Below are 288358 nucleotides of genomic sequence, written 5' to 3'. Positions count from 1 at the left end.
AGAATTTTGAACACAGATATTTTGGAACATCACTACATCATATTCCTTTTGGCAAAAACAAAACAAAAAAAATAGCAATATTGTTACAGGTAAAGGGTATCCAGGTTCTTGGCGTTTTGAACAAATAATTGGACAAAATGCACAATCAAAGCAAGAAAAAAATGAAGCAACAAAAGCAGAGGTTTATTGGAAATGAAGGTACCCGAGCATAGGGGCTCAAGAGCCCGGTTGCAGAATTTTCTGGGGTTTAAATATCCTCTAGAAACATTAATGTACACCCTATGTAAATGAAGTAGTGGCCCGCCATCCGTCTGATTGGTTACAGAAAGCCTTCTGCAACCAATCAGAGACTGAAGAGAAGTTACAGTGGTGCCCCTCTACGCAAGCATCTGATTGGTTGTGGAAAGCAACCAATCAGAGGCAAAAATGAAGTTACAAAGTTACACTTCTATGCAAATGAAGACTTAGCACGCAATCAAGTCTGACTGGTTGTGGAAAGCACCAATCAGAGGCTGAAGTGAAGTTACAAAGTTATACTCCTATGCAAATGTCTGATTGGTTGCAGACCAATCAGAGGTACTTTCAATGTTCCATCTGCCACTGCAGAAAAGGGAGGGGATTTGCAAAGGGAGTAGACTCCGGTCCTTTTGTTACTTAGGTGTGGAAAGTTGGGGTTTTCCTTTTGATTTAGTTCTAGGAAGTCAGCGTGAATCGGCCTTAGGTTCCCTGCCTCCAGACCCTATTCTCCTGCCTCAATATAAACAAACTTAAAATCTAAAATCTAAAGAAAACACGAACATTTTAGAATCATTGTGATATAGCATTTTTAAAAATTTTTTCATAACATCTATTTTTTCAGCACCCTGAGATTCTCTACTAAGTGCTAGTGCTATTAACCATTAAATAAATTTTCTCAATAGTTTTGTTTTCAATATAGAAGAAAACAAATGTTTATTGAGCATCCAATATGGTAATCATGGGTGGTAATTGCCAAAAATATGAACAATGCACTTCAGAAAAGCCTCTATTCATTCACCAAAATCACAAATAATTTAAAATTTTTCTGGCTGAATTTTTAATAATTTAATGCAAAGCTACAGTTTCATTGGCAGCGGTTCTGTTACAATGCTCCTTGGTACCTTTTCTGCATTTTTCACAGTGGCACCTTTATGCATTTGAAAAATTTGGAGTAAGAAATGCAAATAAATCAGCAACTGTCCTTACCCTTAAAATTATGTGTCTTGCCAGGTACTTACTCTATCTATTACATGATTAAAAACAGTAACCTATAATTCCTTTCCCTAAAAATAAGTGTCAAAGCTATGGTGCTATCACATAGGCAGAGCAAAAATCTTTAAACTATTACTAAATTTTGCCGGGCATGGTGGCTCACACCTATAATCCCAGCACTCTGGGAGGCTGAGAAAGGAGGATCATTTGAGGCCAGCAGTTCCAGAACAGCCTGGGCAAAAGAGTGAGACCCCATCTCTACAAAAAATAAAATAAATAAGCTAGGCATGGGGGTATGTGCCTGTAGCCCGAACTACTCAAGAGGCTTTGGTGGGAGAATCACTTCAGCCTGGGAGTTCTGGGCTACAGTGAGCTATGATCATGCCACTACACTCCAGCCTCAGGCAACAGAGTGAGACCCTGTCTTTTAAAAAAAAAAAAAAAAAAAAAAAGGCCAGGTGTGGTAGCCCATGCCTGTAATCCCAGCACCTTGGGAGGCCAAGGCAGGCGGATCTCAAGGTAAGGAGTTTGAGACCAGCCTGGTCAATGTGGTGAAACTCCATCTCTACTAAAATTACAAAAATTAGCTGGGCATGGTAGTGCATGCCTGTAGTCCCAGCTACTCAGGAGGCTGAGGCAGAAGAATCACTTGAACCCAGGAGGTGGAGGTTGCAGTGAGCCGAGATCATGCCACTGCACTCCAGCCTGGGCAACAGAGCGAGACTCTGTCTCAAAACAAAACAAAAGTATCAACTGGATAAAGAAAATGTGGCGCATATACACCATGGAATACTATGCAGCCATAAAAAAGGATGAGTTCATATCCTTTGCAGGGACATGGATGAAGCTAGAAACCATCATTTTCAGCAAACTAACACAAGAACAGAAAACCAACCACTACATGTTCTCACTCATAACTGGGAGTTGAACAATGGGAACACATGGACACAGGGAGGGGAACGTCACACACCGGGGCTGTCAGGGGTGGGGGACAGAGCGAGGGATAGCATTAGGAGAAATACTTAATGTAGATGACAGGTTGATGGGTGCAGCAAACCACCACGGCACATGTATACCTATGTAACAAACCTGCACTTCTGCACATGTACCCCAGAACTTAAAGTGTAATTAAAAAAAAAAACGAAAGAAAGAAAAAAAAAGTATCGCTAAATTTTGCTAACGTATTGACTAAATGAGTCATCCATGCAGATAACGTACATGAAAAAAATAATTATCTTGTATGTTTTAAGACAATCTTTTATTAGTATATAATATATTTTATAATATGTAATTCCCTCTGACTTCCTCATACTTGCAGCTAAGAAATGGCCAATTATTAATCCATCTCTGCCACAAGGCTTTATCTTTACCTTACCAACAAAGGCTTCAGAATCCTTTAGGCTAAAAAGCTAGCAAGTTTAAAAAGCTTTGAGAAATGTTCTTGACACATCCGTGAACACCTGTGAGCTCTAGGTAGGCTCTCTGTATACATACAAGCTCTGTTCCATTCCAACAACCTGGACAGTAGTAACACATGTAACAAGTGTGCTCTTTGGTGAAATGGAGATTCTGAATTATTCATGATAGTTTCACCAATAAAATGATCTAATGTGATACTGATTAAGTTTGTGTTCATATTTTCATTATACTGTATAATTTGGTCTAGAAATGCTTCAAATGTTAGACCTAAATGAAACTACAAAACAAACAAATCAATTTATTATTGGATAGGTCATTGATTAGGTAATTTAGAACATTTACATAACTTTATCCTTATGAAATTGCACCAAGGTCATCAAGCTGCAAAATAAAACTTTTGGGCCAATACAGTAGGCAGAATTCTAGGAGTTCAGGAATCTGCATTAAGTCCCACATATACAGAATAAATTCTACGTAGCTGGGCAAAGAATGATTTCCTTTTTTTTTTGTTTTGAGATGGAGTCTTGCTCTGTCGCCCAGACTGGAGTACAGTGGCATGATCTCTGCTCACTGCAATCTCTGCCTCCCGGGTTCAGGTGATTCTCCTGCCTCAGCCTCCCGAGTAGCTGAGATCACAGGTGTCCACCACCATGCCTGGCTAGTTTTGTTTTTGTTTTTGTTTTTTTTCGAGACAGAGTTTTGCTCTTATTGCCCAGGCTGGAGTGCACTGGCACAATCTTGGCTCACTGCAACCTCTGCTTCCCAGGTTCAAGCAATTCTCCTGCCTCAGCCTCCTGAGTAGCTGGGACCACAGGCATGTACCACCACACCCTGCTAATTTTGTATTTTTAGTAGAGACGGGTTTTCTCCACGTTGGTCAGGCTGGTCTCGAACTCCCGACCTCAGGTGATTCGCCTGCCTTGACCTCCCAAAGTGCTGGAATTATAGGCGTGAGCCATCGCGCCCATCTAATTTTTTGTATTTTTAGTAGAGACGGGTTTTCTCCACGTTGGTCAGGCTGGTCTCGAACTCCCGACCTCAGGTGATTCGCCTGCCTTGACCTCCCAAAGTGCTGGAATTATAGGCGTGAGCCATCGCGCCCATCTAATTTTTTGTATTTTTAGTAGAGACAGGGTTCACCATGTTGGCCAGGCTGGTCTCAAACTCCTGACCTCAGGCGATCTACCCACCTTGGCCTCCCACAGTGCTGGGATTACAGGTGTGAGCCATCGCACCTGGCCGCAAAGAACAATTTCTACAGAAATAACTACCAGGAAGTTGTATTCAAACAATTCCCAGGGTTCACACAGGACCAGCGATTTTCAAGTTTCTACCAAGCTGAGTAAAGAAACTTTGTTGAATAAAATGGGGAACTCAGTAGAGACCCCAGAGGTGTCATACCTTAGGGGTGTGGCTAACCAAGCCCTAAAGGAAAGGTTACTCTGAACCTACCCTAAAAATTTTGAAAAGCAAGTCTTGAAGAGATCAAGCTGATCTGCAAGTAACATAAACTGTCTGCCAGAGCAAAGTCCAACAGTATTTAAAGAAGCATGACGAATTCTAGGACTTAGCAATGTAAAATTCATATGCCTGGCATCCAAAGAGAAATTACCTAGTATGTGCCCAGGAGTTCAAGACTATCCTGGGCAACATAGGGAGACTGCATCTCTACAAAAAAATTTAAAATTGAACCAGGCATGATGGCACATTCCTGTGGTCCCAGCTGCACAGGAAGCTGAGGTGGGAGAATCGCTTGAGCCCAGGAGGTCGAGGCTGCAGTGAGCCATGATCACAACACTGCTCTTCAGCCTGGCAACAGAGCGAGGCTCTGTCTCTAAAAAAGAAAAAAAGAAATTACCTAATATATAAAGAAACAAGGCCAGGCACGGTGGCTGACACCTATAATCCCAGCTCTTTGGGAGGCCAAGGCGGGTGGACCACCTGAGGTCAGGAGTTCAAGACCAGCCTGGCCAACATAGCGAAACATCGTCTCAACTAAAAATACAAAAATTAGCCGGGTGTGATGGCACATGCCTGTAATCCCCGCTACTCAGGAGGCTGAGGCAGGAGAATTGCTTGAACCCAGGAGGCGGAGGTTGCAGTGAGCCGAGATTGTGACACTGTACTCCAGCCTGGGTGACAGAGTAAGACTCCGTCTCAAAAAACAAACAAACAAACAAAAAACCCAAAATAAGGCCCAAAACTAAGAGAAAAAATAGTCAATGGAAATAGACACAGGAATTACAAAATGATGGGGTTAAAAGACAAGGACAATAAAACAGCTGTTACACATATTCTCAGATGGGCTTGGTGGCTCACGCCTTTAATCCCAGCACTTTGGGAGGACGAGGTGGGTGGATCACTTGAGGTCAGGAGTTCGAGACCAGCCTGGCCAACATGGTGAAATCTCATCTCTACTGAAAATACAAAAATTAGCTGGATGTGGTGGCTCTCGCCTGTAATCCCAGCTATTTGAGAGGCTGAGGCAGGAGGATCGCTTGAACCCAGAAGGTGGAGGTTGCAGTGAGCTGAGATCATGCCACTGCACTCCAGCCTGGGTGGAAGAGTAAGACTCCATCTCAAATAAATAAATAAATAAATATTCTCAATATAGTAAAGTAAAAATAGGAAGTACAGTAAAAGGAAATATGAATTGAATGAAAATATAAATGGATAATACAAAAAAAAAAACCAGGCCGGGCATGGGGGCTCACACCTGTAACCCCAAGACTTTGAGAGGCTGAGGTGGGCGGATCACTTAGGGTCAGGAGTTTGAGACCAGCCTGGCCAACATGGAAACCTGGTCTCTAGGAAAATACAAAAATTAGCTGGGCTTGGTAGCACACACCTATAATCTCAGCTACTGGGGAGGCTGAGGCATGAAAATTGCTTGAACCTGGAAGGCAGAGGTTGTAGGGAGCCAAGATCATGCCACTGTACTCCAGCCTAGGTGACAGAGTGAGACTCTGTCTCAAAAAAAAAAAAGGAAATTCTAGGTACGAAAAGCAAACCAAGCACCTGAATTTACAGTTTCATCGAATGGGATTAAGAGCAGATTAGACACCACAGAAGAAAAGACCAGAGATTTGAAGACAGAAACTATCCAAAATGAAGCACGAAGAGAAAAATGGCTAAGAAATGATACACAGGCCAGGTGTGGTGGCTCACGCCTGTAATCCCCGCACTTTGGGAGGCCGAGGCGGGCGGATCACGAGGTCAGGAGGTTGACACCATCCTGGCCAACATGGTGAAACCCTGTCTCTACTAAAATACAAAAAATTAGCTGGGCATGGTGATGCATGCCTGTAGTCCCAGCTATTCGGGAGGCTGAGGCAGGGGAATCACTTGAACCTGGGAGGCAGAGATTGCAGTGAGCTGAGATCGTGCCACTGCACTCTAGCCTGACAACAGAGTGAGACTCCATCTCAGAAAAAAAAAAAGAAAAAAAAAAGAAAGAAATGGGCTGGGTGCGGTGGCTCACGCTTGTAATCCCAGCACTTTGGGATGCCGAGGCGGGCGGATCACGAGGTCAGGAGATCGAGACCACGGTGAAACCCCGTCTCTACTAAAAATACAAAAAATTAGCCGGGCGTGGTGGTGGGCGCCTGTAGTCCCAGCTACTCGGAGAGGATGAGGCAGGAGAATGGCGTGAACCCGGGAGGCGGAGCTTGCAGTGAGCCAAGATTGCGGCACTGCACTCTAGCCTGGGCGACAGAGCGAGACTCCGTCTCAAAAAAAAAAAAAAAAAAGAAAGAAAGAAATGATACATAGAGCTTCAGTGACCTATAGAACTATAGAATAATACTAAGTGATTTAATATATGTGTAATTGGAATCTCAAGAGAGAAGAAAGGAGGAGGACACAAAAATACTTGAAGAAAGAATGGCCAGAAATTTTCCAAATTTGATTTTTAAAATCCTGTAAAGCCATAGATCCAAACAGCACAATGAACCCCAACAAAACAAAACTGCATCAAGACACAACAAAGTCAAAAAAACCAGCGATAAAGAGCCTTTTTTTTTTTTTTTTTTTTGAGACAGGGTCTCACTCTGTTGCCCAGGCTGGAGTGCAGTGGCTCGATCTTGGCTCACTTCAACCTCTGCCTCCTGGGTTCAAGTGATTCTCGTGCCTCAGCCTCCCCAGTAACTGGGATTGCAGGCACATGACACTATGCCTGGATAATTTTCCTATTTTCAGTAGAGATGGGGTTTCACCATGTTGGCCAGGCTGGTCTCAAACTCCTGGCCTCAAGTGATCTGCCCACCTTGGCTTCCCACAGTGCTGGGATTACAAGTGTGAGCTACCATGCCCGGCCTAAGAGAAAATCTTTTTTTTTTTTTGAGTTGGAGTCTCACTGTTGTTGGCCTGGGCTGTAGTGCAATGGCACAATCTCGGCTCACTGCAACCTCCTCCTCCCGGATTCAAGCAATTTTCCTGCCTCAGCCTCCCGAGTAGCTGAGATTATAGGCATCTGCCACCACACCCGGCTAATTTTTGTATTTTTAGTAGAGATGGGGTTTCACCATGTTGGCCAGGCTGGTCTTAAACTCCTGACCTCAGGTGATCCACCCGCCTCGGCCTCCCAAAGTGCTGGGATTACAGATGTGTGCCACCATGCCCCGCCAAGAAAATCTTCAAGGCACACAGAGAAGAAAGGTACATTATGTACAGGTGCACAGAGGTCAGAATCACTGTAGACTTCTCTTCAAAAACTATGAAAGGCATAAAAATTCTTTATAGAACTGAAAGGGGGAAAAAGGGTTTATTTAGAATTCTCTACCCAGAAAACATATCCTTCAGAAATGAAGGTTAAAAAAAAGTTTCAGACAGAGCCGGGTGCGGTGGCTCATGCCTGTAATCCTAGCACTTTGGGAGGCTGAGGTTGGCAGATCACGAGGTCAGGAGTTCGAGCTTGGCCAACATGGTGAAACCCCGTCTCTACTAAAAATACAAAAATTAGCTGGGTGTGGTGATGGGAACCTGTAATCCCAGCTACTCGGGAGGCTGAGGCAGGAGAATCACTTGACCCCAGTAGGCAGAGGTTGCAGTGAGCTGCAATCGCACCACTGCACTCCAGCCTGTGTGACAGAGCAAGACTCCGTCTCGAAAAAAAAAAAAGAAAAAATTTCGGACAAACAAAAATTGGGAGGATTTGGCACCAGCCCATCCGCACTACAAGAAATGTTACAAGAAATTTTTCCAGCAGAGAAATATGATACCAGAAAGGAACTTGGATATACACAAAGGATTAACGCACGCTGAAATGGTAAATATGTTGTTAAATGTAAAAGTCGTTTTTCTAATTTTCTAATTCTTTTACGAAATAATTGTTTATAGCAAAAGTAATAACAATGTACTGTGGGGTTTCTAAGATAGGTAGAAATAAAATGTATGGCAAATTAACACAAAGGCCAGTAAGGGAAAAAGGGAAGTACACCGTTGTAGGGTTCTTACACAATATGTGAAGTGGTATATTATTTGAAAATAAACTATGATAAGTTAAAGAAGCAGTTTGTAAACCCTAGAGAAACCACCTTAAATGAAACAAAGAAGCACAGACGGGCAGTTGCAGTGGCTCACACCTGTAATCCTAACATTTTAGGAGGTGACATAAGAGTATCGCTTGAGCCCAAGAGTTCAAGGCTGCAATGAGCCATGATCATGTCACTGCACTCCAGCCTGGATGACAAAATGAGACTCTGTCTCAAAAAAAAACAAAAACAAAAACAAACAAACAAACAAAAACTACAAAGCCATAGTAACCAAATCAGCATGGTAGTGGCATAAAAACAGACACGTAGACCAGTGGAACAGAATGGAGAACCCACATAAAAATCCACACATTTACAGCCAGTTCATTTTTTAGACCTTTTTTAAAAATTAATTTTTAAAACTTTCTTTTTAATAGAGACATGGGGTCTTGCTTTTCCCAGCATGGTCTCAAACGCCAGGCCTCAAGGGATCCTCCTGCCTCAGCCTCCCAAAGTGCTGGGATTACAGGCGTGAGCCACCATGCTGGGTCCAACCAACTCGTTTTCGACAAAGGTGCCAAGAACATGCAATGGGGAAAGGAAAGTCCCTTTAATAAATGGTGCTGGGGAAACTGGATAACCATATGCGGAAGAATGAAACTAGACCCCTATCTTTCACCATATACAAAAATCAAATCAAAATAGATCAAAGACTGAAACTGTGAAACTACTAGATGAAAGCATTAGATAAATGCTCCAAGATATTGGTCTGAGCAAAGATTTTTTGGGTAAGATCTTAAAAGTATAGGCAACAAAAGAAAAAATAGACAAATGGGATCACATCAAGCTATAAAGCTTCTGCACAGCAAAGGACACAATCAACAAAGTGAAGAGACAACCCACAGAATGGGAGAAAATATCTGCAAACTACACATCTGACAAGTGATTAATAACCAGAAGATATAAGGAGCCCAAACAACTCAATAGCAAAAAAAATTCCTAATAATCCAATTTAAAAATGGCCAAAAGACCTTGAATAGACATTTATCAAAAGAAGACACAAGGGGTTGGGCACGGTGGTTCACGCCTATAATCCCAGTACTTTGGGAGGCCGAGGCAGGCAGATCACTCGAGGCCAGGAGTTCGAGACCAGCCTGGACAACATGGCGAAACCCCATCTCTATTAAAAATTAAAAAATTAACCAGGTGTGGTGGCATGCACCTGTAATCCCAGCTACTCGAGAGGCTGAGGCAGGACAATTGCTTGAACCTGGGAGGCGGAGGTTGCAGTGAGCCGAGATAGGGCCGTAGCACTCCAGTGTAGGCTACAAGAGCAAAACTGTCTCAAAAAACAGAAACAAAACAGAATTACCATATGATCCAGCAATCCTGCTGCTGGGTATATAACTGCAAGAAAGGAAATTAGTATATTGAAGAGATATCTGCAGTCTCATGTTTGTTGCAGCTCTGTTCACAATAGCTAAGATTTGGAGGTAACCTAAGTGTCCATCAACAGATGAATGGATAAAGAAAATGTGGTACCTATATACAACGGAGTACTAGTCAGCCATAAAAAAAGAATGGGATCCTGTTATTTGCAATAACGTGGATGGAACTGGAAGTCATTGTGTTAAATGTTATTATGTTATTACCTCTCAGAGAATGCATTATGTTAAATGACTTCCAGTTCCATCCATGTTATTGCCAGGCATAGAAAGACAAATATTACATGTTCTCATTAATATATGGGAGCTAAAAAAGTAGATCTCATGAAGATAGAGAGTAGGTTGGTGGTTCCCAGAGGCTGGGAAGGGTAGCAGGGAGAGGGAGATTAAGAGAGATTGATTAATGGGTTCAAATATACAGTTTGATAGAAATAAGACCTTGTGTTTGATAGATCAGAAGAGTGACTACAGTTTACAATAATCTATTGTATATTTCAAAACAGCTAGAAGAGAAGAATTAGAATATTTCCAGCTTTATGCTGGAAAAGACAAATATTTAAGGTGATGGATACCCCAACTATACTGATTTCATCTTTACAGATTATATGAATGTATTACATGATCACATGTACCCTCTAAATATGTACAGCTGTTATGTATCAGTGAAAAGAATAAAATTTTAAAAATACCCCACATAACTACAGAATACACATTCTTTTCAGATGTACATGGAACACTCACCAAACAGACCATATGCTGGGCCATAAAACAAGTCATATTAAATTTAAGAGGATTGTAAGCAAACAGAACGTGCTCCTCGACCCCAACAGAATTAAATTACAAATCAATAAGAGAAAGATATCTGGAAAATGCCCCCAAATTTGGAAACTAAACAACACACTTCTAACCCATGGGTCAAAGAAGAAATCACAGAGGAACTAATGCTGTATTTTTAATGGGATGTAAATAAAAATACAACATATCAAAATTTGTGAGTTGCAGCTAAAGCAGTGTTTAGACCTTAGAGGAAATTTTATAATATTAAATACTTATATTAGAAAGAAGAGGCCACGTGCGGTGGCTTACACCTGTAGTCCCAGCTATTTGAAAGGCTGAGGTGGGAGGATTGATTGAGTTAAGGAGTTCGAGGTTGCAATCAGCTATGATTGCGCCACTTCATTCCAGCGTGGGTGGCAGAGCAAGACCCTGTTTCTTGGGGAAAAAAAAGGAAGAAGAAATGTCTAAAACGGATTATCTAAGCTTCCACCGTAAACTAGAAGGCCGGGCAGGGTGGCTTACGCTTGTAATCCCAATACTCTGGGAGGCCGAAGCATGGAGGATCACTTTGAGACCAGGAATTCAAGACCAGCTTGGGCAACATATCAAGACCCTGTCTCTGAAAAAATTAAAACTAACAAACAAACAAAAAAACAAGCTAGAAAAAGAACATATTAAACCCAAAGAAAGGAAAAGATAGGAGCAGAAACCAATATAATAGGAAATTAACAAACGATAAAAAGATCAATGGTACCAAAACCTGGTTCTTTGAATATATAAAATCGGTAAACCTCTAGCTAGACTGATCAAGAAGAAAAGAGAGAAGACACAAATTACCAACATCAGGAATAAAGGAATAAAGGAATAAAGGAGGGCACGTCATCCAGATCATATATACATATGCGTTGCTACGTGTGTGTGTGTGTGTGTGTGTGTGTGTAGCAACGCATAATCAAAATAGATAATAACTACATTAATTAGAAAAGGATGGATAATTATAAATCTGGTTTTAAAGGAAACATACATACATACACTTGCACAAGCAACCAACCAGTAAATCTTTTTAAATATTTTTCCCAATTCAGGTTATTACATCTTAGAGAATGCATTTTCTACAATATTTCAGCATATAACATCAAAAATATTCAAAGCTCTAGAAAGCTGCCACTGTGACTCATCATGACGCAGTCTGAATAGAACTGGCAAAAAGTACCTCTTATTTTTATAAAAAAAAGGATATGTTTATTTCAGAAACACAGCATTGGTGAACAATCTGAAAATAAATGTTACTATCTGCCGTATTAACAGAATAAAGGAACAAAATTATACGTGTCTCAAAATGCATTAAAAGTATTTGATACAGCTTCTACTCATGATAAAAATCCTTAGAAAGCTATAAAGAGACATAGGCTTCCTTAAAATGACACCAACAACAAATATACACAATGATAAAATACTGAAAGCTTTGAAATCCAAACAAGACGAGGTTATACACTCTCACTATTTCATTGCCATTGTAATGTAGCTCCTAGTGAGTACAATGAGGCAAGAAAGAATAAACAAGAATGCATCATGTCTTACAAAGGAGCAATAACTCTCATTCTTTGTTAGAAGCATGATTGTGTATATGGAAAGTTGTATATGTGGAAGGTCACCAAAGTGCAGGATAAAATGTTAGTATACAAAATCAGTTGCATTTTTATATGCCATAAAAAAATTAGGAAATGAAATTTTTTTTTTTTTTTGAGATGGAGTCTCACTCTGTCGCCCAGGCTGGAGTGCAGTGGCGCGATCTCGGCTCACTGCAAGCTCCACCTCCCGGGTTCAAGCCATTCTCCTGCCTCAGCCTCCTGAGTAGCTAGGACTACAGGTGCCCACTACCACGCCTGGCTAATTTTTTTGTATTTTTAGTAGAGACGGGGTTTCACCGTGTTAGCCAGGATGGTCTTGATCTCCTGACCTCGTGATCCACCCGCCTTGGCCTCCCAAAGTGCTGGGATTACAGGCGTGAACCACCGCGCCCGGCCAGGAAATGAAATTTTAAGAGAAATCATTTATAATAGCACAAAAGCAGCAAATACTTAAATCTATCATAATTGTGCAAGAACTCAACAGAGAAAGCTGTAAAATACTGTTGATATTATTAATAGAAATGCAAGGAAACTTACACCAGAAAACTTTGTATTGCGAAAATATCAATTTTCCACAAACCTGCTAGATTTAATCATCTCCATATTGTGTCTTTAAGGGGAGATTGGCTAGCTTATCCTTTTTTCTGAATATGAATTTTAATCCATAATCAGTGCCATTATTGAGAATATTAAGATGCTTTCATGTTGAACTGATTAAAACAGCATTTGGAATAGTAAATGACATGTAATGTATGAATAACCTCCAGCTGGCCAGGTGCTGTGGCTCATGCCTGTAATCCCATCACTTTGGGAGGCTGAGGAGGGTGGATCACTTGAGGTCAGGGGTTCAAGACTCTCCTGGGGAACATGGTGAAACCCCCCCGTCTCTACTAATAATAATTAACCGGGCATGGTGGCATACGCCTGTAATCTCAGCTACTCGGGAGGCTGAGGCAGGAGAATCGCTTGAACCCGGGAGATGGAGATTGCAGGGAGCCAAGATTGTGCTACTGCACTCTAGCCTGGGCAACACAGTGAGACTCTGTCTCAAAAAATTAAAATTAAAATTAAAATTAAAAAAAAACCTCCAGCTATCTTTTTTCTTTTTTCTTTTTAAGTGTAAAAATTATAAGCAACTATAATGAAAAGTCTTCAGAAGTATTCTCTGGGAGACTCAGGATTGAAGAGGCCAGAAGCAGAGAGCCAGCAGGTCCTAGGAGGTGGTCTACTACAAGATCTGGGGGCTCACCGCCTACCTGAAAAGATACAGAACTCCTGCCCTCAATAAATGAAAGGGGGCCGGGCGCGGTGGCTCACGCCTGTAATCCCAGCACTTTGGGAGGCCGAGGCGGGCGGATCACAAGGTCAGGAGATCGAGACCATCCTGGCTAACACGGTGAGACCCCGTCTCTACTAAAAATACAAAAAATTAGCCGGGCGAGGTGGCAGGCGCCTGTAGTCCCAGCTACGCGGGAGGCTGAGGCAGGAGAATGGCGTGAACCCCGGGGGGCGGAGCCTGCAGTGAGCCGAGATCGCGCCACTGCACTCCAGCCTGGTGACAGAGCGAGACTCCGTCTCAAAAAAAAAAATAAATAAAAATAAATAAATAAATAAATAAATAAATAAATGAAAGGGAAGTTGAAGTACTCTGCAAGTCAGTTTTCATCAGTATTCATTTTCTTTCGAATCGTTGAAAGACTGAAGATGCCTGTTAAAATAGGTCTCTGTAATAATCCTGTAGGAAAAGTTTGCCAAGGTTTTCTGATTTTGAACCCAAATATTGCTTAAGCATCTGGAGCACAGCTCCAAATGTACTGAACTTGCTTCTCCCCCTTGCCAATGTTGCATGAGGCCCTTTTCAAAGCCATCTTAATTCCTTTTTTACCGGCAGTATAGGCCACACACAAAGTGGTGCTTCTGGCTTTTGTAATCAGAATGCAAAGGCACCATCCTGCCAGTACTGAAGTCAGCCAAGCCCAACCCTTTGCAGGGAGCTCCTTCTGGTGTGATGACTGATCAGCCTGCTGGCTTCAAGAAGAGCTCTCTGAGTACCAGCATAAATAGTACCGGTATAAACCAATCCACCAAGGCAAAGTTTTGTGGAAGAGCCTGGCAGGTTCCTCACCCCATACCCATCCCCAATGCACCCCATGCCTCTACTCCCTCCGCCACTCCCATCAGCCTCTCATCTGCCACCAGAATGATTTTTTTTTCCTGCCTTCCTGTGGGTTGCTTAAACATTTTTTAGAATGCTATTTTGATTTAGCTTTAGTGTTCTTTGGGTGTATCTCTTTAATGGTTGCCCTAAGGATTGCCTTATATATATATAACTTATTCTACGGTTGTCAACATTTTACCAGTTTGAGTGAAGTGTTGAAATTTTACCTCTTTTTATAACTCTCAATCCTCCCCCGTTTATAATATAATTGTCTTAAATATTTCCTCTACATACATTGAGAACTACTGCATAAGCCAAGATTATAATTTTGTTTCAACTGTCAAATATAACTTAGAAAACTCAAGAAGAGAACAAAAGTCTATTGTATTTACCCATGCTTTTGGCTTTATCATTCTTTCTTCCTTCCTGATGGGCCAAGATTTCTTTTTCTCTCATTTTCGTTTTGCTTAGAGAATTTCCTTTAGCTATTCATTAGGGCAAGTCAGCTGGCAACAAATTCTTTCAGTTTTTGTCATCAGAGTATATCTTGATTTCCTTTTCGTTCCTGAAGAATATTTCGGCTATACAATTCTGCATTGAAAGTTCTTTCCAGCACTTGAAAAATGTTTTGCCATTTCCTGCTGGCCTTCATGGTTTCTGATAAGGAGAAATCCACGTTTGTTCGAATTGTTTTTCCCCTATAGGTAACATGTTGTTTCTGTCTGGCTGCTTTCAAGATTTTTTTCTTCGTCTTAATTTTCAGAAGTTTGACTGTGATGGGCCTTGGCATGGATTTCTTTAGGTTTATCCTGTTTGGGATTTTCTCAGCTTCTTGAGCTGTAGGTTTACGTCTTTTGCCAAATTTCAGAGCTTTTAGCCATAATTTCTTCAGTTCCACATTTTTCTCCTCTCCTTCTGGAACACCCATGGTCTGAGTATTAGATTTTTTTGTTACAGCAGTCTCACATGTCCCTGAAGTCCTGTTCCTTTTTTGTTTGTTTGTTTGTTTTTTAGTCTACTTTTTTCTCTGTTGTTCAGATTGAGTAAATTCTATTTGATCCTCAAATTCGGATTCTTTCTTCTGTCTATATTCTGCTGCTGAGCATATGCCTTGAGTATTTTATTTCAGTTATTGCAATTTTTAGTTCAAAAATTTCCCTCTGGTTCTCCCTTATATCTTTGATTTCTTTGCTGAGACTTTCTACTTTTTTTGTTGTTTCAAGCATGTTTATAGTTGTTCGCCAAAGCATTTTTAGAATGGCTGCTTTAAAACCTTGTCAAATAATTCTAGCAATTCTGTCATCTAGGTTAATTGTCTTTTCTCATTCAAGTTGGCATCTTCCTGGTTCTCAGTATAACAAGTGATTTTTTTTTTTTTTTTGAAACCAGAACATTTTGGGCATGATGTTGTAAGATTCCAAATATTATTTAAATCCCGTATTTGAGCAGACCTCTCCTGCCTTACTATTGGCAGATGAAGGCGAAAGTCCAGGTTCTCCCCTCAGGGGGAGTGAGTGCGGGAGGAGTGTTCCTTGTTATTGGCAGGCAAGGGTGGGAGTTCAGGCTCCCCAGTAGGCTTCCATTGATACCAACCTGGTTAGGAGGGTTGAAAGTGTTTCATTATTGCCTCCCTTGATGCCATCGTATCAGGGTGACCTCATTACCATGGAGCAGTGGTGAAAGTTCAAACTCTCCACTCTTCTGACACCGCCCCAGAGAGGAGGGGGAGGAGTACTTTGTTACTGCCTGGTGGAGGTGGATGTCCAGGCTGCCCATGTGGGCAGGCTGCCCATTGACACAGGGAACGAGGAGGCTTCTTACTCCTCAGCAGGGATGTTCCTGCTGCCTTCCTACTCAGCCTTCTCTGACCCCACTGGGTGTGGGGAAGGGGTGGTGTGAGGCACGTCCTTACCGTCTGGTAAGGGTGAAAGTCTAGGCTCCCCATTTGGCTTTTGTCCCACAGGGTGGAGCCACAATTTTTTTTGTGTCGTGTTTGCTTGCAGCAAAGTGATTATTGTCTAGAAGTTTTCTGGCTTGCTAGGCTGTCTTTTTCCTGGTCCTTTGGCTAGAAAGAGCAGACTTTTCTTGGAGGTTTTATGTTTTGTGTTTTTGTCTGTGGCTGTTGATGTTTCTAGGTTGCTGGCTTCACCAGCCCCCAGTCAGGAAGATGTCAGACAAAAAGAAAATTCTGGGAATTCGCAGCCATGTTGTTCCTTGGGTCCCAAGGCCCCTAAATGACTGTGCCTTTTTCTCTCTGCCTTTCAGTCTTCATATGCTTATTTTACATAGAAAATCTAGGGTGTTGGCAGGCGCGGTGGCTCAAGCCTGTAATCCCAGCACTTTGGGAGGCCAAGGCAGGCAGATCACTTGAGGCCAGGAATTCGAGACCAGCCTGGCCAACATGGTGAAACCCTGTCTCTACTAAAAATGTAAAAAATAGCTAGGTGTGGTGGCACATGCCTGTAATCCCAGCTACTTGGGAGGCTGAGGCAGGAGAATCCCTTGAATCTGGGAGGCAGAGGTTGCAGTGAGCCAAGACCACACCACCACACCCCAGCTTGGGTGACAGAGTGAGATTCTGCCTCAAAAAAACAAACAAACCAACAAACAAATCTAGGATTTTGAGCTGTACTTAGCAGGAGGAATAGTACATTTACTCCACCTTCTCAGAAGCAGAAGTCCCAAAGGCTGCCTTTTCACATTTCATCACAGCCAAGAAAATATTACTCCACTCTGCTCTATGTTTGGATTTGGAGGGCCTTTCCTACTGTAAGGGAGTCTATGCTGGAATGGGGAACTGTCTTAAAAAACAAATTATTGGGCCGGGCGCGGTGGCTCACGCTTGTAATCCCAGCACTTTGGGAGGCCGAGGCGGGCAAATCACGAGGTCAGGAGATCGAGACCACGGTGAAACCCCGTCTCTACTAAAAATACAAAAAAAAAAAAAAAAAAAAAAATTAGCCGGGCGTGGTGGCAGGTACCTGTAGTCCCAGCTACTCGGAGAGGCAGAGGCAGGAGAATGGCGTGAACCCGGGAGGCGGAATTTGCAGTGAGCCGAGATTGTGCCACTGCACTCCAGCCTGGGCGACAGAGCGAGACTCTGTCTCAAAAAAAAAAAAAATTATTGGGTCTAAAAAAGAACGAACTTGAGACCAGGCGGTGGCTCACGCCTGTAATCCCAGCACTTTGGGAGGCCAAGGTGGGTAGATCGCATGAGGTCAGGAGTTCAAGACCAGCCTGGCCAACATGGTGAAACCCGGTCTCTACTAAAAAATACAAAAATTAGCCGGGCATTGTGGTGGGAGCCTGTAATCCCAGCTACTCGGGAGGCTGAGGCAGGAGAATCATTTGAACCTGGGAGGCAGAGGTTACAGTGAGCCAAGATCACGCCATTGCACTCTAGCCTGGTTGACAAGAGCAAAACTCTGTCTCAAAAACAAACAAACAAAAAACAACAAACATCAAAAACCTAAGCCCCTGCCAAAATTGTCCTGTCTCCCTGCTGTTAAGATTATGTAGGACAACAAATCCACGATTTTGGGGAGGAGATGATGAACCCAAGTCTGGGGGTTTTCTGCATGTTTTTTTTGAGAAGGAGTCTCACTTTGTAGCCCAGGCTGGAGTGCAATGGTGCAACCTCGGCTCACTGCAACCTCCTCCTCCCTGGTTCAAGCAATTCCCCCACCTCAGCCTCCTGAGTAGCTGGATCACAGGCGTATGCCACTGCGCCCAGCTAATTTTTTTGTATTTTTAGTAGAGATGGGGTTTCACTATGTTGGCCAGGCTGGTCTCAAATTCCTGACCTCAAGTGATCCGCCCACCTCGGCCTCCCAAACTGCTGGGATTACAGGCGTGAGCCACCGAACCTGGCTGAAAATGTAGTTCTTAAGTTTATATGGAAATGTAAAGGACCAAGAATATGAAAAAGAACAAAGTTTGAGAACTTACATTACCTGATTTCAAGGATTATTATAAAACTATTATCATCAACAGAGTATGGCATATAAATTAACAAGTAGAATAAAAAGCTAGAAATAGACACACACATATATATAGTCATGTGATTTTTTACAAAAGCACCAAAGCAATCTAGTGGGGGAAGGAAAGTTGATGCAACAAATGATTCCATATGGAAAAATATGAATCTCAACCTGTGCCTCACGCCATATACAAAAACTCATCTGAGATGGATCACACACCTAAATGTAAATGGTAAAACCCTATGTCTTTCAGAGGAAACCTCAGAAGAGTATCTTCATGATTTGGGATAGGCAAAGTTTGCTTAGCAGGTCACAGAAAACAGTAACCATAAAAGAAAACATTGATTAGAGTTCATCAAAATTTAAAACTTCCATTCATCAAAAGACATCATTAAGAATATCAAGGCCAGGCGCAGCAGCTCAGATCTGTAATCACAACACTTTGCAAGGCCAAGGCAGGAGGACTGCTTGAGCCCAGGAGTTTGAGACCAGCCTGAACAATATAGGGAGACTCCATCTCTTAAAAGTAAATAAACAATGGCCGGGCGTGGTGGCTCACGCTTGTAATCCCAGCATTTTGGGAGGCCGAGGCGGGCTGATCATTTGGGGCCAGGAATTCAAGACTAGCCTGGACAACATGATAAAACCCCGTCTCTACCAAAAATACAAAAATTAACCTGGGCGTGGTGGCCGTGCCTGTAGTTCCAGCTACTCGGGAGGCTGAGGTGGGAGGATCACTTGAACCCAGGAGGTGGAGGTTGCAGTGAGCCAAGATGGCAGCACTGCACTCCAGTCTGGGCAACAGAGTGAGACCCAGTCTCCAAAAATAAATAAATAAATAATATTGAAAGCCAAGCCACAGACTGGGGAAAATATTCATAGAATACATATTTGACAAAGCACTGCTATACAGAAAATATAAAGAACCTGAAAAATCAGTAATACTAAGACAAATGGCCCAACTTAAAATAGGCAAACAATTTGAGTAAACACTTCCTAAAAGAAAATAAACAAATGAACAATAAGCACATGAAAAAGTGACCAAGGTCATTAGTCACTAGAGAACTACATATTGAAACCGCAATGAGATACCACTACACACCTATTAAAATGACTTGACCACCCCAAATGGTGAGGATGTAAAGCAACAGGAACTCTCAAACCCTATTGGTGAAAATGTATAATTGTATAACTACTCTGGAAAAAGATCTGGCAGTTTCTTATAAAACTAAACATTTACTACGCTATGACCTGGCAAGTCCATTCCTAGGTATTTACCCAAAAGAAATGAAAATATTTGTCTGTCCAGGTGCGGTGGCTTATGCCTGCAATCCCAGCACTTTGGGAAGCCAAGGCAGGTGGATCACGAGGTCAGGAGTTCAAGACTGGCCTGTCCAATATGGTGAAACCCCCATCTCTACTAAAAAATACAAAAATTACCCAGAAGTGGTGGAGCATGCCTGTAATCCCAGCTACTCCGGAGGCTGAGGCAGGAGAATCACTTGAACCCAGGAGGCAGAGGTTGTAGTGAGCCGAGATCACACCACTGCCCTCCAGTCTCTCCAGCCTGGGTGACAGAGTGAGACTCTGTTTCAAAAAAAAAAAAAGAAAGAAAAGAAAAGATTTCTCTACACAAAGACTTGAATATGAATGTTCAATGAAGCTTTATTCATAACAGCTAAGCCCAGGAAAAAACTCAGGTGTCCATCAATAGGAGAATGGGTAAACAAGCTGTCATACATTCATACTGTAGGGGAGGCAAAATTTTACTTCTACCTTCTTTGGATTTCCAGCAGAGCCTGAGAATTAATTTGGCATAAGACAGATGAGCCAGAGAAAAGCATACAAATTTATTCGATATAAGTTTTCTGTAATACAGGTGACCTCATAATAAGGAAATGAAGACCCAACGAACTGGCAAAACTTGGCCGGGTGTGGTAGCTCACGCCTGTAATCCCAGCACTTTGGGAGGCCAAGGCAGGTGGGTCACTTGAGGTCAGGAGTTCGAGACCAGCCTGACCAACATGGCGAAACCCCATCTCTACTAAAAAAAAAAAAAAATTAGCTGGGCATGGTGGCGGGCACCTGTAATCCCACCTACTCAGGAGGCTGAGGCAGGAGGCTCACTTCAACCCGGGAGGTGGAGGTTGCAGTGAGCCGAGATCCCGCCCTTGCACTCCAGCCTGGTTGACAAGAGCGAAACTCTGTCTAAAAAAAAAAAAAAAAAAGAATTGGCAAAACCAAAATGCTTTTATACTGAGTTGAACAGAGAGGCAACTGTGGAAAAGTAACTAAAATATATGAGAAAGTTAAAGAAGATCAGTTTGTACAGACTTCTCTCAGTCTCATCTGCCCATCCTTGATAAGAATGTTTCTATTCTCTTGATATAAAGAAGGCCGTGCTCACATAATAATTTTATCTCGTATTTTTTAAAAAGAAAAGGGGGATCAGAGTGTCCTTCTTGCATCTGCTGTTTTTCAAGTGCCTTTAACCCCAAATAGTCAATATGGCATTGTGACATATTTTAGGGTGACATGTTCTGAACTCCTTCAATACAATGGAATACTGCACAGAGGGAATGAATTGCTGATAGATACCATAACATGAAGAATCTCAAAATCATAATGCTCAGTGGAAGAAGGCTTACATAAAAGACTACATACTGTATGATTACATTTACATGAAATTCCAGAATGACCAAAGTAATCTATAGATGAAAAAAACAGAACAGTGGTTGCCTCTGGTAGATGGGATGGGACAATGCTTGGGAAAGAACACGAGGAAATTTTCATGGGTGATGGAATTGTTCTATATCTTCATACGGCTTTTGATCATATGGCATTTTTCAAAACTCAGTGAATATGCTCTTAAAATTTGTGTCTCTCATTATAGGTAAATTTTATATAGAAGGAAAACTATAAACAAATTTTCAACTCTTATTAACTATTTGCCTGCTGATTTAGGGAGATGAGTACTGATGTTAACAATTTACTTTAAATGCATTAAAATAAGATAGACTAATGGATGGATAGAAGGATAGATAAATAAATAGATTAGTAAGAAAAATGTAGTGAAATGTGAATGCTAAAATCTAGATGATTTTATGAATGTTTGCTATAAAACTCAATGTTGCCATTATGTTTAAAAATTAAACGAAAATTTTTGGCCAGGCATGGTGGCTCACACCTGTAATCCCAGCACTTTGGGAGGCCGAGGTGGGCAGATCACCTGAGGTTGAGAGTTTGAGACCAGCCTGACCAACATGGAGAAACCCGTTTCTACTAAAAATACAAAATTAGCCGGGCATGGCGGCATATGCCTGTAATCCCAGCTACTTGGGAGGCTGAGGCAGGAGAATTGCTTGAACCCGGAAGGCAGAGGTTGTGGTGAGTGGACATGGTGCCATTGCACTCTAGCCTGGGCAACAAGAGCGAAACTCTGTCTCAAAAAAACAAGCAAGCAAACGAAAAATTAAATGAAAATTTTTATAATAAGACCAGGCATGGTGACTTATGCCTGTAATTACAGCACTTTGGGATGCCAAGATGGGAGGATTGCTTAAGGTCAGCAGTTCCAGACCAGCCTGGGCAACATAGCAAGACCCTGTCTCCATTTTTTATTAAAATTTTTTTTCATAATAAAATGTTAAGAAAAAAGTAAAAAAATTCAAAAAGAATATGTAGTAAAAAGTAAAGTCCCCCTTTTTCTACTCACCCCAACAATTCCCCCTTTCCAGAAGCAACTACTACTAACAGTTTGGTAGATATTGTTCCAAATCCTTTTTTTTAAATTTGCATATATGTATATGTTGAAATATATAGTGATCTTTTAAAAGCATAAATGGGGGGCCAGGCGCGGTGGCCCACACCTGTAATCCCAGCACTTTGGGAGGCCAAGGTGGGCAGATCACCTGAGGTCGGGAGTTCGAGACCAGCCTGACCAACATAGAGAAACCCTGTCTCTAACAAAAATTTGAAAATTAGCTGGGCATTGTGGCGCATGCCTGTGGTTCCAGCTACTCGGGAGGCTGAGGCAGGAGAATCCCTTGAACCTGGGAGGCAGAGGTTGCGGTGAGCCGAGATGGCGCCATTGCACTCCAGCCTGGGTAACAAGAGTGAAACTCCATCTCAAAATTAAATAAATAGGATTATACTATTCACATATTAAGAAACTTGCTTTATTTACCTGACATTTTGTCTTGGAGTTTGTTTCATGCCAGCACATCTACATTGGCTTCTTTGTCTTTAACTTCTGCTTGCTACCCTATTCCCAATAGAAATGCAGGTTGCTTAAAGTTTTTTTGCTATTAAAAATTACTCTTCAAAAAGGCTGGGCCAAATTACCTACAAAACGACTATTTTTTAATATTGCGTGTATCAATGCCTGATTCCCCACACTTTTACCAACACTAGATACTATCAATCTTTTTCATTTTTGTCTACATGATGGGTGAAAAATGTTTTGCATTTTCCTGAGAGTTGGTGAGATTGAGAGTCTTTTAATGTTTTATTGGCCATGTATGATTTTTCTTTTGTGAATTGCCTTTTCATATTCTTTGCCCTCTTCTCTATTGGATTTGACTTTTTCTCATTGATTCTTTATATATTCTGGATAAAATCACTTGTCAGGTATCATGTTGAAAATATAAAAATATTGTCTCTAGTTTGTGGCTTGTGTTTTTGTCCTTTCATTAACAAAAGTTTTTAATTTAAATTTATTCAAATGTATAAGCCTTTCTTTATGGTTTGCACTACTCTGTTTTATTTAAGAAACTTCCCAATATCATAAGATTATAAAAATATTCTCTTATAATTATCTCCTAAAAAGTTTCCTATTTTTTCTTTTCTTTTTCTTTCTTTTTTTTTTTTTTTTTTTTTTTTTTGAGATGGAGTCTCGCTCCAGGCTGGAATGCAGCGGAGCAATCTCGGATCTGCCTCCCGGATTCAAGCAATTCTCCTACCTCAGCCTCCTGAGTAGCTGCGATTACAGGTGCTTGCCACCACACCCAGCTAATTTTTGTATTTTTAGTAGAGCTGGGGTTTCGCCATGTTGGCCAGGCTAATCTCAAACTCCTGACCTCAGGTGATCCACCCACCTCAGCCTCCCAAAGTGCTGGGATTACAGGCATGAGCCACCACACCTGCCCCCAGATATTTTTTCTAGGCCGACCTATAACCTGTATAGTTAAAAAAACAGGATGACATCCTGCATACTGCTTTATAACTTGTTTTGTCATTTAGCTATATATTTTGAACATCTTTTCATTTGAATAAATGTATCAGTAGTGTTGTGGGCGGGGTTTCCCAGGAAACAGACTCTGAGACAGAGATTTGTGTGCAGGAAGTTTATCAGGGAGTGCTTTCAGGATCAACATATATGGGGGAAGGGAATGAGGTAGGATTAGACAGGAGGAGAAGTTAGACTGTGGTGCAGTACCAACAAGGGCTCTGGCTTTGTTGCTTAGAGGGCCCTGCAATGCTGTCCCAAATTGAAGAAAGAAGGTTGGGCCTTTATACACCCATGTCATTTGATGTGAGCTGCCCCTGGGAAGGGGTGGGGGTGACATTGAGCAAGGCAGCTGACTTCAACTGAATTCAATTCCCAGAGGCAGATGAAGCCTGTAACACTCCCAATAGCTGGGAGTCCTGAAGTGGGATCTGAGCCCTGCATTACAGAATCCACCATAGTTAGGGACACTATTGACCTCAACCAGCAGAAAACCCAACCATCCTTTGTTTCATAAATAGAAGTTAGTCTCAGTTAACAGGTCCTCAGTAGGTGATTGCTAGCATCAATGCTATCTATCCCTTTTATTAGGAAAACAAAAACTTTTTGAGAAATCCTCAGTAGACTTATCTTTACATTTCATTGGCCATAACTAAAATGTCCATCCCTAGGTGCAAGGGAGGCTGCGAAAGTAATATCAGAATGGTCAGGATTTTGTGCCTGGAGCAGTGAACATTGCTGCCCTGAACAGTAACCAGATTGTTAGTATAGAAGAAGAGCATAAAGGATATTAGACATGCAACTAACAAAATAGACTTGTACAAAATTATTTTGAATAATTGCATATGGATTTAACTTACTAAAACAGTCTCCATATTGCTGGACACTTAGTAGTTTCCAACTTTTTGCTACTATCCACCATACTGCAATAAACACCCTAGATATTTTTCTCTGCCCATTATTCATTTGGGATGAAATTGTAAACATATAAGGCCGGGCACGGCGGCTCACGCCTGTAATCCCAGCACTTTGGGAGGCCGAGGCGGGTGGATCACGAGGTCAGGAGATCGAGACCATCCTGGCTAACACGGTGAAACCCCGTCTCTACTAAAAATACAAAAAATTAGCTGTGTGAGGTGGCAGGCGCCTGTAGTCCCAGCTACTCGGGAGGCTGAGGCAGGAGAATGGCGTGAACCCTGCAGGGCGGAGCCTGCAGTGAGCCGAAATCGCGCCACTGCACTCCAGCCTGGGCGACAGTGAGACTCCGTCTCAAAAAAAAAAAAAAAAAGAAATTGTAAACATATAATTGATAACAACCAAAAAAACAGGGGAATGGATCTTTGAAATAATTTTGATGCAGATTACCAAGAAGTACCTTTGAAAGTCCCTACAAATTCATGTTTTCTCCTGCAGTAAAAATTTTTTTTTTTTGAAATGGAGTCTCGCTCTGTTGCCCAGGCTGGAGTACAGTGGTGAGATCTTTGCTCGCTGCAACCTCCACCTCCCGGTTTCAAGCAATACTCCTGCCTCAGCCTCCTGAGTAGCTGGGATTACAGGTGCACACCACCACGCCTGGCTAATTTTTGTATTTTAGAGATGGGGTTTCACCATGTTGGTCAGGCTGGTCTCGAACTTGTGACCTCGTGATCCCCCTGCCTCAGCCTCCCAAAGTGTTGGGATTACAGGCATGAGCCACCACGCCTGGCAGTCTGGCAGTGAATTAAGAGGTCGATTTTTCCTCACCACCTGGATCTCCTGACCTCACTGTAGTCCCAGCTACTCAGGAGGCTGAGGCAGGAAGATCACTTTAGCCCAGGAATTGGAGGCTGCAGTGAGCTATGACCACACCACTGCATTCTAGATTGGGTGACAAAAGTGAGACCCTGACTAAAAAAAAAAAAAAAAAAAAAAAAAATTTGTTTGTTTGTTTGTTTGTTTTTTGAGACAGAGTCTCACTCTGTTGCCCAGGCTGGAGTGCAGTGGCGTGGTCTCAGCTCACTGCAAGCTCCACTTCCTGGGTTCAAGCAGTTCTCTACCTGAGCCTCCCGAGTAGCTGGGATTACAGGTGCCCACCACCATGCCCGGCTAATTTTTTGTTTGTTTGTTTTTGTTTTTGTTTTTAGTAGAGATGGGGTTTCACCATCTTGGCCAGGCTGGTCTTGAACTCCTGATCTCGTGATCCACTTGCCTCGGCCTCCCAAAGTGCTGGGATTACAGGCATGAGCCACCTTGCCCGGCCAAAACTATCTGTTTTAAATCTCATTTTGTGTAGACTTTTACTGTCCATATTTGCTAATTTTTGCACTGTAGTCGAAAAACGTGCTCCAGACTGTTTTGGCTTTTTGGGAAGTATTGAAATATATTGAAATATAGATGTCTTCGTTCTTGTGCTGTGAGTGATAATTCCAACAGGCCTGAGTTGCTTTGCTGGTCAAGGCAAGAAACATACAAATTAATAATGTTTCCTGGCCGAGCACAGTGGCTCACTCCTGTAATCCCAGCACTTTGGGAGGCCGATGCGGGCAGATCACCTGAGGTCGGGAGTTCAAGACCAGCCTGACCAACACGGAGAAACCCCGTCTCTACTTAAAAAAATACAAAATTAGCCGGGCGTGGTGGCATGTGCCCATAATCCCAGCTATTCGGCAGGCTGAGGCAGAAGAATCGCTTGAACCCAGGAGGCAGACGTTGCAGTGAGCTGAGATCACACCATTGCGCTCCAGCCTGGGCAACAAGAGCGAAACTCTGTCTCAAAAACATAAATAAATAAATAATTAAAAATAATAATAATTTTCCCTTTTAGCTAGGAACCTCACAGCCTGGAAACACACAAATTAATAATGTTTCCTTTTAGCTAGGAACCTCGTCAAACATACAAATTAATAATTTTCCCTTTTAGCTAGGAACCTCGCAGGCTGGAAACACACAAGTTAATAATGTTTCCTTTTAGCTAGGAACCTCGTCAAACATACAAATTAATAATGTTTCCTTTTAGCTAGGAAACTCACAGGCGAGATGGGGGTGGGGGGCGGGGGCCCACGGCAGAAAGATTTTCAGAGCATTTTGACCCAGTTTGATAGAATTGTTTATTGATAACAATTAGATTAGCCGGCGCCATGGCTCACACCTATAATCCCAGCCCTTTGGGAGACCGAGGCAGGCAGATCACCTGAGATCAGGAGTTACAGACCAGCCTGGCCAACATGGTGAAACCTTGTCTCTAGTGAAAATACAAAAATTAGCCGGGTGTGGTGGTGGGAAACTGTAATCCCAGCTACTTGAGAGGTTGAGGCAGAAGAATCATTTGAGTGTATGAGGTGGAGGCTGCAGTGAGGTTGCAATGAGCCGAGATCTGCCACTGCACTCCAGCCTGGGGGTCCAGGTGAGACTGTCTCAAAACAACAACAACAACAACAACCAAAAAAAAAAAAAAAACCACCAGGCACAGTGGCTCATGCCTGTAATCCCAACACTTTGGGAGTCCAAGGCAGGCAGATCATGAGGTCAGGAGTTCGAGACCAGCCTGGCCAACATAGTGAAACCCCGTCTGTACCAAAAATACAAAAAATTAGCTAGACATGGTGGCATGCGCCTGTAATCCCAGCTACTTGGGAGGCTGAGGTGGGAGAATCACTTGAACCCAGGAGGCGGAGGTTGCAGCTAGTGGAGATCGAGTCACTGCTATAGCCAAGATAAAACTATAATGCTACACATCCAATAAAATAACTTGAATATTTCACTCTCTCTAAATATATGAATATATTATACTAAAAATGTTTGGAATAATTTTTAGTGAATATTATATGGAATATAATAAAAATCATTGATGCACTTTATCATTTTTGTACACATTATAGTCTTTGTGGAAATGTAAGTACTAAATATTTACTAGCTCAGAAAAATTCTATAAGTCCACATGCAGTTCAGGTTAAATATATAGAAAAATTAAATAGTCAAAAATAATATTTGAAATACATATAATACAGTTTTTAAAGTAACAAGTTATCATTGAAATACATAAAGTAAACTAACTTAGTAGTAAGAATGATGTGAAAATATATGGACACTACAGAAATCCACTTAGGCATATCTGTTAAAATAGTGAAGATTAAAAAGAATTAGGCTACCAAATGCAGATCACAATACATAGAAAATGAACACTCTCTGCATAGTAGGTGGAAACATAATGCAATATAACTCTTTTGTGAACCAATTTAGCAACACAAAAGCAGAACATGAAACTTTCCATATCTTTGACTTAACAAATCTCTATCTGTGTGTCTAGTACCCTAAGATAAACCTACATCCAGCAAAACCTTTATACATAAAGATATTCATTGCGGCATTATTTATAATGATGAAAATTATAAGCAACTAATGTCCAAAAATTGGAGAAAAACTGATAAATGACGAAGCCATTACAACATTATGTGAACTACAGGATCACTATATAATGGAGTTGAATGGAGGTATAAAATAGAATAAAGATGTCTATAGGTTGTCATTAGGTGGTCTGTTGGACACAGCTTTAATTGAAGAAAGCAAAGTGCTGAAAAGGTGCATAGTAAGTTAATTTTGGAACTACAGATGTGTGTACATATTTTCTGATATTTTTCCAAACAAACAACGGAAAAATAAAGCAGGTAGTAACGAAAGTGGTTTCCTAAAGGTGGAGGTAAGCAATGTGGAACACACAAAGGTGAAAGCTAGAACTCTGAATGTATCTTGCTTTATATTTTTGCTTTGTGTAAAAGATGGTCCCCAAGAATCCCCACGTTGTGGTATTTACACCCTTGTGATGTCCCCTCTGACACTGAACCAGGGATGATCTGTGAGACCAGTAGAATTTGGCAGAAGTTACATCTGTTTTGTGTGAGGGGGAAAAAAACCAAACAGAATGTGGCAGAAGTGATGGTATAAAAATTTCCAAGATGAGATTCTAAAAGACAATGTACCTTCCTTTTTACCCCGTTTCTCTCTCGTGGATCACTTGTTCTGGGGGAACCAGTTACCTTGTAGAGCAGTCCCACGTGGCGAGGATCCAAAGCCCAACAAAGCCATGTGAGTGAGCCCTGGCGGAAGCAGATCCTCCGGCGTTAGTCAAGTCTTACCACATCCCTGGCTGACATCTTGACTGCATTTCAGCAGGAGACCCTGAGCCAGGACCACCCAGCTAAGCCACACCGGATCCCTGATCCACAGAAACTGTGAGATAATAAAAGTTGGTTATTTTAAGCCGCTAAGTTTGGTATAATTTGTTATGCACTAATAGATGTTAGAACAGTAAGATTGTTGTAACTAATTTAACAACTGGGCCAGGCGCGGTGGCTCACGCCTGTAATCCCGGCACTTTGGGAGGTCAAGGCGGGTGGATCACCTAAGGTCAGGAGTTTGAGACCAGCCTGGCCAGCATGGTGAAACCCCGTCTCTACAAAAAATACAAAAAAATTAGCCGGGCTTGGTGGCGTGTGCCTGTAATATCAGCTACTCAGGAGGCTGAGGCAGGAGAATCACTTCAACCTAGGAGGCGGAGGTTGCAGTGAGCCGAGATCGTGCCACTGCACTCCAGCCTGGGCGACAGAGAGAGACTCTGTCTCAAAAATAATAATAATAATAATAATAAAAATAATAATAATAATTTGACAACTGAATATAATCAAAAAGAAAAGAGGCAGTCATTAAAAATTGAAGACAAACTGAAACAAATCGAACCTGATTGTATATCAAGTTGGTGGCAAAACTACACATATAATAATGATTTCAAGTGATTCATGAACACAATATTTTTCCTGTACATCCTTAGTGGACTGGATCCTTTTTTTTTTTTTTTTTTTTTGAGACGGAGTCTCGGTCTGTCGCCCAGGCTGGAGTGCAGTGGCGCAATCTCGGCTCACTGCAAGCTCTGCCTCCCTGGTTCACGCCATTCTCCTGCCTCAGCCTCTCCGAGTAGCTGGGACTACAGGCGCCCGCCACCACGCCTGGCTAATTTTTTTGTATTTTTAGTAGAGACGGGGTTTCACCGTGGTCTCGATCTCCTGACCTCGTGATCCACCCGCCTCGGCCTCCCAAAGTGCTGGGATTACAAGCGTGAGCCACCGCGCCCAGCCCTGGATCCTAAGGACTAAAATAACTGCGAATAAATCTTAAATGGCATTTGGTGATCTATTAGTAATAACATTGGTATTGTTATCCTGAAACTATTTTATCTATACAGGGGAAGAAAGCAAATAGGTCATTATGTTAATATCATTAGGAACCAAGATTTTACACATGACAGAAGAAATGCAAACACAAAATCAAAGAAATTAAGTAAAAACCCTTAGTCTTTAATTTAGGTTAGAAATAGCAGTATTTATTCATAATTTATTTTTATTCTGAAAAAAAAATGTCTTAGCTTTGCGCACTGAAAAGACCTGAAAGAAATGACAGCATGATAGCAATAAAGACCCAGCATCCATATCATAGTGAGTAAATATAATTTAAAACAAACAAACAAGCAGAACTCCTTAGGGAAGTGGCTAATTCCAATTCCCAGGCAGGAAATGTAAGAGATGAACTTGGAATTACTAGAAGTTAAGGGAGAATTTACAGATTCCAAGGGTTATATGACAGTACTAAGGAGCCAACTTTTTAAGGTCCCTCACTGGTACAAGATGGATAATTTGAGCATCAAAAAGCATAATGAGGCCAGGCACCGTTGCTTACACCTGTAATCCCAGCACTTTGGGAGGCCAAGGCAGGCAGACCACTTGAGGTCTCGGGTTCCAGACCAGCCTGGCCAACATAGTGAAACCCCGTCTCTACTAAAAATACAAAAATTAGCCAGCCATGGTGGTGTGCGCCTGTAATCCCACCTACTCGGGAGGCTGAGGCAGGAGAATCGCTTGAACCCGGGAAGCAGAGGTTGCAGAGATTCAAGGTCACACCACTGCACTCCAGCCTGGGTGACAGAGCAAGACTCTGTCACACACACACACAAAAATGACAGAATTGGAGCATCAGCTTTTATGAAGGATAGTCTAGGTTATGGAAATGCTTTATGTCTTGATGTAAATGGTGGTCACATAGTTGTACAATATGTAAATATTCATCAAGCTGTTCACTTAATATTCATACATTATATTTTAGGTAGTTTAATTAATTTAACCTTAATTTAATAATTTTACCTCAATTTTAAAATTACACTTCAATTTTTAAAAATCTCCATTGTGGGGCTGGGTGTGGTGGCTCACTCCTGTAATCCCAGCACTTTAGGAGGCCGAGGTGGGCAGATCATGAGGTCAAGAGTTCGAGACCAGCCTGGCCAACATGGTGAAATCCCATCTCTACTAAGAATATAAAAATTAGCCAGGCATGGTGGCGGGTGCCTGTAATCCCAGCTACTTGGGAGCCTGAGGCAGAATTGCTTGAACCCGGGAGGTGGAGTTTGCAGTGAGCCGAGATGGCGCCACTGTACTCTAGCCTGGGTGACAGAGCAAGACTCCATCTCGGGGGGAAAAAATCTCCATGTGCCTCCCAATGAGGAAGTACACAGCACCCTATGAAATATGCTTGCCAAAAAATTGAACCTGAATCTAATCGAGTCTCCTAATGTGACTACCAGCTTATAGAAAAGAAAGGGAAAAGAAGAACATGTGATATGATACCAACAGGATACAACCAGATGAATTTAAAATATGGGATATTCTGTAGGACAAGTGACATGATTTATTCACTAAGTAAATGACATAACAGAGGAAAGGAAGTATGGAAGGAAGGCATCTTAGCCCCTTTGTGCTGCCGTAGTAGAATACTTGAGACACGGTAACTTATAATGAACAGAAATTTGTTTCTCACAGTTGTGGAGGCTGGCAAGTCTAAGATCAAGACAGTGTCTTGAGCATCTAGTGAGGGCCTTTGTGCTGTGAAGGGCAGAAAGACGAGACAGTAAAAAGAGGACCTAACCCATCTTGTTATAATGAATCCACTCCCAAGATAACAACATTCATCCATTCATGAAGACGGAGGCCTAATCTGTCTCCTGGACTAATTACATCTCATTAGGCACCACCTGTCAATACGGTTGTTTTGGGGATTAAGTTTCTAACACATTCTTTTTAGCGGATACATTCAACCCATAGAAGAAGGATTATAGAGTAAAAGAGACTTAAGGGACATATTCACCAAAACAATATGTGGACATTGTTTGGGTCCTAATTCAACTCAGGCCAGTTCGAATTAACCCTCACAACACAAGAGTAAGTGGAGAGCAGAGTGCTCTCCGTCCTTCCCGCATGCTTCCAGCTTCTCTCAGTTTCCCCACCGGGAACGTTTCTTCTCTCCACTCTGCCAACGCCCTGCCCGGCTCTACACCAGAATCCAGTTTGTGGTTTTCCAGCATCACAGAACCAGCCTCGAGCCAAGCCCATCGGCAGCGCCAGCATGAGGTGAGCAGCACCAGTATTTTCAGTTTGTCACATAGGTGGTAAAGCAGACTCCAGCAGGAAAACAAGCTTTGGTGGCACAGAAAGTCCTTGGGCAATGTAATGCAGGAGCTATAGCAGCTGGAAGTTGGGCCAGTGTGTGCTAAACTGATGAGAGACAAGGGACAGGGGTAGGGGGCATGACAATGTTTTCTACACAGCCAAATAAATGGTCGTTATAAAAAATTAATTTCTTAACTACATAAGCGTTCATTATCCTTGAAAGACACTTTGAAGCACAGGGCTAAAATTCTCTCAGTCACCATCCCCAATCCTTCTCTTCCTTCCCCCCAGACAGAGTTAACCACTGTTATCAGTTATCATTTACATGTGCCTGTGTACATAGAGATACTCATTGAAGTATATATGGCATGGCTTTTTAGATTTTTTGATTTTATTTCATAATATACATTGTAACTTGCTTTATTCAGTAAACAGTTTGTCTTGGAAGTTGACTATTCTAAATTATGGCATATAGATCCACTTCATTCTTTTTAACTGTTGCGTAATATTCCCCAGTATGCATATGCCATGGTTTATTTCACTGTTGACCTGTGTTCCCTATTACAAAAACCCAGTGATTAATATCTCTGTCCAAGTGTCTTTGTTTAGGAGTGTCTCTCTAATGTAGATAGACAGTAGTAGAAATGCTGGGTCAGAAAGAATGTACATTTTGAAATTGCATTAGATGTTATAAATGCATTCTCTAAGGCCAGGCCCAGTGGCTCACGCCTGTAATCCCAACACTTTGGGAGGCTGAGGCGGGGGGATCACTTGAAGCCAGTAATTCAAGATGAGACTGACTCACATGGTGAAAGCCCATCTGAAAGTACAAATTATTAGCTGGGTGTGGTGGTGCAAGTCTGTAGTTCCAGCTACTTGGGAGGCTGACACACGACAATTGCTTGAACCCGGGAAGCGGAGCTTGCAGGAAGCAGAGATCGCACCACTGCACCCCAGTCTAGGCGACAGAGTGAGATTGTCTCCAAAAAAAAAGAAAAGAAAAGAAAGGAAAAGTGTTCTCTAACCAGGCATGGTGGCACATACCTGTAGTCTCAGCTACCTGGTAGGCTGAAGTGGGTGATTTGTGGAGGCCGGGAGTTAAGGATGCAGTGAGCTGTGATCAGGCCTGTGAATAGGCATTGCACTCCAGCCTGGCCAATAGAGCAAGACCCTGTCTCTAAAAAAAGAGAAAAAAATGTGTCCTCTGAAATGTGGTTCCAATTTACAAGTGTACCTGGAGAGCATCAATTCCCTTTTCTTACTACAGTACTTCTGATAGCTGCCTTAGCCTACATTTCCCATCTGGCACCGCCCTGTACTGCTTTAGCAGAAGATAACACGGGGAGAGACCTGTTCATCCCAACCACCCACAGACGACTGCACACCTTCTGCAGCCCCCTACAGTCCAGGAGGCCACCAGGGCAGGACCATTGCAATCCTGCAGGAGAAACCAACACCCTAACCTAGCCCTTAGAGTGGCAGCAGCGTCTGTGGTATCCAGCTGAGAGCAGAGTCTTACAGAAACTGTTGCAGTGGACTTGTTCCTAAGTATGTATGACAACCCCTAGCAACTCCTGGAAATAATTAGGTGCTTTTGTGGAGATTTCAGGTTCTTCTTTTTTTTTTTTTCCTTTTTTGAGATGGGGTCTTGCTGTGTTGCCCAGGCTGGAGTGCAGTGGCGCTATCTCGGCTCACTGCAACCTCCACCTCCCGGGTTCAAGCGATTCTCCTGCCTCAGCCTCCCGAGTAGTTGGGATTACAGGCGCATGCCACCACGCCTGGGTAATGTTTGTATTTTTAGTAGAGATAGGGTTTCACCATATTAGCCAGGCTGGTCTCGATCTCCTGTCCTCAGGTGATCCCCCCGCCTCAGGCTCCCAAAGTGCTGGGATTATACGCATGACCCACTATACCCGGCCTTTTTGAGGTTCTTGCATGACAGGTGGCAGGGCAATTAGGTTTCATTTAGCTTTTGTTTTATGCCAGCAGTGGACCTGGATGCCTGTGGGAGTGGCAGCTTGCAGGAAGAAAGCTAGACAGTTTCTATCAATTTCCCCTAAATAGGCCTGGGGCTGGAATCCACAGTGTCTTTTGCCATGTGAACTTCTGAAAATACATTTTTTTCCAGTCAGAGGTAACAGCAAAGGCAAAACTGGTAGCATGTTTATTGTTAAAGGAATGGCAAGGAGGCTGGCTGGAACGGAGGGAGCGAGGGGGGAAAGTAGGAAATGATGTCAGAGAGATAGTGATGGGGATTGGAGACCATGGTAGCCTTCTCAGATCATTTCCTGCCCAAGGGTTGTTTCACACCTCGAAGCGTTTTGAGAGCAGACTCTTGGTTTCTTTGGTAATTTAATTCCTTCAAAACCATAGAAAGCTTCAGATCTCTTTGCTTCCAAACTGTTCCATGTGCTGTAACCATGCCCAGTGTTCTTTCCTAGACATAGTGGAAAGTCTCCTTTATGCTTCACTGGTCCCGTGCTTCTCTCCTTTTCAAATTAATGGTGACTACCTTGATGTCATCTCAAGCAACATGCTTTGGTGAGGACACCAACACCCTTAATCAATTTTTCCTTTAGGGCAGGGTCTCTCTGTTTAAGTGAGGGGTCTTATGGGCCATCGTGCCAAGGGGTCAAGCGCTCCCTAACCAGCAGCAGCACAGTGACTGACACTATTGCAGCTCTTGGGCTGGCTTGCCACACTACTGTAGATTTGGCTGGTAAGAGGTAATGAGGCCATATGGATTTGGAATGGTATATTACTTACGGAGATAACATAAGCAAGATTAGCATGGTGTCGGCTTCCCATGTCCTTAGTCCCACAGGGTGGCATGGAACCTGAGGAGCCAAATGACAGGCCACTGGAGTGGTAGGTCACTCTGCTGTGAATAAGCCAGGTATAAACCATGGTTGATCAGTTTTGTAGAGTGCCTCAGAAACATGCAGTTGCACCCTAGCTCCGAGGTGGGGAAGGTGGAAAGGGTTGCCCTCCCCAAATGAGGGAGATGCAGTCTTCTATAAGCTAAGGACAAGAAACTGCCTTGCAGCAGTTCCTTGTTTTCATCTCCCCTTGTTCCAGGAGGAATCAGGGGGCATTCTGCCAACACTCAGGTCAGATCGCAGCCAAGTCTTGCTCGTGTGGCCTACATGAAGATGTGCAGCGTCACCAGCATATCATGACAAAGCCTTTCCCGTACACTTTGTGACACAAAGTCTTTTTCGGTCTCCTCTCTTCTTATTTGGGATATAGAAGTTGTGAGCTTTTCTAACCCTGTATCCCCAGATTTCCCAACTCTTTCTTTTTAACTTTTAGGTTCAGGGGTACATGTACAGGTTTGTTTTATAGGTACATTATGTGTCATGGGGGTTTGGTGTACAGATTATTTCATCACCCAGGTAATAAGTGTAGTAACCAATAGGTAGTTTTTTGATGCTCATTCTTGTCCCTCCCTCTACCCTTAAGGAGGTCCAGGTGTCTATTTTCCCTTCTTTGTGTCCATGTAGACTCAGGATTTAGCTCCCACTTATAAGTGAGAACATGTAATATTTGGTTTTCTGTTCCTTTGTTAGTTCGCTTAGGATAATGGCCTTCAGCTCCATCCATGTTGTTGCAAAGGATGTGAGCTGGTTCTTCTTTATGGTTGCACAGTATTCCATGGTGTATATGTACCACCTTTTTTTTTCTTTATCCGGTCTACCACAGATGGTCTTTTAGGTTCATTCTATGTGTTTGCTGTTGTGGATTGTGCTGTGATGAACATGTGCATGCATGTGTCTTTATGGTACAATGATTTATATTCCTTTGTATATATACCCAATTATGGGATTGCTGGGTCAAATGGTAAGTCAGCTTTGAGTTCTTTGAGTTCTTTGCCATACTGCCTTCCACAGTTGCCAAATTAATCTATATCTCCACCAGCAGTGTATAAGCATTCCCTTTTCTCCACAACCTTTCAGCATCTGTTTTTTTTCTAATTCTTATTAATAGCCATTCTGACTAATGTGTGATGGTATCTCATTGTGTGTGTGTGTGTGCGTGTGTGTGTGTGTGTGTCTTTCAGTGAGACTTAAGACAAGGTGGGCTTTGCCGGCTTTCCGGTCACTGTGGTTTTGATTTGCATTTCTCTAATAATTAGTGATGTTGAGCTTTTTTTCTTTCTTTCTTTCTTTCTTTCTTTTTTTTTTTTTTTTTTTTTAGACAGAGTCTAGCTCTGTCACCCAGGCTGGAGTGCAGTGGTGCGATCTCGGCTCACTGCAAGCTCCGCCTCCCAGGTTCATGTCATTCTCCTGCCTCAGCCTTCTGAGTAGCTGGGACTACAGGTGCCCGCCACCATGCCCAGCTAATTTTTTTGTATTTTTAGTAGAGACGGAGTTTCACCGTGTTAGCCAGGATGGAGAGCCTTTTTTCATATGCTTGTTGGCCATGTGTATGTCTTCTTTTTTTTTAATTTATTTTAATTTAAAGTTCCAGGATACATGAGCAGGATGTGCAGGTTTGTTACATAGGTAAATATGTGCCATGATGGTTTGCTGCACCTATCAACCTATCATTTAGGTTTTAAGCCCCACATGTATTAGCTATTTATCCTGATGCTCTCCCTCCCCCTGCCCTGCTGTGTATGTGTGTATGTCTTCTTTTGAAGAGTGTCAGTTCATGTCCTTTGCCCCTTTTTGTTTTCTTTTTTTGAGATGGAGTCTCGCTCTGTTGCCCAGGCTGGAGTACAGTGGCACAATCTCAGCACACTGCAACCTCCGCCTCCCAGGTTCAAGCGATTCTCCTGCCTCAGCATCCCAAGTAGCTGGGATTGCAGGCGTGCACCACCATGCTTGACTAATTATTTGTATTTAGTAGAGACGGTTTCACCATGTTGGCCAGGCTGGTCTCAAACTCCTGACCTCAAGTGATCTGCCCGCCTCAGCCTCCCAAAGTGCTGGGATTACAGGCGTGAGCCACTGCGCCCAGCCTCCTTTGCCCATTTTTAAATGGGGTTGTTCGTTTTTTCTAGTTGATAAATCAACTATCCTTATAGATTACGGATATTAGACCTTTCTCGGATGCACAGTTTGGAAATACTTTCTCCCATTCTAAAGTTGTCTGTTTACTCTGTTGATAGTTTCTTTTGCCTTACAGAAGTTCTTTACTTCAATTAGTTCCTGCTTGCCAATTTTTGTTTTAGTTGCAATTGCTTTTGGATTCTTTGTCATGAAATCTTTGCTAGGTCCTATGTCCAGAATGGTATTTCCTAGATCATCTTCCAGGGTTTTTATAGTTTTAGGTTGTACATTTACATCTTTAATTCATCTGGGGTTTATTTTTGTGGATGTTATAAGGAAGGGGTCCTGTTTCAATCTTTTGCATATGGCTAGCCAGATATCCCACCAGCATTTATTGAATAGGAGTGTGGTATTATTTAAACTCTTAAATTTCTGCTTTTTTTGGGGGGAGGGGGACAAAGTCTTGCTCTTGTGTCACCCAGGCTGGAGTGCAGTGCCACAATCTTGGCTCCCTGCAACCTCCACCTCCGGGGTCCAGGCGATTCTCCTGTCTCAGACTCCTGAGTAGCTGGAATTACAGGTGCCCGCCACCTCATCTGGCTAAATTTTGTATTTATGGTAGAGATGGCATTTCGCCATGTTAGCCAGGCTAGTCTCCAACTCCTGACCCCAAGTGATACGCCGACCTTGGCCTCCCAAAGTGCTGGGATTACAGGCATGAGCCACCACACCAGACCTACAGAATTATTTTGAATAATTGCATATGGATTTAACTTACTAAAACAGTCCAGTATTGCTGGACATTTGGTAGTTTCCAACTTTTTGCTACTATCCACTGAACTGCAGTAAATACTTTAGGAATTTTCATTTGCCCATTATTTGTTCATGAGGAAATGGTAACTATATAATTGTTAGGCAAAGGGAATGGATCATGAAAGAATTTTTATGCAGATTATCAAGAAGTCCTTTAAAAAGTTCTACAGTATCCTCACTGTAGTCCCAGCTACACAGAAGGCTGAGGTAGGAGGGTCACTTTAGCCCAGGAGTTGGAGGCTGCAGTGAGCTATGATCACAGCGCTGGACTCTAGCCTGGGCGACAGAGCGAGACTCCGTCTCAAAAAAAAAAGTGTTTTAAATTTCATTTTGCATTCACTTTTACTGTCCGTATTTGCTAATTTTTGCACTGTAGACGAAAAATGTGCTCCTGACTGTTTTAGCTTGTTGGAAAGTATTGAGATATAGTCAGTGCCTTTGCTCTTATGCTGTGAGGGTTAATTCGAACAGGCCTGAGTTATTTTGCTGGCAAAGGCATGAAACATACTAATTACCAGTGTTTCCTTTTAGCTAGGGCCCCACAGGCTCCAGGGGACCAAGGAATTTCAGAGCATTTTGACCTAGTTTGTTAGAATTATTCATTGAGGAACTTGAGATTGATGATTAGCAGTTGGTCTTGGTGTTACATACCCCATCTCCCCCGCTCAGGGAGCTCTGCTGTTGAGTCTTGTTACATATCAGAAAAACAGCTAGGTATTACCAACCCCTAAATATATATTCACAATCAGTATTCACAGTATCGAGTGTGATTGATGAAAGCTATGCCTCTCTGAATGTATCTTGCAAAGTACTTTATTACATATACCTTTTATGACCTAAAAATTACACTTTGTATATCTAATAAGTGCCAAAAAAAAATTTTTTTTTTAAACGGAGTCTCGCTCTGTCGTCCAGGCTGGAGTACAGGGGTGCGATCTCGGCTCAATGCAACCTCCGCCTCCCAGGTTCAAGCAATGCTCCTGCCTCAGCCTACCAAGTAGCTGGGACTACAGGCGCATGCCACCACTATGCCCGGCTAATTTTTTTTGTATTTTTAGTAGGAGACAAGGTTTCACCGTTTTAGCCAGGATGGTCTCGATCTCCTGACCTCGTGATCCGCCCACCTCGGCCTCCCAAAGTGCTGGGATTACAGGCGTGAGCCACCACACCCAGCCGCCAAAAATATTTTTAAAATATCACTCTGAAAAGTAAAAGAAGAAAGAAATCATTTTGCTCATCTAATGACGAATGATGACACCTGAACTTAGAAACATGTGCCATAGCTATCTTAATGGGAAACATGGCACTGCTGTTTTGAAAACATTTAGGGACCATGTAGTTCACAAATAATAGATCTGTAACTCTATGTTTTCTTAGCAAAAAAGGGTTAACAGCTATTATTATAGCCAAGATAAAACTATAATTCTACAAATCCAACAAAATAACTTGATTTTAGTATCTCTAAATATATGAATATATTGTACTAAAACTTTTTTGAATATTTTTTAGTGAATATTAAATGATGTATATAATCATAATCATTGATGCACTTTATAATTTTTGTATATATTTCAGTCTTGCATGGAAATGTACTAAATATTTACTAGCTCAGAAAAATATTCTATGGCCGGGTACGGTGGCTCACACCTGTAAACCCAGCACTTTGGGAGGCCAAGGTGGGCAGATCACCTGAGGTCAGGAGTTTGAGACCAGACTGACCAATATGGAGAAACCCTGTCTCTACGAAAAATACAAAATTAGCCAGGCATGGTGGCGCATGCCTGTAATCCCAGCTACTTGGGAGGCTGAGGCAGGAGAATTCCTTGAACCTGGGAGGCGGAGGTTGCGGTGAGCCAAGATCGTACCATTGCACTCCAGCCTGGGCAACAAGAGTGAAACTCCACCGCAAAAAAAAAAGAAAAAAAGAAAAATATTATATAAGTCCACATGCAGTTCATGTTAAATATATAGAAAAATTAAATAGTAAAAAATGGTATTTTATATATATATAATATAGTTTTTAAAGTAACCAGTTATCATTGAAATACATAAAGTAAACTAACTTAGTACCCAGCATGATGTGAAAATATATGTGGACTAAAAGAATATACTTAGGTATATCTGTTAAAATAGTGAAGATTAAAAAGAATTAGGCTACCAAGGGCCGGGCGCGGTGGCTCACGCCTGTAATCCCAGCACTTTGGGAGGCCGAGGTGGGTGGATCATCAGGAGATTGAGACCATCCTGGCTAACACGGTGAAACCCCGTCTGCGCTAAAAAAAAAAATACATAAAATTAGCCGGGCGTGGTGGCAGGCGCCCTGTAGTCCCAGCTACTCGAGAGGCTGAGGCAGGAGAATGGCATGAACCCGGGAGGCGGAGCTTGCAGTGAGCAGTGAGCAGAGATCCTGCCACTGCACTCCAGCCTGGGCGACAGAGCGAGAACAGATGAACTTGGAATTACTAGAAGTTAAGGGAGAAATTACAGATTCCAAGGGTTGTATGACAGTACTAAGGAGTCGACTTTTTAAGGTCCCTCACTGGTACAAGATGGATAATTTGAGCATCAAAAAGCGTAATGAGGCTGGGCACGGTTGCTTACACCTGTAATCCCAGCACTTTGGGAGGCCAAGGCAGGCAGACCACTTGAGGTCTCGGGTTCCAGACCAGCCTGGCCAACATAGTGAAACTCCATCTCTACTAAAAATACAAAAATTAGCCGACCATGGTGGTGTGTGCCTGTAATCCCAGCTACTCGAGAGGCTAAGGCAGGAGAATCGCTTGAACTCGGGAAGCAGAGATTGCAGAGATTCAAGGTCACACCACTGCAGTCCAGCCTGGGTGACAGAGTGAGACTCTGTCACACACACACACACAAAAATGACAGATTTGGAGCATCAGCTTTTATGAAGGATAGTCTAGGTTATGGAAATGCTTTATGTCTTGATGTAAATGGTGGTCACATAGTTGTACAATATGTAAATATTCATCAAGCTGTTCACTTAATATTCATACATTATATTTTAGGTAGTTTAATTAATTTAACCTTAATTTAATAATTTTACCTCAATTTTAAAATTACACTTCAATTTTTAAAAATCTCCATTGTGGGGCTGGGCACAGCGGCTCACTCCTGTAATCTCAGCACTTTGGGAGGCCGAGATGGGCGGATCATGAGGTCAAGAGTTCGAGACCAGCCTCAAAAAAAAAAAAAAAAAAAATTAGGCTACCAAATACAGATCACAACCCAGAGAAAACGAACACTCTTTGCATAGTAGGTGGAAACGTAATGCAGTATAACTCTTTTGTGAACCAATTTAGCAATGCATAAGCAGAACATAAAAATTTTTGGCCAGGTGCGGCGGCTCACGCCTGTAATCCCAGCACTTTAGGAGGCCGAGGTGGGTGGATCACGAAGTCAGGAGTTCGAGACCAGCCTGGCCAGGATGGTGAAACCCCGTCTCTACTAAAAATACAAAAAATTAGCCAGGCATTGTGGTGAGTGCCTGTAATCCAGCTACTTGGGAGGCTAAGTCAGGAGAATCACTTCAACCCAGGAGGCAGAGATTGCAGTGAGCCGAAGTCGTGCCACTGCACTCCAGCCTGGGCGATAGAGCAAGACTCTGTCTCAAAAAAAAAAAAAAAAATTCATATCTTTGACTTAGTAAATCTATATCTGTGAGTCTAGTAGTCTAAGATAATTCCACATCCAGCAAAACCTTTATACAGAAAGATATTCATTGCAGCATTATGATGATGAAAATTATGAGCAACTATGTCCAAAAATTGGAGAAAAATTGATAAATGATGAAGCCATTACAACATTATGTAAACTACAGGATCACTATATAATGGAGTTGAATGGAGGTATAAAATAGAATAAAGATGTCTACAGATGCCATTAGGTGGTCTGTTGGACACGGCTTTAATTGAAGAAAGCAAGGTGCTGAAAAGGTGTATAGTAAGTTAATTTTGGAACTACAGATATATGTACATGTTTTTTGATATTTTTCTAAACAAAACAATGGAAAAATAAAGCAGGTAGTAACAAAAGTGGTTTCCTAAAGGTGGAGGTAAGCAATGTGGAACACACAAAGGTGAAAGCTAGAACTCTGAATGTATCTTGCTTTATATTTTTGCTTTGTGTAAAAGATGGTCCCCAAGAATCCCCACGTTATGGTATTTACACCCTTGTGATGTCCCCTCTGACACTGAACCAGGGATGATCTGTGAGACCAGTAGAATTTGGCAGAAGTTACATCTGTTTTGTGTGAGGGGGAAAAAAAACAAACAGAATGTGGCAGAAGTGATGGTATAAAAATTTCCAAGATGAGATTCTAAAAGACAATGTACCTTCCTTTTTACCCCGTTTCTCTCTCGTGGATCACTTGTTCTGGGGGAACCAGTTACCTTGTAGAGCAGTCCCACGTGGCGAGGATCCAAAGCCCAACAAAGCCATGTGAGTGAGCCCTGGCGGAAGCAGATCCTCCGGCGTTAGTCAAGTCTTACCACATCCCTGGCTGACATCTTGACTGCATTTCAGCAGGAGACCCTGAGCCAGGACCACCCAGCTAAGCCACACCGGATCCCTGATCCACAGAAACTGTGAGATAATAAAAGTTGGTTATTTTAAGCCGCTAAGTTTGGTATAATTTGTTATGCACCAATAGGTCACTAATAGATGTTAGAACAGCAAGATTGTTGTAAATATACACCCACATATATATATATATAGAAATGGAGTCTCACTCTGTCACCCAGGCTGGAGTGCAGTGGCACAACCTTGGCTCACTGCAACCTCCGCCTCCCAGGTTCAAGCAGTTCTGCAGTCTCAGACTCCCGATTAGCTGGAATTACAGGCATGCCCCACCACACCCGGCTAATTTTTGTATTTTTGGTAGAGACGGGGTTTCACCATGTTAGTCAGGCTGGTCTCTAACTCCTGACTTCATGATCCGCCCACCTCAGCCTCCCAAAGTGCCAGGATTACGGGCGTGAGCACCACTGTGCCCAGCCAAGTTGTAAATAATTTAACAACTGAATATAATCAGAAAGAAAACTAGAGGCAGTCGTTAAAAATTGAAGAAGAACTGGCCGGGCGCGGTGGCTCACGCCTGTAATCCCAGCACTTTGGGAGGCCGAGGCGGGCGGATCACGAGGTCAGGAGATCGAGACCATCCTGGCTAACACGGTGAAACCCCGTCTCTACTAAAAATACAAAAAATTAGCCGGGCGTGGTGGCGGGCGCCTGTAGTCCCAGCTACTCGGGAGGCTGAGGCAGGAGAATGGCGTGAACCCCGGGGGGCGGAGCCTGCAGTGAGCCGAGATTGCGCCATTGCACTCCAGCCTGGGCGACAGCGAGACTCTGTCTCAAAAAAAAAAAAAAAATTGAAGAAGAACTGAAACAAATTGAACCTGATTATATATCATGTTGGTGGCAAAACTATACATATAATAATGATTTCAAGTGATTCATTAACAAACTATTTTTCTTGTACATCCTTAGTGGGCTGGATCCTAAGGACTAAAATAACTGTGAATAAATCTTAAAAGGCATTCGGTGATCTAACTGTTAGTAATAACATTGATATTGTTATCCTGAAACTATTCTATCTATCCAGTGGAATAAATCAAGTAAGTAATTATGTTAATATCATTAGGAACCACGATTTTACACATGAGAGAAGAGATGCAAACACAAAATCAAAGAAGTTAAGTAAAAACCCTTTAATCTTTAATTTAGATTAGAAATAGCAGTATTTATTCATAATTTATTTTTATTTGGAAAAAAAATTCTTAGCTCTGTGCACTGAAAAGATCTGAAAAGAAATGATAGCAATAAAGACCCAGCATCCAGATTATAGTGAGTAAGTATAATTTAAAACAAACAAGTATGCAGAACTCCTTAGGGAAGTGGCTAGTTCCAATTCCGAGGCTGGAAATGTAAAAGATGAACTTGGAATATCCTATCTTACCAGAAATTAAGAAAAAAATTAAGGACTCCAAGGGTTGTATGACAAGAATAAGGAGCCGGCTTTTTAAGGGCCCTCACTGGTCCAAGATGGGACAATTTGAGCATCAAAAAGCATAATGACTGCAAAGTCTGTAATATTTACACATCAAGTATTTTAAAACTCCATGAGTTCATAATGACATCAATAATCAATAAATAAAACCTCACTGGTTACCTTTTGGAGGCTGCTGGAACATCAACTCACTAATTGTATAATAGGCAAATAAAGGAAAAGAATTACATTTATTTTGTTTTTCTGGGCAAACTATATTCAAGAGCATCCAGAAATGATAGGAAAGTTCTTCATTATGAACTAATGTGAGCTCATAAAAAAAATGACAGAATTAGAAAATCACCTTTTATGAAGGATAATCTGGGTTACAGAAATGTTTTATGTCTTCATATAAGTGGTGGTTACATGGTTGTGTAAATATGAATATGTAAATATTCATCAAGCTGTTCACTTGATATTTGTTCATTATATTTTAAGTAGTTTAACCTTAATTTAATAATTTTGGCTGGGCACAGTGGCTCACGCCTGTAATCCCAGCACTTTGGGAGGCTGAGGTGGGTGGATTTCCTGAGGTTGGGAGTTCGAGACCAGCCTGACCAACATGGAGAAACCCTGTCTCTACTAAAAATACAAAATTAGCCAGGCGTAGTGGCGCATGCCTGTAATCCCAGCTACTCGGGAGGCTGAGGCAGGAGAATCCCTTGAACCCGGTGGCAGAGGTTGCGGTGAGCCGAGATCGTGCCATTGCACTCCAGTCTGGGCAACGAGAGCAAAACTCTGTCTCAAAAAAAAATTTTTTTAAAATAATAATTTTACCTCAATTTTCAAATTACACTTGAATTATAAAAAAATTTCCATTGTGGCCGGGCCCAGTGGCTCAGGCCTGTAATATCAGTACTTTGGGAGGCCGAGGCAGACAGATCACTTGAGGCCAAGAGTTCGAGAGAAGCCTGGCCAACATGGTGAAACCTTGTCTCTACTAAAAATACAAAAATTAGCCAGGCGTGGTGGTGCATGCCTGTAATCCCAGCTACTCGGGAGGCTGAGGCAGGAGAATCTCTCAATCCTGGGAAGTGGAGGTTGCAGTGAGCTGAGATTGCACCACTGCATCCAAGCCTCAGTGACAGACTCCATCTCAAAAAAATAAAGAAAATTTAAAAATCTCCACTGTGGCCAACCACGGTGGCTCACGTCTGTAATCCCAGCACTTTGGGAGGCCGAAGTGGGTGGATCACCTGAGGTCAGGTGTTCGAGACCAGCCTGGGCAACACAGTGAAACCCCGTTTCTACTAAAAATACAAAATTAGCTGGGCATGGCAGTGCGTGCCTGTAGTCCCAGCTATTTGGGAGGCTGAGGCAGGAGAATTGCTTGAACCATAGAGGTAGAGGTTGCAGTGAGCCAAGATCATGCCACTGCACTCCAGCCTGGGGGACAAGAGCAAGACTTCGTCTCAAAATTAAATAAATAAATAAATAAATAATAAAAAAAATCCCCATTGTGCCTCCCAATGAATAAGGAGGTACACAGCACCCTATGAAATATACTTCCTGAGCTCCAGCAGTCTCCCCACCTCAGCCTCCTGAGTAGCTGGGACTACAAGGGCGCACCACCATGCCTGGCTGATTTCTTTTAAATTTTTTGTGGAGATGGGGTTTCCCATGTTGCACAGGACGGTCGCAGACTCCTGAGCTCAAGCAATCCTTCAGCCCCGCAAAGTGCTATGATTATAGGTGTGTGGGCGACGGAATTCGGTCCTTACTTAACAATTTTAGGCCTGTTTTTTTGTTTTTGTTTTTTTATTTGAGACAGAGTCTCTCTCTGTCTCCCAGGCTGGAGTGTAGTAGTGTGATCCTGGCTCACTGCAACCTCCACCTCCTGGGTTCAAGCAACTCTCCTGCCTTAGCCTCCTGAGTAGCTGGAATTAGAGACATGCGCCACCACACCTGGCTAATTTTTTTGTAGTTTTGATAGAGACAAGTTTTCACCATGTTGGCCAGGCTGGTCTTGAACTCCTGACCTCAAATGATCTGGCCGCCTCAGCCTCCCAAAGTGCTGGGATTACAGGCCTGAGCCGCTGGGCCCGGCCTTTTTTTTTTTTTCTCTCCTTGAGACGGAGTCTCGCTCTTTTGTCCAGGCTGGACTGTAGTGGTCCGATCCCAGCACTTTGGGATGCTGAGTCGGGTGGATCACTCAGGCCAGGAGCTCGAGACCAGCCTGGCCAACATAGTGAAACCATGTCTGTACTAAAAATACAAAAATTAGCCGGGTGTGGTGGCGAACTTGTAGTCCCAGCTACTCAGGAGGCTGAGGCAGGAGAATTGCTTGAACCCTGGAGGGGTAGGTTGCAATGAGCTGAGATTGCACCACTGCACTCTGTCTTGGGTGACAGAGCAAGACTCCATCTCAAACAACAACAACAAAAAAAACAAGTATTCTCTAACCAGGCATGATGGTACATGCTTATAGTCTCAGCTACCTGGAAGGCTGAAGTGGGTGAATTGCTTGAGGCAAGGAGTTAAGACTGCTGCGGTGAGCTGTGATCTCACCTTTGAATAGGCATGGCACTCCAGCCTGAGCAAGAGAGTAATACCATGTCTGTAAAAAAAAGAGAGAAAAATGTTTACCTGGAGAGCACTAATGCCCTTCTCTTACTACAGACTTCCAATAGCTGCCTTAGCCTATATTTCCATCTGGCACCGCCCTGTACTGCTTTAGCAGAAGATAACATGGGGGGAGAGCTGTTCATCCCAACCACCCACAGACCACCGCACATCTTCTGCAGACCCCTACAGTCCAGGGGGCCACCAGGGCAGAACTATTGCAATCCTGCAGGAAAAACCAACACCCTAACCGAGCCCTTAGAGTGGCAGCAGTGTCTGTGGTATCCAGCTGAGAGCAGAGTCTTACAGAGACTGTTGCAGTGGACTTGTTCCTAAGTATGTGTGACAACCCCCAGCAACTCCTGGAAATAATGAGATGCTTTTTGTGGGGAGTTGAGGTTCTTGCATGAACAGGTGGCAGGGCAATTGGGTTACACCTAGCTTTTGTTTTATGGCAACAGTGGACCTGGATGTCTGTGGGAGTGGCAGCTTGCAGGAAGAAAGCTAGACTGTTTCACTTTCCCCTAAATAGGCCTGGGGCTGGGATCCACAGTGTCCTATGCCATGTGAATATCTGAAAAAAACAGTTTTTTCCTGGCAGAGGAATCAGCAAAGGCAAAGGCGGTAGCATGTTTATTGTTAAAGGAATGGCAAGGAGGCTGGCTGCAACGGAGGGAGCGAGGGGGGAAAGTAGGAAATGAAGTGAGAGAGATAATGATGGGAATTGGAGACCATGGTAGCCTTCTCTGATCATTTCCTGCCCAAGGGTTGTTTTACACCTCGAAGCGTTTGAGAGCAGGCTCTTGGTTTCTTTGGTAATTTAATTCCTTCAAAACCATAGAAGGCTTCAGATCTCTTTGCTTCCAGACAGTTCCATGTACTGTAATGTAACTATGCCCAATGTTCTTTCCTAGACATAGTGGTAAAGTCTCCTTTTTGTAGTGTTTGTTTCTTGGTCCTGTGCTTCTTTCTCTTTCAAATTAATGGTGGCTACCTTTCATCTCAAGCAATAGGCTTAGGTGAGGGCACCACCACCCTTAATCTAATGTTTGCTTTAGGGCAGGGTCCCTCTAAGTGAGGGGTCTTTATGGACTATTGTGTCAAGGGGTCAAACGCTCACAAGATAGGGACATGAAACTGCCTTGCAGCAGTTCCTTGCCCTTATCTCCCCTTGTTCCAGGAAGAATCGGGGGGCATTCTGCCAACACTCAGGTCAGACTGCAGCCAAGCCTCACTCGTGTGGAGATGTGCAGCGTCACCAGCATATCATGACAAAGCCTTCCCCGTACACTTTGTGACACAAAGTCTTTTTCGGTCTCCTGTCTTCTTATTTGGGATATAGAAGTTGTGAGCTTTTCTAACCCTGTATCCCCAAATTTCCCAACTCTTTCTTTTTAACTTTTAGGTTCAGGGGTACATGTGCAGGTTTGTTATATAGGTACATTGTATGTCACAGGGGTTTGGTGTACAGATTATTTCACCGCCCAGGTAATAACCAATAGGTAGTTTTTTGATTCCTCCCCTCCTCCCTCTGTCCACCTTCAAGCAGGGCCTGGTGTTTATTGTTCCCTTTTTTATGTCCATGTGGAATCAGTGTTTAGCTCCCACTTATAAGTGAGAACATGAGATATTTGGTTCTCTGTTCCTGTGTTAGTTCACTTAAGATAATGGCCTCCAGCTTCATCCATGTTGCTGCGAAGGACATGATCGTGTTCTTTTTTAATGTTGCATAGTATTCTATGGTGTATGTGTACCACCTTTTCTTTATCCATTCTACCATACATGGTTGTTTAGGTTAATTCCATGTATTTGCTATTGTGAATAGTGCTGTAGTCAACATATGCATGCATGGGTCTTTATGGTAGACTGATTTGTATTTTTTGGGGTATATACCAATAATTGGATTGCTGGGTGGAATGGTAAGTCTGCTTTGACCTCTTTGAGAAATTGCCATACTGCTTTCCATAGTGGCTGAACTAATCTACATTTTCATCAGCCGTGTATAAGCATTCCTTTTTCTCCACAATCTTTCCAGCGTCTGTTGTTTTTTACCTTTTTAATAATAGCCATTCTGAGTGGTGTGAGATGGCATCTCGTGTTGGTTTTTTTTTTTTTTGACATGGAGTCTCGCTGTGTTGCCCAGGCTAAACTGCAGTGGCACGATCTCAGCTCACTGCAACCTCTGCTTCCCGGGTTCAAGCGATTCTCCTGCCTCAGCCTCCTGAGTAGCTAGGATTACAGGCGTGTGCCACCATGCCCGGCTAATTTTTTTGTTGTTGTTGTATTTTTAGTAGAGACAGGGTTTCACCATATTGGTCAGGCTGGTCTCGAACTCCTGACCTCGTGATCCGCCCGCCTCGGCCTCCAAAAGTGCTGGGATTACAGGCATGAGCCACTGTGCCCCGTGGTGTTTTCTTTTAATTTGACTTAACGGCAAGGGGACTTTGGGGACTTTGGGGTCATTGTGGTTTTGATTTGCATTTCTCTAATAATTAGTGATGTTGAGCCTTTTTTCATGTGCTTGTTTGGCCATGTGTATGTTTTTTTTTAAATTAAATTAAATTTAATTTAATTTGAAGTCCTGGGATACTGTTTGCTACATAGGTTAACATGTTTCATGGTGGTTTGCTGTACCTATCAACCCATCACATAGATATTAAGCCCCACATGCATTAGCTATTGGTCCTGATGCTCTCTCTCCCCTCACTTCCCTGTGGATGTGTCTATGTCTTGTTTTGAAGAGTGTCTGTTCTTGTCCTTTGCCCATTTTTAAATGGGGTCATTTGATTTTTTTCTAGTTGATTTAAGTTCCTTACAGATTCTGGATATTAGACCTTTGTTGGGTTCATAGGTTGTAAATATTTTCTCCTATTCTATAAGTTGTCTGTTTACTCTGTTGATAGTTTCTTTTGCTGTGCAGAAGCTCTTTAATTAGGTCCTATTTGTCAATTTTTGGTTTTGTTGCAACTGGTTTTGGCATCTTTGTCATGAAATCTTTGTGAGGTCCTATTCCAGAATGGTATTTCCTAGATTATCTTGTAGGATCTTTATAGTCTTAGGTTTTACATTTAAGCCTTTAATCCATCTTGAATTGATTTTTGTGTATGGTGTAAGGAAGGGGTGGAATTTCAATCTTCTGCATATGGGTAGCCAGTTATCCCAGCACCATTTATTGAATAGGGAGTCCTTTCCCCATTGCTTGTTTTTGTCAACTTTGTTGAAGATCAGATGGTTGTTGGTGTGCAGCATTATTTTAACTCTTTTTTTTTTTTCAAGACGAAGTCTTGCTCTGTTGCCCAGGCTGCAGTGCAGTGGCACGATCTTGGCTCACTGCAACCTCCGCCTCCCGGGTTCAAGCAATTCTCCTGCCTCAGCCTCCCAAGTAGCTGGGACTACAGGCATGCGCTACCACGCCCGGCTAATTTTTGTATTTTTAGTAGAGACAGGGTTTCACCATGTTGGCCAGGCTGGTCTCAAACTCTTGACCTCGTGATCCCTCCACCTCGGCCTCCCAAAGTGTTGGGATTACAGGCGTGAGCCACCGTGCTCGGCCTATTTTAACTCTTTATTTTCCTTCATTTCTGCTATTGAACCAGCCGGTTCTTGAGTCAGCTTTTCTCTTCATGTAATACCTTGCTAAAGACAGCAAGTAACCATCAATACATACCTAAAATTGCTTTCTCTCTTTTTTTCCCTAGAGTTATAGGCCCAGGAGACATTTGGTCTGACTTCTAATTTATTACAGGTGACATTTTAATCAAGAATTTTGCTGCTTTTTAACATGGCTCTCCATGTTGTATCCTCCAATATCAGTTTCGTCACTGCGCACTGGCTCAAATACAACACGTTTTGTTATTGCTCATCTTAAAGTATTATGTGGGTAAACAGGTCAATGGGGCAGCCTTCCTCCGTGCAGTCATTCAGAAACCCAGGGTGACAAGAGCTTCGCTACCTTCAGCACATGGCCACCAAGGTCATCCTTGGGGGTCGCATGCAGTCATCCCTACTGCAGCAAACTGTCAGAAGAGAAAAACATATAGGAATATGTTTGTGAGTTTTATAGGAGCAGACTAAAAGTGGCACGAGAAATTTGCTCTCATGTTTCATTGCTTATAAAGCAATTTCATCATATGACTATATCTAACTGCAAGGGGAGGCTGGGAAATGTGTGCCCAGGAAGAAGAGGAAAGCATGGATCAGGTGAGGAGCTAGCCATCTCTGCCACGGGTGCTTTGGAATAGTGTATTGGCAATGAGAGTAGTGAGAAGTGGTAGAATTTTAGGTTTATATTGAAGGTAGACACATCAGAATTTGCTGACTCCAAAGCTTTTGGACTAAATAATTGGAAGAATAAAAATGCCATATACTGATATGGTAAAGACTATTGAGAACTCAGTTTTAGGCATTTAATTTTTGAGATGTCTGTTAGCATCCATGTGGAGATGTCAACTAAGCAGTTGGATATGCAGGTCTACAGGTTAAAGAAATGGTCAGTATTGAAAATGTAAATTTGGGGGTCCTTAGTACATGGATGGTATTCAAAGCAATTGTACACTAAATGCGAAACTATATATAACAATACTGAATTTCATTCACTCTACAAAGTGCAATTTCCTCACATCTTTGAAATTGGAATGCACTTTAGAACACTCAGCCTTCAGTTATGATTGGCAGTGTTTTCTTTCTTTGTTAGTGGCACATAAAATAATGATGTATCTACAATTGATGGCACCTCAGATTCAATGAAGCATAGTAATAATGGTAAAAAATGATAATGATAATATTGAGCACTTAATATTGTGGATGAGACACTGTGCTAAGCCGCTTCTATGATTATCTTTATATGCAGTTGTAATATAGAAAGGCTAAGAACACAGGCACTGGGGCCTGACTGGGTGGGGTCTGTCTGAATTTTAGCGCTGTGCTTACTAATCACATGACTCCAGCCAAATGCTTTATCTAGTTTTAGATAGTTTTCCTATCTAAAATAAGATAATACCACCTAACTTACAGGTTTATTATAAGGATTAAAGGAATTAATATACATATAGTGGCCAGGAGCGGTGGCTCACACCTGTAATCCTTGCACTTTGGGAGGCCAAAGCGGGCGGATCATGAGGTCAGGAGATCGAGACCATCCTGGCTAACACAGTGAAACCCCATTTCTACTAAAAGTACAAAAAATGAGCTGGGTGTGGTGGCGGGCGCCTGTAGTCCCAGCTACTCAGGAGGCTGAGGGAGAATGGCCTGAACCCGAGAGGCAGAGCTTGCAGTGAGCCGAGATTGCGCCACTGTACTCCAGCCTGGGCTACATAGCAAGACTCTCAAAAAAAAAAAAAAAAAAAGGAATTAATATACATATAGTGCCTAGAACGAGGAATTAATACACATATAGTGCCTAGAACAGTGCTTAGCACATAAGTACTGAAATGATTTAATATTATTGTTAGGGCCGGGCGCGGTGGCTCACGCTTGTAATCCCAGCACTTTGGGAGGCCGAGGTGGGCAGATCACGAGGTCAGGAGATCGAGACCACTGTGAAACCCCGTCTCTACTAAAAATACAAAAAATTAGCCGGGCGTGGTGGCGGGCGCCTGTAGTCCCAGCTACTCGGAGAGGCTGAGGCAGGAGAATGGCGTGAACCCGGGAGGCGGAGCTTGCAGTGAGCCGAGATTGTGCCACTGCACTCCAGCCTGGGTGCCTGGGTGACAGAGCGAGGCTCCGTCTCCAAAAAAAAAAAAAAAAATTATTGTTAAAATATGTGAAAAGCATGTGTAGGTCAGGCACCGTGGCTCACGCCTATAATCCCAGCACTTTGGGAAACCGAGGGGGGGCGGATCACTTGAGGTCAGGAGTTGGAGACCAGCCTGGCCAACATGGTGAAACCCCTTCTCTACTGAAAATGCAAAAAAATTAGCCGGGCATGGTGGCGTGCGCCTGTAATCCCAGCTACTCAGGAGGCTGAGGCAGGAGAATCGCTTGAACCTGGGAGGTGGCCACTGCACTCCAGCCTGGGTGACAGCGAGACTCCATCTCAAAATAAATAAATAAATAAATAAATAGCATATATGTATGCATGTAAAAATTGACTATACTCGTTTTTGTTGTTTGTTTGTTTAAGATAGAGTCTCCCTGTGTCACCCAGGCTGTAGTGCAGTGGAATGCTCTTGGCTCATTGCAGCTTCCTCCTCCCGGGCTGAAGCCATCCTCCCACGTCAGCCTCCCAAGTAGCTGGGACTACAGGCATGAGCCACCATGCCCAGCTAACATCCCTTTACTTTTAATCTATGTCTTTATATTTAAAGTTAGTTTCTGTTAGATGACAAATAGTTGGGTGTTGGGTTTTTTTAATCTCTTCTGACAGTTTCTGTCTTGTAATTGGTGTCCTTTATAATAATTAGACCATTGATGTTTAAAGTGACTATTGATATAGTTGGATTAACGTCTACCATGTTTGTTACTGGTTTCTATTCATTATCCTCGTTCTTTGTTTTTGTTGTTGTTGTTTTTGTCTTACACTTTTTTTCTGCCTTCTCTGGTGTCAGCTGAACATTTTTTGTTTTTCTGTTTTTCTAAACAGGATTTTGCTTTGTTGTCCAGGCTGGAGTGCAGTGGCATGATCTTGGATCACTGCAGCCTCGACCTCCTGGGCTCAAGTGATCCTCCTACCTCAGCTTCCTGAGTAGCTGGGACTACAGACGTGCGCCAGCACACTTGACTAATTTTTGTTTTTTTTTTTGGTAGAAAGAGGGGTCCACCATGTTGGCCAGGATGGTCTTGAACTCCTGGGCTCAAGCAATCTGCCCGCCTTGGCCTCCCAAAGTGCTGGGATTATAAGCGTGAGCAACCACACCCGGACAGTTGAACATTTTATATGATTCTAATGTATCTCCTCTCTTAGCATATCAATTCTACTTGTTTCTTTTCAGAAGTTGCTCTAGAGTTTGCAGTATACATTTACAACTAATCTAAGTCCACTTTCAAATAACACTACCACTTGACAGGTAATACAAGTACCTTATAACAGAGTATTCTCAATTCCTCTATCACACCCCTATAACATTGCTGTCATTCATTTCAGTTATCCATAAGCTATACTGAATACCGCTAATATTGAATCACTGCTATTATTATTTTGAACAAACTGTTATCTATTAGATGTATTAAAAATAAAAATAAAATATTTTATTTTACCTTCATTTATTCCTTCTCTAATCCTCTTCCTTTCGTTTTTTTTTCCTTTGAGATGGGAGTCTCACTCTTGACACCCAGGCTGGAGTGCGGTGGAGCAATCTCGGCTCACTGCAACCTCCACCTCCCAGGTTCAAGCACTTCTCCTGCCTCAGCCTCCCGAGTAGCTGGGATTATAGGCACCTGCCACCACGCCCGGCTAATTTTTGTATTTTTAGTAGAGATGGGGTTTCCTCATGTTGGCCAGGCTGGTCTCAAACTCCTGACCTCAGGTGATCTGCCCACCTTGGCCTTCTAAAGTGCTGGGATTACAGGCATGAGCCACTGCACCCAGCCCTTCTTACTTTCTTAATGTAGATACAAATCTTTGACCTCTATAATTCTCCTTCTTTCTGAAACACTTAACATTTCTTTCAAGGAGGTACACAGGCAAGAAAATACCTAATGTTTGTTTGTCTGAGAAAATCTTTACTTCCCCCTCACATTTGAAGGATAATTTGGCTGGATACAGAATTCTTGGTTGGTGGGTTTTTTTTTTTTCTAACACTTTAAATATTTTACTCTACTCTCTTCTTGTTTGTTTGTGTGGGCTCTAAAGAGAAGTCTAATGTGATTCTTATCTTTGCTCCTCTGTAGGTAAGGTGTTTTTCCCCTCTGGCTTCTTAGAAGATTTTATCTTTGATTTTCTTTCTTTTTTTTTTTTCTTTAATTCAGAAGGAGCCTTGCTCTGTCGCCCAGGCTGGAGTGCAGTGGCATGATCTCGGCTCACCGCAACCTCTGCCTCCCGGGTTCAAGCAATTCTCCTGTCCAAGATTCTCCTGTCTCAGCTTCCCAAGTAGCTAGGATTATAGGCACCCGCCACCACACCTGGCTAATTTTTTGTATTTTTAGTAGATAGGGGGTTTTACCATATTGGTCAGGCTGGTCTCGAACTCCTGACCTCAGGGTGGTCCACCCACCTCGGCCTCCCAAAGTGCTGGGATTACAGGCGTGAGCCACTGCGCCTGGCCAATTTGAAACTTTTAGTAGCCTTCAGTAGAGTCGTTGGGGGTACCTCTTTAACTTGGCCCTGGCTCTCTTGATTCTAGAAAGCTCTGTGTGGAAACAGGGCCCTTTCACATGCTTTAGAGAAGCTACTTTAATTACTAAAAATGATTTAGAAGTTTAGCATTTTAGCAGATTTTTCTAAAATATTCCAAAGAACTCTGTAATAGAGACTAGATTATAAATAATTCTCTTATAATTTTATTTATACTGTTGATTTGAATATGCTTTCTTTTTTTTCTTTCCCCCAATGATAGGATAAGCATAAAATTCAAGATAGTTGCTGTCTAGAATATCATGTTCTAATTTAGTGAGATCCAAATTAATGATGTTATAGTAGATGAATTGGTAGCAAATGAGCATATTTGCTTATGGGCTTTAAAAGTGTTTACTTTTTCTGAGATAAGTAGTAATATTTCCAAATTAGAGTAGACTTTGAAGAAACTCTAGCAAAAGGAAGAGTTGGTTGAAAATCTCCCTTTTTACAAGACATCTAGGCTAGTCAAGAAGAAATAACAGTGCTAAGGCAGAAAGCAGGACAGAACTGAAGCTTCTCCAGGCTGCAGTCATGTAGACAATTTGACTTGATGTCTGACTTAAATTAGCAAATGGTTGGTCTGGGTGACTGCAGTGCAGTTTTGATTGTGAATATGGCTGGAAAATTTGGAATCCTCCAGACGGTACGTAGATATATATCTGAGATATACCACTGCTAAGGAGCAATGGATTTACTAGAACTAGCATAGGGTCAGGAATAAGGCATAATCTGTGCCACAAACTGGTGATATCTCCTCCTGGGAAAATATGTACTTCTTAGGCCTAGATGAAATAAACACGATTTCGCTAGTAAAAACGAAAGGATCAAATTATTTTGTGCTATGGTGGTTTACATAAAATATATAAGGTACAGCCTTATATTTTATTTTATTTTTTAAAAAGCCCTAAAGATCTAAAAACTCTACAGTAAAAGGAGTGAAATAATACCTAAAACACTGGCTAATAGACTCTGGTGGAATATTAATAGTGATGCCCCCTGGGGTAAGGTAAGGTGGAGATGCAGAGAGGCAGGTTGGTCTGGGGTCAGCTCTGGGGTCCCTTCAGCACTTTTCAGGTCTTACTCCTCAAATCTTTATTTTTATTTTTTATTTTGTTATTGTTGTTGTTTGTTTTGAGATGGAGTTTCGCTCTTTTGCTCTTGCTGCCCAGGCTGGAGTGCAATGGCGTGATCTCGGCTCACTGCAACCTCTGCCTCCTGGGTTCAAGCGATTCTCCTGCCTCACCCTCCCAAGTAGCTGGGATTACAGGCACGCACCAACACATCCGGCTAATTTTTGTATTTTTAGTAGAGATGGAGTTTCGCCATGTTGGCCAGGTTGGTCTCAAACTCCTGACCTCAGGTGATCCACCCGCCTCTGCCTCCCAAAGTGCTAGGATTACAGGCGTGAGCCACTGCGCCTGGCCCTGCTTTTTGTTTTTTTTTGAGACAAGGCCTGGTTCTGTCGCTCAGGCTGGAGTGCAGTGGTGTGATTTTGGTTCACTACAGCCTCAGCCTCCCCAGTAGCTGGGACTACCGGCATGTGCCACCATTCCTGGCTAATTTATTATTATTTTTTATAGTGATGGGGTCTCCCTATGTTGCCCAGACTGGTCTCAAACTCCTGAGCTCAAGTGATCCTCCCACCTCGTCCTTCCAAAGTGGTGGTATTAAAGGCCCTGGCTGGTCCTTGCTCTCTCAGCGACCCCTCCTTTTTGCTCCTACCCCAGATTTCTTCTTAGGGTTTCCTGCAAAGCCATCCAGTTTGATGCCCAGGCCCTGGGGGCTCAGCTTCCACCACTTGGGCCTCTCAAGTTTCTTTTGAAAATCAGAATAAGAAAGATTTCATCTCATTGCGTATCTTTATTTCGTTTGTGTTTTTCTTGGCTTTCTAAATTGCTGGGGGGATTTTTAAAAATCTTCTTGTTTTTTAACTAGAGAAACTAACAAAATATACACAGACTCTCAAATGACACTACAGGTACCTTCATGGCTTTGCCTTTAATTATTTATTATTACCTTATCCCTCTTCACAGGGGCAAACCCATGCTTTATGAAGCCTGATGCTTACACAGTTATGAGAGCCTTCTTTGAAAAAAAAATTCAAAATTACAAATGCAAAATTAGGTACAAAAGGGAATATTTACAATGAGAAATCAGCACAAATGGCAAGATTTAAACAGCTGGCAAATTAAACAGTGCAAAACCCAGGGAAAAAAAAAACCATGGTTGATCAAAATTTCTTTTTTTCTTTTTTTTTCTTTTTTCTTTTTATTTTTTTGAGATAGTGTCTTGCTCTGTCGCCCAGGCTGGAGTGCAGTGGTGCCATCTCAGCTCACTGCAACCTCCGCCTCCCAGGTTCAAGCGATTCTCCTGCCTCAGCCTCCTGAGTAGCTGGGACTACAGGCACGTGCCACCAGGCCCGGCTAATTTTTTGTATTTTTAGTAGAGACGGGGTTTCACCGTTTAGCCAGTATGGTCTCTATCTCCTGACCTGGTGATCCGCCCGCCTCAGCCTCCCAAAGTGCTGGGATTACAGGCGCCACCGCGCCTGGCCTTTTCTTATTAATAATTTAGAAATGTTTATTCAGCTTCACAACTTGTTAGTAATATCAAGTACTTTTTGTTTTGTTTTGTTTTGTTTTTGAGATGGAGTCTTACGCTGTCCCCCAGGCTGGAGTGCAGTGGCACAATCTCGGCTCACTGGAAGCTCCGCCTCCCAGGTTCAAGCGATTCTCCTGCCCCAGCCTCCTGAGTAGCTAGGATTACAGGCGCCCACCACCACCCCCAGCCAATTTTTTTTTGTATTTTTAGTAGAGATGGGGTTTCACCATGTTGGCCAGGCTGGTCTCGAACTCCTGACCTTGTGATCCGAACTCCTGACCTTGTGATCCGCCCACTTCGGCCTCCCACTGGGATAACAGGCGTGAGCCACCGCGCCTGGCCAATATCAAGTACGTTTTTAAGATGATCAACTTTGGTCGTGCGCGGGGCGTGGGGAGGTGCTGAGGAGCCGAGGCCGCAGCCAGCTAGAGGCCGTACTGTCCCGCGAGCACTGCGGCGGAAGCCGGCAGTCGGAGCAGCCTTGGAGCAGGAGCAGGAGCAGAAGCAGAAGCAGCAGCAGCAGCCGTCGCCGTTCGCGGAGCGCAGCCGAGCCGGCCATGGCGTTGTCGATGCCGCTGAACGGGCTGAAGGAGGAGGACAAAGAGCCCCTCATTGAGTTCCTCGTCAAAGCTGGCAGCGATGGTGAAAGCATAGGAAACTGCCCCTTTTCCCAGAGGTTCTTCATGATTCGTTGACTCAAAGGACTTGTATTTAGTGTCACAACTGTTGACCTGAAAAGGAAGCCTGCAGACCTTTAGAACTTAGCTCCCAGGACCCACCCACCATTTATAAGTTTCAACAGTGAAGTCACAACGGATGTAAGTAAGATTGAGGAATTTCTTGAAGAAGTCTTCTGCCCTTCCAAGTACTTAAAGCTTTCACCAAAACACCCAGAATCAAATACTTCTGGAATGGACATCTTTGCCAAATTCTTTGCATTTATCAAGAATTGAAGGTGAGAGGCTAATGAAGCACCGGAGAAGGATCTCCTGAAAACCCTGCAGAAACTGGATAAATATCTGAATTCTCCTCTCCCTGATGAAATTGATGAAAATAGTATAGAGGACATTAAGTTTTCTGCACGTAAATTTCTGGATGGCAATGAAATGACATTAGCTGATTGCAGCCTGCTGCCCAAACTGCATATTGTCAAGGTGGTGGCCAAAAAATATCACAACTTTGATATTCCAACAGAGATGACTGGCATCTGGAGATACCTAACTAATGTATACAGTAGGGATGAGTTCATCAATACCTGTCCCAGTGATAAGGAGGTTGAAATACATATAGTGATGCCAAAAGACCCACCAAGTAAAATTGCATTTATGAAAGAGATGTCTTCATGTCTTCCCCTAAGAACATGCTTTTCCTAACAGGTTACTCTTCTTCTTATAGAGCAGAAATTGTATTTTACACGAACATGCAGTTATTGAGGATTAGGATCAAGGATAGACAAGGTATAGTAGTTTTCTTAAAATATACACTCCTTGACCAGGTGTGGTGGCTCATGCCTATAATCCCAGCACTTTGGGAGGCCGAGGCAGGCAGATACCTGAGGTCAGGAGTTCAAGACCAGCCTGGCCAACATGGTGAAACCCCGTCTCTACTAAAAAAAAAAAATTAGCAGGACACGGTGGTGCACGCCTGTAATCCCAGCTACTTGGGAGGCTGCAGCTGGAGAATCGCTTGAACCCGGGAGGCAGAGGTTGCAGTGAGCCGAGTTCGAGCCATTGCACTCCAGCCTGGGAGACAGAGCGAGATTGCATCTGAAAAAAAAAATACACACACACACACACACACACACACACACACACACTCCTAAGCAGTATTATTTTAAAATCGCTTTACCCTGCCTACCTCTGTACCCGTGTTCTCCTCTTTTTAATTTGGAGACACTGCACCACAAACTTTTCACTTTAGAGGTAACTTGCCATCTCCCAGGAGCCCTCACCATTGTGTCCATTCACTGTGTGTAGATGGCAGAATTTTGAGGTGCAATGTCTGTTTAAATAGTAGCTACGAGTTTATCAGGCAACCCCAAACTGGTGCATAACGCATGGTATAAGGAATATTTATGTATTTTTTGGATTTTTGTAACATTTAGTGCAGGGTGGAGGGCTAACAGAGGAAAGAGCTCCATTCTTCAAAATAGAGTGATGAAAATTCATTCTGAAACTCAAAGTATTTTCTTTTCTTTTTTTTTTTTTTGAGATGGAGTCTCGCTCTGTCGCCCAGGCTGGAGTGCAATGGCACGGTCTTGGCTCACTGCAACCTCCTCTTCCCGGGTTCAAGAGATTCTCCTGCCTCAGCCTCTCGCGTAGCTGGGATTACTGGCGCCCGCCACCGTGCCCGGCTAATTTTTGTATTTTTAGTAGAGACGAGGTTTCACCATCCTAGGCAGCCTGGTCTTGAACTCGTGACCTTGTAATCCACCCTCCTCATCCTCCCAAAGTGCTAGGATTACAGGCATGAGCCACTGCGTCTGGTCCAACTCAGAGTATTTTCATTTTGGGTATTTATTCTCTTGCTTTTTATTAACCCAGTGATTACACTTGGCCACGTTTGAGGAAGGCACGTCCATTGTAATTTTGATGATGACGGAATTATTTTTTTTTTGTAGAAAGACAGATACTACTTTATCAGGGGCGTTAGTCACATCAAATGGAAATTGGTAAATGGACAAAAGCTACCTAGTTAAAAGGGTGATCCGACAACATGCTTTAATCCCATTGTATGTGGAAAGAGCATAGCTTAAAATCTTGAGAAATTTGGATCATAAAATTTTCATGGTAGACAGTTCATGCAGTATATAAATTGGCATAATGGAAATAATCTGATTTTATTTTTACAACTAACAAATCATTCCCCTTCATTTAAACACCTTTTGTATTTACTTCAATAAGGAGAATGGAGTCTGAATGGAAAGTCTTACTGTTTTCCAAGGGATTCTGAGAAAGTTTTGTATTCAATAGTTGGAAAGTTCTCTACTATTCTAATTGATAAAACTTCCCTTTTTTGATGTAGATGCAGATTTTCTATACAGTTCTGTTGTCTTCTTTTACTACGACTGTTAACTTTTGTCATAAAATTCAAGTAAGATTTTATTTCTTGGTAATTTTGACTTTCACAATTTATCTTTAAATCCTTGAGCAATCTGTTTACAATTAAGAGATTTCTGACATTTATTCTTGCACTAAGTGGATCAACTCTAGGATTTAGGCATGTTAACTTTACTTCTGTTGTGTTTTAAATCTCTCCAGAGTTGCATGTAGATAGCATTTATTTCTGTGCACTTAAACCTATTTAGAAAATATCTACAAAGTAAAAATGGAGAGGAAATAGAAATGTATTTTTTCATGAAAATTTTGATGCAAATTTCATCAAGTTTAATGATTCACCAATTTCTTACATTAATTTAAATTAAGCATTTAATTCAAAGAGAGGGGAGCGTTCATTATTGATATATATGGGCTTTTAAAAACTCCATCCTTTATAAATAGTCAAGGTTTGGGCCACACAAATTATATTTTCATCATGGAAAAATTTCAACTTCTCAAGCCATAATGTTGAACAGAATTGGAGTATTTTCTTTAGAATTTCTTGAACAGGCAAATGAAAGCTTATTATAGCATGCATGTATTTTCTTTTCTCTTTGGAACATCAACACCAGTATATTGTTGGCAGCTATTGTATTAAAAAAATAAAGCATATTTTCACTATCATAAAGGATTCTTCCCCCCGCTCATGAAAATAAACAACAACTTGGGGTAAAAAAAAAAAAAGATGATCAACGTTGAGACAACCGTCGAGTTTCTTTCATACATGGGCTGCAAGTTTTCAAGACTTTTGTGCAGTTACTAATATGAAATAGTCTTCGAGTTGATAACACTCCTAACTAGCTTATCCTCGATGTTCTCCTTCTAATGTCAGTGGTATTGATTGTTGACTAAGCCCCATGTACCATGACTGAGACCAGGTAGCTGATCCCCTTTGAGTGGGCAGATACATGGTACTTTTGATTTAGATTCCTTTATGTCCCCAGAACTCAGGGATGATCCAAGGCTGGGGCTACTCTTGCTGTCCTTACAGGACTCTGCATCCAAGTCTTTGGCTGGGAATAGGTCAGTTTCAGAGAGATTCCCACAGAGCAGGAGGGACAGACCACTTCTAAGCAGGTTGTTAGGCACTGGTGTCAAAACTTTGGTCAAATATCCATGAGCAATAGCACATTATCAACTGCGATCATTTAATTACCTCTTGTTCTCCCTAGCTACATTTTCTGCCTGTTGGCATAAAGATTAAGTGGGACCACCTCCTTAGATTTTTAGTTATCGTATTTTTATATTAAAAATAGTAACTCCTTGTGGACTTTGCTCATTCCATTCAATCACAAAGCCTTCTCTAGGGAACATAGTATCAAAGGTCCCTCCTCTTCTATTTTAGTTTGGCCATTAGCCCGGAAAGTATTTCAACAGGTATGAAGCATTTAACCCCTTGCCTATAAAACTTTAAAATTTGTACTCCTGAAAATATTAAGTAATATCAATTTATCCAGGAAAATTTGTCTATGGTTTAAGATAAGTGTCCTAGTAAACAATGAGTATACTTACCAGATATTTCTGGGGCAGAGAGAGTGGGGAGAGAGAGCAATGAGAAATTTCATGAGGAAATGTAATATAATAAGGTTTTGCCCTAATGAAGCAGAACCAGGAAGTTAAAAAAAATTACAGTTTGAAAACTAAAGGACAGGTGTTAGAAAAGAGAAACCCAAACAAAGGAAGAAGAAAGACCTGGACTATATGGATTTTAATTTAAGGAGTTGCACTGTGATAATAAACCTATTCTTTTAACTCAAAACTGTTTATTTCCTATCCCATTAACTAAGTGGAAGATCTCAGAAGGGGGCAGTCCTGTAGGCCAAATCTACCCTGGGAGCCAAGGTGCACCCTCTGGGTAGCTGGAGAGAGCACAAGGCATCAGTTGGTGGTGAGCTTGACTTGATAGTTGAGACTAAAACGGCTGGTGGGAGTGTAATGTATAGCCTAAACCATATGAAACTGTATTTGGCTGGATTTTCTTTTCTTCATTTTTTTATTGTAAAATACAGATAACTTAGAATTTACCATTTAAAGAGTACTATTCAGTGGTATTAAGTACATTCGCAATGTTGTGCAACCATCACCACTTTGCATTTCCAGAACCTTTTTCATCATCTCAAACAGAAATTCTGAACCTATAAAACAACTCCCTATTACCCTCCCCCTAGCCCCTGGTAGCCTCTATTCTACTTTCTGTCTCTATGAGTTTGACTATTTTAGGTACCTCGTATAAGTGGAACCATACAATATGTGGCCTTTGTGTCTGGCTTCTTTCACTTAGCATAATGTTTTCAAGGTTCATCCATGTTGTAGCATGTATCAGAGTTTCATTCCTTTCTAAGGCTGAATAATATTTCATTGTGTGTATACATCAAATTTTGTTTATCCATTCATTTGTTGACGGACATTTGGGTTGTTTCCACATTTTGGCTATTGTGAATAATGCTGCTATGAATGGTGGTGTTCAAGAGTCTGTTACAGTCCCTGTTTTCCCTTCTTTGGGGTATATACCTAGGAGTGGAATTGCTGGGTCATATGGTAATTTTATGCTTTTTGAGGAACTGCCATGTTGTTTTCCACAGTAGCTGCACCATTTTACATTCCTGCCAGCAATGTAGGAGGGTTCCAATTTCTCCACATCCTGGCCGGACACTGGTTATTATTATTATTTTTTTTGGTTAATAGCCTTTCTAATGGGTGTGAAGTGGTATCTCATTGTGGTTTTGATTTGCATTTCTCTAATGACTATGATGTTAAGTGTCTTTTCATGTGCTTATTGGATATTTACATATATTCTTTGAAGAAATGGCTTTGCAAGTCCTTTGCCCATTTTTGACTTGGGTTTTTCATTTTGCTGATGTTGAGTTGTAGGAGTTTTTTATATGTTCTGGATATTAATGCCATATCAAATATATTATTTGCAAATATTTTCTCCCATTCTGTAGGTTGCCTTTTACTCTGTTGATAGTGTCTTTTGATGCACAAAAGTTTTTAATTTTGTTGAACTCCAATTTATCTATTTTTTCCACCTGTGCTATTGTCATATCCAAGAACTTATTGCCAAATCCAATGTTGTGAAACATCCCTGCCACGTTTTCTTCTAAGAGTTTTATAGTTTTACCTGTTATGGTTAGGTTTTTGATTCATTTTCAGTTAATTTTTGTATGTTATGTGAGGAAAAGACCCAACTGCATTTTTTTGCATATATATATATATCCAGTTTTCCCAGCACCATTTATTGAAAAGACTGTCCTTTCCCTCATTGAATGGTCATGGCACCCTCGTGGAAAATCAGTTGATCATATATGTTAAGGGTTATTTATGAGCTCCTTATTCTATCCCATTGGCGTATATACCTGTCCTTATGCAGTATAGTTTCATAGTAAGTTTTGAAATCAGGAAGTAGGAGCCCTCCCAACATTGTTCTCCTTTTTCAAGATTGTTTTGGCTAGTGGCGAGGTGGGGGGGAAACTCCTTATCTGTATGAATTTTAGCATCATCTTGTCAATTTCTGCAAAAAAAAAAAGCCTGCTGGGATTTTGATAGGGATTGCATCGGCTCTGTAGATCAATTTGGGGAGTATTGCTATCTTAATAGTATTATGTGTTTTAATCCTTGAACATGGGATTTTTTTCATTTATTTCAGTCTTTAATGTTTTTCAATGATGTTCTGTAGTTTTCAATGTACAAATCTTGCATTTCTTTTGTTAAATCGATTTTTAACTTGATTGATTTTGATGCTATTGTAAATGGAATTTTAACTTAATTTTCAGATTGTTTATTGCTAGTGTGTAAAACTATAACTGATGTTTAAATATTGATCTTATATCCTGCAGTTTTGCTGAACTTGCTTATTGGCTTTATTGGTTTTTTTTTTATATAGTGGATTTCCCAAGATTTTCTATATATAAAATCATGTCATGTGAAAGTAGCGATAGTTTAATTGTTCCTTTCTTATCTGGATGCCTTTCATTTCTTTTTCAGGCTAGAACTGCAAGTACAATATTGAACAGAATTGGTGAGAGGGGATATCCTTGTTAAAGGTGCACTTTTGATAAGGTTAAAAGACCAGTGTTCAACACTTTCCAATCCTGACCTTGGGCAAATCATTTACCCTTTCTGTTTCCTTATCTAAAATCGAAGATAACAGCCTACAGTGTACACGGGTGGTCGTGTCTGCTTTTTAGAAGCCCATGAGCTAGTGGGGAAGCAAATGATTCATGGAAGTAATATAAAAACAAGGTAACATATGCTAAGAGTTATTAGGGCTATGAATGATTTATCTTGGATACCCTATTAGATAATTTTGTGGTGGAAAATTTGTAAACAATCTTGTGCTAAATAGAGAAATGGTTTAAAAATTTAAGATACCAATAACTTGCTTTCACTGTAACCTAAATTAGTTTGGTTCCATTTTTAACAGTCTTTTATTACAAACTGATATAATCATAGCATAACTAAATTCAACCCTCTTCTCTATAAAATAGATCCCGGTTTGTAGGGTTTTACTGTGATTTTGCATGCAATTTGATGTCCACAGGTATTTTTTAAGTCAAAAGGAAATCTGTAAATTAGGAACTGTTAATTTCCTCTTCATTTGGGCATCCTAGGTAGACTGTATAGAATTGTTCCAAGCACCCCATTAATTTGAGATTAGCCTAAGTTTTTCCTATGCCTGCACTTTGGAATATAAACATGCAGAAAATAGTCCACGACACAGCGGATGGGTTCATAAGTTTCTTCCGGGTTCTAACACCGAATCGTGCTGATGATCTGGCAGTGGAGGCTAATCTTGCCACATCAAGTACGGCCTATTCGCTAAGCCGTCTGGGGCACTTTATAATTTTTTTCTTTGCTGGTCTGTTTGAAGGGCTCCTACGGCCAAAAAGGTGGTCAGTCCCGTCAGGCTGTGAAGACGCCTAAACGCTTTCAGATAGTGATGCTGCATGATCGTGTGAGTTTCTCAGAGCACCTCCCTCGCGGGGTGGGGAAAAGAACCTCACTCCCCACGCCCCCTCCTTCCGCTGCAGGAGATAGCCACACCTTCCCCCTATCGGCGCCAAGCAGGTGGCCAGGCCCTCGGGACCTCGCGCCCCCGCAGCCAGTGGCCCGGCCAGCTCGTGCGTCACGTGACGCGGGTCAGCTGCGCCGCCAGGACCTCCAGGCACCGCGGCGGCGACCGCCCAGCGCGTGGTCTCGGGAATCTCATCTTTCCGCGCCCCTCCCCCCACGATCCCGGAAAAGGGGGAGGCCGGTGACGTCATCATCCGGGTTCTTGTCGGCGGAGCCACGGTTCACAATGGAACAAAAACAAGCGGCCCGAGTCAAACTATGAGTGACGCGGCTGCGGCTCACGCGATTAACTCTGTCGTGGCCACACACCCCGCCAGTCCCTGCCGCTCAGCCCCTCCGGCGTGGTGTGCCAGATCTTTTCAGGCCTCCCTTCCCCAACTTCGGTCCTAGAGCCACCTCTGCCCTCGTCCCGCTCCTGAGCCGAGGGGCATGGAACAGGATTTCTGGCGGTAGCACGACCCTGAAGGGGCCAGCCGGAAGAAACGGTACTGCGCGAACAATCTTTACCGCATTGTCTTCCCCTCCCCCACCCTAGCTCTCCGGGTTCCAGGCGGCTCGCGCCCAAGCCCGGCCCCCTCAGCGGCTCGCGCTGCTCTCCTAGCCTTGACGGCCCAGGGTGGAGGGAAAGAAGAGGGGGCAGCTGAGCGGGAGGGGGCTGGGCACGAGCAGGGGGAAGGCCGAAAGGAGGGGCCTGAGAGGGGCGGGGCCTGGCAGGGGCGGAGAAGTTCGGGTCTTGGGCGGCTCTGGGGCGGATCTGGGGCTAGTGGGAGTCTGCGCCGCCGCCGCCGCCGCCGCCGCCACCACCGCTGCTGCCGCCGTCGCCGCTATCGCCGCCGCCACTGGCCGAGCGGTTTTTTTTTTTTTTTTGGTTTGCCGGATCCGCCATATTGACGAGGACGGGCATCCGCGGCTGCGGACGCTAGTCTCCGCTGCCGCCGGAGCCGCAACCTCTCCGCACCCGGCCCCGTGAGGGCCTCTGCCGCGCCGAGCCCCTCCCCGCCTTACACAGCTCCCGGGCCTCGCGGGAGCCCGCCGCCGCCGCCTCTCTCTCACGGGAGGCGGCAGCCTTAGCGCCCGGTGCTTGGGTCGGCGCCGGGAGCGAGGAGCGAGCTGCTGCAAAGCCACCAGGCCTGGAGCGGGGACAGAGGCGGCGACTAGGGGAAGGTGAAGCCGTCGCTGCAGGAGGAGGAGCAGGAGGAGGTGACGCAGGAGAAACGCACCGCCCGGAGCCCGTCTGAGCTCAGCGAGAGCCCCAGCCTGAGGGGAGAAGGGGGAAGAGGGCCGTCGCCGGCCGAAGAGGAGGAGGCGGGCGCGGCGAGGAGCGAGTTCTGGCGCTGGTGTGCAGCCTTTTGGTTGAGACGCCCGCAGCCCCGAGCCCGGCCGCCGCAGCCTTTCGATACACTTTGTTGCCGGTCACCCCCGGGCCTGGGATGCACCCAGGGTAGGTCTTGTCCCGGGACCGAGCCCCACCGTCGCCTGCTGCCTCCCGCCTCCGCGTGCCCTGGTTGTGAGAAGACGTCTGTGTCGTGTGGTGAGTGGCCAGCTGCACTGGGGCGACGCTCCTTCCCGGGGCCAACAGCTGGATGTGGGTGAGGGGAGGAGGGCGAGGGGGGTGTGCGTGTGTGTGAGCCTCTTCCCTCAGCGGCTGCCGGCCAGGCCGGGGCTTCCCCGTTCCCCCTCCTCCGGCCCGGGCTGGGCGGGCGCGCGGGGCCGTGTTGTGTGTGGAGCCGGTGTCCCGAGAGCGTGTCTGTGTGTTTTGGACTGTAAGGGAAAATGGCTGACGGCTCCGTCCCTCCCCCTCCTCCCCCTTCCCGTCCTGTCTGGGGCCGAGTAGGAGGATGGAGTCTCCGGGCGTGGCGGGCAGCCCCCCCGCCGTCCGCACCCGGGGGCCGGGTCGGTTTGGGGGCTGGCCGCCCCCCGCCCGGCGGCCGCTTTCCTACCCGGTCTGGTTCCACTTGACACCAAACGCCATTACTGAGGTGGAGTGATTTGGAGCCGGGGAGCTAGGCCTCGGCTACGCCTGGCTATCAGGCCTGACGACTTGTCCGCCTCCCCCCACCCTCCCGCGATAACCCGCAGTTTCTCCCCGGCCCTGGGCTCCTGGAGTCGGAGCTGGGTTATCGGCCTCCTACACTTCCTTCGCCCCGCTTTATTTGCAGAGAGCCAAAGCCGTGAAAGGGGTTTTTGAATGTAGAAATAGCTTCCAAGCTAGCTTGGACCTATTACCTTTCTATTTTTAACTGTTTCTGCAAATATTAGCATGTGCGAGTTTGTTAGTGATCAGATCTTCAGATTCTTGTGACGTGAGGCTTAGGGTTGGATAAATGGCTGATTTTTCATTCATTGTGAAATAAGTTACAGAGTTACACAGCAGGTGTGTAGATGGCTTCTTAAATTATTTGTGTGGACTTCTGTAGCGACTAGAACTTACACGAGAATTTGCAAAATTTCTAGTAGAACCTGCTTAAATTAAGCATGTTATTTTTTGTAAGTTCCATACTTATAACGTTAATTGAATTTACACGGTGCAGTTTACAGGTGTATATAATTGCTTCAGATTGTCTTTTAATTTAAATAAGCAAGTTGCAGGTATAGATTAAATATTCATACTTTATTTTTCGGGGAGAGAAGTATGTATACTGTTCTTTTACCTGGAAACCCATGAGTCCCTAAATCTACCTAACGTTTGTATACTTTCACTTTTGAGGAAGAATGATTTGGGGTGCATTGATTAGGAAACTTTCCAGCAGGTACTTAACCCTCTCGGAGCTGATTACCCTTAGGTAAGGACTCCTTAACCATGACTAGCTTGGCTGGTTAGTATACTTGAACTTAAAAATAGAGACTACAAACTCTCCTTTAGATCTCGCTCGTCTTCTAATTCGCTGGGCTGCCATTTTGGTTTCAGCAAATGCCTTCAAATTCTTGAAGAATTAGGTATTAAATATAAAAAAGTGCCAACATTCGTTTTCTCAGTTTTTAAACTCGTGCTGTGTCATACATCTAACTTTAACCCTTTAAACTTTATTGTTCCAGCTTTTGGGTGGAGTGAAAGTATTTGGAATTGGTGTTCTACAGGTGAACTCAGAATGTCTTTGGTATTTTACTGTTTTGTTTTCTCTAATTTAAAAATAGGACGTTTGGACTATATGAATTCTCTCTATCCCTTTTCTTGTGTTTTTTTACATGAACATGTAACTTGTAATTCTGGTTATCAACGTTCTCATGTTTCTTTTGTTTGCTGACCTTGGTAGTTTCTGAGAATTTCTGGAGGGAGTAATAGCACCAGAAACAGTACATGTGAGAATCTTAAGTTACTTCAGGAAGGAACTTTGAAGGGCAGATTTTACCTTTCACCAGGTTATTGGGGTCTCTAGGTTGGTGTTGCATAGTCCATAGTTCTCATGGTTTTTTGTTTGTTTGTTTGTTTGTTTTTTTGTCTGTCGCCCAGGCTGGAGTGCAGTGGCACGATCTCGGCTCACTGCAGCGTCCACCTCCCGGGTTCAAGGGATTCTTCTGCCTCATCCTCCCTGGTAGCTGGGACTACAGGCGCGTGCCATCACGCGCGGCTAATTTTTTGTATTTTTAGTAGAGACGGGGGTTTCACCGTGTTAGCCAGGATGGCCTCGATCTCCTGACCTCGTGATCCGCCTGCCTCGGCCTCCCAGTTCTCATGTTTTATCTATGGAATGCTCAAGTAGGATTTACTTTAGATCTTTTTTCTTCCAGAGTCTTTTTTTAAATATCTTAAGATATGAGATTTCTTTGCTATCTTCTCAGAGATTTTTCTTTGACATGGTGGTAATAATGCAGCTTACGGTTTTGAAATGGATGTTTGTCATGAATTTGCCAGTCATCCAGTTTTGATAGTTGGTCCCACAACAAGCGTCTTTGAGCTTATTTTTATTTAATAAGATCAATTTCTAACGTTTTAGTTTCAAAATTTTAATATTAAAACCAATCTTTGTTTAAAACAGATGTAAGAATTAGTTATTCGAAATATCTAGCAGTGTGTGTTAATGGATTAGTGTTCTTGTAAGTCTTTTGGGGAGTGAAAGTGAGGGGGGTCTTATCCTGAGATTGAGTTAGTTGATTTTTATTCTTAAAGAACGTATTACTTTCTGTGGTAGCCTACATTATGTTTCCCCTCTTGTAGGTATATTTTCTGAGTCTTGAATTGTTTTTCTTTTTTTTTCAAAAAGGGAAAAAACCGGATTTTAGTTTTCATTTGGTTCTTTCAGGAGCTGTGTTTTTGAAAGCCATCCTATTTATTGCTAAGTTCTTGTATTATTTTAACATAGACTCTAACGTTAATATTTGGGAAAGAGTTAGTGCATTGGACCTCAACCCTGACTGGACATGAGAATCACTTGGCGGGGTTAAAAAACAACCACAACAAAAAAACTGATCCCTGGGTTCCACCCACAGAGACTGATTAATTGGTCTCATATGGAGCCTGGGCAAAGGTATATTTTAAAAGCATTGTGGATGATTCTTACGTGCATTTGGAGTTGAAAACCACTGGGCTATTGTTTTTATCATGTTGTTAGAACTTTCAAGTGGGTAAATAAGAAAATGGATTTTTTTCTCAATTGTTTTCAGTTATTAGCATGATTATCATTTGAGCATTAATTATCTGTCAGCACTGTTAAGCATTTTCCATTTATTGCCTTACGAGATGGGTCTGAGGTCTGTCAGGTTCAACCAGTGGTGCTTCAACTACTGTGCTATGTTAGTGAAATGACACTGATTGCTATTTTTAAAAAAGCATTTAGAGCTTTTGGTTTGTTTCTTGTACCAGAGTAAGTTAAGATATAGTTTAGTTTTTAAGACTATCAAGATAGTCTCCAATTTGATAAATATCTCGGTTGTCCAAGGGAGATGTTAAAAGCTATGTGGCAAATAGGTTTCTCCCCTTCCATATATCTTCCAGCGTGCTCAGGGTGATAGTTTAGTTGGTGCGTTTATGACAAAATATTACACAACATTCCTAAAAGGTGTAGAAACTATGCATTTGTCTCCTAGTAATTTATTTAAATGATCCCACAAATTACCATTTAGTATCACATGAAATTCTGTTATCTCAGTTTGAGAATTTAGAGTTTTATTTGTCTTAGTCAAAATCAGTTTGATTTTGATTAAGGGTTTTGAATTTTGTGTTGTTTTGGGATTGATGTATAATTGTTTTATGGAATGAATGAAATAACAATAACAGACATTTATTTGGAATTTCTGTCTCTTAATCCCCTTGGTCGTTGGACCAAATTCTGCATGGTGGGGGGATTGCAGCGGGGAAGCCTATAGGAGTTTAGGATCTATGAGGTGTTTTTTTTTTTTTTTTTTTTTGTAGACAGATTCTCACTCTGTCACTGAGGCTGGAGTGGTCATGGTTCACTGCAGCCTCGACCTCTACTGGGCTCAGGTGATCCTCTCACCTTAGCCTCCAGTGTAGCCGGGACTACAGGTGCTCCCATGCCTGGCTGTTTGTATTTTTTTTTTTGTCTTTTATAGAGATGGGTTTTGCCTTGTTGCCCAAGCTGGTCTTGAACTCCTGGGCTCAAGCTGTCTGCCTACCTGGGCCTCCCAAAGTGTTAGGATTCCCGGCATGAGCGACTGGGCCTGGCCCTATGAGCATTCTTAGTGTGACACAAGATTCCCCAAAGATCTTTTTGTTAAATTACAGAAAATGAGACTCTAAGGATCATGAGAAAAGTTGATGTAATAAGGAAAAAAGACTTAAAACTTTTAACACTTACCTATATTGGGCATTGAATTTATCATTTATTGTGGATTATAAAGTGATGACCATTGTAATATACTTCTAAGGAATAACTTGTGAAAAAGTATATTGTTAGGATGAGATTGCTTACCTAAAATTTATTCTTCAAACATACCCATGCTAAATCTTGGTGTCTTCAACGTGTGTATACACACATACCTTATATTTGGCAGCAAATGGATTTTCCATTTTATTCTCAATCACTGCCTAACAAGGATTTTCTACCACCCCTGTTTATCAGTCATCTGTGGAGCTTTTTCAAAATATATATTTGCTCTATAGGTGAGTCTGATGTGTAATCAGGGTTTGTTTTTTTTGCAGTCTCTTTTAGGGAAAGGGGAGATCTGAGACCCTTTGCATGTGTTCCACCATTAGGCAGCAGTACTCTTGCTTGAGTTTCATTTTGTTAGTCACACAGTCAAAAATTCCAGACTGAAACACAAACGTAGTGAAAAGCTCAAACACTAGAAGAGACAGGGATTCCACACTCACATGTATTATATACAGTATATGTGCACATATATATCAAATTTATTGTCACTTACCACCTTCTAGGTGTTACGGTTCTAGCTCTACTGTAAATGTTAATATCTGTTAAGACATTTGTTTCCTTTTTAATCCGTTCAACAAATATTTCTGGGGCATCTGCTGTGTGCTAGGCACTGTTCTAGAGATTACTGTTGTTTAGAAGCTAACATATGAAGTGAGGTGGGCTGGACTAGCTGATCTCTAAAGTCTTTAGTGCTAGTTTTCTGGCATTCTTTTATGTACCTCCTAGGCGAGATTGGATTAAGTTGTTATTTAAAAAAAACTTTGTTATGGTATATGCCAATTGAATTTTTTTTGTCACTTTAAATAGAATTTCATTCTGAACTCCAGTTTTCTCCAGTGAGCCCAAATGTCAAGTATAGTAGAAATAGGTTCTTTAGGAATTCTTGGCATACTGGCTTTAGGAATAGCTGTACTTCTGATGCTGTTAATTTTTGACCAGAAATTACATACTCTGGTATCACCCCTTACTCCTGCCATTCCTTTGCTGTATTGATGCTCTATTATCTCTACACAGTGTGTTTTTCTATTTAATTTACTTTGTTTAGGTGTTTTGATTAATTTTGTCCTCCAAATTCTATCTTTAAGGTTAGTGGCTTTCATTCTAAGTCACTGATAATATCCTTAGCACCTAGAAAGTGCCTGGCATATAGACATTTAGTAACTGTTGGATGAATATAGTTTATCACGTTCTTGCTATTTTACTTATTTTCTGCTAAATCTTTTTACTTCTTGGAGTCACTTGTCTTACTAATCCCATTACAATGAGAAGTCCTGGAAGAGATCTCAATTCTTTCTAGTTAGACTCTTCATTTTTCAGATGAGAAAAATGGCTCAAAGAGGTGAAAGGTGAGGTAACTTGACCAAGATAGCATGCCGTAGACTACCTTCTTTATGAAGCTATATATATATCTGTCAAATCACATTAATTATTAAATTCTCTGTAGTCACTCATAAAATTAACATTAAATTGTGTCCCTGGTAATGGAGAATAAGGTCAGGGATTCTGTCCTTTACCTTAGTATATTACAGAGCACCTAGAATAATACCGTTTATAATAACCATTTGATTACCTGAATGGGAAAATCTGGGGCAGTATTTAACTTGCAGTACCTCCAACCTCTTGTACAGAATTGATGCATCTTCATCTTATGGCACCCTACAGTTTATTCTTATTAATCATGTGAGCTTTGAACACCATGTTAGTCAACCATAATCAAAGGAATTGTTTTCCTTGGGATGAGTTTGAGCTGGTGATCTTGGATATTAGATCCCCATCTTCTACAGAGCCTGTGAATTGGGTGGAAAGGAAAAAGGGAGTGGGGAAGCCTCGTGTTAGTATCCTTTATGTCCATTTTATTCCTGCTGACTTTGGTGGCTATTGAGAGTTATAAGTTGAGGCTGTTGGTTACATCTCTCATTTCTAGTCTTTTCTGTTAACTGGTTACTTAGAACTCCTAAGTAAGGCCGCTTATTACTAACTCGGACCCCAGAGAGCATGGAAGTTACCGTATGGTATTGAACCCATTTCTGCCTAACAGTGTTTTCTCTCTGGTCGAAGTGTAGTGTACAAAGTTTTGGTTGCTCTGCTTGGTAACATCTCTGGAGTTCAGAGCACAGGGATCAGTAAACTTTTTCTGTAAAGGGCCACATAGTAAATACTTTGGACTTTGTGGGCTAAGAGGGAAAATTGAGGACATCGGGTAAATTTTTTATTGGTGAAATAAAAAATATAATTAAATACAGTTATGTATAACTTAGGTCTAATCAGAAAAACAATTTGGTGTGTGTGTGTGGAGGGGAGGTAATACAGTATTTTGCTTTATTGGGTAAAGTTCAGTGTTCCCTGTCATCAAATTGATTGCAAACATTCTTTGTGAAATCCATTCTTAGCTTGTGAGCTGTACAAAAACAGGAGGCTGGAATTGGTCTATTACCATAGTTTGCCAGCCCCTAGTTAAGAGCAGTGATTTTTTTTTTTAAGGGGGGGGTTCTCGCTGTCACTCAGGCTGGAGTGCGGTGACGCAGTCATAGCTCATTGTAGCCTGGAATTCCTGGGTTCAAGCCATCCTCACACCTCAGCCTGCCGAGTAAGTAGGACCACAGGCCTACATCACCTCACCTGGTTAATTTTTATTAGAGAACAGGGGTTTGGCTGTGTTTCCCAGGCTGGTCTCAAACTCCTGGCCTCAAGCGATCCTCCTGTTTTGGCCTCCCAGTGTTGCTGGGATTATAGACCTGAGCCACTGTGCTCGACCTCCTATTTGATACACTATATGTTAACAACTCTGAACCTCCTTTCCTTAAGTCAGGTTCAGACTTCTGTACATTAGCTGAAGAAAGGGGTTTCTTTTTATTGCAAGGTGGTATTGCCTGAGAATAGTTTGGTTTCAGCAGCTTTGCTGTATTTGTAAGGCAGTATCTTGTGTTTATGTGCAAGTTCAGATGTATTTTGCCTTTTTATAAGAATGAGCGGAAAACAAGAAAGTAAATGGCGCGATCTCGGCTCACCACAACCTCCGCCTCCTGGGTTCAAGTGATTCTCCTGCCTCAGCCTCCTGAGTAGCTGGGATTACAGGCATGCGCCACCACACCCGGCTAATTTTGTATTTTTAGTAGAGTCGGGGTTTCTCCATGTTGGTCAGGCTGGTCTTGAACTCCCGACCTCAGGTGATCCGCCTGCCTCAGCCTCTCAAAGTGCTGGGATTACAGGCGTGCACCATCATGCCCAGCCTCCCTGGAGGTCTTAAATATCCTTGAGACAGAGGGAACTGGTTAGGGATATGAATCTTAAACCTTACTGGATTAGATTGTGCTCATTGGTTAGGTTAGTTGGCTTTGTTCAAATAATGAATGAAATAATTAGAATGAAATAGGAATTAAGTGAGGCAAATGTATGATGAAGTTTACATTTGAAAGGTGAGGGTATAATTAGAAATAAAATTTTCTGTACTCTGTGAGTGGGAAAAAACCCCTAAAAACATGTGACTGTTTTTGAAATTTTTGACTTCTCTCACATTTTCAGGAATGTGAAAGGAGGATACTGGCTATGTACAGCATTTGCCCAGACTTTTGAAAATATAGAAAATCTCATGTACTCATTTAATTAGTGTGTATATTACCTGTTTACTGTGTCCTTTGTAGGTATAATTAATTATCCAGGATTCTTAAGAGTTGACTTGGAGCGTGCTGAGCTGAGGCAAGAGGGATTGTGGGACCAGACTGAGTGTTGGAGGAGGAACCTACTGTAGTGCCTACAGGTGTATTTCTTTTTTCTTTTTTTTTTTTTTTTTGAAATGGAGTTTCACTCTTGTTGCCCAGGCTAGAGTACAATGGCATGATCTCGGCTCACTGCAACCTCCACCTCCTGGGTTCAAGTGATTCTCCAGCCTCAACCTCCTGACTAGCTGGGATTACAGGTGGGCACCACTATACCCGGCTAATTTTGTATTTTTAGTAGAGATGGGGTTTCACCATGTTGGCTAGGCTGGTCTCGAACTGCTGACCTCAGGTGATCCACCCGCCTCGTCCCCCCAGAGTGCTGGGATTACAGGTGGGAGCCACCGTGCCCGGCATGTTTCTTGTTTGATGTCAGTGCATGTCGTTATCTGAGCCGTATCAATGTCAGCTGAGGATTGGTTTGTTATCCTCGGTGCATTATGGGAAGGAGAATCATGTCAGTGCTACCTTACTGTGATTGAATTGAATTCATTGATTAAATATGGATTCAGTTAGTATGCCTTATCCATAATGTTTGGGATCAGAAGTGTTTCCGATTTTGTAATTTTTTCCCCATATTTTGGAGTATTTGGAATATTACTTGTGGGTGAGTGAAAATTCAAAATCCGAAATTTGGGGCCAGGCACGGTGGCTCACCCCTGTAATCCCAGCAGTTTGGGAGGCTGAGGCGGGCAGATCACTTGAGGGTCAGGAGTTCGAGACCAGCCTGGCCAACATGGTGAGACCCCCGTCTCTGCTAAAAATACGAAAATTAGCCAGGTGTGGTGGTGTGCACCTGTAATCCCAGCTACTCAGGAGGCTGAGGCCGGAGAATCCCTTGAACCTGGGAGGTGGAAGTTGGAGTGAACCCAGATCGTGGTACTGCACTCCGTCCAGCCTGGGTGACAGAGTGAGACTCCATCTCAAAAAAAAAAAAAAAAAAAAAAATTCAGATTTTGGAGCGTTTTGGATTCCAGATTTTTCAGATAAGGGATGCTCAACCTGTGCCATTTTAGGCACCAGAGGGTATATAAAGATGATTCTCTCCTCTCAAGGCTCCGAAGTATGGTGAGCCAGACAATTATACAGTGCAATTACTGCTGTATTAAATGGAAATGTGAAAAGTGTAGTTGGAGAGATGGAGAAATCATTGTTTGGCATTGGGTGAGGTCTTCAAAGATGTACTATTTTCATGGCCCTATTAATTAGAGCACGGACTTCTGGGCAGAGGCATCAACTTGAGATCAGGCAGGGTTTTTTAACCCCATTGACAGTTTGGGCCAGATAAGTCTTTGTTGTGAGGTGCTGTCCTACTCAGTCCTGGCTGCCACCCACAAGATGCCAGTGGTATAGCCCCTACCCCACCCGTATGTTTTCAGACATTGCCAATTGTGCCCTGGGGGCAAAATTGAGAACCATTATTTGAAATGGAGCAATGCAAGTGTGAAAGTATAGTGTTTTCAGAGTAAGAACTAGTAGGAGAGTGTGCAAGGAACACTAGAGATACTGGGAGGGGAGGGGTTATGGGAGATGGGACTGAAAGGTGGTTTGAGTGAAGCTAAAATCACAAGGGGTGACCTTGAGTGCCATGTTAGGACATTTGCCTTTTACTGTTAAGGTAATGAGAGATGTACTTTCAAGTTTAAGTGAAAGACATTAGATTTGTGTTTGTTTTTGAAAGATAATTCTGGTGGCATTAGTGGCAGATGTGTTGGAGAGTTGGGTTTCGGGGGATTGAGATGGTATTTTAACCATTCTTCTGAAAGATAAGAAATAATGATTAAGGAATGGAATAAAGGAAGGAGATCAATGGGGTGCTCCCATGGTATGAGGGAGGTGCTGCTAATTTGAGTTTGGCTTTTCTGCCACAGAATGGAGTACTGAGCTAAAAAGCAAAACACCTCTATTGTCTTCCCTTTCAACTTTTCCTGCCACCTCCAATTCCCTTTCCTCACTGAGAGCTGCTGTCTGTTGAGGTCTGTTGAAAGGTCATTGAGAGAAAGGAATCTGGGTTACAGAATGACTACTCTCCCAATGTGGTTCCTTAAACAGTGGATTATCAAAGCACAAGTGTCATCTTCCCCCCTCCCCCCAAGGGGTTAGACTCTGGCATCCAGAGAGCATTAATTGTAGCCTCTCCTTGGTTTGTGTAGATGTTATTTTGCCTTAAAATACTTTGATATACGAACAGGTGAATAATCTCATCGTTTAATTGTAATCATTTCATTGCTTCCTGTTTTGGAGGTTAGCTTTACTATTTTAAGTGAGAATGTGGTCAGTGGAAGGGTACTGGACTTGGAGTCACAAGATCTGTGTTTTCTTTCTTTATTTTATTGATTTTTTGAGACAGAGTCTCGCTCTGCCGCCCAGGCTGGAGTGTAGTGGTGCAGTCTCAGCTCACTGCAACGTCTGCCTCCCGGGTTTAAGTGATTCTCCTGCCTCTGCCTCTCAAGTAACTTAGGATTACAGGCACCACCACCCACGGCTAATTTTTGTATTTTTTGTAGAGATGGGATTTCACTATGTTGGCCAGGCTGGTCTCAAACTCCTGACCTCAGTTGATCAGCCTGCCTTGGTCCCCCAAAGTGCTGGAATTACAGGCATGAGCCATCGCACCTGGTCAAGAGCTGTGCTTTAGTTCCAGTTACCCAACTCCCTGTGTTAAATCACTTAGCTAACCTCTTGGGTCTTCATGACTGTAAAACCAAGATGTTGGGCAAGAGGTGAGTTAAACTACTACTTTTTTGAGTTCTTAAATTTTATCTTTATTCCTAGAGATGTGGAAAAATCTGTAGTCTAGAGAAGAGAAATTGTCAAGTAAAGGAAAATAGAGAAGGTAAAAACACTTTAGTGGGTTTAGAAGTTGGTTATATTCCTCCATTTACTTGTCAATCCAACAACTTGAATGTCTCCTCCCCCTTGTTTCTCCTGTGTGTGGTCTGAAGGGCTTTATTTCATTTAGAATCCTGTGGGTTAATTGTGCTTGGCCCACAGCTTGTACTGTGAATTTAGGGACCACAGACTTTGTAGCCAGGGGTATAATTTCTTTGTTGGCAGAGCAACTTAAAGTTTGGTTAAGTTTTCATTTGCAGTCTAGTGCTTTAATAACATAACTTGCTAAAAAGTGATATAGCCTGCTAGGGGAAATAGTATTTAGGGGGAAATTATTTTTTCCGAATTGAAGATGAAAATACACAGATAAATACAGCAACAATGATTTTTATCTGGCACAGATGGTTTCAGAGAAAATGTTGATACCTCATTTCTTATTTTACTGTAAGAGAACTAGCAAAAGAAGCTTATTTTTGTTTCTTAGGTGAGTCATTCTCAAACTTCTTGGTCTTAGGATGCTTTTATACTCTTAAATTATTGAGCTTTTGTTTATGTGGGGTTACAGCCATTGATTATTTACTGTGTTAGAAATGAAAACAGACATTTAATAAAGTTATGTATGCTTTTAAAAGTAACAAAACCCTACTGCATGTCAATGTAGATATTTTTATGAAAAATAACTTTTCCAGAACAAAAATTAGTGAGAAGGGAGGCATTGTTTTACATGTTTTACAAATCTCATATCTGGCTTAATTGAAGACAACTGGATTCTCTGCCTCCTTTTGCCTTCAATCTATTGCGATATAATACATCATATAGCCTTTGGAAGAACTCCATAGTACACTTGAGAAAGAATGACAGTGAAAGTGGCAAGTAAAGTCTTATGGAAACAATTTTGACCTCTCTGACCTCTTCTTGAAAGGATCTCAGGGATCTTTGAGAACCAGTGTCTTGGACTGCCAAGAGAAGATGTGATGTTATCTTTTGAGTGGCTTATCTACTGTAAATTTTATTTTAACTGAGATATATAACTTACAGTAAAATGCACAAATATTAGATTGTATAGCTTGATAAATGTTTAGAAAATATATACATCTGTGTAGTCATTCAGATCAAGATACAGAATATTTCCAGCACCCTGGAAGGTTCCCTTATGCCTCTCCCTCCTCCCCGTAAAACCCCAAATACCCTGACCTCTTTTATTTTTTTTTCTTGAGATGGAGTTTCGCTCTGTTGCCCAGGCTGGAGTGCAGTGGCGCAATCTTGGCTCACTGCAGCCTCCACCTCCTGGGTTCAAGCGATTCTTCTGCCTCAGCTTCCCGAGTAGCTGGAATTACAGGCACACACCACCACACCTGGCTAATTTTGTATTTTTAGTAGAGATGGGGTTTTGTCATGTTGGCCAGGCTGGTCTCGAACTGCTGACGTCAAGTGATGTGGCCGCCTCGGTCTCCCAAAGTGCAGAGATTACAGGCGTGAGCCACCGTGCCCAGCCTGACCTCTGTCTTTTAGTGAATGTTATGCCTATTTTTGAACTTCAGATAAATGGAGTAATACACTATATATTTCTGTATCTGGCTGCTGTTGCTCAACACATGATCACTAACTGTCTTTTTCTTTTTTTGAGATGGAGTCTTGCTCTGTTGCCCAGGCTGCAGTGCAGTGGCGCGAGCTTGGCTCACTGCAGCCTCTGCCTCCCAGGTTCAAGTGATTCTCTTGTTTCAGCCTCCCGAGTAGCTGGGATCACAGGCGCCTGCCACCACACCCGGCTAATTTTTGTATTTTTAGTAGAGATGGGGTTTCGCCACATTGGCCAGGCTGGTCTCAAACTGCTGACCTCAGGTGATCTGCCTGCCTCAGCCTCCCAAAATGCTGGGATAACAGGCGTGAGCCACCGTGCCCAGCCAACTTCGTCTTTTTCATTACTGTATAGTATTGTATTAAATACATGATTTATTTATCCATTCTGTTGGATTGAGGTGGGTTTTTTTTTGTTTTGAAACAGGGTTTTGCTCTATCACTCAGGCTGGAGTACAGTGGTGTGATCACAGTTCAGTGCAGCCTTGTCCTTCCAGGCTCTAGCGATTCCTCCCACCTCTGCCTCTCAAGTAGCTGGGACCACGGCCACATGCCACAGTGCCCAGATAATTGGTTTTATTTTATAGAGATGGAGTCTCACTATGTTGCTCAGGCTGGTCTCGAGCTCCTGGGCTCCAGCAATCCTCCTGCCTCAGCCTCCCAGAGTGCTGGGATTACAGGTGTGAGCCACTGTGTCTGGCTGACATTTGAGATTGTTCACAGTGTTTTCACCAATATAAAGAATGTTGCCATGAACACTTTTGTATATGTCTTTTGCTAGGTATCCAGGATTGGAATTGCTGGTTTGTAGGATACATATGTGTTTGGCTTTAGTCAATACTGCCAAACAGATTTCCCAAGTAGTTGTACCAGTTTAAACTCCTACTAGCAGTAGGTCGTGTTGCTCTTCCTTATCAATACTTAGTAGTATTATCAGTGTTTCTAATTTTAGCCATCTTGGTGGAAGTTTAGGAATATCTGGTGGCTTAAATTTGTATTTGTGTCTAGTGTTTAGAATACTTTCACATGCTCACTGGTCATTTTACTATTTAACTCTTGCTTACCTATAAAATTTGAAGCTTGGCTAATATCTTTTGTAGCTCAAAATCACTAGTTGAATAAATTTTCTGAAATGAGGCTTTTAAAAATAATTGGCTGGTCATGGTGGCTCACGCCTGTAATCCGAGCACTTTGGGAGGCCGAGGCAGGTGGATCACGAGGTCAGGAGATCGAGACCATCCTGACCAACATAGTGAAACCCTGTCGCTACTAAAAATTCACAAATTAGCTAGGCTTGGTGGCACATGCTTGTAATCCTTCTTCTGAGAAGCCTTTAATAGATACTCTCTACCCTCTTCTAATTTACATCCTTTCCAAGCTTTTTGTTAAGGAAAAATCAAACATACACAGATGTAGATAAACTTCCATTTGCCCATCAATCAGCTTCAACTCATGGCTAGTCTTTTTTTTTTTTTTACCTACCCCCTTCCATTTTGATGCAAAACCCAGACAGCATTTCATCTTACATATTTCAGTATATCCCATTCTAATTTAGATGTTTTTTCATTGGTGCTCACATTGTGCTGCTCTATTGTAAATTATAAGTTCAATTTAGTTCTTACATACTCTCTTATTCTGCTTTGTAAACTTCTCACAGGTAACAATCACTAACACTTAACCACCTGTGTGTGAGGATCTATGAAATTGCTTCACCTGCATAAATTCTTTATAGTCTTAAAATAGCTCTAAAAGGTAGATATTACTGTCTGTTGTATATATAAGGAAACCAAGGCACAGAGGTTGAATAACTTGTCCAGCTTGTACACCTAGTTAAGTGGTAGAACAGGAATTCAAACTAAGGCAGTTTATCATCAGTCTTTAGTGTTAACTACTGCATTACATAATGTCTGAGTAAATGAGCGCTCTGCTGCATATAAGTTCCTTCAATCGTCCTTTTTAATTAGCATTTTTTCCTTGTTAATTTTGCCTCCTGTCTTGCATTTGCCAACGGCACACAGGTATTATTTGCTCTTTAATAAAATGTAGCTAAAAGGGCCCTTAGCTTGCAACTGTCTTATTTTTTATTTACTTAAAAAAAATCTTTTTTTGAAATGGAGTTTTGCTCGTCACCTGGGCTGGAGTGCAATGGCGTGATCTCAGCTCACTGCAACCTCTGCCTCCTGGGTTCAAGCGATTCTCCTACCTCAGCCTCCTGAGTAGCTGGGATTACGGGTGCCCACCACCACGCCCAGCTAATTTTTGTATTTTTAGTAGAGATGGGGTTTCACCATGTTGGCCAGGCAGGTCTCGAACTCCTGACCTCAGGTGATCCACCCGCCTCAGCCTCCCAAAGTGCTGGGATTACAGATGTGGCCAACTCTCCTGTTTTAAAGATGAGCATCCCTTGCTTTCAGCTGTTCTTCTAATTTTATATGTGATATTCTATCAAAAAATTGCTGATCTCTGGTCTTTTTGTTTAGTAATAGTGTCTCTATAATTATGGGGAGAAGGTACCACATACTGAATTTAAATATTTTCATTTTTTATATACTATATTTTAAATTTTTAATGTTTTTATTTTTGCTTTAACATTGTATTTGAAAATTTCATTTGCAGTAACTCGATACAGCTTTCACTTTAGATTTTTCTGTTTTGAGTATTAGCCCTTATGGTGTTATTTTGAGTGTTCAAATCTTTAGGATTAATTGTGCAAAGATATAAAGACTTTAGAGGAGCCAGCCAGGCACGGTGGCTCACGCCTGTAATTTCAGCACTTTGGGAGGCCTAGGCGGGCGGATCATGAGGTCAGGAGTTCGAGAGCAGCCTGGCCAATATGGTGAAACCCAGTCTCTACCAAAAATACAAAAAAAAAAAAAAAAAAAAATTAGCCGGGTGTGGTGGCACATGCCCGTAGTCCCAGCTACTTAGGAGGCTGAGGTAGGAGAATTGATTGGACCCGGGAGGTGGAGGTTGTAGTGAGCAAAAATTGCACCACTGCACTCCAGCCTAGTCGACTGAGCGAGACTCCATCTCAAAAAAAAAAAATAAATTAAAAAAATAATAAATAATGACTTTAGAGGATACTTCTTCTCAGATCTTTCTTAATGGAACTTGTGTGTGTAAAACTATTACAGAAACAACCCAAATGTCCATTGTCCATCAAGTGATGATACATAAATAAAATATATAATGGAATATTATCTGTCAATGAAAAGAAATGAAGTACTGATACATGCTACAACTTGGATGAACTTTGAAAATGTTATGCTTAAGTGAAAGAAACCAGTCACAAAAGACCTCATATCACATGATGCCATTTATATGAAAATAGATTAGCATGGGACTGAGGGGAGGTTGGAGGAAAGGGAGAATGCTATTAATGGTATGAAGTTTCTTTTTGGGGGTGATGAAAAAATAATCTGAGATCGATTTTGGTGATAATTGTGCAACTCTGAATATACTGAAAACCTTTGACTTGTACACTTTAAATGGACGATTTGTATGGTATGTGAATTAGATCTCAAGGGTGTTATTTTAAAAAACTTAAATATAATTTATAATAATCTCATTGATGAAACATAATTTGAAATTCTTTGGTGTACTTTTTCAGATTCTTTTATGACTTAATCTAGTTTTGGAAGATACAGGCAGAAAGAACACCCAGTGGAGGCACATAAAAAATGTTATTAGGCTGGGCGCAGTGGCTCATGCCTGTAATCCCAGCACTTTGGGAGGCAGAGGTGGGCGGATCACTTGAGGTCAGGAGTTCAAGACCAGCCTGGCCAACATAGGGAAAACCCGTCTCTACTAAAAATACAAAAAATTAGTTAGCTGGGTGTGGTGGCACACATCTGTAATCCCAGCAACTTGAGAGGGTGAGGCACGAGAATTGCTTGAGCCCAGGAGGTGGAGGTTGCAGTGAGTTGAGATCACGCCGCTGGATTCAAGTCTGGGCGACAGAACGAGACTCTGTCTCAAAAAAAAAAAAAAAAAAAGTTAATTATTAATACTGCCTTGTCTAAAATGTCATAAATGAAATGAGATCTGTGTTTTCAGTGTATTGGGTCAGCATTTCATGATTGGGTTAGTAACTTAGAAAAGTTAGATAATTTTGACAAAAATTGGTAAAAAACTGTTAACAGATAACTTTGAGTTTATCTTTTTTTTTTTTTTGAGACGGAGTCTTGCCCTCTCACCCAGGCTGGAGTGCAGTGGCGCAATCTTGGCTCACTGCAACCTCCACCTCCTAGGTTCAAACAATCTCCCTGCTCCAGCCTCCCTAGTAGCTGGGATTATAGGCGACCGACACCATGCCCGGCTAATTGTTGTATTTTTTAGTAGAGACAGGGTTTTGCCATGTTGGCCAGGCTAGTCTTGAACTGCTGACCTCAGGTGATCCGCCTGCCTTGGCCTCCCAAAGTGCTGGGATTACAGGCTTGAGCCACCATGCCCGGCCTAACTTTGAGTTTATCTTAACCTGTTGTTTAAACAGAGTAGATTGATAGTTAGGCATACCCGCATTCTGTAACATTTGATGTGACTTATGTCTAATATTAAGTCAACATTGCTCACCTATTGGCTGATTTAGGGACTGGGATTTATTGGAACTTCACAGCCTTTGTAACGATTAAAAGGAGTTAAAGAAGGTGTTTTCTTTTTAAAATAAGTCTTTTCATTTTGATGATATTTTTCAACATTAGTACGTGCATTTTTGGATTATCCGGATGACTGCCTCATAATCAAGAACTGTTAACATCATTTCAGTACTTATGTTAGCTTAATAATGTGTTGGTGCCAAGGGCAAATGATGTCACAGGACACTATGTGTATAGAGTAATCATTCAAGTAGAAGTAGGAACATATGATGGTGGTATAGCCATGCAAAACTTGAACCCATGCCTTAGCATTCAGTAATACACTGCCATCTGTCACGTTATGTTAATAGTTTTATTTGTATTCCATTTATAAATTTATTTTGGTTTTAGTTATAAGAGCAGTAAGCATAAGGAATTTAATCCTACTTTTATTTCTGCATTTATTTAAGCAACATTAAAATAGAAAGTGATTAAATTAGTTTTTGAAAATTCTGTTACGATAGAACCAGAATTTGCAAGCTTGAGCCAGCTTAATATTATTGCTGGAAACCTAGCATTTGGCATTAGGTGACTGGAACTGGGACTGCAGTTTTGTATTTACTAGGTTATTTCTCTATTTATGAAATGGGAAATATATTTCTACCTAAAAGGGTCGTTCATTTGTTCATTCTTTCACTCAACAGATAATTAGTAAGTTGTATAGCACCACATAATTTTATCTTATTACTAGTTTAATTTTCCCTACTGTCAAATTTTCTTTAGAGCCAGCACAAAATCTGATAGGAATATTATGCTATGAATTGTCTTCTAGAGGGTAAGATACCACCCCCACTCCCCCTTTTTTGAGACAGGTTCTCACTCTGTCACCCAGCTGAAGTGCAGTGGCGTGATCATGGCTCACTATAGCCTTGAACTCCCAGGCTTAAGCCATCCTCCTGTCTCAGCACCCCCAGTAGTTGGGACTACAGGTGCATGCTACCACGCTGAGCTAATTTTTGTATTTTTTGTAGAGAAGGATTTTGCCATATTGCCCAGGCTGGTGTGCTGGGCAATTCCTGGGCTCAAGTGATCTGCCCACCTCGGCCTCCCAAAGTGTTGGGATTACAGGTGTGAGCCACTTCGTGCGGCCTATACCTTTAACTTGAAATTTACTTTTTAAAAAATAGGACAAAGTAATTTTAAAATGTGGTAGGATTCTGTTGTAATGCAATGGAATAACAGCTATATCAGTAAAACTGTTGAGGCTGTTCATTTATTTAAAAATCAACCTAAGCAATTGTATGTATACCAGGAACAGAAAATGCTGATAATTTATAGTTGGGAGAATAATTTTCCTCTGGGCTGGTCTAGAGATTATATTTATAGGGACCCTCTGAAGATTCAAAAATAAGAATTGTCAAGAGGGGATAATAATCAGCATTTCGAGAGGAATAACCAGCACTTGTTAAAACATCTGCTGTTTACTGGGTCCCTCCGTGTGTCTGGTACTTCACATACATTCTCCTATTAAAGCTTTTCAACAGTCTCTGGAGGTATTAGCCATCTTGAGAGAAAAAAAAAGATACCTGGAGTTAGAACATCATCTGTTGTTGGCCTGTCTGCTATGTTGCAGTATATGCATTCCTGAAAACCTCATAGTCTGCAAAAATCAGGTACCAAAAACTAACCGTGTATATAGGGAAAAATGGGCTTAAGGGTAAACTGATCACTTCAAAGCTATGTTACTTTGTAATTAGAGCACTAACAAAACAATAAAAATTCCAGTAAAATAGCACAGTTTTAAAGATCCTAAATTTCTGACAAACTGCAATAAATATAGGACTTGAAAAAGGGTAGCTTGATGGAAGGGGCAGGTATAAGGGGGAGGGTTGGGGTGACTGAGTTAGGGAGACAAAGCTAAGATTCATAAATACCAGGTGGAACTGCATGCATACTTCTGAGACAAAGCATGTGGCCAGACTAAGACAAGAAGAATAATGTGGGGCTAGGGGGTGGTGGTGATGAGCATCTGGTTCAGACCTATAACCCCCAACCCCATGCTGCATTCAGCTTCTGTTACTTGTGGGTATAAAACATTAATGTGTTGGGGGAAAAGTGGCAACCACTGTGCTACTTTGTGAATTTGACGACTCTAGGTACCTCATAAGTGGAATCATAAAATATTTGTCCTTTTGTGACTGCTTTATTTCAGTTAACATAGTGCCCTCAAGGTTCATCCATGTTGTAGCATGTCAAAATTTCCTTCCTTTCTAAAGCTGGATTATTTTCCATTGTTTGTATGTATATTTTATTGACACATTCATCTGTCAAACGGATACATATGCTTCCACATTTCGGCTATTGTGACTAATGCCGCTATGAACATGGGTGTACAAGTATTTGTTCAAGTCCCTTTCAGTTCTTTTGAGTGTATACCCAGAAGTGGAATTGCTGTATGTATCATATGTAAATTCTGTGTTTAACTTTTTGAGGAATCACCATACATTTTCCACAGTGGCTGCACCATTTTACATTTCTTCCAGCAATGCGCTAGGGTTCCAGTTTCTCCCCTTATCCTTGCTATCACTTGTGTTTTCTGCTGTTTTGATTATAGCCATCCTAGTGATATCTCATTGTGGTTTTGGTTTGCATTTCCCTGATGGCTAATAAGTTGAGTATTTTTTCATATGCTTATTGACCATTTGTATGTCTTACACATTCAGATCCTTTGCCCATTTTTCAATTGAGTTGTCTTTTTTTTATTATTGAGTTGTATGAATTCTTTGTATATTCTAGATGCAAGTCCCTTACTGGATACATTATTTGTAAATGTTTTTCTTGTAATTTGTGGGCTGTGGGTTGTCTTTTCACTGTTTATAGTGTTCTTCAGAGCACAGAAATTTTAAAATTTTGATAAAGTCCCATTTAACTATTTCTTTTGTTGCTGCTGCTTTTGGTGTTGTATCTGTTAGAATCCATTGCCAAATCCTAGGTCATTAAGATTTACCCCCATGTTTTATTCTAAGAGTTCTATAGTTTTTTTAATCTTACATTTAGGTCTTTGATGCATTTCATGTTAATTCATGTTGTTACTGGGAAACATTTCTATATGTAGTAGGCTCAACAATGAATTATACACATGTTGTTTTACACAATGCATTTTAAGTCAGTTAAGAGAAAGGAGAAATATGCAGTCATACTGTTTTCTTACAATTGCATAATTGTATCTACCAGTGTTATTTCACTGAGGATGTGTCTTTTCATGTTCCTCCGGTTGTCATACTGGAAGTTGATTTGTGAATTAATTTTTTTTTTTTTTTTTTTAGACAGTCTTGCTCTGTCACTCAGGCTGGAGTGCAATGGCATGATCTTGGCTCACTGCAACCTCCACCTCCTGGGTTCAAGCAGTTCTCTTGCCTCAACCTCCAAGTAGCTGAGATTACAGGTGCCTGCCACCACGCCCAGCTACTTTTTTGTGTTTTTAGTAGAGACGGGGTTTTGCCATGTGGCTAGGCTGGTCTCAAAATTCCTGACCTCAGGTGATCCACCTGCCTCGCCTCCCAAAGTGTTGGGATTACAGGCATGAGCCACTGTGCCCGGCCCTGAATTCATTTTTGAAATAAATTTGTTCTTTCTTTTTTTTTTTTTTTTTTTTTTTTTTTTTTAGACAGAGTCTTGTTCTGTCGCCCAGGCTGGAGTGCAGTGGTGTGATCTCGGCTCACTGCAACCTCTGCCTCCTGGGTTCAAGCGATTCTCCTGCCTCAGCCTCCCGAGTAGCTGAGATTACAGGCGCCCGCCATCATGCCTGGTTAATTCTTGTATGTTTAGTAGAGATGGGTTTCACCATGTTGGCCAGGCTGGTCTTGAACTCCTGACCTCATGATCCACCCGCCCTGGCCTCCCAAAGTGCTGGGATTACAGGTGCGAGTCACTGCACCTGGCCAATTTTTTGTGTTTTTAGTAGAGATGGGGTTTCACCATGTTGACCAGGCTGGTCTCGAACTTCTGACCTCAGGTGATCCACCTGCCTTGGCCTCCCAAAGTGCTAGGATTACAGGCGTGAGCCACTGCGCTTGGCCCGATAGTTTTATTTCTTTCAGTGCTTGAAGAATGCCATTCCACTGCCTTCTGGCCTTCATGTTTTCTGATGAGAAATTAGCTGTTGGTCTTACTGATGATCCTTTGTATGTGGTGATGGATGCACTTTTTGCTGCATTCAAGATTGTCTTTGTATTTGGCTTTTGACAGTTGATGATGTTTCTCAGTCTGGATCTTGCATTTATCCTACTTGGAATTTGTGGAGCTTCTTGCGTGTGTAGATTAATGGTTTTTGTTAAATTTGGAGGCAGTTTTTGATTATGATTTCTTCAAAGGTCTTTTCTGTTCCCTTTTCTCCCGTTTCTGGGGCTCTCATTATGCATATGTTGGTTTGCTTATTTTGTTGCACATTTCACTGAGGCTCTGTTCATTTTTTTTCTCTGTTACTCAGATTGCTTAATCTAACAGTCGATATCTTTGCTGATTCTTTGTTCTGACAGCTCATGGGCTGAATTTTTCATTTCAGTTATTGTACTTTTCAACACCAGAATTTCCATTTGGTTCTTTTTGTTGTTAAATTCTGTTAGTCTCTGTTTGTTTAGAAATTGTCATATTTTACTTCTTTAAGCATGGGTTCCCTTAGTTCATTGAACATAAGCATAATAGCTGTTTTTGAGGTCTCTGCTAAGTCTGGACCTTCTCAAAGTCAGTTTCTTTTGCCTACTTTTTTTCCTGTATGTGGGGCACACGTTCTTCTGTGCATGTCTTAAATTTTTTTGTTTAAAACTGGACCTTTTATATAATATAGCAACTTTGGATACCCTACACCTCTAGCAGCTTTGTTTTTTGCTTCCTTATTTATGTAGTGACTGGCTGAACTATTTTAGTGCCTACCCTTCAGCCTGTGGTGTTGCTCTTCAGAGGGTGTAGCCTTAGTCATGCCTGGGATGACGGTGATTTTAGCAAGGCTTTGTGAGTTTCTGTGATCTCTCTGTTAAACCTCTCTCTGTGTTGGTATCACATGCACATATTAGCCTCTACTAATTGCCTACTGATTGGTCTGTTGTTTTAAATGACGCCTTGGGACATAAATTGCCCCACAGTCTGATCCGGTTAAATTCTCATGCTTTCCAGGGGTAAGTAATCTTTGAGGCTGTGTCTGAGGTTTGTTCTGACCCCAGGAAGGTTCTTCTTAGCTCTTATTTCCCTGGTTCTCTCTGGTAAGCTGCTAGCTGAGTAGTTTAGCTTGTTGCTGTCCACCACAGGTCTTTTGATAGCTGCTTATTACCATGATCTCTCCTGTTTTCTGTTGTTTTCCAGCACACCCTCAGGCAGCATATTAACATATTGTTTCAAATAGTTCACACTTTAAGACAACTTCAGAACTCTGTTCTTACGGCCTGCCTTTCCCCCTGGGCAAAATCTTTACACCACTACTTTAGAACTGGGTTGGACTGTGGCTCACTTCTCAGAGTGACACCTCTGCTTCTTGAGCAGGGTGATTGGCTTTGCCTGCCGTGGAATCTTGACTCTGAGTGAGGTGGGGTGGGGGCCATTAGCAACACGCTTTTCTTGACTTGCTGCACCTGGGGTTAAGAGTGTCTGCCTCACAAGTGGGGCCTAGCTGGAAAAAAGAGCCCCAGACTTCTTAGCCACTCTTGCGTGCAATAGAGCCTCTGCAACTCAAAGTTGGGGGTGATGAGAAATGCTGCCTGCCTTTCCCTCCTGGGGAGATACTATCAACTGGGAGCTGGGTCGGGGGAGGTGTGTTCTTGGCAGTTCTCACCTGGAGTGGAGCTACTGTCCTGCTGAGCTGGCTCAAATGCCACAGACTGTCCTTACTGAGATATGGTAGATTTTCTTAAATAAATTATTTTTTCATTTGCTATATGTCCTTAGGACAATTTCCAGAGGCTTTTAGTGTTTTTTGTTTTTTAAAAAAATAATTTTCACCAGTTAATGATTGTTTCACTGGGGAGAGCATTTATGGAGCCTTTGATGGCACCATTCCAAAAGTTATTTTTAATGTAAAATTACTCAAATTGCCTACAGCCACTTAAAAATTTGTGTTTGAGAATGCTTTGGAAAAGATGCTGAAGTTTATATGTATGTAAAAGCTTCATTACCCTAATTGTGTACGTACAACTTGACAGACGCTCGATATGGAGGTTTGAATAAGGGTGTTTGGCCAATTACTGAGCATTTCTAAAAGAATAAATTTCTGCCGCCACAAAGAATTTTGAATGCAGGATGCAGTTCTGTTGCAGTGACTTGTAGGAAGTTATTCATAGGAAGTAGCCATGGATGTACACAGTAATTTAGTGACAAAAATCAGTAGTCTGTAAGGGTGTGTGTGTGTGTGTGTGTGTGTGTGTGTGTGTGAATAGTGTTGGAAATAAAATACGAGCATTTAGCTCAAGTAACATATTTGAATTTAACAAAGATTAATTGGACATCTTTATTTGCATTAACCTGAATTATTGATTGGATTTAAAGCTGTCTGGAAGTAGCATCACACTGGAGATGGGGAGGGCAGGAAACCTGTGCTTAATATAGTTATCTTGACTGGCTTTGTGTATAATTTATCATAATGTGTGATAAGAATGATAAAGTCTGTGCAAATGATAATGGCAGTGCCGGTGGAACTAGGAAAAGAAAAGCTTTTACCTTTGAGCAAAGGCCACATTTTAAAATAACTTAGGGATGTTTAGGTGTATAGCTGTGGGCTCAACTATTAAAAATAACTTATTGTATTTCAGACTCCTTAACATGAACCTCCCCATTTAACACACTCTCTGTGTCAGAGGGAGAGATCCCCAGACTTCTCAGCCACTCCTGCCTGTTTGAGAAGCATTCTCAAACACACCCCAGAGAAGGGGCCTCATTTTGTTGCCCAGGCTGGCCCCAAAGACTCCTGGGCTCAAGTGATCCTCCTTTCTCAGCCTCCGGAGTAGCTGGGGCTATAGGTGTGCACCACCACACCCAGCTAATTTTTATAACATGATTTTTTATTCCATATATCTGAGGAATACAGCTAATTGTGTCTTAGTTCGTTGATATGTACTATAACAGTGACAAAGATACTTAACATGCAGAAATCGTGAATTAAGTGAAAAATCCAATTTTGTAAAACATGTTTCTGCATCAAAAACTAAACAGTTTATCTTGGGAGTGGGGTTATGGTGGGATTAATGGTAGTTTTCCCCTCCCTTTTCTGGCATTATTGATGTATGGTGTGATAGTTAAAACTGTAGGACACTGGCACTTGTACTGTCTGAGTTTGAATCCTGGCTCCTACCACTTTGACAGCCTGTAGTCCTCTGTCCCAGTTTTACTCATGAAATTGGGCTGATAATAGGGTTGTTCTAAGGATTAACTTGCTTAGAATAGTGCCTGAGACAAAATAAATACTTAAATGTTAGCTATTGTCACTACTAATGAGGAAAATGTTATTTAAAATTTGAGGTATGTCAACCTGGCTGCACTAATATTGAAGTTGGGAAATCAGAGACAAAGTTGGAGAAATAAGTTAAGGCTGATTATGAATGACCTTGAATATGTACCAGATGGAGAAGAGAAGCCATTAAAGGTTTTAGAGATTGAAAGTGTTGAGATTAATTTAGCATTAATATACTGAACAATTGGTATGGTAGTGTGGACGCTAGCCAAGATGCTGTTAAAATAGGAGTCTAGGCTAGAGTGGTTTGAGTGGGAGTGGAAAAGATAACATTGGACACATCATAAAAGAAGAATGAAGGAGATGGGAAGGGAGAGATTTGACTTTGTTTTTACTGTATTTCCCCACACCCCCAATTTTAGTTTTGAGCACTGCTATAGACTGAACGTTTGTCTCCACCCCACCACCCCGTAAATTCGTATGTTGAAACCTAACCCCCATATGATGGTATTAGGAGGTGGGGCCTTTGGGAGGTGATTGGGTCATGAGAGTGGAACCTTCACAAATGGGATTAGTGCCCTTGTATTAATAAAAGAGACTCCAGGGAGTTCCCTCACTCTTTCTGCCTTGTGAAGATACAGCAAGAAGATTGCTATCTGTCAACCAGAACGCAGGCCTTCACCAGACACTAAATATGCTTGGCACCTTGATCTTAGACTCCCCAGCCTCCAGAACTGTTAAGTGTTACTGGAGCCACTCACTCTGAGCTTTTGTTACAGAAGGGGCTAAGACAAACACCTGTTGTTTGCCAATGAATCGTTGGGATTCAGTGATGAGCAAAGCTTGCATAGCTTCTGCCCTTAAGGAGCTTTTATGTTTTAGTAAGAAGATAAACTCACACAGGTGCTGTGAGAAAATAGGGTAGCTGGCTCCTAGAGCCTAGGATATGAGTACTTGATGAATCCTGAGTCAGGAGAGTTGGGAGCTGATGAATTAGTATGGGTAAAACTAAGCAGACTGCTTTGTTCAGAGGCTCTCAGAGGTGGCATGAAGGAGCACCTTGTGAAGGAACAACAAGAAGGCAAATTGAACTGGAGTTTGAACAAGCTTTGGCTGGGGTTAGCTGCAAGATGAGGCCGGAATTGGGTGTTTGAGGGCCTTGTAGACCATTAGATAAATATTTTGATCTTCATCCTGGTCTTTGAAGATTATTATTATTTTTTTTTGAGACGGAGTTTTGCTCTTGTTGCCCAGGCTGGAGTGCGGTGGCGTGATCTTGGCTCACTGCAACCTCCACCTCCCGGGTTCAAGCAGTTCTCCTGCCTCAGCCTCCCTAGTAGCTGGGACTACAGGCATGCACCAGCATGCCCGGCTAATTTTGTATTTTTAGTAGAGATTGGGTTTCTCCATGTTGGTCAGGCTGGTCTCGAACTCCCAACCTCAGGTGATCTGCCTGCCTTGGCCTCCCAAAGTGCTGGGATTACAGGCCTGAGCCACCGAGCCCGGCCTATAATGGTCTTAATTGTACATGCGTTCACTAAAAATGTTAAACTAGTTACTGAAAGAAATATGTAAGGTGGAAACATTTTCTGAAAGGAAAACAACTTTGAAACATTGAAACAATCAATTATCACATTATATTAAAAATACTTACTAGTTATTGCTGTGCCAATGTAATACATTTCAGTCAAAGAATCTACTATTTGTTTGAGATTCCTCATACAGCCAACAGCTAATGCTACAAGTAATTCAAAACCACCGCGCCCAGCCAGTTTTGAAGATTTTTAAGCAGTGCCATGACATATTTGCATTTCAGTAAAACTCATAGTGATGATTTTTAATACCAAAAGAACAAAACAATTGTAGGAATGGATGCAGGCCTGACAGTCACTGCTTTCAAAAGAAAGCTCAATCCCTTTTCCCTGTTGTTTCCTCTTCTCCCCGTTTGAATTTATAGAGAACAAGATTCTATAGAGAACCTTCATGGTATAGTTGGAAGAGCGAAGGGTTTTAGAGTCGTAACAGAAATTATTGTGATCTTGTATAAGCTCAGTGTACTTAATCTCTCAGCTTCTATTTGTGTCTGTTAAATTGGACTGATGGCTGTATGAGATAGGTATTATGATTAAATGAGATTATACAAATGAAGCACCTACTGTTGTGCTTGATACACAAGTAAATACTTAAAACTTTTCAAGAATAACATGCAAACTAAGATAGAACTGGAAAGGAGCCACAGAGAACCTTTGAATGGAATGGAACCAACAAGTCCACAAAAGAAAAAAAATCTTTAGCATAAATACTGAGACCTGTTTCGCCTTGCCCACAGGGTGGTTATGGACCATAGTGTCTAAATATAATTGATTGTGAGGTGTATGCCACAAGTAATTATAAGCAGTTAAATAATTAGTTTAAATAAACAGTAATGTTTGCAAATGAGATTACCTAAAAATATTAGAGTCAAGATTATCCCCTTAATAATTATTTTCACTCACATTTCATGTATTTTCGATTGAGGCACCAAAAGAACCCTTGAAGTCGAGCATATAAACTATTAATATTTGCTGTTTTTATTTTGTGTTCTGCTTTATACAGTTTTTGTTTTTTTGGCAATTTCTCTGTGTCCATAGAAGTGTGTCAAGCCTGTGATAACCTTATTTTAGTGTCCTTTCTCATGCTGTGGTAGAAAAACTGCTGTGTAGGATACTTTTTCTTCTAGACAAGAATGCACTAAAATTTTGTCTTTAAAAACATAATTGAATCTGTCATAGCAACAGCATGTTCAATTTAAAAATTCAAAAAGATCTAAACTTGGCTTAAAATTAAGTTTTTTTGTTGTTGTTTTTATTTGAGACGGAGTCTTGTTCTGTCGCCCAGGCTGGAGTGCAGTGGTGCGCTCTTGGCTCACTGCAAGCTCCGCCTCCCGGGTTCACACCATTCTCCTGCCTCAGCCTCCCGAGTAGCTGGGGCTACAGGCACCTGCCACCATGCCCGACTAATTTTTTGTATTTTTAGTAGAGACGGGGTTTCACCGTGTTAGCCAGGATGGTCTCCATCTCCCAACTTGTAATCTGCCCGCCTCGGCCTCCCAAAGTGCTGGGATTACAGGCATGAGCCACCACGCCTGGCCAAAAATAAGTATTTTCGTACTCTAAAGTGGTGGGCATTTTGAAAGAAAGCTTAGCTGAAAAGATGCTGCTTACTGGATTTTAATAAACATGAAACAATTGATTTATACATTCACATTATAATTTTTTTTTTTTTTTGAGACGGAGTCTCGCTCTGTCACGCAGGCTGAAGTGCAGTGGCGTGATCTCGGCTCACTGCAAGCTCCGCCTCCCGGGTTCACGCCATTCTCCTGCCTCAGCCTCTCTGAGTAGCTGGGACTACAGGCGCCCGCCACAACGCCCGGCTAATTTTTTTTTTGTATTTTTAGTAGAGACGGGGTTTCACCGTGGTCTCGATCTCCTGACCTCGTGATCCGCCTGCCTCGGCCTCCCAAAGTGCTGGGATTACAAGCATGAGCCACTGCGCCCGGCCTCACATTATAATTTTAAATCAGTATATAGTTGACCCTTGAACAACATGGGTTCAAACTGTGGTCCACTTACACTGCAGATTTTTTTCAATAAATATATTGGAAAATATTTTGGAGATTTGTGACAATTTGAAAAAAACATGAAGATGAACTGCATAGCTTGGAAATACTGAAAAAATTAAAGAGGTGTGTCATGAACGCGTAAAATACATGTAGATACTAGTCTATTTACTACCATAAAATATACATAAATCTATTATAAATTTAAAATTTATCAAAACTTAATGCACACAGACGTTTTTATAGACCACGTGTGGTGCCATGTGCAGTTGAGAGAAATGTGAACAAATGTAAAGATGGATTAAGTCATAACTGCATAAAATTAACTGTAGTACATTCTCTACTGTAATTTCATAGCCATCTCCTTTTGCTGCTGTGGTGAGTTTGTTGTAAGTATCCGATGAAAATATGTGACGCTAATCTCTGCATGAGCAGTTCATCTCTCCAGTAAATGGTCTATCGTAGTGAAAAATGATCTCTCATGTTCTCATGTGTTTTTCATCATGTTTAGTGCAATACCATAAACCTTGAATAACATTACGGGACTCATGAAATGCCACTAGTGCTGCTGGCGAATGGGCTCCCAAGAAGCAGAGAAAAGTCATGACGTTATAGGAAAAAGTTGAATTGCTTGGTAGGTACCATAGATTGAGGTCTGAGGTCTGCAGCTGTGGTTGTCCACCATTTCAGATGGTGGATCTTGTAAACAGATGATGTAGTCTTACTGTATTGGTAAAAACAGTACAGTACTATAAATACATTTTCTGATTTTCTTCTTTCCTGTTTTTTTCTTTTTTTTTTTTTTTTTGAGAGAGTGTCTCACTCTGTCACCCAGGCTAGAGTGCAGTGGTGTGATCTTGGCTCACTACAACCTCCATCTCCTGAGTTCAAGAGATTCTCTGCCTCAGCCTCCCCAGTAGCTGGGATTAAAGGCGCACACCACCACACCTGGCTAATTTTTTTGCATTTTTTATTAGAGATGGGGTTTCACCATGTTGGCCAGACCAGTCTCAAACTCCTGACTTCAAGTGATCCGCCCGCCTCAGCCTCCCAAAGTGCTGAGATTACAGGTGTGTGAGTCACCGCCCCTTCTGATTTTGTTAACTTTTTTTTCTCTAGCTTGCTTTATTATAAGAATACAGTATTATAATACATGTAACAAAATATGTTAGTCGCGTCTTTATGATCAGTAAGGCTTCTTGTCATCAGTATGCTGTTAGTAGTTAAGTTTCTGAAGAATCGAAAGTTAATTTATGGGCCGAGTGCAGTGGCTCATGCCTGTAATCCCAACACTTTGGGAGGCCGAGGCGGGTGAATCATGAGGTCAGGAGTTTTAGACCAGGCTGGCCAACATAGTGAAACCCCATCTCTATTAAAAATACAAAAATTAGCCCAGCATTGTGGCACATGCCTGTAGTCCCAGCTACTTGGGAGGCTGAGGCAGGAGAATTACTTGAAACCAGGAGGCAGAGGTTGCAGTGAGCCGAGGTTGTGCCACTGCACTCTAGCCTGGGCAACAGAGCAAGACTCCGTCTCAAAAAGGAAAAAAGAAAAAAAGAAAAAGGAAAAAAAAAAAGTATTGAGGTCTGGCGCCCTCTACTGGTGAAGGCTAAGTATAGCTTGTGTTGTACAGTTAGGTCTCTTGTCTCTAGTGAGTCAAATATTTTAAGAATGGAAAAACAAGGGTTATAGATGTCAATTAAACATAGAAATTTGAAAGGAAGAGAAGTAATTCCCTTTGATTATTGGTACATAAAACCGGAATAGGCAAAATTCACAAGTCAAGATAATTTCCATGTATGAGCTTAAGGATGACCTATCAAATTGTTTTCTAAGAAACTCATTTCACTTTGATGTCCAGTAAAGGAAATAATCTGGTAGGGGGTTGGAGTTGTTGTTGCTTGTTTATTGTCTCTATCCCCAGTCTGTACTGTTCCACAAAAGCAGAGATATTTGATGCACTGTGTCCTTCCATATATTCTCCTATGATTAGAACAATATATGGCCCATTGCAGGTGCTCAGTACACAATTTTTGAGTCACTAAGCTTTGAGTTTTTATTTAAACATCTTTTTTTGGATAAAAAGAAAAATTGAGAGAAGAAAATCTTAAGTATCCTAGGATCATATATAGAATCAGAGGATTTCAATGTGCTGTATAAAAGGAGAGAGATTCTGGAACATAGGGCAAATTTTAGCAGAGTTGGGATAATGACTGGGTAAGAAAGGATAATTCTTTGTCCCAAAAGGGATTTCTCTGGTATTAAGGCCCTCTGTAAAAGCTGCTGGAGAAATTCAGTTCTGCAAAGTTTAAAGTAAATGGTTTGCTGTTTATGGAGTGCTAGATTACTTAATACAGTCCAGCCTTTATCTAGGTAAAGGTGATGCTTTTCCCATTATGGAAGATGTTAGGATGCTAAGTTTGAATATGAAAAGATGCTGTGTGTCGTAGAGGCAATCAAATCACCATTTTGGTTGTATTTCCCATTGCAGAAAATTAAAGATGCATTCTGTTTGTATAATAATTTTTTTATGAAATAAAGTGTAAAACTTCATGTGGTAAATTTTCACACTGTGATTCATTGTATTTGAGCATGCCTATAGAAAGTGATTGTTACTGTATCAAGTATTGAATGATTTGAATAATTACTAAGTTGTTCAGTTGTGTGTAGGGTACTGCTGCTTTGACTTGGTAGAGAGCTTGTTCTAGCCCTGCTAGATATGCCTAAATCTCTGTGACATAAAAAACAGGCTTAGAGTTGTGAGACTACTACTTGAGAGCAAAGCTGTGTGATTCCCAGCTGTTTCCATCACTTGAGTATTGAATAGGATTTATTAAGAAAAGTAGTGGTGTTATTCTTGGATAACTTAGTTGTATCTGTGATAAGTTTTTTCCCCCACTCAAACTTTTCCAAATTATATCTGAAGGCAATATTTTCAGATTCATTCCTCAAATATTTAGGAACTCTGCACAGTACATTGTAGAAAGGGAAAAGAAAATTTACATTTTTTTTGAGAATTACTGTGCTTGCTATTTGTGAGACTCCTTTTATTAAAGCAATTCTCATGGCTTGCTTTTTTGTGTGTGGGTAATAGCATCTCAATTTTAAATACCTGGAAAAAGAATGAGAGAGGTTGTTACTTTCTTTTTAAGATAGGCAGATTGTAAGTGACAGAAGTTGGATTTTGAATGAGTTATGTTTGAATCCAGAAATTGTTTTTAATTGCTCCATGCCGATTTCCTGCTCTTTATCTTGCATCTTAGTGTGCTGAGGGAAAGGGATCAAATTCTTATGTGATAGTAGAGAGATGCAGCAGAATATGCTATGCTGAGACCTGACATACCTGCTCAGCAATACCGGAAATATAGAAATGAGGACAGCTTGTCGGGTAGAAGAAACAGAAACCAAGAGCTGGAAAGGAGAGACTATATAAGAGATAGGGATAGCAAGCAGCTTGAGGCTTTGCTGATTGAGTGTCCTGTCATAAGCAGATGATGATTTAGTTCTGTGGTCTTAGAGAAAGGTGTTTTGAGAGAGGAGTTTCACACTGCCACTTTTCCCATTTATCTTAGTTATTTTGTTTAAAGGGATAGTCCCTTAGTTATCCACATAATACTTTTGTCTAGAATAATTTATACCATGACTTTTGCCAGATATTTCTGATTTGTCTGTAGATGGAGGGTTACTGAATTTATATAGATGGGAGGATATTGTACATAAAAATATGAGAATATAATTTTGAGGTATTTTAGCTCAAATGATCTCCAAATGCTAAAGAACTGCAAGGTAAGGGAACATGGAGTACTCTATATATACAATTTTACTGTGGGAAAATATACATAAAATTTACCATTTTAACCTTTTTTTTTTTTTTCTTTTTTCTTCTTCTTTTTTTTTTTTGAGACAGAGTTTTGCTCTGTCGCCCAGGCTGGAGTGCAGTGGTGCGATCTCGGCTCACTGCAAGCTCTGCCTCCTGGGTTCACGCCATTCTCCTGCCTCAGCCTGCCAAGTAGCTGGGACTACAGGCGCCCGCTACCACGCCCGGCTAATTTTTTTTGTATGTTTATTAGAGATGGGGTTTCACCGTGTTAGCCAGGATGGTCTCGATCTCCTCACCTCGTGATCCGCCCGCCTTGGCTTCCCAAAGTGCTGGGATTACAGGCGTGAGCCACCACGCCCGGCCCTTTTTTCTTCTTTCTTGAGATGGAGTCTCACTCTGTCATCCAGGCTGGAGTTCAGTGGCACCACCTCGGCTCACTGCAATCTATGCCTTCCGGATTCAAGCGATTCTCCTGCCACAGCCTTCCGAGTAGCTAGGATTACAGGCGTGCGCCACCACGCCCAGCTAATTTTTGTATTTTTAGCAGAGACAAGTTTCACCATGTTGGTCAGGCTGGTCTTGAACTCCTGATCTGAGGTGATCCACCTACCTCAGCCTCCTAAAGTGCTGGGATTACAGGTGTGAATCACCGTGCTCGGCTGATTTTAACCATTTTTAAGTTTGCAGTTCAGTGGCATTAAGTACATTCACATTGTGAGATGCTTACCATCATCCATTTCCAGAACTTCTTTCCAAACTGAAACGCTGTACCCCTTAAGCAATAACTCCCCATCCCCCCAGCCCCTGGCAACCATCATTCTACTTTCTGTCTCTACAAGCGTGACTAATCTGGGTACCCGTGTACGTGGAATTATGCAATATTGTTCTTTTGTGAATGACTTACTTCACTTAGCATGATGTCCTCAAGGTTCACCCATATCGTAGCACCTGTCAGAATTTCCTTTCTTTTTAAAAAATACTAAGTAATCCACTGAATATATGTACCACATTTGTTTGTCCTTGGATTGCTTCCTGGAAAGACTTTTAAAAGAGACACAGTATTGGCTTAGTAGACAAGGTGATCTCCCCGGCCCCCTACTTGCCCCACACTTGGGAATATATAGTCGCTAACCTCTTCACTCTCAGGAGGAGATGGTAGGGAGTGGAGGTTGTATTTATTTTCGGGAAAAAAAAAAAAACAGACTCCCAGGTGGTGCTGATGAATCCATCTCTTCCTACCCTTTTGTGAATAATTGAATCTGTGTTCAAGATTCCCAAGTTTTGCCTGAATTCTAGACGTAGAGCCAACTCTCTAGTGGTTTTCACCTCAGTGTCAGTGTTCAGAACCGTACGAACTGCCACTCTACCCCTTTCCTTGGAAGAGAAGTGGACGGGAAACCTGGAGTCCAGGATTATATAAGCCAAGGAAGCTCAGAGTTTCAAGAAGGGAGAGGAGGTCAGTGTCTAATGATGAGAAGAGGGCAAACAGGATGAATATTGAGAAGCAGTTATTTGATTTGTCAGTAAGTAGAACATTGTTCTGTGGACCTTCTTCTCATGCTTCCCCTAATGCACATACTCAAAAGCTTTGTATGTAATTTTTTTTAGGGGAATTAATCTTCAAGCCCATCCCTACATCTCAATTAAGACCTTCTGGCTTAAAGCAGTTTTAGTTTTAGTAGCTTTGGATGGAGCCAGGTGATGAGAGAGAATGGACAAAGTGAAAGGCGAGATGGGCGGTGCATGGTGGCTCACATGTGTAATCCCAGCACTTTGGGAGGCCAGGGAGGAGAATTTCTTGAGCCCAGGATCTCGTGACCAGCCTGGGTCTCAAAACAACAACAACAAAAAATCCAAAATTTACAACTTACCTACTTTGTCTCCATCACATTTATTTAAAAAGAAAGAAAAAGGGGAAATGGAGACAGTCTTATGACTTGTGGGAAAAGGGAAGGGCAGACACTGGTGATTTTCAGTAGGGAAGATTCAAGCACAGGCTGGGAAAAGATTGATTGGGGATGATGATGATTGGAGCATCATCCCTTGGAGAGGGTATACAATGGGATCATGACCCCAGGCTGAGGGATAAGAAAAAGAAGAAACTGGAGCAGATTTGAAGTTGACAAAGTTGAATTGGTTAGCTGATATTTTGAGTGCCAAGAAAATAATCATTCACATACTAGCCAGGTGTGGCGGCACGAGCCTGTAGTCCCAGCTACTCGGGAGGCTGAGGCAGGAGAATTGCTTGAACCCGGGAGGCGGAGGTTGCAGTGAGCCAAGATCGCGCCACTGCATTCCAGCCTGGGTGACAGAGCGAGACTCCGTCTCAAAAAAGAAAATAATCATTCACATATTTGTCAGCAGACCCAAAGTGGCTAAGAAAAATGATATCCAAGTTTCTCAAGGTTTTGAAAATTGTCTGCTTCAGGTAACACTTTGTAATTTAGGGTGTATAAAATGGATAACAAAAGCGAAGAGGGACTGCTTAAATCAGACCTTTTCATTTTTTTTTTCCACTTTATGTATTTAAAGAGCTTCTATGTCTTTAGACTCACCAGTACTTGATAGTATCAGTCTTAAAACTTTGTTTTGCTTTGCCAGTTTGATCAGTGGAACAAATTTTGGTTTTGTAATTTGCATTTTCACAATTACTAATGAGGTTGAGAGGCAGGCTAGTGTAGCATTTAAGAGCTGTGGACTCCCTGGGTTGGAATCCCATTTTGCCACTTAGTACTTACTGATACAGGTAATTTATTTTTGCTCTCTGTGCCTTCCTTTCCTTACCTGTAAAGAGGGATGATACTAGTTCCTACTGTATACATTTGTAAGGATTACAGTGCTACAAACAGTGCCTAACATGTGAAAAGCTCTATTTTAAAATTACGTCTTATTTCATGTATTTATTAGTCACTTCTGTTTCTTTTTCTGAGAAGTCTATCTTCATATCCTTTGTCTGTTTTTCTACTGAGGTGTCTTTATTTTGTAATTTGTTGGACATACATAGTTACAGATATTCTACTCTGCTCTTTAATTTTTCAGAGAAAAATCCATCTGACTTCTCTCTGAAGCTTCTGAATTTTGCCTAGAGGAGGACATACTTTTTTTTTTTTTGAGACAGAGTCTCGCTCTGTTGCCCAGGCTGGAGTGCAGTGGCGCTATCTCGGCTCACTGCAAGCTCCGCCTCCCAGGTTCACGCCATTCTCCTGCCTCAGCCTCTCCGAGTAGCTGGGACTACAGGTGCCCACCACCACACCCGGCTAATTTTTTTGTATTTTTAGTAGACACGGGGTTTCACCATGTTAGCCAGGATGGTCTCGATCTCCTGACCTCATGATCCACCTGCCTCAGCCTCCCAAAGTGCTGGGATTACAAGTGTGAGCCACCGCGCCCAGCCGACATTATCTTAAAAATCAGTTTTTGTGTGTGCTTTAGTCAAGTGTTTTTTTTGGGGGGGGGTTTCAGGGTTTTTTGTTTGTAGGGGGTGGAGAGGGCGGGGAGCTTAACAGAAATTTGTTCTCTCACAATTCTGAAGGCCAGAAGTCCAATATCAATGTGTTGGTAGGTTTGGTTTCTTCTCTGGCTTGCAGGTGGCTACCCTTTTGCTGCATCTTTACGTGGTCTTTACTCTGTATGCGTGCACCCCTGATGTTTCTCTCCAAAGCGTTAAAGTTTATGTTAAAAGTACTTGGAAGCTAGTTTTAAAAACCATTTATAATGCCCTAGTATCAGTGATAAATGTTAGTTGTGCAGCCTTCCTTGAAATGTTTTAAAAAATCACTTTGTACTTTGTCTTAGTACACATGTTACTGAAACAGGAGAGTTCCCTGACTCCCTCATAGGATGTGTGACGGGTGTGGCTCATTTATTCCTCTTATGGGAAGGTGAGCAGGTACAGGAGCCAGGGTGAGCTGAGCGCTTTTGGGCTCTGGCCCCACAGCAGTGTTACAAATGCTCCTTTAGCCCTGCTGTTCCAGCATAAGTGTTAAACAGCTCAGAGAAGAGTCAGTGTGACAGCGTTTTTGGGTTCCCGCATTCAGGGCATCCCGAGTTCTTTTCCTGTGTCCAGGAAGAATCAGGTCACAGGGACGTGAAGGATGGTGAATGTGGGGATTTTGTTGAGTGGTGGAGGTGGCTGTCAGTGGGATGGGGAGCTGGAGAGGGGATGGAGTGGGAAGATGATCTTCTCCTAGAGTTCGGCTATCTCACAGCCAATCTCCAACTGCCCCCAGCTTGAACCTCCTCTTCACCTTTAGACACTTCCTCTCTTCTCTCCTTCGCTTCTCTGCCACTCTTCTGCTTTTGGAGCCTGGGGCTTGGGGTTTATATGGGCACAGGATAGGGGTGCGTGGCAGGCCAAAAGGGAACACTTGGGTGTGAAAACAGGAATGCCTGTTCTCATTTAGGGCTGCAGGTCCAGGCTTGAGCCCTCGCCAGGGACCCCACCCTCATGCCTCTTGTCCTTATTCTTACAGTATAATGAATGCATCAGCAAATTGAAAACAGATAGTTTTTGCCATTTCTTAATTTAATTAAAATGACAGTTAAGTACTTTGATATATTGCCTTTGGAGTCATTTCCAGGAGGCTATATTTGTTTGTTTTCTTGGTATAATGGCCGGTGTACCAATTATCAGTTTTAAGTTAAATGTATTAATGAAACTTCAGCTTTTTACTTTCTCTTGTTTGTATAGCCCCTTTTTCCTGATTAGATTCACTAGTGATACTAAATTTGAACAGTTCCATAATTCATGTTTTTTATATCTAAAATCAATTACTTTTTCCCCTTTCTATTTGTAGGTTATGCAATGGTCTCTGCAAGATGGTTTATTCTTGAATTGGACCTTTTTAAGACTGACAGATGCTGGTACTTCATCTTCTATAAGTGGACTATAATTTCTTTTCTCAAGACAACTACATAAGCAGACAAAATTGCAAAGATCTGCCCTGTGTCGAGTATGACAGCCACGACTCGTGGCTCTCCGGTCGGAGGGAATGACAACCAGGGCCAGGCTCCTGATGGACAGTCTCAGCCCCCCCTCCAACAGAATCAGGTAGGATGTTGAAGATACTAGTTAAAGCTACAGTGGGGCTGGACTCAGTGGTTCACACCTGTAATCCCAGCACTTTGGGAGGTTGAGGCAGGCAGATCACTTGAGGTCAGGAGTTTGAGACCAGCCTGGTCAACAGGGTGAAACCCTGTCTCTACTAAAAATACAAAAATTAGCCAGGCGTGGTAGCGTGCGCCTGTAATCCCAGCTACTTGGGAGGCTGAGACAAGAGAATCGCTTGAACCTGGGAGGCTGAGGTTGCAGTGAGCTGAGATGGTGCCACCATGCTCCAGCCTGGGTGACAGAGCAAGTCTCTGTCTCAAAAACAAAAATAAAAAACCTATATTGGTAGGTCTACTGTTGGGGTACTAAATGATGGAACATGTTCTAAATAATTTGTGAAGCAACTGTTATTTTAAGTTTTGATTAACAAAAGTGAACAGGTCAGGCGCGGTGGCTAATGCCTGTAATCCCAGCACTTTGGGAGGCTGAGGCAGGCGGATCACAAGGTAAGGAGTTCGAGACCAGCCTGGCCAATATGGTGAAACCCCGTCTCTACTAAAAAATAGAAAAAGTAGCTGGGTGTAGTGGCACGTGCCTGTAGTCCCAGCTGCTTGGGAGACTGAGGCAGAAGAATCCCTTGAACCGGGAGGCAGAGGTTGCAGTGAGCTGAGATGGCGCCACTGCACTCCAGCCTGGGTGACAGAGCGAGGCTCCATCTCCAAAAAAAAAAGAAAAAAAAGAAAAGTGAGCATAGGTCTTGCATAGTAACAAGAACGCTCAAGTGGTGTAGATGGTAATACTTGAGTATGTAGTCCATCTTTTTCTGGTGGCTTATACTGTCATTAAAATTAAGCCATGTGTCAATTCTAAGGGGGAAAGCATTAAATCATTCAGTGTAGCCTATGATTAGCATTGGACCCATCATAAATCATGACACCACTTTCTACCCCATAAATACATATAATTGTAAATCGTCAATTTACAATAAGATTATAAAAAGAACATGGACCCAAGTCATGTAGCCTAGCGTTCAAATTTCAGCTTTGTACCATACTTGCGTCATGACTCTGGGTTAATTATATAACCTCTAAGCCTCAGTTTGTTTATCTGTACAGTGAGGTTAATAATAGTGTAACTACTTCATGGACTGTTAAAAGGATCAATTGAAGTAATGCTAAACGTAGATTTTGGTATTAAGGTTTTATGCTGGCCTCAAAACTCATAGGGTGTATCTCTTTCTGTTCTCTGGATGAATTTATGCGAAGTTTATTATTTCCTCATTAATTGTTTGGAAGATTTTACTGGTGGACCCATCTGGCCTGGGGTTTTATTTATGGAAAAGTTTTAATTGAAGATCCATTTTTTAATTTGGAGATGGGGTCTTGCTGTTTTGCCCAGGCTGGAGTGCAGTGGCACGATCTTGGCTCACTGCAACCTCTGCCTCCCTGGTTCAAGTGATTCTCCTGCCTCAGCCTCCTGAGTAGCTGGGATTACAGGTGCGTCCCACCACACCCAGCTAATTTTTGTATTTTTAGTAGAGATGGGATTTCACCATGTTGGTCAGGCTGGTCTCGAACTCCTTACCTTGTGATCGCCTGCCTTGGCCTCCCAAAATGCTGGGATTACAGGCATGAGCCACAGCACCCAGCCGATCCATTTTTTTTTTTTTTAAGTGGAGGAATTTTTAAGTTTTTAGTGTCTTTTGGTAAATTGTGTTTTTCAAGGAATTGGTTTATTTCATCTAGATTTTCAAATTTGAGGTAAAGTTGTTAACGACCCTTTTTATTATCTTTTTTGTGTCTTGGAGCCTATGGTAATGCCTCCTTATTTCTGATACCACTTCCAATGTCATTAAACCTTCTAAAAACAGCTCTTGGCTTTACTCCCTCCCCCCACCTCCCTCCTGCCAACACACACACACACACACACACACACACACACACACACACACACACTCTCTCTCTCTCTCTCTCTCTCTCTCTCTCTCTCTCTGTTCCTTTTGCTTACTTTGGATTTGGTTTGCTGTTCTTTCTCTCATTTCTTGAAATGGAAATTTAGATAATTGATTTCAGTTGTCTTTTCTAATATACACAGTTTTATATTGGGAAGTATTAAATTGAATGACAAAACATTAAAACTTGTGATGTGCAGCTCACATCACAACTTACCTTCTATAGAGGTAAGTAAGAGGTAAGTTAGTTGAGGTGTGTGTAAATGATCACAAACATGCTGCTTCCAATTATTACATGTTTATGTAGAGTTGGGTAAGTTTTTAGGCAAAAATGTTATTTTGAAGTTTTTATACTATTATTTGGGGATAAGTTCTTACTGTCCAGCTATTACAGATTAGATATTCTATCGTAAGTAGTATAGAAAAGAGCTGTCTGTCTCTCCTTTTTCCTCTTTCTCTGCCATTTTAGAGAAGTGAACAAGTCGGGGTGTTTTTGTCCCCCAAATAAATGTGTCAGTTTTATTCCTTTTCCCCTCTAGTTCCCATTTTCGAGACATAAAATATTAAAGTTTATGGTCACAGGTCTTGGACAGAGTTAAGTCCTTCCTGTGACATAAATTCGTTAGCCAGTATTCAGGTTTTTAAAAGCGTAGTCAGAGGTTTGAGTTGGATGCCAAAGGTTTCTAATTTTACACCAGAAGCTAGTAGAGTTCCAGTATCTTTCCCTCTTTCTTTTTCATTTTATACCTGCATTGTCCATGGAATTCTAACCTCTTTTGCAGTGTTTCTGACTTGCATGGCTTTAGACAAAAATCAAACCTTTTATTTAACCTTACTCTTACTTAAGGCGTACTTGATGATTTTTAGAGCTCTTGGGTTTGTGATATACAACCTAATATTCTATGTCTACATTGTGTTCTTTTTCTTCTAAAAACTTTACATTTTTAAAGATGACTGGTAATTTAAAATAACAAAGGAATGAAACAAATTACATTATCCCTCACTCTTACATTTTGTTTTTCTCTACTTTTTAATGTTAGGATTTTATTTTACAAGATCTGACACGGTTGTACCAAGAAGCAGCAACCAAAGTGTTAATCACTGTTCAATTTAGGGCTCACTTTTTGGATATGCTTTTTATGTGCTGGCATAAAGGGAATTTCTAAAATCAGATTTTTTCACTTAATTTTTTTTAAGCATGCCTTTAAAAAAAATTCTCTTAAGAGAATTTTAGGCTTTAGTATGTAGTAAAACTCGATAAATGAAACAGCCTTGGCAGAGGCACCATGGGATGAACACTCTTGGATGTGGTTGCTGGGAGGGTGCAAATTTTCTGGAAAGAAATTTGGCAGTATTTGTCAGTGGCCTTCAAAGAAATTGTTTATACTGTTCTAGTAATTATATATCCAGGATCCTATCCTAAGGAAAAGTTGAAGTTCAACACAAAGGTTTATATATGAGAACATTAATTACAGCTATGTTTATGTTTGTTAGCAGTAAAAATTACCAAATACTAAACGTCCCCTTAATTTTGTTTAATTCATGCAATGAATGATAATGGCCAGATGGCCATTAATATTTTTTTAAGATTCTTAATGATCAAAAAATTGAATACCTAGATATATTGAATGGAAAAGGACACAGACTTATGTATAATTCCAGTTTTATTGAACATATATATGGACAGTTTTTATTTACTCTTAAAGATTACAAGGAAATAAATATCGGTGGTGTTTATAGGTGTGGAATTACAGGTGTTTTACATTTTTTATTTTCTGTAAGCATGTGTAAGCTACCTATATATCGGGGGCAAGGAGTTAAAAAATAATAAACCAGGCTTCCAAAGTTACATACTTCACGTCAGACATTTTTGTTGGACTTGTAACACTTCTGTGCTGTAGTTTCCTTTGCCTTGAGATCAGCTCTGTGGGCACCTGCACAGTGTTCTCCATCTTAAGTAGAAGTTCACCATTTAGTTACTAATTGACCATATGAGTTCATTTATAAACTTTGTGAGTAAAACATATTAATGCTGGTAAACTCATCTGTCTTGGTGCAAGTGCTTACTTATGCAACTCTTTGTTTTACAACTGTTCAATAGGTGCTTGAATGGTAAGGCGAGGGGCCCATTTCTCTTAAATGGCCATCAGCCTACAGTGAATAGAAAATTCAGAACACGTGAATAAAAATCAGTTTAAAATTTAGGTTAGTTTCATTTTGAAAGAGAAAATACCACCTGCTTTCTGGATTAAGAGTAAAGGTCGTGAAAGTTCATTCACTTAGTTGTGAAAATATGCACTGGTGAAGCAGGGGGAAGAGAAAGACATGCTAAAAATGAGGAATGAAAGAAGTGAAAAATAGCCACATTAGTTGAAAGTAATGTTACTTATTTAAGAACCATAATCATGAACTTCTAAATAATTGTTGTTTGGATAATGGTTTGGGTGTAGGAAAATTATGGAATAATTACATTTTCTCCCTTCAAATAAAAAGTTATAAATTATAATGTATAAAATGTGATGTATCATATTTGTAGAATAATTTCTGTCATGGCTCATATAATGGGAAATGTAAGCAGAGAGGCAGTACACATTATGATTAAGAACACAAACTATTTAGACTTTGATACAAATCCTGAGTATAGAATTTGAGCTGTGTGATCTTGGGCTACTTATTGTCTGTGTATTTTTCATCTATTAAATTGCAGTAGCATACTTCATTAGGTTGTTGAGGATTAGATGAAATTATTTTAAAGCACAGTAGTACAGAGATGGCCTGAAACATAAACTTTCGATTATTTTATCTTTTGTAAAAATTTACTATACAGTTGCCCCTTAGTATTCATAGAGGATTGGTTCCAGGACCTCTTACCACTTGGATAGCAAAATTGGTGTATGCTCAAGTCCCTGATATAAAATAGTTTAGTATTTGAATATAACTCATGCACATCTTTCTGTATATACTTCACATCATCTCTAGATTACTTATGATGCCTAATACAGTGTAGATGCTATATAAATCATTATTATGCTGTATTGTTTGGGGAATAATGACAAGCAAAAAGTTTGTACATATTCAGCACGTAGGCAATTTTTTCGATCCAAGGTTGTTGGTTGACTTTGCAGATGCAGAACCCATGGATATGTAGGGCTATTTACAAAATTTTTAAATCTGCAATGCTTGTCTATGTTGGTGTTTGGATTACTATTTTACATATGTTATAGAAACTTAAATGTGGAATGTTTAATTTTTAATTAAGACTTCATCGCCTGATTCTTCCAATGAAAATTCCCCGGCAACTCCCCCAGATGAGCAAGGTCAAGGTGATGCCCCACCACAGCTTGAAGATGAGGAACCTGCATTTCCACATACTGACTTGGCCAAGTTGGATGACATGATCAACAGGTGAGTTGGTGTGTAACACACAAGAAAGAGAGCAGACAGGAAAGTAACCCCACTGCCTCCTTAATAGTCTTCATAGCTTTGTCACTGCCAAGTGCTTTATAACCCAGGATTCTTAATAGATTTAATAAATGAAAGGGAGTGACAGTGTTAGTAAAAATTTCACATTAATGATGATGACCCTAGTTGGTTTGTTTCCGAAGTAAAATTGTACGTTCAGTTTCCCTCTTGGAGAGTTTATGAAGTTTTTTTCTCATTGGTCTCTTGGTTGCTGGATGACTTGCATAATTTTTGGGATGGCCTGAGGTAAATCAGGTCATGAGGACATTGAGTTCCTCAGAGCCTGATCCTAGTGAACTCTTGGCTAGTTTGAGCTATTTAACCATCCTAGATGTTTCCTTTTTTTGGTCTTCATCTCAGGGAACAGTTCAGAATATAATTTTTCACACTTGTAGTACAAACAGCCACCCTGTCCCACCCCACACACTTTGATTATTTAGAGGAAACCTCCAAGAGGGTGAAGCTTTAAGCTTTTGTGCAGAGGAAGAAAAAGATTTCAAGAGGCTAGGGAAGAGCACATCAAGGAATCCCATATGACTGTGGTCTTTACCAGACTGTGGGCTCAACAAGTGAGTGCTAGGAAGGTGTGACACATTTTCCCCTCACTCCCCAAAAGGAAAGTAATGAAAACACATGTTCTTAAAGGCACTTGCTTTACTGAGGTTTTTTTTTTTTTTTTAAATTTCATTTTCTAAAAATAAGTCAACACTATTAAATGCATAATGTGAGGGGAAATAGAAATCCTTTGCATTAAAAAAAGAAATCTAAATACATAAATAATGAGTATGCGTTAACAGAAATATTTTACGTAGGTAAATTTCTCTGTAATTTCCCCCTTACATACACATATTCCTGCCAAAAATTACTGTTAACAATCAGTACATTCTCCAGATTACCTTTGTGTTTACTATCATATATGAATTGATTTTTGTATAAATAATAGGATTCTTAAATATAATTTTGTAACTTGCTTTCATTTATCTTAAATATTTTTCCTATTAATAAATTCCATTGTTTTTAATTATATATTTACAAGAATACATTGTGTGATTCTGGCAGGTGCCTATAGTAATGGTATATAATGAATTATGTTTAATGGTGGTCCCTGACCATTCTCTATAGCAGTGATACCATAGCAGAAGGTTGTATTGTTTGTTGCTTTTCCATACTTGTCTGGTGGTTGGTGATTGGTAATAAAATACTTCTTAGGCTGAAGTTGCATATTATTATTAGCAAGTTCTCAGGGGGGAGAAAAATACAAATGATTTTTTTTTTTCTTGAGATGGAGTCTCGCTCTGTCACCAGGCTGGAGTGCAGTGGTGTGATCGCGGCTCACTGCAACCTCCACCTCCTGGGTTCAAGCGATTCTCCTGCCTCAGCCTCTGGAGTAGCTAGGACTACAGGCGTGTGCCACCACATCCAGCTAATTTTTGTTTTAGTGGAGATGGGGTTTCACCATGTTGGCCAGGATGGTCTCGATCTCTTTTCTTTTTCTTTTTTTTTTTCTTTTGAGACGGTGTCTCACTCTGTTGCCCAGGCTGTAGTGCAGTGGCACAATCTTGGCTCACTGCAACCTCTGCCTCCCAGGTTCAAGCAATTCTCCTGCCTCAGCCTCCCGAGTAGCTGAGATTACAGGCATGTGCCACCACACCTGGCTAATTTTTGTATTTTTAGTAGAGAGGTGTTTCACCATGTTGGCCAGGCTGGTCTCGAATGCCTGATGTCAGGTGATCCTCCTGCCTCGGCCTCCCAAAGTGCTGGGATTAGAGGTGTGAGCCACTGCTCTGGGGCGACCCTGTCTCTTACCAAAAAAAAAAAGGTGGCGGGGGGGGGCAGGGCATTGAAGAGGTTTGTCATAATGTCTCCTTTGATCTGAATCCTGAAAGAGCACTTCCCTATGAATTTTAACAAAAATATCCATGATACCTAATTAGTTAATATTTGATTGTTATAATAGTTTTATATCCTAAGTTATCAAGATAATTTAGTTTTCTTCCCTCTCTTATTGCTGTATCTTTTGACAGTACCTGTAAAAATTTGTAGAGACAACAGATGGTGCCTAGTCCCACAAAGCAGATATTCTGCCAACCTTGTCTTAATATTTTAATGTTATTTTAATATTAATATTAAATATTTTCATAGCAAGATAATTATAATTAGCTCATTTGTAGTGCCTCTTTTAGTGTACAACCATTAAGCATGTTTTTATTTGATAAAACTTTTAGGCCTCGATGGGTGGTTCCAGTTTTGCCGAAAGGGGAATTAGAAGTGCTTTTAGAAGCTGCTATTGATCTTAGTAAAAAAGGTAAGTTATATGTTTTTATGCTTTCTATAATGTATGCTACTAGATGTATTTTTACTTTATCCCAAAAGCGGATGAAGTGGATTTGTTTTCCTCCATTATAAACACATACTACAGCTTGCAAGCCAGGGGCTCATATCCTTTGGACATTCTTAAAGGATGTTTGTGAACTCTCTGAAGTTACATTAAATTTATGTATATTTGTATTTCTAAGGAGTGGATTCATTGTTTCGTCAGATTTGCAAAGAGGTTGTCACTCAGAGGTTAAACATTTTTAATTGAGGGTCTTATCTGTTATGGGATATACTATACAAAAGAACATTTTACAATTAAGTACTCTATAAATGATGGATGGTATGATGGACTCCAGACATATCAGCCCCCTGCCCTCCTTGTAATTATCTTGAGTCATTTCTGTCCTCAAAATGTGTACTAGGTAAGTCTACAAATTATTTACACTTGCCCTTTGACTGCTTTACTGAAATGACAGTGAATTAGGATGTGTGGCTCTTTGTACCAAGTAAAATTTTACCTAGTAAAATCTTCATAATCCTTCGGGTAAAAATTACCATTTCATTAATATTGTACTTCTAAAATAAACTGTCTCGCTTACATGTTTGTAAGATAGGGTCTTGCTTTGTCACCCAGGCTGGAGTGTGGTGATGTGATCATGGCTCACTGCAGTCTCTACCTCCTGTGTTCAAGTGATCATCCCACCTCAGCCTCCTGAGTGGGATACAGGCATGCGCCATCATGCCCACTAATTTTTTTTTTTTTTTTTTTTTTTTGAGATGGACTTTCACTCTTGTTGCCCAGGCTGGAGTGCAGTGGCGCGATCTTGGCTCACTGCAACCTCCACCTCCCGGGTTCAAGCGATTCTCCTGCCTCAGCCTCCCGAGTAGCTGGGATTACAGGCACCCACCACCATGCCTGGCTAATTTTTGTATTCTTAGTAAAGACGGGGTTTCACCATGTTGGCCAGGCTAGCCTCGAACTCCTGAACTGAGGTGATCCACCGGCCTTGGCCTCCCAAAGTGCTGGGATTATAGGCATGAGCCACTGGGCCCAGCTAATCTTTCTTTCTTTCTTTCTTTTTTGTAGAGACAGACTGGTTCCCCAGGCTGGTCTTGAACTCCTGGGTTCAAGCGATCCTCCCACCTTGGCCATCCAAAGTGCTGGGATTGCAGGCGTGAGCTACTGTACCCAGCCTATTTTTTTTTTTTTTATTAATACACAGCAAAGGTGTGATTTTTCTCTTAATCGGAAGATGAAGTCTCAGTTTTTGTTAAACCAACAAAAGGAAATCTGGTGTTTTTACTCAGTTGTCCAGAAGGAAAAGCTTAATGCTGAAATTAATCTTTTTCTTCCCCCAATGACTTCGGTCTACTTTAGGTGCAGTTGAATTATCTAACAGAGGACTACTATTGTAATAACTTTCAATTCATTTTTTAAGATATTGCAGATTAAAAAGCAGTAACATTTCATTTTCTGAAATAGGATAGCTATGGATGTGTTATAACTAACAGTAGGCACTATCACAATTGAAACTGATTATTGTCAAAATTAACATGTTTAGTACTTTAAGTTCAACTCCATGGCAAGGGAAAGTTTGATTTATCTTTTAATAATTACCCTCTTTTGTTTAAAGAACGTGTCCTTATGCCTCATTGATCTTGTAGAAATAATATACCAAAGTAAAAATATAATACATGGACAGATGACAGTTGTTTTCACCACTCAAAATTTTTTGTTCTTTTACACGTTCACTAATTCATCAAAATTTTTTAAAGAAAAAATGTTGAATTTTTATGGGTATATAGTAGGTGTATGTATTTTGGGGTAATGAGATATTTTGATACAGGCATACAATGTGTAATAATCACATCAGGGTAGATAGAGTATCCATTACCTCAAGCATTTATCCTTTGTGTTTCAAACAATCCAGTTTTACTCTTTTAGTTATTTTAAAATATACAATTAAATTATTTTTTACTGTACTCACTGTTTTGTGCTATCAAGTAACTAGGTCTTATTCTAATTTTTGTACCCATTAACCATCCCACTATTCTTTACGTCCGTGAGTTCAATTGTTTGATTTTTAGATCCCGCAAATGAGTGAGGACATGTGATGTTTGTCTTTCTGTGCTTGGCTTATTTCAGTTACTATGGTGACCTTTTGTTCCATCCATGTTGTTGGAAATGACAGGATCTCATTTTTTTTTTGATGACTAAATAATACTCCATTGTGTATATGTACCACATTTCCTTTATCCATTCATCCGTTAACACTGAGGTTGGTTCAAAATCTTGGCTATTGTGAACAGTGCTGCATCAAACATAGTAGTGCAGATACCGCTTCAATATACTGATTTTCTTAATTTTGGGCATATCAGCAAATTTTGGAAGACTTCTTTGCTAAGCATGTTCTAAGTCCTGACTGTAAAATGATGGATAAACACTGATTAATGGTATTTCATTTAATAGCATTGACATTCAGTGGACGTGTATTCCTCCCTCCACCATATTTTTTTTTTTCTGAGACCACGGTTATTTTCGACAAGTTCCAAATTTTTAAAAGTTGAAATTACCATCTCTTTTGTACTATCAATCAAATAATACTTTCTATACAAATTGAATAGTTTTTATTTTGTCATTAAGTTACAGATTTTCTTTGTTTGGAAGCACATTGCTCTGTTGCCTTTCTAAAATGAGGTGAAATTAAGCAAAGATATAAAGAAACAGAGACACTGAGATAATTGAGAGAGGCTAATAAGGAAGACAAGACATAATTCATTTTATTTGATCAAACACAGAATAGTATAAGGATATTGATGCTAAATGAATGATTTATGAACAAAATAAGATTTTAAAAATTGGGAAATGTTTTTAAGTTCGAAGACTTATTTTCAGGGAACAAAATACTATTTAAATTTGCCTCTTCTCGTGGTGCTGCTGATTACCATTTTGTGTTTAAGGCTAGTGCCATAATTTGTAACATTTTCAGTTAGTGTTAATATTACTCGGTTAATCTACTTTTATGCAATTAAATATTTGTTAGCTGTCGGTGAAGTTTCCAGTTGTTTATTACCTTTTATTGTATATTGGACAATGTAAAAACAACCAGATAAGTATTTTGTTTGCATTAATTTTTCTCCCTTTTTCTTAGGCCTTGATGTTAAAAGTGAAGCATGTCAGCGATTTTTCCGAGATGGGCTAACAATATCATTCACTAAAATTCTTACAGATGAAGCAGTGAGTGGCTGGAAGTTCGAAATTCATGTGAGTCTTGCATTTGACTTTAAAGGATCAGATTTACATAGTGATGCCTGTGAGTGGGGAGAGGTATATGTGTATGTGGCTGTGTTATATTTATTCTGTTATAATTGAATTAAAAGGTCTAAAAATGAAAAACTTAAAAATGTTCATAAATTAAGTCTCTTGAAGGCCGCATGGTCATTTAGAATAAACATGAGATTTAGAGTTAAACTTGGGTTTAATCTCTCCTCTGGGATCTCAAGTGTCTGTGACCTTAGGCAAGTCATCACGTTTCATTGAAAATGTAATGCTATCAATTGTAAGGTACGTCACTGTTTTATGGACTATTAAGGAAGAAAAACACCCAAGATGGGGCATTTCATATATGTCTGGGACACCAAAGGGTCAGTGTAGAGGTAAATGAGAAATGAACTTGCTATGCAGAAAGGGACAGCAAAAACCCTGCATATCTCAACCTTGGCACTTGGTGGAGGGAGGGATTAAAAAAAAAAAAAAAAAAAAAGTGAAAATCTAAGCCACAAGCCAGTATTTAAACAGTTGTAGTCTGAATTCAAATTATAGTTGTGATACAAAAAGCCCTTAAATGGAAAATGTAAAGTGGTCTCAGGTCGGTAGTGCCCCCAAGTGACTAGCAGAAGCAAACACAATTCCTCTCTGCAAATACCTTAGGAAAACAGTAATGTATTATTCATTGATTATAAGATAGAGTCAGATTCCAGAGATCTTAAAAAGTGAAAACAGTATATGTCTCTTTTTTTTTCCCGAGACGGAGTCTCGCTCTGTCTCCGAGGCTGGAGTGTAGTGGTGTGATCTCAGCTCTCTGCAACCTCCACCTCCCAGGTTGAAGTGATTCTCCTGCCTCAGCCTCCCGAGTAGCTGGGACTACAGGCGTGCGCCACCACGCCTGGCTAATTTTTGTATTTTTAGGAGAGATGGGGTTTCACCATGTTGGCCAGGCTAGTCTGGAACTCCTGTCCTCAAGTGATCCACCTGCCTCAGCCTCCCAAAGTGTCGGGATTACAGGTGTGAGCCCCCATGCCCGGCCTCTGTTCTTTTGTGTACTATGGAAATGGTCATAAGTTGTCAAGCAGATAATATTTTTGTGGCCTATAACCTATTTCCCAAATATGACCATAGCATAAAAATTCCACATTTTCTGATTTAACATGTAATTTTATAGGTGTAGAAATGGAAACTTTGGAAGTGGCATCAGACTTCTGCATTTGACATTTAGCTAGCAAATTTATCTTGGATGATTGACATATTGTTTGTTTTATTTTATTATTTTTTGAGACAGAGTCTTGCTCTGTTGCCCAGGCTGGAGTGCATTGGCGCCATCTTGGCTTCCTTGGAGCCTCTGCCTCCTGGGTTCAAGCTATTCTCATGCCTCAGCCTCCCGAGTAGCTGGGACTACAGGCACATGTGAACACACATGGCTAATTTTTGTATTTTTAGTAGAGACAGGGTTTCACCCTGTTGGCCAGGCTGCTCTCAAACTCCTGGCCTCAAGTGGTCCGCTCTCCTCAGCCTCCCAAAGTGTTGGGATTAACAGGTGTGAGCCACTGCGCTCAGCCTGACATATTGTTTAGATTCTAGAATTTTGCTGCCTCTCGTGTACAAATTCTACAGAGAAAAAATAGTAACTTGCATCTTTATCTGTGGACATAGAGCAGGAATAGATAACTTATGGTGCCTCTTGTATTTTTTAAGCCATAGCAAATGGCTTTTGAAAGTACCATATAAATTATGAAGTAAACAAAATCTAATTTGTCCTTGGATAATCAGTTTGATCCCAATATTAATGATTAGAAAAATGGAGAGATCATTATTTGTTAGGATACGATTAATATTGGAAGATATTTCTGTTTGAAATTGCAGTGTTTTGATCTTATAAATTGCCTTTCCCCCTTGTATAACAGAGGTGTATTATTAACAATACTCATCGTCTGGTGGAGCTATGTGTGGCCAAGTTGTCCCAAGACTGGTTTCCACTTTTAGAACTTCTTGCCATGGCCTTAAATCCTCATTGCAAATTCCATATCTACAATGGTACACGTCCATGTGAATCAGTTTCCTCAAGTGTTCAGTTGCCTGAAGATGAACTCTTTGCTCGCTCTCCAGATCCTCGATCACCAAAGGTGTGTTGGTTTGTTATTTTCAAAATTAAATAATACAATTGTTTTGTTCTGACATAGAATCTTCAGTGATCTATATTTAAAGTGTGACAATGAAATAACACTTTAAATGAAAATACACACAACCAGGAGCCTTTTTCGTAGCTTTGTCATTCTAGTTGTTTTTTTCTGCATGTATAATTATCCCCATTGTCTTCTGTCCAGCCTCTTTAGAAGTAGTCATAATTTGGGTTAGTAGGAAACGGACTGTATTTTTTCTTTGAAATAGAGTAGGAGATTACTTCTTTGACCAAGGACTCAATTGTTGTTCTGTGAGTTGTTCTGTAGGGCCGTGATAATTTTAGGCATTCTAAGATTTTGACTCCAAAATCAAGTATATCCTCTAAATACCTAATAATACATCATAAAATTACAGAAATTGTTAATGAAATCAATATAGTAAATCTTCCAAATCTCACTTAAATATATTCTGTACATAAATGTAAGTTTTCTATATTGGTGTAAACAGACTGTACACTTTAAAAAATTTATCCCTAAACGCTGCTGCTTTTAATAAATATTATATAATTTTAAAATTTTAGATTTTAGGGAGACATGTTTAATATTATAGGTCTTGTACAAATTTCCCTTTTTTCGATCCAGCCAGAAAAATTTTAAGTCATACATTATGCAGAACTTGGTTTATTTTACTAATAAGCTGAAGTTATCAAAAAAATGTCAAACTTAAGTTGAGATTTTCTGATATTTCCCAGTTCATATAGTTGCCACTAGATGGCTTATTTTTGCTTGAGTAGTTCAGGTTAATATCTAAATAATGGCAATCTTCAAAATGAAAATTTTAATCTATACCTGTATTTCTTTTTAAATTTTACTTTTTTTTTTTTTGCTCTATGTGCCAGTAATCCACAACTTAAGAGATTCACAGGGAACAAAACTTGATTTAACATGGCTAAATGTAAAATTTTTAGATGACTTCTGGTTGAAGATAGTTTTATATCTTTGAAGTATAGTTCTTGCTATTAAACTTACAAAGTGTAGCGATTGTGAGAGTGTTAGCCTTTCAGAGCCTTAAAGAGTACAATTTTTAAAAACATAGCCCAAAATACAGTTGCGAATCAAGGAGAAGCATAGTCTATGGAGTTACCTACACATTTACTTGCTATTGAAGTAAGAGAAATTTTATCATACAGCTAAACAGGTCTTCTATAAGCTTTTAAAAATCTGATTAAAAGGGGACATATTTAACAGCATTTTCAGCCATGTCCTAGTTGAATGCAGATGTTATGATATAATGAAAAATCTAAGAGATACGTAATAGCCTCCATATGTTTTTTTCTCCTGTTCTCCAAAAGTGGTAGTGGCAAAATTCAGATCATCAGACTTAGTCGATGGAGATAAGTTTTCTAAGCTGTAGATTCACTTTTGGATACTGTTTGTAATGAGTTTCATTTACCTTTGAGAAATTTGAGTTACAGAGCTTAAAAGTCTGTTTTATTGGGAATATTTTTGAGCCTTAATACTTAATCATTCTCTGGAGCTTTTGGTAGGTCTTCTGTTCTACTTCAAATTCTCTCTACACCCCCCCTACCCTCCTGGGACATTGAACTTCTGTGGCCTCAACTTTTGACCCATGACAAAGCTAAAGCTGTTGGGACTATGTCTCAGAGTGTTTCCTAATCCCCATCTTCCCCCAAGATGTTTGAAGATGTTTAAATGAGATCATTTATTCAAACATTTAAAATATAATAAAAACTTCATTGGTTATGACAGAAGGTCTCAGGTGAAATTCACCATGCTATCTTTGAGAAAAGGAACTTGTAGCAATAGAAAACTATGTGGAAAGCATATGGTGAATTGTAGGCTATGTGGTCATTTTGAATTTTCTGTTTAGGGCGACTGATCTTTCTCTGCCAGTCTTGACAACTTAGAGCCAGAGAAGGAAAGCTGTTGTTGGCAGCTGCTGAAGCTAGCCTATTAGCCTCAGTTTGAAGCAGTCTATCTGAATATTCCCAATTGTTTAAGCGTACATTGCAGCCAAAGAAATACAGAAAGATTAGCTTTAGACTAATTCTTTACTGTGTCCACACCTGCTGTTTTATAAATATTGTACGTAACTATCAAGTATATCAATCTAATAGTCTCATTATAGTTACTGAAGAAGTAAAATATATTACATAATGAGCATGTACTTTGTTATAATTGCTGAATGACAAAAGGGATCTGGTGAATTAAGTACTCGAGTTTTAATGGTTTTGAATTAGCCTTTCATGACTAAAAAGGTAGGAAAACACTTATTGAAATACGATAATGGGTTTATTAGAGAATTTAGTTCATTCATATTCTTTTAAAACCATATAAATCACGAGGTCAGGAGATCGAGACCACGGTGAAACCCCGTCTCTACTAAAAAATACAAAAAATTAGCTGGGCGTGGTGGCGGGCGCCTGTAGTCCCAGCTACTTGGAGAGGCTGAGGCAGGAGAATGGCGTGAACCCGGGAGGCGGAGCTTGCAGTGAGCCGAGATTGCGCCACTGCACTCCAGCCTGGGCGACAGAGCAAGACTCCATCTCAAAAAAAAAAAAAAAAAAAACCATATAAAAACTAGCAGTAGGCCAGGCAAGGTGGCTCACGCCTGTAATCCTAGCACTTTGGGAGGCCAAGACGGGTGGATCACCTGAAGTCAGGAGTTCAAGACCAGCTTGGTCAACATGGTGAAACCCCATCTCTACTAAAAATACAAAAATTAGCCAGGTGTGGTGGTGCGTGCCTATAATCACAGCTACTTGAGAGGCTGAAGCAGGAGAATCGCTTGAACTCTGGAGGCAGAGGTTGCAGTGAGCCGATAATCGTACCATTGCACTCATTGTTTTGAGATGGAGATTAAAACTCCATCTCAAAACAAAACACAAAAAACTAGCATTAGCTATCATGTTTTCTCTTTAAACAAACATTGGACATACAGCCATTTATTTAGCATCTTTACTTTTTCCTGTATATTTTTAAAAAATAGCTGTAGAAATTATTTTTGCTTGAGGCTTAGAAGAGAAATTGTCTCTTTTGCCCCTTGTTTTCCAGTGGCTTCTAAAACATGGCCTAAATTTTAGAAGGTGGCAAGGCGTGAAAGGTTTTCTTAGGTACATTAATTTCTACATATATTTGATTCTTTATATAGCCTTTTAATTCATTTTAAGTTTTTACATACAGACAGGCTTTTAGCCTCACAGCTGTTGTCTGTGCTAGCTGTATGGTACTTTGAGCTACAGCTCTTTCTTAGACAGTTCATCCTGTTGCATGGTGTTACTTTCTAAGATAAGGAGAACGGTGCAATTTGTATAAGCAAAAGTATCAACCAGCATATTCTACTTAGGAACAATAGATACTAGTACCAGGCCTAAGTTTTTAATTGACAATTGACTCTCAGGCTATTAGTTACTGTGTTTATAGGGAAATTTTAATGTTTTACAACTAAACAAGAAGTAGATTCAAAATTCATTACCAAGTAGCTTCTTAACTCTCTTGAAGTCTTTCTGCCTCCTGAAAATTATTTTAATATAAAAGACTTTCCAGTAATTAGAAGGTATTCATTCTTATATGGTGGGATATCTGAAATAGGAGCATGTCTTCTAATTCCTGTTCACCACTTTCATTGGTACAAACAGACAGAACTATGCCCCAGTGATTTAATCTATACTTGCTACATATACTGCTTCTGTCTCACAGATGGAATTACTATGAACAAAATGCAATGTTTTGTGGTCCTTTGAAAGATGATTTATTTTATTGAATTTACTATTTCTAGTGTATTTCAATAAGGCTTTAGTGCTTTTTACCCCTTAAAGTAGGAAGTTAACGTTTTTCATTAATTGTGTTACAGGGTTGGCTAGTGGATCTTCTCAACAAATTTGGCACTTTAAATGGGTTCCAGATTTTGCATGATCGTTTTATTAATGGATCAGCATTAAACGTTCAAATAATTGCAGCCCTTATTAAGTAAGTTACGTTTAAAAATCAATGGTTAGTGCACCGTAGAATTGCTGGTTTTTGCTTCATAAAAATTGAATTTTTCAAGTGTGGTTTCTTCAGCTAGTAACTTGGATTTTTAAAAAGTAATATAGAGAGTTTAGTCCTAAATTGATTTTAAGAAATTGTGTATTTACAGGAGTTTTGTATCTTTCTTATTTCAGACCATTTGGGCAATGCTATGAGTTTCTCACTCTTCATACAGTGAAAAAGTACTTTCTTCCAATAATAGAAATGGTTCCACAGTTTTTAGAAAACTTAACTGATGAAGAACTGAAAAAAGAAGCAAAGAATGAAGCCAAAAATGATGCTCTTTCAATGATTATTAAATCTTTGAAGAATTTAGCTTCAAGGGTTCCAGGACAAGAAGAAACTGTTAAAAACTTAGAAATATTTAGGTTAAAAATGATACTTAGGTAAGATACTTACCTCTTGAAATAATTGTTAATGCCGATTTTAGAATCATACTTATCACTGAATTTTTCTTACAGATTATTGCAAATTTCTTCTTTCAATGGAAAGATGAATGCACTGAATGAAGTTAATAAGGTGATATCTAGTGTATCATACTATACCCATCGACATGGTAATCCTGAGGAGGAAGAGTGGCTCACAGCTGAACGAATGGCAGTGAGTCCTTCAATTCTTCTTTATATGAATAAGAATCTACTTAAGACAAGAAATTAGAATAGCTCCAGCTAAAAAAATTAGTAATAGTAACATTTTAAAGTAAACTGAAATTGGGAGGTGTTTTGACTGATTTATAACTCTGTTAATCCCGAGAACTTTTTGAAATAACATAGTTTATTATTTGGTAGTGATAATGGGTAGCTTTAAAACATCTTTGATAAACTTAGTGATGAATGTGGTGTTCTGAAGTAATTATTAGTTTGTTGGAGAGTGGGAAGTTGGTTGAAATGGTAGAGTTGATCTAGAAAATGGATTGGGTAGTATCTGGTACCTTATAAAGTGGCCTATTGTTCATTTGACCATTTACAGTTAAACGTTTTAAAACAGGAAATAAAATTACTAGAATAAGATCTATACAAATTGTTTTTTATCACGATTTTGAGAATTTTATTTTGAAAGCCCTTATTTTGACATTGAAATTTTATGAAACTTTATGTACCATAGCTATTTTGTATTATATTGTTTTGAAGTAAGTATGCCATTTAAGTTACAGTGCCAATATTTTTTGAATGTATATGTGTAACAGTCCTGGGGAAACATCTGTAGGAGAACTGTCCTTGCCCTCAAGGAGCCCTCACTTTAATAGGGGAGTTAGTGATTAGAGTGTGTTAAAATGCATGTGGAGACTGCTTAGATATTGCCCTGTGTTAGGGAGTCAGGTGGTAGACATCTGGTTTCATACATATGATGTACGTATCTGCCTCATGGAAAGTCCAGCACAGAGCTATTCAAAGTGTGCTCTGAAGACTGGTGCTGGTTCTTGAACCAGTGCTAGATAGGACAGAAAATGGCATTAAGTGTTTAGAAACTTTCATTGCAGTTCGACATTGCGACATTTTTATTGTGTTTTACAAAAGTATCTGTGGCTCTGCAGTGGCTCACGCATGTAATCCCAGCACTTTGGGAGGCCGAGGAGAGATTGCTTGGGGCCAGGAGTTTAAGACCAGCCTAGGCAACAAAGCGAGACCCTGTCTCTATATTAAAAATATATGTGTATATATGTAGAATAACATAAAAACAAATATCTGCAACAGATTAGACATTAAAAACTGGCTCTTTATCAGCTGAGACCTGTACTTCTCTAGCACATTTTGGGCCTAACTACTTTTTATTCTCAGCTAAATACTGCAAAATCATACAGTGTGGATTACTCCCTGTTTGTTATCATGAGTTAGCACTTTATTCTGTTGCTATAGATTAAATGAATGCTAGTTGAGCAAGCTAGCATAGTGTTACAGAAAAACAGACTGTGGAAGCATATGACTTGATTCATATTCCAATTCTAGCATCTGTGAGCCTGTTTACATTTTGTAATAGAATAATGTATCTCTTACTAGGATTGTTTGGAAAATTAAAGAGATAATGGATAAGCAATAATAGTGCCTAGCACATGATAATTGTTAATAAATAAAAGTAAAAAATAGAGTGCCTTTTTACCCAAGGTCAAAACATAATTTTGTGGCAAAATTGGGATAAAGAATCCAAAGATCCTAAAATTGGTCCTGTACTCACCCTACCATGGTGATTGTGTACTTAAATAATATTTTTCTGAGTAAATGCTGGAGTGTAGAATCTTTGTAATTTCAGTATTTATGGGAGCATTTCTGTATGTGCAAAATTGTTATAAAATTTCATAATTTTCCATTAAAGCAACACCTAAGTATATTTTACCAGTATTATATTCTGTAAATGTGTTTTAATTTTCCTTATTTAATAATGGTGTGAGCAATTAAGAAAAAATTGTTTTAATTTCTGCTTTCAAACACGTTTTTGAATTAACATTTAGGAATGGATACAGCAGAACAATATCTTATCCATAGTGTTGCGAGATAGTCTTCATCAGCCACAATATGTAGAAAAGTTAGAGAAGATTCTTCGTTTTGTCATCAAAGAAAAAGCTCTGACCTTACAGGATCTTGATAATATCTGGGCAGCACAGGTAAGGAATTTAAGATGATGGCTATTTAGTTTTTAAAATAAAGATACTAAAAACTGAAGAAATACAGTAGCTGTCATGAAATGGATGCAGGGTTGTATTGTTTGACTTTGAGAATGTTTAAATGCTTGTTACCCTGCCAGGAATCTTTTTGAAATAACCAATAATCTTTTAAAAATAAAAATATTATTTTATCTGTATTTGATAAAGGTTGAGAATTTGTTAGTGGTTTTAAATAAAGATGCAAACAGTAAAATCCTAAGGAATGTCTATTGAAAGAGTAAAGACATCTGTAATTGGTTTCTTCATAGATTTAGTAGAAAGCAAAAACCTCCAGTGTCAGGAGAATTAAATCACTTGATTATTTATAAAGACCTGTAATAATTATTCCAGAGGATTTATAACTCTTCAGAAGGATTAGTAAACTTTTTAGTTTTTGAGTTGGAAACTACAACTCCTTCTATTATCATAATGACAGTTTTCTAATCATGGATTTCTTGGGAAGCATTATTGAGTTGTAGATTATAAAGCTTTGTTTTTTTAGTCTATAAAAACCAAGAAAACAGCTTTGCCTTTGCTTAAGGTTCCGGTTTTGAAACAATATTGTTAGTGTGCCTTATTTTTTATTTGCAATATTAAAATTGTCATGTTAAATTAAATAAATTATATTAAAGGTTTGTATGAACCGCCAAAGTACACATTAGCTGTATTTATTGTATCATGAAATTAAGTTGCCAGGTTTTAGATGGCAGTTCTAAAGCATTTTTTTTTTTTTTTTCTAAAGCATTTTTATAATGTTAGAATTTTTTTTTTTTTTTTGAGACAGAGTTTCGCTCTGTTGCCCAGGCTGGAGTGCAGTGGCTCGATATCGGCTCACTGCAACCTCCGCCTCCTGGGTTCAAGTGATTCTCCTGCCTCAGCCTCCCAAGTAGGTGGGATTATAGGCATTTGCCACCGCGCAGGCTGTGTTAGGAATTTTCTTTTTTTTTTTTTTTTTTTTTTTTTTTGAGACGGAGTCTCGCTCTGTCGCCCAGGCTGGAGTGCAGTGGCGCAATCTCGGCTCACTGCAAGCTCTGCCTCCCGGGTTCACGCCATTCTCCTGCCTCAGCCTCTCCGAGTAGCTGGGACTACAGGCGCCCGCCACCACGCCCGGCTAATTTTTTGTATTTTTAGTAGAGACGGGGTTTCACCGTGGTCTTGATCTCCTGACCTCGTGATCCGCCCGCCTCGGCCTCCCAAAGTGCTGGGATTACAAGCGTGAGCCACCGCGCCCGGCAGGAATTTTCTTGTGTTACATAGTTAAATGAAGGAGATAGGAGTACTTTATTAATTGTCAGCAAGCAGTATACACTACTTAATCTATTACTCAGATTCTAGTGCGTTGTGATTTTGTTTTTGTTTTTCAATAGGCAGGGAAACATGAAGCCATTGTGAAGAATGTACATGATCTCCTGGCAAAATTGGCATGGGATTTTTCTCCTGAACAACTTGATCATCTTTTTGATTGTTTTAAGGTAATTGTTAACATAGCAAAATATTACCATTCTATTTCAAATAGAATTGATTAATTAGATCTGTGAATTACTTTTAGCCAATAAGTACTTAAATAGAAATCCCATTAAACAGTCTGTGGTGTGAAGGAATTGGCCATTGTTTTCTTTTCCAACAAGAACTTGATGTTCATTTTCTTAATAGCCCCCATAACGGAAACTCAGGCTATCACTTTTTCTTTCTTTCCCCTGGTAGTTTCTATTTTAGTTACAGTTTCAAGCAAATTGTAGGACTACAGGGAAGGATGATTGGCTGCAATAAACAGTAAGATGAAAGCAAGAGAATACCAGTATCTTGGTATTCTGGGGCCATATGTACAAGCAAAATATGAGTTAATCAATGTAACTGATAAGGTAGCCCAAGAACTCCTGCTACAGTCGTATCTGCATTGATGCCATCATGTTGGTTTTTGAGGCCATGTTTTGTAACATCTTTGATTAGTTGCCAGGGTTAGGTTTGTGAAAGCTCAAGTGGTTAGTGAATTTGTGGATTAGGAACATAAAGACTTTTTGGCAGTTTGTACTAAGGGGTGTTCTATTAACAACTGGCATTAGATCAATAGGTCACCAAAGTTGCTTGTTAAAAATAATAATTATACTGACTAGTGGGAACATAAATTGCTATAGCCACTTTGGAAAATATTTGGTATTTCTGGTAAAGTTTAAGATTCTCATAACTCATCAGTTTGACTTCTGAATATACAATTGAGAAACTCATGCTTATGTACACCAGGATACATGTTCAGCAACACTTGTTAGCAGAATTACTTGTAATAGTGAAAAAACCTGCTATGTAGGATAGATAAAACATAGAATAGATAAATTATGGAATGTTCATACAGTGCAATATTTCACGGCAATGAAAGAGCAACTCAACCGTATGGATGAGTCTAATAAACAGAAGGTTGAAGAAAGGAATAAAGCCACACAGTAATTAGTACACCTTGATTACATTAATGTAAAGTTCCGAAATGGGCACAGCTGGTTTCTGGGATGTTAATTGCCATGTATTATTTTTTACCTGGGTACTAGTTACACAGGTGTTCACGTTGTGTACTGTAATAATGGTATATGCTCGTACTTTTCTAGATAAGTATTTCACAGTAGAAGAAAAAATACCATTTTTACTGGCTTCCATCACAGACATATTAAATCAGATCAGTAGGTACTGAAGCCCAAGAGTCTGTATTTTAAGCAAGTTTCACAGATAAGTCTTAGGGACATTAAAGCTTTGCTTTATGGAAAAATCGCTGCCTTATGGAAAATTTTATTTTGAAGGGAACAAATTATTGAGTGAATCTTTTATGTGGTTTTTATATATTTTGTTTCTGTACATGTAAAAGCAAAACTTACACTTTTTCCATCCATTGAAGTATATCAAAGGCAGCTGAGGGAATAATAGAATTGGTCATCATGGGCACTGTAAAGATAAAGACTTCTGAAATGACGATACCTGACCAGTGTCCTTCTCTTTGATGAGAGAAGGAAAGAAAGGGGTTGTTATTGTATATGCTGTATCCCCCCTCTTCTCAGGATAGTCTAAATACAATAATGGTCTAAATATAATAATGACTCTTCATGTTCTTCCCCCTTTGGCTTAACATGTTTATTGAGCACTTGTCATTTGGTAACAAGCACTTTTTTTCCAAGGTGTTGGTAAATCTGGCAATTCTTATGGAGTGTTGAAAGTTTCTGCTAAAGATGATTTTGAAAGAAAGCAATGAAGTCTGAGTCACCTTGTGGTTCTTTGCAGATTGCAACCAAATGATTCCAACCTTCTGGGTTAGACTTTGCTTTATGTACTTGGCCTAGAGTCTAGTTTTTAAACATTTGAGTTCTAAGTGAGTTTCATATCTTTGCCAGCACTTGTTCTTGTCAGAGTTCTGAATTTTTGACAGTTTTCTTGGTGTTTGAAATGTTATTTCATTGTGCTTGTGCTTTTAGTTTTTATATCCCTTGATCAATAATGAGATTGAGTATCTTTCTGTATATTTTTTGAGCTATTTGCCTTTTTTTTTTTTTTTTTTTTTTTTTTTTTGGTGAGTGCCTGTTCAAGTCTTTTGCCTGTTCCCCCCCTCCCGCCGCCGTGGCATTATTTGTATTTTTTGGGATTGTAGTTCTTGATATATTTTGAATGCTAATCCTTGTCAGTTCAAGAGTTACAAATAATTTCTCCCAGTTTGGTTATCTTTTTCACTCACTTAATGGTTGGACTGGTTGAACAGATGTTCTTAATTTCTCCTTTTCATGTAGTTTGTATCTCTAAAAGATGAGCACATGAAAAAATACACAATACCATTATCTACCTAAAAAACAATAATTCCTTAATTCATAAAATAGTGTTAAAACTTCCAGTTGTCTTAGATCATACGTCTTCATTGTAGAAGTGAGTTTTAATCAGGATCCTGGTGCAGTCCATGTGTATGTCTTTTAAGTCTCTTTGAAACTAGCTTCCTTCTTTTTTATTTTCCCTGTAATTTATTTGTTGAAGAAACTGGATCTTTTGTTGCCTTGGTGTCTGTCAATAGTTTTGATACAGAAGGTTTTGTTTTTTATTTTACTAGTATATAATCTTAAGTAGTGGTGTGCTTTTCCTTGAGGAATACCTAGTTGTCTCTCTTTTTATAATGTTAGCCAGATGTTTTTAATTGTAATCTGATATTTTAGTCTTACATTCTTAGAGTTGTCATATTCCTTTTGTTATTTTGTGTAGGCTGGAAGGAAATAGAAACAGGTATTCACATCATCTTTGAAGACGTACGATATTAGTAATTCCATTGAACTGATCTTCTCTGATCAACTTAATCGTTCTTTTTTTTCTTTTTTTTTTTTTTTGGAGACAGAGTCTCACTCTGTCACTCAGACTGAAGTGCAGTGGTGCGATCCCAGCTCACTGCATCCTCCACCTCCTGGGTTCAAGCAGTTCTCCTGCCTCAGCCTCCCAAGTAGCTGGGATTACAGGCATGCACCACCACGCCCAGCTAATTTTGTATATTTAGTAGAGATGGGGTTTCACCATGTTATCCAGGCTGATCTTGAACTCCCGACCTCGGGTAATCTGCCCACCTGGGTCTCCCAAAGTGCTGGGATTATAGGTGTGAGCCACCGTGCCCGGTCAGCTTAATCGTTCTTCTACTGTTGACGTTAGGTTCATTTCAGTTTATTTTCTAATAAACACTGATTAGCAACTTAGTCCATTTGCTGCTGCTATAACAGAACACCACAGACTGGGTAATTTATAAAGAACAGAATTTTATTTGGCTTATGGTTCTGGAGGTTGGGAAGTAACGAGGCATGGTGCCAGCTTAACCGTGAGTTTTGGAGGGGACATTCAAACCATAGCAGTAACTTTACTCATAAAGCTTTTCCCATATTGCTTAGCAGCATCCCTGGTCTCTACTCACTAAATGCCATTAGTACCCTGCCCTTCCCCAAGCATGATAACCATGTTGTATTACAATACCATTTTAGAGGTTTTAAAAAGTATTTTAGAGTTTTTAATTGGGTGTCTTCTAAATTGAAATAATGTATCATTTATTTTTCTTTTTTGGAATTTAACTCTACCCTATAAAAAAATACCAGGCTAACTATATTTTCAGATCTCACTTGAACAATTCTGTGCTTAGCTATGTTGCTTTTGATGAATTTGAATATAGTCAACCTGGTGACAATTTATGAAGTGGTGACTAAATATGTGTTGTTTTCATGTCACTTAATTTTTTTCTAGGCCAGTTGGACAAATGCGAGTAAAAAGCAACGTGAAAAGCTACTTGAGCTGATACGTCGTCTTGCAGAAGATGATAAAGATGGTGTGATGGCACACAAAGTGTTGAACCTTCTGTGGAATCTGGCTCACAGTGATGATGTGCCTGTAGATATCATGGACCTGGCTCTCAGTGCCCACATAAAAATACTAGATTACAGTTGCTCCCAGGTAAGAGTGTACTGCTTTGCTCACTTTTTGTGACTTTTCCCCTTCAGTTAGGATGGCTTAGTTACAGGATAGTTCTGTGTTACTCTGACATTGTTAGTTTTTAAATGATCTTCCAGAGTTGACTTTTTTTGTTCATTAGTCTGCTTTCCTTAGGATCTGTACATCAAGGTTTTGTGACTCATCTGAAAAGCATTTTAGTCTCCTTGGGAGAAAGTATAAACAGAACATACAGTGGTGGCATTATCAAGTGTCTTGTTCTGAAATGCCAGTTTCGAATAGAATTAGAATATTAAAGCTGATAGGGACTTCAGAGGGAAGAGAAATTAGGTTTTCTTTGCTCATAGGGAAGTTAAGAAAAATTAATAGAATTTCCTAACCATTAAAACATTTAGTGCCTCCACAGTGAGCAAATTACACAGTTTCCCTACATTCTAATTTGTGGCATGTGTATTTTTTAACACATGGTAAAGTGAACATTGCTGAGTAATTTCTCACATGTTAATAAAACTATTTGTTACACTGATGAACTGGTATTTAGGTAAGAACCAAGAAAAGCTCAGGAAGGTGTATTAATGTAGGTACTACTCAGGTTTTGACTATGTTTACTTGTAACAGTTCGGTAAGTATTCAGCAAATTAAATAGTAATAAGGGCCTTGAGTATAAATTATTTCATTAAACTAAGGGTCCTTCGGAGGAGTCTTGAATCAAAGCAGTACATTTGCTATCAGGGCTTTTAACTAGTAACTTCTCTTTTAAATATCTATTAGTATCAGTGCCTGGCATAGTGATGTACACATTCATTCATGAATAGTTACTGAGTTTCACTGAATTTAGTAGACTGTTGCCTTTTTTCAACTTCAACTTTCATTTATTGTTTGGGAAAAAATTTTTAAAAGTCATTTTCCAACTGCCACCTTTTCCCTTCTGCTTGCCAAAACTGCTGTCAAAGTGTACATTTGATCATAAATGTTTTCATGGCCTTAAAAATGTACACGCTATTAAACCCAGCAATTCTACTTAGAGAAATTTCTTTTCAGAAATAGTGAAAAAGGATACAAAGAGGTACCCACAAGGACATTCATTAGTGTTTATGGACATGAACACGTGGAAGCCTCCTGAATAATTACTTTTTTTTTTTTTCCCGAGACGGAGTCTCGTTCTGTCGCCCAGGCTGGAGTGCAGTGGCGCAATCTTGGCTCACTGCAACCTCCGTCTCCCAGGTTCAAGCGATTCTCCTGCCTCAGCCTCCCCAGTAGCTGGGATTACAGATGCGTGCCACCGTGCCCAGCTAATTGTTTTGTATTTTTAGTAGAGACTGGGTTTCACCATGTTGGCCAGGCTGGTTTCGAACTCCTGACCTCAAGTGATCCACCCGCCTCGGCCTCCCAAAGTGGTGGGATTACAGGCATGAGCCGCAGCTCCCAGCCGTGAATAATTACTAATAGTTTATACAAGGTTGGATTATGGTGCCATTAAAAGGATTAATATCACTTAAGAGTATGATCCTAATTTTGCTACCAAAAAAGGAATATCTGTGTATTACAAAATAACCCCAAACTTGAGGGGTTTCAGGAAAAAAAATAAATAAATAAACTCCACAAAATTGTTTTCCTTTCCCTGTATGCAAAAGTAAAACAATCCGAGCTTACGAAATTGTTAGGCACACAAACTTGCAGTTCTGATTACTATTGACTTTAGAGGAAAAGGTAAAGTAACTAAGGTTTGAGAAGTAAAATACCGTAATTGAAATAATTTTGGGTTTATAACATTCTTAATTTTTAAGTTTATATCTGCCTCTGTCCTTTTTCTCTCCTTGTATGTGTGTTTCTTTGTTTTGATTTTGGTGATTATTTTTAAATGTAGTTGTCATTCTATTTATTTTCTTAGTCAAATACACATTTTTTGTGTTCTTCACACTAAAAGATGGCCCATTTAGAGTAACAGGGTCTTGTTATATATTAATTCTGGATTTTATGATACGGTAGAATCTCTTAAAATACTGGCTAAATACCTACCCTCTGGCAAACTTGGAAAATCAAACTGTCAGTGTGCCTAATATTTAGGATCTGTAGTGTGTACAGATATATTTCAGTCCATATAATACAAAGCTTTTATAACAGTGCTGGGCTTTTTGGAGTTCTGGTAGTAAGTAAGTGTGAAATAAAAAGAAACCTAAAGCTTTTACTATTTAAATTAAACTCTTTGCTGTAATTACAACATGATGCTTGTATTGCTAATCTTAAAAGAAAACCTTTTATAATTCTCAAAATAATTTGAAAATAAAATTCTCCTGAGTATTGATCTATTTAAAACATTGAAATCATTTGTTTAAGGACCGTGATACACAAAAGATCCAATGGATAGATCGCTTTATAGAAGAACTTCGCACAAATGACAAATGGGTTATTCCCGCACTGAAACAAATTAGAGAAATTTGTAGTTTGTTTGGTGAAGCGCCTCAAAATTTGAGGTAAGACTTTTTAACATAGAAAATTTCAATACTTAAAATTTATGTACTTTATTGAAAAGAAAACAGCATATTGGCTGGCAAATGCAAATTTTTAAATTAGTGGAGTGAGAAGAGGCTATATAAGAAGTGTTTGGAACAAAAGAATCCTTTATTATATCTACCTCCTTTGTTTTATTAATGAGGAAGTAAGCCACAGTTAAGTGATAATCTCAAAATCAAGATAATATTGCCTTTGGGTTCTTGGTTCAGAATTATTATTATATACATACTATATTTCCAGCAAGTATGCCAAGAAGTTTCATAGCATGTCTTTAAAGATAGATTAGACCACAAGAACATTTAAATTGATGAAAGATGACAAGATACAGTTTCATAATTTTTAAACATTTATTTTAGCTAAATTTCTTTTTAATAGCTGTCTTTATAGTATCTTAGGTGTCAAATTCTGGTTACCGAAATAATTTGTCCTATTTTCTGGTAATAGAGTTGGAACTGATAACATGAAAAGGAAAAATAATGTGAAGAGAAGGAGAGCAGGGTGCAGTAGAAGGAATATTCACAGTGGAGTCAGGATTCCTAGGTGTGAATCTTGTGTCAAACCAGTAATTTAATCTTGTAAAAATTCTGTAAAGAATCATGTTTGGCCTGGTGTCGTGGCTCACCCCTATAATCCCAGAACTTTGGGAGGCCGAGGAGGGCAGATCACCTGAGGCCAGGAGTTCGAGACCAGCCTGGCCAACATGGCGAAACCCCGTCTCTACTGAAAATACAAAAATTAGCCGGGCGTGGTGGCATGCGCCTGTAGTCCCAGCTACTCAGGAAGCTGAGGCACTAGAATCGCTTGAGCCCGGGAGGCAGAGGTTGCAGTGAGCTGAGATTGTAGCACTGCATTCCAGCTTGAGCAACAGAGTGAGACTGTCTCAAAACAAAAACAAAAACAAAACAAACAAAAAAACATGTTTTCTTTATATGTAAGATTAAATGATTGCCAGGATCCTTTACAGCTCTAGATTACTATGATTATACCTCAGACAGAAATAGAAAAGGTCATGTTTATGTCTATTTAAACAGTTGACTTGTCTCACTTTTTTCTCCAAGGCTAGAAAAAATTAGCAAATTGGAAAAGCTATAAACACTGTAAGAAATTGAGACATATATCTCATTAACAATAATATTTGAGGGGCATATTTTGAGTATATTTGGCTCATTGTACATATTTCGGCCTTTCTCAAATGAATGCTTTTATCTTTCGAAGTAGACACAGTAGTTCACATACTCTCCCAAGAACAGTGGCCTCGTCTCCCCTAAACTAGGATGTGAAAGTTGATTGGTTGTGAAAGTTGATTGGTTTCAGTGAAGGTAGCAAAACAGATTAGGGTTTCAATGAAGATAGCAAAACTTTGTGGTGACACTGTGGGCAAACTTGGCTACAAACAGAGTGTCCCAGGATGTTTTCTTAAATAGCTAATAAGAAAATGCTAAGAGCATTTTCTTTGATTAAATTCTTCCTTACAACTGTAGCATAATCTTTGTGATGCTAGTCTTGCAAAAAATGTTTCTGTTTTATAATTTGGGAATAATTACATAACATAAGTGCTTTGGTACAATTATAGTATAGAAATTAGTCATTGAGGTATACTCCCATTTGGTGAAGTTGGAGAATACTGATGGATGCTTTTTGTGTAAAATAATTAATAAATGTCTTATTTTTTGAAGAGTTTAAGTTGGTTGTGATATTTTCATTAAAAGAAGTAAATGTACAAAAGTATAATTTTTAAGTTTTTACATCAGTAGCTAAGAATTTAGATAGTACGAACTCTTCTGATTACAACAGAGTTTAATTGCCTAATTATATTGTTAAGTTCTTCTCGTTTCAGTCAAACTCAGCGAAGTCCCCATGTGTTTTATCGCCATGACTTAATCAATCAACTTCAACACAATCATGCCCTAGTTACTTTGGTAGCAGAAAACCTTGCAACTTACATGGAAAGCATGAGACTGTATGCTAGAGGTACGTATTGTAAGCTAAAATAAACTATGGGAAATAGCAGTGACCTTTTTTTGCATTAATTACCTTAGAAATATAAATCATGTTCCTTTATGGATTTAAGATCCACTATTACTCCCAACTCTTAGACATCCTAAACTCTAGGCCAGCAGTTTAAGAGTCTTCACTAAGTGCTTGCCTTCCCCCATTCTCTTTGTTAAATAGATTTTTCTTCCCTGCTTTGGGAGCTGTGCCTGCCTTTTTTACGATTGATTGCTAACTTCTTAGGAATGTACTTGACTCATTTTCAACCTTTATGTCCTTTACCACCACCTTTAGCTTTTTAAAAGGAAACTTGTTTTGTCTAAGTCTGTTCTTACATTATAGTTCTTTTATAATGCCAAGCCTATGTTTTGTAAGTGCTTCAAGACTCCATGAATTTAAAAAACATAAGAGTAGAGATGAGAGCCTGGCTATAAGAATCTAGATGTTTACATTGGCATTCAAAGCGTGAAATTGTTTGAACATGTTTAGGATAAAGTTTCCTGTGATTTCAACAGATCCTGATTGTAAGTCTTAGCCTGCCATGTGTGGAGCCCTGTGTCAGTGCTCTTTTGCCCTCTGACAGTTATGTCAGTCTGTGTGTGCAAGAGTGTAGGGATGGCTTCTCAGTATATACTATTCCTCTTCTGTCTTACGACAAATTCATACCCCTTTCCCCATTGATACTTTGTTGTTTCAAGTTTGTTTCCAGAGCAGTATATAAGAAAATACTGTATTACCAATGTTAGTTATAGAGTTAAACATACTGATTACTCAGCTTACCATTCATTTAACATGTTATGTAGGATCTGCAGAAGCCCATAGTGTATGTTAAAAATGAGAATATTTATAATACTCATTATTTGAGGAGTAGGCTTTTGACATTATTGAATAACATCCCCTGGTGCTTATGAATTACCAGATTTTTGCTTAATACTTAGTACATTTCCCAATGAAATTCAGATAAACATAAAAATTAAGCAACTCTTCTGATACTCCCAGTGATAGTGTTGACTCTTTATTCTTCCATTTATCTCCTCGGGGCCAATAGATTGTAGAGCTAGACAAGCAATCTAAGTGTTAGGCAGCTGATGAGCAACAGACAGCGATCTTAGCATTTTAGTCCTAGGTTCCTTCTAAGCAGTATAATAGAACGATCAAGGCAATACAGCCATGTGATTTACGTTCTATACCAAAGGTACTCAAAATCAGTGAGGTAAAAAAGAGGTTTATGTGTAGTATACCCAAGCATTTGGGTTTAGTATATTATGATTATAATCTCTTCCTGGTGGTACAAAGCCCTAATGGTTGCCAAGGAGGGCCTTCCCCCAGAGTGGAGCCATATTATTTATATGTGCTTTAATGCTAATTTTTATTTACTTCATTTGCATGTGGTGTTTAATTTCATTGCCAGAGGTCAGGAACCCTGCTGTCTCACTAGGGTTTTTTCTGCTACATTTTAGTATAATTCTACTTGAGTTACTGCCTCATCTCAACTTTGTTATCACAGGAATGATTACATTCTTCAGTTTTTCCTCCTTATGTTGTCTGTATATCTGCAAACTGAGAGATGTGAGTCTGCATGGTCAGATTGCCTAGGTCTGAAACATGACCCAAACATATTAGCTGTATGACTGTGGGCAGGTTATTTATGCTAGAATAATGTCTGGCACATAGTAAATTCTCCTCTGAATTTTAACATCGTACCTTTTTTTTCTCCTAACCTTGGTACCTTTTCTTCTTCCAATTTATTACACTACTCTTGATTAATACTGATGAGTCTGGAGATACTTAAATATGGGGGTGGGGGCAAATAATTTTTAAAACTAGCAAAATTCTTCTATTAAACTTTTTACAATGTTAAATCACTTCTGTGGTAACATCCACTAACATTTCTAAATTTGCAATTCTAAAGTAAATTATGGTTTTTGCCTCTATAATAAAAGTGATAGATGAATCCCGTTAGCTATGAGGCATTAGGTTACTTGGCATGATAACATCAGGCTTCCACAGTTCACTGATATTCTCAATTTCTGATAACCATTTTACCAATGGTTTGTGCTGCCTGTATTTTATCTTCACTAGCATCTTTAGCTTTTGGGGGAAAAACATTTCCTCAGTAAGCATGATCAGCTGATTTTACCTCATAAACATTATTTAGATAAAAGAATGAACTTAGTAAAATTCTCTACAGTATTTACTCATGTTCTCACTACAAGTGTTTTCATACACTGGTACTTACTTAAATTATTCTTTAAAAGTTTTTCATATGCATACAATAAAGTATAAACCACCTTTTAGTTTTCACTCAAGTTTTAACTCATTGGTAGGATAGTCATTCTACTGATTTCAGTACTTACTGAAAGTTTAATTTACCATTTTTTCTTGTTTCTGGATAGAGTTGGACGACCCAACTTCACTGTAGGTCAGATTTTTGCACTGTTTACTTAGAACTGTTACCTTCTGTTACTTCTTCCCGGTCTTTTCCATCCAACAGTAACAGTTTTTAGGAACGTTTTCCACACAAAAAGATTTCTTTATGAATGTCATTCACCAACAGTGCTATGTTAGGATGCAGATCCTGTGCTAGATTTTCTCAGTTCGGACTCATTCCTACACATCAACTATGAAGTACTATTAAGTCTGTGTGGCTTCTCTGTGGTTTAAAAATAAATATTATCCATTTTGTGAACAATTTATTCCTTCTTGGAGAAACGGCTGTTTCCAGGCCTGGAACAGGGAAAGTACCATCCTATTCCAGAAAGTAAGAAAGTGCTCAACGATCATGTTTGCACGTCAAAAGGACACAGGAGTTGGCTTTCACTGGCCATAATTAGGTCAAAATTAGTAATGAAAATAAAATATGAAAATACTCATGTAAACAAAAATGCCAACTAACAAATGAAGAGTATATGATGAAAATAAACCCAGGGGGGTGAGGATTTTCATGTCTGGAATGGCAGAGTAAAATGTTCAGCAGACCTTAACAAAACAACCATTTAACTGGAGAAAAATATAAACAATAGTCATTTAGAGTACCTGAAAATTGTCCTAAGGGAGTACAGCAAATTGGAAAACACTCAAGAAAATCTATTAAATCTGCAGAACAGCAAGAGTCTGTAGCGTTTGAGCCACAACTTACTCTGTTCTCCCATGTTCAGATCCAGCTTTCTTGTGTGGAAACTCTACTCCAGGCAGGTGTGACTAAGAAGCAGGGGCTCCTTCCCTACGGCTGCCAGTCTAGGGCTGTAGTTTGACCACGTGAGGTGCAGGCTACTGGCATTTCTGATCCTTTTCAGTCGTATGTGGCAGAAGCTCTGTTCCAGGCAGTCATGTCCAAGAAAACTGAGACTCCCTTACCCCATTCAGTGCCTACTTGTAGGATAAATGCTTTACTTAAGGCATGACAGGCTGAGAATACTGGGGCTCTGGTTATCCCCAACCTGGCTTGCTCACAGGGTGGAAATTGTATGTCAGGGAGTGCAATCTGAGAAAATCAGAGTTTGATCCCACACACCCAACACCAGCACCTGCTCTTAAGGCAGGGATATCATTTTGGGAGAAGTTAGCTGCTGTCCTCCCTCCATCTCCTGAACAGTAACATAGATGTTCTGTCCAGATGGAGAGAGAAGGTGTGAGGATGCTGTGCTCAGCAGTTGTGCTTGAAGGGACCAACTTTCTTTGGACCAGACCATGCTGTGGCTAAGGGTATTATCACAATTGGAGATTTGGGTGGTGAAGAATTAGGAGAGTGCTTGTGGCTCCCTTGTACTGGTATCAGCAAGTCACAGGATAAGCAACCAGAAATTTAACAGAAAGATCTAGATAAAGAGGTGGCCAAGACAAGCCCTCTTGTGATCACAGTCAATCCTGGGGGTCAGGAATGCTATGTGTATGCATTAGGTTGCACCTAAGCAGAAACAATCAAAACTGGACATGGGACAAATTGAAGACATTCCCCAAGCTTCATGTCGATCCGTCAGCAAAGGGTGAAAGCCTCACTGGTACAGTGGACTTAAATGTGGACACGGGACAAATTGAAAACATTCCCCAAGCTTCATGTCGATCCATCAGCAAAGGGTGAAAGCCTCACCGGTATAGTGGACTTAAATACAGCTCTGACCAAACAGAGCACTGGGTGAATAATAAGCTACCCTGACTCAGGGGCAACTCTTAGGAAGCCAGACGTGAAAATTAGATGTATCCCTGGCAGTCTGGAAGACTTGCTGCATCCTTGCTGGAGTGATTGAGAAGGGAACATGCAAGCTACTAGTCTCCGAATGAACATAGGACAAAAACATAAACTTTTTGAGTGGTGTGATAGCAGCCTCCAAGCCACACAGACATCCAGTGGTAAAGGGTAAAAATCTACTAGTCAAGGAGGCTTAAACACTGTTTGGCCAATAAGGGACTTATACTGACCCAGGGGCAACTCCTAGGTAGGCAGGCTAAAGGATTAAAAGGAGGAGGAAAACATTGGGCAGAGCTGTCGGAAGCTGTGCACTGTGAGGGAAATAGACTATGAAGTCTGTTTCCCATAGTCATAGCCCAGTCACTATTTCCCATAGTCATAGCCCATATTTCCCATAGTCATATTTCTATTTCCCATAGTCATAGCCCAGTCACTAAACAAGCAAGCAAACGGGTGGGGGAAGAGAGATTGGTATTCAGGTTGTTGTATATCTAACATGTCCAGATTTTGATGACAAAAACTGAGGCATGCAAACAAATGGGAAGATGTGACCTGTAGACTGACACAGAGACTGCCTTTGAAGGAGGCCAAATGGAGGGCTTTGCAGACAGACTTGACAGCAAAGACTTGAATTACAAATATGCTCATAGAACTGAAGAAAACCATGTCTAAAGAATTTTTTAAAGTATGATGACAATGTCTAATCTAAATTAGAGGATAGTAAAGAGAAATTATTTTTTATTTAAAAAATCATAGAAATTTTGTACTTGAAAAGTATAATAACCAAAATGAAATATTCATAAGAGGGGCTAAACAATAGATTTGAGCTGGCAGAAGAATGAATCAGTGAACCTGAAGATAGATGAGTAGAAATTATGCAATCTGAAGAACAGAGGAAAAGTGAACAGAATCTCAGGGAAATACTGGGTACCATGAAGGGGACCAACATTAATTGTAATGGGAATACCAGATGAATGAGAGTGACAGAGACATAGTCACTGCAAACGTCCCTAATTTGATGGAAGACAAGAAGCTTAAAGAATTGCAAATAGGGTAAATGCAAAGAGCCCCAGACTGAGACACATTATAGTCAGAACAATTGGAAGGTGGTGAGAGAAAAACGAGTTTTCCTGCACAAGGAAACCCCAATAAAAATTAACAGCTGATTTCTCATCAGAAACATTGAGGCCAGAAGGCAGTAGGACAACATATTCAAAGTGCTGGGGACAGACATGACAACCAAGAATTTTACATTCAGCAGCAGAATCTTTAAAATCTGAAGGCAAGCTGAAGATATTCCCAGATAAAGACTGAGAGAATTTGTTGCTCTAAGACTTGGCTTACAAGACATCCTAAAGGAAGTAATTAGGCCCAAAACAAGTGACATCAGACAGAGTGTTCCAAATTTGCAGGAAAAAAATACTTGAATACTATAAACCAGCGGTCCCCAACCTTTTTGGCACCAGGGACTGGTTTTGTGGAAGACAGTTTTTCCACGGACTGGGGGGTGGGGGGCTCACCTCCTGCTGTGTGGCCCCGTTTCTAACAGGCCACAGACGTGACAGACATCTATGGAATACTCCATCCAACAATAGTGAAACTACTAAAAGCATATATCATCTTAATAGATGCAGAAAAAGCATTTGTCCAATCCAACCTCTTTTCAATATAAAAAGGCTCAAACTAGGAATAGAAGGGAACTTCCTCTACCTGATCAAGACTGTCCCAAAAAACCCACAGCTAACATCATACTAATTAATGGTAAAAGACTGGTTGCTTTCCCCCTAGGAACGAGAATGAGACAAAGATGTCCACTCCAACCACTAATATTTAACATTCTGCTTGAGGCGTTAGCCAGGGTAACTAGGCAAGAATAAGAAGTAGACAACCCAATTAAAAAATGGATGCAGGCCGGGCGCGGTGGCTCACGCTTGTAATCCCAGCGCTTTGGGAGGCCGAGGTGGGCGGATCACGAGGTCAGGAGATCGAGACCATGGTGAAACCCCGTCTCTACTAAAAATACAAAAAAAAAATTAGCCGGGCGTGGTGGCGGGCGCCTGTAGTCCCGGCTACTTGGACAGGCTGAGGCAGGAGAATGGCGTGAGCCCGGGAGGTGGAGTTTGCAGTGAGCCGAGATTGCGCCACTGCACTCCAGCCTGGGCGACAGAGCGAGACTCCGTCTCAAAAAAAAAAAAAAAAAAAAAAAAAAAAATGGATGCAAAGGATCTGAATAGAAATTTCTGCATAGAAGGTATACAAATGGCCAATGAGCACTTGAAAAGATGCTTAGTATTATTAGTTATTAGGGGAATGAAAATCAGAACCACAGTGAGATAATGCTACTTCATACCTACTAGGGTGACAAAAAAAGACAACAGTAAATGTTGATGAGGCTATGGAGAAATTGGAGCGCTCATATAGTCCTTGTGGGATTGTAGAGTGGCACAGCCACCTTGCAAAATGTTAATCGTAGAATTTACCATATTACCCATTCCCAGTTACATACCCAAGTAAAATGTATACATAAATCTGTACAACATAAATGAACTTAGAAAACATTATGCTAAGTGGGAAAAAATCTGTCAGAAAAATACCACATACTGCATGTTTCTTTTTTTTTGAGATGAAGTCTTGCTTTGTCGCCCAGGCTGGAGTGCAGTGGCGCCAACTCGGCTCACTGCAACCTCCGCCTCCTGGGTTCAAGTGATTCTCGTGCCTCAGCCTCCCGAGTACCTGGGATTACAGGCACATGCCGCCATGCCCGGCTAATTTTTTTTTAGTAGAAACATGGTTTCGCCATGTTGGCCAGGCTGGTCTCAAACTCCTGACCTCAGATGATCAGCCCGCCTCGGCCTCCCAAAGTGCTGGGATCGCAGGCATGAGCCACTGTGCTCAGCCATGATTCCATTTTTATATGAAATGCCTCAGACTTAAGCAGGGAGAACAAAGGGAGACGGTGGTTTGTACAGGGTTTCTTCTTGGGGTGAGGAAAAATGTTGTAGACTTAGATTGTGATGATGATTATACAACTCTACTAAAAAAATTGTATTTAAATGGATAGATTTTATGGTACTTCATGACTCAAGATGTTTTTCTTAAAAATGAACTTTTAAAATAAATTCTAAAATGGGCCCTAGAAAACTTGCTGTTTATGATGAGAAGAACCAATTTATGTTAGTCTCAGCCATGATTCACTACCTCTTCCTACCTATTTTCATAGACACCTGAGTAATTTAGTCTCATCTAATTCTTCCTGCTGTTTTCAGTGGGATATTTGCCACCTAGACAATATGAGTCAAAAGTGGATTATCCTCATTTGACTGCTAGCTAACAAGTCCAGGTATTTGTTTTGAATTGAATATTTACTACGAAACTACCAATTATATATATATATAAATTTGTCTTGACAGCTTGGAAGCTTCTCTGTAGTAAGAGGCCTCTTCATTCCTATTTAGCATAAAGGCATCTTATTTCTTGAATTTTATTGATTAGCTGTCAGCTGAGTGTTTCCAAAGTTCTACTCTTTGTGCAGGGTCCCAGTTCTTCATAAGTAAAGTGTTAGCACCTAAACAAAGAAAGGGAGGTGGGTTGTTAGCTAAAACTAGTGGGCAAAAGTTTAACAAAATAGTTATATAGTCTCAAAGTCTCTCTCCACAAATTACTTATTAATTACAAAGAGCAAAATAGTACCTTTACAGCAGAGAAACCTGCCTCCCTTCTGTGTTACTCGCCACAATGCTCAGACTGATACAATTATGAGGAAGTGGCATAGAAGCCCAAATTGAGTGACATTTCAACAAAATTGGCTTCCAGTTTTCAAAAAGGTCAGAGAACACAAAGGACGATTAATTCTGCAGATTAAAGAATAAAAAGTCATGAGAACCAAATGCAATGTGTATTTAATCTTGGGCTTTGTAGAAAAGATATAAAAGGACCTTATTGGGAAAATTGATGAACTCGAATGTGGACCATGGATTAAATCAGTGCTCCTCTGAGGGGGTGGAGGTGGCTATTTGACAATGTCTGGAGCTGTCTTAAACTGGGGTTGAAGGGTGGGTAGAAGCCTGGAATGTATAGTGCAGTCCTAGACAGAACAGTCCTGTACAACGAAGATTACCTGGCCAAACGTCAATAATGGAAACCCTGGGTTAGATGATGATAGTATTTTACTAATGTAGTTTTCTTGTTATTTGGAAATACTCATTGAAGTATTTAAGGGTAAAAGGGCGTATGTCCAACTCTCAAATGGTTTACAAAGATTGTGCACACACGTGTATGTGTGTATTTTTTATATGTGTGGCAACTAATGAAGCAAATGGAGGAAGATGTAAACAATTGGTGAATACAGGTAAAGAGTATAAGAGAGTTCTTGCTTTTTTGTGTGTGTGTGACAGAGTCTCGTTCTGTTACCCAGGCTGGAGTGCAGTGGCACAATCTTGGCTCACTGCAATGTCCGCCTCCCGAGTTCAAGCAGTTCTCCTGCCTCAGCCTCCAGAGTAGCTGGGATTACAGGCGCCTGCCACCATGCCCGACTAATTTTTGTATTTTTAGTAGAGACGGGGTTTCACCATGTTGGCCAAGCTGGTCTCGAACTCCTGGCCTCAGGTAATCTGCCTGCCTTGCCATCCCAAAGTGCTAGGATTACAGGCGTGAGCCATGGCCCCCGGCTTTTTTTTTTTTTTTTTTTTTTTTAAAAGAGACAAGGTCTTGACATTGCCCAGGCTGGAGTACAGTGGTGCAATCATAGCTCACTGCAGCCTTGAACTCCTGGGCTCAAGCCATCTTCTCACTTCAGCCACCACACCTGGCTAATTTTTTTTTTTTTTGAAACAGGGTCTTGCTATGTTCCCCAGGCTGGTCTCGAACTCCTGGCCTGAAGCAATACTACTGCCTGGGTTGGGCTTCCCAAATTGCTGGGATTACAGGCATGAGCTAAAACTTGATTTTCTTTCCAGTTTCTTAAGAAAACCTCTTGAAGTAGTCCTTTAAGTCCCAATCTCTGATGAAATATACATTCATGAAAGTAGACAGTGTTTATGCCTGTTTGCATATTCCAGTATATGTGGAATTAGAAAGTAATTTGGTCGTAATATATGGGGCTTTTTTCTTTACCAAAGCATCAAAACCAAATGTTTCCAGACATTATGAATGTCCTGTCTTTGTAATACATCAAGAGTTTGTTCAGAGAAGAAACATCAGTGTTTTGAAGAATTTGATTACTGATTTCCAAAGGAGCTCACATAATTAGAATCTTTAACAATAGCTTGCACATACCATAGGGTCTGGGATCTGATATGGAAATAGAGTAATTAATGCTGAAGGAAGATGACACATTCTGGACATTAACATGGTAATGGTGACAATTGTATGATAACTTGGTCATGTAGAGTAGCATCTTGTGTTACCCTCACTTCTTAGGTGTAAATTAGTAATATTTATTTTTATACCAAAATAATTTTCTCTTCATGAAAACACCTTTCAGTATAACAGGTAAGAAATTGAAGAAAAAAATTTTGTCTTCCTTATCAGTTCATAGACCACTTAGGTCGGTCTTAGGCTGCAATCATGAATTGCTTCATTGTGTGTGAAGGTTGCACGAAGAGGTTGTGCTGAATAATTATTTTTGATAGCACATTTAACAGATTATTTTGTTTTGGTTATGTAACAGGAAAGTATTTTTGTGGGGAAAACAGGAGATGGATAGAAACCACCAATTGGTAGAATTTAGGTTGCCTTTTAATGATAAAGGATTAATGACATTTTAACTGGCCTAATTTCTTTGGTTGAAGTCAAAGCAGTGATTTGGGTTATCCACGTGTATAATGCATGGTTTTTTCTTAATTTGCAGACCATGAAGATTATGACCCACAAACTGTGAGGCTGGGAAGTAGATATAGTCATGTTCAAGAAGTTCAAGAACGGCTTAACTTCCTTAGGTTTGTTTTATACAATTAGTGTTGCTCTCTTTAAGAAAAAGATAAGGAATACAGAATGAATAGACTATATGGCTTGGTCTTTGTTGGGTGGCCTTTTCCCAAGTCATATAAGACATTTCCCTGTATTTGTTACTAAATACTTTAAAATGATTCGCTGAGTTTTAACTTTGTTGGAATATTTTAAGAGAACACATTTTAACCTTTAGAGTTGACTTCTGTTCGTCATATCTGTTTATGCTGGAAATAATGTTTATTTTTAAAGGGCAAATTCCCATATTTTGACACAACCAGAAGGAGGACTATACTGACTTGATATCATAGACACTAAGGAAATGGGGGCAAAAGGCTGTTAGACCAGCATGTCAAAAGAGTGGTTGGAGTCCTCTGGTGCCTCATTTATTCTAACAATGGCTGACAGGCAGTCTAAAGTCATGTGTTAATAATATCATTTCTGATTGGCTTGAGGGGAAAAGGTTTATTAAGATAAAATGTAGTCTAGGGCTGGATTTTCTCTGCAGTATTTAGCTTTTGGTGATCATACACTTACAGATGTGCAAAGTGCCTTTGTTAAAACTTTTGATGGTCAGGCACGGTGGCTCACACTTGTAATCCCAACACTTGGGGAGGCCAAGGCAAGCAGATGGTTTGAGCCCAGGAGTTCAAGACAAGCCTGGGAAGCATGGCAAAATCCCATCTCTAAAAAAAAATACAAAAATCAGCCAGGCGTGGTGGTTTTCACCTGTAGTCCCGGGTACTCAGGAGGCTGGGGTGGGAGGATCACTTCCACCTGGGAGGCGGAGGTTGCAGTGAGCTGTGATTGCACCACTGCACTCCAGACCCTGTCTCAAAAAAAAAAAAAAACAACTTTTTTTTTTTTTAAATGAGAGGTTCTTTTTGAATTCAAAAAACCACATGTAGCAAAAGAGCTTCTTTAGATTACAGGTGTGCTAACAGAAATGCCCAGATTATCACTGCTTCATGAAGTCTATTTTATTTATCTTATTTTATTTTTTTGAGATGGAGTCTCGCTCTGTCACCAGGCTGGAGTGCAGTGGTGAGATCTCAGTTCACTGCAACCTCCACCTCCCAGGTATAATTCTCCTGCTTCAGCCTCCCGAGTAACTGGGACTACAGGCATGCGCCACCACGCCCGGCTAATTTTTGTATTTTTAGTAGAGACGGGGTTTCACCATGTTGGCCAGGATGGTCTCTATCTCTTGACCTCGTGATCCGCCCACCTCGGTCCCCCAAAGTGCTGGTATAAATAAACCGCGCCTGGCCCCATTTATTTTAATAACATATTCTGGGGAGTTTTGTCCTGGGCTATGTTAATTATGGATTTCTATTTATTGAACTCTGTGCTTATTTACGGAGAAAATTTTAAGTAGCTATATAATGATTTTGAGGAAAAACCTCTACCAAATTTTAAGAAATTTGGCATTTGTTTAAAGTGCATTTTTTTTTTCTGTGTGTTTTGTTTTTAACCGCTTGGATAGAAGTACTTGCCTCCCCACATTGAGAGTTACTGCCATAGTAAGCAGTCGTTACTGATTGGCATGTGTTATATGTCTCTTAGGTTTACTAGAACAGAAAAGTGGTTTCAAGCCCTTTTGCCATTTTAAAGTTTGGAATCAGAGGAACTATTGTAGTTTCTACTCTGTTAGTACCTCTGTATGTGAGCTATAGCAACTAACTCAAGGAAGAGGAACCTGACTTAAGCCTGCTGTGTGTTGGGCCTGTGCCAGACACTTCATATTTACTCCAAAGCAACACGTGCAGCAGGTGTTACTCCCATTTGATCAGTAAGAAACCCAAGATTCCAATGGCTTAAGGTAGTTTGTTTGAAATCTCACAGCCGGTATATGATGGAATTGCATTACTCAACTAGGTCTCTTTTACTTAAGTCTGTGCTCTTCCTATTAGACCAGTAGTTTTTCAGACTTACGTAGGAGCTTTAGGGCTTCTGAGTTAAGTTCCCTGAAGATTTCTGAACAAGCAGTAGGAAGTTTCCTGATTTTTCCTTTCTTTTTCCTCTCCCAACAACTGGAGCAGCTCTACTTTTTAAAATATTTTTCAGATTCCAAATGGGATTTTCATTTGAAGAAGGGTTTATGCCATCTTTAGAAAAAACAAAAAAATGGAAAACCTTTGAAAATTTAAGCAGTTTTAACTCATAAATATTGATGGATTAGTTATTTGTGAAAGTCACTTGATTGAATACCTCATTTTTCAATGATGCCATATAAGCAGGATGCTAAGTCTTTTTTGTTGTTGTTGTTGTTGTTGTTGGAGACAGGGTCTCACCCAGGCTGTAGTGCAGTGGCACAGTCTTGGCTCACTGCAACCTCCGCCTCCCAGGTTCAATTGATTCTCATGCCTTAGTTTCCCCAGTAGCTGGGACTACGGACACGAGCCACCACACCCGGCTAATTTTTATATATTTTTAGTCAAGATGGGGTTTCGCCATGTTGGCCAGGCTGGTCACAAACTCCTGACCTCAGGTGATTCCGCCTACCTCAGCCTCCCAAAGTGCTGGCATTACAGGCATGAGTTACTGTGCCCAGCCTAAGTCTTTTATTTTTAACTCAAGCTACTAAACATGCTTCTTTCCAAAAGTCTGGTTTCAAAGACTAAATGGTTAAAAGTTCAGGGAATGAATCCTTTATTCATAATTCAGCTAGCTGCATTTCAGGCACAAAGTGGGTGTTCAGTGTGTGCTTGTTGAATTAATATCTAGTGGGGATTTTTTTTTCGGTACCAGATAAAAGTAGAGAAATAGGTTATTTTGAAAGAATGAATATCTTTTTATCTATAGTTAAAATATAATGGTGATAAATGTATTTTATAGGTAATACAGATTGCCTTTCAGGATAAAAATTACATAAATCTGATTGCCAATTTTTTATGTTTTTTCAAGATTTTTATTGAAGGATGGCCAGCTGTGGCTATGTGCTCCTCAGGCAAAACAAATATGGAAATGCTTAGCTGAGAATGCAGTTTACCTTTGTGATCGTGAAGCCTGTTTTAAGTGGTATTCCAAATTGATGGGGGATGAACCAGACTTAGATCCTGATATTAATAAGGACTTCTTTGAAAGTAATGTGCTTCAGCTTGATCCTTCTCTGTTAACTGAAAATGGAATGAAGTGTTTTGAGCGATTCTTCAAAGCTGTGAATTGTCGAGAAGGAAAACTAGTAGCAAAAAGGAGAGCCTATATGATGGATGACTTGGAGTTAATAGGATTAGATTACCTTTGGAGGGTAAGTCAAAAGTAGGAATTCTGTAAATGGTGTCTGATGTACTTTTTCATATACATAAGGAATTGTAATTTTGCATATAAATTGTGTATTTTTCTCTGATGTTTGTCTCAGGAATTTGGTGTAGTTAGTAATTGTTCATTTTTATGATATCACTTGTCAGTGGGCTTTTTCTTCTCTCTTCCTCTCCCTCCTCCTGCCACTGATGTTCCTTTTGTCTTAGCTTAATATCTGTGTTATTCCATAGTTGTGCACTAAACATACAAATCTTTCATTCCTCACCCGTGGATATTAATGTTCCTTCCCGATTTTTCATTCAGTGTCGATCTGTTTCCTCCTCTTCAATGTTTAACACTAAAATAGAGGACAGAAGAGAGGACTTGTCTTTAGTATAGATTATGAGTGTATGCTTTCTTGGCACTGTTCACCTTGTGATATTTTTAAATACCTAGGGGAATAAAATACTATCTTTTTAAGGCTAATCTTTCTGTCTTTATAGTACTAGTATATTATTCCTATCTTTAATCTGACCTGTTCCACAGCAGTTTATATTGTTTGGATGTCTCAAATATTTTCCTGCAAACCATAGATAAAGATGTTTACTGAGGCATTTGAGTATTTAAAAGCTTTTAATTAAGTATGTGGTTTTCAACATTGTTTTAACAGCAGAAACACATCTTAAAAATCAGAATTTGCACCACACTACAAAATGTAAACTGAATTGAACAAGGAAAATATGTTTTCTTACTTGATCTCCCCATGCTTACCCCCTTTCCCCTCCCCAACCCTTTTATAGGGGCCAACGCTGAAACACTTACTCAAAGTCCCCTAAGGTTCTGAACATAGTTTGGAAACCACTAATGTAATTAGATGAGTGATAAAGATTTATAGAAACTGGGGGTAGAGTAGTCCTTTATGCTAAACTGTGTTTCATGTAATCTCTTATTTCCTGTCAACTAATTTGAATTTCTTCTTGAGTGTCTGACTTGGTTATCAAGATATTATAGGGTTAAATAATAGTGGTCAAAGCATATTTTATTATTACAAAAATGTACCCTTAATTCTTAAACAAATTATTCAGAGACTTTCATTTTGCATTTATTACCCTTTCTTTTGGTCTGTGCTTCTCACTTAATTTTACTTGATTATCAAAGTCAGCTTACCATTAAATCATTGAATAGTGTGTTTAAGATAACTGAGAATATGGTTTGAATTTAAATACCCAACAAAAATATATGTTGAAAGGGATGAATACTTTTATTATTTTGAAACCAGGTCGTGATTCAGAGTAATGATGATATTGCCAGCAGAGCTATAGATCTCCTCAAAGAGATATACACAAACCTTGGTCCAAGACTACAAGTCAATCAGGTGAGGATTGATGTGCATTAAAACTTCCATATATAATTCTTTCAGCCCACATTTCTCTTACACAAAAGAGAAAAAATAGTATCTAAATGAATCTTGCCTTGATAGTTGTCTTGAAGTGATTGGGTTATTTTTAATGTAACTGTTTATTATATGTTGAAATGGCAAAGAAAGTCTATGTGAATTCATTTTGATGCTAACACCTAATCCTGAAGTTCACTTTTGACTAATTTATATTTGTTAACTTAGGTAATGCTAGCTTCCTTTTAATAAACATACATTTTAGTATTATATGGATTCTCTACTTAAATATGACTGTTAATTGAATGCTACAATTAAATTAGCCATTGCCATCTTTAATTGGATTAATATTTGGTTTTTACATTTTAAAGCAATTTTAACTGTGTTTATTTGGCCTGATATTTGTAGGTGGTGATCCATGAAGACTTCATTCAGTCTTGTTTTGATCGTCTGAAGGCTTCCTATGACACATTGTGTGTTTTGGATGGTGACAAAGACAGTGTTAATTGTGCAAGACAGGAAGCTGTTCGAATGGTTCGAGTATTAACTGTTTTAAGGGAATATATAAATGAATGTGACAGTGATTATCATGAGGAAAGAACAATTCTCCCTATGTCGAGGTTTGTGAATAACTGATCTATTGGTGTTCTTAATTGATATTTTCCTAGCCATTTGGTAAAAGGAGACCAGAAATTTTTCTTGTTTGAAAATTGTTGTCTTTGCCCATTAAAAACATTTTCATTTCATATAATTTTTTTTAATAACCTCCCCCACTCTCCCATCTGGTTTTGTTTTGGTTTTTTGGGTGAGGCATTCTTAAGTTGTTTTCTAGTTTTCTTTTTGTCTTTTAAGTGTTGCAGTGATATTTTGCAGTTGAAGTGTTTTTGTTTATTTTGAGACAAGGTCTTACTCTGTCACCCCGGCTGGAATGCCGGGGTGTGATCATGGCTCACTGTGGGCTCAAGTGACCTTCCCACCTCAGCCTCCCAGGTAGCTGGGGCTACAGGCACAGGCTACCACACCTGGCTAATTTTTTTTGACTTTTTATGGAGGTGGGGTTTCACTACATTGCCCAGACTGGTTTCAAACTCCTACGCTCAAGCAAATCCTCCTGCTTTGGCCTCCCAAAGTGCTGGGATTATAGGCGTGAGCTACAGTGCCTGGCCTGTAAAGAGCTCTTAAAAGCTGCCTTGCATGGCATATAACAAATATTTTCAAATGGTGTTTATAGTTTTGGGATGTTTTGTATAGTCAGTGCCATCATTTTTTTTTAAAGAGTTTTATTAACCATGAAATTATATACAGTTGCTTCTTGAAGATGATTTTTATTTTGTATTTTACTTTAAAAAAAGGTACTATACCAATATAAATAGCATTTTGGAGTGAATTTTGATACGAAGGCTTTTTTCCAGAAAAAAAATAAAGTGCATTGTGGCATTTTTGTTGATTCTTTTAACAAAATGTAAAACGACCTTTTAAATGTAAAAGGTAAACTCTACCTTCTTTTTTTGAATTTTTTTTTTATTAATACAAGGTCTACCTATGTTGTCCAGGCTGGTCTTGAACTCCTGGGCTCAAGGGATCTTTTTTGCTTGGCCTCCCAAAGTGGTAGGATTACAGGCGTGAGCCACTGCGTCCAGCCAACCTTTTACATTTAAAAATAGTCTTAGTGAGTTGGGCTTTGACAGCATAAAAATAAGCATTATATCTTGGTTTTAATTTCTTTTCAGTAGACACCTCATTTTCTGCAACCATAGATAGAAGACTAACAACAATAGAATATGATTATGTTTTTAAATATTATTTATATTTGTAGTTAAAAGGAGCAATGTTTTTTTTTCTTTTGCATTTCACTCTTGTTGCCCAGGCTGGAGTGCAGTGGTGCAGTCTCGGATCACTGCAACCTCTGCCTCCCAGGTTCAAGCGATTCTCCAGCCTCAGCCTCCCAAGTAGCTGGGATTACAGGCGCCCACCACCAAGCCTGGCTTATTTTCTGTATTTTTAGTAGAGATGGAGTTTCACCATATTGGCCAGGCTGATCTCGAACTACTGACCTCAAGTGATCCACCTGCCTCGGCCTCCCAAAGGGCTGGGATTACAGGCATGAGGCACCATGCCCGGCCTTATTTTCAAGATACTGAAAATAATACAGGTTGAGTATCCCTAATCCAAGAAATCCAAAATTTGTCTGGTCCCAGACATTTCATATAAGGGATTCTCAGGCTGTATTAAGCATCTTTAATTCACATCCTCTTGTTTAATAAGAAAATACTCAGTGTTAAATCGCCAGCATTATTTTCTTGGCAACAAAATTTCAGAGTCTGCTGAATATGATGATGTCTGTCTTTCTTTTTCCCCCCAGAGCATTCCGCGGTAAACACCTCTCTTTTGTAGTTCGATTTCCAAACCAGGGCAGACAGGTTGATGACTTGGAGGTATGGTCTCATACAAATGATACAATTGGTTCAGTACGACGATGTATTCTCAATCGTATTAAAGCCAACGTAGCCCATACAAAAATTGAGCTCTTTGTGGGCGGTGAGCTGATAGATCCTGCAGATGACAGAAAGTTGATTGGACAATTAAACTTAAAAGATAAATCGGTATGTATGTATAGTTAACAGATTTTTTAATAAAATCAAACCAGAGACTATGGTTTAATCAGTAAATACTAATTGAGCATTTGTTATGTTTGGGACTCTGTGTTAGGTGTTAGAGTTATAGCATTAAAGTATAGCATATAGTCTTTTGGATTTTTTGGTTGGTATATCACTAAGTTTTGTGTTTTGTGTAAGTATTTTTCCTTGTTTTTGATGTTAACATAGTATATCATTTTCAGCTTATTACAGCCAAACTTACACAGATAAGTTCCAATATGCCTTCAAGCCCTGATAGCTCTTCTGATTCCTCCACTGGATCTCCTGGAAACCATGGTAATCATTACAGTGATGGTCCCAATCCAGAAGTGGAAAGCTGTTTGCCTGGAGTGGTGAGTAGATACAGTTTTGAACTACTGTATGTAAGGCATTAAAAACTATGCAGTTAACCACCAACTTCAGAATGGATCTCTCTAAAAGGTAATTTTAACACAGTTGGAATTTAAAACATAATTTCCCCATAGGTATAGTATTGTTACTTTTATATAAAATTAACCAATTAGAGCTTAATTATAACACTATTGGATGTATAAATTTAGAGGAAAACAGTCATCCCTCGTATATGTGGAGAATTGGTTCCAGGACCTCTGCATATACCCAAAATGCTGCAGATGACCCTGTGCATCCAGGTATACAAAAAGTTAGCCTTCCATATACTTGGGTTTTGCTTCCTGGAAATACTGAATTTTCTGTCCACATTTGATTGGGAAAAAAGTCTTGCATGTAAGTGGACCTGTGCGGTTCAAACTTGTGTTGTTCAAGAGTCAGCTGTATCACTTTCTAAAATTTATACCACAAAACGGATAGTTCTTTTAGAACTATATATGAACTGGGCATGGTGGCTCACACCTGTAATTCCAGCTACTTGGGAGGCTATGAGGCAGGAGGATTGCTTGAGCCCAGGAGTTCTAGGCTGCATTGAGCTGTGATTGTGCCATTATGCTCTAGCCTGGTCAAGAGTGAGACCCCATCTCTAAAAATATAAATAAATGAAAACAAGAACTATGTAGGAAAATGCCTGTAATCTTTATCAGATTGTCAGTAACATATAGCCAAAGAAACCTTTTTTAAGCTCTCCTTTCGCCCCTCCCCACAGAAATTTTAATGGTTACAATAATAGCAGCCACTCCAGTGTCAGGAGGATTTGGCTCTCTGTAACAACTGGATTAAGAATTTCGTAGTGGGCATGGCAGCCTTTTGTTATGTCCGGAGTCTAAATTGTATATATGAGAGAAATGGTTTAATAGAACAGGAGAGGAGCTATCACAAAAAAATGACTAGAAGTGACTTGATGATGTATTTGATCTGCACTATTAAGGATTTGTAGGGATTAAAAGATGGGAAAGTCAGACTATTTCAAAGAGTAGAAATTTCATAAGTAAAAGTATAGGGATTAGCACAGAGAAACTTAGGGGGGCTTTTATAAAACGGGAATAAATAATTCAGAGGTAATTATTTTGTGTATTTTATATTCTAGATAATGTCACTGCATCCCAGATACATCTCTTTTCTTTGGCAAGTTGCAGACTTAGGTAGCAGCCTAAATATGCCACCCCTTAGAGATGGAGCAAGAGTACTTATGAAACTTATGCCTCCAGGTAAGAATTTTTAAATGGTGATCAAGTATTTGCTGGACAATAAAGGAGTATATTAGCAAATTCTATTTCTAAATGGTCCATGCTTTTTGGTATAGACTACAACAAGAGTTGACAGATGACAGCCCACAAGCCACATCAAGCCCCCTGCTTGTTTTTGTGCATCCCAAGAGCTATATTTTTAAGTGGCTACAAAAAAAATCTAGAATAATAATATTTTGTGATACATGGAAATTATATGAAGTTTAAATTTTAGTGTCCATGATCAAAACCAGGCTCATTTGTTTACATTCTGTCTACATGACTGCTTTTGTCTTAAAACAGCACAGCTCAGGGGTTGTGGCGGAGGCCGTATGGTTCACAAGCCTAAACTACTTAACTTTCCTGGCCCTTTACAGAAAATGTTTGCCTATACCTGGACTATAATATGGGTCATGTGTCATCTGCGGTATTGTTCCTTTTTTATCCTTAAAAACAACCACTTTCAACTTCTCACTTTAGTATATATATGTACCATTATGTCTGGAGTGTCCTCATACAGCTATTTCTTTGTTACTTACAGATACATACTGATTTTCTGCTGTGTAGATGAAAACTTAACTGTTACATACCCCCACATCCTCCCAGTATTTGCTTAAATCCAGATTCAACATTTACGTTTCCAAGATTGTGTGAAATGTAGTTCTCTAGATTACTGACAACTTTTATCCTGGATTTAATAATTTCCCTTTTATTTTCCTGATTGTACACCTATCACTTATTCTTCCCACATACTTTTTTTTGAGATATTTTTTATCTGAATGTAGGCAAACTGTCACATTTGATTAATGGTTTGTGTATAGAATCCTAGGTTTGAAAATACATTCCTTCTAGCTGGTGGCATTGCTGATGAGAAGACCACAGTCCTCTTGGTTTCTATTCCTTTGCATGTGACCTTCGTTTCTGGAAGTTTTGGTTTTATCCTTACATTTTGAAATATTATGATGTGCCTTAGCATTAGGTCTGTTTTGTGGTGCGTCACCTGTGGGCCTGGAGATTTGCTCAGTTGAGAGAGATTTGTATTCTTTGATAGTTTTCTCACCAGCATTTTGCATCTTGTGTGTCTTTGAAATGTCTAAGTGTGATGGTGAATCTACTAGATCTGATTTTACCTTTTCTCTCTTCCCTTCTCTCTTTAATCTTATTCCACCTTTAGGGTGGCTTCTTTAACCTTTTCCAGCTCTTTTGTTGGCTTTTCCCCTCCAAATACTCTAGTGTTAAAATTTCAAGACCTTTCTCTCCTTAGTGATCCTTTTCCATACACAGGATTTTATTTTTCACTAACACATTCTTGTGTTTCTGTTCTAATATATGTGTTCCTTTAAAACCTAATGTTCGGCAAAATTATGCACTAAAAATAGTAGGGCTTTTGGGGAAAAAGTAGAGTTTGGGCAGATCATTCAAGCCTATACAATGTAAAAATTTTTTAAATGTATTTTTTGGAAATATTTACAATCTTACAGAGAAATTAGTCTAATTCAAGAACACTTGAGAGTAATTTACTGGTTTTTGTAGTCCCATCGCCCACCAAATACTTTCCCTACAAACAAGGATATTTGTCTGTATAAGCAAAATTAAGCCATCTATACCAGGAAGTTAATGTCGATTCATTACTGCCATTTACTTAGCAGACCCTATTGAGTGTTTTCAGTCATCTCCTTCACAACAAAAAGATATAGTTCAAACTCAGATATAGTCAGCCCTCCATATACATGGGTTCTGGATCTATGGATTCAACCAACTGTGGATCAAAAATGTTTGGGGGAAAAAACATTGTTCAAAGTTCCAAAAAGCAAAACTTGAATTTGCCACATGCTGAGTACTGTGTTGAATCCACACGAATGAAGCTATGGGTAAGCATTGTATTGGGTGTTATAAGTACAGTTAGGCACCGGATAATGACGTTTCAGTCAGTGATAGACCACATATACAATGGTGGTTCTATAAAATTATAATACCATATTTTTACTGTACCCTTTCTATGTTTAAATACACAAATACTTACCATTGTGTTGTAATTGCCTACAGTATTCAGTACAGTAACATGCTTGTATGGGTTTATAGCCTAGGAGCAATAGGCTATACCATATATAACCTAGATGTGTTGTAGGCTGTATCATCCAGATTTGTTGTAAACACACTCTATGATGTTCACACAATGATGAAATCGCTTAATGATGCATTTCTCAGAACATATGCAACACGTGACTGTAATCTGGAGATAATTTATACAGGAAGATGTGCATAGGTTGTATGCAAATTCCACATAATTTTATATAAGGGATTTGAGCATCCCTGGATTTTGGTATTGGGAGGGTGGATCCTGAAACTATCCCTGCACCCCCACCCCCCATGGATACCAGGGAATAACTGTATTGCATTTAGTTAATGTATCTCTTTAGTTTCCTTCTGAAAAGTTCCTCATACTGTCTTTGACCTTCATGACCTTGACTCTTAAAAGATTACAGGCCGGCCAGGCGCAGTGGCTCACGCTTGTAATCCCAGCACTTTGGGAGGCCGAGGCGGGTGGATCACGAGGTCAGGAGATCGAGACCACGGTGAAACCCCGTCTCTACTAAAAATACAAAAAATTAGCCGGGCGTGGTGGTGGGCGCCTGTAGTCCCAGCTACTCGGAGAGGCTGAGGCAGGAGAATGGCGTGAACCCGGGAGGCGGAGCTTGCAGTGAGCCGAGATTGCGCCACTGCACTCCAGCCTGGGCGACAGAGCAAGACTCCGTCTCAAAAAAAAAAAAAAAAGATTACAGGCCAGTTAATTATAGAATATCCTTCAGTTTAGATTTGTTTTATCATGATTATATTCAGGTTATGCATCTTTGGCAGAAATACCACAGAAGCGGTGTTCTGTTCTTCTCAATGCATCTGGTCAGATAGTATGTAATTTCAATTTTTCCCATTACTGACGATGATCACTGTGATCACTTGAGTTTTTTCCTTGCTTCACCACTGTAAAATTACCCTTCCCTTTGAAAGTATTTTGGGCCAGGCACAGTGACTCATGCCTATTATCCCATCACTTTGGGAGGCCGAGGTGGGCAGATCGCTTGAGGCCAGGAGTTTGAGACCAGCCTGGCCAATATGGCATAACCCCGTCTCTACTGAAAATACAAAAATTAGCCGGGCATGTTAGCGTGCACCTGTAATCCCAGCTACTCGGGAGGCTGAGGCTGGAGAATCGCTTGGACCTGGGAGGCAGAGATTGCATTGAGCGGAGATCATGCCACTGCACTCCAGCCTGGGCGACAGCAAGATTCCGTCTGGAAAAAAAAAAAAACAAAAAACGTATTTTGTGCAGAGGTACTTTGAAAATATTTATACTGTTCCTCATCAGGCTTTTCATTCATTTATATCTGTATGAAATCATGGTCAAGGAGTTATAATCTGTTACTATGATTTATCTTGATGCTGAAATGATCTCTAGTTTGGCCAGTGGGAGTCCTTTCTGGCTGCTCTGTGTTACTTTAGTATGTTCCCATTATTCTTTCAGCACTTGTATGCTCTTTGGCTCACGATGTTTCAGATTAGGTCAGGTGCAGTGGCTCACGCCTATAATCCTAACACTTTGGGAGGGTGAGGCAGGAGGATCACTGGAGCTCAGGATTCATGACCAGCCTGGGCAACATAGCTAGACCTCATTTCTATTAAAAATTTCAAAAATTAGCCAGGTGTGGTGATGTGCACCTGTAGTCCCAGCTACTTGGGAGGCTGAGTTGGGAGGATCACTTGAGCCTGGGAGATGGAGACTGCATTGAGCTATATGATCATGCCAGTGTACTCCAGCCTGGGCAACAGAACAAGACCCTGTCTCAAAAAAAAAAAAAAAAAAAAGTTCCAGATTAACATCCTGTACCCTCTCTGCCCCAGTCCTGGAATTGGCTGTTTCTCCAAGGAGGCCTGCTTGATTTATTTTCCTGGAGAATGGTATTTAGAAACCAAGATCTGGACATTTATTGCACTCATTGCTATTGATGTATTGTTGCTCCCTGGCTCTCTAAGCAGTTAGAACTAAGGAATGTATGTATGTGTATCCACATTTAAGTCTATTACTATATATACACACACACACACACGAATATATATATATGTGTGTGTGTTTTTACAAAACCATGGGATCACACGACTTCCTCCCATTCCAGCCTATCACAATTTCATTCTAGTTTTCTCCCTTTCCATATTTGTAATTTTTTTTTTTTTTTTTTTTTTTTTTTTTTTTTTTTTTGAGGCAGTCTCGCCCTGTCATCCAGGCTGGAGTGCAGTGACACGATCTCGGCTTACTGCAACCTCCGCCTCCCTGGTTTAAGGGATTCTCCTGCCTCAGCCTCCCAGTAGCTGGGATTACAGGCGTGAGCCACCACGCCTGGCCAAACACTCTTTTCTGATGGTGAAAAACCTGGCTTCTGTTACCTCTCACTTATTTTCCTATTTAATCAGTTATCTCCAGCACCCCCCACCCTTTCTTTGAATGCAGAAGGACTCATCTCTGAATGTTGGGTCTCCACCCCAGGGACACTCCTCGCTCTGCTTGAGTTGAATCTTTATGCTGAGCTCCACCCACTTGTTGGGCTCCCTCCTCCTCCTTCATGGTCTGTAATTCCCAACATAGGACTACCTTTAAAACTTGCACATAGTTTAATTAGAGCACTCACAAAATGATAATTAGTATCCTCAGAGATAATTTGGACAGTCCAGGCAGGTACTTCAGTGTGGCTGAAGGCTTCCTCAGGAGATAGTAAAAAGACACAAAACCAATACAGAGGAAATGCTGACTTGACATTGCTGAGATAAAGTGCAAAAGAGTGGAGCTTTGAGATGGATAGGCTACCATTAAGATAGGCACACGGGGAAGTAGAACCTGCCAAGGTCCATGAAAGTCTAGTATAGGATTGTATCTCACAAGATGAGCCCTTGATGCAAGTATTCACTTTAAATTTTCCTTTAAAAAGAAACAGGCTTCTGCTTACACATCTACCAAGCTGAGGGGGCTTTTTGCTTTGCTCATTTTTATTTTTTTGTTGAAGATTAACAGTTCTGCTGTTCTGGCTACTGTTGCCTGGAAGAAATCACACATGAACAAACTCACCTTATGCATTATACTGACATCATTATATTTGCCAATTGATTGTGAGCTAATTGGGGTTATAGAAATGTGCTATAGCATAACAGACTGTAATTATTTCTCTCTAGGCTATTACTGATGGATACTATGTTTTCTTCTTTTTCCAGCATCATCTTTTACTGTCCTTGAGTTGTTTTTTTTAACTAGCTTTTTATATTAAAATAATTTCAAACTGTTTACAAAGAATACAGATAGCTCCCAAATTCAGTAATTAACAGTTTGCCGTAGTGATGGCATTCTGTGATTTTTTTTTTTCCTAACATTTGGAGAGCAAGTTGTAGACAATATCTTTTTGTCCCTAAATAGCTTAGTATATGTCTTCTAAAAACAAGGATGTTCTCACTTACATTAACATAGTATTATTCAAAATAAAAAAATTTAGCATATACAGTAATATCATCTAACCTACAGACCATTTTCATATTTTGACACTTTCCCCAGTATTGGACTTTATAACAATGTTTTCTGGTTGAGGATCTAATCCAGGTTCATACATTGCATAATTATTCGGTATCTCTTTTAGTTGTCTTTAATCTGGAATAGTTCCTCAGTCTTTGTCTTTTGTGACTTTGTTTTTGAATAGCACATGTCAGTTGCACTGAATGTCTCTCATTGGGTCTTATCTGTTCTGATGATTATATGGAGGTTGTACATTTGACAGAATACTACTTGTATGTTGATGTGTCTAAGAGCATCACATTGAGAGACACATGTCACTGTGTCCTTGGTGACATTAACCCACATCACTTAGTTGATAGCTGCCAGGTTTCTCCTCTAAAGTTAATATTTTTTCTTGTGTAGGGAGATGCTTTGAGACTTTGTAACTAACTTTTTCCTCATCAAACATTTGTTTTATCATCTATTGTGATTGTTGCCTAAATGTTTTTACTATGATGGTTGCAAAATGGTAATTTTGTTTTAACTTTGTCATCCTTTCTACATTTATTAGTTGACATTCTATAAGGTAGTGCTTTATTTTCTCCCCTTTATATTTGTCATATATGATCATTCTTACAGATTTATTTTATTCATTGGGTTATAACCATTATAATGGTTATTTTGATGCTCAATTGTCCTAGATATGGTCAGTGGAAGCCCCTATAGGTTAGATCCAGACGTACAACCTCAATTTTTTTAAGGTACTTTATTGTAGTTTATTTTACTTTCTGGTATGAGAAGATGTTTCAAGCTTTTCTATAGTATTTCCTCTGCCCCAGCTCTGGAATCTGCCATTCCAGAGTTTTTTAGAAGGAAGGGTATTTAGAAATCAAAATCTGAGGTTTAAGTCTTTTTTTTTTTTTTTTTTTTTTTTGAGGCTGAGATTTTGCTCTGTTGTCCATGCTGGAGTCCAGTGGCTTGATCTTGGCTCACTGCACCCTCTCCTCCTGGGTTCAAGTGATTCTCCTGCCTCAGCCTCCCGAATACCTGTGATTACAGGCACCTGCCACCATGCCTGGCTAATTTTTATATTTTTAGTACAGATGAGGTTTCACCATGTTGGCCAGGCTGGTCTCGAATGCTTGACCTCAGGTGATCCACCCGCCTCGGCCTACCAAAGTGCTAGGATTACAGGTGTGAACCACAGTGCCCCTGCCAAGTCATCCTTATTTCATTCTAATTGTGGTAAGGTGATACCTCATTGTGGTTTGGATTTGCATTTCCTTAATGATTAGTTATGTTGAGTGTGCTTTCATGTACATGTTGGCCATTTGGATGTCTTCTTTTGAGAAATATCTATTCAAGTCTTTTGCCCATTTTAAAAATCGGACTTTTTGCTGTTGAGTTCCTTATATATTCTGGATATTAACCGCTTGTCAGATGCATAGTTTGCAAATATTTTCTCCAATTCTGTAGATTTGTCTTTTTGTGGTCTTGTTTCCTTTGTTGGGTAGAAGTTTTTTAGTTTAATGTAATTTCGTTTGTCTGTTTCTGTGTTTGTTGCCTGTGCTTTTGAAGTCTTAGCCAAAAAGTCCTTGCCCACACTAATGACATGAAACATTTCCCTTGTGTTTTCTTTTAGTAGTTTATAGTTTCCGGTCTTACATTTAAGTTTTTAACCCATCTTGAGTTTATTTTTACATATGATGAATAATAAGGGTCTAGTTTCATTTTTCTGCATATGTATATTCTGTTTTCGCAACACCATTTTTATTCAAGAGATTGCCTTTTCCCCCAATGTGTGTTCTTGGCACCTGTGTTGAAAATCAGTTGTTTCTGATTATGTGGATTTATTTCTGGGTTCTCTATTCTGTTCAATTGATCTGTGTCTATTTTTGTGTCAGTACCATGCTGTTTTGGTTACTGTTGCTCTATAGTAAATTTTGAAGTCAAGTAGTATGATGCTTTCAGCTTTGTTCTTCTTACTCAAGATTGCTTTGGCTATTTGGAGTCTTTTGTAGTTCCATATGAATTTTAGGAGTGTTTTTTGTATTTTTTTGTTTTACCTTGCAGATTCAGCTCAAAGGATGTTTTTTCTGTTTCTGTGAAGAATATAATTGGTATTTTAATAGAGATTGCATTCAATCTGTAGATTGCTTTGGGTAATACGGATATTTTAACAGTATTTGTTCTTCTAACCCATGAACATAGAATATTTTTCCATTTATTTGTGTCCTGTGTTTGTTCTTTCATCAGTTTTTTTTGTAGTGATCTTTCTCCTCCTTGCTTAAATTTATCCCTAGGTATCTTATATTTTTGTAGCTATTGTAAGTGAGATAACTTTCTTGATTTCTCTTTCAGATAGTTTGCTATTGACAAATGGAAACACTACTGAGTTTTGTATATTGATTTTTGTATCCTGCAGTTAACTAACACAGGTTCACGCTTGTACCAGTCCAGCTTCCTAGTCGTCTTCCATTCTGTATTTGTATCTCTATAGCAGTGAGAAATCTGAAACCTGAGGGAGCTGGAAAGGCTCCTTAATCAGTCTTCAGCCTCTGTCTTTAGGCCTTCGAATCCTCTGTGTCTTCCCAAGTGTTTGTTGTTTTCATACCCTTGGCTTTTCTCATATTTAGTGGGGCACTAATTTATAGACACCCTCTTCTTGCCTTCACAACAAGCACTTCTTGGTTCAGCTAAACCAACTATCTATCCCCATCTTCACTACACCTTCAGTAATTTGTTGACAGCGGTTTAATGTGTTGCTTCCTCTTCTGTTTTTATGTTCTTTTGAGTTTATGTATTTTTATATTCATTCATTCTCATTTTAGTGGGGTTTGGGGATGAAGTACTGATAAATATAGTTCAGTACACCATATTTAGTTGAGACATAATTTTTAAAGCTGTCTTCTGCTTTTATTACCTCCATTTTCTAAATTAAACACCTTGTTGGGCTTCTCATCTTGCTTTGCAATTATTATGGGACAGAAGCATTTCACATTAGATTCTTAGCTAAGGCTTCTCTCAAAAGATATATTTCATTCTTGTCTGTTACATCGTTTAGAATTTACATAGTTTCATTTGCTAGTATTTCAGTAATAGTCCTTGCCTTGCTTTACTGCAGATTCAACCCTCCCAACATACTGTAAAAACACAAACCCACCACTGAATCCTTGATCTTGTGATTGGTGCTTAATGCCACCAGATGGCGAGCATGAGCTCTTGTCAGACAGTTAAGGCAAGAAACTTGAAGTGGGTGCTTTTTTCATATTTTATATAATGAAACTAGAGTACCTAAATTTGAAACAGCCAGCTTTTGAAAAAGCTGGTAATGGTTGTATTGCAGCAGAAAATCATAGGCTTTGGACTCAAATGGACTTGAGTTTCAATCCTGCTTCTAATTGCTACTCTATGGCGTTAAACATAAGTTTCATAGTTTATTAGAGCTTCCTTATCCTTAGAACTGGGATAATGATAACTTTTTTGTGTAATTGCAGGGATTAAATGAAGCAATGTATGGAAAATCCCTAGCCTAGTGACTGGCACTCAGTAACACTAAACCACTCTCTGTCACTTCTTTTCTTAGAGCTCCTGCTTCCTTTCTTATTTAAGAGTTTGTGTCTAAAACTTGGTCATACAGTCTTTTGTAAAAGTCTGTTGTAAGCTCTTAGCACTGATAAACTCAAACCACACATCATCCGTATAAGGTATAGTTAATGACTAGGAAAAAAGCTAATGATTCTATCTTTCCCCTCCGTTTAAAATACATCCAAGAGTGCACAAATGTGAAATGATCACCCAAATGTTATACTTCTCTTCATTCTGAATCTTTGCCTGAAGCCAAGTGCCCATGTTGTGATTTGCTGTTAAACTTAAAACTTCTGCAGTCCTCTCTGTATGTAATACCATCTTTTGTAAAAGTCTGTTGTAAGCTCTTAGCACTGATAAACTCAAACCACACAACATACCTGTAAGGAAATTATTAATTTTATCTGTATTTTAAAGACGGAGAAATTAAAGCACAGAGAGATTGTTAATTCACCTGGGACACATAGCTTAAATGCCATTTCTCTTTTTTTTTTTTTTTTTTTTTTTAAAGAGAGAGGGCCTTACTCTGTGTCCCAGGCTAGAGTGCAGTGGCATGATCCTAGCTCACTGTAACCTCAAACTCCTGGCCTCAAGTGAGGCTCCTGCCTAGGAGTAGCTAGGACTACAGGTACACACCACCACACCTGACTGTTTTTTTTTTTTTTTTTTTTTGAGATACAGAGTCTCACACTATTGCCCAGGCTGCAGTGCAGTGGCGCAGTCTCTGCCTACTGCAGCCTCTGCCTCCTGGGTTCAAGTGATTCTCCTGCCTCAGCCTCCCGAGTAGCTGGGATTACAGATGGACGCCACCACGCCCAGCTAATTTTTGTATTTTTAGTAGAGATGGGGTTTCACCATGTTGGGCAGGCTAGTCTTGAACTCCTGACCTCAAGTGATCCGCCCACCTCCGCCTCCCCGAGTGCTGGGATTACAGGCATGAGCCACTGCGCCCGGCCCACACCTGGCTTATTTTGAAAATTTTTTTGTAGTGTTGGGGGTCTTGCTGTGTTACGCAGGCTGTGTTTTGACCTGGGTTCCAGTGATCCTCCCATCTTGGCTTCCCAAAGCTTAGGTATCTTTTCAAAAGACTAGAAAGAAACCAAAATCGTCATAAACTCTGGATGACAAGATTATGACTGGCTTAAATTTTTCTGTCTTCCATTTTTTATAAAATGTAACATGTATATAATTGGGGATGAATGTGAGAGCTGGAATGGCCACTGAGTGTTACTTTGATTCAGATCTCTCAAATGAGTAAACTATAATTCAACACCATTAAATGATTTGCTTAGAATTCACTACTTCTGACCGGGTCACGCTGGTAATCCCAGCACTTCAGGAAGCCAAGGTGGGAACATCGCTTGAGCCCCTGGAGTTTGAGATCAGCCTGGGCAACATGGCATAACTCTGTCTCTACAAAAAAATATGCAAAAATTAGCTGGGCATGGTGGCACACGGTTGTGGTTCCCAACTACTCAGAAGGCTGAGGTGGGAGGATCACCTCAGCCCAGGGAGGTTGAGGCTGCAGTCCTCACGCCACTGCATTTCAGCCTGGGTGACAGAGTGAGACCCTGTCTCAAAGAAAAAAAAAAAAATCCACCACTTCCTTTTCTTGAGCTCTTCTTTTTTTTTTTCCTCCTACTCCCCTTTGCCTCCATCCTTCACTCAGAATATTTTTAAGCCAAGCAAGATACTGTGAGATACAGTGGTTAAGCATATGAATTGGTTTGCTTTCAGGGAGTAATTTGACAATGTATGTCAAGTCTTTGGGCATTATGTTCAACTTCTTTATGGTTGCAGGGTTTCGCATGGTGAAAATTATAAAAATTCAGCTGCTAGGATCTTTGGTGTTTAAAAAGGTGAGGGGAGGTAAAAACCTAAATGCCCAATAATAGGGATTAAACTGGTAAAATAGTACTGTCATTTTAATAGTCAGATAAAATGATATAGATGAATATTCAATGACACAAGAAGATACGTATAAATATTGTATTATAACAACTTAATATTTTAATTGGTTACATTATATGTCGCTATCCCTTCAGAATAGAGAGAAGTGACAGTTTCAACACAAACTGAAAAATTTGTAAGATAATGGCTGCTATTTCTAGGCCTGTAAACATTCATTTACCCAAAGAAAATCAGTTTTTTTGTTGTTGTTGTTGTTTTGTTTTGTTTTTTTCTCGAGACGGAGTTTCGCTCTTGTTGCCCAGGCTGGAGTGCAGTGGCACGACCTCGGCTCACTGCAACCTCCGCCTCCCAGGTTAAAGCGATTCTCCTGCCTCAGCGTCCCGAATCGCTGGGATTACAGGCGCATGCCACCATGCCCAGCTGATTTTTGTATTTTTAGTAGAGACGGGGTTTCATCATGTTGGTCAGGCTGGTCTCGAACACCTGACCTCAGGTGATCTGCCTGCCTCAGCTTCCCAGAGTGCTGGGATAACAGGCGTGAGCCACTGCGCCCAGACCTATTTTTCTTTTCTTTAAAAGAAGCTTTTACTTTAAAAAAAAAAAAATTATCAAGATTTTTTTTTTAATCATAGGGCAATTACCTTAGATCATCAAAATACTTTCCAAGGTTGATTGACTGTTAATAAAGTTGGAGTATTTGGTAGCTAGTGCTTATTTGTATTTTGGGATTATCTTATTTTTCCCCCACTGTGTCATTTCACTGTAATTTAAAATTATGTTTTAATATTATGACAAAAGGACAAAAGCTCTGCTTGCTTTGAGGTGAATGTACATAGGCACTTATCCTTTTTTGATGTTTGCTTTTTAGGGTTCATTTTCTTGGGTATCACTACATTTCTTTCAGTGAAGCAAGCCAGTTAATATATAGTGTCGGGGGGGCAAAGAGGTTGGAGGGAAGAGTTTATAATTTTTTTCTTGTTATTTTCAGTCAGAACTACTTCCTTTTGAAATGTATTTTTTTCCATCTCCAGTGGCTGAGTAGCGGATGCTTTGTGTTGAGAGCAACTAATTAAAGAGCCCTGTTTTTTGTTTTTGTTTATTTTTTGTTTTTTTTCTTTTTTAATCATTCCAGGTCTTGTCATGTCTTAGGAAGTTTGAGCCTATAGCCCAACTGAGTGGATTGTTATTCCATATTAGTATGGTCTTCAAGATATCAAAAGTTAAATATGTATGAACACATGAATTACATTTTCACACTGTCTCTTTTTTTCCTCCAGATAGCACAACGATAGAAAAATTAAGAGCTATTTGTTTAGACCATGCCAAACTTGGAGAAAGCAGCCTTAGTCCATCTCTTGACTCACTTTTCTTTGGTCCTTCAGCCTCACAAGTGCTATATCTAACAGAGGTTGGTTTTTTGGGTTGTTTTGTTTTTGTTTTTGTTTTCTTTGTTTTTCCTTTTAAATTTATCCTGTGTTCTTTAAATTTGACCTTTCATATGGTAAGGTGAATGATTTGGGTAAAATTGTAATGAAATAGTTTTGAAATGAAATATTAATTTGAAATAAATAATAGTGAGATGGTCAAGAGTTTCTTGGCACTGACAATAGTACAAATAGAAGTTATTTAAAAAAAAAAAAAAAATCTTTTAATACAGCCCTCTCCCCCTCTTCTCTATTTTTCCAGGTAGTCTATGCCTTGTTAATGCCCGCTGGTGCACCTCTGGCTGATGATTCCTCTGATTTTCAGTTTCACTTCTTGAAAAGTGGTGGCCTACCCCTTGTACTGAGTATGCTAACCAGAAATAACTTCCTACCAAATGCAGATATGGAAACTCGAAGGGGTGCCTACCTCAATGCTCTTAAAATAGCCAAGCTTTTGCTAACTGCCATTGGCTATGGTCATGTTCGAGCTGTGGCAGAAGCTTGTCAGCCAGGTGTAGAAGGTGTGAATCCCATGACATCGGTAATACAGACTTTTTAAAAATCATTTTATAATAGTAGATAGCAATTTTTAAAGTAAAACTAATTAGTATTTTAAGTGTAGAGTTCAAGGTTGACTTAATGTTCAAAGTACCTTATTTCAGAGGTTTTCTTTATGATGTTTGTATTGAAAGTGCAAATACTTTTCGCTGACTGCTGATAATCTGAAGATAGTTTCTCCCTGCCCACTTAAATCTTGCTTGACTTTCATTTATGTTAAACCTAACAAAAACTCCATATGAATCTCTTATTAACTTGTGCCTGGCAGATATATAAAGACACAGATTGTAATAAGAGATATAATTGGTTTATCTTGTTGCTTGTTTCCCTTCCCACCTTGGGCTTAAACCCAAGTTCTGAGCTTATTCTGACTCGGTTTCTGCCTTGGTGGCATTCTTGAGCCATGTCACAAAAAATTCTCAAGACATGCCAGAATTTGATACTTATTTATGAGAGATCAAACTATGCATTTAATTCTAAGTAAAATTTTATAAACATCATAAATGAGTGTTTTAGTAAGTTACTGATAGAAGGTAAAAACTTCAGGGATAAAGATTTTCTTCTTTAGAAATGGCTTAGGTTTCAATTGCGGAGATCAGAATGTTGATATTTATGGTAATATCACATATAGTTGTTTTAGCTGTGGTAATATTGTGGTTATGTTTGAAAGGAAGAGCCCCCTATATTTTTGAAGTGATTGCTGAGATACTTCCAGGTGAAATTACATGATATCTAGGATTTGCTTAAAAACAATCCTGGGGTGGAGAAGTGATGGAAAGCAAGGGAGGATAGTCAGATTAAACAGTTTGGTTCACTGGCGATAATTCCTGAAGCTAAGTAATATGTACATGGGAGTTAATTATACTACTTTTGACACTTTGGTGTGTGTTATGAATTTCCTGTAAAAAATGGCTTAAATTTTGTTTTGTATCACAGGTCCCATCTTTGTTAGGATTTTTTTTTTTTTTTTTTTGAGTAGCTCTTATTAGGTAAGTAAAAAGGCAGCTTCTTGTTAGGATAAAAACAGATTTTTGTCATGATCCCTGACACAGATGCTTAATGAAGTACACAGAAAACAATTACATGTTTCCACTTTCACCTTTCTTCAATATTTATTCAGAGAATGTGCCCCTATGGATACAGAGGTACATAATAACCTCTAATCTCAACGAGCTCACAGTAGGGAGCCCAATGCAAACTTAGTAATATAGAAATATCTTAAAATAATATTGTAGAAATATTTACAGTATATATATAGGAGGGGAGTTACAACTTGAAGGCAGTCAGAATTACCTAACAACTACTTAATGAAATTAATCTGTCACTGATTTAACAACTTGATTATAGTATTAAGTAAAAACTAGGGTACCTTTCATACATTAGTCCTCTTACTGCTTTTTCAGTATTCCTTAATTTTCCTTTTTTTCAAAGCAAAATGTGATAACAATGGGAATACAAGGCATGTACGTAAAAGATGTACAATACTTTACCGAGTCTCTAGAAGGGAACCAGTCTATTTAGTGTATCATTATCCCCTGCAAGTTAAGCTGAGGCCAGATTTAGAGACACGAGTTGATTGCTCTAGAATGGGGTTTTGCAGACACGTGGCACTACAGTGCACAAGAAAGAGAGGAAGCCCACTTTGTTAGCAGTGCTTTTTGTGTAAGTTGCCACAGGTTCTATAATGTGTATATGCAAGGAAGTCGTTCTGCGGGAGTGGGTGATGAATGAAGAGCAAATGGTTAGGTCTGGTTATGTACAAATTATTTACTCCAAATAAAATGGTTAACTTTTTTCAGATCAACCAAGTTACCCATGATCAAGCAGTGGTGCTACAAAGTGCCCTTCAGAGCATTCCTAATCCATCATCCGAGTGCATGCTTAGAAATGTGTCAGTTCGTCTTGCTCAGCAGATATCTGATGAGGTTAGTTTTATCAAGACTTCTGTCACAATTTTAACTTTCCTAGGCCCACTTATTTTAATCACTGTCTCATTCTATAGATAATGCCCCCTTAATATCAGTTTTGTCTACTATTAATATTAGTACTTTGTGTTTTTAATCAACTTTATGTATAATAAACAGCATCCTTTTAAAGTATACAGATTGGGTGATTTTTTTTTTTTGAGACGGAGTCTCGCTCTGTTGCCCAGGCTGGAGTGCTGTGGTGCCATCTCGGCTCACTGCAACCTCCACCTCCCAGGTTCAAGTGATTATTCTGCCTCAGCCTCCACAGTAGCTGGGATTACAGGTGCCCACCCACCCCACCCCACCCCATGCCCAGCTATTTTTTTATTTTTAGTAGAGATAGGGGTTTCATGATGTTGGCCAGGCTGGTCTCGAACTCTTAAGCTCAGGTGATCTGCCTGCCTCAGCCTCCCAGAGTGCTGGGATTACTGGCATGAGCCACCATGCCCGGCCCAAATTCAGTGAATTTTGACATATATGTGTGAAACCACTGCTGCCGTCAAAACCGAATGTTTTCATCACTCTTTATGCCCTTTTGCAGTTTATTCTTTCCCCAGGTAACCACTGCTCTTTTTGTCCCTAGAGAATATTTTTTGTCTTTTGGAGTTTTATATAGATGGATTATAGTGTGTGTTCTTTTGTGTCTGGCTTTTTTCACTAAGAATAATGACTGAGAATTACCTGTGTTGTGTGGATTAGTAGTTTATTCCTTTTTATTGCTAACTAGTACCCATTATGAATATTCCACATTTTGTTTATCCTTGTACTTGGTGAAGGACAGTTGGATCATTTTCCCTTTTTGGCTGTGAATAAAGCTGATGTAAACATTGTGTACAAGTGTTTGTGTAGACATAAGTTTTCATTTTTCTTGGATAAGAAACTACGAGTGGAAAGGTTGTCATCTTTGTAGTGTTAAAATGTAATAGTAAAGAGCTTAGATAACTTGGGGAGCGTACTTTGTTGTATTGCTGTTTAAAGGCGGGAGGTGGGGAATAAGCCAAGTGCAGTGGCAGATGCCTGGACTTCCACCTACTTGGGAGCATGAGGTAGGAGGATCTCTTGAGCCCAGGAGTTCGAGGCTGTAGTGAGCTATGATCACACCACTGTACTTTAGACTGGGTGACAGAGCCAGAGGGCCCCCGCCCCCACCTTTTTTTTTTTTTTTTTTTTTTTTTTTTTTTTTAGACAAAGGCAACTTGGGAATTTAAAGACAATGGTACTAATTCCTATTTCCTTTACAAAGTGAAACATTTTTGTTTTTCTAAACATAATTTCACTCTCATTCTATCAACAGTTCTATTTACTCGTTATCTTGCAGGCTTCAAGATATATGCCTGATATTTGTGTAATTAGAGCTATACAAAAAATTATCTGGGCATCAGGATGTGGGTCGTTACAGCTAGTATTTAGCCCAAATGAAGAAATCACTAAAATTTATGAGAAGGTAAGAATTATCACAGAACTATATTCCTTGTAAACAAATGTTTCTTAATTGTGCATGTGGTTTAATTTTTATTAGCTTTGCTATTTTTAAAAATTGAATCACTTGCATCTTAATGGTTGAAAATTAATTGATAGCTATGTTGAGAATATGGTAAAATTTTACTTTGAAAATGAAGAATCCTGTCATGGGGCTGCTTTTTAAATGAAATTGCCTTTTGCTGCTTCTTGTGGGGGTCAGATATAATTGTCTCCTACTGAATTTGCTTTATCCCATTCTCTTTTTTCTTTTATCATCTTTCTGTCCTGCGTAAATTTTGGTTTGTCAGTTATGGTATGGCATTTAAGTATTTTTATTTTAAATACTTCTTTGGGTAATTTGTTCTTGATTGTAATTTTACAGACCAATGCAGGCAATGAGCCAGACTTGGAAGACGAACAGGTTTGCTGTGAAGCATTGGAAGTGATGACCTTATGTTTTGCCTTGATTCCAACAGCCTTAGATGCTCTTAGTAAGGAAAAGGCTTGGCAGACATTCATCATTGACTTACTATTGCACTGTCACAGCAAGTAAGTATCTTTTTTAATTGTGAGAAACTTACTTTTGTAAATGGAGTGAATTAATTTAGGCTGGCAAAATGTGTCCCAAAAATTAAATATTTATTGTCTCTATGGCATATTGGTATTGAGGAAAATTTTATTATTTAAGAGTGTTTTGCTTAACCTAAATGTTTGGTTTTAGTCTCTGCAAATGCCAATATTAATTGTCAGAGCATGATTTTTTTCTAATCTTAGAATTTAGTTTTACCTAGGAGGTATATAGATTAGCCTATTTCTAAAAATCTAGTTTGCAAGATTTAAATCATGTAGGACATTAGCCTCCTATCTTAGATTCCTAGATGCCAGGTTTTTTAAAGCCAAACAGAATTTGATATGAAATTTGTAAGACAGGGTCATTGTAAGAACTTTTGCAGTTTACACTGATGATAAAGATCAGTTATAAAGCTCATGTTTTCATTTCAAGAGCATTTAATCAGTGGCAGTAATTTTGTTTTGGGTTTCTTTTTCTGCAAGTCAGTCAGATTTATAGAAAATGTTGGTTTCCATCCTCTTGTATCAATCTGATCCTGATCTTCGTATATGGTAACTTTATTAACTTGGGCTCTAATTTGTGTCACCATTGTATGTAATTAATCTGTTTTATCTGTATTTTGTGAAAAGACACAGAAAATGTTTACTTTCATCATTCCATCGCATGCCATTCAATAATGACAAAATTCATTGAGGAAGGGTTGATGTAAAGTCACAATAAGCCATTTGTTGAAATGAAGCATAGTAATAAAGTTTTAAAAATGTACATGCTGTAGGGGGTAGAGTTCAACTTGCCCACTCAAGAGGATGTAGAGTCTGAAGTGGGAATGTCAGTTTAGAGACTAAAGTGATTTAGTGGGTTTAAAGTGTGAATATCACCTATTTTAAGAAGTTCCTTGGGTAAGTTCTTCGAAGAAATCCAATCCAGCCTATTCAGAAACTCTTAATAGGATCCCCACAAATCTGGTTGGGCATGCTACATCCTTGAGAAGACAAGTCTGCACATTGGAAAAGATAAATAGGTTTAGTAAGTCTAGTTCCATTTAATGATGCATACATGTGGGAATGGTGAGGATAGGAAAGATGATTAGCCAACAGTATTAATGACGTCAAACCTGGAGGGTAGCAAGTTTGTTATTCTATGTTGATTTTTAAAAATCTTAAATTAGGAACTTATTTCATCTCTTAGTCTAATAACTATTAAGGAACTTGATTTAACAGAGTTTTTTGCCCTCTACCCTTTATGAAAATTACCCTTATATAAGTCAGAACCATTTTGCCCCTCTCTTCCCTGAAACTTGCATGCAGTGCGGTAAAGTACTGTAGAAAGCATGTTACCTTATTATGTCACCATATTGTCTGCAATAATAAGGAGGGTGTTCTAAGTTAGGATCTTTTTGAATTTTAAGTACGTGATTTTTATAAATATCTGAATACCTATGTAGGTTCAAAATCCATTATTTCCCGTTTGTAAGAATTTGTCAGCAAGTCCGACTTGGACATTAATTATTGGCATTAATATTCTAAAATCTGAATCCCCAGGCCGGGCATGGTGGCTCACACCTGTAATCCCTGCACTTTGGGAGGCTGAGGCAGGTGGATCACCTGAGGTCAGGAGTTCCAGACCAGCGTGGCCAACATGGTGAAACACCGACTCTACTAAAAATACAAAAAATTAGTTGGGCATTGTGGTGGGCGCCTGTAATCCCAGCTACTTGGGAGAGTGAGGCAGGAAAATTACTTGAACCTGGAAGGCGGAGGTTATAGTGAGCCGAGATCGCGCCATTGTATGTACTCCAGCCTGGGCAATAAGAGTAAAACTCCATGTCAAAAAAAAAAAAAAAAAAAAAAATCTGAATCCCCAAATACATACTGGCCCCAGGGGTTTCAGATAAGGGATTGTGAGCTGTGTACAAGTCTGCCCCTCAGATGGAGTTTATAATCCTATAGTAACGTTTAAGCATAGTTATTTACAAGGTACTTCTCAATCCCTGTAGCAACTCAGAAGTAGACTTTGCTGATGGAGAGGCACAAGGACTGTAGAAATTAAATGACTAACAAGGGCATAATCATCGCTAAATGCTAACACTAAGACTGAAGGTTTTCTGCCCTCTTGAGTTCTGACATTTCTGCCACACAAATTGGGCTCTGGGTGTAATTATAATCCACCAGCATATATGTGAATCCCTACCTATGTGCTTGGCAATTAAAACCAAAGTCAAATAAGGCAGTTCTTGCACTCAGGGAACTTTGAGACAGAAATTGGTGCCATAAAAGGTAAAATACTTTGAGAATTGGAAAGGCAATAACTTACTTTCTACCTGGAAGGAGCAAAAGTGAAGATTTTGTGCAGGATGTAGCATGTGAACTCATGTTTGGGTAGGATTTATATGTGCATAAAAGTAGAAGATGGTCGTTGCCAGTGTGCTGTCTCTCTCCCTTTCTCACTCCCAGTTATGTGGCTTTTACTTCATGTGTCTTTGAACTCCATACACTTGCCTCCTCATGGTCTACCCTGATCTAAGCAGTCTGGACCTATTGCCTGGACAATCGTAGTATCGTTGATCTTCCCACCTGTAGTGTTGTACTCTTCTAATCTGTTGACTACACTGCAAGCAGAGTGATCTCTAGAAAATATGATCACGATGCTTTCCTGCTTAAAATCTTTCCATGTCTTCCCATTATCTTTGAATTAAGTTCAAACTTTTAAATTTGGCTTATAAGCACTCCATAATTTGGTCCCTGCTTCTACTCATTCGGAAGTTTCAACTTAAATGCCACATATTCTAGTAACTTTTCCTTATCCCTAATCTAGGAAAGGTTTCCTAGACCTCTGTTCCTGTTAGATGGTCTGCTTCCACATCATGACACTGACCTTACTTTGTTGTAATTAGTTGCAATGGATTTAAATTCTTTTAGATAAACGATATTCTTTTCTGCTGTTTCCACAGCCTGTTGTTTTATTCCCTGCCTAGTTAACTCACTTACGTTACCTCTCTGATCCCGCGAAAGCATTTGACTTTGCCACTCCTGGGATAGTGCTTTCAGAGCAGAGCTGAGTATTTGGTTTAATGTTTAGAAAAGGAGTCAAGGATAATACCGTACAGGAGGTTAGTGGGAGTCAGTTTGACACAAGGCCTATGATGCTAAGGTCTAAGCAGTGTTTTATTTTAATGTGGTGTAGGCAGTCTCATGTATATGTTTGGTAAGTATTGATCAAATACCTATTGTGTACAAGACACTACCCACTGTGGATATGGCAAAACAGACAAAATCTTAGCCTTCTAGGAGCTTACATGCCAAAAGGGATGGGGGAAGAGAAGGCATGTGAGAAGTATATCAGATAGGAATAAGTGCTGTGGGGGTGAAGTAAAGCAGGAAAAGGGGCTGCGTAGTACGGGGTATGAGTGGAGTTCAGTTTTTTATAGGGTAGTTGAAGAAGACTTAACAAAGGTGATAGCTTTGTTCAGAGGTCACCTTTTATCATTACCTTCCAGAGCAAAGTAATAATCCATGTGGCTCATGGGGAAAGTATATTTTAAGCAGAAAAAACAACAGATGTATATGTCCAGGCACGTCAGGAACATGCCTGACATGTGAAAGAACAGCAGGGAAACTGGAGTGGATGGAACAGAGGCGGTAGGGGACGGGAACAGTTGTAGGGAGTAAAGTCAGAGAGGATAACAAACACCCTGTGAGGGTTTTTATAGGTCATTGTGAGGACATTGACTTTGACCCTAAGTGAGATGGGAATCTTTCAGAGGGTTTTAAGCAGAGAAATGATGTGCTCCACCTTAACTTTGTAAGTTTATTCTGGTTAAGAATAGTATGTAGGATAGCAGGAAAAGCAAGCTATTTTATGAATTTAAATAAAAGATGACAGTGGGCTACGTGCAGTGGCGGCTCATGGTTGTAATCCCAGCACTTTGGGAGGCCAAGACAGGAGGATCACTTGAGGCCAGGAGTTCGAGACCAGCCTGGGCAACATAGTGGGACCTTGTCTCTAAAGAAAATAGAAAAAATAAGCCGGGCATGGTGCACATGCCTGTAGTCCCAACTATTCAGGAGGCTAAGGTGGGCAGATCACCTGAGCCCAGGGAGGATGAGGCTACTGTGAGCCCTGATTGTGCCACTGCACTATAGCCTGGGTGACAGAGCGAGACCCAGTCTCAAAAAAAAATTTTTTTTAGCTGGATGTGGTAGCATGCACATGTAGTCCTAACTACTCAGGAGGCTGAGGTGGGAAGATTGCTTGAACCCAAGAGTTTGAGGTTACAATGAGCTAGGATCATGCCACTAAACAGCCTGGATGACAGAGGGAAGCCCTGTCTAAAATAAAAGGGACTGACTATTGTGAAGATAGAGGCAACAGGATTAGTTGACAGAAATGTTTCTTTTGAAGCAGTATAGAAGTTTGCATTTGCTCAGGGAAGTTTTATCAGGTATTCACGAGCATCAACTTTTTATTGCCCCTCATATTTGGGCTGTATACCTAGCTTGTTGAAAAATTAGTAAACCAAAGCAGTGGGAATAACATATACCTTTGAAAGTCTGATTAAGTTATGGGCTTGCTCCCAGAAAAGTAGATACGCCTGACTTCGGTTTACTTGCGGTCCCCCCAAACTCTACCCCCAAAAATTTTAGGGGCTTCTGAATCCCTCCGATTTCTAGGCCTATGGACTGTTTTCGGAAAACTAAGATAACCTCTAGGGAGGGAGGTTAGTACGCAGTACGTATGCTGTCAGGTCCTTTACACTTGTACTTTAAATTAAGTTCTGAGGGCTGGACTCAGTGACTCAAGTGACTCACGCCTGTAATCCCACCACTTTGGGAGACCGAGGCGGGTGGATCACCTGAGGTTGGGAGTTCGAGACCAGCCTGACCAACATGGAAAAACCCTGCCTCTACTAAAAATACAAAATTAGCCAGGTGTGGTGGCATATACCTATAATCCCAGCTACTCGGGAGGCTGAGGCAGGAGAATCGCTTGAACCTGGGAGGGGGAGGTTGCAGTGAGCCAAGATGTTGCCATTGCACTCCAGCCTGGGCAACAAGAGCGAAACTCTGTATCAATAAATAAATAAAAATAAATTTGGTTCTGAGTTATCTAGTAACTAGCACAAAGACAGAAATGTAGTTATCCATGAAATGCAGTTTGTGATGTCTGTAAGATACTCACAAATGCTTAGCAGGTACTTGTTGAGCATCTTCCATGTGTCATACATTGTTCTAGGTGCCAGGACCTTTGGCATCAAGAAAGCCCCTACCCTGAAAGAGCTTACTTTGTAATGGAGATAGACTACACATCTGATAACTGGTTCTTGAGCTCCTCTTATACGCCAGATACTATTCTAGGTTCCAACGGCACAGTGTTAATTAAATAGATGATATCTGTGCCCTCTTGGAGCATTTATTCTAGTGAGATCTATATAGTACATAACAGTTTTTAAAAAAGATAGATCCATGATTCCCAGATCTGAGAATCATGAGACAAGGTTTTCCCAAGGGTCATCAGAGAGAAAATATGGTATTGTGATTTTTTTTTTTTTTTTGGAGTTGGAGTCTCGCTCTGTCACCAGGCTGGAGTGCAGTTTCATGATCTCGGCTCACTGCAACCTCTGCCTTCCGGGTTCAAGCAATTGTCCTGCCTCAGCCTCCCAAGTAGCTGGGATTACAGGCGCCCACCACCACGCCTGGCTAATTTTTGTATTTTTAGTAGAGATGGGGTTTCACCATGTTGGCCAGGGTGGTCTTGACCTCTTGACCTCGTGATCTGTCTACCTCACCCTCCCAAAGTGCTGGGATTACAGGCATGAGCCACTGCACCCAGCCTGCGGTTCAGTCTTTAGCGCACATCAGATTCACCTGAAGAGTTTATTAACACATTGCTGGGCCCCACCTCCAGTATTTCTGATTCAGGAGGTCTGCATTGGAGCCTGAGAATTGGCATTTCTAACAAGTTCCCAGATAATGCTGATGTTGCTGCTCTGGGGACCGTGCTTTTGGAACTGCCAGTACGGTATAAGGCAGCAGTCCCCAACCCTTTTGGCACCAGGGACCAGTTTCATGGAAGACAGTTTTTCCATGGATCAGGGAGGTAGTGGGGGATGGTTTTGGGATGAAAGGATTCCACCTCAGATCATGAGGCATTAGTTAGATTCTCATAAGGGGCACATAAGCTAGAACCCTTTCATGTGTAGTTCAATAGGGTTTGTGCTCTTATGAGAATCTAATGCCACCGCTGATCTGACAGGAGGCGGAGTTCAGGCCATAAGTCTCACTTGGCCTTCTGGCCTGGGGTTTGGGGACCCCTGGCATAAGAGACTTCTGCCACAATAGCCTAACTGTGGTTACTACAGAATTTCCACAGAGCTGTTGTGCAAAACCACAGTTGAATAAAAATTCTGTGGAAGGCCAAAAAGATGCATAAGGTTATTGTAGTAGAGCATTTGGTATATAGAGGAACATTTCCAGCCTGTTCCAAGAAAGAGGTGTTAGAAGGTGGTATCCCTCAAACTCTTAGTGTCAGTTTGAGGTTATAGTCCTGGACATACAGTTTATGTATTATGTGGTGTTGGCTTGAGTGCTTGGTGTGTGTAGGTAGGGTAATCCTGTATCCTTACTATTAATTTATCTCCCTTTTATACTCCCTCCACCCCTCCTGCCCAAGAGGGAACAGTGTTACAATCATTATTTTAAAATGGAAATAATGTATTAAATGTGAAACATTTTTATTTCAGAACTGTTCGTCAGGTGGCACAGGAGCAGTTCTTTTTAATGTGCACCAGATGTTGCATGGGACACCGGCCTCTACTTTTCTTCATTACTCTACTCTTTACTGTTTTGGGGGTGAGACTTTTTAAAATATGCTTATCAGTGTGATTCATTCTTTAAGCAAGAAACATTCATTGTGGTTTTAGCTTGCATTAAAGTTAGGACAGTCTATATTTAATAAATGAAGTACTACTTAATTTCCCGTACTGTGGTAGTCATCTCTAGTTAACTCTGGGTTTTTAAAAAAGTGGATTTTGCCGGGCGCAGTGGCTCAAGCCTGTAATCCCAGCACTTTGGGAGGCCGAGGTGTGCAGATCACGAGGTCAGGAGATCGAGACCATCCTGGCTAACACAGTGAAACCCCGTCTCTACTAAAAATACAAAAAAATTAGCCGGGCGTGTTGGCGGGCACCTGTAGTCCCAGCTACTCGGGAGGCTGAGGCAGGAGAATGGCGTGAACCCGGGAGGCAGAGCTTGCAGTGAGCCGAGATCGCGCCACTGCACTCTAGCCTGGGGGACAGAGCAAGACTCCGTCTCAAAAAAAAAAAAAAAAAAAAAAAAAAAAAGTGGATTTTGAGGATGGACATGTAAATTGATATTATTCTACTTTGTTTCCAGAGCACAGCAAGAGAGAGAGCTAAACACTCAGGCGACTACTTTACTCTTTTAAGACACCTTCTTAATTACGCTTACAATAGTAATATTAATGTACCCAATGCTGAAGTTCTTCTCAATAATGAAATTGATTGGCTTAAAAGAATTAGGGTAAGTTGCAGTTAATACTCCATTTATATGTCATTATTAGTAAATAGAATGTTTTATTGATGATTTATATTTTTTGAGCATTTTGGTTAAATGGAAAACTCCAAAGATTGATAAAAGGGACCAAAGAATGTACTCTGCATCGGTGGACGTTAGTAACCTGTGGTTCACAAAATTAATGCATATCTAGTTTTGTAAAATGAATTGCTTGAGACTTGAAATACTGATGTTCAGCTTCTTTTATTTTAGCATTTTGGGCCTTTTTGCAAATTCTCATTTTTAAAAAAATTATTCTTAAATTGTTTATGTCAAAAATGAGTCTGATAGAGCAAAACTTTCTATCATAACATCTGATACTTTTTACTTAGGCAGAATGTTACAAGAATTTATTTCTGAAGAGATTTGTAGTTTTTAGCCTTCAAATTAGCATTTCTTCTAGTAGTTCATAAAGCCAATTTCTAGAAAGTTCTGAAGAAAACAAAGTTGTTTGAATGGAAAGACTTAAGGAAATTATCTCATATCCCTCCAGCTCTGTCTCGTTCTGGCTCCTCTCTCCCTCTTTACCTCCCTTTCGTAAGCTAGACATTTGATTTCTTCCACCCCCTCCCCGACCCCCCGCCTTTGGCAGGATGATGTTAAAAGAACAGGAGAAACGGGTATTGAAGAGACGATCTTAGAAGGCCACCTTGGAGTGACAAAGGAGTTACTGGCCTTTCAAACTTCTGAGAAAAAATTTCATATTGGTTGTGAAAAAGGAGGTGCTAATCTCATTAAAGTAAGTTCTATGTTCTTGGCTGTAAGCTACACATCAACCTTCTAAATGTTTATAATCAAATTTCATTAATTTATGGTAGTATCATGTCTTTGTACTTTCTTGATCTTTTCTCTTTTTTAAGAATCTTTATCAAATTTACAGTAATTTAAGAAATACAATTATGCCTTACTTTATTCAGGAGACATTTCTAAATTTGTATTTAAATAAGATTTCATGGCTGGACTTGCTGGCCTCATGCCTGTAATCCCAGTACTTTGGGAAGCCAAGTCCAGTGGATGGCTTGAGCCCAGGAGTCGAAGACCAGCCTGGGCAACATGGTGAAACCCCTTCTCTACAAAAAAAAAAAAAAAAAAAAAAAAAAAAATTGCCAGTTGTGGTGGCGCACACCCATGGTCCCCAGCTACTTGAGAGGCTGAGATGGAAGGATCACCTGAGCCCAGGAGGTAGAGGTTGCAGTGAGCTGAGATCGCACCACTGCACTCCATCCTGAGGAACAGAGCAAGGCCCTGTCTCAAAATAAATAGATAAATAAATAAGATACTTTATAAAGTAATTGTTGTTTAATTTTTCTCTTTGGAAAATCTGAATTGTTCATTTCATTTAATGAGGCAAACCTCTGTTTCATAAGAATGCATCTTGTATATCTTTAATGAGTTTTTTTCATACATGTAGTAACACAAGGAAACAAAGTTTCATTTTTGTACATTTTATTTCTATTCAAAATGGGTTTAATTTGCTATACCCTTGATTAAAGGAGCAAACTTAAAATAAAAATTTTATTTCTATATAAATAAATTTTTATATAAATTTATTTATATAAATAAATTTTTATATGAGTATAAATAAATAATTTTATATAAATATAAATAAATTATATAAAAATAAATTTTTATATAAATAAATATATAAATAAAATAATTTTTATATAAATAAATAAAAATGATAAGTACTACATTCAGTTTTCTTAATATTTACAGATTTATTTAACCTGCAAAATTAGGTATGTTAGTGATAGTAAATAGTGTTTTGAAGGAAGATCTTTTTGTTAGAAAATCTGAGTTTTCTGAGATGTAATGAGATCTTAAATTCCAATGAGTAATTTTAAAATGATTTACTTACAAGAGACTTTTTTTTTCTAAAAATATATATAGCATTGCTAATATGTAATCCCTTTTTCAACTTTTTAGGAATTAATTGATGATTTCATATTTCCTGCATCCAATGTTTACCTACAGTATATGAGAAATGGAGAGCTCCCAGCCGAACAGGCTATTCCAGTCTGTGGTTCACCACCTACAATTAATGCTGGTTTTGAATTACTTGTAGCATTAGCTGTTGGCTGTGTGAGGAATCTCAAACAAATAGTAGATTCTTTGACTGAAATGTATTACATTGGCACAGCAATAACTAGTAAGTATTTTTAATATAATGTGATAATTGATCGTTTCAATGTTTCAAAGTTGTTTTCCTGTTTTCCTTTCAGAAAATATTTCCACCTTACATATTTCTTTAGTAACTAGTTTAACATTTTTAGTGAATGAATGTACAATTAAGACCATTATAGGCCGGGCACGGTGGCTTAGGCCTGTAATCCCAGCACTTTGGGAGGCCAAGGTGGGTGGATCACTTGAGGTCAGGAGTTCGAGACCAGCCTGACCAACATGGCGAAACCCTGTCTCTACTAAAAATACAAAAATTAGCTGGGTATTGTGGTGCATGCCTGTAATCCCAGCTACTCAGGAGGCTGAGACAGGAGAATTGCTTGAACCCAGGAGGTGGAGGTTGCAGTGAGCCGAGATCACGCCACTGCACTCCAGCCTGGGTGACAGAGCAAGACTCCATCTCGGAAAAAAAAAAAAAAAAGAAAAGAAAAAAGAAAAATAAGTCCATCATAAGCAGGCCACTTTGTATAGAAAAAAATTCAAACATTTGTTAAATGGCATCCTATAAGTGGTGTCGCCATTTGGCAAGATAAATTTCATCTCATGAAACCTGACATAAAATTCAGACTCCAGATTAAAAAGTAGCCAAAGTAAATGCTGTAGAGTACAGACGTAAAACTTTATTTTATTTATTTTTTTGAGACGGAGTTTCGCTCTTGTTGCCCAGGCTGGAGTGCAGTGGCGCGATCTCGGCTCACTGCAACCTCTGCCTCTAAGGTTCAAGTGATTCACCTGCCTCAGCCTCCCAAGTAGCTGGACTTACAGGCGCCTGCCATCATGCCTGGCTAACTTTGTATTGCCACCATGCCTGGCTAATTTTGTATTTTTAGTAGAGATAGGGTTTCACCATGTTGGCCAGGCTAGTCTTGAACTCCTGGCCTCAGGTGATCCACCCACCTTGGCGTCCCAAACTGCTGGAATTACAGGTGTGAGCCACCACACCTGGCCCAGACTTAAAACTTTAAATTGCATGTATTGGAAAACCTTTCAGGTCCTCACTTAGAAGTTTCTTAACGCTATGAGTTCAAAGAAGATCTGGCTTTGAAGATTAGAACGTGAGAAGTTACCATTTTAGTGCACCTTATTTATGTCCTCATTTAATGCCCACACCAGGCGCATGAATAGGCTGCAGATTTCAGACCTTACAGATAAAGAATTGAAGCTCAAAAGGGCAAGGGCAATATAAAATATTCATAACAGAAAAAGCAGAAATAAGCATAATTGGTGCTGTTTTAAGAGAAAATCGCTATTTAAAACACTTAAGAATATAATTGATTACAGTAAATCTTTAAGAACATGTCAAATTACTTTTTGATGTGTTTCAGAATGTTTGGAAGTTTTAAATAACATCTCAGGAATTTCTGAATAAATTGATGGCTTAAAAGGTTAGACCTTTAGCTGTCCTATCAAATCTATGTATTGTGAGAATTTTTGTATTTTTTTTTTAACTTAATGGGGGTTAATTTTTTAATCACAGATTGGAGTATAGTGCAACATTGTTTGCATCGTTCCCTATCTGCCATTGTTCCCCGTCAACACATAAATACTTACCTAATTCCATTTTTGGCCATGCAGTTTGGTATGATATAATTAACTGGTACCGTAGACAATGATACTTAATGTTGTTTCCAGGTTTATACTAGGTGGAGGGAGATAGGAAAATGTACAGTGATTTACAATTTTCACAAATCTGCTGTCTTGCTTGCTCCTCAAAATAGCATTATAGATATCAGGAAAGCAAGTGTTACTTTTATTATTACATTTACTAGGAAGAAACAGAAAGTCACCTAAAGGTGGGGGAGAAAAGGTGATAAGCATCAGAACCAGGATGTGAGCCCATGTGGTTTTAGGATTATTTAAAACTGAGAAAATTATAATGTGTTGATATATTTAGATAACATTTAATTCCTTGCCAAATCTGAAGGCAAAAGTATCAAATATTAAGAAAGTGAATAATGGCTAAAAATAAAGATGCAAGTAAAGTTAGCATGTAGACATTAGCATTATACTATCTTGTACTTTTGAGACTGCCATAGAAGCAACATCATATAAAACGGGTTTAGGCCGGGCGCGGTGGCTCACGCTTGTAATCCCAGCACTTTGGGAGGCCGAGGCGGGCGGATCACGAGGTCAGGAGATCGAGACCACGGTGAAACCCCGTCTCTACTAAAAATACAAAAAATTAGCCAGGCGTGGTGGCGGGCGCCTGTAGTCCCAGCTACTAGGAGAGGCTGAGGCAGGAGAATGGTGTGAACCCGGGAGGCGGAGCTTGCAGTGAGCTGAGATCATGCCACTGCACTCCAGCCTGGGCGACAGAGCGAGACTCCGTCTCAAAAAAAAAAAACGGGTTTGTGGGTGATTGGATAAGAAGCTGCACAGTGGTGCCTGTTGCTGTATATTTTAGATTGTTTGAAGATGAAGTGCAAACTCAGAACACTGCTTCAGGTTGCTGTAGGGTTAGTGAATTATGGGTGGTAGAATTATTGCCAGGGTTGCTTTGTCAGCATAATAGAGTTTGAAAGGACAAAATGGCTGTGTTCTTGCTACAAGAATCTTTTCTTCTCTCAGCTTGTGAAGCACTTACTGAGTGGGAATATCTGCCACCTGTTGGACCCCGCCCACCCAAAGGATTCGTGGGGCTGAAAAATGCTGGTGCTACTTGTTACATGAATTCTGTGATTCAGCAACTCTACATGATTCCTTCCATTAGGAACGGTATTCTTGCCATTGAAGGCACAGGTAGTGATGTAGATGATGATATGTCTGGGGATGAGAAGCAGGACAATGAGGTAAATTTGAGTTACCATTTCTGTTTTCTGTGTTTCAAGTTGTGATACCAGATACTATTCTCTCTTAAGAGAGTATTATACTTTGATCAAACGTGTTAAAGTATATTTGAAAGCTAGGGATGGGCCAGGCACACACCTGTGGTCTCAGCTACTCAGGAGACTGAGGCAGGAGGATTGCTTGAGCCTGGGAGCTTGAGGCTGCAGTGAGCCATGATCATGCCACTGCACTCCAGCCTGGGTTACAGAGTGAGACCCTGTCTCAGAAAAAAAGGAAAAAGTAAGTAGGGATGGACTTCTCCCAGCCAGCATGAACTGCTACCTCTTAACATAGTATAGTGCTCACTACCTACCAGAATTTAAACTGCAGTTAATTTTTAGAATGGTTTGTACATTTCTAAAGCAACAGTTGGCCGGGCATGGTGGCTCACACCTGTAATCTCAGCACTTTGGGAAGCTGAGGCAGGTGGATCACCTGAGGTCAGGAGTTCAAGACCAGCCTGGCCAACATAGTGAAACCCCATGTCTACTAAAAATACAAAAATTAGCCGGGTGTGGTGGCACATGCCTGTAGTCCTAGCTACTTGGAAGGCTGAGGCAGGAGAATCACTTGAACCCGGAAGGTGGAGGTTGCGATGAGCTGAGATGGCACCAGTGCACTCCAGCCTAGATGACAGAGCGAGACTCCATCTCAAAAAAAAAAAAAAAAAAAAAAAAAAAGCAACAGTTAATGTACTCATGTTTTTTTGTGTAGAGTGTTTAGTATAATTTGGGGTTTGTTTAATGGTAAGAACTTGTGTTTTTAATAATAGTTTAAAATTTTTACTTTTCTATTTCTAAATTTTAATTTTCTATTTTATGCCAAGTTATACAGTATCTGCCAATTTCACTGTCTGTGCTTGCTTTTAGGTTACTCTTTGAATTTCCCTTAGATATAGCTCTTCTTGATTAGGAAATAAACTTTCCCTACTTTAAATAGTCTCACATAGTCTTGTGGCAAAATTTAGGCTGCCCACTGAGTATCCAGTGCAATATAAAGCAGTGAAGAAGTTGAGTTGTAGTGGCGAATCAGAATTGACATAACTGTAAGATAGCTCTTTAAAGAAGAGCATATGGCAAGAAGACTTAAGTTGTGGTCATATTTGTGCTTACCCTATAATAATTCCTTGGTTTTACTTTTCCTGTTTATAGTGATAGTGGGAACTGAAGAGAGAAGCCAGAGTATATTCTAATTGTAGTAAATGGTTCTTTTCATTCCCTCCCTTCAGTTGCTAGAACTGATTTTGCTCTGAAGAAGTAGTTTATCAGTTGGAGCTTCTGAAACATCTACTTGCCTCAACTCTTCCCTAGACCTGCTGTGCCAGATGGTCTAGGGATTGGGGTCTGAGCACTTTTACTTTTTAAAAAAAGCTTCATAAAGGACACTTATACCCATACCTGATTAAAAATCACTGCTCTGGGAAAAAAATGTAATTCAAATTCCAGTTCTGGAGCCCATCATATACCTGGGATACTGAGTTAAACACAAGTAGGTATAGGTAATTGTACTGGCAAGAAGTAAATGAGGCATACAAAATATAATACAATTTCAAATAAGGTGTACTACTTTTACTCTCATGGTATCCTCTGCTCCATATTGTCTCTGCATCCCAGTGTACTGTGGGAGTTTTTGTGGGGTTTTTTGGGTTTTGGTTTTTTTGGCTTATGTTTTTGTTTCCATCCCTAGAGTATAAGTTTCTCATGGGCGGGGACTGGTTGTTGTCTATTTCTATATCAGAGTTCTCAGATACAATTCAGAGAATATTGAAAGATAGTTAAATGTAAAAACAAATTCTTCTTTGTAGCTGCCTTATGATTATGACCTTTAGGAATTCTGTCTTCGTGTTACATCTTATACCACTGCTTCTGTTGTTTTTTAAAATTGTGGTAAAATACATATAACATGAAACTTACCATCTGTTTTTTAAATGTGCAGTTGTCCTATTAAATACATTTACATTGTTGTACATCATCGCTACCACCTATCTCCAAAACTCTTCATATTGCAAAACTGAAACTGTGGCCATTAAGCTACTCCCCATTCTCCCTCCCCACAGCCTCTGGCAACTACTGTTCTTTTTGTCTCTATGATTGACTACTCTACATACCTCATATAAGTGATCATATAAGTGAAGTCATACAGTATTTGCCTTTTCATAGCTGGCTTATTTCATTTTAAAGTCTAAGTAATATTCCATTATATGTATATACCACATTGTCTTTATCCATTCATTTGTCAATAGACATTTGGGTTGCTTTCCCATTTGAGCTATTGTGAATAAGGCTGCCATGAACATGGATATACAAATAGCTGTTTGAGGTCCTGCTTTCAATATTTCCAGGTATATGTTCAGAAGTGGAAGTACTAGATCATTTGGTGATGCTATTTTTATTTTATTATTTATTTTATTTTTTTCAGACAGAGTCTCACCCTGTCACACAGGCTGGAGTGCAGTGGTGCTGTCTCAGCTCACTGCAACCTCTGCCTCCTGGGTTCAAGCGATTCTCCTGCCTCAGCCTCCCGAGTAGCTGGGACTACAGGCACACACCACCACGCCCCGCTAATTTTTGTATTTTTAGTAGAGATGGGGTTTCACCATGTTGGCCAGGCTGGTCTCGAACTCCTGACCTCAGATGATCCACCCACCTTGACCTCCCAAAGTGCTGGGATTATAGGCGTGAGCCACCATATACAGCCAAATTTTTTGAGGAACTGTTTTCTAGAGTGACTGCACCATTTTACATTCCTACCAGCATTGCACAAGAGCTCCAATTTCTCCATATCCTTGCCAACACTTGTTATACTCGCTCGTTCTGGTAGTTGACACCCTAATTGAGTGTGAGGTAGTATCTCCTCATGGTTTTGATTTGCATTTCCCAAATGGTTAACGATTTTGAGCATCTTTAGCTGTGCTTATTATTGGCCACTTGTTCATCTTCTTTGTCCATTTTTAAATTGAGTTGTGTTGTTGAGTTTTAAGAGTTCTCTGTATGTTCTGGATATTAACTCCATATCAGATATGTGATTTGCAGATACTTTCTTTTGTTGCCTGTACCTCTGATGTCATATCCAAGAAATCATTGCCAAATCCAGTGTCTTGAAGCTTTTGCCCTATGTTTTTTTTTAACAGTTTTGTGGTTTTAGCTCTTACATTTAGGATTTTGATCCATTTTGAGTTAATTTTTGTATGTAGTGTTTCATAAGGGCTCAACTTTATTCTTTTGCGTGTGGATTATCCAGTTTACCCAGCACCATTTGTGGAAGAGTACTACAGTCATGCACCACATAACAATGTTTCAGACAATTACAGACCATATATATGACGGTAGTCCAATAAGATTATAATGTCATATTTCTACTGTACCTTTTCTATTTTTAGATGCACAGATTCACTGTTGGGTTGCAGTTGTCTACAGTATGTAGTACAATAACATGCTGTACAAGTTTACAACCTAGGAGCAATTGGCTATACCATCTGGGTTTTATAGGTACACTCTATGATATTCACAGGACAAAATCACCTAATGATGCATTTCTCAGAATTTATCTGTGTCATTAAGCAAAGAATGACTATACTGATACAGGTATATTTTTTTGACAGATCTGAGCATTTTATATACAATAGCTACACAAAGGGTATATTATCCCCATTCACACATAAAGAAACTTGAAGCTTAGAAAGTTTAACTAATTTTTACTTGCTCAAAGTTACTTGGCTTATAAGTGGTAGAGCCTGCATTTATGTCTAGTTCAGTCTAAATTACTATGCTAATACTACACTATATTATCTATCTCTCTTATACATGGTCAGGGTTATTTGGTTATGATAACTAATAGGTGAAATAGTGGGGATAAACACTAAATACTAAAAATTTATAAATTGAAAAGTGCTTTGGAAATTAGCATAATAGGAATACAAATCATTGTTCAATAACTGCTTGGCATTTGTCTCAACGTATTTTACTATATTTTAGCTCATTGGTGACATTTTTTGGTTTCTAGAGCAATGTTGATCCCAGGGATGATGTATTTGGATATCCTCAACAATTTGAAGATAAACCAGCATTAAGTAAAACTGAAGATAGAAAAGAGTACAACATTGGTGTCCTAAGACACCTTCAGGTCATCTTTGGTCATTTAGCTGCTTCTCGACTGCAATACTATGTGCCCAGAGGATTTTGGAAACAGTTCAGGTAAACTGTGGATGGACAATAATAGAGATACTTCTTAAAATGAACATCTCAATACACTAACATTAAACCTCTAAAAGACATGTTGGAAAGCATCTTTTTTTAAGCACTGGTAATATTCAAACTGTCCTTAGTTGGGTGGGTTTTTTGTTTTTCTTTTTTTTTTTTTAGGTCCCCTTAGGAAGAAGTAGAAACTGGCATAGTAAGGAAGGGCAACATCCTTTAGTCTCTTAACCATATTATTAACTTTTTATTAGGAAAACATCTAATAAATACAGAAGTAGAAAAAATAGTATGAACCCCTGTATACTTGTCACCCAACTTCAGTAGTAGTCAACTTGTGGCCAGCCTCATGTAATCTATATTCTTACCTATTTTCTTCTTTTTTTTCTTTTTCTTTTTTTTTTTTTTTTTTTTTGAGATGGAGTTTTGCTCTTGTTGTCCAGGCTGGAGTGCAGTGGTGTAATCTTGGCTCACTGTAACATCCATCTCCCAGATTCAAGCGATTCTCCTGTCTCAGCCTCTCAAATAGCTGGGATTACAGGCACCCACCACCACGCCTAGCTAATTTTTTGTGTCTTTAGTGGAGACGGGGTTTCACCATGTTGGCCCAGGCTGGTCTCAAACTCCTGACCTCAGGTGATTCCCACCTCAGCCTCCCAAAGTGCTGGGATTACAGGCGTGAGCCACTGTCCCCGGCCCTTACCTATTTCTAGATTGTTTTGAAGCAAATCTTAGTTCCATCTATAAATACTTAAGTATGTGTCTGTAGTGTCTGTCTCAAAACATGATCATGATACCATTATGTTTTTTTAAAATTGCTTAATATCAAATATCTCTGTCAGTATTTGAATTTACCGAGTTATCTCATAATTGGTTTTTACTGATATTTTTTAAAAATAAGATTCAGTTGAGGTCCATTTACCACAAATGGTTGATAATGATCTTGATTTTTCATCTGTTCCTTTTTTCCCTTTACAATTATGGGGGAGTCGGAGGACAAATAGCCTGTAAATTTTCCCAGTCTGAATTTTATTGATGGAATCCCTGTGGTCGTTTATTATTTTCTGTTTTTCTTGGTCACCTGCATCTTCTATAAGCACCTTGTGAGATCTAGAGGCTTGATCAGATTGTGGTATTATTTTTCTTTTTGTGGAATGGATAGGCAAGGCTACTTCATAGGGGGTAATGTTTATCTCCATGAGGAGTGACATATAATGTCTGTCTTCTTATGATGTTAACAGCAATTGATTATTATTATTATTTTTTTTTTTTTCTGAGATGGAGTCTTTGCTCTGTTGCCCAGGCTAGAGTACAGTGGCATGATCTCAGCTCACTGCAACCTCCGCCTCCTGGGTTCAAGCAATTCTGCCTCAGCCTCCTGAGTAGCTAGGGTTATAGGCGTGGGCCAACCATGCCCGGCCAAGTTTTGTATTTTTAGTAGAGACGGGGTTTCACCATGTTGGCCAGTCTGGTCTCGAACTCCTGACCTCAGGTGACCCGCCCGCCTCCTGAAGTGCTGGATTATAGGCATATAGGCATGAGCTACTGCTCCCCAGCCTTTTTTTTTTTTTTTTTGGAGACAGAGTCTTGCTCTGTTGCCCAGGCTGAAGTGCAATGGCTTGATCTCGGCTCACTGCAACCTCCGCCTCCCAGGTTCAAGCAATTCTTCAGCCTCAGCCTCCCAAGTAGCTAGGATGACAGGCCCACCACACCCTGCTAATTTTTTGTAGTTTTAGTAGAGATGGGGTTTCGCCGTGTTGGCCACGCTGGTCTCAAATTCCTGACGTCAGGTGATCCACCCGCCTCGGCCTCCCAAAGTGCTGGGATTATAAGCATGAGCCACTGCACCCGGCCGATTATCATTATGTTAATACAGTATTTCTTCAGGGTTATAAAATAACAATATTTTATTTTTTCATTTAATAGCTAGAAAAGATCTATAAAGGGAAAATTGCCCTCACCATTTTTTTTTTTTTTTTCCGAGACGGAGTCTTGCTCTGTTGCCCAGGCTGGAGTGCAGTGGCGTAGTCTCGGCTCACTGCAAGCTCCGCCTCCCGGGTTCACGCCATTCTCCTGCCTCAGCCTCTCCGAGTAGCTGGGACTACAGGCGCCCGCCACCATGCCCGGCTAATTTTTTGTATTTTCAGTAGAGACGGGGTTTCACTGTGGTCTCGATCTCCTGACCTCGTGATCCGCCCGCCTCGGCCTCCCAAAGTGCTGGGATTATAAGCGTGAGCCACCGCGCCCGGCCCTGCCCTCACCATTTTTTTTAAGTTAGAAAACTCAAATTACATTTTTATCTTGTTTCCTTTGACTTTAAGTCAGAACTACGTCATGCACTGTGCTAAAATAACTACAGTACAACCACGTAACTCTTACTGTGTGTGAAAAGGGGTATAATTCTTTATAGCAGTGAGGTTTGGTTTGTTTTGTTTTGTAAGTAATCCTCCTTGGAATCCCTTCAAGGTGCTTTCCGGCCACCTGAGAGGACGGGGGAACAAAGGGTCACCTGATACTCTGATCCGCCTTCCCTTCTTCTGACAAAGCAGTATAAATTTCTTTTCCTCCTGTAAAGGCCCTCCACTTACTCTGTACTAGTGTCTTGCGTGGACCACCCTCCCTCCCATCTCTCATTTTGCTTTTAGTCCTGTCACCCAGCATACCATTCTCCCTCCTCTCTGACTATTTCAGTTCTGTCTTCTTTCCCTAGGTTATTCCAATTCCATCTCTGCCTTAAGGCTATTTTAGCATTTCTGTTTATGCTCTTCCAAATTGAAGAACACAAACAGAGGCTTATACTGGGGTGTTTTGTTGTTTTTTTTTTTTTTTTGAGACAGAGTCTCACTCTGTGGCCCAGGCAAGAGTGCAGTGGTGTGATCTCGGCTCACAGTAACCTTTGCCCCCTGGGTTCAGGCGATTCTCCTGTCTTGGTAGCTGGGATTACAGGCGCCTGCCACCATGCCCAGCTAATTTTTGTATTTTTAGTAGAGACCGGGTTTCACCATATTGGTCAGGCTGGTCTCGAACTCCTGACTTCAGGTGATCCACCCGCCTCAGCCTCCCAAAGTGCTGGGATTACAGGCATGAGCCACTGCGCCCAGCTGAGGCTTACACTTTTTAAACTTTCGTCTTGTCATTCAGTTACAATTTTTTCTCTTGTAATGCCTTTGCTTTTTTGACTTTTCATTTACTCCCTGTGCTAGTGGAGCTCGGTTTATATAGACTAGCACTTTGGATTATCCACACTTCAGACACATAATCTACTCTTGATACAAGTGGGTTAGTTAACTACACTTCCTCACCCCACTTTTTTATTTTGAAAAGTTTCAAACCTACAGAAAAGGTGAAGAAGACGTATAATTATCACCTTTATGTTATATTCTTTATGCGGTTTTGCTAATTAACATTTTGCCATATTTGCTTATCTTGCCATATGTATACTTGGTTTTTGGTTTATTTTTTTCTTAAGTTTTTTTGTTTGTTTGTTTTTTGTTTTTTCGAGATGGAGCGTCACTCTGTTGCCCAGGCTGGAGTGCAGTGGCACTATCTTGGCTCACTGCAAGCTCCGCTTCTTGGGTTCACACCATTCTCCTGCCTCAGCCTCTCGAGTAGCTGGGACTACAGGCACCTGCCACCATGCCCGGCTAATTTTTTGTATTTTTAGTAGAGACAGGGTTTCATTGTGTTAGCCAGGGCCGTCTCGAACTCCTGACCTCGTGATCCACCCGGTTCGGCCTCCCAAAGTGCTGGGATTACAGGTGTGAGCCACCGCACCCGGCCTTTTTTCTTAAGTTGATAGTAAGTTGCAAACATGACGCTTCACCCCTTCATACTTCAACATATATCTTATAAGAGATCGTATATCAGAATAAGGCAGTTTTCCTACTTATGTATAATACAATTATATCCAAGTAATGTAATAACGATTTTTAATCTCTAATATTCATCAGCATATATTCCAATTTCCCAAAAATGGTCTTTATAACTTATCTTTCTATCCCAATCTGATACTCATGAAGGAATCACAAGAATTTGGCTGTTAGCTCTTTAGTTGCCTTTTATGTAAAATAATCTCCCTAACTTGTGACTTGTATCGCACTGAAATTTTTAAAGAGTCCAGGCCAGTTGTCTTGCAGAATGTCTTTTTTAATTTGTGTGATTGTTTCCTGATGATTAGCTTTATGTTAAATGTTGAGGGGGTGGGGGCAATAAAACTACATAATTGATATTTTGTGTTTCTCACTGCACTGTATTGGGAGGCATGTGTTATCCACTTAATTGTTAAGTGATACTAATTTTGATTTCTTGGTGTCTTAACAGATCTCTCCTTTATAAAAGGGTACCTTTTCCCTTTTGAAATTAGTTGATTACATGTTTGAAAGTTTGAGGAGTTGAGTATGGTTTGAAAGTAAATAGAACGGACTGGTGTAATTTCCAGTAATGAAACAAGCTGATTTTTAACAAATAATATATTTGATTTTAAACTTACTGTATACAAATTTTTACTTGTCTAAAATATAATAGAGATCAAATTATTTGCTATGTAGGAAAGGTTTTACAAAAGTATAAACAGACAGTTCTTGCATACTTTAAAATGTCATTTCTTGCTTAGAACAAATACACTTAAATTCTCTATGTACATTATTCTGTATATACAAAATCAGATATTATTGATAGTTTCCAGCAGTGCCTGAGTTTTAGCAGTATGAGTTCTCATTTTGTGGTATGTAGTGATGGTGTCTTTTCTTAGATTACTCAAGAGATTAGAACAAGTTAAACCTTTCTCTCTTCACTTGGGAAAAAAATAAATTTAAGAGTGACTAGATATGATCTTTTTACTATTTATAATCCAAAATTTAAGCAAAATGAAAGAAATAAAATAGTAATTGTAATATCCACATAAGAGTGAGATCCACCACTTCATCTTAATAGTATCTTTAATTGGATTCAAAATGCATGCATGTGCCATATCACCTGAAACAACCATACTTCTGGAGCCGTACTATCCATCAATTACACCACTAGTTTCGTGGCAATTCTTTTCCGCTAGAGTACTAGTTTTACTATGAGGCTCACTCTCTTACCCCGCTACATTCTATAGGGAAAGCACATTCTTTTTTTTCCTACTTTTTCCATGTAGTTGAGGAATAAAATCTCGGTTTTATATACTGCTGTTTGTGGTCGTGTTGCTTTTTTTCCCCCTGAAAAATATAGTTGTACATATTGTTCTGTGAATGTTACATGTTACATGTTTTATTTCATTCATTTCTTAGGCTTTGGGGTGAGCCTGTTAATCTGCGTGAACAACACGATGCTTTAGAATTTTTTAATTCATTGGTGGATAGTTTAGATGAAGCTTTAAAAGCTTTAGGACATCCAGCTATGCTAAGTAAAGTCTTAGGAGGTTCCTTTGCTGATCAGAAGATCTGCCAAGGCTGCCCACATAGGTAAGTACTAATTACACATTGAAAGTGTATGTTGTACCATGTATATACTAACAAAAATAAAATTTTTACTAGTACTTACATACAAAAGTGGAGTATGTCACTGATTACTAAATACCTGAAACAATGATTTATATACTGTGCATACCTTACTGCTGTGGGACTGTTTTTTGTTTTTGTCAATTAACTTTTAGTTCCTTCTACTCTGCCTGATCTCTTAGCCATTTTATTATACTCTTACAGTCTCTTCCTTTCCTTTCCTTTCTCCTTTTTCTTTTCCTTTCTCTCTCTTTTTTTTTTTTCTTTCTTTTTTGAAAGAGACAAGGTTTCTCTTTGTTGCCTAGGCTGGAGTTCAGTGGCATGATCGTAACTCATAGTAACTTGGAACTTCTGGGCTCAAGCAATCCTACTGCCTCAGCCTCTCAAATAGCTGGGACTACAGGCATGTGCCACCACACCTGGCTAATTTGTAAATTTTTTTAGAGATCGGATCTGTTGTTGCCCAAGCTGGTCTCAAAACTCCTGACCTCAAAATCAGTCCTCACACCTCAGCTTCCCAAAGTGTTGAGATGACAGGCGTGAGCCACTGCGCCCGGCCTACTCTTACATTCTTTTACAGAAGATTATTCCTGGGGAAATAAAATGGCATTTTGCATATAGCTACAGGTGTTACTTATAAATTTGCCCTTTATCTTAGAACTTCAGTGATTATAATAGTGTAAATACAGTAAGTTTAGAAGATGACAAAGCTGTGGTAGTATTTCCTATACAAATGAAATAATGACTTTTAAAATAGCATTGATTATTGTAATCTTTAAGGCATATTTGTATACAAAACATACCAAACCTGCGCTTGTGTGGCGACATGAAACTGCTCACCCACAATCTGCTGAGCTCGCATGTGCCGGGGGTGGGGTCCTGTGGCTTCCCCCTGCGCCCCCAGGCCACCGAGGTCCGTATCTGCCCTGTAGAATTCCACCGCAACTTTGTGGCGCATATGATACCTAAGGTGGAGTGGTCGGCATTCCTGGAGGTGGCAGATAACTTGCGCCTGATCCAGGTGCCTAAAGGGCCGGTTGAGGGATATGAGGAGAATGAAGAGTTTCTGAGGACCATGCACCACCTGCTGCTGGAAGTGGAAGTGATAGAGGGCACCCTGCAGTGCCTGGAATCTGGACGTATGTTCCGCATCAGCCGCGGGATCCCCAACATGCTGCTGAGTGAAGAGGAAACTGAGAGTTGATTGTGCCAGGCTCCAGTTTTTCTTGTTATGACTGTGTGTATTTTTGTTGATATATACCCTGTTGCCAAATTCTGCCGTGTGTATCCCCAACCCTTGACCCAATGACACCAAACACACAGTGTTCTTGAGCTCTATATTATATATTTTTTTCTCATTAAAGGTTCAAAACCAAAAAAAAGAAAAAAAAACCATACCAAACCTATTGTAAAAAAAAAAAAAAAAGATTTTACAAGAAAAACATTGACAAAACAAATCGTTTGACTTAAAAGGAAAATTGATTAACGGCTTCTATTAGAAATAGTTAATGAGTTCATTACTGATAAATATACATGCCTGTCATATGGAAGTTTTACCTTGGGACTTGTTATAATATGGATTAATGTTGATTTGCAGTCGTTTTTCACCAAAATGTCACAGTAAGATAGTATTTTCTACAATCCAAACTGTATTAAATATAGTCATGGGTTGAGTACATGTGTGGTTTGTGGGGGTGTTTTGTTTTTGATCACCAGGAAATGATTAGGGGAGAGGTAATACTATATAAATGAGAAATTTCTAGCAAGTTATAGTCTTGTCACTCATTCATAATTAGGGAATATACGTATTCACTTAGCCTAGGCAACTTTTAGTCCTTTTGAAAGGCCTTTTATATTAGGTGAACAATAAAATAAAATTTTAACCTTGTTTTTAATTAGTGATAAAAACAGCCAACTTTGGGGTCATTTGTTCATGTCACTCCTCCTTAGTTTTAGACAATTTTCTAAATTATTTGGAAATCACTGGTTTTCTTTGGCAAGTGAAATGTCAAAAGATTATGATCTTGAAATCAGATCCTTATACCTGATCAACAGCTAAACTAGTCTTATTTTTTTAACTAGCTGGGCATGGGGGTGGCCTGTAGTCCCAGCTGCTTGGGAGGCTGAGTCAGGAGGATTGCTTGAGTCCAGGAGTTAGAAGTTTCAGTGAACTATGATCATGCCACTACATTCCAGCCTGGGTGACAGAGTGAGACCTCACCTCATTAAAAACAAAAAAGAAAGAAAGTCTACTTTGAGTGCCCATATGACCATTCTGTTTTTCACTCTCAGTACAGTATTCATTGAATTACATGAATCTTTGTGTTACAAGATTCTGCCCAACTGTAGGCTAATATAAGTGTTCTGAACACATTTAGGGTAAGCTAGGCTAAAGCTGTGATGTTTGGTAGGTTGGGTGTATTAAATGCATTTTCAGCTTATGATATTTTCAATTTATGATGGGTTTATTGGGCTGTAGCCATTTCATAAGCAAAGAGCATCTGTAGTTGCTGCAGAGACCATATGCTTCACAAAGCCTAAGATATTTACTATCTGGCCCTTTACAGAAAGACTTTGCTGTCCTCTAGTGTTAGAACACCTTCTTTTTACAGGTGTTGAAGAATATCCTACTTTTGAAGTGTAGTCTAAGATCTAACTTTTTTCCCTCTATGGGCTGTTCTCTGGTTATATAGTAGCAATTTGCTTAATACCTGCTTTATATTCCATTCATACAATTTATAAATGCCTTTGTGTGCCTTTTTTCCGGAGTTTAAAATTCCTTAAATAAGGGACTATCTTAAACATTGAATATCCCTTAGTGCTTTTACACATAGAAAGCACTCTCAGTCTATCCATTGAATGAATTAATGGTTAATAATGTATTCCTCACATCCCTTGTTTTGCATTTATGCATGTGTCTCACCAGAAATTGGAAAGTCTCTGGTAGAAAATGACCATAAACTGGGATTCTAGCTCCTTCTCAGGTTGCTAATCCTGTATTCATTTGTGTGTTCAAACTTTTGCTTTACTAAGGCTTCCATTACAGAAAAGGAAGAATATATAAAAATTTAGCTTATTCGTAGTTTATCATTTTCAGAACTTAATAAATTCATGCTTTGGCTTCAGCATGAATTACTATCTAAACAGATAACACCAGAAGCAGCATCGTATACTACAAAGAGATTAAGCTGTGAGCCCAGACAGATTCAACTTTAAAATACCATTTCACCTAATAATCTTAATCAAGTTAACTTTTTTATTGCTAACGTTCTATGACTTACGGGTTTCGCATTATAAAAATGGCAAATGTATGGGTGCAGCAAACCAACACGGCACATGTATACATATGTAACAAACCTGCACGTTGTGGACATGTACCCTAGAACTTAAAGTATAATTAAAAAAAAAAAAAAAAGGCAAATGTAGTTTACATTAAGTCCATAACTAAATAAATGTTTACAAAACTAAGGGATAAATCCTTTTTTTAATCGTTTTTAGGTACGAATGTGAAGAATCTTTTACGACCCTAAATGTAGACATTAGAAATCACCAAAATCTTCTTGATTCTTTGGAACAATATGTCAAAGGAGATTTACTAGAAGGTGCAAATGCATATCATTGTGAAAAATGCAATAAAAAGGTATGGACTGTCCAGTTTTGTTTAATTTTGATTACATTTAATGGATTTAAAAGAAATTGGTTTTTTTGGTTCATCCTCACAAGTCACCCTCTTTTTATTTTCTCCTACTTTGGTATAGTGGCAACAGAGAAGTAGTCAATATGATAACTAATAGAAGGTTTGGCAAGGAAGGAAAAAAAGTAGTGCCAAAGGGGCTAGTTAAATAAGATAAAAATAGGTAAATAAGAGTGAATAATTTTAAAAGTCATAACGTGATAGCACATTCTCTTATATAAGTTACACAGACACTTTCCATCTCTACCAAGAAACAAATTGCCATTGAACCCTTCAAAGATACAGAGCTGATAGAGGAAAACATTTCTCCTGTCATGTCCAGGATTACTTGTCAAGACCAAAACATTTGCTGAAACCATTACTTTATTGAACCACGTAAGATTTCTTTTAGACTAGTCAAGTGGCCCATAAGATTTCTTTTATCACCTATGTTATAAAACCATTTATTTTGGAAACTTATTAGCAGTTCTTTGAGAGAGATGATTCACACTCATTATAGTAATGAATAAGGTATGTCTTTGGGAGCTCCCAGACCCTTTCACCCTCAAGTCACTTGTGTTGTTTTGGCCTTATGCACCACTTAGAGAAGTCCTAAAGTTTAAAGATTGAGATTGTGGGCTGTAAAGCCATACTGCCTGCCACCTGCAGCTCCTGAGACCTGAGGCAAGTTACTTGACCTCTCTCTGATTACTAATTTTCATCTTTAAGGTTCAGTAGTACACACTTGAGAAGGTTGCAAGGATTCCGTATGTTTTTACTTGTGCAGCACTTAGTATATTACCTGGCATCTTAATTGCCCAACAAATATTAGCTACTCTTATTGTTATTGTAGTTCTTTGGTTTGTGCATAGGAAACCACCTTCGTGCGAACAACAGTAAATATTGAACAGGTAATAATGGCTAGATGACAATGACAGAAACCAGTCAACAACTTACCATTTGCATATCATTAATTTCAGCATTTAAATCAGCTGATAGGATTATCTTGATAATGCTCATTGTCATGTATTTGTTTACACTTAAAAATTCAGATAAGTCTTAATGTCATTTAAAAGTTTGCTTGGGTTTTTTTTTTTTTTCCTGTGGATTTTAATAGAACATCTAGTAACTTCGTCTTGTTTATTTTAGGTTGATACCGTAAAGCGCTTGCTGATTAAAAAATTACCTCCTGTTCTTGCTATACAACTAAAGCGATTTGACTATGACTGGGAAAGAGAATGTGCAATCAAGTTCAATGATTATTTTGAATTTCCTCGAGAGCTGGACATGGAACCTTACACAGTTGCAGGTGTCGCAAAGCTGGAAGGGGATAATGTAAACCCAGAGAGTCAGTTGATACAACAGAGTGAGCAGTCTGAAAGTGAGACAGCAGGAAGCACAAAATACAGACTTGTGGGTGTGCTTGTACACAGTGGTCAAGCGAGTGGGGGGCATTATTATTCTTACATCATCCAAAGGAATGGTGGAGATGGTGAGAGAAATCGCTGGTATAAATTTGATGATGGTGATGTAACAGAATGTAAAATGGATGATGACGAAGAAATGAAAAACCAGTGTTTTGGTGGAGAGTACATGGGAGAAGTGTTTGATCACATGATGAAGCGCATGTCATACAGGCGCCAGAAAAGATGGTGGAATGCTTATATACTTTTTTATGAACGAATGGACACAATAGACCAAGATGATGAGTTGATAAGATATATATCAGAGCTTGCTATCACCACCAGACCTCATCAGATTATTATGCCATCAGCCATTGAGAGAAGTGTACGGAAACAGAACGTACAATTCATGCATAACCGAATGCAGTACAGTATGGAGTATTTTCAGTTTATGAAAAAACTGCTTACATGTAATGGCGTTTACTTAAACCCTCCTCCCGGTAAGTATCAAGAGAGTTTAGCTTCTTAGTAATAAAGAATAATTTCTAGTAGGTGTCAACATGTTTAAGTTCATAAAATTAATGTTTTCACTTTAAATGAGTCTAAATTGCCGGGTGTGGTGGTTCACGCCTGTAATCCCAGCACTTTGGGAGGCCGAGGTAGGTGGATCACCTGAGGTCAAGAGTTCAATACCAGCCTAACCAACAAGGTGAAACCCCATCTCTACTGAAAATATAAAAATTAGCCAGGCATGGTGGCATGCACCTGTAGTCCCAGCTACTCGGGAGGCTGAGGCAGGAGAATCGCTTGAACCTGGGAGGTGGAGGTTGCAGTGACCCAAGATGGTGCCACTGCACTCCAGCCTGGGTGACAGTCTCCATCTCCAAAAAATAAAATAAAAAAAAAATGGGTCTAAATTAAAGTAGCCCGAGAGGGGTTCTTAACAAATTTAGGACTTCTCAAAATTAATGGAAATGCAGACTTGTTTGAAAATGGGGTTGGAAAATAAAAATGTGTTTTTATATCTACATTTTATTTATAGGGCAAGATCACCTGTTGCCTGAAGCAGAAGAAATCACTATGATCAGTATTCAACTTGCTGCTAGGTTCCTCTTTACTACAGGATTTCACACAAAGAAAGTAGTCCGTGGCTCTGCCAGTGATTGGTACATTTCTTTGGATTTTTATTCCTATTATACTAATGTTTGGTTTGGTTCTTTAATAGATTGCCTTATGTTTTTCTAAACCAAGAGAATTTTGTTTGAAGTTTGGAATATAGAATAAAAACTCTGAGTCACAATAGAGAAATCATATTAAAATAGTTACTTAGTCTAAACATGGCCTTTTGTTATTCAGAAGCTGACTTCTGCTTCTATTACCTTGTATCATATCTTTGACATCCCTGCACCAAAGACTACAAGATGAGACTGAGGACAGTGACTCAGACCTGTAATCCCAGCACTTTGGGAAGCCAGGGTGGGAGGATTGCTTGAGCTCAGGAGTTAAAGACCAGCCTAGGCAACATAGTGAGACCCCCATCTCTTCAAAGAAGATTTTAAAAATTACCCAAGTATGGTGGTGCACACCTGTAATCCTGGCTACTCAGAAGGCTGAGGTGGGAGGATTGCTGGAGCCTGGGAGGTTGAGGCTGCAGTGAGCCATGACTGTGCCACTGCATTCCAGCCTGGGCAGCAGAGCAAGACCCCGTCTCAAACAAAACCAAAGATTACAAGATGAGACTGAAAAGTGTAAGCTACTTATGAAATTTATTAGGTTTTAGCTTACCTAGATTGAATTCTGACACTGATTAAAAGGGTAAAAAACTAAAATGGTTTTCTTAAATTTCTAATGGTGAAAGTATATAGGCCATTATAATACATTGATTTAATAATTTTTACTTACTCATTTCAGGAATAATATGTCAAGATAAGGGGGTGGTATTTTGTCATTGAACCTAGGAAGAGTTTGTTAATGGATTTTTAGAGGGCAAGCTTTCACCTGTTTGGCAACTCTGAGAGAATAGACGAAGTCATAGTATTTATCTATTGTTTTAATATTAGAAGCAACCTTTGCTGGTTCTCTCTCCAGCAGTAGAGGAAGATCTTTGTCTTTTTTTTGGTTCAATGAGACTCATCCTTTTACTATAGAGAGCAAGTTATTGAATTAATAGTCATAGGTTTTTTTGTTTTATTTTAGGTATGATGCATTGTGTATTCTCCTTCGTCACAGCAAGAATGTACGTTTTTGGTTTGCTCATAATGTCCTTTTTAATGTTTCAAATCGCTTCTCCGAATACCTTCTGGAGTGCCCTAGTGCAGAAGTGAGGGGTGCGTTTGCAAAACTTATAGTCTTTATTGCACATTTTTCCTTGCAAGATGGACCATGTCCTTCACCTTTTGCCTCTCCTGGACCTTCTAGTCAGGTAATTGCACAGCTTTCTTTCTAAATAATGAGATGTTTACAAATAAATTGTGTTTCCTGGAAGTCGAAGTCACAAACATATGTGCATCCACTTGATATGTTTACCTAACAGAAACACACACATGATACGATGTCAGTGAGTTCCACTTAATATTACTGCATAGCAATGAATAGTAATTATTGGCTCTTTAAAAATGTAAGAGAATTTTCTCTGTTCAGTTACATGCAGTAGCTTAATTATGTTTTCTGTTAAGTAGATTTCCTATTTTGAAGGTTTTTTAAATAGTCTTAGATTTTTTAAAAAAATTACAAGTGTGAAGAATTATAATGAAATCCACCTCTGATCTTCATTCCCTTTCCCAAGAAACAAAATAGTTTAGTTTGTGTGATCAGTCCTTCCATAAATGTATGCCTGTATCAGCATATATGCATGTCCTTTTTATGCAAGTAGAAGTATACATATACCTTGTTGCTGTAAAACAGGTAATGTTTTATCCTTTACAGGCTTATGACAACTTAAGCTTGAGTGATCACTTACTAAGAGCAGTACTAAATCTCTTGAGAAGGGAAGTTTCAGAGCATGGGCGTCATTTACAGCAGTATTTCAACCTGTTTGTAATGTATGCCAATTTAGGTAAGAATTTAAGTTTTTCAGAATTCTGTTTTGATGTATCATATTAAATTGTGAAGTCATTTAGGTCAAGCGATGAAATATAATCTGATCTGAAGTAGAAACAATTTCCCATAAAACCTGTTGTGAATTTTATCTGAACACGGCACTTTCACCTTTTACTTTGTTTATGCATGTGTCTTTGTCGTAGACACAGGTCAGAATCTGTGTTTTGATTTTTTTTTTTTTTTTTAATCTCCTAATGCAGTGGTGCCAAATCTGGCTGCTTTTGGAAAATACTGGTTTCTAGGCCTCTTCTCACACTGAATCAGCATCCCCAAAGCTAATGTCAGGGAATCCATGTTTTCAAAGGGGTCCCCAGATGGTTGTGATACTCACCAAATTTAGATAGCAGACTTGGTCTGTACATAAGTTTTTGTTTAAACTATAATTATGGATAATATAAATATTCACTTAAAATATTGATTTAAAATATTGATTTAGGGGTTGGGCACAATGGCTTATGCCTGTACTCCCAGCACTTTGGGAGGCCAAGGCAAGAGGATTGCTTGAGCCCAGGAGACCAACCTAGGCACCATAGGGAGACCCTATCTCTACAAAATAAAATTTAAAAATCAGCTGGGTGTAGTGGCATATGCCTGTAGTCCTAGCTACTTGGGAGGCTGAGGTGGGAGAATCACTTGAGCTAAGGAGGTTGAGGCTGCAGTGACCTGTGATTGCACCACTGTACTCCAGCCTGGGCAACAGAATGAGACCCTGTCTCCAGAAAGCAAACAAACCAAAAAGTCATGTATCCAAAATGAAGTTCTGTATCCAGGCATACCTGTCATTTCAGGTTTTTTTCTGTGACCTTACTTAATCACCATTGGATCCATGGCCCTTTTAACATAAGGGAGATTGTACTTTTCATTTGTCTATTTAGTTTGTCTTCTTTTCCCTTACCTTTTCCATAATTGCAGATATTTGGGTATTTGTAGATGAGAAAGAGAATATTTATTACACAGACAAGCATAAGTGGAATGTGTATTTCAAACTCAAAAACGCCAAATTTAGACATTCAGAAAAATCCTATTCTGTTCAACTCTTCTTTTAGATATTGCCTGTTCACAAAGCACACATCATTGTTCCATAATGTAACCTACTTGTAAAATTTTGCTGCGGAAAACAAATACTGTAGGGCCTGTAAACCTTAATATGAAGTCCTTAAGATCAGATATGCATTGGGATTGAGAACTGTTTGGATTTAAGAAAAGCAAGGCAGTGCATATATCAACATCTCTATAGCAGGGTCTGAGACAACAACTTACAATTGTACACATTAATATTTCTACAGTAAAATACGAATATTTATACTGAAGGGAGAAATAAAGACTATAAGTAGCCTTTAGTCAGTTCGGGCTAGGTTATCCCACCGAACACATTTTGACACCAACTTAATGAAAAACTTTGTTGGGCCTGGCGAGGTGGCTCACGCATGTAATCTCAGCACTTTGGGAGGCCGAGGCAGGCGGATCACCTGAGGTATGGAGTTCAAGACCAGCCTGGCAAACATGGTGAAACCCCATCTCTACTTAAAAATACAAAAATCAGCAGGGCATGGTAGCGGGCACCTGTAGTCCCAGCTATTCGGGAGGCTGAGGCTTGAACCTGGGAGGCAGAGGTTGCAGTGAGCCAAGATCGCGCCACTGTACTCCAGCCTGGGCGACAGGGCAAGACTCTGTCTCCAAAAAAAAAAAAAAAAAAAACAAAACTTGTCATAATAATAGCTTTTAGGCCGGGCGCGGTGGCTCACGTCTGTAATCCCAGCACTTTGGGAGGCCGAGGCAGGTGGATCACGAGATCAGGAGTTCAAGACCAGCCTGACCACCATGGTGAAACCCCGTCTCTACTAAATATACAAAAATTAGCCGGGCGTGGTGGCACATGCCTGTAATCCCAGCTACTCAGGAGGCTGCGGCAGGAGAATCACTTGAACCCGGAAGGCGGAGGTTGCAGTGAGCTGAGATCACACCACTGCACTCCAGCCTGGGAGACAAAGTGAGACTCCATCTTTAAAAAAATCAAAAATTAAAGTAGCTTTTGGAATCTTAGGATTTCAGATAAGAGGTTGTAGACCTGTTTTTATTATGTTTTTGGGAATATGGCAATAAATAAGATTGCCTAATGGGATATTGAAGCAAATAATATAGTTGCCATAAAATATGTTAATAGCTATAATAGGGAAAATGCAAAGTGCATCATTGGGGGCGTGGTACCTGAAGGGATTTGGGGAATGCAGAAGACTTAATGGGGAATGTAACATGGGAATTGGTTAGTTGAGCTTTCCATCTAGAGTGTGAACAGCAGATGCAAAGACTTGATAAACTTGTCGTGGCTTATTGGATGGGATGAAAATTGTCCAGTCTGACTAGAATTGTTGTAAGATGGGAATGGCAGGAGTTTCTGATTATGCGGTTCTAATAGGCCTTCTGAGAGAGACTGAGGCATTGGATGAGCCATTGTAGGGTTTTGAACAGGTAATACCATCTAGAAAGAGCACTGTGGCCACAGTGTGGAATGGATTGCAATAGAGTAAGATCCCAGAGAGTGTTAAAATGATCTATAGACATAAGATCATTGTGACCTGTACTGGAGAACTGGCAGTGAGGGAGATGCAAGTGGACAGATAGATATATGATGCTTTTTATAAGAAGTAGAATCAGTGGATTTGGTGATGGGATATTCAGAGAAGGAGGGAACAGGGAAGAGATGTAAAGAATGATGCCCAAAATTCTAACATGAACAACTGTGAGTGGATAGTGGTACCATTTACTGAGGGGAAACACAGGAGGAGAAACATGTATGTATGGGAAGAAAGGGGTGAGTTCAGTTTGGGTGGATTGAGTTTGAGTCTGTGTGACACCCAAATGGAGATATACAGTAGAACAGTAAGTAATTTGTCTTGAAATGTTTCTGGATCATCTGAATGAAAATATCTAGAACATTAAAACCGTGAGCGTGGGCTAGATCATCCAGGAAAATCAGTGTGAGAAGGTAGCCTGGCATGGGAACTTGGAGAAACATCAGTTTTTAAGAGACAGGAAGGAGTCGCTGCAAATAAGAACAAAAAGAAGTAGAAAGAAAATCAGGATCCAGGGAGGAAGAAGTAGTTATGGTTTGAGAACTGCTCCTTAGCTTATTACTGTGAAGAGGGGCCAAAACCAAATCGGCATGGGTTGAGGAATAGAAAATGAGAAAGTAGAGAGACCAAATGTAGGTATCTTTTTCAAGAAGTTTGGCTGTAGAGGAAAGAAGAGAGGCAGGCAATTTATAAAAGAGTTCTTGCTTCTTATTTAATATAGTTATTTTGTTGTTTTCATCCTCCTCACAAGTGAGAGTTGCAGTCTCGGTTAGTCCCTTTAGACTCTCCAGGCCGTAGAAAGTGTTCATCTTCTGGTCGGGCATGGTGGCTTATAATCCCAGCACTGGAAGGCCAAGGCGGGCAGATCACGAGGTCAAGATATCGAGACCACCCAGGCCAACATGGTGAAACCCCGTCTCTACTAGAAATACAAAAATTAGCTGGGCATGGTATGTGCTGTAGTCCAGCTACTGGGGAGGCTCAGGCAGGAGAATTGCTTGAACCCGGGAGGCAGAGGTTGCAGTGAGCTGAGATCACGCTACTGCACTCCAGCCTGGCGAGAGAGCGAGACTCTGTCTCAAAAAAGAAAGTGTTCATCTTCCTTACAGTGAGCCGGTGTGATTGGAATGTTGTAGTCGTAGTCACTGTTGAACGATGTTAATACTTATACTCAATGGGTGAATTTTCTTTTCTAGTAAAATAATTCTGAATGCTAAGTAAAAGTGATAAAATTACAAATCAAAATTTTTCTGATCATAAAAATTATAGACAAGATATTTTGTATAACTACTTGTTTTATTCATGAAGCCCTCGCCATCTTAATTTTTTCCTCATATTTTTCTCCCTCTTCTCCCCTTCACTCCTTTTTGTTGTAGGTGTGGCAGAGAAGACACAGCTTCTGAAATTGAGTGTACCTGCTACTTTTATGCTTGTGTCTTTAGATGAAGGTCCAGGTCCTCCAATCAAATACCAGTATGCTGAATTAGGCAAATTATACTCAGTAGTGTCACAGTTGATCCGCTGTTGCAATGTCTCTTCAAGAATGCAGTCTTCAATCAATGGTAAATTCAAATGCTCCATTCTTTACACTAGTTTTTTTTGTTTGTCTGTTTGTTTGTTTTGAGACTGAGTTTTGCTGTTGCTGCCCAGGCTGGAGTGCAGTGGCATGATCTCGGCTCACTGTAACCTCCGCCTCCCCGGTTTAAGCCATCCTGCCTCAGCCTCCCAAGTAGCCGGGATTACAGGCGCCCACCACCACGCCCAGCTAATTTTGTATTTTTAGCAGAGACGGGGTTTCGCCATGTTGGTCATGCTGGTCTCGAACTCCTGACCTCAGGTGATCTGCCCACCTCAGCCTCCCAAAGTGCTGGGATTACAGGTGTGAGCCACCATGTCCGGCCCTCTTTACGGTAGTTTTTAAATGCTGCTGGGCATATATAGTACTAAGAGTCTGGAGGAAGATTTTTGCTTTGGAATATTTTAGCCCTGTACCTTTTTTACGTGTTTAATGGGGATCTTTTTTCTGTCTCCTTGTGACTGAGGTTGATACCATGTTTATGAAATAGTTTAAGAATTAACTTTTTAGGCTGGGCTCAGTGGCTCATGCCTGTAATCCCTACGCTTTGGGGGAGGCCAAGGCAGGAGGATCACTTGAGCTCAAGAGTTTGAGCCTGGGCAACATAGCGAGACTTCATCTCTACTAAAAATTAACAACAAAAAAGTTGGCTGGGTGTGGTGATGTGCACCTGTTGTCCCAGCTACTCAGGAGACTGAAGTGGGAGAATCACTTCAGCCCAGGAGATCAAGGCTGCAGTGAGCTGTGGTCACACCACTGCACTCCAGCCTAGGTGACACAGTGAGACTCTGTGTCAAAAAAAAAAGATTTTGCATTTTTACATCTTGGTATATCTATCTGATCATTATAATGCATAATGTTACTTTCTTCTTTGTGCTTAGGAAACTTGATTTAAAATGTTATTTCTCTAAAATAAAACATTTGGCCAGGCGTGGTGGCTCATGCTTGTAATCCTAGCATTTTGGGAGGCTGAGGCGGGTGGATCACTTGAGGTCAAGAGTTCAAGACCAGCCTGGCAAACATGGCGAAACCCCGTCTCTACAAAAATACAAAAAAAATTAGTCAGGTGTGGTGATGTGCACCTGTAGTCCCAGCTACTCAGAAGGCTGAGGCAGGAGAATCACTTGAACCCGGGAGGTGGCGGTTGCAGTGAGCTGAGATCATGCCATTGCACTCCAGCCTGGGCAACAGAGTGAGACTCCATCTAAAAAAAAAAAAAAAAAAAAAAAATTATAGGCTATTTTCTATCGTGAAAGTTGTGTATTATTATTGTGGAGAAGCTTATTAGTTTTTTATTGGTGACAAATCTGTATTCTAGGTAATCCTCCTCTTCCCAATCCTTTTGGTGATCCTAATTTATCACAACCCATAATGCCAATTCAGCAGAATGTGGCAGACATTTTATTTGTGAGAACAAGTTATGTGAAGAAAATCATTGAAGACTGCAGTAATTCAGAGGAAACTGTCAAATTGCTTCGTTTTTGCTGCTGGGAGAATCCTCAATTCTCATCTACTGTCCTCGGTGAACTTCTCTGGCAGGTAAAAGGAAAATAACATTTGTATGTTTATAATTTGTTTTGTTATTCCTTTCATTAAGTTACTCACCATGTCTTTCTTGTTTTTAGGTTGCATATTCCTATACCTATGAACTGCGGCCCTATTTGGATCTGCTTTTGCAAATCTTACTGATTGAGGACTCCTGGCAAACTCACAGGTGGATACTCTTTTTGTGACTGGAAACAATTAGGCTTGCCCAGGTGTTAGAGTTAACTGAAATTGACAGTCACCACATTTTTTTTAACCTATTGGAGTTCTAGTGAATGTTTTATCTTAAACCTAGGACAAGGGTAAATAACAAGTTCTTCTCCCCCTTGCTTCAGAATTTTATTTCTTTTTTTATTCTTTTTTCTCCTGCCTAAGTTTCATACTTAATAAGCCTGTTTCTTTAGAATGACTTTTAATTAAGGAGGAGCTAGCTTGGGCATTTGGTAAATATTTGAATTTCATTAATGATTCCCGAGGATTATTTTATGATTAGATTACATTTGTTTTAGAATTAGTCACTTGAAGTAACTTAGTCATTAGTCACATGAAGTATAATAGTATATGTAAAAAGTCTTTAGGTAAGTATGGTTTCCATTTTTCATGGTATTTATATTCTGTAAAGTCACCACAGACACTGAGTTAGCAAATACTGAACCATTACTCCTAGGAGGAAATACAGAATTAGGTTTCTATAAGCCTCTGTTTACATTTTTATCAACCAGTCAATACATAACCTTGTTTTATGTGTATTTCTACTTAAAGTCATTTAATATATATTGTTGACTCATAAAGTTCACAGCCAACAGCTCTATAACTTAAGCCTGAACTTAAGCTTCTCAACACATTCTCCATAAGGCACATCACAGCCTTCTTGTGGTTAGGAACATTAGCTAACACTTCAACATTATATACTTGGGGGTCATTTTAAACATAAAAATAACCAACAAAAGCACAAATATGTGGAAAATGTGGCACTAAATACACCATGAAGAAGGACACTTGTTTACAGCTTAAGCTGAAACAAGACAGAATGACACTCTTTTGGACTTCAGCTAGGAACGTTTGTGTTGGACAACTTGATATTTTTGCTGCTCTGTATATGTCTGCAGATGACCAAGAAAGCACTTTGATGATTGATTTTGCAGTTACCAATAAAGTTTAGGAAGTAAGCAAATTCACAAATGTGGAATTCATGAATAATGAGGGGAATCAATTATAATTAGTTTTTATGAGAACTTTTAGAATGTTAAGTTTTTTCCCCCATAAAAACTAAGGTTATCCAGCTTAACTGGCCCTCAAACTTTCACTAGAATTTTTCTATTTGTTTTTGGGTTTTTTTTTTTTTTGTAATAAAAGTTGAATATATTATCTTTAATCCCAAGAGTTATATAATTGATGATAAATTATGGTATTAGTTGACAGCACTGCCAGGTTTTAGAACTTCCCTTCCCACATGGAAGATAGTATAATAGTTTGTTTGGGAAAACAATTCAAAGTCTATGTCGCAGTTTGCCTCCCATCTGCCAATGTAATAAACTTAAAAACAAGTTCTGTAACAACAAAATGCTTAAAGAGAAGTTACAATCTGGAGTTTTAGTGGGGATTGCGAAAGCCAGAATTTGCAACTTAGTATTTTCAAATTATCTCCAAATTTACCATAATAGATTTCAAACAAATACTGTAAAAATAGCATTAAACCAAAAATCAATTTTCATGAGACACAGAAGATGATAGTAGCTCAGAATTATAGTCATTTATTCAGGCAGTATTCAGTGCCCTTCTAAATATGTTCATAGGATTTGAAAGCTTCCTTCAGAGTGGATTTTAATGAAATCTAACTTTTACTATTTTTTAAAAATGCTGTATTTCTGGGCACAGTGGCTTACCCCTGTAATAAGCACTTTGGGAGGCCAAGGCGGGAGAATCGCTTGAGACCAGGAGTTCAAGGCCAGCTTGACCAACATAGCAAGATCTTGCCTCTATTTTTTAAAAAAAAGAAAATACTGTAAGCACTTACAGTTTTAAACCAGTTAATGACATCTTAGCTCTTGTTTGATTAGAGCAAGTGATAATGGCAAAGACATATGTGCTAGAATAAATGTGGGAATTACACTTTTGTGCAATCAAATTAGTAAGATAGTGTTACCTGAATCACTGGCCCAAACGTGAAAATAATTTTCTCATATTGAGCTTTTAGTTCATTCAGTAAACAATGTTCAAATATTTATAGAGTGTCTACCATGTGCCCAGTACTGCTTGGCATCAGGTAATAAGGCATGTGAAGATAGTATTAATAAAAATAGCATTTGAGAACAATTGATGCTAATGGGGAGAAAATATGATATGGCAGAAATAATGATTTAGCACTTCATTGTTACTTGAAAAAACTGAAGGTAAAAGCAATTTATATGTAGTGTTTCAGATGAAACAGCAAGAGGGCCTGAACATGGTTGATTTGTCTGAAATGATTAAGCTTTGCAAAATTGTTGAAGTAATCTGTTTTGTTTGGAAATCACGAATGCATTTGATGGAGGAAAAAAAATCTTACTTTGAATTTAAACATACTATTAAGTAAAATACATAGTGTACATTAGAATCTTTAAATTCTCAGTGTCCAGGTTATGTTTTCTAATTGAGGTAAAATTTACATAACAAAACTCACCATTTCAAAGTATACAATTCAGTGACTTGTAGTACATTCACAATGTTTGTTTGTATAGCCATTACCACTCTCTGATTCCACAACTTTTTTTTTTTTTTTTTTTTTTTTTTGAGTGGGAGTCTCTGTCGCCCAGGCTGGAGTGCAGTGGTGCGATCTCAGCTCACTGCAAGCTCCGCCTCCCGGGTTCACGCCATTCTCCTGTCTCAGCCTCCCGAGTAGCTGGGACTACAGGCGCCTGCCACCATGCCCGGCTAATTTTTTGTATTTTTAGTGGAGACAGGGTTTCACCGTGTTAGCCAGGATGGTCTCTATCTCCTGACCTCGTGATCTGCCCGCCTCGACCTCCCGAAGTGCTGGGATTACAGGCGTGAGCCACCGTGCCCGTCCCAGAACATTTTTTTTTATTACCCCGAAAGGAAACCCCTACCCAATTAAGCAGTCACTCACCATTCCTTCTAGCCCCAGCAACCACTAATCTGCTCTCTGTCTCTGTGGATTTGCCTCTTCTAGACATTTCGTAGAAACGAAATCATGCAATTTGTGTGTCTGACTTCTTTCACTTAGCTTAATGTTTTCAGAGTCCATCCATGTTATAGCATATATCATTACTTTATAGCTGAATAATGTTTCATTTTATGGACATATACACACCACATTTTATTTATTGGCACATAATCTTTTTAACACAAAAGAAACAAAGTATGTTTGTGCCCCTACAATCATGTTTTAAGTTAGTTATTTCAGGGAAAGACAGGAACTAGTTGGCTATGTACTATTACTCTGTTGTAGTTTGGGAGAAACTGAAATGAAATCCTGTGTTAGTGGCCAATCAGCCAAATTGTACTGTTGCCTGTCAAAATGCTTTGCCTGCCATGTATTCTCATTATAATTCAAATACTGTACCTCCAAATTATGTCACTGAATCCTAACTTGCCTTCAGAGATGCAGTTTTATAAAAGGTATTGATGTGTAGCAAATTACCCTCAACTACAGCAGTCATAAACTTAGTTACTAACTTTTTTTAAGTTTGCGTTACTCTTGAGTGTCCTGAATTCACTTCAGGTAATGTGTTTAAATTACATACATGGCAGAATTATTTTGGATTGGCAATAAGTTAGTAAGAGCGCAGACTCTGGAGTCACACTGCTCCGCAGCTATATGACCTCGGCAAGCTGTGTAACTCTGTGCCAATTTTCTCACCTGTTAAAAGGTTTAATAATAAGGCCAGGCACAGTGGCTCATGCCTGTAATCCCAGCACTTTGGGAGGCCAAGGTGGGTGGATCACGAGGTCAGGAGATCGAGACCATCCTGGCTAACACGGTGAAACCCCGTCTCTACTAAAAATACAAAAAATTAGCTGGGTGTGGTGGCACGCGCCTGTAGTAGGGCTGAGGCAGGAGAGAGGCGTGAACCTGGGAGGCAGGACTTGCAGTAAGCCGAGATGGCGCCACTGCACTCCAGCCCAGGCCATCTCAAAAAAATAAATAAAAAATAAAGGTTTAATAATACCTATTGTCTAATGTTAGATTAAATGACTAAATCAAAGACATTATTGAGTGGCACATAGTAGGCACTCAGTATATATTAGCTGTTAGGTTTTAGATGTTTTTATTTTATATCTGATTCTCTTTCAGAATTCATAATGCACTGAAAGGAATTCCAGATGACCGAGATGGGCTGTTTGACACAATCCAGCGCTCTAAGAATCACTATCAAAAAAGAGCATACCAGTGTATAAAATGTATGGTAGCTCTATTTAGTAACTGTCCTGTTGCTTACCAAATCCTGCAGGTGAGGATTTTTTTCTTATAATTTTGTAGAAATCTTAATCAGAATTAAGGATTCTTTCTGTTTTAAAAGAAGAGAATCATGAGAACTTGGGGTTGTCATTTTAAGTTAACTTTGAAGTATTCCAAATCCTCTTATCTATATGGTTTTCTTTTGCAGGGCAATGGAGATCTTAAAAGAAAGTGGACCTGGGCGGTGGAATGGCTTGGAGATGAACTTGAAAGAAGACCATACACTGGCAATCCTCAGTACACTTACAACAATTGGTCTCCCCCAGTGCAAAGCAATGAAACATCAAATGGTTATTTCTTGGAGAGATCACATAGTGCTAGGATGACACTTGCAAAAGCTTGTGAACTCTGTCCAGAGGAGGTAAAAAAAGCCACCAGTGTGCAGCAGATAGAAATGGAAGAGAGCAAAGTAATTCTTTATTTTATAGGCCAGTGTTTATGTATTAATGATATTATTAAAAGATTATGTTGAAGTTTTGGGTTTTGAAAAATGTTTATTCGGCTGGGCACGGTGGCTCACGCCTGTAATCCCAGCACTTTGGGAGGCCGAGGCAGGCAGATCACCTGAGGTCAGGAGTTCAAGACCAGCCTGGCCAACATGGTGAAACCCCATCTCTACTAAAAATCGAAAAATTAGCCGGGCGTGGTGGCAGGCACCTGTAATCTCAGCTACTTGGGAGGCTGAGGCTGGAGAATGACTTGAACTCAGGAGGCGCAGGTTGCAGTGAGTGGAGATCGTGCCAGTGTGCTCCAGCCTGGGTGACAAGAGCAAAACTCTTATCTCAAAAAAAGAAAAGAATGTTTATTCTATGTCATCTTAAGATAATGAAGGGAGCCTTCTTTTGGAGAAATTTCTGTGAAATTGCCTGAAATGTAGTAGTTCTGAGAGAATGCAAATCAGGTTTTTTGTTTTGTTTTGTTTTTTGATTTTTCCCCAAGTTCTTTATCTGCAGTAAAAGAAAAGTTGCTAATGGGTCAGTTTTGTAGATTTTAAAAGTTTATTTCAAATAGAAAAAAATAAACGAGTTTGCCTACATAATTTTTTATCTTGAAATATTCAAAATTAGGAGCCAGATGACCAAGATGCTCCAGATGAACATGAGTCGCCTCCACCTGAAGATGCCCCATTGTACCCGCATTCACCTGGATCTCAGTATCAACAGGTAAACAGGTTTTATCCCCTAGAACGAGGTTTTATGCTTAATTTTAGAGGATGGCTCAATTGTTTGTTGTGACTACAAAGTAACAAGTAGGATTATCTAGTCTAGCTTTGGGAGCATGATCAGAAGAGGGATGGTTTGGAGTGGGGATCATGGTGTAACATGTTTGAACTTAACCACTGTAGGGTTTTCCTTGTCAAGAAGGTGTCCTTCTTGTGCTAGTAGTTCATAAAACTATGTGAGAATTTATGTCAACATAAAATGATCATTGTTTAGTGCAAAGGATTGTGGTGACATTTCCTGTGAGGTAAAATCTTCACCTGGATTCCAAAAACATTATTAAGATACGGCAATGAAGTAAGAAGTCCTTGGTTACTTAGCCACAGGTTTCAGTGATGGTAAAAATCACTGGAAAAAAAAGGATTTGAGTAGATTTCCATAAGTGATTAAAGTAAATAAACTAGTAAATAGCAAAATAAATGAGATGAAGAAACATTCTAAATGATAACTTTTTCTTTCTGAAACCAAAATGTGACTAAATCAGCTCTTGTGAGGCAGTGGTACTTAAACTTGAACAGGCGTTGAGTCTCCCTGGAAGGCTTGCTCCAGCAGAGGGCTAGATGCTACCCCAAAGTGTCTGATTTCATAAGTCTTCAAGGGGCTGGAAAATGTACATTTCTAACAAGTTCCCAAGTGATGCTGCTAGTGGTCCAGGAACCATACTTGGAGAAACATTTCAGGCATTCTTTCTTACATTTCACTGTGTACATAGAAGCAAACTGAATAGTTAGGAAGTACACATTCAGCATACTTATTTTCATCTATACAAAGTAAAGCCTGGCCAGGCGCGGTAGCTCATGCCTGTAATGCCCAACACTTTGGAAGGCTGAGGCAGGTGGATCACCTGAGGTCAGGAGTTTGAGACCAGCCTGACCAACATGGAGAAACCCTGTCTCTACTAAAAATACAAAATTAGTCGGGTATGGTGGCGCATGCCTGTAATCCCAGCTACTCAGGAGGCTGAGGCAAGAGAATCTCTTGAACCCAGGAGGCAGAGGTTGTGGTGACTCGAGATAGCACCATTGCACTCCAGCCTGGGCAACAAGAGCGAAACTCCCATCTCAAAAAAAAAAAAAAAAAAAGCCTAAAATCTTGGCTTGGCTGATGGAGCATGTACAGAAAAATGAGAGCACTGTAGGGTTCAGACATTTTAAAAGGTTAAGGAACCAAATCCACAAGGAAGGTTAACTTCCTTTGACCCTGAGAAAGCTCTTATGTTAATCATGCCTGGTTACTTTATCATCTTGAACATTGTTCTGTTTTTAATCAGCATTATTGTGAGTTCAGGGTTACTGCTCCTGTATATCTTACATCATGGTTAGTCAATCGGATTTAGCATGTGGAAGAGTCAATAGATGCTCATAGATCATTCTCTGAAAATTTTTTACCAAGAGCAACAGTGGGTTAATCCTTTATTTGCCAGACTTGAGTCTAAATAATTTTTGGCACTAAAAATCACTTTGGCCAAAGATTTATGTGGACCTACACAATCGCTGCTCTTATTCAGGGTTTTGGGGTTTGCATTTACACTACGTTTTTCAAGCCTTTTTTTGTTTTTGTTTTTGTTTTTTTTTGCACTATAGTAGTCCAAGGGTGTTTACAGAGTAAGTCCCAAGAATAAAAGTATACATTTCCAGAGACTTCAGACCATGATTCTGAAGTTGTTTTACTATGTGAAAAGTTTTAACATGCAGATCTCTTCTCCTTTCCCAGAATAACCATGTGCATGGACAGCCATATACGGGCCCAGCAGCACATCACATGAACAACCCTCAGAGAACTGGCCAACGAGCACAAGAAAATTATGAAGGCAGTGAAGAAGTATCCCCACCTCAAACCAAGGATCAGTGAAATGCACATAATTAACTGGTTCCATCAAGACTGTGCACCCAGGCCTTACAGTCCAACCTTTTTCTGTGTCTGGCTAATATTTAAAACTAGAAAAACTATTCCTAATCAACATGGAGTGGAGAGTTTATTCACTGTCATATCTGCAGAAATTTGCTGTCAATATATAACCCGCCTGCAGTGGAAAGTGTATAGTGTTTTGTAATAAATGGCCTGATGCTAATGTGTAAATGGCAAAGGTGTATATAGTATATTAATGTTGACTGTTAATTCTTAAGCAAGAAACTTTTTTCTTGATGAGACTCACAGATCTACACAAACTACAAAAGTTAATTTTCTTGTTATACCCACTGCACTCTGCAACCAGTGTTGCCTGCCTCATGGCAGTTGGATCAGCTCCTTTACAAAAAAAAAAAAAAAAAAAAAAAAACCAACAGCAACAAAACAGAGCCCATCCATGTCAGCCACACCAATAGTTTCATGTTAATTCTTTGCCACTGGAGTCAATTTTGCTATGAGCAATGTAAGGCTGGTAACCTTTAAATTATTTGGTTGATGTGGACAATTGGTGATGTAACACTGTTTCTAGATTTTTTTCATTGCCTTTTTATTCTGATATTAGGTTAATCACTTTGAAGCTATAGTTATGCTGTAACATTTAGCATGGCTTCACACCAAGTTAGTGTAGCCAATGAGGAAAAAGTTACCATAATGACAGCAGTTGTCCGAGAAGTGACAGCTGTATTACTCAGAGCTTTTACTTCTTACACCTAGAATATTAAAATATAAAACAAGGGGAGAAATGTGACAAACAGGCTGTTTTCAGTTGCACATATGTTCCTTATATATAATGTTTGACAGTTCAGTCTCTGGGTGGGATAAAGAACACTTACCTATCAATAATGGGAATTTTTAAAGATTTAAAACAAATATGCAAAAATTTGCTATGCCAAGATGCTGGAGCATAATAGAAGACTGTATTTGGTGTGCTTGTTTTGTTTCTTTGGTAGAGTTTATTAGGTGAATCTTCTAATACTTTCCTTCTGTTGGATCCCAGTGACGTGGAAGTCATCAGAAACCCACGGTACTTGGAGTACCTCTCTGCACCAAGATAGCTGGCTGATTTTCTGCTCAGTCACAATTTTACTTGAAAGCAAGAATTGTCCTAGCTCCTTTTCCATTATTCCAAAACGTTTAACGTTCAAAACAGGGTCTCATTAAAAAATAAACTACTGGTTAGTTAATATAATTGAGATATCACAATTTCAGAATAAACATTTGATTAAAAATAAGGAACTCCTCAGTTCATACTGTATTTAAAAGAGAATTGGTAACTTGAATGTGTGTAATTTTTTGGAACCTGTCTAAAAACCAAATACCCCTGCAAACAGATACAGCCCATCCTATTCTATTTAAATATTTTGCTGTTTTATTTTATAGAAATTATTTTGCTGAATTCACAAATAGAATTTGATTTAAGAAGAACTTTTTGTCCTGTGGTGTGTTTTTGGTTTTTTTGGTTACTTTTTTTGTCCTTTTTTTTAAAAGAGGACTGCATATTAAAATTCATTCTGTGCATAGCATGCCTAGGCATGACACTGATTCAGGATTTCAGTCACATCGAGTTTTTATGCACAGAAAGATTTGACCTTTGGCCCTCTACTGAAGATTTTGAGAAATCAGGATGTTGACACTGTAAAAGTTTCCTAACATAATCTTGTACTTTTTGTATGTTTTTTATATACATGTATATTTAATGAGCACAAGCTTGGTTGTATTTTTTACAATTCAGTTAATAGGGAAATGTTTTGTCAAAAGGCTACACTTGGAACTGAACAAAGCAGAAACAAAATTGAGCATTGCATTATTTTGTGATTAAAAGGGGCAGGTATTTAAGATAAAGCTTTGGGTATCTTATTTGTAGTACTCTATAGTCAACCTGTGCTTCTAGGTGTTCCTGTAGGACATTTTGACACCAGATAGTTTTTACTTTGAGTGAAAGTCACACACGGTGTTTGCAATTCCAACTGATTTTTGTTTTGTTTTTATTTTTTTGTTTTCTTTGAGATGGAGTCTTGCACTGTCACCCAGGCTGGAGTGCAGTGGCACAATTTTGGCTCACTGCAACGTCGCCTCCTGGGTTCAAGCGATTCTTCCGCCTCAGCCTCCCAAGTAGCTGGGATTAGTAGAGACAGGGTTTCACCGTGTTGGCCAGGCTGGTCTTGAACTCCTGACCTCAGGTGATCTGCCTGCCTCGGCCTCCCAAAGTGCTGGGATTTCAGGTGTGAGCCACCGCGCCTGGCCCCAGTTGATAGTTTTTTAATTTAAATGTTCCTCAATTCCAAGCTCTTTAAACGAGTGAAATAGATTAACTTTATTTGGATGAGTTAGGTGTACCATCTCACCATCTGAGAGGAGATTTATATATTTCCTGCTGCTCCTTAACAAAATATGTAATGTACTTAAAAACTTTAATGACTTCCTAGTTGAGAAAAAGCTTGACATATAAAAGGCTGTGAATTGTTCTGCTTGGAGGAAGAGCCCAACCTTGGTTGCTTTGAATTTACAAGCCCCCTTGTGCCAGGTGAGGGGCTTGTGAGTCATTTCGTCTCCATTTGAGGAAGAGTGGTCTGTGTTGTGACTAGGAGCAAGGGAAAGTGGAGTTATTTTTGTTTGTGCAAATTATTTTCTATATTTAACTCTTGAGCAAGCATTAATGTATAACCAGAAATTTAAAGATGCATGTTATTGCAAGAGCAACATAGTGGTGATTTTGAGGTGTTTTTCTGAACACAAATGGCACATTTTAAATTTCAAGTCTTCAAAGTGCCTAAGGATTATTTAGTTCTCCCTCAACTGATTTTTTGAGCCATATATTTCCTATTTTAAATGTTTGCAGAATTGCCAGTCTTCCTTTGAAAGAAATAGCCCCCAGAATTCTAAATGACATGATTACAGAAGACAGTAGAATGTGTTACCGAAAGACTGAAGATATTTTAGTTGTAAAACCGTGTGAACAAGGGCGTTTGCCCTATTGTATCTAAGTATTTCAGTGCACAACTTGTTAAAAAAAAAAAACATATTGCTGCTGTTTCTAAGCCCTCCACCAACTGAATTTTCATGTTTAGCATTGTAGAGGCAGAAACAACATACTAGGTTTTTTTTTCTTTCATTGATTTTTCTCCTGGTGATAATTTCCCAGCCTTGTGTCTTTTAGCTATTGTGTATACAAATTTAGAATTATTAAAATGTTTTCTATTTTTTTCATGATTAACTTAGTGAATAACTTAAATCCTTAATCCTCGTAGTGGTTAGAAAGATGAGGAGACTTTTTTGACATGTATTTGTAAATGAAAACAAGTCTGAATATTCAGATGACTACTTCAAAGTAATTCAGTTTTTTTATTAGTATTTTTCCAGCTTATGTTTTCCCATGAGCTATTTTACTTTGCTGAATTTTGTGGTTAATTTGGTGGATATATCCTGCCTTATTTAGGATTATAGCTGGATAAGAAAATTGCCTTTTCATTGTAAGTGCCCGGTTTTGGTCTCTAGTTTGAAGGTACTACATACTGCCGATAAAGGAAAACACTCCCCTACACCCCAGTTTTTGTGTTACCAAGAAAAAAAAATATTGGTTTCATAGTAGGACTCCACCAGAATTGGTCCTACATATATGTAAGTGTTTAGTTTTTGCAAATAAGGTTTTTGAGTGTGATAAAACACTACAGAAGTGCTAAGTCTATTGAGAATTTGCTGCTGATTGTATTTATAACAATTATTTTACGTTTGCAGAAATTCAGCACTTTCCCTCCAAGTTTATAGGTGTAAGAGAAGCGGGGGCAAGGTGCACCACATTTTAAAACTGCAAATGTGTGAAAATTTATTTTGAGATTCAGATCCTAAAAGGAAATTTCACCACCCAAGTCATGCACTTCTTAGCCTTTTACAAGCCAACAGACTGACATGAAGATTGTTCACAGTTCCTAAGATTTAGCACATATACAAAAATAAAACTTTATAAATTCAACTTCGGTTTTCCCTTTATTTATTAATACAAGATTTCTAAACAAGGTAGAAGTGTAATAGAGCTGAAGGGAATTTTTTAAAGGGAAATGTTTATGAGGAATTCAGCCATCATTGTGTATATCCAAAGTGGATTCACACCTAAGGACCTCAAATGAGTTGTGATCTAATTGCAGACTTTACTAATTGCAGACTTTATAGTTAAAACTAAGATTCAACAAACTGTGGTGGTTCACAGTTCTCTTAAATTGGAAATAAAGCAGACCGCATGTTGTGAGGGGAGCCGCAGAAGTGAAAGTTCAGTTAACTCTCTAGCAAATTCCATCTGCTGTTTTTTAGTGTCCAGAAATAGCTCTTTGTTGTCATGTCCCAGAGAAATAAGATTTCCACAGAAACCTGGTGGTGCTTTCCTAAAGTTGGGTTACTTCAAGAACTGCTAAAAGACAAATCTCAGATTTTCACTGGATTTAATTTCACTGATTTTTTAATAGAAAACTAATATTTAACTTTTCTGCAATTTGGAAAACCCCCAGTTGGATTAGACTGTATTTAGTATTTTTAGCTACATGAGTACATCTAACTGAAAATCTACATCGCCGCCAATATTTCGAATTGCTTCATTGTAATCTGATAACTTGGAGATAGGCAAAAAGTTGACATCTTTATTTTTAATCTATACCTGAAAGTTTAGATACTCTTACTAAAGTTGGGGTTACATAAAATGTGTCAGTAACTTTAGGGAGGTAAAATCTCAAGAGAAATTTCTTAAACTACACCAAAAAACTTGCCTAAATAGAACACATTTCAGAGCCATTTAAATAAAGGTTGATTATTTTAAGGTCATTCTATTTAAATGGTCAAAACTCAAGAGTAAAATAGGAATCATTTTAGCCATCTGAGAAAACAAGTCTCGTTCTGATCCATTAACATTAGACAATATACTGCATTTCAACAAATCCAAGATGCCATTGGTTACAAGGCGCCTCAGCAAGCAAAATCACTGACTCACGGATATTAAAACGTGGGATATCCCATCTGGTAGTAATCCTTGTCATGACATGTCTTCACATCTGGAAATTGGTTTTTGTCGTGGGCTTTTCTCACATTGCTTTTTTTTCCATTAGGGGAACTTAGAAACCCTATTTTTATGTGTAATTGATAACAAAGCTGGCCAATTTACAAGTTTATGAAGAAATGGCTTGATGGAACTGAACCTTTGAGGAGTCACCAAATTATTAATGAAGTGCCCTGTGTAAGCGGTCTTCTTGAGATAGTTTTGTGTCGTAGCTTATAGTTTTCACATACATTATAGTTAAGACACCAAGTGGACTTTCTTGCTCTGCCAGTATGGTTCAGCTGCCCTGGACTAGTCTCTGCCTGTCAAAACACTCCCTATGTTAGAAAATGAGTTAGAGGCCAGACGTGGTGGCTTACGCCTGTAATCCTACCAGTTGGGAAGGCCGAGGTGGGTGGATCACCTGAGGTCGGGAGTTTGAGACCAGCCTGGCCAACATTGTGAAACCCTGTCTCTACTAAAAATACAAAAATTAGCTGGGTGTGGTGGCGCACGCCTGTAATCGCAGCTACTCAGAAGGCTGAGGCACGAGAGTAACTTGAACCGGAGGCAGAGGTTGCAGTGAGCCGAGATGGGGCCACTGCACTGTAGCCTGGGCGACGGAGTGAAACTCTCAAAAAAAAAAAAAAGAAAAACTGGCTTCTGTAGCCTTCCCAACGCTAGCCAAACTCCTCAAAGGTAAGCAAGTGGGGGCCACCTTGCAAGATAGTAAGAATTGTGTTCATTTTCTATTTATATTCAACCCTATAGATGTGTTTAAAAACAAAGTATTCCAAATAGGTACTTTGGATATTGGAACATTTTTTCCATGGAGTCCTTTTCAGCAATTCAGTTGCATGAGGAATAGAAATGTATTCTTAACAGTGTTGCTGCTGTGTCTCTTAAATCAGTTGCCATTAATTATCTTATGTTCTCATCTAATTCTTCCCCCACCCATTAAAACATTGGTACACCTTTAGAGTTCAGAAGTAAGGATGATTTTGGCTGGGTCTTAATTCCCATGCTCCTGGGACCAGAGAGAAGAAAGGATATGCTTCATGGAGGTTCAGAATTGCATTCCCTTCTGACCCACCAACTACTGCCTGCACGATGGCTGTTAGCAAGAGGAAGCATTTGCAGGATGTCAAGGAAATGAGTCAACATTTAGGGCACGTGGTGTGTTGAGGGAAAGTCCTTCAGAATCCATTTTCCTCAGGTGTGTATATGTTTAGGATGTGGCCCTCCTTGATGTAAACTGGTGTGTTCTGCTGGGTGATTAAGGAAACAACTTTTTCAGGCTGTGTTTAAAATCAATCAGAAACCTAGATGGGACTGCTTAAATTTGATAAGTTAGTACCATTAAGTTGGGTTTTTTTTTTTTTTTTTTTTTTTGAGACGAAGTCTAGCTCTGTCAGCAGTGGCGCGATCTCAGCTCAGTGCAAGCTCCACCTCCCAGGTTCACGCCATTCTCCTGCCTCAGCCTCCCGAGTAGCTGGGACTACAGGCACCCGCCAACATGCCCGGCTAATGTTTTTGTGTTTTTAGTAGAGACAGGGCTTCGCTGTTTTAGCCAGGATGGTCTCGATCTCCCGACCTTGTGATCTGCCCACCTCGGCCTCCCAAAGTGCTGGGATTACAGGTGTGAGCCACCGCGCCTGGCTAAGTTGGTTTTAAATAAGCTCTTAGGTTGTAGTTAGCCTTTTCTATTGTTCCAAGATTGGATGTTTTATTTTTCATTTTATTTTATTATTTGTTTTTTGAGACGGAGCCTCGCTCTGTCGCCCAGGCTGCAGTGCAGTGGTGTGATCTCAGCTCACTGCAACCTCCACATCCTGGGTTCAAGAGATTCTCCTGCCTCAGCCTCCCGAGTAGCTGGGATTACAGGCGTGTGCCACCATGCCTGGCTAATTTTTGTGTTTTTAGTAGAGACAGGGTTTCGCCATGTTGGCCAGGCTGGTCTCGAACTTCTGACCTCAGGTGATCCGCCCACCTCATCCTCTCAAAGTGCTGCGATTAGAGGCGTGAGCCACTGCACCCAATCCAAGATCAGAATTTTTGTCTAACAGATAAAAACCAAAAATTCAGACTTGCACTAACATGGTAGCAGATTTGCCTTACTAATGGCCACTGAAGCTTGGTTTAGTAACTTAGTAACGTTAAGTGCTAGATAAACTAGATGTTGGGTTGTTGTTTAGCACTTATCAGCACAGCGTTAGACACTGATATTAGCAGGCCGGGCGCGGTGGCTCACGTCTATAATCCCAACACTTTGGGAGGCCGAGGCGGGTGGATCACCTTAGGTCAGGAGTTTGAGACCAGCCTGATCAACATGATGAAACCCCGTCTCTACTAAAAATACAAAAACAATTAGCCAGGCATGGTGGCGGGCACCTGTAATCCCAGTTACTCTGGAGGCTGGGGCAGGAGAATTGCTTGAACTGGGGAGGCGGAGGTTGCAGTGGGCCGAGATGGCGCCATTGCACTTCAGCCTGGGCAACAAGAGCAAAGCTCCATCTCAAAAGAAAAAAAAAAAAAGAAAGTCCATAAACCCCACCCATGTTCAAGGGGAGGGGCATCTCACATTGGCCGGGCACGGTGGCTCACGCCTGTAATCCCAGCACTTTGGGAGGCTGAGGCAGGCGGATTACCTGAGGTCAGGAGTTCGAGACCAGCCTGACCAACATGGAGAAACCCCATCTCTACTAAATACAAAATTAGCCGGGCGTGGTGGTGCATGCCTGCAATCCCAGCTACTTGGGAGGCTGAAGCAGGAGAATCGCTTGAACCCGGGAGGCGGAGGTTGCAGTGAACCAAGATTGTGCCATTGCACTCCAGCCTGGGCAACAAGAGCGAAACTCTGTCTCAAAAAAAGAAAAAAAGGAAAAAAAAGAAATGGCTATAGGATGTCCCTCTCATTCTGTGTTTTTGTCTCTAGAAAAGGGTGATAAAGTAACCAAGAGTGACACTTATATTATCAGGTGCTTTTGAGGAGTAATAATTTATCAATATGCAATCCACATTTAGGCTTTTAACTGCTGTTCCGCTATGCTGAAGTGCAATGGGCAATACTCATCACAAAAGCAGCTTAGAGCTGTAAACAAAAAAGAGGAATTACTTTTAGGGAAGCTGGTTTAACTGTACAAATTTAAAGTCAAGAATTAACTTAGGATTTAAGGCTAGAACTAAAAGAAAGCATATATAATGTCATACCTGAATCTCCTACTAAATTCTGAAGTTTGGCATTAGGTTGGTTTGAAAACAGTTGTTAAAACGTGGCCTTCTGGCCTGGCCCAGTGGCTCACGCCTGTAATTCCAACACTTTGGGAGGCCGAGGCAGGTGGATCACTTGAAGTCAGGAGATCGTGACCAGCCTGGCCAACATGGTGAAACCCTGTCTCTACTAAAAAATACAAAAATTAGCCGGGCATGGTGGCAGGCACCTGTAATCCCAGCTACTTGGGAGGCTGAGGCAGGAGAATCGCTTGAACCCAGGAGGTGGAAGTTGCAATGAGCCAAGATCACACCATTGCACTCCAGCCTGGGCAACAAGAGCAAAACTCCATCTCAAAAACAAAACAAAACAAAACAAAACAAAACAAAACAAAACAAAACAAAAAACAAAACAAAAACTTGGCCTTCTAAATTTGACTAGTGAATGGGGGAAAAGTCAAGTAAGGTTTGTTCGTTTTTTATTCTGAATTTGTTTACAGATGTACCGTAGCCGAAATACAGTGTTACATTTTGTGTCTAGATTAAAAGAAAATACAGTTGCCTAAAATAATATCCCATATTTTAAATTATGCTATACATCAACTGCAGTAGTTTTTTTCACCCCACAGTAGTTCTTTGCAATGCATTTAGCGTGAACTCCCGTTGAGGAGCAGCTTTTGTTACAAATTCGATGTGGGATTACAACTTTGAAAACTGAAATACGCCTTTTATTTTTTCGTAGCTCTTATTTGAACCTCATGTGAAAATAAGTACACTGAAGATTTATACTAACACATTTCCAGTGGCTGAGATCAAGTGTTATAGCCACTACTTTGAATGAAAAGAAAATGTGCTAATGTGCTGTACAAAACACACGGGTCCCAGGAAGAAAATAAAATAGCAGCCCATATTTTCAAGTGACAGCAGGTTGTACCCTGACTCAGCACCAGTCCATCCAAACCCTTTAGCAGCTTTAAAATGTGGATGTCAGCCGGGCACGGTGGCTCACGCCTGTAATCCCAGCACTATGGGAGGCTGAGGCGGGTGGATCACCTGAGGTTGGGAGTTCGAGACCAGCCTGACCAACATGGAGCAACCCCGTGTCTACTAAAAATACAAAAAATTAGCCAGGCATGGTGGCGCATTCCTGTAATCCCAGCTACTTGGCAGGCTGAAGCAGGAGAATTGCTTGAACCTGGGAGGCGGAGGTTGCAGTGAGCTGAGATTGCGCCATCGCACTCCAGCCTGGGCGACAAGAGCAAAACTCCATCTCAAAAAAAAAAAAAAAATTGTGGATGTCACAGGCCCCGGTGGTGACTTCGGTACAGCACCAAACAAGAAGTGGGCGTGTGAGCTCTGTGTTCTGGCCCAGAGGGGCAATGCCTAGCTCTAAGAAAGCAGTCTGTGTACGGTTCTTCTCAAGTCTGGTCTCAACCCCAAATGTTTTCCTCCATTAGAAAATAAAAGCTTGCTTATTCATATGAAACCCTACCGTGGTGACTTTGATTAAAAATGCATCTCCTTTATAACTTTCGCAAATGGGCTGAATTTAGACTGTGCCTACTGGTAGCCATTTGTCAAGTCTCCAAGACAGGAATTTTTCTCATCTGCATTTCAAAAACTCTTGTCTTTGTTACAATAAACTTTCTCTTCATCAGAAGTTAATTTTAGGCTGGGCTCGGTGGCTCAGGCCTGTAATGTCAGTACTTTGGGAGGCCGAGGTGGGCGGGTCACCTGAGGTCAAGAGTTCGAGACCAGCCTGGCCAACATGGTAAAACTCTGTCTCTACTAAAAATACAAAAATTAGCCGGGCGTGGTGGCATGCACTTGTAATCCCAGCTACCTAGGAGGCTGAGGCAGGAGAATCACTTGAACCCGGAAGGCGGAGGCTGCAGTGAGCTGAGATCACGCCACTGCACTCCAGCCTGGGCGACAGAGACTCCGTCTCAAATAAAAAAAAAAAGTTAATTGTGCTGTCACAATCACTCAGGAATAATAATGCTGCAAAGATGTCATGGAACTGAAGAAACAATGTAAAGAAAGGAGGTGGCCGGGCACGGTGGCTCACGCCTGTAATCCCAGCACTTTGGGAGGCTGAGGCGGGCGGATCACAAGGTCAGGAGATCGAGACCATCCTGGCTAACACGGTGAAACTCCGTCTCTACTAAAAATACAAAAATTAGCCGGGCAGAGTGGCGGGCACCTGTAGTCCCAGTTACTCGGGAGGCTGAAGCAGGAGAATGGCGTCAATCCGGGAGGTGGAGCTTGCAGTGAGCCAAGATCATGCCATTACACTCCAGCCTGGGCGACAGAGCGAGACTCTGTCTCAAAAAAAAAAAAAAAAAGGAGGTGAGGGTGGCCATCACAACTGAGGCACAGGTTCTATACGTGTGAAGTACACTTTGCCTTAAATTGTGTTCTCTCCCAGTTGCTCTCTTGATTTTAATATGGGTGATGGAGTCCAACTTGACCTCTGGAAAGCTCATCACTCCAGGTGCACAGTCATTAATCATGTCTAAAGTTAATGGTTTGGAGAAATCTTAGTGTCAGGCATATCCTTGCTGGGGTTTTCTGGATGTACTCAGTGTCTTTTTTATAAGAAAAGCCAGCTTTCTTACAGACCGTTGATGCAACTCTCACGTTTAAAAAAAAAAGAGGGGGGCGGGGGGCGGATGCTGTGGCTTACACCTATAATCCCAGCACTTTGGGAGGCCAAGGGGGGGGGGGTGGATCACCTGAGGTCAGGAGTTCGAGACCAACCTGTCCAACATAGCGAAACCCCATCTCTACTAAAAAATATAAAAATTAGCTGGGCGTGGTGGTGGGTGCCTGTAGTCACAGCTACTCAGGAGGCTGAGGCAGGAGAATCACTTGAACCTGGGATGTGGAGGTTGCAGTGAGCCGAGATCACGCCACTGCACTCCAGCCTGGGTGACAGCGAGACTGTCTCGTGGAAAAAAAAAAAAAGTCAACCAATAAAATCTGTTAGCTTAGAATTAAAATGGAAAAATTGGTAAGTTTAGGATTGCATCATTACCTGGATAGGTGGATGCAACCCAAAGTGGTTGGTTGGTGCTATTGGCTTTTCAGTTGCTTCCTTGTATTTACCCTTTTCTTTTCTTTTCTTTTCTTTTTTTTGAGACAGAGTTTCACTCTTGTTGCCCAAGCTGGAGTGCAATGGCGTGACTTCGACTCACTCAACCTCTGCCTCCCAGGTTCAAGCGATTCTCCTGCCTCAGCCTCCTGAGTAGCTGGGATTACAGGCATGCGCCACCACGCCCAGCTAATATTTGTATTTTTAGTAGAGACGGGGTTTCATCATGTTGGTCAGGCTGGTCTCGAACTCCCGACCTCAGGTGATCTGCCCGCCTCGGCTTCCCAAAGTGCTGGGATTATAGGCGTCAGCCACTGCGCCCAGCCAATATTTACTCTTTTCTTTAATGTTTTATACATTCAGATTTTGAACATATACACATTTAAGGAATATTATCTTGCCCAACTCTGGTTACTTTTCTTTGTATTTTGTTTGAATTAATTTTCATTGAAAATGATTGGATTCTTTGCTGTTGCAGTGCTCCTATACACTTGAACTTGGTTTCCTTTTCCTCATGGTACAAAGTCAAGGGTAGCAAGGGTGCAGTGGCCCTTAAGAAAGGACTGCAGGCCAGGCGCGGTGGCTCACGCCTGTAATCTCAGCACTTTGGGAGGCCGAGGCAGGTGGATCACCTGAGGTCAGGAGTTTGAGACCAGCCTGGCCAACATGGTGAAACCCTGTCTCTACTAAAAAAAAAAAAAAAAAAAAAGGTTTTTGCGAAAATTTAAAAATACAGAGAAATGGCTGGGCTTGGTGGCTCACGCCTGTAATCACTGCATTTTGGGAGGCTGAGGTGGGAGGATCACGAGGTCAGCAGTTCGAGACCAGCCTGGCCAACATGGCAAAAATCCGTCTCTACTAAAAATACAAAAATTAGTCAGGCGTGGTAGCGCATGCCTATAATCTCAGCTATTTGGGAGGCTGGGCAAGCGAATGGCTTCAACCCAGGAGGCAGAGGTTGTAATGAGCCGAGATCCAGCCACCTTACTCCAGCCTGGGCGACATTTCCCCCATCCTCCATTCCATTCCCTTCCCCTACACCAGAAGCAAGCACCGTCATGATTCAATGTGTATCCTTCAAGCACAGTTTTTAATGGTGCCCAGCTTCGCTGACAGATGGCTCATTCAGGATGCCACATCAACCCTAAGATAGGGACTTCACAGGGAAAACTGGAAGTGGCGTTTCTCCAGCAAAGGACCAAGAGGATCTTACTTAGAGAATTCCAAAACAAAGAAAATAATCTGGTGCTAACATCAGGAATACTGCTAACATCGTGTGAGCAAAATGGCTGTAACAGAGAATATCCTAGACAAAGGTGTCAGAGTCCAAAAGGAATTGACAATGTTTCTTCAGAAGTGGTCATGAGGGATATGACATGGCTGCCTCCCCCAAATTTGTGGAAGTAAGATTTCTAGTCATCATAGGTTTTTCTCACCTGTGGTTTGAGTCATATGAGCAAGAAAAGGATGGTTTTTGTGTCGGTTAAGTTTTCCTTTTAGAAAAGAAAAGTACCGAGGCCCAACTTTGTGTAGAGCCTTGCCTTGTAGGGGACTTTGATTCTGCCCAAGACAATTCCTCCAGCTTTAAGCTTGGCATCCCAGCAGCCCAACTTTACAATCTTCCCTGAGCAAATAATGACAAATGAAATAGCACTTTAAGCCATCTGTTCAAGTTGGTGCATTTTGCCTCCGGTGTTTATAAACCTGCCCCAATAAAAAGCAAAAACAAAGCCCAGAGTTTAGCAAAAAGCATGGTTGGGTGAGCAGCCAAAAGCAATTTCCATCTCAGAAAGAAACACAATTTTATTTTTATCCAAGATGTTTTGGTAATGTGCAGTTTGCTTCAGAACAACAAATGTGGCATGTCCTGGTATCTTGAAGCGTCTCTCCTTTTTTGAAGAAAAGCAAAGAAATGGGAGGAATGTGGGGAGGATCATAACTTTGTGGTTGTGTGTTTATGTGTAAGCTTGGCTTTGTTGCTGAAATTAGCAATAAGAATCCTCTGGAACATCTGCCTATCTAGTTCATCAAATGATTCTTCATAATGCTTGGGGGTGATTTTCAGGGCTGACCAATGGCGGTTAGCTTTACTTTTTGTTTGCTTTGGGGAGTTTCAATGGGGATTTTTTTCTAATGATTTGCTAAATGATATCACAAGGTAGTATTCTTTTGTCTTGTCTACGGAATATCACTACAAAAAGATTGGAGTATTTACTTCTCAGCAAGCAGTAGGATAGCCCTAATCCCCATAACCCTATGAGGTACGTGAAATATCCTTATCTTACTGAAGAAATTTCAGCTCAGTGGGCTTAAATATAATAACTTGTCTGGGGTGGTTCAGCAGGATGAAAGATAAACAGAAAATTCTTTTCTTTTCTTTTCTTTTTTTTGAGACAGAGTCTTGCTCTATTGCCCAGGCTGGAGTGCAGTAGTGCGATCTCGGCTCACTGCAACTTCCGCCTCCCAGGTTCAAGTGACTCTCCTGCCTCAGCCTCCCGAGTAGCTGGGATTACAGGTGTGCGCCACCACACCCGGCTAATTTTTGTATTTTTAGTAGAGACAGGGTTGCGCCATGTTGCCCAGGCCGGTCTTGAACTCCTGACCTCAGGTGATCTGCCCGCCTCGGCTTCTCAAAGTGCTTGGATTACAGGCGTGAGCCACTGCGCCCAGCCTTAAATCATTTTTTAACAATGAAAATCCATTTTAGAATTAAGGTCTGGCAGACAGTTCTGTTTAGTCTTATTGTTATGGTAAGGAACATTCTTGTCTGAAACTGCAAGCACTAAGGAAGTGAATTGTGAAGTCTCTGTACCCTATGTCTGTTCCTCCTCTGCTATTTGACATCTTGCTAACTCCACTGGTTCTGTTAAGTCCTTCCGCGCCAGGAACAATATCATAGTGGTAACTCAATTAGTACTTTCTCAGGGATTTGAACCTAGGGTGTTTGACTCCAGAATGCAAACTCTGGTGCTTCAGGATCGAATGGATCAAATTCTTTGTATCATAGCTTTGGTCACCTAGGGCCAATGCGAATGATTTACTCAATAGATATTTCAACCACACAATAATTTGAGTTCTGATCTCTACGTATTAATAAAAGTCCACCTGATAACACATAAGCACTTGTTTTTGTAATTTTTTTTTATTTTTTTATTTTTTGAGACAGAGTCTTACTCTGTTGCCCAGGCAGGAGTGCAGTTGTACAATCTCAGCTCACTGCAACCTCCACCTCCTGGGTTTAAGTGATTCTTCTGCCTCAGCCTCCTAAGTAGCTGGGATTACAGGGCAGTGCTAGCACGCCGGGCTAATTTTTGTACTTTTAGTAGAGACGGGGTTTCTCCATGTTGGCCAGGCTGGTCTTGAGCTCCTGACCTCAGGTGATCCACCCGCCTTGGCCTCTCAAAGTGCTGGGATTACAGGCGTGAACCACTGTGCCCAGCCAATTTTTGTAATATTTTTAAAAAGCCTCCAAAGTGAGTGATTTCCAGCAGGCTTGCTCTGGGCTTAAGGACCTCTGAGGAAGCCCTTGCTACCTGGAGACAGCAGCTGTTTTGAGACTGGCCTTTGTAGCTAAACCTTAGAAACCTTCTGAGTTCTGACTGAAATGTACAATTTGCAATGTATTAACGACTAGCAGAATTCTTTTTTTTTTTTTTTGAGATGGAGTCTCACTCTGTCGCCCAGGCTGGAGTGCAGTGGCACAATCTCGGGCTCAACCTCTGCCTCCCGGGTCCAAGTGATTCTCCTGCCTCAGCCTCCCGAGTAGCCGGAGTTACAGGCGCATGCCACCACACCCGGCTAATTTTTCGTATTTTTAGTAGAGATGGGGTTTCACCGTGTTAGCCAGGATGGTCTCAATCTCCTGACCTCGTGATCTGCCTGCCTCGGCCTCCCAAAGTGCTGGGATTACAGGCATGAGCCACCGCGCCTGGTGACTAGCAGAATTCTTAATAACTTGGTTTCCTGTATTGGATCAAAATAAGTCTACGTGGTTGATCAAAGGGAGAGGAATGAAACATAGTTTCAATAAATGGTTTTGTGCCATTCTATTTATCTATATCTTCAGCCTGCTAACTGTGAGGCTGAAAAAATTAGAAAGCTGCCTCTATATAACTAATTCTCAACTATGCCAGATATTAACATCTTAGTAACTGGAAAGTGGCACTGCTTTCTCATTAGCATAAGTCTATCTGATTGCACAGACATTCTACCCTGGAAGAAAATACATGTGCTGCCCCCACTCTCATGGGATTCAAAGCTATTTTCACTTGGAATGAAAATAAATGCAGCCCGTAAGCATATTTTTCCCTAAATTGGCTCTTGTGGAGAAAATTAAGTTTGCTCACCATTAATATAGAAATTTCTAGAAGGTACAAGAGGTTCTGATTTGAGCAGTATGGTTTCTCATTAGCCAAAGACCCCATAGATGCCTATGAAGAAAACTGGGAAGAATAATTGAAGAAGAAAACAAAATAACCAGATGGGATGCTCCCAGGGGTCCCTGGAGGAGGCACTTTGGAAGTGGTTTCTAAACACTGGGTTGGTCCCCAGACCTCATAATCCTTAAGGATTTTGTCTGGTCAAAATGATGCAGAAGGAGAGATTGGGACAACAGAGTAAGATTTTCATAAGACTGAATTTTCTCTATTTAAACAACTATCCTATGAGATTATATACCTTTGGATCTTTTTAAAAGAATTTTTTACAGAGATGGGAGGGGGTCTCACCATATTGGCCAGGCTGGTCTCGAACTCCTGGCCTCAAGTGATCTGCCCACCTCCGCCTCCCAAAGTGCTGGGATTACAGACGTGAGCCACCGCACCTGGCCTCCTTGGACTCTTTTGAAATTCAAATGTCTTTCCTTATATGAAATGACGGTGATAGTTGTGGTTGGTTGGTTGGTTGGTTGGTTGGTTGTTTTGAGACAGAGTCTCCCTCTGTTGCCCAGGCTGGAGTGTAGCAGCGAGATCTTGGCTCACTGCAACCTCTGCCTCCCGGGTTCAAGCGATTCTCCTGCCTCAGCCTCCCGAGTAGCTGGGATTGCAGGTGCGTGCCACCACACCCGGCTGATTTTTGTATTTTTAGTAGAGACAGGGTTTCACCATGTTGATCAGGCTGGTCTCGAACTCCTGACCTCGTGATCTGCCCGCCTTGGCATCCCCAAGTGCTGGGATTATAGGCGTGAGCCACTGTGCCCGGCCTGTTTGTTTTTTAATTCCCTAGCTTGGCACAACAAAAAGTTGGCAAACCAAATTGGTTCCTTTTTTTTGTTTTTTGTTTTTGTTTGTTTTTGATTTTGATTCAGAGTCTCACTCTGTTGCACAGGCTGCAGTGCAGTGGCGCAATCTCAGCTCACTGCAACCTCTGCCTCCGGGGTTCAAGCCATTCTCCTGTCTCAGCCTCCCAAGGAGTAGCAGGGACTACAGGCACGTGCCACCACACTCAGCTAATTTTTGTATTTTTAGTAGAGATGGGGTTTCTCCATGTTGGTCAGGCTGGTCTTGAACTCCTGACCTCAGGTGATCCACCCGCCTTGGTCTCCCAAAGTGCTGGGATTACAGGCATGAGCCACCATGCCGGGCCAGGTCCCGTTTTTTAAAAAAGTGTATCAGTTTGTGAAATTTGAGATATCTGAGAGCAGCTCATCTATGGCGTCTCAGTAAATGTTGGATTCCAAATGAGGCAAGCTGGAATGGGGCCCCTAGTGTTCACTGACACAGCAAACGTAGGGTCAGCAAATGACAGGGTGGAGCAGAGAGGACAGACCTGTTTATTTTCTGTAGCTAAAGGACTTGACAAATCAAAGAATCCCTGGCCATTAAAATCCAAGGAGTAAATATACCAACTCATGCACCTTACACTGATATAAGCTGTTCACTGATCTGAGTGCCCAGGGAGGGTTCGTTCCCTGCATGTGGATTTGGGGAGAGATTCTCTTCTCCCCAGGGCCCAGGGACTGCCTTTTCCAGAACTGGCCATCACAATTTGCCCATCTCTCTTGGCAAAAGACCACCTTGGTCTGCTTGTCCAGGCAGGGCCTCCACAGACACTCCCCTGCCCCCACAGGGTCTCCCCTCCTCTTGCTTCCTGCCCTGGCCTGGGTAGACTGGCCGTGCTGGGAGGAAAGGTGGCCCCTCATCATCTCCCCTACCCACTGTCCTGGGCCATGGCCTCCATGTCCCACACTGTCCCACCCTCCACTCAGTTGTCATGCAAGAGAGTAAGTGAGGATGAAAATATGCAAAATTGGCCGGGCGTGGTGGCTCAGGCCTATAATCCCAGCACTTTGGGAGGCTGAGGCAGGTGGATCACTTGAGGTCAGGAGTTTGAGACCAGCCTGGCCAACATGGTGAAATCCCGTCTCTATTAAAAATACAAAAATTAGCGGGCATGGTGGTGGGCGCCTGTAATCCCAGGTACTCGGGAGGCTGAGGCAGGAAAATCGCTTCAACCCGGGAGGTGGAGGCTGCGGTGAGCCAAGATCGCGCCACTGTACTCCAGCCTGGGAGACAGAGTAAGACTCTGTCTCAAAAGAAAAAAAAAAAGGAAAATATGCAGGATCACATTTGCTTCCCCACGCCCTTCCACTGCCCAGCATTTCCTATTGTCTTTGCCTTGTCCATCCTCTCATCATGGCGGCAGCCAGGCCAGTCTTGTTCTTTGCCTTGGGGATGTATTAGCAGAAAGTAGAGGAAAAGGGGCTGCTTCTAGCATCCGAGTTTTAAAGGGCCTGGCTCCGGAGAGGCAACAAAATAACTCCAAGTGGACCCTTGATTTGAGGCAACACCTGGTGAGTCCGGGCACATGGACGTTTTTCTGGTGCAGGCACGTGGACCATCTCTCTTGGACCAGAAAAAGGTCCACGTGCCCGGACTCACAAGGGAGTAAAAGGGTGAGGGAAGGTATGCAGGCCCAGAACAACTGCTCACAGCCCAGCTGGCAGAGGGTGCTAGACCCAGAGAGGCCTGTAGATGAGGGCCAGACACAGCCGCAAAGGCGCGCGTGCCTCCTTCACAGTTGCCAACAGGTGGAAACAGCCCAGGCATCCATGAACAGATGAACGGGTAAACAGAATGGGGCCTATCCATACAATGGAATATGACTCAGCAATGAAAAGGAAGGAAGCACTGACGTGTGCTGCAACATGGATGAACTTTGGAAACAGGCTGAGTGAAAGAAGCCAGATACAGGAGGCCATGGTCGCATGATTCTATTGATATAAAACATCCAGAATAGGCAAATCCATAGAGATGGACAGCAGATTAGTGGCTGCCAAGGGCTGGGAGAGGGGAGAAGGGGAAGTGACTGCTAATGGGCAGGGTTTTTTTTTTTGGAGAAAGGAAAATGTTCTGGAACTAGATAGTGATGATAGTTGCACAAGATTATGAATGCACTAAATGCTACAAATTGCACACCTTAAAATGGTTACAGTGGTAAATTTTATGGTATGTATATTTTACCACAATAAAAAAAAACTTTTGGCTGGTGCACTGGCTCACACCTGTAATCCCAGCACTTTCGGAGGCCAAGGTGGGTGGATTGCTTGAGGTCAGGAGTTCGAGACCAGCTTGGCCAACATGGTGAAACCCCATCTCTACTAAAAATACAAACACTTAGCCGAGTGTGGTGGCGTGTGCCTGTAGTCCCAGTTACTCAGGAGGCTGAGGCAGGAGAATCGCTAGAGCCCGGGAGGCAGAGGTTGTAGTGAGCCGAGATGGCGCCACTTCACTCCAGCCTGGGCAACAGAGCAAGACTCCATCTCAAAAAAAAGAAAGAAAGAAAGAAAGAAAGAAAGAAAGAAAGAAAGAAAGAAAGAAAGAAAGAAAGAAAAAACTTTTAATGGTGAACATGGTTAATTATATATGTATTTCACCACAATAAATTGAAAAAAAATTTTTTTTTGAGACAGGATCTCGTTCTGTCACCCAGGCTGGATGGAGTGCAGTGGTAGTGCAATCTCAGCTCATCGCAACCTCTGCCTCTGGGGCTCTAGCAATCCTCCCACCTCAGCCTCCCGAGTAGCTGGGATTACAGATGTGCGCCACCATGCCCTGCTAACTTTTTTGTATTTTTTGTAGAGACAGGGTTTTACCATGTTGCCCAGGCTGGTCTCAATCTCCTGGGCTCAAGCAATCTGATTCGCCTGCCTTGGCTTCCCAAAGTGCTGGGATCATAAGTGTGTACAATTAAATTATGATTGACTATAGTCACCCTATTGTGCTATCAAATACTAGATCTTATTTATTCTATAAATACTAGATGCTATTCTATTTTTTTGTACCCATTAACAATCTGCACCCACTCCCACTACCTTTCCCAGTCTCTGGCAAGCATCCTACACTCTACACAATAAATTTTTAATTTAAAAAAATTTTATTTTTTATTTTTTGGTAGAGATAGGTTCTCTCTCTGTTGCCCAGGCTGGTCTTGAATTCCTGGTTTCAAGCTATCCTCCCACCTCAGCCTCCTAAACTGCTGGGATTACATGCATGAGCCACTGAGCCCAGCCTCAATAAATGTTTTTGTTTGTTTGTTTGTATTTTGAGATGGGAGTCTCACTCTGTTGCCCAGTCTGGAGCGCAGTGGTGCGATCTTGGCTCACTGCAACCTCCACCTCCCAGGTTCAAGCAATTCTTCTGCCTCAGCCTCCCAAGTAGCTGGGATTACAGGCACCTGCCACCATGCTCGGCTAATTTTTGTATTTTTAGTAGAAACGGGATTTCACCATGTTGGCCAGGCTGGTCTCGAACTTCTGACCTCAGGTGATCCACCTGTCTTGGCCTCCCAAAGTGCTGGGATTACAGGCGTGAACCACCACGCCCGGCCGCCTCGAATTTTTTAAAAAACATGTGCCTTCCCCTGCACGTTGCTCCAGGGACGTGCACACACACCCTCTGCCTGGCACACCACAGCTGACAAGGGCGGACAGTAGTCAATTTCATCAGAGTGCTTTTCTCACCTAGATCCTTCGTTTCTGCCTCCTCACCACACCCCTTTACCCACAAACAGTGGGAGAGGAGCCCTGTACACTCTCAGCTTCCTCCTGCCCCCGAGCTCCAGGGATCAAAGATAAAATTGAAAACATTAGCTATGCCCACTGCTCCCTGGTGGAAGGCAGCCACCTTCTGAGGAGGTCCCATGGGAGAGTGAGCCCCTTCCCTGTGCATAACCTGACCCCCAAATTGGGGCTCTTCAGACCTCATCAGATCCTGCACAGGCCCTCCAGGATAGGTGCTCGGGGTGCAGCAGCTGGCCCAGGCGCTGTGCCTTGTTGTCTAGGTGGTGTGCCCACCCGGGCTCCCGGTCCCGCCTGGTCACAAGCATCCCCGCGTCAACTGATGAACACCCCTGTCCAGCAGGTGCCAGACACCCGAAATCAAGAGGACTGTCCTGTGCTTCAGAAGCCTGAGAGGTGGCAAAGTCCCCGGGGGAGGCATGATGGCAGGGAAGGCTTCTGACATACCTCTGCAGGGGCCAGGGCCCTGAGTCCCCGGTCCCCATGGTGTGTTTCTGTGTGAAGTCAGTGGCACTGCCAGCGCCGTGGTCATATTACCTAGGCCACAGCTGCCAGGCCTGCAAGCTCTTTCCTACTTCCCTTAGGTGCCCAGACCCAAAGTCAAGAGGACCTTGACCCGTGGGGGTCGTGGGTAATGAAAACCGTCCTGCGAACTTGAACTTCACTAGGGAGGCGGCGCTCTCTCTGCCCGGGTTCTATCACGCGCATCCGTTAGGAACTAAGCGGCACCTGCGCGAGGCTAGGCTTGTTGACGTATTTCTTGCTGGCGGTGTCCTCTCGCGTGGAGCACGACTGCGCAAAGCGCCGACAGTCAGGACGCAGCGAGACTCCGAAGCCCCCTTAGCAACCAAGCCCGCGCAGGCGCCCTGGCGCCGGGACTGCAGCCGGGTCTTCCGAAATGAGGATATGCTGCCCTCTAGAGGCCGCGGGGTGACATGGCCCATGAGGCTGTCAGGGCAGGGTGGGTTCGGGTGGGAGGAACCAAGGTGGACAAGCCTCGAAGTAAGAGATCTGTTCAAGGTCACAGGGAGTCGGGGCTCATGCGGAGGCACAGATCCAAGCTCTCTGTACTGGGCCCTTTGGTATTCTGTTGGCTCCTGTTTTTTTTTTTGTTTTTTTTTTTTTAAATGGAATCTCTGTCGCCCAGGCTGGAGGGCAGTGGCGCGATCTCGGCTCACCGCAACCTCCGCCTGCTGGGATCAAGCGATTCTCCTGCCTCAGCCTCCTGAGTAGCAGGGATTACAGGCGCGCACCACCATGCTGGCTAAATTTTGTATTTCTTAGCTTTTTTAAAGCTTTTTTTTTTTTTTGAGATGGAGTTTCACTCTTGTTGCCCAGGCTAAAGTGCAGTGGTGTGATCTTGGCTCACTGCGACCTCCGCCTCCAGGGTTCAAGAGATTCTCCTGCCTCAGCCTCCCAAGTAGCTGGGATTACAGGTGCGTGCCACCATGCCCGGCTAATTTTTTGTAGTTTTACTAGAGATGGGGTTTCACCATGTTTAGTAGAGATGGGGTTTCACCATGGTCTCAAACTCCTGATCTCAGGCGGTCAGCCCACCTCGGCTTTCCAAAGTGTTGGGATTACAGGCGTGAGCCACCGTGCCCTGCTGCCCCTGTTAATTTTTTTTTTTTTTTAGATGGAGTTTCACTCCTGTTGCCCAGGCTGGAGTACAATGGCGCGATCTCGGCTCACCGCAACCTCTGTCTCCCGGGTTCAAGCGATTCTCCTGCCTCAGCCTCCCAAAGTGCTGGGATTACAGGCATGCACCACCACGCCAGGCTAATTTTTGTATTTTTTAGTAGAGACGGGCTTTCTCCATGTTGGTCAGGCTGGTCTCGAACTCCCGACCTCAGGTGATCCGCCCGCTTCAGCCTCCCAAAGTGCTGGGATTACAGGCGTGAGCCACCGTGCCTGGCCATGCCCCTTTTAATTTTTTAAAAAGAAAACAATCCGGCCGAGCGCGGTGGCTCACGCCTGTAATCCCAGCACTTTGGGAGGCCGAGGCGGGCAGATTACCTGAGGTCGGGAGTTTGAGACCAGCCTGACCAACATGGAGAAAGCCCGTCTCTACTAAAAAATACAAAAATTAGCCCGGCGTGGTGGTGCATGCCTGTAATCCCAGCTACTCGGAGGCTGAGGCAGGATAATCGCTTGAACCCAGGAGGCAGAGGTTGCGGTGAGCCGAGATCGCGCCATTGCACTCCAGCCTGGGCAAGAAGAGCAAAACTCTGGCTCAAAAAAAAAAAAAATCTCATTCCTGTAATCCCAGCACTTTGGGAGGCTGAGGTGGGTGGATCACTTAAAGCCAGGAGTTTGAGACCAGCCTAGCCAACATGGTGAAACCGGTCTCTATTAAAAATACAAACTTAGCCAGGTGCGGTGGCGAGTGCCTGTAATCCCAGGTACTTGGGAGCCTGAGGCAGAAGAATCCCTTGAGCCCAGGAGGCGGGGGCTGCAATGAGCCAAGATCATGCCACTGCCCTCCAGCCTGGGCAACAGAGTGAGACTCTGTCTCAAACAACAAACAAAAAAACCTCTCACACACTCATACATACACAGAACTCATGAAGCTTAACCCTCAGAGCCCCTCATTTGCAGAAGACGCTTCGGGGCCTTTAAAATGGGATATGTTTCACATATGTTTTCACATATAGTTATTTTTGGCCATCCTGGGGTAGGAATGACTTCCAGGAATGATCTGACCTGCCCACCTGGCCTCATGATACTATGCACTATAGCAGCTGGGACTGGGCTGGTGGAGGAGCAGCAAGGTTTGGAATGTACAGAGCCAGAAGTTAATCCATGGAAAATTCTTCCAACCATCAAACATGAAAACTTGTAAGCAGATCAAAATGAAAGTTTTTCCTCTTAAGAATATAATCAGGCTATGCGTGGTGGCTTACGCGTGTAATCCCAGCACTTTGGGAGGATGAGGCAGGAGGATCGCTTGAGCTTAGGAGTTTGAGACCAGCCTGGGCAACATAGGAAGACCCTATCCCTAAAAAAAAAATTAACAAAGCAGCCAGGTGTGGCAGCGCATACCTGTTGTCCCAGCTACTGGGGAGGCTGAGGTGGGAGGATCACTTGAGCCCAGGAAGTCAAGTCTGCAGTGAGCCATGATTGCACCACTGCACTCCAACCTGGGTGACAGAGTGAGTGAGACCCTGTCTCAAAGAAGAAGAAGAAAAAAAAGAAAAAAAATATATATATATTCAATAATGCAGTAATATAATTGCAAACTCACTATATGATGAAATTATTTTTCAAATATTTCTATATATAACCAATAGAAACTATTCTGACATCCGAGAAGTAAATTGTACCAAAATATTTTTTCAGATCATACCAAAAGAGGAAGAGATAAATTTTGAATAGAGGTAATATATGGGCTCTTAGATTATTAAATAATCTACTTAATAAAATAAGTGAAATACATGAACACAGTAGGAAAACATTTACATTTTGTGCAGATTTGACTAAAATACTGTCATTGATAAAGATAACATAAATCTCATAATAGACTAGACCTCTACAGCAAGAATTGGAGGTCAAATTGGTTCATGAGTATTGCCAATTTAGAGTATTTAAGGTTAGTTCCTGAACATGAAACCTTGATATGCCCTGAAAACTTACCGCTTTTATATGAAAGAAACTTGATAGAGGTTTTCCCAAATTTGACAACAATCCTAAAAATGTGCACAGAATTATTAATTATGAAAATGTAAAGCTGAAATTTTTCCAAACTATCAATAATGAAAACCAAATTTCTATCAACCATGTTAGAACAAAAACTGAACTATCTATCTTTATTTATTTATTTATTTATTTATTTATTTATTTATTTATTTTTTGAGATGGAGTCTTGCTCTGTCACCCAGGCTGGAGGGCAGTGGCACTATCTCGGCTCACTGCAACCTCCTCCTCCCGGATTCAAGCGATTCTCCTGCCTCAGCCTCCCGAGTAGCTGGGATTACAGATATGCGCCACCATGCCCGGCTAATTTTCGTATTATTAGTAGAGATGAGGTTTCACCATGTTGGCCAGGCTGGTCTCAAACTCCTGACCTCAGGTGATCCACCTGCCTCGGCCTCCCAAAGTGCTGAGATTACAGGCGGGAGCCACCACACCTGGCCAAAAACTAAATTATCTTTCTATCCTTTCCCTAGAAAATATTATAAAGTTGTGGCCATACAAAAAGGTGATCAAAGAGTATGCAGCCAAAAATTACAGGGGGAAAAGGTGCCCTTGAGGTAACAAAACTTTGTTAGTTTTCTGAATTATATGAAATTTGAGGTATTTCTCAGCTTTGAAAATATTGTGAATTGTGTTTTCTTTCTAATTCTAAATAGGCATCCCTTTCCTACCTAATTTTGCATTCACATTTTGTGGTTTTTAAAACATTTTTATTAAATTTTTTTTTCTTTTAAATAAAGACGAAATCTTGCTATGTTGCCCAGGCTGGTCTTGAACTCCTGGGCTCAAGCAATCCTCCTGCCTCGGCCTCCCAAAGTGCTGAGATTACAGGCGTGAACCACTGTGCCCGGCCTGTGTTCTTTTTTTTTAAAGGGCTCCCCAAAATTGTATAATCTTTAGGGACCACAAAACCTGGGTCCACCTCATGCATGCATGCACACATGTGCACACGCATGATCGCACATGTGCATGCACCCCAACGTGCACATGTATACATATTCCAGAAAATTCATAGAATCACCAAATTATCACAGATTTATTCAAAGCTTGCTCCAAAGAGAATTATTTTTGCTAATTAAGTTAACTTTACTAATTAAACTAATTTTCCCATGGGTTCCCCCAGTACCTTCTGTTCCTTTAGTGTCACCCCCAAAGAAATTGCAGAGGACCGCTTTAGGCCATTATCACACAATTCTCTCAGACAGAAGGGGTGGTTTTCCTTCCTCGTTCGTCTGTCGGGTATTTTAAGATTGTCATCATCTGTTATGCGAAAAAAAAATCAAACTTTCATTTTTATGTTAATTTCCATGAGCTAAAGTTTCATTTTGTTCTACTGACATTTATAGAAATAGGTTTTTTAGAAGTCTGTTACTAAAAGTTAAGTGGATGCAACCTGAAGAGGGGTACCTCATCCCCTGAAATCTATGATAACATCCTCCTTGGTAGGAGGTTCTGGTCCCATGATGGGATTTTTGCTGACCTAGAAGAGGAAATATAAGAGGCATACGGGTATGCCAGATGGTGAAAAATAGGTTTACAGCACCAAAATAGTGTTGTTTCTTTTTTATTACAAACTAGGCTAGTATTGAATGCCAGAAGGCGTGAAATCCAGCACTGAGTAAGAATCTCCACATTTAGCATTCATCTTGGCACACATGACAAGGCAGGGGACAGTGGGTGCCCCAGCCTGGTGGGGGGCACTGCTGCAGGCTGGCTTCTGCAGCACACAGGATCTGGGAGGTCCGAGGCTGGGAAGGCCAGCTTGGCCCCCATTCCCCATCCCCACCACCATCAGACTGGAAGTCCACAGTTCTGTACTCTCTGACTCACCGCATCTCCTTCATACTAGATTCTAATGTCCAAGAACCAGGAAGGCTGGAACCTTGACCTCCAAGAAGTCCTAGCTTCTTCAGTGTCATTGTTGGTAACTGCCATCTTTAAAAGTTTCCCACAGGCTAGACGCGGTGACTCATGCCGGTAATCATGAGCCACCGCCAGATTGGGAGGCCGAGGTGGGTGGAACACTTGAGATCAGGAGTTTGAACCCCGTCTCTACTAAAAATACAAAAAATTAGCCAGGCGTGGTGGTGGACGCCTGTAATCCCAGCTACTCGGGAGGCCGAGGCAGGAGAATTGCTTGAACCCAGGAGGCAGAGGTTGCAGTGAGCGGAGATCGAGTCACTGCACTCCAACCTGGGTGACAGAGCGAGACTCCGTCTCAAAAAAAAAAAAGTTTCCCTCAAACCATTAGCAACCAGCCTCCTTCGAGCTCTCCAATTGATGAGAAACTAGAATTCAAGAGGGTTAGGCTCTTCGCCAGCAAAATCCTTATCACCTGCGTCATCCCTCTCTGAGTCAGGTAGCTTTTGCTGCAAAACCGACCCCCACAAAGCTTAGGGCCTTAAAACACCAACATTTTGTTGTTGTTGTTGTTAAGACAGTGTCTTGCTCTGTCACCCAGGCTGGAGTGCAGTGGCGCGATCACGGCTCCCTGAAGCCTTGACCTCCTGGGCTGAATCGATCCTCCCACCTCAGCCTCCTGAGTAGCTGGGACTACAGGCACACACCACCATGCCCAGCTAATTTTTAAATTTTTTTGTAGAGACAGGGTCTCCCTATGTTGCCCAGGTTGGTCTTGAACTCCTGGGCTCAAGCGATCCCTCCACCTCAGTCTTCCAAGTAGCTAGGACCACAGACATGGCCAGCTAATTTTTTGATTTTTTGTAGAGATGGGGTCTTACTGTGTTACCCAGGCTGGTCTTGAACTCCTGGGCTCAAGCGATCCTTCTGCCTCCGCCTCTCAAAGTGCTGGGATTATAGGCATGAAGCCAAAACACCAACTGTTGATTTAGCTTTTGCTGCTGCCGGCTGGCAATCTGGGCTGAGCTCAGCTGATACACATGGCTCCCACCTGCATCTGCCAGACTGGCTGCGGACGGGCTGGTCTGGAGTGACCTCAGCTGGTCGGATCGTCATTCGTCTGCCTGGTCCTGCATCCCCAGCAGGCTAGCCCCACGTTTGTTCATAGGGAGATGGCGGGGTTCCAGGAGAGTGAACAGAAATCGCAGAAATGCTCAAGGTCTCTTGCCATTGAGGCCTGGAGCAGGCACAATGTGAAGTATTCAACTGGTCAAAGCAAGTCCCAAGGCCAGCCCAGGCTCAAGGCCTGCACCTCTTGATTCAAAGAGCTACCCTGCATTGAGAAGGCGTGGGGGCATAGGAAGGGTAATTATTGTAAATAATGCATTGTAAATATTGTATTTTTTCTTTAAAAAGATTTTTTTTTTGAGACGAAGTCTTTCTCTGTCGCCAGGCTGGAGTGCAGTGGCACAATCTTGGCTCACTGCAACCTCCGCCTCCCGGCTTCAAGCAATTCTCCTGCCTCAGCCTCCCAAGTAGCTGGGACTACAGGCGCACGCCACCACGCCCGGCTAATTTTTGTATTTTTAGTAGAGATGGGGTTTTACCATGTTGGCCAGGATGGTCTTGATCTGTTGACCTCATGATCTAACCGCCTCGGCCTCCCAAAGTGCTGGGATTACAGGTGTGAGCCACCATGCCCAGCCTTAAAAAGATTTTCTTGTGATAAAATATACATAAAATTTGCCATTGTAACCATTTTTATGGATACAGTTCAGTGGCGTTAAGTACATTCTTAACGCCACTGAACTGTATCTAGCACAGGATCATGGTTCACTATAGCTTCAACCTCCTGGACTCAAGCAATCCTCCCACCTCAGCCTCCCAAGCAGCTGGGACTACAAGCTAACACCACCATTACCAACGAATTTTTGTATTTTTTGTAGAGACAAAGTCTCCCTGTGTTGCCCAGGCTGGTCTCGAACTCCTTGGCTCAAGCAATCTTCCCACCTTAGCCTCTCAAAGTGCTGGGATTATAAGCATGAGCCACTGTGCTCAGCTGCGAATGAGTTCTTGTTCACCTTCCTACAAGGTGCCATGTTTTCATCCCTCCGGAACCTCCCCATGCCCCATCTTCTTGGCCTTTTATGGAGACTTCATTGCATAGGCATGAAGCACGGACATCCATTTAGAAATGTGATTGGGCCGGGCATGGTGGCTCACGCCTGTAATCCTAGAACTTTGGGAGGCTGAAGCGGGTGGATCACCCGAGGTCAGGGATTCGAGACCAGCCTGGTCAACATGGTGAAACCCTGTCTCTACTAAAAATACAAAATTAGTTGGGCTTAGTGGTGTGTGCCTGTAATCCTAGCTACTCGGGAGGCTGAGGCAGGAGAATCACTTGAACCCAGGAGGCAGAGTTTGCCATGAGCCGAGATCACTCCATTGCACTCCAGCCTGGGTGACAAAAAAAAAAAAAGAAATGTGATTGGACAAAAAGGATATGATCTAAGCCTAGCAAGGCCTGTCTGTTCAGATTCTTCTTGGCCTGTCTGTGCGGCATTCTCTCCTCCTGGGTATGGGGATCTCTTCTGAAATGGAGGTCTTATAACCTATGCTGAAGTCAAATAAAATATACAGATAAATCTGAAATTAAAACGTTTTATTTGGGAAGAAAGAATTGCAATTCAGAGCATATATGCAGACTGTCCAGTCTTCAGTATGTCTGAAGAACAAAGAGAAGGTTAGAGGTTTTATAGAAAGGGGAAATGTTACATATTGCTCTTTGAGGAAGCTCATTGGCACTAGTAAGGTTTCAGAGAGCTGGCAAGTAAGCTCTGATTGGAGAGTGATGGCAGTGGGTAGAACTAGTCTTAGAGTTGCAGCAGTTTGCTTCAGAAGCCATGAGATAAAACTGGTTTCAAGGCCAGGCATGGTGGCTCACACCTGTAATCTCAGCACTTTGGGAGGCTGAGGTGGGCGAATCACTTAAGGTCAGGGGTTTGAGACCATCCTGGCCAACATGGTGAAACCCTGTCACTACTAAAATTACAAAAATTAGCCAGCCGTGGTGGCAGGCACCTGTAATCCCAGCTACCCGGGAGTCTGAGGCAGGAGAATAGCTTGAACCCAGGAGGTGGGGATTGCAGTGAGCCGAGATCAGGCCACCGCACTCCAGCCTGGGCGACAAAGTGAAACTCCATCTCAAAACAAAGCAAAACAAAAAACAAAACAAAAAACTGGTTTCAGGTCATAGCAGGCAGTTTCAGCAGCCAGGCTTGCAGAGAATTACATTTTTGGAGCAATGTTATGTGTCCTGACTGCTTCCCCCTTAACCTCCTGACTCTGTTTCAGTTGGGTATGTCAAGAATGACCCAATTCGTGTGATCTTTTCTTTTCTTTTTCTTTTCTTTCTTTCTCTCTTTCTTCCTTCCTTTCTTTTCTTTCTTTTTCCTTTCCTCCTCCCCTCCCCTCCCCTCCCCTCCCCTCCCCTCTCCTCTCCTCTCCTCTCCTCTCCCTTTCCGTGTGTCTTGCTCTATTACCCAGGCTGGAATGCAGTGGTGCAATCATGGCTCACTGCAGCCTCCACCTCCTGAGGTCAGCCAATTCTTGGCCTCGCAAGTATCTAGGACTACAGGCACGTGCCACCATGCCCAGCTGATTTTTTGTATTTTTTGTAGAGATGGGGTTTCACCTTGTTGCCCAGGCTGGTCTCAAATTCCTGGGCTCAAGTGATCCGTCCTCAGCCTCTCAAAGTGCTGGGATTACAAGCATGAGCCACCACACCCAGCTGAAGTATGATCAACTTTTACACCTACAATCACACAAGATAGGCCAGAGAATTTCTTTTTTTTTTTTCTTTTTTGAGACAGAGTCTTGCTCTGTCACCAGGCTGGAGTGCAGTGGTGCGATCTCGGCTCACTGCAATCTCCGCCTCCTGAGTTCAAGCGATTCCCCTGCCTCAGCCTCCTGAGTAGCTGGGACTACAGGTGTGCACCACCATGCCCAGCTAACTTTTTGTATTTTAGTAGGGACGGGGTTTCACCATGTTGGCCAGGATGTTCTCAATCTCCTGACCTTGGGATCCACCCACCTCGGCCTCCCAAAGTGCTGGGATTACAGGGGTGAGCCACCTCACCTGGCCAGAGAATTTCTTTATAGCCAGCTCCAAGACAGGTAATTTATAAAGAAAAGAGGTTTATTTGGCTCAAGGCAGGAGAATATTATATTTTAGTTTCTAAGGTACTATGGTTTGGATACTTAATCCCTCCAAATTTCATGTGGAAATGTGGCCCCCAGTATTGGAGGTGGGGCCTGGTGGGAGGTGTTTGGGTCATGGGGGTGGATCCCTCGTGAATGGCTTGGTGCTGTCCTCGCTGTAATGAGTGCTCTCTCTCTCTTGCTTCCTGTCTCTCCATGTGATCTGCACACGCCATATCCCCTTCCCCTTCCGCCACGATTAGAAGCTTCCTGAGGCCTCACCAGAAGCAGATACTGGAGCCATGCTTCTTGTATAGCCTACAGAACCGTGAGCCAAATAAACCTCTTTTCTTTATAAACTACCCAGCTTCAGGAATCCTTTTACGGCAATGCAAAAGAACTAGATATACGGCCTGCCTTGGAGAGAAAAAGGAGCAGGTGAAAGGAGGACAGGAGAAGCTCAGAGAGAGAGTTTCTGTTTTCTGAGGCCTAAAGCACCCCAATGTTATGACAAAAGACTGTCTTTCAACTTTATGGCTCTGAAGGCTGTTCTGAAGCTGCTTCAGGAACTAAGGACAAAAGGCCAAATGTTATTTATTTATTTACTTTTTATTTCTTTTAAGATGAAGTCTCACTCTGTCTCCCAGGCTGGAGTGCAGTGGTGTGATCTTGGCTCACTGTAACCTCTGCCTCCCAGGTTCAAGCAATTCTCGTGCCTCAGCCTCCCGAGTAGCTGGGATTACAGGCACCTGCCAACACATCCGGCTAATTTTTGTATTTTTAGTAGAGACGGGGTTTCACCATGTTGGCCAGGCTGGTCTTGAACTCCTGACCTCAAGTGATCTGTCCGCCTTGGCCTCCCAAAGTGCTGGTATTATAGGCATGAGCCACTGCACCCAGCCCAAATGCTTTTAAAATATATACCTATTGTTTTAGTCACTTAGGAAGTAACAAGGGCTATGGCACTTATCAACCAGGAAGTGTGAACAAAAACCAATATAAATATATCATAACATCACAACATCCAAGCCCAATGTGCCATTACAATGTTGGCTGGAACATCGTGCACTACTTATAAGGATGGGCCTTGGCCAGGTGTGGTGGCTCAGGCCTGTAATCCCAGCACTTTGGGAGGCCAATGCAGGTGGATCACCTGAGGTCGGGAGTTCGAGACCAGCCTGACCAATATGGAGAAACCCCATCTCTACTAAAAATACAAAATTAGCCTGGCGTGGTGGTGCATCCCTGTAATTCCAGCTACTTGGGGGGCTGAGGCAGGAGAATGGCTTGAACCTGGGAGGCAGAGGTTGTGGTGAGCCGAGATCATGCCATTGCACTCTAGCCTGGGCTACAAAAGCGAAACTGCATCTCAAAAAACAAAACAAAACAAAACACCCCAAAATGACTGAGTTCTGGGAGCTTCTGAGTATCTGCACGTGTGGAGGTTCCTGGAGGGTGGTACATCCAGAGGGGGCATGGAAGCTCCGCGCCCCTTCCCCCATACCTTGCCCTATGTATCTCTTCATCTGTATCCTTTGTAATATCCTTGATAATAAACTGGTAAATGTGTTTCCCTGAGTTCTGGGAGCCCCTCTAGCAATTTTTTTTTTTTTTTTGAGACAGAGTCTTGCTCTGTCGCCCAGGCTGGAATGCAGTGGTGCGATCTCGGCTCACTGCAAGCTCCGCCTCCCGGGTTCATGCCATTCTCCCGCCTCAGCCTCCCGAGTAGCTGGGACTACAGGTGCCCGCCACCACGCCCGGCTAATTTTTTTGTATTTTTAGTAGAGACGGGGTTTCACCGTGTTAGCCAGGATGGTCTCGATCTCCTGACCTCGCGATCCACCCGCCTTGGCCTCCCAAAGTGCTGGGATTACAGGTGTGAGCCACCACGCCCGGCCCCCTCTAGCAAATTAAATGAACCAAAGGAAGGGGTGGTGGGAAGCCCGATTTATAGCTCGTCGGTCAGAAGCACAGGTGACACAACCTGGGGCTTGCCATTGGCATCTGAAGGTGGGGGCAGTCTTGGGGACTGAGCCATCAACCTGTGGGATCTGAAGCTATCTCCAGGTAGAGAGTGTCAGAATTGAATTGAATAGAATTGGATGACACCCAGTTGGTGTCCACTGCAGAACTGATTGCTTGATTGCTGGTGGGGAGAAATCCCCACATATTGTGGGGTCACAGAAGTCTTCTGTGTTGATTGTTGTGTGAGACCAGAGAAAAGACAGTTTGTGTTTTTTCCACTCAGACTTTGGCTTGCTAGAAAACAAATAGAGAGTGGCCGGGCACGGTGGCTCACACTTGTAATCCCGGCACTTTGGGAGGCCGAGGCGGGCGGATCACAAGGTCAGGAGATTGAGACCATGGTGAAACCCCGTCTCTACTAAAAATACAAAAAAAAAAAAAAAAATTAGCCGGGCATGGTGGCGGGCACCTGTAGTCCCAGCTACTCAGAGAGGCTGAGGCAGGAGAATGGCGTGAACCCGGGAGGCCGAGCTTGCAGTGAGCCGAGATTGTGCCACTGCACTCCAGCCTGGGCGACAGAGTGAGACTCCGTCTCAAAAAAAAAAAAAAAAAAAGAAAACAGAGAGGCCGGTCGCAGTGGCTCACGCCTGTAATCCCAGCACTCTGGGAGGACAAGATGGGTGGATCACCTGAGGTCAGGAGTTTGAGACTGGTCTGACCAACGTGGTGAAACCCCGTCTCTACTAAATACAAAAAATTAACCAGGCATGGTGGTGCATGCCTGTAATCTCAGGTACTCTGGAGGCTGAGGCAGGAGACTCGCTTGAACTCGGGAGGTGGAGGCTGCAGTGAGCTGAGATCGCACCACTGCACTCCACCCTGGGCAAGACAGAGTGAGACTCCGTCTCAAAAAAAAAAAAAAAAAAAAAGAAAAGAAAAAGAAAACAAATGGAGGCCCCAGCTTGGAGTTCATTGCCATGCCTGCTCTAGCACCAGCAGAGGCTGTCCTGGACTCAGCGTCAGCAGTGCAATTCTTACTGCACTGATTTAGTGAGCATGACTTAGCGATCGCTCAGACAACTGCTCTCCCACGTGAGGATGGTGAAAAAATGACGCTGCAGCCAGCGTCAGAAGTTTCATTTTATAAGCAGTCGTGCTGTGCTATGCTGGCAATGGTGCCCTGTGGTTACCACTTTCTTACAGAGCTCACAGAAGGTGTGCTTCAGCTTTGGGATGCTGAGATGAATGGGCTTTGGAGAGAATATGACAGTTCAAAAAAATAAACTTCCGTTTTTAGACATGCATATTTAGCTGTTTGGGGATGCAATTGTTTCCTTCTTGAATGTCAAATATAAGAGTGCTACAGGCCGGGCACAGTGGCTCACGCCTGTAATCCCAGCACTTTGGGAAGCTGAGGCAGGCAAATCACTTGAGGTCAGAAGTTTGAGACCAGCCTGGCCAACATGGCAAAACCCCATCTCTACTAAAAATACAAAAATTAGCCGGATGTGTTGGCAGGTGCCTGTAATCCCACCTACTCGGGAGGCTGAGGCACGAGAATTGCTTGAACCTGGGAGGTGGAGGTTGCAGTGAGCTGAGATCGCGCCACTGCACTCCAGCCTGGGTGACAGTGAGACTCAGTCTCGGGAAAAAAAAAAAAAAAAAAAAAAAGGAGTGCTACAATCACATGACCATATTTGTGCTGAAATCCTGTTTCTTACTATCATTCCCATTCCATTTCATTGAGACTTGTAACCGAAAGAGGGTCAGGTTGCTTGCCACTTGCAGAAAGAAGCCAAAATAAGAGCAAGATGTGTTAAAAAGAAAGTAAATTTCATTATCCGTTGCTAGCAAGGGGAAGACTGGCCAGAATCCTTTCCAGAAATTGCCATTTTCCAATTTCTGGAGAGGGGTCCCTGGTTTAAGAAGAGGGGCTTGGACTGCAGAAGAGGCACGGGGGGCTAGGAGGTACCAGGTGGCATGTCTTGCTTCAGTGGCTTCATTTGAATTATTGTTCCATCTGCTGAAGGGGCCAGCACCATCGTGAGTCCACCCAGCTTACAAATCAATCGCAGTCAATCTCTAGCTGAGAGTGAACTCCAACCTTGAAGTAACCTCCTGCTGAGGAGAAAATTCCAGGGATATCTGGCCCGTGTCAGAATTCAGCTCTGGAAACTTCTAAGGAAATCTATAACCAGATAAGTGAGCATGGTGTGAGTTTAGCAAGCATCCAGGTAAATAAGTGTGCGTGACACATGAGAGCATAAGGTTGGAAAGGGAAGGGCGTTTGAAAGCGCGTTTTAAAAGACCAAAGAAAACACACCTGCAGTTTGTCTCAAAGCTACGTCTTGAGACTGAGGAGAAAGGAGGAAAGGAAAACAAGTTTTTAAAACACAGTTTGAAGCTAAGCTGGGTCTGACTCTATCGCCCAGGCTGGAGTACGGTGGCGCAATCACGGCTGACTGCAGCCTCGACTTCCCAGGACCAAGCGATCCTCCCACCTCAGCCTCCTGAGTAGCTGGGACTACAGGCATGAACCACCACACCTGGCCAATTATGTATTTTAGTAGAGACAGAGTCTCACCATATTGCCCGGGCTGGTCTCGATCTCCTGGGTTCAAGGAATCCGCCTACCTTGGCTTCCCAAAGTGCTGGGATTACAGGCGTGAGCCACCCCACCTGGTCTTTTTCTTTCTTGTTTTTAAAAGATATTTGAAATTTAGCTTTATATTCTGGCCAGGCACAGTGGCTCACACCTGTAAACCCAGTGCTTTGGGAGGCCGAGGTAGGAGGATTGCTTGAGCCCAGGAGTTTGAGACCAGCCTGAGCAATATAGTGAGACCCCATCTCTACAAAAAAATTAACAAAAAGTTAGCCGGGCATGGTGTTGTGTGCCTGTGGTGGCCCAGCTACTCAGGAGGCTGGAAATGGGAGGGTCACTTGAGTCCTGGAAGCTGAGGTGCAGTGAGCTATGATCACATCACTGCACTCTAGGTAGGCAACAGAGACCCCGTCTCTACAAAAAAGAAAAAAAAATGGTCACAGCCATGCATCAGCAGATGTCCAATAATTCCAATGATAGCTGTAATAGTAAGAAAATGACAGGCCCGGCCGAGCATGGTGGCTCACGCCTGTAATCCCGACACTTTGGGAGGCCGAGGTGGGTGGATCACCTGAGGCCAAGAGTTGGAGACCAGCCTGGCCAACATGGTGAAACCCTGTCTCTACTAAAAATACAAAGAATTAGCCAGATATGGTGGTGGGCACCTGTAATCCCAGCTACTCAGGAGGCTGAGGCATGAGAATCGCTTGAACCTGGGAGATGGAGGTTGCAGTGAGCTGAGATTGCACCACTGCACTCCAGCCTGGGCGACAGAGCGGGACTCCATCACAAAAAAAAAAAAAAAAACAAAAAAAACGGCCGGGTGCGGTTGCTCACGCCTGTAATCCCAGCACTTTGGGAGGCCAAGGCAGGCGGATCACAAGGTCAGGAGATCAAGACCATCCCGGCCAACACAGTGAAACCCCGTCTCTACTAAAAATACAAAAAAAAAAATTAGCCGGGCGTGGTGGCGGGTGCCTGTAGTCCCAGCTACTCGGGAGGCTGAGGCAGGAGAATGGTGTGAACCTGGGAGGCGGAGCTTGCAGTGAACCGACATCGCGCCACTGCACTCCAGCCTGGGTGACAGAGAGAGACTCTGTCTCAAAAAAAAAAGAAAAAGAAGAAAGTTAAAAAGAAAATTACAAAATTACAGGCTAGGCGTGGTGGCTCACACCTGTAATCCCAGCACTTTGGGAGGCCCAGGTGGGAGGATGGCTTGAGCCCAGGAGTTTGAGACCAGCCTGGGCAACATAGTGATATGGTTTGGCTGTGTCCCCACCCAAATCTCATCTTGAATTCCCACGTGGGAGGTAATTGAATCATGGTGGCAGGTCTTTCCCATGCTGTTCTCGTGATAGTGAATAAGTCTCACAAGATCTGATGGCTATAAAAAGGGGAGTTTCCCTGCACAAGTTCACCTCTCTTTGCCTGCTGCCATCCACGTAAGATGTGACTTGCTCCTCCTTGCCTTCCTCCATGCTTATGAGGCTTCCCCAACCATGTGGAACTGTAAGTCCAATTAAACCTCTTTCTTTTGTAGCTTGCCCAGTCTCTGGTATGTCTTTATCAGCAGCATGAAAACAGACTAATGCATATAGTGAGACCCTATCTCTACAAAAAATACACACATTAACTGGGTGTAGTGGCATGTGCTTTTGGTCCCAGCTATTTGGGAGGCTGAGGTGGGAGGATCACTTGAGCTCGGGAGGTTGAGGCTGCAGGATTGCACCACTGCACTCCAGCCTGGGAGACAGAGTGAGATCCTATCTCAAAAAAAAAAAAAAAAAGAAAAACAAAAAACCCAACATGTCCTTAAGGGAGCCCTGAGATGGCGATTCCCTCTGTTCTCAGGGTGGCAGGGCAGGGTCCCTGGAATAGTCAACTCCAAATGTTTCAAGAGGGCACCCAGTGTGGTAGAGTCTGGCTGTGTCTCCCACACTCCCCCCAGGTGGTGAGCAAGAGTGATCAACTGGCCAAGGAGGGCTCTGCCATTAGACACTATTTCAGTGCCCCTTCTGATCATGGACAAGTGTCCACAGAACTGCCGGGGGCAGAAGGTTCTTCCAGGTTCCCAAAGGCTCAGGGCAGATCAATGTGTGGCCAACAGATAGGGATGGGAAGAGGTGGCCTGGTAGGGCAGTACCTCCACACCATGCCCTAAAACACCATCATCACACAGATCAGAAACCTCTATCTTTTTGTGGCTGGTGTGTAATTTTTTTTTTTTTTTTTTGAGACGGAGTTTCGCTCTTCTTGTCTAGGCTGGAGTACAATGGTGCGATCTCAGCTCACCACAACCTCCGCTACTGGGTTCAAGCAATTCTCCTGCCTCAGCCTCCCGAGTAGCTGGGATTACAGGCATGTGCCACCACACCCAGCTAATTTTTGTATTTTTTTAGTACAGACGGGGTTTCTCCATGTTGGTCAGGCTGGTCTCGAACTCCCGACCTCAGGTGATCCACCCACCTCGGCCTCCCAAAGTGCTGGGATTACAGGTGTGAGCCACCGCACCCAGCCTGCTGGTGTGTAATTTTATGGTGCCCAAGCCAACTGCAGCATGGCTGCTCTCATAATGCATGTACCTCTGCAAATTAGACTTTCATCATTGTTTTGAAATGTCTAATAGGAAAAGATATGTTCAGATTCAAAATCCATTCACATTACATAAGAAACGTAAACATTTCACTTGTCCACAAAAGAAAGAGCTGCCAGATTCTTAGTTTTTTTTGTTTTTTTGTTTTTGGTTTTGTTTTGTTTTTTTTTTTTCCAGACAGGGTCTCACTCTGTCGACCAGGCTGAAGTGCAGTGGTACTATCTCGGCTCACTGCAGCCTCTGCCTCCTAGGTTCAAGTGATTCTCCTGCTTCAGCTTCCTGAGTAGCTGGGATTACAGGCACGTGCCACCGTGCCTGGCTACCAGGTTCTTTAAATATAATTTCAACTGTTGCAAAATTGTAAATGGATGATAAAAAATGTTAAACGTTAACTTGTGCTAACACAACTTCTCCTTGATGGTAGCTATCAAGCATTTGAAGTTGGTCGGGCGTGGTGGCTCACGCCTGTAATCTCAGCACTTTGGGAGGCTGAGTCGGGTGGATCACCTGAGGTCAGGAGTTCAAGACCAGCTTGGCCAACATGGCAAAACCCTGTCTCTACTAAAAATACAAAAATTAGCTGGGCGTGGTGGTGTGCATCTGTAGCCCTAGCTACTCAGGAGGCTGAGGCAGGAGAATCGCTTGAACCTGGGAGGCAGTGACTGCAGTGAGCCGAGATCATGCCATTGCACTCCAGCCTGGGCGGCAGAGCCAGATTCAGTCTCAAAAAAGAAAAAAGTATTTGAAGTGTTCAGCAGTTCAGCATAAGTCCAGGTCAGAAATTGCCACTGCAAGCATAAAACCTCATATAAAGAGTTTTGTTACACTCCTTGGTATTTACCCAAACGACTTGAAAACTTATGCCTACACAAAAATCTGCACACAGATGTTTATGGCAGCTTTATTCATAATTGCCAAAGCTTGGAAGCAACCAAGATGTCCTTTGGTAGGTGAATGGATAAATAAACTGTGGTACAGCCAGACAGTGGACTAGCACTAAGTAGAAATGAGCTCTCAAGCCATGAAAAGACATGAAGTAACCTTAAATGCATACCATCAAGTGAAGGAAGCCAATCTGAAGAGGCTACGTGCTGTACGATTCCAGCTACTGTATGTGACACTCTTGAAAGGGCAAAACTGTGGAGATAGTAAGATCATTGGCTGCCAGGGGCTAGCCGGGAGGGAGGGATGAACAGCTGGACCACAGGGGATCTTTAGGGCAGTGAAAATACTCTGGGCTGGGCACACTCGCTCATGCCTGTAATCCCACCACTTTGGAAGGCTGAGGTGGGAGCACTGCTTGAGCCCAGGAGTGTGAGACCAGCTTGGGAAACATGGCGAGACCCCATCTCTACAAAAAACAGAAAAATTAGTGGGGCATGGTGATGTGCACCTGTGGTCCCAGCTACTTGGGAGGCTGAGCTGGGAGGACCACCTAAGCCCAGGAGGCAGAGGTTGCAGTGAGCCATGATTGCACCACTGCACTCCAGCCTGAGCAACAGAGCGAGACCCTGTCTCAAAAAAAAAAAACAAAACAACAAAAAAGAGAAAATACTCTGTATAATACTATGATGCTGGACATACATAACCATACATTTGTCCAAACTCACAGAATGTACAACACCAAGAGTAAACCCTAACGTAAACTGTGGACTCTGGGTGATGATGATGTGTCGAAGCGGGTTCATCAATTGCAACAAATATACCACTCTGGTGGGGAATATTGATGATGGGGGAGGCTGTACCTGTCGGGAGTCAAGGGGGTATATGGGAAATCTCCGTATCTTCTGCCCACTATTGCCATGAAACTAAAACTGTTCTAAAAAATATAAAGTCGGCTGGGCACGGTGGCTTACGCCTGTAATCCCAGCACTTTGGGAGGCTGAGGTGGGCAGATCACCTGAGGTCAGGAGTTCGAAACCAGCCTGGCCAACATGGTGAAACCCATCTCTACTAAAAGTACAAAAATTAGCTGGGCATGGCTGGGCGCGGTGGCTCACGCCTGTAATCCCAGCACTTTGGGAGGCCAAGGCGGGTGGATCACCTGAGGTCAGGAGTTTGAGATCACCCTGACCAACATGGTGAAACCCCGTCTCTACTAAAAATACCAAAACTAGCTGCGCGTGGTGGCAGGTGCCTGTAATCCCAGCTACTCAGGGGCTGAGGCAGGAGAATTGCTGAACCCGGCAGGCGGAGGCTGCTGTGAGCCGAGATCACGTCATTGCACTCCAGCCTGGGCAACGAGAATGAGACTTTGTCTCAAAAAAAAAAAAAAAAAAATTAGCTGGACATGGTGGTGTGCGCCTGTAATCCTAGCTACTCGGGAGCTGAGGCAGGAGAATCACTTGAACCCGGGAGGTGGAGGTTGCAGTGAGTCGAGATCATGCCACTGAACTCCAGCCTGGGCAACAGAGTGAGACTCCGTCTCAAAAAAAAATATATATATATATATATATGTTGTGTGTGTGTGTGTGTGTGTGTGGTGTGTGTGTAATCCCAGCACTTTGGGAGGCTGAGATGGGCAGATCAGTTGAGGCTAGGAGTTCGAGACCAGCCTGGCCAACATGGCAAACCCTGTCTCCACTAAAAATACAAAAATTAGCCAGGCATGATGGTGGGCACCTGCAATCCCAGCTACTTGGGAGGCTGAGGCAGAAGAATTAGAATTGGTTGAATCTGGGAGGTGGAGATTGCAGTGAGCTGAGATCCTACCACTGCACTCTAGCCTGGGTGACAGAGCAATACTCGGCCTCAAAAAATAAAAATAAAAATAAATAAATAAATAAAATTAAAGGCCGGGCGTGGTGCCTCACACCTGTAATCCCAGCACTTTGAGAGACCGAGGTGGGTGGATCACCTAAGGTGAGGAGTTAGAGACTAGCTTGACCAACATGGAGAAACCCCGTCCCTACTAAAAATACAAAATTGGCCAGGCGTGGTGGTGCATGCCTGTAATCCCAGCTACTTGGGAGGCTGAGGCGGGAGAATCGCTTGAACCCAGGAGGCGGAGGTTGCAGTGAGCCAAGATTGCACCATTGCATTCCAGTCTGGGCAACAAGAGTGAAACTCTATCTCAAAAAAAAATTAATTTATATATATATATATATATATATAAAGTTTATTAAAAGGAAAAGTTATGGGTTGGGTGTGGTGGCTCATGCCTGTAATCCCAACATTTTGGGAGGCCAAGGTGGGAGGATCACTTGAGGCCAGGATTTTGAGAACAGCCTGGGAAACATAGTGAGACTCCATCTGTACAAAAATTTTAAAATTTAGCCAGATGTGATGCTGCATGGGTAGTCCCAGCTACTCAGGAGGCTGGGGCAGGAGGATCACTTGAACCTAGGAGTTTGAGGCTGCAGTGAGCTATAATGGTACCACTGCACTCCAGCCTGGGCAACAGAGTGAGACCCCCATCTCAAAAGAAAAGGAAGAAAGGAAGAAAGGAAGAAGGAAGGCAGGAAGAAAGAAAGAAAATTTATGTTGATGGAAGCAAACTACAATAGATTGTTGAAAGGCTATTGGCCGAGTGCAGTGGCTCACGCCTGTAATCCCAGCACTTTGGGAGGCTGAGGCAGGCGGATCACTTGAGGTCAGGAGTTCGAGACCAGCTTGGCCAACATGGTGAAACCTCGTTTCTACTAAAAATACAAAAATTAGCCGTGGTGGTGTGCACTTGTAATCCCAGCTACTCAGGAGGCTGAGGCAGGAGAATGGCTTGAACTCAGGAGGCAGAGGTTGCAATGAGCCAAGATCACACCACTGCACTCCAGCCTGGGTGACAGAGCCAGACTCTGTATCAAAAAAAAAAAAAAAAAAAAAGCCACAAATTCCTCTCATCCTAGTGTGCATACCATTGTGCAATCTCTGCCATTCATTCGTCCCATCCATCGCTGAGGCTTATTTCTCCCCCTCTCCATTCTCCCTTCACCTCTCTAGTCTGGGCTGGCTTTGTGACTTGCTTTGGTTAATAGAATGGGGCAGGAATGACTCAGAACTCTCACAGGTCAGGAAGTTTGAAGCTTCTGCCTTGATTCTCTTAGAAAACTCTAGGTGCCATATAAGGAGGCTCATCTAGCCTATTAGAGGATGAGGGGCCATCTTAGACATTTTGGGAGGAACTCCAGTCAAAACTGGCAGATGAACTGCCCAATCCAATCACTGGAATGGTAAGAAATATTAAACTATTGTTGCTTTGGGCCACTAAGTTTTGGGGTGGCTTGTTACACAGCCAAGCCTAACTAAAGCACAAGCTCAATTTATCGTATCATTAAAAAATAAAAATATGCCAGACGCGGTGGCTCACTCCTGTAATCCCAGCACTTTGGGAGGCCGAGGTGGGCGGATCACCTGAGGTCGGGGGTTTGAGACCAGCCTGATCAACATGGAGAAACACCGTCTCTACTAAAAATACAAAATTAGCCGGGTGTGGTGGAGCATGCCTGTAATTCCAGCTACTCGGGAGGCTGAGGCAGGAGAATCTCTCGAACCCGGGAGGCTGAGATTGTGGTGAGCCAAGACCATGCCATTGCACTCCAGCCTGGGCAACAGGAGCGAAACTCCGTCTCAAAAAATAAATAAATAAATAAATAAATAAATAAATAAATAAATAAAATTAAATAAAAATATATAATGGGGGGAGTAGGTGGGGATATAGGTGAAAAAAATTGGCCCTACATTGGTAATTTTTTTTTTTTTTTTTTTTTTACATGGTTGCCGGGCGCGGTGGCTCACGCCTGTAATCCCAGCACTTTGGGAGGCCGACACGGGCGGATCACAAGGTCAGGAGATTGAGACCATCCTCGCTAACACGGTGAAACCCCGTCTCTACCAAAAATACAAAAAATTAGCCAGGCGTGGCGGCGGGTGCCTGTAGTCCCAGCTACTCGGGAGGCTGAGACAGGAGAATGGCGTGAACCCAGGAGGCAGAGCTTGCAGTGAGACGAGAATGTGCCACTGCACTCCAGCCTGGGCGACAGACGGAGACTCTGTCTCAAAACAAAAACAAAACAAAAAAAAACATGGTCTTGCTTTGTCGAAGTGGCAAGGTCACAGCTCACTGCAACCTCCTGGACTCAAGTGATCCTCCCACCTCAGCCTTCTGAGTAGGTGAGACTACAGACATGTGCCACCATGCCCAGCTACTTTTTAAATTGTTTTATAGAGATTGGGGGGGTGGTCTCACTATGTTGCCCAGGCTGGTCTCGAACTCCTGGGCTCAAGTAATCAGCCTGCCTCGGTCTCCCAAAGTGCTGGGATTACAGGCGTGAGCCACCACATCTGGCCTACATTGGTCATTGTTGAAGGTGAGGATTTGCTATCTATTATCTACTTTTTTGTATGTTCGAAATTTCTCATAATAAAAAGTTAAAAAAGCAAAAGAGGGGGTTGGAAAGATTTCATTAGAAAATGTTATATACATGCTTGGTATTTCACACCTTTCCTAATAGTCTGTATTTAATTTTCTTTTTATGTTGCTTTTTGTTTTTCAATTTTTACCTAGCTAACTTTCTTTCTCCCTTCCTTCCTTCCTTCTTCCTTTCCTTCCTTCCTTCTCTTCTTTCTTTCTTTCTTTCTTTCTTTCTTTCTTTCTTTCTTTCTTTCTTTCTTTCTTTCTTTCTTTCTTTCTTTCTTTCTTTCCTTTCTTTCTTTCTTTCTTCTTTCTTTCAGACGGAGTCTCACTCTGTCGCCCAGGCTGGAGTGCAGTGACGTGATCTTGGCTCACTGCAAGCTCCGCCTCCCGGGTTCACGCCATTCTTCCTCTTCAGCCTCCCGAGTAGCTGGGACTACAGGCGCCGGCCACCACGCCCGGCTAATTTTTTGTATTTTTAGTAGAGACGGTCCCGTGTTAGCCAGGATGGTTTCGATCTCCTGACCTCGTGATCCGCCCGCCTCGGCCTCCCAAAGTGCTGGGATTACAGGCGTGAGCCACTGTGCCCGGCCCCCCAAAGTGCTGGGATTACAGGCGTGAGCCACCGTGCCCGGCCCCTAGTTAACTTTTTTTTTTAATTTCCTCCTTTTCCTTTTTTTCTCTTGAAGTTGAAGCCTTGGAGGTGCTTTTCATTCGGTTACAGAAAGCACCACCCCAGCTTAAAATGTATTTAATTTTATTTACAGGATTACATAATATACGGAAAATGAAATACATGTTTTTCCCACCGGGTCCCATTTTGACTCCCCCAGTACCCTCCAGTTCATCCCGGAGTGCCGTAGAAATCTGTACATTTCCTGGATGTCTCAGGAGGTAAAAAAAAAAAAAAAAAAAAGGCAGGGAGGGAGCCCAACTGACTCTACATCCAGAAACCTCTCTCAAGGCAGCTCGCGCCCCCAGGCAGGATTCCAACAGTGCAGAAGCCCCCATTCCCCAAGTCCGGAGTGGCAAGGACGTCCAGCCTCCCCGGGGAGCCACCTTGGCCCTCCCTCCCTCCTGCTGGCTGGGTGCCGCGCTGCGGGCCTGCTCAGGTTGGTAACTGTGCAAAGCCCGGGCCCGCCTGCTGGACAATGGGGGTTAGGGGGATGGGGGCGCTGCGAGGGGCGACAAGGCTCTCCCTCGCTGCAACCACGGAAAAGGCGGGTCAGCCTCCATTACGAACCGCTGTAGGAGGGGCCAGAAGCTTGTCTTGGCCAGACCGGGCCGTCGTTGAATCCCTGCATCCATCTTGCCCAGGTCCCCTGCTGAGTCCCCGGCTGGGCTGTGATCGTTGCGGATTTAAACACCACACTGTGGAAGCGGAGATGGCCCCGCGTGCACCCCTGAAGTGAAGGGGCTTGTGGCAAATGATGCGGGGGGACAGCGGCCAGAGCAGACCCCGGCGGGGTGGTCCGCCCGGGAGGTGGCCGAGGGTCCCCGGCTGCGGGGTGAGGGGCGGGACCGGGAGGCACACCCTCCGTGATCGCCACCAGAGGCCGCCTGGAACCCGAGTTTCAACCTCCCGGTGGATCCTGTCCCCGCTTCCTAGCGATGTTTGCCATGACTGCTGCCAGTTCTCCGACCTCGAGGCCACTCTCCTTTCCTTCCAAGGACGCCCAGAACCCGCGGAGGGAGGAGGGGGTGGGGGGGGGAGAGAGGAGGGAGGAGGGAGGGAGGGAGGAAGGTGGCGGGGAGAAGAAGAGAGGGAGGGAGGAAAAGGAACGAACTGCGTTGGCCTGTCGCCTCCGCACTGTAAGATTCTGGCACCCTGGGTCCCGGCCCCCTCTCCTGGGGCCAAACGTTCCGGTTCCCGATGCCAGGCTGCAGAAAAAATGAGCACACTGAACACGTGGACTAGCACATAAATAAGGTTATTACCTCCTTTTTATTTTTTGCACACTAATTAATAAATAAACTACTGCAACGGAAAAAGAGAAAGCAGGCAGAATGCAAACAGCCTCTCGGTGGCTCTGTTATGTAAGAGGGAGGCATGGAGGCTGCTTGGTGGTCAAAGAATTCCTCCAATGCCCGCTCCAAAGCGGAGCCCTGCAACGGCCTTAAATCAAAAGGAAAGCGGGTGTCAGCAGCAAGCACAGAAAGTGGGGCCTAGTTCAGCCAGGAGCTAACACAATATTCCTGCTGGGGTGGGGATGAGGGCACGACTATTACAAAACTAGGGCTCCCTGAAAGCGCCCTGCCCCACCCAACACATACATTCACTTCCTTGCAGGTTTGCGCTGCAGGCAGCTTCCATTGAACCATACCCAGACCTCCACCCCCCATGACCAAAGCTGCTGGGGCTGGGAGCAGGCACCTGCCCCAAGCACTGGGCCACCAGCGTCCCCTTGCCCAGGAATTTAGGATTGGGGTAGACAAAGGGAAAACAGTGTCTATGGAAAGCGGGAGATCATCCTGTGTAAATAGGGGAGCTGGGGAGAGAGAGGCCACAGGGATTCTGCCTTCCGCCTCACTGCAGCATCCTCCCAGCATCTGTAACCATCCCTGTCTTCCGGTTCCCGAGGCACCTATGACCTATAACGTCCTTCTGGGGCTCAGTGAGCTAGAAACTTCTGTTACTTGCACCCAGCAGAGTTCTAAATAATATGCCCTCAAAACCAAGCTTGCTTTCTGATTTTACTTTTTTTTTTTTTAAATAGACTTTATTTTTTTCTAGCAGTTTTAGGTTCACAGCAAAATTGAGAGGAAGGTGCAGAGATTTCCCATATTCCCCCCTGCCCCTGCACAAGCACAACCTCCCCCCAGCAGCATCCCTCTCCAGATGAGCCTGCATGGACACATCATTATCACCCAGGAGCCACAGCTGACATCAGGGTTCACTGTTGCTGTGGTACATTCTGTGGGTTTGGACTAATGCATAATGCCACACATCCACCATTATAGTGTCATACGGAGTATTTTCACTGCCCTACAAATCCGCTGTGCTTCACCTATTCATCCCCCCTCCCCACAACACCTGGCAGCTGCTGAATTATTTTTCACCTTCTCCATAGTCTTGCTTTTTCCAGAATGCCATATAGTTGGAATCATACAGTATGCAGCCTTTTCAGATTGGCTTTCGCTTAGTAATTCCTTTTACTTTTGCAGTAAAAGTTTCCTGCTTACATGTTCCCAACCTTTCTCTCATTTAGTGTATGGTGCATACACGGTACATCACATCTTCCAATTGAGGAAAAATCTCATTTCAGGCCTACAAAAAAATTAGAATCAAGTGTTTTTCCTTTCAGAAAAAGGAAATTAACATTTGTGGAAAACTTGAAATGAAAGATCCCAGCATTTCTATTTCCAGTCATAGTGCAACCTGTCTAAAGCGTTCTCTGATTCATCTTCCGGAGAGTTTTAAACACCTGGGGAAGCATGCGCAGAAGAGCGGTTTCCTCACCCAAGGATGGCCACGACCCTGTGGCCTAGCACCCATGGCACGGTTCTGAGGGCTGCCCCCCTCTGCCCTGGCAGCGTGATTCCATCAGCCGTGACGAGAGTCCAGCGGCACTCTGCATCGAAGCAAAGTCATGGAGCCCTGTTGTAGGAGCACCTGCAAACACTCATCGCCTCCTTATTTCTCCGGAGGTCATAATCGTTGTGCCATTGGCAGGTGTTCCTCTCACTTAATCCCCACTCTGTCTCTGCAACATTCTCCCATCAGCCATAATAACAGCAACAGCAGTTTAAATGTACTAACTGTTGATAATGTTCCAGGCACCTTCCTTTTTTTAATTTAATTTTTTTGAGACAGAGTCTCTCTCTGTCGCCCAGGCTGGAGTGTAGTGGTGCGATCTCGGCTCACTGCAACCTCCACCTCCTGGGTTCAAGCGATTCTCGTGCTTTAGCCTCTTGAGTAGCCGGAATTACAGGCACTCGCCACCACATCCAGCTAATTTTTGTATTTTTAGTAGAGACGCGGTTTCACCACGTTGCCCAGGCTGGTCTTGAACTCCTGACCTCAGGTGATCCACCTGCTTCGGCCTCCCAAAATGCTGGGACTACAGGCATGAGCTACCGCGCCCAGTCTCCAGGCACCTTTCTAAGGGCTTTATTTTTATTTATTTACCTCTTTTTTTTTTTTTTTTTTTTGACAGAGTCTCACTCTGTCACCCAGGCTGGAGTGCAGTGGCATGATCATGGCTCACTGCAGCCTCAACATCCTGGGCTCAAGTAATCCTCCCACCTCAGCCTACTGAGTAGCTGGGAGTACAGGTGACACGTGCCACCACACCTGGCTAATTTTTGATGGTTTGCAGAGATGAGGGTCTCACTATGTTGCCCAGGCTGGTCTCGAACTCCTGGGCTCAAACCATCTTCCTGCCTTGGCCTCCCAAAGTGCTAGGATTACAGGCGTGAGCCACTGCACCCAGCCTAGCACTTTTATTATTATTATTGTTGTTGTTATTATTATTTTCTTTCTTTCTTTTTTTTTTTTTTTGAGATGGAGTTTTGCTCTTGTTGCCCAGGCTGGAGTGCAATGGCGCGATCTCGGCTCACTGCAACCTCCACCTCCTGGGTTCAAGCGATTCTCCTGCTTCAGCCTCCCAAGTAGCTGGGATTACAGGTATGTGCCACCACACCCAGCTAATTTTGTATTATTAGTAGAGATGGGGTTTCTCCATGTTGGTCAGGCTGGTCTCTAACTCCCGACCTCAGGTGATCTGCCCGCCTCGGCCTCCCAAAGTGCTGGGATTACAGGCATGAGACACCGCACCCGGCATTTATTATTATTATTTTCTTAGAGACGGGGTCCCACAATTCTTCTGCCTCGTCCTCTGGAGTAGCTGGGACTATGGGTCTGCTTCACTGTGTCTGGCTTATTCTCATTTTTCAAGATTTAGTTAACTTGCTCAATATCACATACTAGTTGGGAGACAAAGTCAACACAGGTGGATCACTTAGCAAGGCAAATGGCTACAAGTCCTGTTTAATAAAGCACACATTCAGTCCAAGAAAGTTGAGGCCACAGAGTGTATGATGTAGTTATCTATGGAAAGGTCCCTAAAAGTAAGTGGTGAACCAAGTTTTGAAGATGTTCCATGATCAGGCATCCAACGGGAAGCTAAAACCATTTGCTGCAGATGGCCCGACTGACCATGGACCCTGGGGGTCTGTGTGTGATTCTCTTATCTTGGATTGCGGGGGCTCCAAGTCTATTTGCCAAAGACTTTTCTTTTTCTTTTTTTTTTTTTTTTTTTTTTGAGACGGTGTCTCACTCTGTCACCCAGGTTGGAATGCAGTGGCGCGATCTTGGCTCACTGAAACCTCCACCTCCCAGGTTCAAACGATTCTCCCACCTCAGCCTCCGGAGTAGCTGGGATTACAGGCAGGTGCCACCGCACCCAGCTACTTTTTGTATTTTTAGTAGAGATGGGGTTTCACCATGTTGGCCAGGCTGGTCTTGAACTACTGACCTCAGGTAATCCACCCACCTCAGCCTCCCAAAGTGCTGGGATTACAGGCGTGAGTCACCGCCCGGCTATTTGCCAAAGACTTTTCAAGTACTATCGGCCACAGTGGCAGAGCAGCTTGTACCAAAGCCTGGACTGCAGAGCTGTCAGTTGCTCAGAACTGGCAATCTCTGGTCTACTGGGCAATTGGGTCAGAGTAGCTCATTAGAATGGGGTGTGTTGCCTCCAAAATCCAATGACACCAAACATTGTGCCTCTTCCTTTTTTTTGAGGCAAGGTCTCACTCTGTTGCCCAGGCTGGAGTGCACTGGCACAAACATGGCTCACTGCAGCCTTGTCCTCCTGGGCTCAAGCAATCCTCCTGCTTCAGCCTCCTGAGTAGCTGGGAGTACAGGCACGCACCACCACACCCAGCTGATTTTTTATTTTTTGTAGAGACAGATTTTGCTATATATTACCCAGGCTGGTGTGCCTCTTTCTTCTTCTTCTTCTTCTTTTTTTTTGTTTTCTTTTGTTTTGTTTTGTTTCTGAAATGGAGTCGCACTCTGTTGCCCAGGCTGGAGTGCAGTGGCACGATCTCGGCTCACTGCAACCTCTGCCAACCAGGATCAAGCAATTCTCCTGCCTCAGCCTCCTGAGTAGCTGGGACTACAGGCACGTGCCACTACGCCCGGCTAATTTTTTGTATTTTTAGTAGAGACAGGGTTTCACCGTGTTAGCCAAGATGGTCTCAATCTCCTGACCTCGTGATCCGCCTGCCTCTGCCTCCCAAACTGTTGGGATTACAGGCGTGAGCCACCGCGCCCAGCTGCCTCTTTCTTAATGGTAGGTGGTACCGCCTGTCTTTCACTTTGGCAGTGACACCCCACCTTCCTCGAGATGGTGGGAATGTCTGTAGGTGAATAGTGAATTCAGTTTTTGAAGAAGCCATCAGAAAGGTGAGGGAAGGGAGGGAGCGGCATTCCAGGCAGAACAGGGCAGAGGCATCGCAATGGAGCTCAGCAGATTACAAAAGAGGAACTGTTGCAGGGCGTGGTGGCTCATGCCTGTAATCCCAGCACTTTGGGAGGCTGAGGCAGGCGGATTGCTTGAATCCAGGAGTTTGAGACCAGCCTGAGCAACATGGCGAGACCTGCATCTCCACAAAAATTTTAAAAAGTAGCTGGGTATGGTAGCTCACACCTGTAGTCCCAGCTATTTGGGAGGCCGAGGTGGGAGGATTGCTTGAGCCCAGGAGGTTGAGGCTGCAGTGAGCTGTGACTGCATTCCAGCCTGGGTGACACAGCGAGACCCTGTCTCAAAATAAAAATAAAAATAAACAGTTCAGGCCCAGTGAGCCACTATTATCTGTTAGGGAAGGGTGAGAACCCTCCCAAATCCAAGTTCCCAGACACCAGCCAAGGGCCACCCTGGCACGCAGGCCTTTCTCAGGAGGACAGCCAGGCCTGCTGTGTCCATTCTTTTCTGCACAACCTGTTTTCCATGGGCCCATGAAGAATGTGCAGAAGATGGTCACTGCAGTGCTGTTTGTAATGGCAGGGATCCCCAGGCGATTAGGTTGCCTGTCTCAGGGACTGTGGATAGGTAGATGCCCATCCTAGAATCCTAGGCCTCTTTTTTTTTTTTTTTTTTTTTTTTGAGACGGAGTTTGGTTTTGTCACCCAGGCTGCAGTGGCGTGATCTCGGCACACTGCAACCTCCGCCTCCCAGGTTCAAGTGATTCTCCTGCCTCAGCCTCCTGAGTAGCTGGGATTACAGGCGCATGCCACCACATCCAACTAATTTTTGTATTTTTAATAGAGACGGGGTTTTGCCATGTTGGGCAGGCTGGTCTCGAACTCCTGACCTCAAGTGATCCGCCCACCTCAGCCTCCCAAAGTGCTGGGATTACAAGTATGAGCCACCCTCCCCGGTCCAATCCTGGACCTCTATCATGCAGTAATTAAAAGCAATGCATTCGGCTGGGCACGATGGCTCACGCCTGTGATCCCAGCACTTTGGGAGGCTGAGGTGGGCAGATCACCTGAGGTCAGGAGTTCCAGAGCAGCCTGGCCAACATGGTGAAACCCCGTCTCTACTAAAAGTCCAAAAATTAGCAGGGCATGGTGGCAGGTGCCTGTAATCCCAGCTACTCAGGAGGCTAAGGCAGGAGAATCACTTGAACCCGGGAGGTGGAAGTTGCAGTGAGCCGAGATCGTGCCACGGCACTCCAGCCTGGGCGACAAGAGCGAGAATCTGTCTCAAAAAATAAATAAATAAATAAATAAATAAATAAATAAAAGCAATGCATTCTATGTATACATAGTAATGTACACACAGTAATGGAAATAGATCTGAAAAACTTAGTCCTTGGTGAGAGAAAGGTGAGAAACAAGGTGAAATATATAACCCAATACCATTAATGTAAACTTAAAATATATACATACAAAAATACATGCATACAGGTGCCACTGATAAAAATTTCAAAAGCAGGAAAACTAATCTATGTTGTTAGGAGTCCCATAGAAATTACCCTAGGGGCATAAGGCGCTTCTGGAGTGCTGGTTATTCTCATTCTTGAGCTGGGCACTGGCTACACAGGTATGTTCCCTTTGTGAAAATGTATCTAGCTGTACATGTATGATACGTGCCTTTTTTTCCATAGGTATGTTACATGGCTATACCACTTACATTAACATAAAAAACAAATTCACGCAAAATAGCAGTATTCATTTTGCAAGTGCATACAGAAAGGAACGAATATACAACAAAACAATTGCCTGTGGGGGGAGGGGTGAGTGGGAAATGGAAATCAAATGGTACGCACACGTGCGTGCACACAGACACACACCCACACACACACCCACGCCTTATGTGGATCAATGTTGTTAATATGCCACAAACAGATAAGTATTATGAATTTGACCCTCCACACCTGAAGTTAAAACAAAAAGGCACGATTCAGAAGAGCTCTACTGGCCAGGTGCGATGGCTCATGTCTGGAATCCCAGCACTTTGGGAGGATCGCTAGAGCCCAGGGGTTCGAGACCAGCCTCGGCAACATAGGGTGACCCCATCTCTACAAAAAAAGTAAAAAAAATTAACTGGGCATGGTGGCGTGCACCTGTAGTCCCAGCTACCTGGGAGGCTGAGGTGGGAGGATGGTTTGATCCAGGGAGGTTGAGGCTGCAGTGAACTATGATTGTGCCACTGTAATCCAGCCTGGGCGACAGAGCAAGATCCTTTCTCAAAAAAAAAGAAAAAAAAAAAAAAGAAGAAGGCCAGGCGTGGTGGCTCATGCCTGTAATCCCAACACTTTGGGAGGCTGAGGTGGGCGGATCACCTGAGGTCAGGAGTTCAAGACCAGCCTGGCCAACATGGTGAAACCTCATCTCTACTAAAAACACAAAAATTAGCCGGGCGTGGTAGCAGGAACCTGTAATTCCAGTTGCTCAGGAGGCTGAGGCAGGAGAATCACTTGAACCAGGAGGCAGAGGTTGCAGTGAGCCGAGATCGTGCCACTGTACTCCAGCCTGGGTGACAGAGCAAGACTCCGTCTCAAAAAAAAAAAAAAAGGCCGGGCGTGGTGGCTCAAGCCTGTAATCCCAGCACTTTGGGAGGCCGAGGCAGGCGGATCACGTGGTCAGGAGATCAAGACCATCCTGGCTAACACGGTGAAACCCCGTCTCTACTAAAAATACAGAAAAATTAGCCGGGCGTGATGGCGGGCGCCTGTAGTCCCAGCTACTCGGGAGGCTGAGGCAGGAGAATGGCGTGAACCCGGGAGGCGGAGCTTGCAGTGAGCCGAGATTGTGCCACTGCACTCCAGCCTGGGCAACAGAGCGAGACTCCGTCTCAAAAAAAAAAAAAAAAAAAAAGAAAAAAGAAAACCTCTACTGGTGATTCAGAGGTACCCACTGGAGAACTTGGTTTCTCTGGTTTCCTTGTGCTGTTTAAGTCTGTCTCCATCTCTCTAGTTTCCTATGGGGCTAGTGACCCCCATGCACACTCTCCCTGACCAGGAAGAGCTCCACGGCTTACCTAGCAGGGCTGAGATCCCACAGGGCCTGCCAGGCCCACCTTCCCAACTGCAAAGGCTGCTCAGGTCTATGACTACCCCGATTGAGGGTGTTAGCAAGGAGGAAAGATGCGCTCTAAGCAATCAAGGGAAAGACTTTAGAGAGCTTTGCAAGTGCTCACACTGGAGCATGCATCAGAATCCCCTGGAGGGAATTCTGGGCCCAGAGTTTCTGAATAAGGCTGGGGTGGGACCTGAGAATCTGCATTTCTATCAGGATCCCGATGCTGCTGCTGGTCCTGGTCCCTGCAGGTCACCTTGAGAGCCAGGGATGCTGAGAAGGAAGAGGGGAAAGGCAGCTGAGGGCCTTTTCTGATTAGCAAGCTCTCCTCCCCGCGGCTTTCCCTGGGTTTCAGAACAAACCTCAGCTCTGGCTGCCCCTAGCTAGGTGGTGAGGGCTGACAGGGGAGCTAATCCTCACAGACAGTGCTGGAAGGTTTGCAAAGGGGAGACATGCAGGCTTTCAATTGTGAAACTTGGAGACATCAACACTCAACCTCTTTTTTTTTTCTTTTTGAGACGGGGTCTTGCTCTGTCACCCAGGCTGGAGTGCAGTGGCGTGATCATAGCTCACTGCAGTCTCGACCTCCTGGGCTCAAGCAATCCTCCTCCCTCAGCCTCTCAAGTAGCTAGGATTACAGGTGCATACCACCACATGCAACTTTTTTTAAATTTTGTAGAGACATGATCTCACTCTGTTTTCCAGGCTGGTCTCGAACTCCTGGCCTCAAGCGATCCTCCCAAAGTGCTAGGATTACAGGTGTGAGCCATCATGCCCAGTGCAACACCCGGCTTCTGCAATCAGCTGCTCCCTCCATTCTATGCAAGAAGCAATGGTCTGAGCTCTTAGTTGAGAAATGTGGGCCATAGCCAAATTCACTAAGGTGGCAGTGTCAGGGAAATGAGTACACAACCAAGAAGTGGCCTCCTCAGTGAGTACATGATGACTCCCCTAAAAAGGAACGGTTAGCTAAGGTCTAGATCAGGCCTCTTTAACTTTTTCACACAAAGGGCATGAAAATATTTGTACGATTTATTTGGCAGTGTCTACAAGAGCCTTGGTAAAAATAGAATATTACAGTTTCTTTATAGTATATAATTATGGTAATAAAAAGTATTGGAGATTACATAAATACCGAATTTGGCCCAGGCACGGTGGCTCACGCCTGTAATCCAAAACTTTGGGAGGCAGAGGTGGGTGGATCACCTGAGGTCAGGAGTTCGAGACCAGCCTGGCCAACATGGCAAAACCCTGTCTCTACTAAAAATACAAAAAATTGGCTGGGCGCGGTGGCTCACGCCTGTAATCCCAGCATTTTGGGAGGCCGAGGCGGGTGGATCGCCTAAGGTTCGGAGTTCGAGACCAGCCTGGCCAGCATCGTGAAAACTCATCTCTACTAAAAATACAAAAATTAGCTGGGCATGGTGGCAGGCACCTGTAATTCCAGCTACTCGGGAAGCTGAGGCAGGAGAATCACTTGAACCCGGGAGGCAGAGGTTGCAGTGAGCCGAGATCGTGCCATTGCACTCCAGCCTGGGCAACAGAGTGAGACTCTGTCTCAAAAAAAAAAAAAAAAAAAAAAAAAAAAATATATATATATATATATATATATAATACAAAAAATTAGCCAGGTGCGGTGGTGTGTGCCTGTAATCCCAGCTACTCGGGAAGCTGAGGCAGGAGAATCACTTGAACCCGGGAGGCAGAGGTTGCAGTGAGCCAAGATGGTGCCATTGCACTCAAGCCTGAGCAAAACTCCATCTAAATAAATAAATAAATAAATAAATACATACGGAATTTGCATAAAATTCAAATAAAATGACTATAACATTTACAGTTATCGGTATCTTGTGGCAGGCCTGCAGCGGTTCCCATACTCTGGTTGGGAAGGTCTGCTCCAGAGCCCACTGGCCCAAGAGCAGGAAGCTGAGAGCGTTCTACCTGTCATGGACAAGAGAGAACCCTGGCCAAAGGGTCCCCATGTGGTGGTGTATTATTTTTCTATGGCTGTGTAACAAAACGTAGCAGCTTAAAGCAACAATAAATACTTATTATCACAAGATCTGTGGGCCAGGAATGTGGGCGCAGCTGTCAGGGTCTCTCTGGAGGTTGCAGTCATGCCTGGGCTGCAGTCTTGAAAACTTGACTTGGGCTGGAGGACCCACTTCTAAGATGGCCGACTCACATGACTGACAAGCTGGGGCTGGCTGTTGACTGTAGGCCAGGCATGGTGGCTCACATGTGTAATCCCAGTACTTTGGGAGGCCAAGGCAGGAGGATGGCTTGAAGCCAGGAATTCGAGACCAGCGTAGGCAATATGGTGGGACCCCATCTCTATAAAACATTTAAAAAATCTAGCAGGGTGGCTGGGCGCAGTGGCTCACACCTGTAATCCCAGCACTTTGGGAGGCTGAGGTGGGTGGATCAGCTGAAGTCAGGAGTTCAAGACCAGCCTGGCTAACATGGTGAAACCCCATCTCTACTAAAAATACAAAAAATTAGCCGGGTGTCGTAGCAGGCGCCTGTAATCCCAGCTACTCGGGAGGCTGAGGGAGGAGAATCACTTGAACCTGGGAGGCTGAGCTTGCAGTGAGCCAAGATCGTGCCATTGCACTCCAGCCTGGGTGACAGGAGCAAGACTTCGTCTCAAAAAAAAAAAAAAAAAAAAAAAAAAAATCGAGCAGGGTGTGGTGGCTTACACCTGTAATTCCAGCACTTTGGGAGGCTGAGGCCAGTAGATTGCTTGAGCCCAGGATTTCAAGACAAGCCTGGGGGCCAGGCTGGGTGGCTCGCATCTGTAATCGCAGCACTCTGGGAGGCTGAGGTGGGCAGATCACTTAAAGCCAGGAGTTCAAGACCAGCCTGGCCAACATGGTGAAACCCCGTCTCTACTAAAAATACAAAAATTAGGCCAGGCGAGGTGGCTCACACCTGTAATCCCAGCACTTTGGGAGGCTGAGGTGGGCGGGTCACTTGAGGTCAGGAGTTTTAAATATAAATATATATGATATATATATACATTTTTTTTTTGAGACGGAGTCTCGCTCTGTCGCTCAGGCTGGAGTGCAGTGGCGCAATCTCGGTTCACTGCAAGCTCCACCTCCCGGGTTCACGCCATTCTCCTGCTTCAGCCTCTCCAAGTTGCTGGGACTACAGGCGCCCACCACCACGCCCGGCTAATTTTTTTGTATTTTTAGTAGAGACGGGGTTTCACCATGGTCTCGATCTCCTGACCTCGTGATCCGCCCGCCTCGGCCTCCCAAAGTGCTGGGATTACAAGCGTGAGCCACTGCGCCCGGCCAATATATTTTTAAATATAAAAAATTTGACCGGGCGCGGTGGCTCAAGCCTGTAATCCCAGCACTTTGGGAGGCCGAGGCGGGCGGATCACGAGGTCAGGAGATTGAGGCCATCCTGGCTAACACGGTGAAACCCCGTCTCTACTAAAAATACAAAAAAAAATTAGCCGGGCGTGTTGGCGGGCGCCTGTAGTCCCAGCTACTTGGGAGGCTGAGGCAGGAGAATGGCGTGAACCCGGGAGGTGGAGCTTGCAGTGAGCCGAGATCGCGCCACTGCACTCCAGCCTGGGGGACAGAGAAAGACTCTGTCTCAAAAAAAAAAAAAAAAAAAAAAATTTAACCGGGTGTAGTGGTGCTACTTGGGAGGCTGAGGCAGGAGAACTGCTTAAACCCAGGAGGCGGAGGTTGCAGGGAGCTGAGATCATACCACTGCACTCCAGCCTGGGGGACAGAGCGAGACTCAAACAAAAATAAAAACAAACAAAAATTAACTAGGGGTGGTGGCGTACACCTGTAGTCCCAGCTATTCAGGAGGCTCAAGTGGGAGGATTCCTCAATTCCTCACCACATGGGGCTCTCTATAGGGCTACTTGAGTATCCTCACAGCGTGGCAGCTGGCTCTCCCCAGAACAAGTGATTCGAGAGAGAGCAAGATGATGTGAAAGGAAAATAAAAACTCATTGGGACGTCAATTCACTCTGCCAAAAAAAAAAAGAAAAAATGAAGCTGAAAGCTGAGTCATGCAAGAAGCTGCTTTTCCTTTTATTCCTAAGCAGATAGCTACAGATAAAAAGTTAAATACCTCTACAGGTAGCTACTCTATGTTATACCTTATCTTATGGAAAGTGGTGATTACTGAGTGCGAGATGAATACATAATTGACTATTCCTCTACTTGCTCCTTTTCTTTTGCAAGATGTGGATTCAGTAATGTGGCCATACCCTCCCTCTTTCTCCTCCAGCCTGCTTTTCCCCTTTGAATACCGAAGCCCTCAAAATCATCTTTGGAGAAAGGCACAGACCTTTTTCTGTCACAGACTGTTTCTGTGACTCATGTTTGTTTCTTCCGGGCATGTCCTTAACCTTGGCAAAGCAAACTTCTAAATTGACTGAGACCTGTCTCAGACACTTTTTGGTTTACAGTGTAAACAAACTGCAATGTCTGTAATTAGGGCTACCTTCAGAAGTCACACTGTCACCCTTCTGCAGTATCCTATTGATTACACAGGTCAGCCTACTGAACTAGTGGACGCCGAGATCTGAGGATGGTTTGGGGCCTTTTTTTTTTTTTTGACGGAGTCTTGCTCTGTCACCAGGCTGGAGTGTAGTGGCTAAATCTCGGCTCATTGCAACCTCCACCTCCCAGGTTCAAGAGATTCTCTTCCCTCAGCCTCCCGAGTAGCTGGGACTACAGGCGCCCACCACCACACCTGGCTAATTTTTTACACTTTTGGTAGAGATGGGGTTTCACCATGTTGGCTAGGCTGGTCTCGAACTCCTGACCTCAAGTGATCCACCTGCCTCGGCCTCCCACAGTGCTGGGATTACAGGTGTGAGCCATCCTGCTCGGCCATTTGGGGCCATCTTTGTGGCTGCCTACCACAGATGGCCTCTGGAGAATGGCAAGGGCTCTGGATATGTAGCCCAGCCTGCATGAACTATTGCTCTGGGCTATTCTTCTTCCCCAATTGTAATTTTGTGCTTGCTATACTAGCTAGGATTAGGTGTGGCTCATAAAACAGAAAATCAATTAAGGGGTTTAAAAAAGATAGATATGGCCAGGCGTGGTGGCTCACACCTGTAATCCCAGCACTTTGGGAGGCTGAGGAGGGTGGATCACGAGGTCAGGAGATCAAGACCATCCTGGCTAACATGGTGAAACTCCATCTCTACTAAAAATACAAAAAATTAGCTGGGTGTGGTCGCGGGCACCTGTAGTCCCAGCTACTCAGGAGGCTGAGGCAGGAGAATGGTGTGAACCCAGGAGACGGAGCTTGCAGTGAGCCAAGATCGCGACACTGCACTCCAGCCTGGGCAACAGAGTGAGACTCTTTCTCAAAACACAAAACAAAAGATAGATATTTCTTTCTCTTTCACATAAAAGTCCAGAGAAAAACCTCAAGAAGCTCAGGTCTTTCTAACTTTCTACCTTTTCACCCACAGGACATGGCTTCCATCCTTAAGATCACAAAACGGTTGCTGGAAGTCTACCATCACACCTACATTTGAAACAGGAAGTAAGAGAAAGGCCAGGGCCAAAAGGCCTTTCCTAGCAACCCTGTGTCTGGAATTGGTGGGTTCTTGGTCTCACTGACTTCAAGAACGAAGCCGTGGACCCTCACGGTGAGTGTTACAGTTCTTAAAGGCAGCGTGTCCGGAATTTGTTCCTCCGGATGTGTTTGGAGTTTCTTCCTTCTCGTGGGTTCGTAGTCTCTCTGGCTTCAGGAGTGAAGCTGCAGACCTTCACGAGTGAAGCTGCAGACCTTCACGATAAGTGTTACAGCTCTTAGGGCGGCTCATCTGGAGTTGTTCTTTCCTCCTGGTGGGTTCGTGGTCTCGCTGGCTTCAGGAGTGGAGCTGCAGACCTTCGTGGTGAGTGTTACAGCTCATAAAGGCAGTGCACACCCAAACAGTGAGCAGCAGTAAAATTTATTGCAAAGAGCAAAAGAACAAAGCTCCCACAGTGTACAAGGGGAGCAGGTTGCCACTGCCCACTCAGGCAGCCTGCTTTTATTCCCTTATCTGGCCCCACCCACATCCTGCTGATTGGTCCATTTTACAGAGAGCCGATTGGTCCGTTTTGACATGGTGCTGATTGGTGTGTTTACAATCCCTGAGCTAGACACAAAAGTTCTCCAAGTCCCCACAGAGCACTGATTGGTGCATTTACAAACCTTGAGCTAGACACAGGGTGCTGATTGGTGTGTTTACAAACATTGAGCTAGACACAGAGTGCTGATTGGTGTATCTACAATCCCTCAGCTAGACATAAAGGTTCTCCAAGTCCCCACTAGTCGCAGGAGCCCAGCTGGCTTCACCTAGTGGATCCTGCACCAGGGCCACAGGTGGAGCTGCCCGCCAGTCCTGTGCCCTGTGCCCGCACGCCTCAGTCCTTGGGCGGTCGATGGGACCAGGCACCGAGGAGCAGGGGGCGGCGCTCGTAGAGGAGGCTTGGGCTGCGCAGGAGCCCACAGGATGGGGCAGGGTGGGGCGGGGGGAGGAGGCTCAGGCATGGCAGGCTGTGGGTCCGAACCCTGCCCCACGGGGAGGCAGCTGAGGCCCGGCGAGAATTTGCCGTCATGCCGGCAGGCCCGCACTGCTGGGGGACCCGGCGCACCCTCTGCAGCTGCTGGCCCGGGTGCTAAGCCCCTCACTGCCCAGGGTCAGTGGTGCTGGCCGGCCGCTCAGAGTGCGGGCCCACCGAGCCCACGCCCACCCGGAACTCGCGCTGGCCCGCAAGCACCAGGCACAGCTCTGGTTCCTGCCCGCGCCTCTCCCTCCACACCTCCCTGCAAGCTGAGGGAGCCAGCTCCCGGCCTTGGCCAGCCCAGAAAGGGGCTCTCACAGTGCAGTGGCTGGCTGAAGGGCTCCTCAAGCGCGGCCAGAGTGGGCGCCGAGGCCGAGGAGGCGCTGAGAGCGAGCGAGGGCTGTGAGGGCTGCCAGCACACTGTCACCTCTCAACACCATCCATCAACTTTCACTTACATCTCAATAGTTGTCCCCACTCAGCTGCAAGGGAGGCTGGGAAACATCATTTTCTTGTCTGGGCACAATTCTGTCCCCAATAACATAGGGAGACTGTTAATAAGAGAGAAGGGGAGAAAGGGGATCAGTTAGGCATATCTACCATTTTGCTAAGCAAACTTCCCACACAATAATTTGGTCTCCCCAGCTCCTTTATTTACAACAGGAGGGCTCTCAATAGGGAACCTTGATGCTCTGTGCAAGCAGGACGTGAAGGCTAAGGTAGGGTTGTCAGCTGCCTGGCTGAGTTTGAAGGTGTGCTCCAAAAACCCACAGTAAAGACCAGCAAAGACTGGGAGACTTATGGTTTCCAAATACTTAAGGAAATCTCAATCCATTCATTAGCTGACCACTAAGCTAACCCAGTGGACTTCAGTGGCCACACATGACAAAGAACACACAGAATTAGTTCAGAAGCAAACAAGAATAGACAGTAGTAACACAATGCACCCTGGAGGGGGAGAGAATCTGATTTCTAGAGTTATTCCATAATATTTCAGGGGTCCAATTTTCAGAAAGTTTATGGGACAAAAAGAAACTGAAGTGATGATAGTTGCAAACATCTGTGAAAATACTAAAACTACATAATTATACACTTTAAATGGGTGGATTGTATGGTTTTTTTTTTTTTTTTTTTTTTTAAGACAGAGTCTTTCTCTGTCTCCCAGGCTGGAGTGCAGTGGCATGATCTTGGCTCACTGCAGCCTCGCCTCCCAGGTTCAAGTGATTCTCCTGCCTCAGCCTCCCTAGTAGCTGGGACTACAGGCGCCCACCACCACGCCTGGCTAATTTTTGTACTTTTAGTAGAGATGGGGTTTCACCATGTTGGTCAGGCTGGTCTCGAGTTCCTGACCTCAAGCGACCCACCTGCCTCGGACTCCCAAAGTGCTCATATTACAAGTGCAAGGCACTTCGCCCGGCCAGTGGTATGTAAATTATAAAGCTGTTTAGAAAAAAAAGAAAGCGGGGCCGGGTGCTGTGGCTTACGCCTGTAATTCCACCATTTTGGGAGGCCAAGGCGGGTGGATCCCTGAGGTCAGGAGTTCAAGACCAGCCTGGCCAACATGGTGAAACCCCATCTCTACTAAAAATACAAAAAATTAGCTGGGCGTGGTGGTGGACGCCTGTAATCCCAGCTACTCCGGAGGCTGAGGCAGGAGTATGGTTTGAACCCAGGAGGCAGAAGTTGCAGTGAGCTGAGATCGCGCCACTGCACTCCAGCATGGGCAACAAGAGCAAAACTCTGTCTCAAAAAAAAAAAAAAACAGTAAAGAAAAGTAAAAAAGAAAGTGCAGATTGCTTGAGCCCAGGAGTTCGAGACCAGTCTAGGCAACATGGTGAAATCCCATCTCTACAAAAAAATACAAAAATTGGCCAGGCATGGTGGCTCATGCCTGTAATCTCAGCACTTTGGGAGGCTGAGGCAGGTGGATCACTTGAGGTCAAGAGTTCAAGACCAGCCTGGCCAACATGGTGAACCCTGTCTCTACTAAAACCACAAAAATTACCCAGGTGTGGTGACGTGCGCCTGTAATCCCGGCAACTTGGGAGGCTGAGGCAGGAGAATCACTTGAGTCCAGGAGGTCGAGGTTGCAGTAAGCCGAGGTCGTGCTCCTGCACTCCAGCCTGGGTGCTACAGCAAGACTCCGTCTGAAAAAAACACACATTGAGCAAAAATGCAAGATACAAAATAATATATACTACATGATTAGATTTCTATCTAACTGTAGAAAAGACAAATGTAATCCAGAGTGACAGCAGATCAGGCCAGATGTGGTGGCTCACGCCTGTAATCCCAGTGCTCTGGGAGGCCAAGGCAGGAGGATTGCTTAAGGCTGGGAGCTCATGATCAGCCTGGGCAGCATAAAGAGACTCTAATGTTTATTAAATAGAGACCATCTCTATTTAATACAAATTAATTTTTAAAAACCAGAATGCCTGGGAGGTACCGGGGAGACTTGTAATAGAGTTATGTGACAGCTGTCAGTGGTTTGGGTCACAGGAAGGACAGAGGCTCTACTAAGGACATTATTTGGGTTTGATTTTTTTCAAGGACAGGGGAGATACAGATCCTGTTTACAGCCTGTCACAGTGATGTCTGGTGAAAGAGAGAAAGAAAACGTAAGAGGGACTTGGGAAATCAAGAAACACCCAAGAGACAAGGAATGAGTAGGATGGGTTCAAGGGCTAGGTCAGCCTTGGGAAGGTGCATGACCACTCAGCCAGTCTGCTTCAGGAAGGATCTGATGGGCACATGGAGACACACACACACACACACACACACAGAGGTGAAGGCAAGGCCAGTTCACCAGGCCTGAGAAGAGGAGGCCCCAGTGAACTGCTCTGTAGGAGCCTGGGGCTGGGGGAGAGCCACGGCTTTGAACCTGCTCTTAGGAAGAGCAGGGAGCCGCCTGGGATTGTCAGGCATAGAGCTGGAACTTATTAATCAGTAATGAAGCCAGTCAGCACGTTTATGGATTCTACCCTAGCAACCTGGGAGCAAAGCAGAGAAATAAACATTTCAGATGCCAGTTCCCTCGCAGTCCACCACTGGACCGTGCTGGCTTCTCCCTGCAACACAGAATGTCTGGATGGGACTGTCCCTGGTGGGGTGGGGAGGTTGCTGTCCAGATGAGACCTGGCCTGTGCCCTCCAGCAAGGTGCCCACCTCTCAAGGGCCTCTACTTGTGTGTGTCTTAGCTGCTGTGCACTTGGCCATCTTAGATCCCTGGCCAGGCCCTAGGTGTGTGTGGCGGTCGGTGGGACTGGATGCAGGGTGCATCTGCTGTGTTCACTGCCAGCCTCCAAGGTCCCTTTGCTCAAGGGGGAGAATGGGCAGAGGTTGCTGGGAGTCAGCTTCCTCCGGAGCCCTAACCTTTCATCTGCTTCTCAGTCATCCCCAGGGATTTACGCGAAAGCAGAGCCTCTGCTCTGAAGAAGGAAAACCCTCCCCTGATGTGGCTTTTAGCCAGAGCCCCAGCACTTTTTATGCTTATCTGTCACATGACATCCTCCTCTGTTTAGTTTTTTCCACCTTTAATTATCTTATCATTGCAAGATTACATGCTTATTGTCAGACATTCAAACTATGTGGGAAGGCTGGGAATGGTAGCTCACGCATGTAATTCCAGCAATTTGGGAGGCTGAGGTGGGCGGATCACTTGAGGTCAGGAGTTTGAGACCAGCCTGGCCAACATGGTGAAACCCCGTCTCTACTAAAAATACAAAAATTAGCCAGGCATAGTGGTGCACGCCTGTATTCCCAGCTACTCAGGAGACTGAGGCAGGAGAATCACTTGAACCTGGGAGTCGGAGGTTGCAGTGAGCCAAGATCATGCCACTGCACTCCAGCCTGGGCGATAGAGTGAGACTCAGTCTCAGAATAAAAAGCCAAAAAGCCCCACAAACTATGTGGAAAGATCCTTTCTATAGATAGATAGGCGTGGTGGTGCACATCTGTAATCTCAGCTACTTGGGAGGCTGAGGCAGGAGAATCGCTTGAACCCAGGAGGCGGAGGTTGCAGTGAGCCAAGATTGTGCCACTACACTGTAGCCTGGGCGACAGAGCAAGACTTCATTTAAAAAAAGAAAAAAAAAATGAGACCAGGCGTGGTGGCTCACGCCTGTAATCCCAGCACTTTGGGAGGCCGAGGCGGGTGGATCACCTGAGATCGGGAGTTTGAGACCAGCCTGACCAACATAAAGAAACCCCATCTCTACTAAAAATACAAAATTAGTGGGGCATGGTGGTGCACGCCTGTAATTCCAGCTACTTGAGAGGCTGAGGCAGGAGAATCACTTGAACCCAGGAGGTGGAGGTTGCAGTGAGCCAAGATCACACCATTTCACTCCAGCCTGGGCAACAAGAGCGAAACACTGTCTCAAAAAAAAAAAAAAAAAAGAAAAAATAGAAAAAATATATAATTTACCATTTTAACCATTTTTACTTGTCCAGTTCAGTGGCATTCAGTACATTCACATTGTTGTGCAACCATCATGACCATCCATCTCTAGAACCTTTTCATCTTCCCAAACTGAAATTTTGTATCCCTTAAACACTAATTCCCTATTTTCCCCTCCCCACTAGCTGCTGACAACCACCATTCCACTTTCTGTCTCTATGAACCTAACTATTCTAGAGACCTCAGATAAGTGGATTCACAATATGTGTCCTTTTGTGTCTGGCTTCTTTCACTTAGTAGAATATGTACGTTTCACCTATGTTGTAGCATGTGTCAGAATTTCCTTCCTACAAAATTTATTTTCTACAAAAAAATAAACAAAAATTAAAAATACAAAAATTAGCTGGGTGTGATGGTGCATGCCTGTGGTCCCAGCTACTTGGGAGGCTGAGGTGGGAGGATTACTTGAGACTGGGAGGTCAAGGCTGCAGTGAGCTGTGATTGTGCCACTGTACTCCAGCCTGGGTGATAGTGAGACCCTGTCTCAAAAAAAAAAAAAAAAAAAAAAAGTCCTTCCTTTTTAAGTCTGAATAATATTCCATTGTATAGATGTATTGCACTTGTTTACCCATTCATTTACTGATGGACATCATTTGGGTTGTCTCCACAAGAATGTATTCCTTTTTTTTTTTTTTTTGAGACAGTGTCTCACTCTGTCACTCAGGCTGGAGTGCAGTGATGCAATCTCAGCTCACTGCAATCTCTGCCTCTCGGTTTCAAGCAACTCTCCTGCCTCAGCCTCCCTAGTAGCTGGGATTATAGGTTTCTGCCACCATGCCTGGCTAATTTTTGTATTTTTAGTGGAGATGAGGTTTTGCCATGTTGGCCAGGCTGGTCTCAAACTCCTGGGCAATCCACCCACCTCGCCCTCCCAAAGTGCTGGGATTACAGATGTGAACCACCGCACCTGGCAAGAATGTATTCTTATATGAAAGAATATCAGTGAATCTTGTTGATTCTCACTCCCCAAAATTCATTGGATGGTTTTAGTTCCTGATTGACACAGAAGAGCCCAGCAGGCAGGCCCTCTCTCCTTCCATGTCTATAATCAGATGGCCTCTTAAGCCAGGCCCCCCTCTCACATTCTGGATCCTGTGGTGCCTTTTGCCTCTGCACCTTTGTCCCACTAATTTTGCCTTTCTTCTGGCAGTTTCTGTTGCCTAAAACTCTCTTTGTGCTCCTTCCTGCCTGGCCATTCCCTTCCTGGCCCCTGGGACTAGGCCAACTCTCCCCTCACCCAATCACTCCCTGCCGTTTGTATCTAAAGCAGTACTCTGCAGATCAGCATGAGATTTATTACCTCATTGTGTTATTTTGACTTACCAACTAACTGTAGACACCCCTTGTAAGGTGCCCTTGTCTCTGGCATTCTCCCTGGCTCTAGGTTTGATACTAGACAGAGTCATTTACGGAGGGCTTGACTCCATAGGATCCTGAAAGCCTGGCCAAGCAATTTAGACTCTGTGCTAGTGGGACATTCTTAAGCAAGGCAGTGACGAAACCAAGCAGTATTTTATGCAGATTTGTGTTGGGGCAGGAGAGTAAACTAAACTAAATGCCCTTTGCAAGCCCTGTGAACTGTGGCTTTCTCTCCATATCTGGTTAATGCTCCCTGTCTTATTAATAAATGGTCAATATACATTTACTGCACATTTGTGCAGGCCTTATGGCACGAGACTGGACAACAGTCAGCATGGTGGAGAGGAAAATGTACTGAAGAGACCTGAAAAATCACATGCAATCGCTATGAACAGCTTTATGCCAATTAATTTGGAAAACTAGATGAAAGAGACAATCTTCTAGATGTACAATAACTAAATCAATTAAGAAACGGGATATCAGAATAACCAATAACGCTTTTTAAAAATACGAAACAGAAAGCCAAAAATCTCTCCCAAGGCCCCCACCCTACCTCCACAAAAGAAAGAAAAAAGAAAGGAAGGAAGGGAGAGAGGGAAAGAGGGAGGAAGGAAGGGAACCAGGTTCAGACAATTTCATGGATGTGTTTTACCTAATCTTCAAAAAATAGGAAATCCTACCTAATGTAAATGGTTACAGAAAATAGAAAAGAGGGCTGGGTGCAGTGGCTCACACCTGTAATCCCAACACTTTGGGAGGCCAAGGTGGGTGAATCACCCGAGGTCAGGAGCTCGAGACCAGCCTGGCCAACATGGCGCAACCCTTTCTCTACTAAATATACAAAAACTAGCCAGGCGTGGTGGCGCTTGCCTGTAGTCCCAGCTATTCGGGAGGCTGAGGCAGGAGAATTGCTTGAACCCAAGAGGCAGGGGTTGCCTGCAGGGCTCACACCTGTAATCCCAGCACTTTGGGAGGCCAAGGTGGGTGGATCACCTAAGGTCAAGGGTTCGAGACCGGCCTGGCCAAGATGGGGAAACCCCATCTCTACTAAATATACAAAAATTAGCTGGGCCTGGTGGCACATGCCTGTAGTCCCAGCTACATGGGAGGCTGAGGCAGCAGAATCACTTGAACCTGGGAAGTGGAGGTTGCAGTGAGCCAAGATCGTATCACTGCACTCCAACCTGGGCAACACAGCAAGACGCCGTCTCCAAAAAAAAAAAAAGTAATCAATCACCAGGCTATTTCAGAAGAGGGTGTTACATCCACCAGCAAACTGGGGGAGAATCATGTCTTGAATGATTCTGAGACCATGTCTAATGGGGATTTCATTAGGGTTCTGACTGTGAAGACGCTGCTTCAGAGATTGTGGGGGATGTTGCCTGCAGTTCAGAGGGCGGAGTCTAAAACTGAGAGCCAGGAAGGTACTAACCATGTGTCAGGCAGATGGGGGCTGGCTAAAGAGTGAAGGGGGTCAGGGACTGGGTAGCCAAGGGTCAGGGTCAGGTTTAGCAGGCCCCACAGGAGGTCTTGAGCTAGTTCTAAGAATGTTACTGGAATGTTGTCTATGCTTGACTCATACATAATGAAAATACTACTTTTATTGAGTCTTCTTTAAAATCCATTCAATGGGCCAGGCGTGGTGGCTCACGCCTATAATCCCAGCACTTTCGGAGGCTGAGGTGGGCAGATCACTTGAGGCCAGGAGTTCAAGACCAGCCTGGGCAACATGGTGAAACCCCATCTCTACAAAATTATAAACATTAGCCATGCGTGGTGGTGTGTGCCTGCCATCCCAGCTCCTCAGGAGGCTGAGGCAGGAAAATCACCTGAGCCCAGGAGGCAGAGGTTGCAGTGAGCCGAGATCACGCCATTGTGCTGCAGCCTGGGTGACAGAGTGAGACTGTGTCTCAAAAATAAATAAATAAATAAAATAAATAAATAAATAAATAAAATAAATAAAATCCATTCAGTGGACATTGCCTGGATGTGACGGTTAATTTTGTGAGTCAACTTGACTGGGCCACAGGGTGCCCAGGTATTTGGCTAAACATTATTCTGGGTGTTTTCGTAAGAGTGTTTTTGCATGAGATTAATGTCTGAATCTATCGACCCAGCAAAGCAGATGGCCCTCCCTAATATGGGTGAGCCTCATCCAAGCAGTTGAAGGCCTGAATAGAACAAAAGGGCTGCTATCCCCCAAATAAGAGGGAATTTCTTCTTCCTATCTTCAGGCTGGGACATTGTTTTTTTCTGTCTTCAGACTCAGACTGAAACATTGCCTCTTCCTGGGTCTCCTGCTTGCTGAGTCACTCTGCAAATCTTGGGCCTTGTCAGCCTTCATAATCATGTGCCCCAATCCTACTGGTTCTGTTTCTCTCGAGAACCCTAATATGCTGGATAAATAAACAACTCCATTCCTGTATAAATACTCCAGTGGGCCCCGTGATTTTCAGCTCAGTCTTAGGTAATAGTCTCATAGATCCTCAAAGGCACAAATGCAGCCTCTCCCATAATTAGAATAACCAGTCTAAGAGATTCTTTATAACTTCTCCTCTCCCCAACTCTGGCCTGCTTCCAGTAGGAATCCTCCAGCAGGAAGTGGGCAGGAAGTGGATGTGGCTGGCTTCCTATTTCTCCACCTTGTACTTCCTTCTCCTTCCCTCCATCCCTACTAGCTTCTGAGTGTGGAGAATGGGTGGAGGGCAGAGTGGTAAGGGAACGGGCAAGGCCTCCCTTGGCCAGGTTCTCTCTGAGCCTGGCAGGTGTCTAAAGCTGACTCTCTGTCCCCTGGGAGTTTTTATGGGCTCTTCAAAGATTCTCATGGCTCGGGGATCTCCCAAGCTTGTGAATATAGAGGCATGAGTGTCACCTTCCTCAGCCCTGGGCGCTGGGCAAGTACCCTCTGGCTTCTTTATGCTGAGGCCTCCCCAGCCCCCAGAAGTCCTCTTGAGCAGCCTCTCAGACAACTCTAGGGAGGCTGCCTCCTGTGGAGTTAAAGGAAACAGACAAGTTTTCTCCCAGTGTGCTGTGGAAGGGTCGGGTGATTCCAGTGTGGCAGCACTCCCCTGTCTTGGCCACCATGGTAGTGAGCCAGCCGTCATTTACCCTTTATTTATTTTCATTTTAAATTTTTTTTTTTTTTTTCTGAGATAGAGTCTCACTCTGTCACCTAGGCTGGAATACAGCGGTGCGATCTCGGCTCACTGCAACTTCTGCCTCCTGGGTTCAAGTGATTCTCCTGCCTCAGCCTCCCTAATAGCTGGGATTACCTGCATGTGCCACCACACCTGGCTAATTTTTGTGTTTTTAGTAAAGACAGGGTTTCACCATGTTGACCAGGCTGGTCTTAAACTCCTGACCTCAAGTGATCCACCCGCCTAGGCCTTCCAAAGTGCTGGGATTACAGGTGTGAGCCACCACGTCCAGCCCATCATTTACCCTTTAGAAGTCCCAGGTGGGAGTTGACCCCAGTCTACTTCACCACAGCCTGCTTTAGTCTTCTCAAGCGTGGGTCTGACAGGGTCCCCCATGATTCTAGACGGCGGCAATTCCCTCAGCGTCATGAGCACCTCTCACTCTGGCCCTGGGGCTTCTTTGTGGCTGCCTGGGTTGGGAGACTCCACCTCAGCATTCTGAAGCTTGTGCAAACACCCCAAGGGCAACCCTTGGCTGAGTGGGGCTGGGAGCCATAGGTAAATACTGTCCTGTTCCACCCTTCAGGCAGAGAGTTCTGAGAGTCATTTACATGGCCTGGGAAAGTCCCCAGTGATAGCAAGCCCCAGTTACCTACAATAATGAGGAGCTTGGATCAGCTTTCCCTCCTCCCCTGTTTCACTCTTTCCTGTCCCTTGCTCCTGTTCCTTGGGACCATTCCAAGAAATCAATTAACTGTAAAGAAGCCCTCCTTTGAGGGCCAGGGTGGGGAGAGTGGGGGTGAGGAGACAGGCTCAGACGGATCCCTCATTAGACTTTGGTTAAGAGGTAAAACCTTCCCACATACATCCTTCCCCATATAACCTTTCATTTTAAGGGCTTGGGTGGGGTCTTAGACACTGCAGCTACTACCCCTTCCCCCTAAATCTCTTCCTCTATTTCCCATTTCTCGCTCTCTGACCTTTCCTATCTTTGGTCTGGCTGAGACCCTCCAGAGTCGCTGAACAGGGCCAGGAACCATTTATTTTGTAAATCTATATATGGCGATTTGGCACCTGACTCCGAAATTTCACATTTATTGTAGCTCAGTGTCTCTGTAGAAGCTTCCATTTTTATATCCTGTTACACACTGATCATTCCACCCAGAGTTCCTCTTCCAGAAAACGCTGACACCTAGTTTTTTTAGTGTCTGTTACACAAGTTCCAGTTTTCCTGCCATCCCTGTCCATCCCTCTGGTCCTGTTCTGAGCTGGGTTACTAACGTCAGTCTTAAAATATGCCCACTCCCTGCCCACTGCCAGCGAAGCCAATGAGGCACACTCCACAAAAGACCTGACTGGCAAATAGTCGATGACTACCTCTGCCTGAATACTATGCGGCTATAAATGCAGCCTCATCTTGTCCTCGTTTTAGCAGCCACATCATCTGGCTACATAGTAACTGCTGATCCCTATTTCCTAATGCCTGCCGGACATTTCCACTGGGATGTCTTCAGGTTCCTCACATTAATAAGCCCACCATAGCTCATTATGTCGTCCCACAGAGCTCTGTCTCATGTATTTGTGGTCTCGGACAATGGAGTCACCCAATCTCCCAGGCTAGCCACCTCAGAGACTCTCGTAAAGACTCCAGCCCCTCCAGCCTCCCCATCCAATTCCACCTCTCCCTGATCCTCTGGGTTCTATAGCTTGAACGAGTCTCCAGCCCCACTACCTCAGTTCACGTCCCATCACTCCAACAGCCTCCTATCTGGTACCCCTCTGATCTCCAAGGGGTCTTATCTTTCTCTGAGTCGATTCAGATCTTGTTGCTTTTTGGTTTAGAAACTTTTGTGGCCTTTCCATCGGCCGTATGAGCAGCTAGCTTTTAGTTCACAGGTGAGAACTATAATAAAAGTATTCACAAATCAGCCCTAAGACCTTTCCCCAGCCTCAGCTGGGGCACATATACAACGCCCCTGACCTTCCTCGAAGGTCACGATCTTGGGTCCAGTGGGACTAAGATTTGAAGCTCTACTTTCCTCTTCATTTCTGCCACCAAGTCTCTGAATTCCTGCCTCTGACAGTAACCCCGTGACTGTGGTTCTCCAGTCTCCAGTCATTACTCTTGGCTCTCATCATTCTCTTCCTATGTTGAGTCAGGTTTCTCAATGATGACTGCCTGCTATTAATTTTCAAACTCCCAAGCACCCTGCTGGCTGCATCCAAATAACAATCATCTGAGTACATAGTCCCCAGTCCCCTGGGGAGCAGCAAGTGGCCAAAGCTCATTAAGAAACGACAGAAGTCGCCTGCAATGTTCACTCTTCCTACCTGCTTTGAGGGCAGGATTCCAGAACACAGCGATCTTCTCTACCCACTCTTTTCAGTTGTTGATGTTGTCCTGAGAGACTCAACTCCGGCACATCAGAGTACCTGCATGAGTCCACTGATATTCTGAGGACAGGCCCCACCTGCTCTTGGAGTGGCCAAAGGGCTGGTGGCGGGGGAGAAGGCCGGGGACCCCAGCACCACTGGAGAATGTGCCAAGAGCCAACCAAATCAGCCAGGTGCGGTAGCTCACGCCTGTAATCCCAGCTACTCAGGAGGCTGAGGTAGGAGAATTGCTTGAACCCAGGGGTCAGAGGTTGCAGTGAGCCGAGATCACACCACTACACTCCAGCCTGCGTGACAGACAATCCATCTCAAAACAAAACAAACAAACAAACAAAAAACAAGAGCCAATCAAATCCATATACAGGGTGGAAGCCACCCAGACTGTGGATGAACAGTTCTGAACTCAGGGCCTATGAACCCCTAGGTTGTGAATCCCCAGAAATTATAGGTAAAATCTGATAATATATATACTGGCACTTCTGGGAAGAAGATCCACAGTTCTCATCACATTCTCAAAGGAGTCTGTGACACAAATGAGGTTCAGGAAAGGAGAACAAAGTGGCCCTACAGAACGATTATTTTGTTAGAATATGTTTCTTCCTGATTACAAAAACAATCCATGTTCACTGGAAAATTGGAAAATAAGACAAGCACCAAGAAGACTGTAAAATCAGCCCTGGCTGGGCGCAGTGGCTCATGCCTGTGATCCCAGCACTTTAGAAGGCCGAGGCGGGTGGATCGCCTGAGCTCAGGGGTTCGAGACCAGTCTGAGCAACATGGTGAAACCTCATCTCTACCAAAAATACAAAAAATTAGCCGGGGTGGTGATGCACACCTGTAATTGCAGCTACTCAGGAGGCGGAGGTGAGAGGATCACTTGAGCCTGGGAGGCAGAGGCTGTAGTGAGTGAAAATGGCACCACTGCACTCCAGCCTGGGTGATAGAGCGAGACCCCGTCTCAAAAATAAATAACTAACTAATTAATTTTAAAAAATCAGCCCTGATTCTATCATCCAGAGATAACTATGTCAATATTTTTGTGTGTATCCCTCCAGTCCTTTTTCTGTGCACACATAAACACACGTTATCCTTCTAAACCTGGGGAAGATGCTCCTTTGTGATCTGCTTCCGTCTACTTAAGATATCATAGACAATTTTCCAGGTCATTAAATATCCTTCTACAACTTTAATGACTTAGATCAATTCATAGTATTCAATCATTTCAGTGCCTTATTTTATATTGCTTTCCGGTATTTTTTGCCATTATAAATAATGTTGGGAAAAATATCCTCTTACATACACTTTTTTAAAAAGAGATGGGAGATCTCACTATGTTGCCCAGGCTGGCCTCGAAGTCCTGGGCTCGAGTGATCCTCCTGCCTCAGCCCTCCTCATAGCTGGTATCTACAGGCATGCACTATCGTCCCCGGCTTTACATACACTTTAAAACATATTTCTTTGTTTTCTTTTAATACAATTCTAGAAGTGGAGGGGTTTTTTTGGTGGGAGGCATTTTTTTTTTTTTTTTTTTTTGATGGAGTCTTGCTCTGTCACCCAGGCTGGAGTGCAGTGGCGCGATCTCGGCTCAGTGCAACCTCTGCCTCCCGGGTTCAAGTGATTCTTCCGCCCTAGCCTCCTGAGTAGCTGGGACTACAGGCGCATACCACCACACCCAGCTAATTTTTGTATTTTTAGTAGAGACGGGGTTTCACCACATTGACCAAGGTGATCTTGATCTCTTGACCTCGTGATCCATCCGCTTCAGCCTCCCAAAGTGTTGGGATTACAGGCGTGAGCCACCGTGCCTGGCTTTTTGGGTTTTTTTGAGACAGAGTTTCCCTCTGTCACCCAGGCTGGAGTACAGTGGCGCGATGTTGGCTCACTGCAACCTCAGCCTCCTTGGCTCAAGTGATTCTCCTGCCTCAGCCTCCCGAGTAGCTGGGATCACAGGTGCATGCCACCACGCCTGGCTAATTTTTGTAATTTTTTAGAGATGGGATTTTGCCATGTTTGGCCAGGCTGGTCTCAATCTCCTGGCCTCAAGTGATCTGCCCGTCTCAACCTCTCAAAATTTTGGGATTACAGGCATGAGCCACTGTGTCTGATCAGAAGTGGAGTTTTTGAATGACAGAGTATAAACACTTTTATTTAACGATTTTGTATTGAAAAACTATTCTCCACAAAGTTGACTGCAATTTATTCTCCTACCACCAATTTATGAGAATACTCACTGCCTTGCATCCTCTTGCAACCAATAGTTGTTGGGTGTTATCTTTTCAGGAGGAGGGAGGGGAATGTTTTCAATCTGGTAGGTAATATAGCACATTTCAGGTTTTACTGAAGCCCTGTGTGGAAGCCGGTCAGGACTGCAGCTGTGGACTACATGGTTAACATTGCCTGAGTAGGCCGGGCGCAGTGGCTAACGCCTGTAATCCCAGTACTTTGGGAGGCCGAGGCAGGCGGATCACCTGAGGTCAGGAGCTCGAGACTGGCCTGACCAACATGGAGAAACCCTGTCTCTATTAAAATTACAAAATTAGCTGGGCATGGTGGCGCATGCCTGTAATCCCAGCTACTCGGGAGGCTGAGACAGAAGAATTGCTTGAACCTGGGAGGCGGAGGTGGCAGTGAGCCGAGATCGCGCCATTGCACTCCAGCCTGGGCAACAAGAGCGAAACTCCGTCGCAAAAAAAAACCAAAAAAACAAACAACAACAACAAAAAAACATCGCCTGATAATTTTCCCCAGAGTTTTGGCAACCCTCTGACAGGTGCTAGTCAATAGAAGATGGCTCTGCTTTTCTTTGCCTTTGTAGCAGACCTGGAGACATGGCAACAGCTTAATTTCCAGGCAATGACTAATTTAGAGTCCATGAGATTGAGTGGCAACAATAAATATTTGGTGGCTCTTTAAAAAGAAAAGATTCCCTCCCCTTGCCCTGGTTTAAGTCAAAATTTCTTTCTGTTTTTTTTTTTTTTTTTTTTTTGAGATGGAGTCTCGCTCTGTCACCCAGGCTGGAGTGCAATGGCACGATCTTGGCTCACTGCAACCTCCGCCTTCCCAGGTTCAAGTGATTCTCCTGCCTCAGCCTCCTGAGTAGCTGGGATTACAGGTGTGCACCACCATGCCCGGCTAATTTTTTTGTATTATTAGTAGAGACAGGTTCTGCCATGTTGGCCAGGCTGGTCTCAAACTTCTGACCTCAGGTGATCTGCCCACTTCAGCCTCCCAAAGTGCTGGGGTTACAGGCGTGAGCCACTGCGCCCAGCGTAAGTCAAAATTTCTATGTCTTGTGAAAGTTTTAAGAATTGTGGCTCATCCCTTGGCCGGGCGCGGTGGCTCACGCCTGTAATCCCAGCACTTTGGGAGGCTGAGGCAGGTGGATCACGAGGTCAGGAGATTGAGACTATCCTGGCTAACATGGTGAAACCCCGTCTCTACTAAAAATACAAAAAAAATTAGCCGGGTGTGGTGGTGGGCGCCTGTAGTCCCAGCTACTCGGGAGGCTGAGGCAGGAGAATGGCATGAACCTGGGAGGTGGAGGTTGCAGTGAGCCAAGATTACACCATTGCCCTCCAGCCTGGGTGACAGAGAAAGACTCTGTCTCAAAAAAAAAAAAAAAAGAAAGAAAGAAAGAATTGTGGCTCATCCCAAAGCCCCCTGGCATGCACCACTTTTCTGGATAATTTGAGGAAAAATGAGCCTGTATGAATAAAAATTATTCATAATTAACAAATATCTGCCTAAAGACATGTCTTATTCTACACAGTGGACATGTTGGGGACTCCAGAAATTTGCATGTAACTGAAATCCTATTTTTTATTTAAAAATTCTTTTAAAATTTACATAAAACTTACATTTCTCTATTTTTAACTTCTCCAGGATTACCCTCAAAAGTAAGCCCAAGGCCCAGCACCATGGCTCACGCCTGTAATCCCAGCACTTTGGGAGGCGAGAGGATCACTTGAGCCCAGGAGTTCGAGACCAGTCTGGGCAACACAGTAAGACTCCGACTCTACACAACAAAAAATAAAGTAAAATAAAATAAAGCAAGCCCAGGGTGATTCTTTTATAAAGTAAGTAATAACCTATGTTGCAAATTCACATTTTTGCCTAGCTAGAGTGCTGGAAGTCACTTATTCAGTTAATTTACTCACCTAACATCGTTACCTCACATAGGGTGCCTAACACTGTGTTCAGAGTTGTAGAAGGGATTTTGATTTTTGTTTTGGGTCTCAGTCTCGTCCCTTGGGGCTTTTTTTTCTTTTTCTTTTTCTTTTCTTTTTTGAGACAGAGTCTCACTCCGTTGCCCAGGCTGGAGTGCAGTGGTGCGGTTTCAGCTCACTGCAACCTCCGCCTCTTGGGTTCAAGCAATTCTCCTGCCTCAGCCTCCTGAGTAGCTAGGATTACAGGCATGTGCCACCAAGCCCAGCTAATTTTTGTATTTTTAGTAGAGACGGGGTTTCGCCATGTTAGCCAGGCTGGTCTCAAACTCCTGAGCTCTGGTGATCTGCCTGCCTCGGCCTCCCAAAGTGCTGGGATTACAGGCGTGAGCCACCACACCTGGCTATGGGGCTTTAATGAGGAGTGTGGCAGAGTTCCCTGACAGCCGTGCCCCTGCCATGCTGGGCTTGCGGACAGGCAAGAGTGGGTGTCACAGGCTGGGTGTACTGCTCTCCCTCCTTCCTGCTGGGGGCACTGCTGCTGTCACAACTCTTCCCTCCTCTTCCCTTTGGGTAACAATAGCTGAAGGGCACAGCTGAGGGAAAGCAGACACATGTGGACAGTAACCCCAGAGGTCACCAGCCCAGATAGCATTGATCCCAACTTGGCCAGTGATGTTAACCAGCAGTTTCTGTTTAAGTGGAAAATAGTTCCTAAAGGGAAGCTCCTGCCCTTCTGTGGTTCACAGTAGGGCTAAGGGTTAGACTGGTGGAGACAGCATGGCATAGGGAAAAACAGCTCAGTCCCAAACCAACACAGAGCCTGCCTGAAATGCCCGCATTGACTTTGCTTTTCAGTATTTCAATGTGATGCACAAAATCCAAGTTCATGATGTGTGCAGCCCAATGGAAAGAAGCAAATGAGC

At 41.8% G+C, this 288358-nt stretch overlaps 1 protein-coding gene and 2 pseudogenes across 7 annotated transcripts; all 3 read left to right on the top strand.

Annotated features, from left to right (window-relative positions):
- The first annotated feature begins 57656 nt into the window (after window positions 1-57656).
- LOC100584739 lies at window positions 57657-58424 on the top strand (annotated as a pseudogene).
- A 7173-nt stretch (window positions 58425-65597) lies between these two features.
- USP9X (ubiquitin specific peptidase 9 X-linked) lies at window positions 65598-214943 on the top strand. 6 transcript variants are annotated; one of them, XM_030807577.1, is made up of 45 exons: window positions 65598-65765; window positions 103461-103714; window positions 108925-109070; window positions 111353-111432; window positions 114596-114708; window positions 116625-116843; window positions 120715-120830; window positions 121025-121276; window positions 121352-121490; window positions 123337-123489; window positions 124896-125000; window positions 128764-128970; window positions 131305-131441; window positions 133304-133452; window positions 143511-143598; window positions 146516-146858; window positions 148131-148226; window positions 148653-148864; window positions 150607-150847; window positions 151084-151233; window positions 152379-152499; window positions 164824-164954; window positions 165233-165511; window positions 167328-167453; window positions 168814-168939; window positions 169339-169505; window positions 176267-176375; window positions 176919-177065; window positions 177691-177837; window positions 179025-179247; window positions 181848-182068; window positions 186108-186298; window positions 191572-191745; window positions 195280-195421; window positions 196604-197357; window positions 197900-198023; window positions 199054-199279; window positions 199783-199912; window positions 203906-204091; window positions 205424-205644; window positions 205731-205819; window positions 209948-210104; window positions 210261-210521; window positions 211180-211275; window positions 213046-214943. In XM_030807577.1, exons 2-45 carry the CDS (start codon window positions 103619-103621, stop codon window positions 213181-213183), a joined length of 7728 nt encoding a protein of 2575 aa, XP_030663437.1. In that variant the 5' UTR covers window positions 65598-65765; window positions 103461-103618; the 3' UTR covers window positions 213184-214943. The 6 variants fall into 6 exon arrangements, with proteins under 6 accessions (XP_030663437.1, XP_030663436.1, XP_030663440.1 ...); XM_030807576.1 differs by lacking the exon at window positions 65598-65765 and adding an exon at window positions 66149-66811; XM_030807580.1 differs by lacking the exon at window positions 65598-65765 and adding an exon at window positions 66149-66811 and having other exon boundaries at window positions 133319-133452; window positions 210261-210473; window positions 213046-214665.
- LOC100585059 lies at window positions 192319-193163 on the top strand (annotated as a pseudogene). The gene has a single exon (XR_001113895.2). The product of XR_001113895.2 is annotated as a multifunctional methyltransferase subunit TRM112-like protein pseudogene (transcript).
- Window positions 214944-288358: the final 73415 nt, after the last annotated feature.

The sequence above is a fragment of the Nomascus leucogenys genome, chromosome X, assembly GCF_006542625.1.
Source record: "Nomascus leucogenys isolate Asia chromosome X, Asia_NLE_v1, whole genome shotgun sequence".
NCBI lineage: Eukaryota > Metazoa > Chordata > Mammalia > Primates > Hylobatidae > Nomascus > Nomascus leucogenys.
This window is presented reverse-complemented; position numbering and strand designations above follow the sequence as displayed.

Coding starts and splice junctions, on each gene's coding strand:
- USP9X (XM_030807577.1), top strand. CDS start 103,619: ATGACAGCCACGACTCGTGGCTCTCCGGTCGGAGGGAATGACAACCAG. Junction 121,277..121,351: donor AGGTTAAAAATGATACTTAG/GTAAGATACTTA, acceptor TTTTTCTTACAG/ATTATTGCAAATTTCTTCTT. Junction 146,859..148,130: donor GATTAGATTACCTTTGGAGG/GTAAGTCAAAAG, acceptor TTTTGAAACCAG/GTCGTGATTCAGAGTAATGA.